Source organism: Falco biarmicus, chromosome 10, assembly GCF_023638135.1.
Source record: "Falco biarmicus isolate bFalBia1 chromosome 10, bFalBia1.pri, whole genome shotgun sequence".
Lineage (NCBI taxonomy): Eukaryota > Metazoa > Chordata > Aves > Falconiformes > Falconidae > Falco > Falco biarmicus.
The window spans coordinates 16,279,558-16,527,421 of NC_079297.1; the positions used below are offsets into that span (position 1 = coordinate 16,279,558).

General features: G+C 52.1%; 11 protein-coding genes and 2 long non-coding RNA genes across 17 annotated transcripts in view; 6 read left to right on the plus strand and 7 right to left on the minus strand.

The window, feature by feature from the left end:
• Window positions 1-163, plus strand: part of LOC130156110 (BPI fold-containing family B member 3-like) — a 6,905-nt gene extending 6,742 nt beyond the window's left edge. The window contains exon 15 of the mRNA XM_056354326.1: window positions 1-163. This exon is cut by the window's left edge and continues 159 nt beyond it. The gene's annotated coding sequence lies outside the window, so the exon portion shown is untranslated.
• A 2,218-nt stretch (window positions 164-2,381) lies between these two features.
• Window positions 2,382-10,058, plus strand: LOC130156194 (BPI fold-containing family B member 4-like). Its single transcript, XM_056354492.1, has 15 exons — window positions 2,382-2,487; window positions 3,184-3,739; window positions 4,319-4,423; window positions 4,559-4,702; window positions 5,355-5,415; window positions 5,988-6,048; window positions 6,603-6,694; window positions 7,018-7,230; window positions 7,458-7,511; window positions 8,026-8,196; window positions 8,372-8,439; window positions 8,583-8,625; window positions 9,272-9,335; window positions 9,761-9,837; window positions 9,962-10,058. The coding sequence occupies exons 1-15, from the start codon at window positions 2,382-2,384 to the stop codon at window positions 9,983-9,985; spliced, it is 1,839 nt and encodes a 612-aa protein (XP_056210467.1). The 3' UTR covers window positions 9,986-10,058.
• A 21,573-nt stretch (window positions 10,059-31,631) lies between these two features.
• CDK5RAP1 (CDK5 regulatory subunit associated protein 1) lies at window positions 31,632-39,182 on the minus strand. Its single transcript, XM_056354216.1, has 13 exons — window positions 38,807-39,182; window positions 38,082-38,185; window positions 37,579-37,613; window positions 36,722-36,822; window positions 36,325-36,535; window positions 35,368-35,488; window positions 34,850-35,080; window positions 34,502-34,599; window positions 34,333-34,388; window positions 34,094-34,224; window positions 33,054-33,203; window positions 32,481-32,621; window positions 31,632-32,345 (listed from the first exon to the last, which is right to left on the minus strand). Exons 1-13 carry the CDS (start codon window positions 39,165-39,167, stop codon window positions 32,265-32,267), a joined length of 1,821 nt encoding a protein of 606 aa, XP_056210191.1. The 5' UTR covers window positions 39,168-39,182; the 3' UTR covers window positions 31,632-32,264.
• A 272-nt stretch (window positions 39,183-39,454) lies between these two features.
• On the minus strand, window positions 39,455-48,746 carry LOC130156069 (bactericidal permeability-increasing protein-like). Its single transcript, XM_056354218.1, has 15 exons — window positions 48,590-48,746; window positions 47,542-47,656; window positions 47,021-47,149; window positions 46,143-46,298; window positions 45,604-45,667; window positions 43,582-43,645; window positions 43,024-43,115; window positions 42,692-42,868; window positions 42,405-42,464; window positions 42,112-42,279; window positions 41,629-41,696; window positions 41,333-41,375; window positions 40,922-40,985; window positions 40,312-40,388; window positions 39,455-39,724 (listed from the first exon to the last, which is right to left on the minus strand). Exons 1-15 carry the CDS (start codon window positions 48,702-48,704, stop codon window positions 39,674-39,676), a joined length of 1,443 nt encoding a protein of 480 aa, XP_056210193.1. The 5' UTR covers window positions 48,705-48,746; the 3' UTR covers window positions 39,455-39,673.
• Window positions 48,747-53,563: 4,817 nt separating this feature from the next.
• On the plus strand, window positions 53,564-69,164 carry KIAA1755 (KIAA1755 ortholog). The gene is made up of 14 exons (XM_056354565.1): window positions 53,564-54,738; window positions 58,390-58,587; window positions 59,111-60,410; window positions 60,520-60,684; window positions 61,355-61,478; window positions 61,887-61,980; window positions 63,093-63,179; window positions 63,839-63,955; window positions 64,354-64,452; window positions 64,713-64,861; window positions 66,197-66,329; window positions 66,616-66,738; window positions 67,456-67,647; window positions 67,727-69,164. Exons 1-14 carry the CDS (start codon window positions 53,884-53,886, stop codon window positions 68,669-68,671), a joined length of 4,581 nt encoding a protein of 1,526 aa, XP_056210540.1. The 5' UTR covers window positions 53,564-53,883; the 3' UTR covers window positions 68,672-69,164.
• Window positions 69,165-71,261: 2,097 nt separating this feature from the next.
• On the plus strand, window positions 71,262-94,684 carry TGM2 (transglutaminase 2). 3 transcript variants are annotated; one of them, XM_056354570.1, is made up of 14 exons: window positions 71,262-71,268; window positions 80,060-80,105; window positions 82,412-82,591; window positions 84,915-85,157; window positions 86,318-86,436; window positions 87,289-87,417; window positions 88,043-88,223; window positions 89,289-89,421; window positions 89,549-89,652; window positions 89,791-90,030; window positions 90,189-90,461; window positions 92,974-93,134; window positions 93,377-93,513; window positions 93,812-94,684. In XM_056354570.1, the coding sequence occupies exons 2-14, from the start codon at window positions 80,096-80,098 to the stop codon at window positions 93,966-93,968; spliced, it is 2,067 nt and encodes a 688-aa protein (XP_056210545.1). In that variant the 5' UTR covers window positions 71,262-71,268; window positions 80,060-80,095; the 3' UTR covers window positions 93,969-94,684. The 3 variants fall into 3 exon arrangements, with proteins under 3 accessions (XP_056210545.1, XP_056210544.1, XP_056210543.1); XM_056354569.1 differs by lacking the exon at window positions 71,262-71,268 and having other exon boundaries at window positions 79,832-80,105; XM_056354568.1 differs by lacking the exons at window positions 71,262-71,268; window positions 80,060-80,105 and adding an exon at window positions 80,292-80,822.
• Window positions 94,685-100,828: 6,144 nt separating this feature from the next.
• Window positions 100,829-129,926, minus strand: RPRD1B (regulation of nuclear pre-mRNA domain containing 1B). Of its 2 annotated transcripts, none has more exons than XM_056354571.1 (7): window positions 129,578-129,923; window positions 127,876-128,005; window positions 126,601-126,734; window positions 118,626-118,738; window positions 116,689-116,815; window positions 115,513-115,688; window positions 100,829-103,344 (listed from the first exon to the last, which is right to left on the minus strand). In XM_056354571.1, the coding sequence occupies exons 1-7, from the start codon at window positions 129,726-129,728 to the stop codon at window positions 103,195-103,197; spliced, it is 981 nt and encodes a 326-aa protein (XP_056210546.1). In that variant the 5' UTR covers window positions 129,729-129,923; the 3' UTR covers window positions 100,829-103,194. The 2 variants fall into 2 exon arrangements, 1 of the variants encoding a protein (XP_056210546.1); XR_008824353.1 differs by having other exon boundaries at window positions 103,213-103,344; window positions 115,387-115,688; window positions 129,578-129,926.
• A 193-nt stretch (window positions 129,927-130,119) lies between these two features.
• TTI1 (TELO2 interacting protein 1) lies at window positions 130,120-145,355 on the plus strand. Of its 2 annotated transcripts, none has more exons than XM_056354566.1 (7): window positions 130,120-132,600; window positions 133,089-133,277; window positions 134,069-134,217; window positions 135,056-135,196; window positions 136,617-136,821; window positions 137,561-137,648; window positions 143,816-145,355. In XM_056354566.1, the coding sequence occupies exons 1-7, from the start codon at window positions 130,302-130,304 to the stop codon at window positions 144,048-144,050; spliced, it is 3,306 nt and encodes a 1,101-aa protein (XP_056210541.1). In that variant the 5' UTR covers window positions 130,120-130,301; the 3' UTR covers window positions 144,051-145,355. The 2 variants fall into 2 exon arrangements, with proteins under 2 accessions (XP_056210541.1, XP_056210542.1); XM_056354567.1 differs by having other exon boundaries at window positions 130,120-132,195.
• On the plus strand, window positions 137,656-143,022 carry LOC130156250 (uncharacterized). Its single transcript, XR_008824354.1, has 2 exons — window positions 137,656-142,222; window positions 142,902-143,022. It is a non-coding gene; the product is annotated as an uncharacterized LOC130156250 (long non-coding RNA).
• A 4,231-nt stretch (window positions 145,356-149,586) lies between the features above and the next one.
• VSTM2L (V-set and transmembrane domain containing 2 like) lies at window positions 149,587-165,827 on the minus strand. The gene is made up of 4 exons (XM_056355066.1): window positions 165,547-165,827; window positions 155,420-155,589; window positions 154,180-154,230; window positions 149,587-151,017 (listed from the first exon to the last, which is right to left on the minus strand). The coding sequence occupies exons 1-4, from the start codon at window positions 165,653-165,655 to the stop codon at window positions 150,706-150,708; spliced, it is 642 nt and encodes a 213-aa protein (XP_056211041.1). The 5' UTR covers window positions 165,656-165,827; the 3' UTR covers window positions 149,587-150,705.
• A 9,738-nt stretch (window positions 165,828-175,565) lies between these two features.
• Window positions 175,566-231,218, minus strand: CTNNBL1 (catenin beta like 1). Its single transcript, XM_056353801.1, has 16 exons — window positions 231,061-231,218; window positions 222,761-222,949; window positions 220,209-220,315; window positions 218,096-218,237; window positions 213,927-214,022; window positions 211,586-211,679; window positions 210,607-210,698; window positions 207,293-207,365; window positions 206,952-207,010; window positions 206,076-206,224; window positions 199,771-199,952; window positions 189,337-189,434; window positions 188,157-188,237; window positions 181,981-182,118; window positions 181,292-181,364; window positions 175,566-175,823 (listed from the first exon to the last, which is right to left on the minus strand). Exons 1-16 carry the CDS (start codon window positions 231,088-231,090, stop codon window positions 175,735-175,737), a joined length of 1,692 nt encoding a protein of 563 aa, XP_056209776.1. The 5' UTR covers window positions 231,091-231,218; the 3' UTR covers window positions 175,566-175,734.
• On the minus strand, window positions 215,045-218,089 carry LOC130155898 (uncharacterized). The gene is made up of 2 exons (XR_008824248.1): window positions 215,521-218,089; window positions 215,045-215,441 (listed from the first exon to the last, which is right to left on the minus strand). It is a non-coding gene; the product is annotated as an uncharacterized LOC130155898 (long non-coding RNA).
• Window positions 231,219-244,368: 13,150 nt separating the features above from the next.
• Window positions 244,369-246,828, minus strand: LOC130156526 (WAP four-disulfide core domain protein 2-like). The gene is made up of 5 exons (XM_056355085.1): window positions 246,671-246,828; window positions 246,318-246,458; window positions 245,843-245,983; window positions 245,352-245,756; window positions 244,369-244,489 (listed from the first exon to the last, which is right to left on the minus strand). The coding sequence occupies exons 1-5, from the start codon at window positions 246,759-246,761 to the stop codon at window positions 244,473-244,475; spliced, it is 795 nt and encodes a 264-aa protein (XP_056211060.1). The 5' UTR covers window positions 246,762-246,828; the 3' UTR covers window positions 244,369-244,472.
• Between the last annotated feature and the right edge of the window lie 1,036 nt (window positions 246,829-247,864).

Genomic DNA, 247,864 nt, shown 5'->3' on the forward strand with positions numbered 1-247,864 from the left:
TTCGCTGAGGCCCAAGGGGGACAGGCAACCATCTCTGGTGGTGGCCTGGCGTGGGGTAGGGAAGGCTGCTGGGCTGGTGGGTGTTAGGGGCAGTTGCTGTGGCCACTTCTAACATCTGTAGTTGGGAAGCAGAGCTATTTCTTAGGCATAAAGGTTGCTCTCTTATTGCTCCTTCAATAAAATCTTTCACTGCCTCAGCATTTCTCTCTCTGAATATTTATTTGATATGCGTTTCTGGCTGCCAGCACCCATTTGTCTCCACTGTGTGCCTATGCCACATGCCCACGGACAGGCAGTGCAGCTGATGGGGAGGCTGTGCCTATAACGAACAAGCCGGTATGTCACAGAAAGCCTTTCTGAAGCTCAGTCTGTGGCACAAGGTGTGGAAGAGCAGCTCCCACTGCAGCTGGGGTTTCGTGGGCACCCTGCTGCAGCCCATCCCCTGCCTGCCTGGGTGCCACTTGTGGCAGCCTGGCAGCGGGCAGAGGAGGTGCTGGCAATGCAACCACGGCGTAGGGTTTGCAAAGTGCTTGCTGCCATTCCCCACTTATTTGGAGCCCCTGGCGCAGACACTGCAGGTAGAGCAGCTCCCTGCCCGGGGCTCCTTTGCAGCATGTCCCAAGTGCAGCCTGGTGGTGCTTGTCATGCAAGGCTCTGTAACAGAGCCAGGCACAGATAAACTGAGCTTACGCCTCCACACTGCTTTGTTTAGGAGCATATTATCCCCTTATTGCATAAGATGCACCAGATCATTACCAACACGTTTTATCTCACAAAGGTATTAAGTGTTGAGGACACCAGGACAAAAGCATTCATGTTGTCTGGAGCCAACAGGGAGTGGATGTCCCACTGCACAGGGGCTTTTCTGAGGCTGTGGCAATACTATCTGCAGGGAAGCAGCTGGCAACTGCTGGGATGGGTGGGATGGTCCTCAGGAACTGCTTCTTGGATTGAGCATTAAAAGAGATAAAAGTCTCCCAGAGCTTTTCTGGAGCCTCCCCATGTGCTCGCTGGAAACTTAGAAAATTACCCTGATACAGTAGTTTGTGTGTGACAGCCTGGGTGCATGTGTTAGCAGGAATTTGTCCAGTCTAAAGTGATTTTCCAGCATGGCTCTTTCAGGATCAGCAGCAGCCTCACATGCTGCAGCCTGCAGAGTCTTGGACTCCTTCTTTGCTTTTGGGCTCTTGGGTAACTACGCTGCCTGATAATGGAGTATCCAATAACCCCTTGCTTAATGCTTTTCCCTGTTTTACAAATCTTTATTTATATTGGAATATATTAAAACCACAAATGCTGCTTTATACACTTTATCCACTAGCCCAGCTTTTACAGTTTAGGCATCTTTCCACTTTTTCTACATCACCTTTGCTATATAAGGGCCCGCTGCTCCCACATGGTACGCAGCAGAGGTGCCTGAGGAGCTGTAAGGTCTCCCCTTGACCAAGAGCTGAAGACCAAATTCAGGCTTTGAAACTCAGCATAAGGCCAGGTAAAGAAAGATGATCAAAATGCTGGTACGGGTGGTTGCAAGGTAAAGACAGTCAAAATAGTGGTATTGGGTGTTGTAAGCCTCCAGGGACAGAGTCACCATTTTACCTACGAGCCTTACAAAGTACTCTGGTGAGCAAGAAAAAAACATGGGAATAATACCAATAGTGGTCGAAACACAGGTAAGAAATTCTATTTTATATATAGTGACCAGCCCAAAAATTCAGCAAAGGTGGTTGCTATAGCAAAATGAAAACCTTCTCTGAAGAAAAAACACATTCATTTGACAAGAAAAGTTAGGGATTTTTTGTTTCGCAATATCCTTTTAAGTTGGTTACTATTATTTTTATTGTTATAAGGTTAAAACATGCCATTTTAAAAGAAAGGCTTTATGCAAAATGTGAGTTGCTTGTATAATTGCAGCACTAATTTGCATACCTACTCATGGGGCGGTTATTAGCAAGGGGAGCTCAGTGTAGGCTATAGGTTATGAGTAACTATTTCATACTGTAAGTTTACAGTTATGTCACGGTGACCAGGGATGGAAAGGACCAGGCTGCCTGGGGTGCCCATAAACAGGAATAAGCAAACAGCTGCTTGGGTAGTGCAGAAGCTGGCTTGAAAGGTTCCCCGCAGATGTGATACAGGCACCCCCTTCTTTCCCCTGTTTTGTGTATGTTCAGCTCTGTTTGCCAAATGTGGCTTTAACTCCTGAACTATTTTGGTCCTCCTAAAGCTCATGCTTTCTATTCACTGAAAAAATGTCACCCAGATCGAATATCTGACTCTCCTTCATCTCCAGGGGTTCACCTAGCTTATTCCACTCTTTTCCCGTTTTCCTTCTCCAGGTACTGCCAGCACCCACAGCTCTCAGCTGAGCAGAAGACACCATGCCACCGGCTCTGGGCATCGCCCTCTTGTATGCCCTGATGACCCCATCACTAAGCCAGCCAAAAGATGCCATCCTCAGGCTCAGTAAAGGTGTTTTAAGTGATGGTGAGTCATTGCCACCTCATAGTGGGACCCTGGGAAACAGGAATCGATGGTGGTGGTCCCTGGGGGTCAGCACCCTTGTACCAGCACAGCATGATCAGCTGAGGAAGGGAGGGGAATTGCACATGGAAGGGGAAGAGCATGAGGCTTGCATGCAACTCCCTCCCCCCCGCCGCCCCCCAGCTCCAAACTGAACCTGGAGTCATTTTCTTATGTAATTAAAATTTCAAATGGCCAGGCTCCTGAAAAGGGAAAGACATCGCTTTCATGGGGGATCGCTCCTCCCGGGGGCCTGCACCGCTCAGGAGGTGTGAGCCACATGGCACCTCAGCTATCTCACATTCAGGATTGATCAGTGCCCAGCCCCTACGACCCTGCCACACCATTTGCTGTCCTACCTGGAGCGGCTGCAGATAAATCCGCCTGAGCTGCTTTACACCAGTCTTGCTATGGTGCCTCCTGCCCAGATCCCAAAGCCCTTCTGCTGTTGCATCGTATATGGGAAAAACTGACAGCGCTAGTGAGGGATGGGGACAGGCAGCCAGAGTGCAAACTCCTCGACAGCCTGTGCTGGAGGAGCATGATGAGCAGTGGTGCGGGCAGGGGGCTGGCAGCTGCCTGCCGGCCCCTGCTCAAGAGCTGCTGTGGTGGCCGGGGAGGCAGCTCTGCCTGCAGGCTGACAGCGGGTGATGTTTCCAGCTCTTACAGACTCGCTCAGGCAAGGCAATGCCCTCCAAGGTGCCTTCGGAGAGGTGCCACTTGGGAGAGGACGTCCCGGCACAGATGGAAGTGACGACCTGTTGGGTGGCCTCGGAGGAGGTCTCCTTGGTGGTGGTGGTGGTCTGCTTGGTGGTATTACTGGTGGTTTGCTGGGCAGCAGTGGTGGAGGATTGCTGGGGGGACTTACTGGTGGTCTGCTTGGTGGAGGGGGCAATGCTGGTGGTGGCTTGCTTGGTGGAGAGGGTGGTGAAGGTGCCTACATCAGGGGGACCAGAAACCCTCCCAGAGGCTGGTCCACAGCTGGTGGCAGTGTCCCCAAAGATGGCATCCCCACAGGGGTTGCTGGAGGAGCACTGGGACAAGGAGGTCTGCTAGGTGATGGAGGTGTCCTCGGCACAGCAGGGATTCTCGGTGGCACTGGTGGCCTTCTTGGCAGAGGAGGGCTTCTGGGCAATGAAGGGCTGCTGGGAGGCGGCGGCGTGCTCGGCATCCTTGGGGAAGGCGGCTTGCTCAGCACCATCCAGGGGCTCACCGGGTAAGGACAGCACCATCTGGTCTCCTTGCAGGGGCAGCAGCCTCAGTGCTGTGGGGGGGAAGCAATGGTGATGCTTCAGTAGATGCTCAGATAGTTTGGAGCTGATGCTTTGAGATAAATACTACCTGGAAGTCAGCACCAGATTTGCATCGCTTGGCTGCAAAAAAAGCCTCTTGAGCTAAATAAGGAAAGTTAAAAGAAACAGTAGTTGGAAGGCGCTTGCCCATAGAGGGTGCACCAAACCACGCGTTGGCCCTCAGAGCCCCTGTCACTGCTGCCAGGCCAGTGCTTGCTTGTTTGCAACAGCCCCATTTTAACTCTTATTTGAAGCTCAGCCCCAAGGAGACGCGCAAGCAATAATAAGGTGACTAGAACAGAGCTTCTGATAAAACTGGAAAATAACTAAAACAGGAAAACAACTGAGAAAACTCAGTGTCTTTTGCCATTTCTGGTCTAAATGGCCTCTGACTCGCCCACCCCTTCAGCAGTGGCTTTGCGCAAGCGGTAGAGCCTGGGTGGCAGGTGCTGGACCCAGAGCTGTCACTTATGGTGTCCCCATGTCCCTCGCTGTCCCTGCAGGCTGAGAATCGTGGAGCTGACACTCCCCAGGGTGTCCCTGCAGCTCCTGCCTGGCATCGGCATCCACCTCAACCTCTACACCCGCGTGGCCCTCAATGCCAAGAGGTAGGTCAGGCTGGTGCTGCTGCTGCTGCTGGCAGTGCCAGCCGTGCCCCCAGCCCTGGTGGAAGCACCACCACAAGGGGTGTCTCCAAGGGGGGACGCAGTTCCTGTTTGCCATTGTTGCTTCCCCTTGCACAGCCTCCTGGGTTTGCTCGACATCGCGGTGGAAGTGAACATCACATCAAGGGTCAGACTAACCATGGACAGCACAGGCTACCCCAAACTGGTGACAGAAAGATGCAATACCCTCCTCGGTGGCATTAAAGTCAGACTTCTGAGAGGGTGAGTGATGGAGGTGTCCTCCTGTGCTGGCGTGAGCCACCTCACCATTGGGCTTTGCCAGCCCCAGCCCACACCCACAGAATGACAGACACACAAGGGCATTTCCCCTCGGTCCCGTGGGTGACAGCAACACTGTCAGCTGCCATCCCTGCAGGTGACAGTCGCCCACTGCCCATGTCACCAGGCTGAGCAAAGGGCTGCTGGTGGTGGTGGTCCCTGTGCACCCCTCATGCAGCGGCAACAAATGAATGAGTTGTCCCAGAGGGCTGCACAACCTCACAGCCGCCCCAGGGGACATTTCTGTGCCACATGCCACATTCACGGGTCATTTTAACTGACATTGCAAGGGGTCTTCCCAGACTAAGCACTTGGTATGTAAATCATACAAAGCATTTGGGCTGAGGTTGTTTCTGCTCATTTAAGGAGACTATACACTAGTAGATAAAAGGCAGCAATAAATTTGCCACTGGCTATTTTGGGATGCAAATTACACTTATCTCACGCAAAATCCAAGCGTGCACAATTCACTTGGCTGCTGCAATTGCCTTACTCCAGGAGGTCTGCGCTCTGCGCTATTCACAGGGAATTGTTTAACAAGACCCATTTACTTTGCAGCAAGTTTTTTTGATGGTGCTCCTTTATTTCTCCACAGCCTGCTCCCAGTTGTGGATAATTTATTGGCAAGTGTCCTGAACAGACTTCTTCCTAACCTGGTAAGTCAGGAAAAACCTCCACCCCAGAAAGGAGTGAGTCTGAAAAGTTGTGGTGCAGCTCCCCGCAGCATTGCTCTTGTCCCAGTGTGGGAGCATGGCCGCTGTCCCAGGGCTGCTGCATCCACCCACCTGCCTAGTGGTCTGGGATTAGTGGGGAACACGTGCCATGTCTCTGTCTGGTTGGGAGAAGCTGCTCCCTCCTTCCAAATGCAAGGTTGGTGAGCCCAGCAAGTCTGCCCAAGTGCCTGGGAGTTTCTAGTGATGTCCTGGACTGTGCTACGGGCTAATTGAATCTCTCCTCCCTCCTGAAAGCCCCAGGGTCTCTCTGGCCATCTCACTGGCTCCTGGGACCCAGTCCTAACCCCACTTCTTTGATGAAGGGCAGGGGTGCCCAGGGCCAGATCCAGAGCTGATGCAGCCTCAGAAGCACTGCAGAGTCACTGGTGGGGACTGCCATCCTACACACCCGGTGCTCCTGCACCCAAGGAGAAGGTGGCAGAGCTGAGCTGGGCTGTGTGTTGTTGTCTGGCTCCAAACGCTGGTTACTCACCATCCCTGCCCAACTCTTGCAGCTTTGTCCGGTGGTCGACATCGCCCTGGGACTCGTCAATGACCAACTGGGTCTCGTGAACTGTAAGTACATGGTGGGTCCCACACTTTGCCCTGCCTTGCCCCTTGTGCCACCTCTGCTCTGGCTGCATGAGGACTGTGATGCTTTTCCCTCAGCTTCTGCACCCCCAGGTGAGAAAAGCAAACCCCTCGCAGACCCCAGATCTGCCCCGTGCCAGGAGCAGGGACCCCCAGCAGCTCCTTGCCCAGACCTCATCACCCCCAGGCAGTGGTCAGAGAGCAGTGCCCCAGCACGCTGTGGGATACACTCTCCTCCCCATATCTCCCCTTTCCCTGCCTCTGATCATGGACAGAAGGACCCCCAGGTCCATAAAGGTGGCATTGACGGGGGCTATGAGCTGTCCCCTCCATTTGCAGCAGCGGCACACACTGCTCATTAGGGAAGTGACATCTCCTGCAGCGTTACCACAGAGCACTCGGCGCTGGGGCCAAGTGGCCGCCCTGAGTCCACCTGCAAGCCAGGGCTCTTCTGGAGGAAAAAATGCTGCCAGGCAGGGGTGGGGGTATTTGCACCTGAGCCCAACAGGGAATCACTGACTCCCTTCTTCTCCCCCCAGCACTGGTGCCCCTGGGTTTGGTGGGCAGTATCCAGTACACTGTGTCTAGTCTTCCCCTGGTAACCGGCCAGTTCCTTGAGGTAGACTTGAACGTAAGTCCTGGACCTTCTCCTTCCATTTATGTACAAGGGTTGGGATATTTCACTTGGGTTTGGGAAGGTCTCCTTGGGCCACAGACACCTGAGCAGTGAGCTCTGAGAGATTCCAGCTTGGTGCCCTGTTCTTGCTGCTGCTGCCGTCATGGGAGAGTGCGGCAGGGTTTGCATTTTGTGAACTTTTGGAGAAGGAAGTGTCACGGGTCCTGACTTGGCATGGTCGTGCATACAATGATTTCACACCGAAGGAAAATGAAGTTAACCGTAAAGGCAAATACTGCATATGTTTTGGCCTGTGCTTCCTTTCCCTGTAACTGCAGACCGTCGTGGGGCAAGTGGCAGGAGGTCTGGTGGACTACCCACTAGGAAAGCCAGAAGCTGTCCCTGCAGCAGCACGGGTCCCCATGCCCGCCCTGCCACCGATGGCAGACTCCAGCTCCTCCCAGCTGGGCCTCTCTGTGAACGTCCTCAGCTCAGTGCTGTCCACCCTGCAGAAGGAGGGTGCCCTGGACCTGGACATCTCCACCGGCATGGTGAGCAGGGAGCACTGCCTTGCTTGGCTTGGAAAGGAGTTGGGGCCGTCAGCCGGGTGGCGTGCAGGCTGGTCCTACCGAGTGATGCTTTAGCACCTCCATACCAGTTATCTTAGACAAAAAATGCAAGTGAGAGAGACTATGGTAAAAGCCTCATTACCGGTGAAAGCAGACCCTGGTGAGCACCATCACACATATGTGCAGCGTTTATCTCTTCTCTGCCACAGTTTCCTGAGCTCCCGCCACTCACAACATCGATGCTTGGAGCCCTGGTTCCTGCGGTGAGTCCTGGTTCCCCCTTGCACTGCAAATAACCTGGTAAGAGGAGCAGCATCCAGAGGCGGGGCGGGGTTGTCGCCCTGTCCCTTCCTCCTCAGAGGCACCATTCCAGATGTCCCATAGAGGTGAACGAGATCTGACTTTGGTTCAAAACTGGAAACCACAGCAGGCCAGAGCCCAGGTTGTCGCTGTCTTCTGTAGCAATTTCAGGTCACAGATGAGCCTTGCAGCTGCCCTGTCTGCCTGCATGCGGGGCTCTCCGTGCTCCTCCAGCTGGGCGAGATGCTCTCCGTAGGGCTCAGGGCATCCGTGGCGCTGGGCTCACAGTTAGCTCAACTTTGCTTCAGCCGGCTGAGATGCAGACTTGTCAGACTGGAGCAATTCAGGATCAGATCTGCCCCCTGAGAACAGCACTGTGCAAATGCTGCCAGCGTAGGCAGTCTGCTCTGTGGTTCCTGGTCACAGCACTGTTTGTGCTCCTGCCAGCAGAGACTTTCCATTTCTGGATGTTGACAGGTTTTCAAGGCATACCCTGAGTCACATGAATTGCTGCTGAAAATTGCAGTCCCTGAAGCACCAGTAGTGACCTTAATGAAAAATAAAGGCATGATCCAGCTCATGGCTACAGCAGAAGTGATGGTGATCCACTCAGACAACATCCAGAAGTCTCTCTGCCTTCTGAATATTGTATGTATGAAGGAAGAACCCATACAGATATTCCTCCTGCAGTTTCCCCCTCCCCGTATGGCATGTGTGGGGGTGCCAGTTGATGGGACCTGCACCCAATGTGACATGGCCAGGCTGCAGACAGGGCATGGGCTGGAGGAGCCACCTCTGCCCTGCCCTCTCTGTTTGGCTGCAGGATGCCTCCTTGCTGGCCCAGTTTTCAGTTGAGGACAACAAACTGAAGATCGGCGTCAACCTGGAGAAGTAGGACATTGGTCTTTATCTGGGGGGTGGCTGGGGAGGTCATGGATGTGGGACCTCCTGGGCTGCACAACGACGAGGGCATTACAGCACTGGTTCATCAGAGGCCCTGCTTGGATTTTACTCACTTCTGCTTCCTCCTACAGGACTGATCTCTCCTTGGCATCTTCATCCATCGGTGGTTTTGATGTAAGAATACGAGCAGCCTCAGCAACATGTGAAATCCATTGCAGAAAGCAAAGCACTGACAGATATTGGCTCAGGAGAAATAAGGGCCAGTTACATTCTAAGGGTTGTGTCATACTTTGAATAACACCTTTCTTTCACCTCTGGGGAAGGATTTCTTTTCATGGATAATCCATGAGTGATTTTCAGAAAAAATCCTCCCTGAGAGGGAGAAGTTTTGGGTCTCTGGTGAACCACAGGGCATCCTGCGCATACCCACAACATCCCCTGGGGATGTGCCTGGGGAGGCTCCTTCCCGTGCCTCACAGGGGATGATGGCAAAAGTCAGGAGGAATCCTGGGCTCCCCTGTGGCAGGATACCTTCAGATAGAGCACATCTGGTCTCCAGAGGTGATTACTACAGGCAACTTCAATGCCAGCAGGAAGGGGCCTGGGGAATGGCTTTATTTTGGGACTAAAAATTGACCACAGAATGCTGTGAAACTGGGAGTTTGCATTAGATGGGTGAGGAGCTGGAACACCGAGGGTTTAGGTTGAGTTTAGCTGGTGTGAGCAGAGCAACCCCAGGTGCCCGAGGGCAGGGTGAGGCTGGGCCAACCACGGGACCAGGACCAGCGATGGCACTGAGTGACCCCTCTCCCTGTCACAGGTCTCGCTCCTGGAGGGGCTTGTTGGCCAGATTTTAGATGTTGCCTTCCTGCCTGCAATGAACAGTAAGGAAGCTCTTACGCCTCGTCCACATATTCGTTTGTGCTAGACTGTACTCTCAACACTGAGTTTATGCAGGTGTAGCTCACCTCGCCCTAAGAAATGGGAGCCAGCGGGACCCACCTGCACTGACAGTGGGGGGGCTTATTTCGGGTGGTGGGGCTTTGCCAGGAGGTGAACCCACACATCAGGAGCAGTGCCCCTCTGCAGGGCTGCTCGCTGCCTGCCGCTTTGCTGGCAGCAGCAAATGGCAATGTGTTTTGCTGACCCACTCAGTCCGATGACACAAAGCCTTTCTGGAGAGCCTTGCACTGGCGGAGGGAGGGGTTTGCACACAGAGAGGATGGAGCTGGGGCCCGAGCCCCAGCCAGAAGCTTGGCAGTGATTCCCCCTCCTGTGGCACTGAGCTGGGCTGGTTTGTGACCCGCAGGTGTGCTGGGAGCAGGGGTTCCCCTCCCCAGGCTGCTCAACATTGACTTCACCAATGCAGACATTGACATCATCCAAGTAAGTGCTTCAGTTGTGTCCTGAGGTTCCCCCAACGGCACCTCAGCTCCACTCTGGAGCAAAGACAGTGCCTGTCGCTTGCAGGGAGGATGGTTAGAGGGAAGTAACCCCTTTGCTTCCCCAGGATCTCATTGTGCTGTCGGCGTGAGCCAGGGACAGTGGGCTGGGAAGGGACCCCTGCCTTCCCCGTCCGCCCGCGGAGGGATGGGAACCCAGCCTGCCTGAAGGATCCCCGCTGCATCTCTCTGTACCTAACACAGCAAAACAGCAGCTTGGTCTTCTCCATGCAAATGTTGCATCCCGCCTACATTGCCTGGAACAGAAGCAACACAAGTGTTTTTTGCCTCTGAACATTGTGTTTTGAACTCTTTTGTGGATGCTTAGAAGGATGTGGGTGTATTTCACATTCTCATGCTCAGGTTTGATAAAGTCCAGCCCTCTCTGCAGGTACAGCAGGTGCTTGAGCCTGCGGGAGTGGCTGGCTCCGGTGAAGCCCAGGGGCTCAGGACAGACCCCACTGTGCAGGTGACCCCAGCCGTGGTGGGCAGGAGGGCTGCAGCCCCCTGCCTGGATGCCCAGCCCTGGCCATGTGCACGCAACACCCAGCTCAGGGTGTGCAGAGACCTGTCTGCCAGCAAATACTACCCGTCGGCCTCTTCTTGGGGCCTGGACACAAAGTCGTGGGTGTCTCTTGGTCATCTTGAGGACCCCTCACACCATCACCTGCCCTTGGCTTTACTGGGGCTTTGTCCTGGCAGTGTTCGGGGGCTCAGGGTGATTCGCCCATCGATGCCTGTGAACTCCGCATGCACCACATTGTGTGTTTGTGCATCGGCTCTTTCCTACAATTCAGCTGCCTGCTGAAGCGGTGAAGCCTTTGCTGATGTAAAGCTCTGAAGCTGCCTATTGCTCCTGGGGTGAAAGAGAAGGCTGGGATGGCTGTAATGTTGCCACCTTTGAGACTTGTCCTGCCCCTATCCAGTCCAGATCCACCCTGAAAACCACCTAAAACCTCAGACTTGGGTTTTTCTGTCATCTTTCATGTTCCTTTTCCCTTCCCCTCTGTATCTATTTCCCCGTTTTCTTTTATTTGTTGTCTCTCAAGCCTCCTTTATACTGTCAAGATCTCTCTTGGAGGCACAAGCCATCTCCTGCTTACCTCTGGGTGACAGGCAGTTTTTGCAGTGCAGCTGGTGTACCGTAAATCCACACACTCTTTAGTTTGCGATAACTTTCTTTTGTAATCAACCTTGTGCTGTTTCTGTACATAATTAGCTCATTGGGAGGTAACTGCTCACCTCTCACTGCCCTCAGATTCTCATGCTCTGCTGAATGTGATGGAGCATCCCCTGGAGCAGAGCTTCCCCAAACAATCCCTGGGACCCCCTGCTCAGCCAGAGACCTGGGAGCATCCCCAGCCCCTGCCACATCCCTCTGCACCCCACTGAGGTTGTCTCCCAGGAACCACGGTGCTCAGGGATGCTCTGTGGTCTGCATGTCCTATGGAAATTCGGAGGTGTGGGGAGAACAAGGGATCACGGATTTCCACCTCTCTGCCTTGGCAGTGAGGGCTGCCGGGGGCCGGCCACTACTGCTGCTGTAGCTGTGAGTGGTACCCGCTGCTGTCTGCAAAGCACAGCGCCATCCTGCACCACAGCTGCGGTTCTGGTGGCTGCCCTTGTGGTGGGGTCTGCACCTTGCAGAGGGCTCAGGGGAGCGGGGAGGATTTGCAGCTGGGGGCTTTTGGGTGCCAGCACCCTCCTGCTCTGCTCTGAGCTGCTTTGGGAGAGCAAAACGAGAGAGACACTGAGCAGCTATGAGCAACAACCTGTGCCACAGCCTGTGTCCCTGTCACGGCCATGGCCAGCCACGTTGGGCCACATGCAAGGGCCACATGCAAGGCGCTGGGCTGATCCAGAGCATCCCTTGCCCAGGGATGTGAGCTCCTGCCCCAGCACCCAGGGGCTGCCTTGCTGGACCCCCAGTCCCGGCACAGCTGCCCCAGGCATGCACTGTCTTGAAAGTCCAAGGGGGCAGGAGGGGAAAAGCCCTGGGTAGTGGGGGTGCAACATGTCCTGGCCCAGCAGGAGAGCTGGTGGGCACCTAGTCCCAGGGGAAGGGGCGAGCAGCCAGGCTTGCTGGGTGCTGCTGGCCATGGTCCAGCACTGCTACGTGAAGGATTTGGGGTCAGGCTGGTGCAAGGCTCACACTCCACAGCCAGTGACGAGGAACTAACTCTGCTTCATCTTTCCCTGGACTTTCCTTGTTCCTGCAATTCGGGTATATAAGAGCTGCTGCTGTCAGTCACCACTGAGAGGCCGTGGGCAGCTGCACCGCAACATCAAAGGGCTCCAGGTAAGTGGCATTAAGGTACCGTGGCCACCAAGCTCCTGCTCCCATTAGATGACCTACAGCAAAGTGTAACTCAGCTTTAAAAGCAAGAATTTTAATGATGTTTTCCTTTGATTTCTGTAGCAGCATTTAATCATTTATGAAAATTAATTTTTAAAGCTAGTGGAGCTCTTGCTTGTCAAATCCCATGTTTATTTTTGTTGTTGTTAGGTTTGTTATAATGACTAAGCTAGAGGAATTGACTAGGATTCTTTTCATGGTCTTGGTGACCAGAATTCAGAACAATTTTCAGCTTGTCAGATCTCATCCCAGCTGGTATAAAATAAACGTTTATCTGCAAAGCCACACATGCATTTTGCATGTGCAAGATGTTGAGCTCACTTAAATGCGTGTGACCAAGAAGGTAGCAACCCGATAGATATTGTTAATAACTGCATAGATAGTTGTCTGCTTTGTCACGCATTCTCTCTAAGAGCTCTTCTAAAAGACCTGCCAACCATTTTGGTATCCTTTTACAATGCTACACACGTCTTGCAGAGACCCTCCAACAAATCCTACTGATTTTATTTGACATGATTTTCAATAGGAGCTGCTCAAGCCTCTATCTTTCTCTCCTGTTCAATAATCACAGCTACAGGAGCTGTGCATCATTACATGCTGATCAAAGGGAAAATGTAAAAGACAGTCTAGTGAATTAAAGTCTAATTTAATTGTGCCAAGAACTGTCATAGAGGGATTTTTTTAAAGTATCTGGAACAGATAAAGAAGTTGTTCCACCTGACCTAAATAATATTATTTCTCAGTGCTGAACCCCTGTAATCTGCAGCCTGTACATTGTTTTTCTTGGGAGAAAAACAGAAAAAAAAAGGTGGAGTGTCCAGCCAGGGACATGGGCTGTGCAGGCAGGCACTCCCTTAAACCAAGACCTATGGTAGTGCTTCAGCCTCTTTTCACTCATTTGCAAACACCTTTCTGTGCATAGACAAACACTCCACAGCACTGGCTGCAACCTCAAGAAGTCCAGCTCATGCGGGAGCATAAGGTCCTTGAAAGTGTTTTCTATTGAGTAGGGGCAGTTCAAACACAGGGCAAATGGGCTCTTTTCATAGCCTGAATGGAGCAAGATGCGAAAAACAAACAACCTGCCCATGGAAAATTGAGTGTGATTTTGGCTGGGCTTTGAGCTTTAATAACACAAGGCATTCTTCATAATGGGAAGAAGGACTTGACTTTGACACATGCCAATTCTTATCCAGCTGTGCCTCTTAGAGCATTCTTCTTTCAGGGCCATTTTGGAGGAGTTGGAAGCCATCTGTGTCTCAGTACAAGGTCCTCCTGCCTCACCTCCATCCCTCTTGCTCTCTTTAAAATGGCATTTTCTCCCTCCAGCCTTCCCTGTGATGTCAGGCACCCAGCTCTGCAGCGCAGTAGCCCAGCTGGGCACGGAGCCATCAGTGACTCAAGCAGCACATCCCCATGCTTCAGTTGCTCCCTGATAACCAGAAGCAGTTTGACCTTTCTGAGTGGGAAAAAGGTGCTGCGGGTCTGGGGTGGTCCCCTGGCACTGGGGGACAGTGCCTGGGGGCTGTATGTCCAGGGGCGACCTGTCCCACCACCCCAAGGTGGCGCATGTGAAGGATGGAAAGCTGGACTGGTTCCCAGGCTACCAATTCCCATGTGGTGAGACTGGTGTTTGGGCTGATGTGGGTCTCTCCACAGGTGCCAGGTCAGAAGATGCTGCTCTTCTTGTATCTCATCCTTCTTGGGGGCCTCCTTTCCCCCTCCCAGGGCTTCCTCAACCTGGACAGTGTCCTCGGGCTGAGCCCAGCACAACCCAAAAAAGGTAAGCTTGGAGGTTTTCCGTGTTTCCCAGGGGAGTGTCATGGCACAGGCAGCCATGTGCCCATCTCAGTCCCAGTGTGTCCTGTGCCACGTTGGGCTCATGAGGCATCCTTCTGCTCATCAGGGACCTGCCTCCTGGCAGGCTCGGCTCCATGGAGAGCCCAGCTTTGCGCAAGGGTCCTCAAAGGTCCCCGTGAGACCTCATGAGCAGGTCAGCCGAACGTAGCTGAACCAACCTCTCTTGTCAATGAAATCTTTCCAACAGTGGAAGTCTGATTAGTAACTTGGTTCAGGTCTGCTTGGAACTGGTCTTCTCGGCAGTGAAGGTCTCACCGGCGGAAAGGGAGGACTGCTTGGGACAGGCCTTCTTGGTGAAGGTGGGCTACTTGGCACCGGCCTCCTTGGCAGAGAAAGTCCAAGTGGAAAAGAAAGTGGAGGCTCCCTTGGTGCAGAAAATGCATCCAGCAGCTCTGGGGTCCTTGGCACAGGCCTTCTAGGTGAGGAAGGCCTGCTTGGCATAGGTGTGCTTGGGAGAGGAGGGCTTCTGGGAAGTGAAAGCAGGAACAGTAATGGAGTTGTGACTGTTGCAGGAGGACAACCTGGCAGCAGCGGTCTGCTTGGCACAGGCATCCTTGGTGGGGAAGGTCTTGGCGCAGGCATCCTTGGAGGGGAAGGTCTTGGCACAGGCATCCTTGGTGGGGAAGGTCTTGGCGCAGGCATCCTTGGAGGGGAAGGTCTTGGCAATGGCCTCCTTGGCAATAAAAGCCTTCTTGGAGAGAAAGGTCTGCTTGGCACAGGGCTGCTTGGAAATGGAGGTGTCCTAGGCAATGGAAGTCTACTTGGTCTCGACGGTGTGCTGGGTGGTGGAGGACTGCTGGGTGAAGGAGGACTGCTGGGTGGTGGAGGACTTCTGAGTGAAGGAGGACTGCTGGGTGGTGGAGGACTGCTGGGCGACGGACTCCCTCACAAGTCAACAGGCCTCACCTGGTAAGTCCGAGCAGAAGCACAGTGGTGGTGCTCACTGCAGGGTAACAACGCCCAGAGGATGGGCTTCCCCAAAGTGGTGCTCCAGGGGATCAGAGCCTCCCTGTTATACAAACCACCAGTCCTGGGATCGCAGCTCATGTGAAGAGCTGCAACAGGGGAAATTCCAGCCAGAGACGGGAAAAGTTTTCCCCATGGGAGTGATGTGACACTGACATGGCACCCCAGGTGGTGGGGGAATCTCCACCCTTGGAGATGGTCAAGACTCAGTGGGACACAGCCCTGAGCAACCTCAGCCTGCTTTGAAGTTGGCTTTTCTTGGAGCAGGGGTTGACCCTTCCCCACCTTCACTTTTACCTGGGAGTACCCACACAGGTAACAGGTCAAATGATGAACAGGAAGAGATGGGACTGTAGGCTCTGCTCCTGCTGATCCTGTAGTTCAAGGTGGGTTTGCTTCGGTGTTGACCCCCAGGTGGAAGATGCTGAACCTTGAGAACATCCGGATGTCGTGGAAGGTCCTTCATGGACGCGAGCTGGTGCTGAACCTGTACTCGAAGCTGGTGCTTCGCTTGCCAGGGTGAGTAGGGCTGGTGAGCGAGACAGCAGCATCAGGCCATGGGGGCCTGAGGGTACTGGGGAAGACAGGACGTTCCCAGATCCTGGAGAAACATCCCCAAACGCTGAGCAAGCAGCTGGTGAGCAAGATCTGCACTGTGCTGCTGCCTCTCCCTGGGGACATTTCCAGCTGTTCTCATTCCAAAGGCATGATCTCAGTCTGTGGTAGCCAGCAGAGGCAGTGACCCTCCTGTGGACATGGTGTTGGAAGCAAAGTGCCGAGAAGGCTCCATGCTCCTTCATGTCAACTTGTCCTTCCTCCCCTGAAGTAAGAACTGGCCTGGAAAACCCTCTGTGCCTGTTTGCACCCTGGGACTTCAGTGGTCCGCTAACAATATCAGGAGCCTGACACAAGTCCTGAGACTAAAACTTTGTCCTGGTTGAGCCCAAGCTTGCGACTTGGCCACCGATACCACTCGTTTGTGCTGCTTTGGTTTCCTCCATAACCCTCCAAGCTACTTCCTTATTTTTCAGGATTTTTCACTTTCTGAGTGGATCCTCGGTAGAAACAAACATCACCACTCACATGGTGCTGATGCAAGACACCCCCGGTGACCTCAAGTTAGTGATGAAGGATTGCAGCAACCTGCTCGGGGGCTTCAGTGTCAACCTGCGGAAGGGGTGAGTGCAGGAGCGTCTACCACCACTGGGCTCACCTTGCCTTCCGAGCAGCTGCTCACGCAGAAGTCCCGAGGTGGTTTGCAACGACAGATCCATCACATGCAGGAGCTGAGCCTGGGCTCACCTGGGCTCAGCTGTGGCCCCCGCGTGGGGCTGCATTTTGCGCTGCAGACAGGTTTCTGCCCCCTGCGCTGCCCAGCCGGGCTCTGGGTTCCAGGCTTGAGACCACCCAGCACTTCACAGGCAAGGTTAATTCAGTGAAAATCTCTGAGGCAAACGGCAGCTCCATTATCCAGGCATGAGGGATTTTCTCATAGGAAAGCCAATTTTTTTTTGTTTGTTTGTTTTTGAGAAACCTGCAAGGGGATGGGGTATTTATATGTGCACGGGGAAATGGTTAATGTAACAGGTGGGACTAGCCGTGCGTCAGCTCTTTGTGTGTCTACGGTGGGGCAAAATTTCCATCTTGGATCTGGGCACAGATTTACACCTTAACAATCAGAGTTTGAGAACCAGGTAAGAGTCCTGAGCGTCTATAATTCCTGCTAAAGCCTGGGGGAGCTGTGAGCTTGCAGCATCTTTTAACCTCAGCTATAAGAGAAGACAATGGGCTCGTCTTGGGCACTCACGGTGTTGCAGACCAGCAGAGGCGTTCAGGTTTGTCTTGATGCTGAGCTCTGGGTTTTGACAACTTCCCTGGTAATTTTTGTTCCAGCTTCTTCACCAACCTGGTGAGCAGATTGCTGAACTCTTCTCTTAAGTCTCTCGTGCCTGCGCTGGTGAGTGCCTGAAAGTCCTTTGCTGTAAGAAGCTGCATTTCAGCTGACATTAGTGCTCTTGCCATGACTGCCTCAGCAGATTTACACACATGTACATATATATATATATATGTGCATGCACAGACACACGCCCACGTCCCATAAGAGAATTCGGCAAACTTCCTTGATCTTTCTTACAGTCAGGATTTATTTGTTAGAAGTAATTCAAATTCCATCATGCAATGTTATGGGATAATTTGTGACCAATTGCTTTCTCAAACACCTTCTGGTACCGCCACGGTGCAGTAAGCAGAAGTGACAGCCTCACTTAGAGAAAAGGTGCTTGTTAGAAAATCTTTTATTCTGTTAAATAGAACCTGTGCCATTTTGAGAAGAGGGCTGAACAATTTATATTGCTCTCTTTCCATGGAGGAAACTATGTTCTAGGACCTGATTGTTCCAGCTTGATTTAGAGTCAGTGAAACACAAACGATGTTAGGGAAACGTGTTGCTACACCCACAATATTCTCACCAAGATTGTGCCACTTGTTACCGTTGCAGCTTTGCCCATTAGTGAATATTTGGGTCAGCATCATCAATATTAAGCTACAATTCCTCAACCGTAAGTCATTACATTTTCTTTTCTATGTTAATTTTTGCAGTGATACTTGAATTTTGTGTGTCTAGCTATCTTAACAGGCTGTGGGTGTCCTCAGGAGAGCTGGAGTCATGGGAGAAGGGGAGCAAGAGCAGCTCCGCTTGGCCGGCAAAGCTGCTGTGGGGGGCACAGTCCTGGCTCACCCTCTTGCTGCCTGACATCATTAAAGCATTACGATCCTGCTGTTCCCACGGTTGTTTTTCTAACTGGGGCCAAATCCAGGCTGCTGCCAAGAGAGGCGGCTCTGCCGGGACCCACCAGCTTGCAGCCCCACAGAACTGGGGGCATTCCCCTCTCAGGGGGAAGTCCCTCCCCAGCTGTGTTTACTTCAAGTCCCACACAGATGTAATTGCTGCTTCTTTGCAAGGAGTGTTGTCCCCATTTACCCAAAACATTTCCCGTATGATGCGACGTGCACCAGCTGGCTCCAGGACAGCAGCTTCCATGGGAGCCCTCGAGCCCTGGGAGGGGTGGGACCTGCAGGAGGGACGAGGGGTTTCTCCTGCTCTGGTGCTGGGGACGTGGCTGGGCAGGGGCTATGCCCGCCCAGCTTCCGCCAGATGCTCCACTTGCCAGCGCGGCTCTGGGTAGGCAGAGTGCTCCAGTAGCCAGCTCTGCCCAGCCCTGACGGCCTCCCCCTCTCCCCAGGTGTCATCTCCTTTGGGCTCCTTGGGAAAATCCACTCTGCCCTCTCCAGTCTGCCACTGGTGACCGGGCAGTTCGTCGAGCTGGATTTACAGGTACGGCCACGTCCCATCCCTGGTCCCCCAGCACTGCCTGCCCTCCTACCTGCTGCTGTCTCCACAGTCACATGCCTTAAACACCTTATTTTTTGCAGAATTCCTTGTTCCCAAATGCCTTCATCAACTGGCTCCTCCAGAGTAAGTCCAGCCCTGATGCCACGATGGGGATCCCCACTGGTGTCTGTGAGCCAGAAAGGGGCAGCAGGCATGGCAGCGGGGCTGCTGGGGGGGATGCAGCCCTGGTGCAGGTAGTGACCAAGAGCAGGGAGGGGGTCCCCATTCGGGGTGCAGCCAGTGCCATGGGGTGCTGATGCAGCTCAGAGCAGCCCCACAAAGCATTTCACCCCACATGGCTCAGTGGTGCTGTGGGGCAGTCAGGGTCCCTGGTCCTTGGAGACATCCCCCAGCTCAGGTACGGGCAGGTTTACCCCTAAGCAGTGGCTGCACTTGGTGGCTCCAGGCATACGGTAGCAAGACAAAGTCTGTGCGCTCCTGCTTACGCCCTGCACAGCCCTGGAAAAGTCACTTCACCTCTCATAAAAGGATTTAATAATATTTACTTAATAGAAGTGAATAATGGTCCTCAGGATGCTGTGAGGATTAATTAGTATTTGCAGAGGTGATTGGGAGAGCTTTCAGCTTCATATGCAAGCAAAGTTAATATATAGCGGAGGGAAGGAAGAGCTGGAAGCCGTCCCAGCTTCCCCAGAGGTGTATTCCTCAGGGCACTAAATCACCTCTGCCCATAAAGCTGGGGCTCTCAGGCTGCCGGCACGTCGGGCACTGCGGAGCCTGGCCCCATGGGAGGGGGCTGCTGGGGCTCAGAGGGGCCGGGGCTGGGGTGCACTGACCTGGTCCCTCTTCCCCAGTCGCAGGCATCGACCCCAGGAGCACTGCATAGCCGCGGGGCCGGCAGCGCCGTGGGGTAAGGATGATTTGCTGGCTGGGAATCTGGCCTAGAGCTCTGCTGCCAGATGTGCCGGTGCCAGTGCCTGGGCTGGGCTGGGTAAGATGAGCCCACTAGGGCTGACCCTGCTGCCTGGTAGCGGGATGTGGTGGGGGGAGCACAGAGCTGCCACTCCAGGCTCCCGCGCTGCCCAAAACTTCAGCTCCGGCCTCCCCCCAGGTGCCCCCGCAGGTGATTTCCACCATTTTGCCCCGACAAAAAGGAGCGAGGGGAGGAAGATGACTCAATACACAGACAACAGACATGAAAATGGAGAAACCTATCCAAGAAAATACACTAAATACACTATTTCTTCTGCATTGTATTTCAGCCTTATCAGACTTTGGTGTCTCTGTCCAGCCCAGGGTTAGCTGTGCCAGTGGTTAACCACACCGATGGTTAGCAGCACCAATGGTTACCCATGCTGGTGGCTAGCTGTGCCAGTGGTTAGCCATGCTGATGGTTAGCCATGTCAATGGTTAGCCATGCTGCTGGTTAGCCATGCCGACGGTTAGCCATGTCAATGGTTAGCCATGCTGGTGGTTAGCCATGTCAATGGTTAGCCATGCTGGTGGTTAGCCATGCTGATGCTTAGCCATGCTGGTGGCTAGCCTGCTGATGGTTACCTGTGCCAACAGTTAGCCGTGCTGCTGGCCCTGCTGGCAGTGGAGCCAGAGGCAGGAGCCCCAGGTGATGCCCACATGCCCTCCCGGCTGCGTGGCTCGTGGTGGCCGTGCGTGGCTCGTGGTGGCAGTCAGTGACAAAGGCACTGCCCTGGCCCTCCCGTCCTTCCTCACACACCCGTGTGCTGCCCGGAGCGGGGCTGTGCTTTGGGCCAGGTAATTGCTTGGCACAGAGGACACTTTCCTGGTGCTGGACCAAGGCAGCCCAGCTGGTGGCAGCGATTTGGCCCCCCACGCAGCTGCCCCATGGGAATTCTGTAAGTTTGCACCAACGGCACCAAATTCCTCTCAAGGGAAGAGAGAAAAGGGACAAATGCTGATGAAATTAAATGCCGTGTCTTTGCTCTTCTTCTACTTCTTGATTAGTTTACCATTTCAAAAGCAAATTTTGCTGTTTCCAGTGATTTCATACTGTTAAAAAGAAAGCAAAAAAGGCCTACAGTCTAATCCAGACGCATACTTAGCTTATTTGTTCCCCAACAGTTGTGCTTTGAACTGATCAGAGTAAATGCTATCCTGTCTTGTAATCTCCAAGTGGATTTGGATGTGTTGCATTGTGGGTGAGGTGGATTCACATCCCTTCTGTTACTCCTTACAATAAAAAGGACTTTTCTTCATCTGCATTCAGCACATGATTTGGTTTCTTTCCAAACTGCCGAAGGATTTTTGCATTTGCAAGGATTTTGTTATTTATCTCCCCAATCAGCTACAGGAGTAACTCACATGCAAAGAATATTTAATAGATAGGTCTGCTGGAAAGGTGGGGAGCCATGATGAGCTGTGGCCCCGGAGCAGAGCCTAAGCCCTGCCAGACCTGTGCCTCTCTCACAATTTAAAGTACCTACAGAAATGTGGTCAACACGAGAAATAAATATTCCCTTCGTTTGTATTTATGCAGATTTATTCTGCCCTTGTCCCTGAGCTGCTGGTTCTTTTATTCTCTGTTCCTGCTTCCTGCTTGTTGCCAGCAAGCTGGGAGCTGTTTGACATGAACAAACACGTCCCTCGTGCCCACCCAGGGCAGCCCCCCCAGGCTGGGGCCAGGACCCCTGGGACCCTGGGGGTGAGCAAGCGGCGATGGAGGCTCAGGAGGAGCTCACTCCAGCCATGGCAGCTGGCTGGCTGTGCACCACCTCCAAATGTGTCCTGGGGTCGGCTGTGCTGCAGCCCCCGCGCCCTGCACAGGAGAGCTGCTGGGGCCAGTGCCAGAGCCCTGAGCCCTGCAGCCTCCAAAGCCACCAGCACGGTACCACGTGCCGCCAGCCACTTCCCAGCACTCACGTTGGCTTTGCTGGGCATCCCTGCTGGAGTGCACCAGCACCCTCCTCTGCCTCTGCCCATCATGGGCCCCTCCACTCCCAGGGCCCCAGGCAGGGGTCCCGCAGGTGCAGGGGAGACCCAGCAGGTTTGCAGCCAGGGCTCCCAGGGCCAGGGCTCCTGCTCATGTCCCAGTGCCTGGGCCAGAGGACAGTACCTGCTTCTCACCTGACATTTATGCACAGCTTTGCAGTTTGTCTTTCCAGCCGGTGTCTGTGGCTGGCAGCAGTTGGCAGCGTCCGTGCCACCACACGGCCAGATGCCCCAGCCCCGGCTGCAGGCACCGCCTGCTCCTAATGAGCTACCTTCAGAAGGAAAGGTGAAGAGAAGCAGAACGGCTCAAGATGTTGGGAAGTGAGGAACGGTGGTAGCCAGCTGGTAGCCAGAAAAAGCAGCACATGCAGCTGTGGTGCCAGCTCAGGGTATTTCCAGCACAGACCCCAGCCCACACCACCATTCCTTGGCTGTGGCTCATCCCCTACCTGTGCCCTGGGCTGGCTTCTTGTCCCCAAAGCACTGATCTGATCCCATCGGATGCAGGGCTGCTGAAGAGCCACCGGCTGGCACGTCTCTGGCCCCTGCAGCTGGCATTAGTGGTGTTCCAAAACTTCAAACCTGAACTGATTTTGACAGAAAATGTTTTTGGTTTTTTTATTAATTTGGCTCTGTGCAGAAACCACAGCTCTGCCAAGCAGCAGCAGCTCTGGGGAGGAAAGGCTCAACTGAGTGAAGAGCTCCTGGTGCAGTCGCTCCAAAAATCAAATTCCCCGTAGAACTATTTCAATTGTGAGCAAAAGCTGTCAGTTTTCTCTCTTTTTTTTTTTTTCATGAAAGAACAAAATTTCCATTGTGGAAAGACCATTTTCCTGTAGCCTAACCTACAGCTCCTGCACATGTGGCTGAACATTCAGGAGTCTAAATGTTCCTCTAAACACCGCGGAGTCTCCTGCTGCCCTTTTCTCAAGTTGATGGGGTAACCGAGGTGCCCGGGGACTCTAACCCAGCCTCTCCTGCTGCTCCTCACTCCTTTTACCTGGCTGCTGCAGCCTGCGAGTGAGCGGTGCCCCTAGCAGCCTGACCTTGGTGGAGGGCCCGATGCCACCCCTACCCTACCAATTAAACACAGAGATAACGATGCTATCGAGACGTGGTCATTAGGCACCGCTGGGCTGCAGCTGGTGCATCCCTCCTGCCTCTTGTGCTGGCTGCAATAAACACCGATGTGCTGAGTGCTCCAGGAAACTGAACTTTAAGCCAACGAGCTGTGTGTGCTCTGCGGCACAGAGACGATGAGCAGACGGCTGGGTGTCCTTTGATGGCCGCGGCAGAGCTGTGAGGGGAAGGACAAGGACTGATGGCATTGCCTTGGCCCAAGCTGTTTAATACGTAACACCTCGTTGGGCACGTTCGGTTTCCAATTCCTAAGGAAACAGAAGGAGCAGGATAAAAAAAGTGCCAAATCCCAACCCAGGCTCACTGGCTGTGAATAATTACAAAAAGACAGGTGTAAAGGTTTCCTTATTAATCCTAGAACCAAAATGCCAAGAAACCCAATCCTTCCAGCTGGCATGGTGCCATCAGGATGGTTCCCACCTCTGCTTTCGCAGAGCAAGGAGGTGGGCAGCCATTGGCCACCATGAGCCCTGCGGAGCCAGCAGCAGTACCTGCCTTGCCAGCCCGCACCAGTTTGCCATACCAGTATTGATGTGAAATGGTGCCAAGGGGAACAACCCTGCCACTGGCACTGCCTGGCCCTGGTGTGCGAGTGTGGGCAACTCCAGGACAGCTCAGACCCCTGCGAGCCCCCCCAGCAAGGCCCCCAAGGTGGTTTTGTGCAGGATTTCCCCAGCTGGTGCCCAGGGGTGTCACTGAGGGTGAGGGGGACCCAGATCCCCCCACAGCAGCTGGGATGTGTGTGGGGAGGGGACACTGCACGGACAGTGCGTGGTGCCTGGCCGAGCATGGCTCTGAGTGCTGCCAGCTCCCCCCGCACCGTGTTTGCCTTCATGGGGTTTGCTCTGCCAGCGTGCCATCCCGCTCTCATCTGGCCCTGTTTGCACAACAGAAAAGCAGGAGGCTGGGGTTGCCGGGTCAGGGTTTACTTTGGCCCATCTCAATGCAAAACCGAAGCCCTGACAGCAAACAGCACCCTCGGCTTTTCCTGAGGCGCTGCTTTCCTCTTTCGTAAGCTGTTGTACAAGAGTGCCCAGCCCTATCCCAGCCCAACACGGGTGGGACAGCAGGAGGGGCAGGTCTGAGCCTCTCCCAGGATTTTCCACCCAACAAGGGGAGCAAAGAGCCCGGGGAGGGTGGGGAGAAGCCCATCACCTGTGGCCAGGGCTGGGAAGGTGCTTGGTGAGGAGGAACACTGGGGAAGCCAGCTGCCCAGCTGCCGGGGTTTGGTTTGTCCCCCGAGCCCCGGGGCATCTTCCTGCTGCCCACAGGATCCCGGGTCTGTGCCAGCAGGTACCGCTCCTTGCTCCCAGCAGGACTGTGCATGGAGTGGGGAACATTTTCCCACCAACAGTAAAAGGGTTTTTCAAAATGGCGTTTTGATAAGAAATCATGGGAAGAATCTTTTTTTTTAAATGCCAGAACATTTCCCTTAGCAAAACTATTTTTTGAAATACCTACTGTTTCGTTCTGATAGCTTCAAAGAAAGCCTCCTACTATTCTTTTTTAAACTTCCTGTAATTAAATAACTGAAAGATGACATTAAAAAAGAAAGAGGAAGCAAGTTAAAAGATGAGGCTAAATAATCCAAAGAGAATGAAGTATCTTCTTTAGGCTCAAACCCCCTCTATCAACTTGACCAAAGTGAACCTTGTTTTTGCTTCTGTGCTTCAGCCATTACCCTTGGCATCTTCATGGATGCAGAAAGGGGAGGAGGACAATTCTGTCTGGCTTTTCATTTTCACAGCAGTGTGCTGAATATTAATCAGCCTAAACCCAGTGCTGTAGGCACTGCTGCAAATTACCCATTCTGCAGTTGGTTGTAGTTTGCTGTGTAATTTTTGCATGCAAGCCAACAGCAGGGGCTGGGCAAGCTAATTCTCCTCTGTGACCTGACTTTGCAGATAGCAGACACACCATGAACAGGAGCATCCCTGAAGCACCCTGATAGCTCTATTAGAAGTGCCACTGTACATCAGGCTGTTGTCATAGCAGGGTTTCCTTTCAAGGAATTGGAACCTTTTTCCTCCTTGTTAATGCAAGAAGTATAGTTAGGGAAATGAGGTTTGTTCGTACATTAATCGCTTCCCCACACGGCCAACCCAGCCCCACTTCCCACCCCTGCCCTGCCTTGCTCCATGTAAGCAGTGCCTGAAAATGAAGCCCAGCGAATGCATTTTCCTGGTCTTAAGGAGACTTTAGAGATTTGAGTGTTTTCAGCACCGATGGGCTTTGCTTTTGACACTGCTGAAGATACAAAAAGACAACCCCTGAAGCCAAGGGAAGCCAGCCAGACCAGCAGCCCTGCCTGTCCCCGCGCTTCTGCAGCAGCTCCCACCACTGGGGAAGGCAGGGGCCCCCTTGCAATAACATGAAATAATTTCCTTTTGCTTCCAGTTTCCTAGAGGAAGTTCTGCTAATAGGGATGAGAAGAGGCACACGAAGCCCTGCAGCCAGTACGCTGCAACATTCCACGCACACGGATCCCCACGCGTGGCACTGGGACCGAGGGTCCTGCTGCCAGGGCAGGAGAGCGCAGCTTTGGCCACGCTCTGATTTCCTCTCTGCGGGTCAGCAGCAGACGTCAGCTCAGCCAAATTACCGTGTGCAGTGCTGCACTCCCTGCCTTCTCCCCAGTGGAAAACAAGTTCCCGAATTTCCCTGTTGGCAGTGGTATTTGCAGGCAAAAGAGAAGCTGTGGTATCTCTTGCACAGCAAATGTAGCCAGGCCAGAAAGGGCCTGAGTGCTCCCCACAACACAGGGGGAGGCGTGGGGTGAGGGGGGGGCTCTGCACGGGGCAGCTGTGCTCCTGCTGCGTGCTGTGCACAGCGAAGGGCGGCCGCCCCCCGCCGAGGCCAGCTCAGCTCTCTGAACACTGGCATTCTAGGCAAAATGCTGGTTTGAATCCTACTTTGTTGTTTGATCTTGTGAGATCTCCAGGTAAAACATCAACATTCCTGTTAATGTCCACGCTGACCACTGAATTGTGGATCATGAGCTTGGCCCGCGTTCCCATGGTTTGCTGCTGCTCCAGCTCTCCCGGTGTCCCAGTGCCACCCTGCCCGGTCCCATCCCCGCTCGTGTGGCAGAGCAGCCCAGGGTACCGCTGCGAGGATGTCCCAAATGTGCAGCACGTCCCTGGGGCGTAACCCAGACGAGATTTCTGAGTGGGAAGGAGGATGTAAGGGGATTGTATGGGGAATGGGAGCTGAGGGGTGCCCCGAGCCCTGGGGCTATTGCCAACGGGCCGGAGACAGTGCCTGGGCACAGGAGCGGGCAGGCAGGGGTTGGAGGGGAGGGAGCCTGCAGGAGGGGCACAGAAAGTCGTCCTCTCTTTTTCCTGGAAAGTCCAATACAAATGAGTGGCAGCACCTTTGCCCCACAGAAGGCATTTTAATTACTCTGTTGACTTGTGCTCTTGAAAGCACCTGGTGCGGCACAGCCAGCCTGGGGTTAGAGGGATGCAGCGAGGGAGCGCGGGGCCAACCTTGCCAGCCCCATTGCAGCCCCATCCATCACCCTACCCTGCACATGCAGCCTGGGCCACTCCACGCATGCCTCTGACTGGCATCTGGCCATCCTCGCATCGCTGATCTGTGCCTGACTATGAAATAACTCATGCAGCAGGGGAAAAAAAAAAATACTTGAAAAAATATCTGGAAGATATAGAGCCATTAATGAAAAACATCAGAAAATAGATATCAAGTAATGACACCACAATGAGAGCTTATTAATAGGAAAGTCTAAAGATAAAACTAATTTAAACCTGATGAGACAGGACATCTCATCTTCAGGAGAACGAGAAGTCAATAGTTAGCTGTCAGTAAAGGAAATAAATTGCTCACAAGGGAGGAGGGAAAGCTGCAGGACTCACAAGCCCCAGAGCACAGCAGCTACTGTGACAGGCTTGTGAGATACACTCGGAATTCACAAACCCCTGAAAAATGGGAGATGCCAGTCACCATCAGCGCCGCTGCCATTGACATGCAGCGCACAGCCCAGCGGCGCTCCAGGGAGGCGCATTGCTATGGGGAGGGTCTGGGGGCAGATGGAAATGCCAACCCCAGTGCTGCCAGCAGGAGGGGGTTCTGGGTGGGCTGCAGAGCAGCGTGAGGCTGGCCCAGGGAGGGGATATCCATGGGGGGAGGCAAGCAGGGCCTGGCAGTTGCCTGGTGGAGAGCCCAGTGCATTTCCAGCACAGCAGAGAGCTCGGCATCAGCTGCGAAGGAGCCCTTAGGGGCTGTCGTAACCTTCCAGCTGGAACCTGACCACAGCCAGTTCCAGAAAGGAGTGAACTAAAGCTATAACTGAGTTTAGCAATGGAAAAAAAAAAAAAGTTCTTTATGTTGCATTAAATCCCTAAGCTTTATGCAAAGAGCTGGCTTCAGCAATGATGATGGCAATCTACAGAAGGAAACCTCCATGGACCCCAGCCCACAGCAGTAGTGGTGGAGGAAGAGGAGGCGGCCCTGGGGGAAAATGGCTGGCAAGTACATGAAGCCTGCCGGCTGAAGCGAAAACCCACGAGAAGAGGGCAGGAAAGCATCTCAGCCCCGGTGCATCGCTCCGAGGCAGCACCTCTCATCACCTGCCACCACTTCAGCAGAGCTGAGGTCTTCAGCTGACCTGAAGCAAACTGTGCTTACAAGCTGCCGTCAGGGAAACCGTCCATCTTTCCTTCCAGCTTCACTGATATGCAGAGGGAAAACAGATTGCAGACCACTGGGGGTTCTGGGGAAGGACGCGACACTGCAGCCAGCTCTGGCACTGGGAAAAGCCCAAGTGCCCTGCCTTAGCTGCTTAGAGAGTCTTGGAGAAGGAGGCAAGGCTGGTGAGGGGTAGCGTCTATAACAGTGGGCGCCTGCTTTGAGACTGTCCTCAGGCCAACAACCGGCAGCGATGACCTGGTGAGTGCTGGCCGAGAGCGCCCACTGCCACCTGTCCCTCCTCCTGTAGGCACAGCCCAGACCTGAGGACAAGCAGGTTTGTTCTTCAGGGCTGTGTGATGGGGACCTAGAGAACAAACAGGCTCTTGTTCCCTCTGACAGCAGCCTTTCTACCATGTGGAGCTACTTTTGTGTTCACAGAGATGTCCAGCCTCACCCAATGCACATGCAAGCAGACAAGGAAAGCGTGCAGGCTGCATGTTATGAAATCCCAGTCAGGAGATGCCTCGGAGCACAGCTAGCACTTGAAATTAAATGTCATCCCAGTACCTTAGGCCTGCGCTCAGACAACCCAGCTGCCAAATGCCTTGTTAGGTGTTTGCCCATGGGTGTAACTGGGCCACTACAGGCTGCCTAGAGGCAAAAAAAAAGTTTGTGTGTTGTCCGGAGTGACCCTGGGAGAACTGTCTGGGAAGGAGGGAGCTGCTGGAGTGGTGAGGCTGGGCAGGGCTCTGCTCTCCCCAGAAGGACTGGCCGAGCCTTCAAGATGTTGATGTAACCACAGTTCAGCCCACCCAGCACAGGAGACAGGACACCACATAAATCCCGATGCTCTGCAGCAGTGGGACAGGCTGCAGGGGCCAAGGCACCTCCTGGCTCACGCAAGAGGCTGCGTGATGCCAGAGCACGGGCGCTGCCATTACCAGTTTGGTAGAATTGGGCCCAGAGTTGCTGCGTAGCACCAAGATCTGACACCACCTACAAGCCTGGCCCCATCCTGCTGTAAATCAGGGGGGACTTAAGGGAGTCAGAGAGGTGCGAAGGAGAACAGGTCCCCAGCGCTGCTTAGCTCTGACAGCAGGGGCTGCGCTCGGAGACTCCGCTTTAATAAGTGACAAGATTAAAACAAACCGAGCAGCGATGTTGCAGGGCAGGGGCTGCAGAGCCCGGCAGTGCTGTCCAGCACCTGAGGCAGGAACACTTGCTGTCGCTGCAGCCCAGCCACCCTGGGCATGGAGGACAGCACACACCTGTTGTCAGCACCAAACCCCAGTTTTTACCACTATGCATTGGTAAGGCTGGACCAGGCCAGCGCCCCCGGGCACAGGTACCCACACCGCTGCAGCAGTGACCCCCTGGGGAGGGCTCCCAGGCAGTGCCACAGCCGAGGGCTGTTTTGTGTCTCATTTACGCACCTGACTGAAGTCCCCAGAGGCTGGCACAGGCTGGAGGCTGCCACCTTGCTTCTGAGCAAAGGGAGTTTAATCTGTTTTCCAGCAGGCTGGTTTGTTGGCCGATGGGCTGTCACCGTCCCCTGCAGTGCCCCCGCCACCCAGCCCTGCAGACAGCAAGCGAGGGTTGACTGCAGGCTCCTAATGAGCCTAGTCTCGTTTTGCAGGTAGCAAGAGTGGCTCTTGGGCTCCTCATTTTTATGCTTATGCTCCTCATATACGTGCATTTCACATACATCCCATTAATCTCTGGGCTCTCAGCTGAAGATCTGCCTCAGCAAAGGACTTGAACATAGATGGCTGCTGTGACTTTTTCTGTACCTTTTCCAGGGTGTCCCCTGAACACAGTATTTTGTGGGAATGGGTCAGGGCAGGATTGGTCTTCTTTATATATATCTGTATCTATATATATATAAGAAGACCAAAAGGTGGTTTGTCTCCTTATACTGGGAATATAAACATGGAACCACAGGAATATAACGAGCAGAAAGAGCAAGCAGATAACCCCAAACCCATGTGAGTTAATATTTCCATTGCTCTGACATGCTTTTTTTTTTTTTTTTTTCCTTGCTGAGGCTGGTGACTTCTAGTCTGGTGATGTTATTGCCAGCAGTTTCCATCCCAAGCAAGTGGATACAGGAAGGCTGAGTGCACAGGACACCAGTAGGGCTGTACATTGAGGAGAGATTTAGTTATGGGTCTGACTTGAGAAAGATGCTGGAGTCATCCCTAAAAGAAAATTGCACCCAGCATCCAACTAGTAGTGTTTTACCTCTGAGGAACACCTCCCAGAAGTAAGTGGAGCATGGCAGGTGCAGATTGCAGCTCTTTTGAAAGAGAGGATGAGTAGAATCCAGCTTTCAAATTGTAACAGGGCTGCTGTCTCCTGGGGCCCCTCAGGAACACACCAGAACTTGTTCCAAGAGTTTGGGATACTAGAGGTGAGGGCTGAGCTTCATTACAAAATGTGTCTCATGAGGACACTTACAAAATTGGTTGAAATTAAGGCTTGTAAACACTGCACTTTGGATAATAAAAATCTAGGAGGCCTCTTTAATGGTAACAAATCCCAGATAGTCATGTTCCTACCCAGCCTGAGTACAGATTCCTGGATCTGTGTTTCCCTACAGATCAGGGATACAGTGCATGCTTACATCAACCAGAATTTTGGTCTGGACCCACAGCTGCCTTACAGCAGCAATCCCAGCAAAACAAATCCCTTCCATCCCTGAGGTATGCCAAAATACCGCAACACTTGAGCTCAGTGTGGGAGATGCGAAGTCCTGTGGCATTGGCAACTCTTGTCCCTGCTCAGGCTAGGAAAAGAAACGTGCAAGAACGAGCACAAGGCAGAATGAACACAAGACACAAGTTCAGCTTTCCCAACTGCCGAATTCAGGGAGCAAATCTTCTGACAAGCGATACAGAAACGACATCCCACATCTAGCCCTTAAGACAAAACCATTCCACCTCTAGCCCCTGAGACAAAAACATTCCTGCTTTCAGGCAGTGCCAAATGACTAACTCAGCCTCCAAGGTCACTGCAAGCACTTCCTAATGGATGCTTCGCTGCCTTAAAACTTCAGCCTTCATTCCCAAGGCCTATAAAAACTAAGGAGGCGAGGCAAATGGTAAGCACTATGGCTCCTTGGGGAGTCTGTGCAGTGAGCATTATCACCTTCTCATCAAAATGTAAAACCCAGCTCTCCTCCTCATTAGTCTCTTGCTCTTAAAATAATGATTGTAAAACGACTGCAGCTGGCCTCAAAGCTGGACGGAGTGGGGAGGGTGCACTGCGCTCTGCAGTTCTCACTTGCGATAGGTGTTTGCAATGAAGTCAAAATAAGCACTGAAAGGTGGGTGTCAGCCCTCTTCAGGGGGTCCTGGCTTGGGCCACAGTCTCAAGATGCATGGGAAACATGAGCTGCAAGAGACATTGCAGGGCAGTTAAATCTGGGCCACTCACCCAGATGTTTTAATTAGCAAGCACATGTTAGCTTCAACGCTTGTCACTTTTGAGGGATGATGCTTATACATCCTGCTGCTTCCTTCAGCATTTCAACCAGCTTCTCACTGCCTCTCGCTTAAAAACCCACTGGTCAAAGGCTTACACTCACTAGGCAGCAGAGAATTTGTGAATTTGGTTTGTGAATTTGGGCTTAAGATGCTTCCTCACTTGGAGGCAGGAGAGCAGGATGGCACTCTGTATTCCTTAGCACCTCAGAATCCACACTGACTAGCACGGATTGTGCAGATTCACTGCTATGAGAAGAGAATCAGCTCAGAAATAATAAGCAAAATGCATTTGTTTCTTAAACTAAGGTCCAAGGAACATTCAGTGAACCATGATGGTTTTTTCGAAGAGATACAACTACATTGCAGAAAGAGCTGAGCAGGAGAGAAGGTTTTCTAGCAAAATCCTTTCGTGTTTATTTAAAAATTCTGCAAATTCATGTGGTGACTGCTCTATGACAAATTGATCAGCTATTCCTTCAAAATTTGTCACTGGATAGATACTTTTACAATGACTTCTTTTAACAACGTTATTAACTGTATTAAAACCAGTGAATATTTCTCACATCTCCTAAGAAAGAGTTTCCTTACAAGTGCAGGTTACAGATACCTGTTTGTATTTAGCAGACCAGGCTGGAATGTGACACAATGAAGCCAGGATTAGCTGCAGGCTGATAAAAACAAGGAACTGTAAGATGCGCTTAAATAACTTTTTGGCTGCTTAAATCAGCACAACCATTTCTCTCTGGTGAGCAAAGGGAAGGACACCCACAGACATATGGATTACAAAATTGCACCTAAAGTTTTAACAGGCTAGAGATCACCCTTGGCTGGCAGCCAGTCCTTACTATACATCCCCTTAGGCATGGACAGGGAAATCCTCTCTAACCTAGATCCAAATATCCTCAGTACAAGGGTGAGGCTGCATTCCCTGAGCCTTGGGTACAACAAATTAAGCATCACTCATGCACATTAAACATCATTTTATATTCCACAGTTCAGTGCCAAATTCCATCATACAGGCATGGCGCAGGTTCTTAGTTCCCCTTTCCAAGCATTTTGCAAATAGGGAAGTTACCGATATTTGGAAAGAATTCATCACAATCTTCTCCTGTTCTTTCAGTTCTTCGTCCCCTTTGGCAGTACTTCTGCCATTCTCCAGCAGTTACTGGAGCTGTATTTTGTAGGCACGACCAGTTTTTGCAGCTCCTAAACTCAGCTGAGCTAGTATGAATGACCTGCTCTGCAGACACACATTTCTCCAGCTGGGCTGCAGTACAGGACATGATCGCAGCCAGAGGACAGACCTGCAGCACTGCAAGGGTGGGCCAAGCCTGAGAGCAAGTGAAAATATAAGATCACACAGTCCCTGGGTTTGGCAAGTCCCTACACAGCTTCCATCCCTTTTGCCTACAAACTTGCACAGATCTATGAGGGATAGGTTGCTGCCAACACAGTATAGATCATTATTACTATTATTGCATATATATATTCTAATATACATACATCTCCCTGTTTCTACCCTGTCTCCACCTGACCAATTGTCCTTGTTTCTTCCTGGAGAAAATGTGCTGCTTCTGTCCACTGGCAGCAGGGACACCTCAACGACAAGCCGCAGAGCGGGAAAGGGTAGTACGACAGAGCAGAACTCCCTTCAAGGTCTGAGAGCTGGCAGAGGTTACCTGAAAGAAACAGTACAACAGTCCTCAGGAACAGAAAGTCTGAGGAGGATCCATTCTAATTTATCTAGTGCTCTCTAGAGAAGAGCACTATGCAAGAAAAAGAGCCCAAGGAAACAAGCATTGCAGACAGGTCACCTTCACCAGGACATAGTCGCCTGGTTGGGCTCTGACCAGAGCCTTGCAGCCCGCAGCATCCTCTATCTCAGCATCAGGGAAGATCACCTTGATATTGCCGTCATTTCTCCCACACAACTCGGAGGCAGAGCGCTTGCTGGGCTGAAAGGAGGACAGGGAAAATTACCTGCATGGCAATAGCTCTGATCCCCTGCTGGGCTTTATTGACTCGGGAATTAATTGAGCACTATTGTTTTAAAATCCACATTCCACACTGTTAAGCATGCCATGTAACAAAGGGCTATGGCCAGTGCTGCTGTGGTGACATTCACACCAATGCCAATGTTTCAGTCTGCACTAACTCAGTGCTTGGCCAGAGACGCATCTCTAACCTATTCCACCCCCCTGTGCTCAGCTCAGTGCTCTGGAAAAATCAGGCTGGCTGCTTAAGTGTGAAGACAGTGTCTTGGAGTCCTAGGATTGTGAGAAGAGAAAGTAAGAGAGGAAGGTAGAAGCGATGATTGCTGTGTATGACCTAAGAGCCTTTTGGCCAGCAAGAGGGGAGAAGGACAACTCTGTTCCAGGCACACTCACCCCCTCCACCAGCACCAGCTGAGACTGGCCCACCATCGCCTTGTTTGCCCTTGCAGCCTCCTCTCGAAAGACAGCAATGAGCTCCTCCAGCCGCCTCTTTTTTATGGCTGCTGGCACATCGTCTTGCAGCCGGTGATATGCCCGGGTTTTCTGTAAACAGACAAAGCAAATGTGGCCTCTCAATAACCAGAGCCTGAGATCAGAACCTTGTCTGACCCCAGCCAGCTTGGGTGCTCTCAAGCAACAGCCTTGCACACATTACAGTTTATATTTACAATCTCAAGGAACATTCTGAGGTGGTAAGGACCAGAAATGTCTTTGAGTTCCTCACATTCTTTCGGCATCACCTGTCTGGCAGAAGGTCTGATGTAGGGCACTGTATTGGTGGCTTTGTGAAGCAGTTCTGCAGCTCCTGCGTGAGATGGGTCTGTTGCCTGTCTGTCCGTAAGGACAAGCAATTGATTCTACTACTTCCAGTCCCATGTGCTGAAAAGTGATCATATTCCTTTCCTCCCTTATGTTTCCCAACCTCCTGTCCTTTCCCCCATCAGCATCGTACATTTTGGAGACCATTCTAATGGAGACTTGTCAACTATCCACTCTTCTCATGGAAACGCCTTCTGAAAATTCACCACTTCTCTCCAGACTCCATTGATAGAGTCTCTACAGCTGGGCTCCAGCCCAGCTACATCTGCACAATTTCTCATCAACAAGTACAAATATACCTGCAGCCAGGCCTCTGCAGACATGGCTGCTTCACTGCAATCACTCTGGAGCATCTGCACCAGGTCACCCGATCCATAACCAACCCCGACACACAAGGGAGCTGGAAGCCTTTCAGGCACAAAGATGGCCCCTGCAGAACCACATACCCTAGAAGTGCCGCATACAAGCAAAGAAATCTACCCATATGCCAAGTCTTTAGGTATTATTTTCAAGAGCTTTTTTTTAAAAAAAATATCTTATTGTGAGAAACACCACTCAGGAGCTAGACGGGATGCCCAGAGAAAACAGTCTTCTCCATCAGGTCCTGCACTCACCTGTCTCATGCTGTAGGCAAACAGGAAGCCTATGTTGTAGCGGACTTCCTGCAGCAAGGACACAGTCTGCTGGTGATCTTCTTCTGTCTCTCCACAGAAGCCAGCAATGAAATCGCTGCTTAAGCTCACTCCTGTAACAGCGACGCAGCTTTACACTTCCTCCAAGGAAGAGAGGAACACTTCACTCAATAAAGGACAGTGAGTCACAGCTGTGCTGAGCTGACACCAAGAACACCTACCTGGAATGGAGTCCCGCACGTGGTGTACAAGCTCTAAATATGCTTCTCTTGTGTATCTGCAATGAAAAACATATGGATTTGCTAATCAGAAAACCATAGCACCAGTGAGGAGAAACCAGCATCCTAAATCAGAGGGCAGGGCACAGGACACCCCGTGGCGGTTGCTCACCCTCGTCGCATGGCCTCCAGGACTCTTGTGCTTCCACTCTGAGCTGGGAGGTGAAGCTGTTTGCAGATGTTGGGTCGCTCCTGGATAAGTTGCAGGACCTGTGATGAGCAATTAGGAGAGCAACATCACAGACAGCTCAACCCTACCAGGATGCCAAATGGAAGAGTCTTCCTCAGGTAAAAGCCAGCTAATTACAAACCTGCCAGATTTAGGACAAACACTCCCCCTCCCAGGAGCTACTGTCCCTATTCTGGGATTCCATGTTCCCTTTGGGAAGGAAGCACAGCTCACACCTAGCAGTTCAGAGCTGCCTGCAAGGAGAGGTCCAGGTGTTGATTTTACACTTGCCTCATCAGGAAAATCCTTGGGGTGTGGAGAGGTGAAACGGATCCTCATTTCTGGATCAATTCTAGAAACCTGGTCTAGAAGATGTGCAAAGCGCAAGCCTCCTGGTTTAGCTTTGTAGATTGTGCTAAAGCCACGACTGAGGACTGGGGCAGCAGCTGACTGAAACTGCACCACAGACATGTCTCGGAAGCTGTTGACGTTCTGACCCAAAAGGGTCACTTCTTTCACTCCCTACAAAAATAAACAGAGAGGAAAAAAAAAAAATATAACCCAATCAGGATGGCTAAGCTGCAAGGGCAGCCACAGTTTTACTCTTACTTCAAGGAGTCTCCAAGGGAAGCTCTCCCTTCCCTGTCTGTCTCAGAGTATTACAAGGGGAATCAAAAAGCCACTGTGGTAACCTCATCTCCACAGACAAAGGTGGTGTCATTAGTTAAAGGTATGACTGAAAACACTGTCACTGAGAACAATCGGGCCTCTCATGGTTTGGGACTGGTGGGAAGGAGGCTCTGCCTCACCTGATCTGAGAGCATCCTCACTTCCTGCAGGATGGACGCGATGGGGCGGCTCCTTTCACGGCCACGGGTGAAGGGCACAATGCAATAGCTGCACATGTTGTCACAGCCCCGCATGATAGATCTGCCAACAGGTAAAGCGCAGGTCATGCTGCAATCGCTCCTGAAGAATCATCCATGTTGCACCCTGTCCTGATTTGACCTGGCCCAGCACTGCTGCCTTCAGCCAACCCCCTCGGCCTGCGGCACACACAGCATCAGCTCTGAATGCAGCTCTGCAGCCTCCCTGTATGCACCATGCCAGCCAGAGCTGGCTTCTGCTTGCCCCTAGCTAACTCCTCCTAATTCTTCATGCACGTTTCCAAGAAACTTGGAAAGCAACTAATGAAGCATGGACTTGCACTGCAGTCTGGCAGTGATGAAAGATCCTTCTGCATCCTGTTCCCACAGAAGGTGATACTGTCCTTCTGTACCCTACAGCCACACTGAGCAGACTTCCGATTTCATGTTTGGGAATCTTATTATCAAAGCTAAACAAATGGAAACAAAACCAACAGAAGTTACAACGCATGGGAGCATTAAAAGAATTAAATATGGTAACCTGGGGCAGGACACAGCAGAAGGCAGAGGATGAGAGAGGCAGACTTTAGAAAGGCACAGATGTCAGTGGGACAGAAATCACTTGGTGCAGCATCAGGCTCAGACAATCAAGATTCTCAAAGGAGCGTAAGAGAAGCCCGCAGACAGCCAGAGCATGGGGCAGTCTCTCCAGGGCTCAGTCAGGCAGCAAAGCAGCAGTAAACACACAGTCTGGTAGGCTCATGCCTCTGGGCTGCCAGAAACAAGTGCAACCAGGCATTGCATCTCTTGGGTAGCTACTGTCACTGGCATGTCTGCTCTGCACAGCAGTATTTCCAAACCAGAACCACAGAAACATGCACAGAAAAAAATGGTACTTACACAAATGCTGTTGTGCCACCTGCGCTAGTCTGGACAGGCAGAATATCTGCATAAGTCTCATCTAGCGATAGCAGAACATTAGCAGCTTGCTGGCCAGACTCTGCCACAGCCAGCAGCCGGGGAAGGTCACGATACGCATCAGGGCCTGCCACAATATCGACTAGCTTCTCCCTGTGCAGAATCTCCTCCTTAAGCCTCTCAGCCATGCATCCTGCCGCCAAAGGAGAAGGGTCCTTGTAAAGAAGTGCCCACCCTCATTACACCTCTGCACCCCTTCACTAGCTGCTTTTATCCTGCAGAAAAGGCTTGGTGCTGTCAGAGGGCAAGAGGAAACACAACAGGATGACATGTGGCACAACAGTGTGTGCTAACCCCTGCTGCGCATCCCACCAGGTACCTAGAATCCCGATGCGGAGAGGTAAGCGAGCCCGCTGCCGTTGGGCTTTCAGCGCCTTGAGATGCTGCAGGCGATTCCAGATAGCCTGCTCTGCCTTCTCCCTGGGAAGCCAGGAGAACAGAGATTATTCTGACTGCTGTGCTTTCACAGTCCCCCAACCTGAAGCGGCCCAAGTCCTTTGAGAGAAGAATTCAACTAAAGACAGGGAATCGTCCACCTGATGGCACACGGAAGTGATTCACGGGGTGTAGGTTATGTCTTGACTCTATCTTATCTACTATCCTTTTGCTCACTTGGGAGCATCTGCACTGGGGAAACAACTCGGGGACTAAGCTCTTGTGGAGAAAAAGTCTGCCTTAGCCAGCCAATGTGAGCTACTTTGCAAGTGATAATGAGCATTCAGAATCTTCTGCACACAGAAAAAAACAAGTGAAGTTCCCTATATATTTATATCCCAAATTGCCCCTAAACGTATTTCCCAAATCTCTGAAGTACAGACCCTGACCTAGATGGACAGTCACATCAAGAGAAGACAAAAGAATATTTAAAAAAAAACAAAACAAAAACAAAAACACAAAAAACCATAACAAAAATCATTCAAGCATAAATCTGTGATCTTTAACTGCCCATGGCTTATACACAGAGCTTACACTACCAAAGAACTTCTTCCTGCTATACAGAAAGGCAATTCACAGCACAATTTGTGTTACACATTGTAGCAGCCATTAGCTCTACTCTCCACTAAACAGGCAGTTTCACATCTGCATGCTCTTTTCCTCATACACTTACTGCCTTGGTTTTCGAAGGGCAATTCCTTAAAAACTGTTCAAGCCCAGCAATGACAAAAGTTTCCTTACCTCACAGAACAGGTGACAAGGAGAATCACATCTGCCTGAATTGAAAACAACAAAAAAGGAGGAATTTGTAAAAGCCAAACAGTAAGTCCTCATGCCCTGCACAGATAACCTGAAAAGGCAGACTATAAAACTCACTTAACTCAGTGAAAAAGATTTGCCCAAGTATGCAGTGGATTTCAACAAACAAAGATGCAAGAAAATAACACAGGACAAGCACAGTCTCCTGCTAAATGGCAGAACTAAACTCAAAGATGAGTCAGGAGCATCCTGCTGTGTCCAATCCCTCTCCCACTGAGAGCGATCCCAGCAGTTTAAAGAAAAAAAGGACAACCCACAGCTTTCTAGCACACTTGTTAAGTAGTTCCCCTTACTCCACAGAACTTAAGACTGCAAAAATCAAGTGTCCTGCAGGACTGTGCTCGAGACAAAAGCTGGGACTCACAGGCATGGCAGCAGTGTGATGCCCTCGCAGGCAGCACCAGAGCGCTGCCAAGGTGCCTCACCTCATCCAGCTCCTTTGTCCTCGTGTAGCCATTCTTCTGCAGGATGGCCCAGGCGATCTCCGTGTCATTGACATTCATCTGGCAGCCATACGTCTCCAGGTACACTGCAACAAAGGCGTTTTGACAGGCGGTGTGACGCAGAAGCCTGCTTCGGCTCTCATCTACAACCCGTTTCTATGACCTTTCCCACAGGAAGGAAAACTGTCCGACCACTGGAGAGCACAGGGCCAGCAGCACAGAGACTACCCTCACTCCGGCCCGCACAGAGAGGACACACCAAAAAGGGACCCTGGGAGGCCCGAGCGCCTCGCTGCAACCCTCATCGCTGCAACCCTCATCACTGCGACCCATGTCACTGCGACCGCCAGGTCTGGGCTGGGGCTCGCAGGGAAGCAGGGGCTGTGTTATTGCTGAGACGTGGCGGTTACCGCCGTGACCCCCCAGCACCGCAGCCCCAGGCCCTGGCGTAGCCCCAGGCCCTGGCACAGCCCCGGCCCCGGCCCTGCCGAGGGGTGCCCGGGCACCCGGCTCCGGCGCGGGGACAGGCCGCTGAGCCTGTGGCCTCCGGGCTGCCCTTCCCCCAGCCTCAGACCCCCCTCGGGGCCCCCACAGCACCGACCCACCCGCTACCCCCCTGCCCCGGCCCTCGCAGCGGGGCACGGCTGGCCCCCAGCCCCCGGCCGGCCCAGCCCCGCCGAGGGGGGAGGCACCACACACCCACAGACCTTTCCCGGTCCCGGGGAAAGAGCCCGGCTGCGACTCGGGCTGCGGCCCGGGCCCGGGCACCGCCGCGGCGGCCCCTCGCAGGAAGCGCGGCAGGTCCGGCCCGCAGGGCGCTCGGCGGGGGGCGGCCGAGCGGACCAGCCCGGCCGCCCGCAGCGCTGGCCCCCACGGCAGCATGGCGCGGCCGGGCCGGGGGCGGCTCCAACGGGGAGGGGGCGGCTCCGCCGTGCGCCGCCGAAGCGGTCCCGGCCGCCGGCCCGGCCCTGAGAGCAAGGTTCCGCGCTGCCGCCGTTCCGGTAGCGGGCGGAGCTCGGGGCCGGCGGGCGGGCGGCCGGGCCCGGCCCCGCCGCAGGGAGGTTGCATGGCGATAACGCAGCCGGTGCTCGGTGCTGCTACGCCGCCTCCGTAACGAGCCGCACACACGGGCGGTCCCGGACGCCTGCACCTCGCGGGGCGGGGGGGCCCGGCAGCCCCGGCGCAGGCCCCGGGCCGAGGGAAGGAGGCGCAGCCTCGACACAGACAACCCCGACACAGACAGCACCGCCATGGCCGCGACCCCAGCGCCTTTATTGCCGCCAGCTGCCCCGGCACACGGGGGAGGCGGGAGGGGAGGGGGGTAGGGTAGGGTAGGGTAGGGTAGGGTAGGGTAGGGTAGGGTAGGGTTGGGTTGGGTTGGGGGCCCAGGGTGGGGGCCCAGGGACCCCCATCTCTCAGCAGGCCCGGTGGGGGCCATGGGGCTTGGACGAGGCAGGCGGTAAGGGCCGCAGCGGCAGGGCTTCAGCTCCGGGTGTTTGGCTCCAGCGGTGGGGCCGGGGGCAGAAGGAGCAGGAAGGGGCATTTTTGATGCTCGTGGCCCCTCTCTTGCCTTATCACCGTCCCCGGGGCTGGTAGTGGACGTCTGCTCCGAGCAGCAGGAAGTTCTGGGAGAAGGAAAGCTGGCGTGAGGCTGCAGCCGGCCCTGGCGGCACCCGCCGTGCCTCCCCGTCACTGGCCGCGTGCGGTTCCACCGTCCGCCGCCCTAACGCCAGCCCCGGAAGGGCTCTGAGGGCACCTCTGAGGGCACCTCACAGCCGCCCCTCGCAGTAACCCTGCAGCATGGCACGGTGTGGTGGCACCCTCCGGGGCTTCCCAGGGCCTCCCACACTGTGTGGGGCAGCGGTGGCACCGGGCAGGCACTGCCACCCGGGGAGGGCTGGTGCTGGTGCTGCTGCGGAGCTGCATGCGCTTAAAAAAGCGTCGTGGGCAATTCAAGCCCCGGGTGTGAGAACTGGAGAAGGACACAGTGCTGCCCTAGAGGAGCGGAGCCCAGGCCCCAGCACCGCGCAGGCGGGCGAAGCGAGGCTCTGGTTTGCAGCTGTGCTGCGGAGATCCCGGACGAAGGCACCCTCCTGCCTGCTGCCCTCCAGCACGGGCTGGGGAAGGGGCTCTGCACGCCATGCTGGCAGGCAGGGGGCACAGGGGTGGCAGATCGGGCTCCGGCCAGGGCCAGGTGCTCCCCCTCACTCACCTGGTGAAACCTCACGAGGATATTGGAGAGCGTTATTCTGTCCGGCAGTGGCAGAGGGAAACCCTGTTCTAGCCTGGCTGGAAAAGACAACACATGTGGCCACATTGGGTTGGGAACGGGAGCAAAAGAGGGAGCACGGGCCATGCAAAGCAGGTGGCCACCTCCTCCTTCCAGCACTTTCTTTGCCCCTGCTGCTCCCGGGGTAGGTAGAGGGAATTCCTCCTTCAGCTCCACAGAAGGGCTGGGGGCTGCGTGTGCTTTGCCACCCCTCCCCCGGTCCCTGGCAGCCACCAGCCCTGCTCTGGCCCAAATTGGTGGGGAGTCACGAGAAGCCCTGAGCAGGGGAGAGACTGGAAAGCATTAGGATATGCGTCGTGCTCATTTTTTCCATTGTGTTCACTGCTGGATGCATGTCACAGCACCAAAAGGCTCCCGCACGCTGCTGCCTGCGGCCTGCCTCCGCCAGATGCTTTTACTGCCTTCTCCTGCAGGCTTTACCCACCGATCAAGCTTGGGAACAGGGATTTAATTAGCAAGCTGGGCCTGCTTGGACCGAGCAACCTGGCCAGCAATGGCTCCAGCACCCCCATTCCCCCCAGCAGCTTCTCACCATTAAGACGTGGGAGCAGGATACTGGAAGTGAAGATGTTCATTATGGACTGCAGCATTCGCACCTGGGGAGTGGAGAGAGGGGGAAGGAAAAGGGCTTTAGCCTGCAGGAGAGCAGGTGACTAGGCACTGGAGGACAATTAGAAGAAGCAAAAGAGACAAGGAGTTAGGATAGGCACATGCTTCACCAGAGACCAGCGGCTTTGTCTGGTCACAATGGCAGCCTAGGAAGTGTAGGGCTGAGAGGCAATGGCATCTGGCTCTGCATCCTCTCCTAGTCTTGCAGGCTGAGGCAGCAGGTGTCTATGGGGACCTGAGTACACCCCCAGGTCCCATGTTGGAATGAGCCTTCTCCCTGCCCCCCCAGCAGGCTCTTTCCTTCATGCTCTGATCATGGTCCAGGATCACTCACCTGGAAAGTGCCAACATCTGAATTCTTTACAGAGAGCTTCATCCTGCACAGACAGAAGCGGTGCTGTCAAGGCCGTCCCAATGGAAGGAGCAGTTCCCACCACAGTGCCACCCATCGATGGCCACACAGATCCTGCTCCCTCCAGCCCCAGCTCATCCCCTCCATGCCAGATCCACATCCCTGGGACCCCCCCCACCTCACCTCTGCCCCCAGGAGCCCACCCAGCCCCCTCACCCAGCAGCAGCTGCGCCTGGGGCACCAGGCGAGCCAAGCCCTGCGCGGCGCCCTCACCGTACCTGCCCACCTTCAAGCTCCCAACTATGTGGCCAGATTTCACGTCGACCACAGCAGACACGTTGCTTGTCTGGGGAAAGAGTGCAAGAGAGGTGAGTGCTCACCCCACCTCACCCCAAACCAGATGCCCAGGGGAATGGCTTTGATCCTCTGAAATGCAGCAGGACCACTGCCCATGTTTGCACGCAGCATTAAACCCAGCATTTGTCAGCTCAGGTGTTTTTCTGTTGGGGACACCCCCACCGCACCAGGACTGGGCTGGTTTCAGGCAGCATGCAGCAACCTCCCCTGCCAGGAGCTTGGCAGCAGTGGCTCAGCTTTGCTGAATGCAGGAGGAGGATGGTGCACAGCTCATACTCCCATCTTTGCCCAGCTGAGATGCAGGGGAGAGCTCACCGACACACCATGTCAGCTGGAGCTGTGGCTGCACCCAGAGCTGCCCAGCCAGGAGCGCAGACATCGCTGCAGGCTGAGCACAAACTCACCAGGCTGAGGAGGAAGAGAGGAACCAGGCTGGTGTTGGGAAGGATGGCGTAAGCCTGGATATCCACAACAGGCTTGAGCGAGAGCCCCTCTGGTCCAATGTTCAGGAATGGGGCAGAGGGGGTGGACAGCCTGAGCTTCATCGGCATGTCTGGGTACATCTTCTCGAGCTGCAGAGGAGCAGGGTGAGTGTAGGGGCAGTGGCACAGACCCCCATTCCTGGGGGAGACCACCTTGCCCTGAGCAAAGGCTGTGCATGGCAGGAGCCCTGGGGAGGCAGAGCTGGACCACTCACCTGGGGAATAAAGGCTGAGAAGGTGGTGGTGTTCAAGTGGAGGTCAACGCCCTTCGGGATCTGTGGGAGGAGAACAGTCATGCCGGGGCAACGCAGCATGGCTGAGCCCCCGGCGAGATCAGCCCCAGTGCAGTGCCCGGGCTGACAGTGCTTTCCCCATCCCACAGGCCCCGGGCAGCTCGCTGGGGGAGTCCTCTGAGCCCACAGACTGTCACCAGGGCTCCTCTGCAAACGGACCCGCTGCCCAGGGGCACAGGGACAGCCCCTGTCCCACCTGCGCTGCTCACCGTGGAGTCCGTGATTTCGAAGACCAGTGCCCCGGCGGCATGGTAGGTGAAGCTGGCTGTGTTGAAAAAGTAGCTGGAGGCCCCAAAGTAAACCATGCGGTCGTGATCCGGGGGGAAGGCCAGCGGCAGCGGAGGGAAGGGGACAGCAGAGCGGTGGGCCAGGGAGAAGAATTCACCCTGGGAGAAGGGAGAGAGGTGAAGCAGGAGAGCAGAGGGTGGTGGGACTCCGACGCGGGCTGGCAAACAGTTGCAGGAGGTACCTAAACCTGGTTCCCCACCCACCTGTGGCAATGGCATCAGTCAAATCAAGCCTTCCCAGGGCAGCCTCTCACCTTCAAGTCCGCATCCAGGGACTGCGCGGTAGCAGTTGGGGGTGCCACCAAGGAGTAATCGATCCCAGCCATGGCATCTATTCTGGCTGTGACTGTAAAACACGAGACAGACAGATGAGCGAGAGGGAGGTGGCACAGGAGAGCCGGGAGTGATTGCCTCTGCCAACAGCCAGGCAGTGCTGTGCCCGGGCTTCCTGGTGCAACAGCTCAGAACCAGCTTCATGTGTGCTTGCTTCTGTCACATTTCCCTCCTGACTGTGTCTCAGCTGTACAGACTAACTCCTGGACCCAAGGAACAGTCTGGATCCCCTGGCTAAGGCAGCCCGTGTCCCTGCCGGCACTGGGGCGCAGCTTGATGGAGGCCATGCAGATGAGTGGTCTCTGTGGCTGGACAGGGTGCACAGTGGCAAGTCTCTGCTGACGCTGTGTTCCCCAGCTCCCAACTTGAGTGCAGAAATACAAGGAAATGGGGAGCGGGTACAAAGTACCCCCCTGTCCTCATGGCTGGGAAATGCTGGGAAGAACTACTCCTAAAATCCCGGGCAATCCTTCTGGTACCTGGCAGGGTCTGGACGTAAGGGTGGAGATTGTTGCGCACAGACGTGGCCACCATCTCACAGACCTGCGGGAAAGAAAGGCAGTGAAGCTGAGCCAGGGCAGCTCTGCCAGGGGCAGCTGGTTCACATCCCCTGGGTCAAAGCCTCAGCCACGCTCTCTGCTTTGCTGCCTGGTGCCGTTTTTATTCCTTGCAAAAGCCTGCTTAAATAAAAGAGCACACGATGTTGGTCTCTATTCATCAGGCAGCACATTCATGAAGTGGCCAAGATACAAGTGCGGTTTATACCTGCAAACATCTGCTTGCAGTAAGCTCCCCATGCACAGTTCAGCTCCATGAGGCCCTTGGAAGAAATCTGTGTGTGCCCTCCATCTTTTCCTATGACCCATGCTGGAACGAATTGTGCTGAGCTGCCAAAACTTAGTCAAAGCAGAGCAATTAAAAGAGAACCCACAGGGGCAGGAGCACTAACTGGACCCACAAAGCAGAGCCATCCTGAATGCCTACAGCTCTGTGCTGCCAGGACAGAAGAGCAAATCCCTCTGCCACTGTCATCTACTGGTGAAGCCTCAGCATTAGTGCGGGATTTCATTGCAGGCTAAACACTAGCCCAGGAAATTTACTGCAGGATGCAGTCCTGCAGACAACTGAGATAATCTGCACAAGCTCTCTTCCAGTGCTTTCCCCATAATGGCAAGGAAACCATCAGGCAGGATCAGGCCATCACCTGTCTGACCGGGCATCCCGCCTGCAGCAGCTGATGGCAAGGTGCAGAGCTCTGGAGGAACAGCAACCAAGCTGACAGCAGTGCAGGCGTGCAGCACCAGGAGGGAAGAGCAGGGACAGAGCCTTGAGCATGGCCTTATCAACACAGGGCTGCTGCTCTTCCCTGTGCCCAGCCGATAGTCCTCTGTCTGTGCTGGAAACACCCCATCGCTGCCTGGGAGGGTGAAGCTGCAGATGTGCAAACATAGCCCCAGTCCCCATGGCTGGAATCTCGCCATGACTGGGATGAGAACTGCTCAAGCATGTGCAGCGAGAGCAGGAGGCAGACACGGGATGCCAGCGCTGGGTTGGGACCAGGCTGTGCCCCAGGTCCCTGGTGCAGTGCACCCCTAGCCCCTGCCCCCTCCTGCCCATCACCCCTCGCACCATTTCATACATGGAGAAAGTCACTAAGGAAACATGCGTGGGGCAAAGGGGGCTCGAAGGAGGCACAGAGGGCAGCAGAAGTCCCCTCAGAGTCCCAGAGCTGCTCTCCTTCCAGGAGGCAAACCAGCAGAAAAGGCCTTTCAGCCCCAGCTTCACTCCTGCTGCCAGACCATCTGCTGCCACAGCTCCCAGGAAAGCCATTACATGGCATCGGGAATAGCGCCTGGGCAGGATGGGATATGCCACGGGAGTGGGATTTGCCTGTTCTCCAACTGCCTCCTTCCTGAGCAAGGTTCACATCCAGGGAGGTTGTAACTCGTGCCAGTTAGCCTTGTAGTAATTATTGCTAACAGCTTGTTTCCATGTCTTGTTGCAGGTCTCCTGCATGTAGGCTTTTGTACCGGGTGGCCAGGACCAGGGCCTCCCTGATGTGCCCTGCTAGAACAAGGCAGCACGTGTCTGAAATCCAGAAATGTGAATTTCTCCCCCAGTGCTCCCCGAAGTGCACAGGATTGCAGCCATTTAAAGGACAGCTCTGATCAGGTTTCCTCTGTTAGAGTGAGTTTGGCCAAGGAATAAGATCTAATTAACTGGCCACATGGAAAGAAAAGTCTTTGTTAATTAGGAACCAATTACACTGGACTTTGGCAAAGGCTGCAGGTTTCAAATTCAGCCTGAGCCACACGACGCTATGGAGACTGCAAGTTAGCGATGCCCATTCCTCTGGTTTTCACCACATTGGCAACACACCTGTAAGATCTGGATCTAGTTAAATCCCTACATGTGCTCCAATCCTTCCAGCACAACAGCTACAAGTGACAGCTAAAGACCACTGGAAAAACCCGGAGCTCTGCCCTCCTTCACTCACATACCTTGCTCTCCAAGATCTTCCGGAATCTGGACTCAATAGCGCTGTGGAAGAGGTTGTAAAGCCATCTGCAGAGAAAATCGGAGAGGAGGCCTCTTTCTCTTGCTCAGAGGCTGCTGCAGAAGTGTTTGCCCAGGAAAGGGAGATACTAGAGATGCAGGACCCTGAGGAACATCATTCCTATACCAATTTGGCTTTGCCTCAGGATTTACATTTGCAAGCAGACCTGCTTGCAACCATGTGCACGCAAGTCTAGTGACTGCCTTAAATCTCCCTTAAATGTGCAGCCACAGCAGGATAAATTCAGGCCAGATTTAAGTTCATTCAGTTGCATTTCGGGATGAGAGGTACATCACAAGGGTCCAGAGCCAGCTGACCAGTGGTGTGCCAGTGCAGGCAGCCTGTGGGCAGAACGGGCAGCCTCCAAGGGACAGGAGATCTGCCACCAACAACTTGCTCCTTGCACCAGGGCCTGGAAGCCACGTTCCTGTGGCAAGTGGGCTAACACACAGCATTTCTAGGCCTCAGAGTGAAGTTACATACCCAAACTTGCCCGAGAAGTGTACCCGGACTTTGGAGATGCGGGTACTGCAGTCAGAGGTGTCAACGGTGGGTTTCCCAGCAGCGTCGCTACCCAGCTTCAGGCTGATCTTGATATAGACATTCTCCACCTTCAGGTCAAATGAGCCATGGTCCCGGCTGCAGGGAGAGGAGGGCGAGAAAGGGACATTTCTCAGTGCTGAGTCCTGGTGAAGGGATCCCAAATCAGCTTCAGGATGGATCTCTCTTGCTCAGACTCCCCCCTGTACTGAGCATCCAGAGGAGACTGGGAAAGTTTTCAAACTCAGGGAAACCAAATTTCTCTGGAACATAAACTAGGAGAGGTAACCTTTAAATAGAGGGGATCAAGAACAAGTAGGGGAGATGGAAGAGGGACGGGAGAGTTCACGCACAGCTCCTCCATCATCCACCTTTTCTTGCCTCCCACCTTGTTCTATCCACGTCAGTGGCTGTACGAGTGGCAGCGACACCTGCCCACCCCCTGTCCTGGCTCAGGTCTGTCCCTGTGGGTTCTCAGGAAGGTGCCCCCCATGCAAGCAGGTAGGAGTGGCTGTCCCTCGCCCCCACGTGCCACAAGAAGGGGTATGGCTTTCATGTTGTCTCCCCAACCACTGGCAAGCAGGATAAACGCTGCCTGGCCAGCTCTGAGGACTCCTGGCATGGAGGGGGCCTGGCTGGGCTCCCCCAGGGTGCGGGGCTCCCAGGCATGCATCAAAAGACAAATCAGCACATCTGGAGAGAGCAAAGCATCAGCTGCCCAAAACATGAGGGAGAGGGAGAGGAGAAAAAACCAGTTCAGACCCAGAGAGGGAGATGCAGAGCAAAGCGCCTGAGCAGGGAGAGGGGAGCGGGGCACACACATGAAGTATAACTTGATCCGCCAGTTTCCATCCAGCTCAGCGAAGGCGTTGGGGATGGAGACCTGCAGACCCACGTTGGGGACCAGGGAAATGCGTGAGTATGGCAAGTTGAAACTGCGAAGGTCCAGCCTAAAAACAAACAAACAAACAAACAAACAAATAAATAAATAAATAAAAAGAGAAAAGTCACATTCCAGGGGTGCCTTGCCCCTGAGCACATTGCTGGGGAGGAAGGGAGCAGGGCCACCACACCAGCAGCATCCCCAACTCCCATCCTGCCGCGGCAAAGTGATGCCTGGCAGGGATGCACAGAGCAAAGCGGTGCCTTCGGAAGCACAGTCCCTGCAGCCTGTGGGCAGGAGCATCTCTGCCTGCACCGAGGGCAAGGCCAACATCTCAGGGAGCTGTGGACAGGACAGGACAGCCCTTGCTGCTCCGGGGTATCCTCATCCTCCTCCACTCCTGCTCCTCGTGTGGGCTGGGGGTGCAGTGAGCTGTGCTGGGACACTGGCAGGGCTCACCTGGAGATCTCATAGTACACCTTTCCCACGTGCCGGATGCGAAAGTCACCCGAGATGTCCGGCAGCTTCAACTGGGCCAGCTCCTTCTCCAGGACCGTGATCCCATGCTGATGGGCTGCAGGGGCAGAGGGAGAGTATCACTTCCACGTGCTTCCCACAAGAGCTGGGAGCATGCACCAGGCACACAGCCAGAGGATTAAAGGAAACATGCAGGAGATACCCTGGCTGCTTTCCACCTCAAAGGCTATCTTTAAAGCTAATCTAGGTGCACAGAGCCCTGTGAGCACACAGGCAATGCTGCCTGATGCCTGCATGCTTGCAAGCTGCAGGGGAAGGTGGTGGCCAGCCATGGAAAGCAGGGAGAGGTCCCAGTCCTCACTCTCTGGGCTGGGCATTGTATGAGGTGTGCAGGAGGTCCCCAGCACCACCCCATTCCATGCCCAGCAGCGGTGAGCAAAGCTGGATGGAGCACACATCCCAGGGAACAGCACGGCGTGAGTGGGTGCCGCATCCCTGCATCCATCTGGGAAGGGGAGTCACGTCCTCCTCTCCCACACGGCTGGCAGAGCTGTCGGGTAAATGAGCTGTTTCTCACACAGTGTATTTCAATCCATAACAGCGCTCCGCTGGAGCCGGGGCTCTGCCTGCTTCAATGAAACCAGCGCGGGGCCCATCCATCTCTGTCACTGCCCCCCTGCAGCTCCCCACTTCCTCTCTCCTCCACAGCTCACCCCTCCAGGGCTTACGGCTCAGCTGCCTGGACACGTGCCATAAGAGCAGGACCCTCCTGCCCTGCCAGCCCTGCACAGCCCCCCGAGACCCCACAGACCTTGGCCCACCTGCAGGGGCTCCATGAAGGTGTGGGGGGGTGGGGGTGGGGGCAGACAGGTGCATCAGTGGGAAGCCCCAGGTGATGGTGCATTCGGTACCTGTGGCCAAGGTTACCCCTCATCCTGCCCCAGGACCCTGCGCTCTCTGAGTGGGCAGCTGGCTCCATGCCACAGCCACCAGCACGTCTGCAAGGAGAGAAATCAGAAGCCAAACCCACCATAGTCCAAGCCTGCCTGAGTGATCCTCACCACGAAGCCAGGGTTGGTGGCCCTGGCGAGTGCCAGGCACAAAGCCAGGACCCCGCAAGCCACCAACAGGCTCTGTGCTCCCATCCTGGCTGCTCTGCAGTGCCACGCTGCTGCTGGGTTCTCCCTGCCCACACTGCCTTTATATCCCTGACAAAACAGGAACCGCGGGCCAGGGAGGCGTGCAGAGCCACTGCCGCAGCCCACGCGGGGCGTCCCCGGGAGCCCCAAGGCTTCCTGCTTGGCCACCACCCCACTCCCCTGCAGCGGGGGCACCCGCACCTATGGCATGGCACGGCACACCTGCACCCAGCAGCACACCAGGCCTCTCCTCGCAGACAAGGAAGGGGGAGCAAAAACTGGAGGCAGTGTCCAGCTGTCCATCGGGTGGGAATGGTCCCTGCCTGCAGCAGCAGCAGGTGCTCGGTGAAGCACACCTGCTGTGGGCACGGGTTTGGCTCTGCCAGCTGTGTCCGATGGGGCTCTGCCTGCTCTGCCTTTGCTGAGCAAAGGCTGGGAACAGCCCGGGCTGCCCCTGAGCCATCTACCAGCCCCGATGCCCCCCCACCCCTGTCCCACAGGGCTCTGGGTTGCTCTGTGCTCCTGGGTGTTAGCTGCTGCTGTCACAACACAGACCAGCCAAAGGCACTGGTTGTAACCAGAGTAGCCTTGGGGCACAAGGGCTAAAGAAAGCAAGTTATGGTTTCTCACCCCATGCAAGCAGACCCCAGAGTCCCCCCCAAACCTGCCCCAGGGTGGCTGGCGACGGGGCACCTGCCTGAGCTGGGCAGCTGCAGCGGGGCACTGGGGGCAACTAAATCAGCAGGGTGCCCTGTGCCTCCAGCCCAGCTTGCTTGGCACCGGGCTCCATCACAGAGCAGCCGTGTATGGGAGCAGATGTCCAGCACACTGGGATCAAGCCCCAAAAGCAAAATTTCTGGGGCTCTGATGTGTCACAGTTCTTGGGCTCATGATGGCTGGAGCTGGGTGCAGCCAGGCAGGGGCAAGGAGGGAGCACCCCACGGCCCCCCAACAGGGACACGTGAGCCAGCTGGACCCTCTCCGCAAGCTGCAGGATGGAGGTAAGGGAAAAAGAAATTATTTAAGCTACTTTCATTTCCCATTGGGGAAGTGGCAGGACCAGGCACAGGAAACCCACTGGAGCTGATGCAGGCAGATCTCATGCTGCATCCAGGGAAGTCTTGGTTGCCAGAGGCAACATCCCTGAACCAAGCGCTTGTGAAATGCAGTTATTGCTCAAGCACAGCCACCAGGACGGCCATGCCCCGCAGCACTGCAGCCCCAGGAGGCCCTGAGGGACAGGGCGAGCAGAGAGCCTGGAGCCTGGTGCCTGTGCTGGAGGAACCTGGCACATGAAGGATTGGGGCCAGAGAGACCAGGGCTCTCAGTTCCACTTTTCCTTTCTTCCACCAAGTTTCAGACAGAGGCACTTGCAGGCTGCCTGGCAGGTGCACAGCAAACACCCATCAGACTTGCATGCATGGCTATGGCTTTGGAGAGCAGCACTGCAGTCATCATCAGCTCTCGGACCTAGAACAGGAAAACGAGGACACAGCAGCCCAGCAAAATCCCACTTGCAGCCTCTGCAGTGCCATGACCTTGCTGGCCTTTCATCAGTGCTTGCTGAGTCTTGCTTGGTACAGAGGAGAAGGTCCCAAAACCCTCCTATCCATGAAACCGCATCTCAGCAGAGCTGTTTCAAAACAATACTTAAGACACTCAGGACAAGCATTGAGGAACCAGAACCTCTTCCATGGGGAGAAACGAAATTTTATAGGGAGCAGCACAGAGAGGAAGCAAAACCAGAAAGTCATCCTTCTGGGTCTGAGTAAATTTTAAAGTTGAACTGTAAAACCCCTTCAAACAGCACAAACCTTGACCAAACACTCACGTGTTTGGCAAGCAACTGCTGAAACCACATCTAATGCTTGATACGTGGGCTGGTCCTGGTTGTGCTTGATGCAAGGGATGATAGCAGGGAACTGAGCGCGAAATCCTGCCCTGCCCAGCCCAACCCTTCAGATGGGAAAAGGCTTCACCTGATGGGACAGGCTGCTCTGCCAGTCCTGGGAGTGCAGGGGCTGCTGTGCTGGGGAGGAACTGGGCTCCCTGGGGATGTCAGAGCTGGGCTGGGGTTTGCTGGTCTGTATGTGCAGGAAAGGGTCATTGTCAGATGAGAGACAAGAGTCTAGGAGGGCAGGGAGTTGCAGGAGGTCCCTCTCCTGTGCTGCTGGCTGTCCCCTGCCCAGGGCTGCCGCTCCCTGCTGTCCCCAGGCCACCCCCTGCTCCCCAGCTCAGGGCTTCCTCTACCCTCACACACTCCTCAGCACGTGCAGGCAGTTCCCGATACTGCCCACAGCTCTTTCCGCATCTCTTGCGTGATACAATGGCCCAAGCCATGCTGCAATCGCATGCTCAGGCTCCCTGGGGGGACTGCAGGAGCTGGGCTGTGGCTCTGCTCCATCCCCAGCAGCCACCGGCTCGGGTCTACTGGGCTCACCATCACACCCAGACCCTTCCCAGCTGAGCACCTGCAGGGGGCCCAGGACAGCCTTTGGCAGATGCAGGGCAGGCAGGCATTATTGCTCTTTGGGCCATGAGCAAGGACAGCCATATGCATTCATCTTCTGCAAGGAAATCCGGCCACATCGATTTCCCGCAGTGCCACAACCGCCTCGGGAATTCCCCAGGGCCCAGGCAGCGCTTGCTGGTGCCAGAGGCATTGCTGCTGCCACGCGTTAGGCTTTCACTTGCATCTGTGGGGCAGAGCTGTGGGCTGGCAAACACCGCTGGGGAAAAGCAGGGGAAAACCCGGGCACTTGGCATGAAAAGCAAGAGCAGCCTGACTGGTTTGGGGCAGAACTTGGAAAAAGAGAAGTCCATGGCCAGAAATAAAACCTCCCACTATCCATTTCCAGCCAGGACAAGTTCACTGCCACCAATAGAAGCAGGCTCTGACCAGGACCTGTGGCCACCACAGTTGTCCCCAGACCAACAGGGACTTCACCAGAGCTCTGTGAAATGCTGTCAGCGTCAAAGATGTGAGGGAGCTGTGGCTCCTGCCCTCTCCCGTGTGTGTGGGATTGCTGCCCATCGTCACCTGCAAGTCCCTGACGTTTGATCCAGCAGCATCTAAAAATACAGTTGGGGGACACACAGGGGGCTCCTCCAGTGTTGTTTTCCCAGCTGCAGGATCAACGTGACCCGGCCCCGGCTGTTCCTTGAGCCAGGAGGGCTCTCTGCCAGCACAGGGTCGCTGCTGACGCCAGCCCTGACCGCTGCATCAAACCCAGGCAGCTGGGAACACCCGGGGACCCGAGAGGTAATAAAGCAGGAGCCCTGCGGGGCACGGTGAGCAGCTGCACCCAGTGACGAGGACCCTGAGTGCAGGGGCATGGCCACAAGCAATGAAGCACCCAGCAGGAGCCCAGCCCCAGAGACCATCCCCGATGCTGGGCTCACCACCCTCGCCCTGCCTCCACCCCAACATCCTGGTGACACCCCGGGGGTCCCCCTGGGACCAGTGCTGCAGTCAGTGTGTCTTCTCCGCCCGCCAAGGGCTGCCATCGCCCCCAGACAGGCGGGCTCCTCTCACAGCACGCCAGCTGTGACACAAGGTCTGGGAGCCTGTGGGAGAAAAAAGAGGATGCAGAGAGCCGAGGGGGATGATTTTGCAGAGAAGTAAAAATAAAAATGCAGGAATGGTGACCTCCGGGCAGAGCCTGGGGGGATCTGAATGGTGGCTCTGTGCCGGCTGAGGGGCAGGGCAGGAGGCCACATGCAGCCTGTCCCAGCAGCTGCTTGGGACAAAGAGAACATGGAGAAATGGAGCAGAAAAGGAGGGTGAGCTCATGAGGTCAGGGGCCGCTGGGCACCCAGCAGGCCCCCAGGAGCTCTGTTTTTTGCTGGGCACGCTTGGCCCCCAGCACCCTCACTCCCACCTCCATGCCTTGCTGTCTCAGGGTGTCAGGAGGGCACAGGCAGCTGCTTTGGGGTGCTGCAGGGATGCAGGGTTGGATCCAGCTATGCTGGGTGCATTTGCAGGGTGGCCCAGTTGAGCACAGCTGATAAGGCATGGCAGGGAGCTGGTGGTGGGGTCCCTCTGGGCTCAGCTTCACATCCGTCCCCTCCTGCTTACCGGTGCCACTGCCACGGAGGGATCCAACCGGCCGGTGCTGGGACCCAGACAGTCACACTGCCTTCCTCCCTGCCCGCAGTCTCCTCACCCGGCGCCAGTGCCTGCCAGAAGGCGCATGAGCCAAAGCAAGTTCTTGGGCTCATTTCAGAGGTAACCACACCATTAAAGAAGGTCAGAGCATGATCTCATACTCCCCTCACACTCAGGGAAACTATAAAAAGGCTGAAGCAGAGTAAGAGAACTGACACAATTAAAGGAGCAACCAACCGCTCGTGGGGAAGGGAGAAGCTGGCCCAGTGGGCCCCAATTTGTGTCAGGGATCCCGGGCAGGCCGCTTGGACTGGGTTTGAGCCGAGGGGAGTCCTGCAGGGAGCTGCGGCAGTGCCTGCGTGTCCAGAGCTGCACGGTGGGCTCCAGCTGGGGGCTCCAGCCCTGCTCCCCCCAGCCAAGCCTCTGCCCACCCGGCACGCCTGCCAGTGCCTGAGCCCTTGCAGCACTTGCGATCTATACAGGCAGCGACAGGGCTCTCACTAGCTCCCAAGGAAATGGGAAGCAAACGCAAAGCGCCTGGCGCCGTCCTCGCTCCAAACAAGCCAGCAACCCAGCTGTACCTCCTCCCATCTCAGCTTGTTTTCACAGTGTGTCCTTTGGCCGCTCGCTAATCCCTGGACAATGTTCGTTATCGAGACTGCCCCGGCAGCCAGCGGCCCACGCTGCGGCCATCCTACCCATCCTGGTCCCGGCCCCCACCCCAGCCCCGGTCCCATCCTTGAGCCTGCGCCAGGACCACGGCAGTGGACATGACTGCAGCCCGAGCATGGAGCAAAGGGTCCGAGAGCGCCGGGTGCGGGGGAGGAAGAGCTGTGCCAAGCAGCAGTTTGCATTAGGATAGACCCAATCTGTGGCTTTGGCTTTTATGCTAATTGTTTTTGTATGACTTCTGGTTGCTAAATCACACAATTCTGCCTTCAGTTAGGTACTTTACATCCCTGAAACAGCCCAAAGACCCATCAGAGACACTTTTCTTCTGCTGTGCTTTTAGGCCGATTCAGAAAGAAGAGCCCTGAGCTGCGCAAAGTGCTCTGTTTTCAGTACAGACCCGTGCGGATGGTTTGTATCAACGCTGGCCTGCGTTTATTTAAAAAGGGGGAAGCTGCCACAAATACTGCATGCCTGCATGCATGCACATACATGCAGACTGGATGCCTGCACATGTACATGCACACATACATGCACATGCAGCTCTGTACTTCTCCCGGTGCTGTGAAGGATCCCGCAGCACCGAGCAGTACTGGCCCGGAGCTGCCCGGGGGGGCGGCGGGGGCCGGGGCAGGACCCTCCGGGGGCAGCCACCCCCCGTGGGGCTTTTTTTCTTCCGGGGGTCTCGCACCTCCCCCAGCCCACCCGGAGGGCAGGAGCCGGCACCGCCTCCAGTGCTGCCCGCCCGCCCGCCGCCGCCTGGGGGCATCGGCCGGGGGGGCACAGGGGGGTCCCCGGGAGGAGCCACCACCGCGTGGGGGGCCGGGAGGGGGTCCCCGGGAGGAGCCATCGCCCCGGGGACACCCGGTGGCGCGGCCCTCCGGCCCGGCCGCGTTCCCAGCCCCGGGAGCGGAGCCGGGCGCTCCCCGAGCCGCCCCCGCCAGCCCCCTCCCCCGGCCCGCCCCGCGCGCTCGCTCCTTCTTCGCCTTTTCTTTCTTTTCCCTTCTTTCTTTTTTTTGGGGGGGGATTTTTTGTTTTTGTTTTTTCCCCCAGAAGAGGCGCTGCGGGCGGAGAGAGCCGGGCCGGGGCCGAGGGGGCCGGGGCTGCCCGCCCCCAGCCCGGGGAGGCGGCGGCCGGGAAGAGCCGCCCGCGGAGCCGGAGCCGGAGCGCCGGGCGGTGGGACAGCGCTCGGCCCCGGGGCGAGAGGGAAGGGCGAGCTGTGCCGCGGGCTCCCGGCCCCCCTGCCACTTCCCAGTAAACATGGTAATTCCTTCTGCTTTCCTATCCTTTCTGCTGGCCTGCCCCGCTTGCCACCGGCCCCCGCGACCACCTATGGGCCCCGCACCCCCAGCTCTGCTGAGCACAGGGTGGGCGCTGGGGCGACGGCGAAGGTCGGGGGCGAAGGCGAAGGTCGGGGACGAAGGAGAAGGTCAGGTGCGAAGGCGGCGGCTATGGTCGTTGGCCACTCGGGCAGGCGCGTGTGGGGCTGCAGCCCGCGATGTCTGAAACTTCCCCGTGAAGTTTGGCAAGATGATGGGGCGCAGCAGAACGGGTGCTGCTGTGTGAACCGTGCCTGGCATGCAGGTACGGGACGCTCGGTGGCTCATCCCTGGGCTGGCCGGCTCGTTTGTCGCCAGAGCTGGCATGTGCAATTGCCCCGGGCTCCCGGGCGATGCTGTGCTGAGCCCTGGCCTCCCGCACCGCCAGGCTGGGGCAGCTTGTCAGTTCGCATCCTGCCCTGCCAAAGTTGCTGACAGTGAGAGCTGCAGGAGAGGGAGAGGAATTGCTATTCAGGGCTGGTCCCGGCACTCAAACCTTGCTCCTTCCTGAGCAGGAGGGAGAAAGGAGATGGAGCTGAGTCATCCTGTGGCTTTGGATACGAGTTAAACAACTTTACAGCACCAAAACACCAAAGCCCAACTCATCTTGTTGGTGTAAACCACTTTAAAAAATATGAGTATTTGGGGAGAAATATCAATCTCTATTTAACAGCACTTTGGCTTATTAAAATGGAAATAGCTTTGCAAATGTAAATCTCCTTATGCTCTCTAATGCCTTTTGTTTCGGGTTCTGCGCTCCCTCGCAGCTGGTGGAGAGACATGGGCTAATTGGTTGCTTTTGGATTTCTAACGGCTCCCTGGCTGCCCTGGCCTCAGCTTCTCCCACGAATGCGGAGCCGTGGCACCTTGGTTACCCTGAAAACCTCCCCTAGTAATGAAGTGCTTTGTGACACTCAGTGAAAACAGTTTTAGTCATTCCAGGCCAAAATACTCCCCAGCACAACCCAGGCTGTGTCTGGTGCCTCCATCAGTCAGTAGTTCACTCCCGATGTTGGCTCACACGGTCCCCAATGCTGGATGAAATCCTGGGCGTTTTTATTCCATTGACAGGAATGCGGCTTTGTTTAATTCAGTTGATCCATCCTCTGGCGCATTCCTTTGCTGTGGGGTTTTGGTGGTGGTTCGGAAGATTTTCCTTTTTCCCCTGCAGTGGGGCTGTCCTCCATCCCAGACAGCCCAAATTTATCCCAGACAATTTACCCCAGCTCCGGGCATTCCAGTTCCTCCCCAGTCACTGAGGCATGGGACCGGGAAGGCTGGGGAGCCTGGCTGCATGTGCTACAGCTGCCCCAGGGTTTGGGGGGACGGTGTCATGAGAGACGGTAGGTGTGGGATGGGGCTGCTGGAAGTGTGTGCCTTCACCCCGTTGGAGCGTGGTCTGCACCCCCTGCCCTGCAGAGCCCTCCCCAGCGGCGCAGCCAAGCTGGGAATGGCTGGGTTTGGGGCTGCCCCTTGCCCCGCGATGCAGCCTGCCCGGAGTCTGCCGGCAGCCCCAGTCTCAGGGGACCCGGCTTCTCTTTCTGTTTTCCTTTGCTTTTTTGTCAGTGCCGCACGAGCTCAGCCAGTTGAGGGCAGTTTGGTTTCCAGCGAGCTGGGTATGGGATGTGCCAGGGCTGTGCAAGGGGGACTCTGGGCAGCGGGCTCTGGCGAAGGCAGGCGCAGGCAGGTCCGGCAGTGCTGGCTTACCTCTCGAGGCAGCATTAGGAGCTGGACGAATCCCCCTTTGCTGTTGCAGATGGCAGCTCCTCACCTCCGTGCTGGAACAGGGAAGGAGCTGAGCTCGGTGGTGCCAGGCAGGGAAGTGGCGGGCACAAGGTTCCCGCAAGGCAAAGCAGGGAGCTGGGCTTTACTCTGCAGTGGGGCTTTTCCAGAGCAAGGTCTCCAGTCCCTCCTAGGGACTGTGTGAAGACCAAGCATAAGAAGACAGGTGGTTCAACGGCAGAAAGCCTGGCAGGGGAACGCATTTGCAGACAGGGCACTAAGAAGGGACTGGCTCTCCTTGTGTTCTGCCCAGGCCCCACGGCTCTTCCTGCCAGGACAAAAGGCAGGAGATTCCTGTGTGGAGACACAGAGAAAAAGTCAAGAATTAACCAAAGCATGACTGCAAAATGCTTTAGCTAAAGCGCCTTAAAGCTAATTAAGCTGAATTAACCAAGGCCACTTTGTCTGTCTATAGGCTCCCAGACCATGGATTAGCTGTCTGAAACTAATGCTCACCTTCAGCTAATCACACCTTCACATAATCCCACCTTCAGATAAGCCCACTTGACTTCCCAGGTGCCCACACAGGAGCATGGGGACGATGGCGAGCCACAGCTGCCCAAGGCGCAGGACCCGGCTGCTGCCCCGGCTGCTGGGAGGATGCTTATCCCTGTGGCAGCTCCCACTGGCTGCCTGCAGCTCTGGGGTTCCCTTAAATCTGGAGCTCAGCCCCAGGTGACTGGCTTGGCTTTGCTGTGGGCTGCAGCCGGAGGCAGAGCTTGGGGTTCCCTGGTACGCGGCGGCTGGCAGAGGTAGCACACGCCATGCTCTGCGGGAGGAGGAGGAGAGCCACCCCGCTGCAGAGCGGCAGACCCCCAGCTGGCCAGGCTGGGCCTGGCCCTGCACCACACTGAAACCTGCATCTCTCCTGCAGCAGCACCATTTCCAGTAGAAAGGGTGCCGTTTGGCCACCTGCCCCCAGACACCAGCCGCAGCCTCATTTATTGCTCGGCAGAGCCTCTCCCACAGAATTACACACACACACACCCCCCGCCAAGGAGCTGGAGGTCTCTGTCTTTCCCGCTTGCCGATGGGCTCCTTTTGGCAGCCATGGCTGTAGTCAACCCCAACCTGTCTGTAACGCAGCTGGGACTCAGCAGGAGCCGCCTGAAGGCTTCCCTCCATGTACCTGGTGCACCAGTTGGGTCTGCACAGCTGATGTCTCCGGCAAAGCTGGGAGAACAAACTCAGAACCACCAGTTTACACATGACACAAAACTGGCGTCCTTGCACTGGTCTGGAAGTGATGCAGGGGAGGGGGCTGTAACCCGGCAAAGTGCTTCCCAGAAAATGCTTGGAGTACTAATTTTGAGTTTGGCATATTCAGTGATGGGTCTGAACCAAAACACCCTATCTATCTTAAGATGTTTGTCCTTCCTCCCATCTGCTGCATTCCTAAAGCGAGCTGCTGAGCCCAGCACATCCCCACGCTCCTCGCCTGGCTCAGCTTAACCCCTTGGCTGCTGCAGCCCCTCCGCCTCCGCATGGCCAGCGTTCCCAAGAAGGGCAGCAGGCTGCGCGCAGGGCTTGTCTCGGGCTCCTTAAACTGCAGCCCAATGCTGGGAACCAGACCCAGCTGTGCTCATGCTTCCCAGCTGCATGGAGCTTGGTGTGCTCTACACCCAGTTCCTCTTCAGTTTCCAGCCCAGGAAGGTTTGGAGCCTCCCGAGCTCATCAGCATTGCCAGTGTGGGCATACCAGGGACTCGGTAGAGGCACGGTGCAGCGTGGGATGTTGGGCACAGGCTCCGTGGGGGGTTATGGCATCCCATTGTGGGGCCACTCTCCCCACCAGTGACGCTTTCCTCCCGCAGGACGTTGGCTCACTGGACACGGCTGTGCAGAGTGCCCTCCAGGCCCTCTACCCGCCCTTCGAAGCCACGGCCCCCACGGTCCTGGGCCAGGTGTTTCGGCTGCTGGAGACCAGCTACCGGGGAGACGGGCTCTGCTGTCTGCTCCAGTTCCTCATCCCAGCCAAGCGCCTCTTCGAGCACGTGCGGCAGGCAGCCTGCGTAAGCCCGCATGGCCCCGGTGCCGTGGACCCTTGCACCCCACTCCTGGCCATGGGGCGGTTGCCCTGATGTGGGATGACAGCACAGCCATGCCCTGTGCCGGGCTGCAGGCTCTCTCTCTGCATGTCCCTGTCTCTGTCCCCATGCCCTCCCTGCAGAGGGGACCATGGTGCAGCCAGCTCCCTGGGATGGCTCTGGCACAGAGCCTGACACGTATGGTCCCCGTGAAAAGGACAAGGGGACTCCAGAGTCACCCTGTGTTGCCTCTGGGGAGTCTCCAGTGAGGCTTTCCCCTCTGTTAGCACATGGGGAGCACACAGCACCCCAGGAGCGGCCATGGGCTTGGGGTGGGCTTGCAGGGCCCTTGTGTGGCTTGGTTCAGGGATATCCCATCAGGTCACCGGGTCTTCAGTCCCTATGGTGGGAGGTGCAGAGCAGGGCAGTGAGAGCACATGGGCTGGCTGGGAGGGTACGGAGCTGGCAGGGGCTCTTGCTTACATGCTGTGTTCTTCCTCCCTCCCAGGCTCCCTACTTTAACTGCATCTTTCTCCATGAAGGCTGGCCCTTGTGTCTTCATGAGAAAGTGGTCGTCCACCTTGCACCACTCAACCCCCTTCTGCTGCGCCCTGGGGACTTCTACCTGCAAGCGGAGCCCTGCGAGGAGCACTCAGCACGCATCACCGTCAAGCACCTCTCCCAGGACCTGCACACAGTGGAGGAGACACCGGTGCCTGAGGCTGCCTATGCGCTGCTCTTCACCAACGAGTGGCTGGAGGAGATCAACAGCAACCAGGCCAGAGCCCCCCTGCACACCTGCCTGGTGGCCACTGAGAACGGCATCACCCCGCTGCCATGGAGTAAGATTGCCACGCCAGAATTCATCGACAAGCCAAAGGCTGGGGCTGATGGCACGCCTGCAAGCACCCAGCATGGCCCCACTCCTGAAACTGCAGCCGAGCCGGCAGCACCCAGCGTGCTTGTGCCCCATGGCACAACAGACATCCCGGAGCCCTATGGCAATGTCGTCGGCACCGTTCCGGGCTGCAAGGTCACCTCTTGGAAGTCAGGCCAGGGAAGATACCCGGGACTGATCAAGGTGGACCAGGCTGGGCTGCGGAAGAAGCCAGCCACGCTGGCTGTGCCCAGCCTCTGCGAGATTGTCAGCCAGAACTTGGAAGGGGAGTACGTGGACCTGCTGGAGCTCTCCCAGGAGCAGCTGGACCGCCTGGCCAGGTCCCTGCCACCCGCCTGCCCAGAGGGGCAGATGGGGACCAGGGCCAAGGTGACGCTCCCCTGGGCAAATGGGGGGCTGGGTGCAGATACTTGGCACTGCGGGGAGGTGCTGAGCTCGGAGGAGGGTCCCTGCACCCCGTGCATGGGGACGAAGCTGAACCGGGAGCCGGGGCCACATGGCCCACGGTGCCGTCAGCGCGATTCCTACCTTGCCGCGCTGCAGAACCCAGTGAGCTTCGGCCCCAGGCTGATGGCAGCCATCCTGGAGGAGCCGGATGGCCACAGCCCCCAGCCTCCCCGCCCCACGCCCCGTAAGACCCCTGCACAGCACGGGAGGGGGGCTGGCAGCCCCACACTCCTCACCCGCCGTCCCCGCCGAGAGAGTCCTGGGATGCAGGCGGAGGCACTGGTGCAGCAGGGCAGCTCCCGACTTCCCCCAGGATCCAGCCACAAGTTCTCCTTCTTGAAGGGCCCGTGGCTCGGGATGGCCCCCGGGGACGAAAGAGCCACCAACCAGCACGAAGGGGCCTGGAAGAAGATGTCTGCCATCTACTCGCCCAGGATGGGCAGAGCCAAACCAGCTGGGAAAGGTACCATCCGAGCAGGGCTGCGGCACCTGCCTGGGCTCTGCAGGGGCTTTTGCATTTCTCTGCCTCGTTGCGCCTTGCCAGCTCCTCTCTCCTCTGTCCCCATGGGCAGGTACAGATGTGGCAGCCGCTGCCCCCACAGAGGAACGGTCCCTGGAAGGTACCAGCTGCAAGAACAGTCCCTCTGTGTCTGGCGCTGGCACCCCTGGCCGGGAGCCGCCGGCCTGGCAGGACCTGCATGCCGGGCTGCTGTGCTCGGGCATCGTGTGCCTGCCAGGTACCGCTGGTGCTATGAGATCCTCAGGGGGATGTCAGGAGAGGCCTTGGAGGGAAAACGCCATGCTGCTGGAGAGGGTTTTCTGGAGGAAGGTTTCAGGGTTTTGCTGGAGGCCAGAAAGCCCTCAAGCAGAAAATTTCCTCTGAGCTGGGCAAAAATATTAAAAACATAAAAACAAGCAGTCTGCTGTGAGCAGCTGCCCTGTTCCCAGCTGCATCCGAGCCCTCCCACACCATTCCTCACCAATGAAGCCGTTCAGCTTTTAGCTGCCAAACACTAAACATTTGGCTTCTTCCTTTTCCCAAGAGCCGAAAAACAGTGACAAAAACCATCTTTTTTTCAGCAAAAACGTCCCCAGCAGCTCTGCCCTGGCATTTGCAGGGCTGGCGTTTGTGCTGAGAGCCCTCATGGTCTGGCACTGCCCCACCAGAGGGGCCAGGGGAGGCTGCACTGGGGTGGCCGCTGCATCACTACAGCTGCACGGTGTTAACCCAGGCTGAGCCCCCCAGCCAGGGCAGAGCCCACTCCCGCACCCCTCGGCAGTCGTTTGTGCTTGGCGAGCAGCAGAGCGAGGCCCATGGGAGCCCCAGGCCCACAGGTGGTTGCTCAGGGCTGGTGTTTGCGGCTGGTGGGTGGCTGCTGTAGGGGTCACTCACCCCTTTCCCCACAGGGAGCTCGGACAGGCTGGGCAGGGCCCTCCTCCAGGTGACCACCAGCGGCAGCGCCTGGGGGGCCACATGGTGCTCAGCTGCCGAGCTGGCAAGGCTCATCCTCTACCTCTGCTCCCTCCCCAGGTAAGGGCCAGGAGGACCTGCCAGGGACCCCCTGGCTGCTGCCCGGCTTGGAGGTCCCGGGCAGCCCCTGGGCAGTGCTGGGATGGATGCCCAGCATCCTGCACATGCTGGTTTGGGCACATCCCACATGTCCCCCCCACCCCGTGTCAGCAGTCTTGCCTGCAGCTACACCTGAGGACCCTGTGCCGTGCCTCTGCCAAAGGCACATGTTTCTGAAGGTCTGGCACTGTCTTTGGCTGGGGCATCCCCCAGGGACGGGGCTGCTGCCTGCAGCTGCCGGTTCCTGCCTGGGAGCACAGGACTGCGGGAGGGGGCTTTGAGTGGGTCCTGCCCATGGGGAGGGATCCCCCACTTCATGTGCCACTTTTAACCAGTGCAGTCTGCCTCCTACTTTATTCCCCTTGCTAGGCAAGAAGCAAAGGATGGCGGGCTCACTGTCGTCGTGGATGCCAGGAAGCAGCCACCTGCTCCCGTCCTCTTCTCAGCTCTCCGCTCTGTCCAGGTACACTGCAGTCCTTGTGCCTGTGCCATGGATGTGCCAGGAGGGGTCCCTGCCTGGGGGCAAGTGCTGCTGCCCTTTGGGGGTCCTTCAGAGCCTGCCGTGTGCCCACTGTGCCATGTGATCCCCCAGCTGGCAGCAGCTTCTCCGGCAGCCCCTGGTGCTGTTGTGCCTGGGGCCCCAGTTTTTATCTCGCTCATGGATTTTACCCATAAACTTCACGGTGTAGATTTACCAAGGCATCTCTCAGCTGCCTGTGGCTGCACCACAATGCACTGATCTACAAAGCCCACATCTCTCTTGCTGCTTCCTCCCCAGCAGCCAGTTCTGGCCCCCTGTAGGTCTGGCAGCACTTAAACAACTGCCACTCTGTTCCCAAAGTTGCTGATAAATCTAATTTCTGAGCACGTCTGCAGTGGTGCAGACCGTCCCCCATGGCACAAAGACCCTGTTTCCCCAGCCCCGAAATGAGCTCACACCTGGCACTTGCATCTCTCCAGCTCCTCGAGTGCCAGCTGTGAGGTGCTGGCTGTTTGGGACCAAAGGTCCCTTCCCAGCCCCGCAGGATCTGTCCTTGGCCTCAGCCCCACTGTCGCCTGGCACCGCAGTGTGACCCAAACCCCTTCAGCATCCCGCTAGCTGAGCTCACCTGGAAATCAGCTCTGCAGCGACAGTCAATTGTCCTGTCAGGGTTTCTGTGCCAGTGCTGAGGCAGTGCTGTGGGAGTGCTCTGTGCTGTCCTGGGGGCCATGGGGTCTTCCCTGCCACGGCACCCTTTGCCTCCGCATGCCCAGGGCTTCAGGACTTGGTTGCAGTCTGATAAGTCCTGTGCTGGCCCTGATGCTCTCCATGTGGAGAAGCATTACTGGTATGAGGAAAGGGATTTGCTTACAAGGCTCTTTCCGTGAGTTCGTTCTGCCAGGGAGCTGGTGCTTGGGACAGGGTTATGGCCTGAGCAACCCATTTCCATTGCCCATGCCAGCGAGCTTGGGAGCCTTTTTCTTCGTAATGAGCTCACCAGCCTCAGCTGACTTGGGAAACTGCCGCATCACCGTGGGGAACTTGGGGGCTGCACCATGGGGTTTGCCATGGTCACTCTTCCCTGTCTCCCACAGAGCGTCTCACCAGGCTGCATCCACACCATGCTGCTGCTAGCCGAGAAGGAGCTGGTCACCCACCGTGAGAAGCTGCCTGGGGTTCAGGTGAGCCTGTCCCTTCCTTGTGTCCCCGTGTTGTCTCCCGTGGGAAGAGCCCAGCTAGGGTGAAAGGAGCCTCCCGCCTTGGGGGACCCTCTGTCCTGTCACCTGGAGACCCCAGTTCCCCTGCTTGGGGACCCTGGGCAGAGCAGCACATTGCTGGGGCAGGTCACCCCTGCACCGGGTGCAGCGTGAAGCCACACTGGGACAGGCAGTTGCTGCCCTTGGGCTTGCGGGGCTGCACAGGTGGATGAAAGCTGCCCCAGGGCATCCAGCACTTTCCCAATTACTTGCAGTGGCCGGATACAGGCACTGGGATAATAAATCTAAACTTGAAAGAGTTTATTGCTCTTCTAGTGCTGCTCAGTTTAATTAATACAATGTGAAATATTAATGAACTTGATTAGCTGGCTTGGCTGTCATGGCAGATTATTGCAGTGCCAGCAATCTCCCGTGCATTTAAGCACTGCGGAGCCACTGGGTGATGCTCCAAGTTGGAGCTGCCACATGGTGTGCTCAGCCCTGCCGGCAGGCAGCACCATTAATGGGGCAGGGTGCTTAGGGCAGGAGGGGGTTATGGCCCCTGCTCCAGGTTGCCCCTGGGGATGTTTCTAGGGAGGGACCTGGCATGGTCTGGCAGCACTCATAAGCCCCATGCCCCACAGGTGGAGACCCTGACATCGTTGAAGGCTCTGGGCCGCTATGTTGACAGCTCCCAGCTGACACAGGAGCTGGACGGTGCCTTCCCCTACTGCCACGGCGAGTGGGTTCAATTCTTCCAGGTGTCTGTTATCACGCCATTAGCCATCACCTCACCTCCCCACAGTGCCCCTCCATCCCCACCACAGCTTCTATGTCTTGCAGACATCCCTGGAAAAGTGACAGGAAAGCCCAGGAGAGGGGAAGGAAAAGGAAAGCTCTGGGCACAGGAGGGCAACCCCCTGCTGCCTGCTGCTGACTGCTCCTACCTGCTTCTGACTGCTCCCGCCTGTAACTGCCCAGCCACCTCCACCTCCCCTTCCTCCTCATCTTTTACCTTGTGCCTCATGGTATTCCCTGCTCAGGCCTGGCACTGCTCCTCCTCCTTTTCCTCCTCCTCCTCACAGGCAGGCTGCCCTCGTGCCCCGCTGCTTGCCCAGCCACCCTGGCCCCACTGACCCTCTGTGTGTCCCACCTGCAGAAACTGCATCCCTTCACAGCCAGCCTCAGGCAGGCATCAGAGCTGCTGCAGAACTGCATCCAGGAGCTGCGAAGCGCCGATGCACTGGCAGGGATGCAGGTAACGGGGGCTGCGGCACCGTAAGTTGTAGACATTTCCAAAGAGCCTGTCCGCTCTTTGTTTAGCACACATTAACATTTCAGCCTGGTTGCCCAAAACTTGGTGCAGCCACTCCCAGACTGACCACTCCTGGCTGCAGGACTGTCCCCTGTCCCTTCACTTGTCCCTTGGGGCGCAGCCCCAGGTGCTTGGCCTGTGCTGGCCTGGGAACCACCCAGTGAGGCCCCAGGTGAGACACATGTCCGACCCTCCCTCCGCAGGATGCAGCTGTGTGCATCGGGAAGCACCAGGAGCTGATGCAGAGGGTGCTGAGCGACCCGCAGCTGGTGCATGTGCAGCGCGAGGGGGGGGCCGTGCTGGCCAGGCTGCGCAGGGAGGCGGCCCGGCTCGGCACCTCTGCTGATGTCAGGTAGGAGGGGGCAGCTTTGCTGGTAGAGGGGTCCCAGCACTGGGGACTCCTGGCCTGTGCTGGCCAACATGGCCTCCTCCCTGGGGACAGCCCCATCCCCCAGAGCATCAGCATGCCCGGAGCTGGTGCCTTGCTTCCTCCTGACCTGCCAACCCTCCGACCCTGGAGCTGGTGTCACAGACAGCCCTTTGCAGGGTTTCTTGTCACCCCAGCTGGGGAGAGTGCATGGGTCCCTGGGACAGTCGTCTGCCCGACACCAGGCTCCAGGGCTGCTCAGTGCAGCCCGCAGCGTGGCCCGCAGCGAGGCCCCCAGCAAGGCCTGCAGTGAGGCCCCCAGCGTGGCCCGCAGCGAGGCCCCCAGCAAGGCCTGCAGTGAGGCCCCCAGCGTCGCCCGCAGCGAGGCCCCCAGCAAGGCCTGCAGTGAGGCCCCCAGCGTGGCCTGCAGCGAGGCCCCCAGCGAGGCCTGCAGTGAGGCCCCCAGCGTGGCCCGCAGCGAGGCCCCCAGCGTGGCCCGCAGCGAGGCCCCCAGCGAGGCCTGCAGTGAGGCCCCCAGCGAGGCCTGCAGTGAGGCCCCCAGCGAGGCCCCCAGCGTGGCCCGCAGTGAGGCCTGCAGCGCGGCCTGTAGTGAGGCCTGCAGTGAGGCCTCCAGGCTGGTCTCAGGCAAAGCCACTAGATGGGGCCAAGCCCTGGCAATTCCGTGCTCGTCCAGCAATGCCACACTTGTCCGGCAGTGCCGCATGCATCCAGTGATGCCGTGCTTGTCCGGCAATGCTGCGCTTGTCCAGCAGTGCTGTGCTTGTCTGGTGATGCTGTGCTCGTCCAGCAGTCCGTGCATGCAGGTAGCATTAATCCCACTGCTCCCGTCTCTCAGCTGGGCTGCACCGACAGCCAATGCTTTCCCATCCCTTATTTGCCGGCATCCATCTTGCTCCATGGGACGGAGAGATGTAAGGGCACATGCGGGGCTCCCCTGCAGCATGCCTGGCATGCAGGGCCTGGAGCCCACTGCCCAGCACACCCCAGGGAGTGCCCTTGTGGCCCAAGGTGGGCTCTGAGGATGCACAGGGTGGGTGGGGAGGAGGTCTCTTGGTGGGCTCCTGACCTGGCCACCTACTGGGCTCTCGCCAGCCACCCATGCGGGGTCATTGCCCATCCTCTCCCTTGGCTTCTGGCTGCCTGCATGGCCACATGCCAGCACCTGCTTCCATGGAGCTGCCCCATCCAGAGGCTTCTTCCCACTGGAGAGCTGCCTTGGCCAGCATCTTCAGGAGGAGCTTGACCAGCAGCATCTGGCACTGATGGCCCCTCTCTCTCCTCCCCAACCACCACAACCAGCATGGAGTCAGCTGAGGGGCTGTACAGCCAGCTGGAGGAATTGCTTCACGACCTGGTGTCCCAGTCCAACAGCTGCCTAGAGCACCTGGAGTTCCTCCGAAAGGTCCAGGAGCTCAAGACTGAGTTCGGCAAAGTAAGTTGGGTGTCCCTGGGGTGCTGCTCCGGGTGCGGCAAGTTGAAGTTGTCCTCTGCGGTGTTCCCATGGCTGATCACCTTGGGTACATTTCCTTGGGTTTTGATAATGAAGGAAGCCCAGAGAATAACAGGATTGCCTGAGCTTTGAATTTCATTAAGGGGTGACTGTGCATAACCGCAGCTGGGACGGGATGCCCTGGTCAGGGAAGGAAGGGGAGGTGCTGCGGAAGAGCTGCTGCCAGCAGCCAGTCGCACCTGACCCTTGACCCTGCTCTCTTTTGCAGCTGGGGTGCTGGCTGGACGGGGAGGCGGCGGCACAGCTGTGGGAGATGGGCACCGAGGAGTGGAGCTCCGACAGCTTCCAGGGCTCTGACAAGCAGTTTAATGAGTTCCTCGTCCAGGCAACAGTATGTTTGGAGGAGGCTTTTCTGTAACATGCATCCTTAGGGTATGGCTGCCAGCAGTGCTATTAGGTGACTCCGTCCCCTGCCTGGCACTTAGCAGAAACTGAAAATGCCAAATTAGAAACATCTGAACATTGTTAACAAAGTTTGATACAATCAGCCCAAATCCCCCAGGTTTGGAATCAGGCTTCTGGGCAAAACTGTGTCCCCAGGCTGTCTGCATCAAGCTGCAGTTGCCAAGCCCAGGTTTGCAGGTGTCTTTGGGCAGCCTTGTGCCAGCAAGGGAGCAGTTGCACAGCTCCTTGGTGCACTTTGTGCTGGGGCTCCTGCTCCCAGCCTGCCTTGTGCTCTGTCCTTCGCAGCCCTCCTCCCACAGGGCTAGGCTGCAGAGCCTGGATGTCCATCAGACTGTTGTCTGTGGTGACAAGGATGGGTTCCTGCCATACCTCTGCATACAGAGGCCCTTTAGTTACATGCACTGCAGGGAGGATGAAGCAAGGTGACTCCACTTGGGAGAGGACAATACGTTTGCTGCATTTTTAGCCAAGCCAGGACAGAGCAGAGATATGGAGAATCCCCATTCTCTTTGTTTCTTCTCATTTGCCCAGAAGTAGTCCCTGTATAGCTCTGATAGAGCCTCACCCTGCACACACGTCCCAGTGCAGCAGGTCAGCACCATTCCCTGAGCGTGGAGCTTGTTCCTTCCTGCTGTCCCTGCAGGCTCAGTACCAGCATGGCCTGGCCCTGTGTCAGGAGGCGGCTGAGGTCCAAGATGCAGCTTTCCCCGAGGCAGACCCCTTCCAGGTGGCTGCAGCCCTTTTCCGGACAAAGCTGGTGAGCTTCTACAGGCAGGTGGAGCGGCGGCAGACTGAGCGGGAACTGCTGCAGGAGCTTGACCGGTTCTCCAGCAAGGTGGGTGCATGGGCTCTTCTCCTGCAGGACCTGGTGCCAGCTGGGCAGCCATGGAAACAGCTGCTCTTGCCTTCTCTAGATCACAGGGCTGAAGCTGGACTGCAGGCAGTGCTCAGCCCGGGGGAAGTGTGGGGAGGGCCAGGCGCTGCAGTGCCTGCAGACCTCCTTCCAGAAGCTGTCAGTGGAGTTCGCCCTGGAGAAGCTGCAGGACATGAAGGCTCAGGTGCGCATGATGCAGAGCAGCCGAGGGCTGGCAGCCTGGACGGAGGCTCGGCACAGGTACCAGGAGACCCGGCAGATCCTGGAGGAGATGCTGGCAGAGCTGCAGGAGGCCTGGGGAGCGCAAGCTGACAGGCAGGGAGACTCCTTCATCCCTCCCAGCTCAGGGTCTGCAGCTCCTTTCAAGGAAGCCCCAGTCTGCAAAGCAGCCACCAGCCCCAAGCCAGTGGTGTCAGGGGGCCAGGGGCCAGTGGAGCAGCCAGAGCCCAGTGCTGGGGCGCCAGGGCAGCCCTGGGCCAGCAGCGTTCCTGAGCCTGCACAGCCCCGCTGCCAGCAGGGGCCAGAGGGTGACCGTGCCTTTCACCACCACGAGTCTGCTAACTCCTCCCTCCCAAAACCTGAGAGCGGAGCCTGCTTGGGAGCTGCAGGACACCTTGCCCAGGAGCGCAGCCATCCACTTCAGAGGAATCCCTCAACCCTGCCTCCACGAGTGCGTTTTCCAGGTGCTGACCCATTGTATCCCACCACTGTGTCCCAGGGGACTGTCTCAGCCTCTAGCACACACCATCCACCTGCAGATAAGCAGGCAGAAGCCACCCAGTACTTCCAGGTTTCCAGCCAGAGCAGTTTCTCCTCAGAAGACTCAGACTCACAGAACTCCACTGAAGAAGTCCCAGCAGCACGCCTGGCTTTGCCCCGGGACCTCCAGAGTCCCAGACCACCTTACCCCTCTGAAAAGCCCCCCCCGATTGTTTACCTGGAGAACCACCACACCGAGAGTCCCGCTAAAGCAAATGCCAAGTAAAACCAGTCCTTTCCAGCTGGGGCTGTTTCTGTCCAGTTGTGGAAGTCTAGGTCACTGACTGGATGGAATGTCCCATGCTCGGAGGTGGGACACTGGGACCTGTTGCCTAACCCTCGGTCCCAGAATCCTTCAGTTCCCTGTACTTAGCACTTGCCCTGCTGTGGAATGGCAGTAACCCCATCACCAGCCTCATGAGGTTCATTAATAATCTACTAGGTGTGTAGCAATCCTTGTATAAAGTGCATTTATCCCTACAAGCGCCAGGTTTATCTCAGAACATCAGTGAGGGTTGCCTGCCGTCAGCAGCCATGCTTGGAGTGTCCCAGGGCAGCACAAACCTGTGATGAGGTGTTTCTGCCTGCTGGCCCCACCACGTTCCCTGCTCTGCTGCTTGATTCTACTGACCAAGCGACAGCGACAGGAATTTTGTTCATGTGCACTCATTAACATGGGACTAACATTATTAATGTTAATAAACGTGAAGAGAAGCTCCCAGTGTGGTCCTCATGGAGCAGAATGAAAAGCCATGTCCTACCAAGAGCCAGGCACTGGGCTGCTTGCCAGGGCTCCCTGCTGCTGCCCCAGCCCAGCACCAACAGGCAGCCAGCACCACCATGAAAGCCTCCTATGCCCCCTGCACGGGCTGTGGCTGCAGCCTGGCTTTCCTGCCCACTGCCAGCATCTTGTTGCTGGTAGGGTGGTCCTGCTCAAACTGCTGCTGGCTTGTCCCTGCTGTGCCCTGCCCTGCTGCCGGGCTGCAGCCATTTGCAGAATGAGTCCCTCCCCCTTTTGTAAGGGTTAAATGCCTCTGTCTCTGGTTCTCACTCCCATCCGACCTCCTCCCCAGTACATGGGCAATGATGGTGTCATCCTGCCCAGCCTCCCCACTCGCTGGGAACATGCTGTCCCAAAGTCTTGGGGATCTGGCTGAGCTGGGCACGACCTTGCTGATCGCCATCCGAAACAGCCTGGGGTCCCCAGAGACCCCATCCCTGCAGGTGCATCCTGCCAAGCTACACCGCCTGTTTGGGCACCTGGGAGCAAGCAAAGCCAGGTGGGGAATGGGCTGTCTGGGCCAGGGCGCTGTGCTGCCCACCACCCTAGGCAGCCACATCATGAGCTAATTAAGAGACATCATAGAAAAAGCAGCATCTCACGTAGAGGTTGTTCCAGAAAAGCACTTTCCTCCTCCCAGCCACAGTGCAGTCATGGCTCGCAGCCCTGTGTGATGCTGTGCCTAGGCAAAGGACACTTGCCCATCCGAGTGTTTGTGAGCATCACTCACACCCCCCTCAGCCTTGTTTTTGCCATATCCCCAAGCCAAGCCCCACTGAGCTCCTCTTTGGAGCCTGCGGTCCCAGCTACCCTGCTTGGCACTGTGCTCCTCCTGCCCAGGTCATTAATGGAGTGTTAATGAAGACCAATCCCAGCCTGCTCCCCAGACACTGCCCTGGGGCCTCCTGCCCGTTTCTTCTCCTGGTCCCACCCATTGTCTTTTAAACAGTTCTTTTAAATTCCATCTTCTCCAGCTCAGACGCTAACTTCCCTAGTAGCACTTCTAGCACTGCTTCACTGAAATCCCAGCAGCTGAGTCTACCCCACTCCTTTTGGCTTAAAAGTAATTATCACAGAGAGACAGCGGGGGAGGTCTGCACAATCCACCCTGAGCGAACCGAGCCAGCTTCTCCAATTAACGCCAGGTCCTGAATGTCACTGAGGTCACCCCAGTCAGGACACTCTACAATATTTGTGGCCAAGTGTCTGGCCCTGCACCAAGTTAAAGGGCTCCAGAAATCCGCTGGCTGTGGAGCTGATATAGCACATAAATCCAGAGAAAGAGCAGACGGACGTGCCTCCCCCTACCTCAATATCCCTGTGAGCTGCCCAGCACTGGCTCCCCTTGCGCCAGCCGGCTGAGCATGCCCACTCCCCATCCCCACAGCAGCCAGCTGAGCATGCCCACTCCCCATGCCCACACCGGCCAGCCGGGCATGCCTGCCCCCCATTCCCACAGCTGCACATGCCTGCTTCCCAGTCCCATGCCGGCCAGCTGAGTGTGCCTGCTGCCTATGCCTACACATGCAGCTGGTGAAAGCTGTGCCCGCCTGGATGGCACCCAGCTCATCATGAGAGCCAAAAATCTTTTCTACTTCCAAAAACATTTCAAGCCTGGCTTGACAGTTCCCTCAGTTGATTTTCTGCTCTACCAACAGCTGATTTGTTGTATCATCCCGTTACACACTCGCCTCTGCAGTGCACTGAAGAAGCATCACACCTTCCAAATTCCTCTTTGGATACCAATTTTTGCCTGCCATTTCACAGAAACCCGTGGCTTCAGAAGACCTTGTTATCAGCATGTGGCCACCTGCAGCTGAGCTAAGCCTCCTGTGACCGGCACAGCACACACAGTCCCACCCTGGGCTTGTGCTGGTGCCTTGGCAGGCTGGACACGCCGTCCACATTACTCATCTCCCTTGGGAAAGGCAGACCGCACGCGGGTGATGAGCCCTGCACACCCTGTCGCCATCACAGGCACGCCAGCTCCTGCGCAGGGAGGCCTCTGCAGGGACCTGTGCTACAGCACGGCAGCTCCCGGCGCGGCGAGGGCTGGCGGGGATGGCTGGGACCAGCTGGCATCTGCCGGGGCCGAGCTGCCCAAAACCTGGGCAGCTGCCTGCATCGGCCCCCCCAGCATTGGCGGGGCAGGGGGTCCCAGCATCAGCGGGGGCAGAGGGTCCCCTCCCCGCCACTTCTGCTCTCTTACCATGTCCAGGAAAGTAGTAAATAGACAGGAATTAAAAATGAACGGCTGTGTAAATGAACGAGAGCAAGGAAGAGGGATGAGATTATTATTACTGAAATCATATTGTGTGGAAGCGTTTGGGTGATGCCATTGTTGCATATAAACCGCTCGCTGCTCCGCTGTCATGCGGTGTCACTGGATAAGCATCTCCCATCCACAGCTGAGGCTGCTTTTTATTGCTCTGCAATGCTCCCAGAGTCACAGCACTTCCAGGCTGTGAAGAAACAAAAATGCTAATCAATACTTTTGTCATTTTTGGGATTGATTATTCTAATTAATTCTGGGAGCCGTTCAGCCAGGCTGTGAACAGATAGCTGCTGGCACACAGGGTGGCAGGCGGATTGGGATCTCGTTTATCCCATCATATAATTCAGGAGATGAAATCTCTCTAGTGGCAATGAGTAAAACTTCTTATTGATTCTGAAGTGCTTTGCTTGTTTATAGGAATAACACCTCCCATGCTCCACAAGATGTTTTATGCTTTGCTGTTCTCATGCACCATTTCCAGTGGTGACACAAGGTCAGAGGCTGAAATGGCCCAAATCTGCCAAGGATAGAAGTGGCCAGGACCAAACCTTGGCTTGATGGCCCTGTGTTGGGAAGTTGCCTCTTTGCTTAACTGGGGCAAGCAAAACCTATTTTAGCTTCCAGATTGAAATGAAAGAGGAGCTTACCATTTTTCTTTTATTTTACTTGTGTTTAACTAGCCAGTTTCCTAGGAGCCCTTTCAAAAGGTGCTCAGATCCATGCTGCTGTTCTCTATCACCATCACGCACAGAGCAATGTCAGTTTGAGTCTCAGCATCCCCAAACCTCACCTGGAAAGATTCTGGCACCTGGTCCCAGGCTGTGCAGGAGAGCACCCCCTTACCCCATCCCACAGGCTCTGGGGACTCGGACCCTGCCCTGCCCACGACAGCCAGGTCTCAGCTCCGGGACAGGCTGGGAGGGGATGGGCTGCCCAAAGGTTGTGAGGAGCCAGAGGTAAATCTCAGAAGAACTGGATGTGGCATTTAAGAAAGAAACCCAGGCAAAGCAAACACCCAGAGGCTGGGAAGAAAAGAGACTAGTCAAGACAAGACTGAAAGTCACCAATGCCACAGCAGAATGGACGCCCGGGGCCATACCGAGCCCCTCTTCTGCTGCACACCGAGACAGGGGTCTGATGGCATCGAACTGGAGCAAAACCAGTGAGCTGGGGGCATTTTCTAATTTGCCATTTTTGAGCAGCAGCAGTATGGCAGCAGTAACAGGGATGTCTGCGGTGTGGTTTTGAGATGCCTCGTATTAACATTCTATTCCTCAATAAAATGCTGGGGAGAATCAGGGAAGAAATAATTACTAACATGAATAATAAATGCTTCACATCTGCAACACCATTCCCTGCCCGCGCTGGGTGCTTGGCCAGAAGTGCTGGTGGATCTCTGGGGCTGGGGCCAGGGGAGTCCCTGGGCTGTCAGGGACCTCTGGACTGGGCCAGTGCTCGCCAGCGTTTGCGTTTACTCAAGCCCACGTGGTGTGGGAGCACCCAAGGTGGTGGGATGCCTGAACCAGCCAGAGTCCCTGGGGTGGAAAGTTGCTGCCATCAGTCTCTCCCCCCTGCCCTGCTGGGAAGAGCCTTTTTCTCCATCCTCCACTGCCTTCCTTGGCTAGGAAAACGTTGGGACTTCTTAAATTTTAGGTTTTAGTTTGGAGGGAATAGCATTTCTCATGGAGAAACAGAATCAGCTTCCAAAACAGACGGAATTGAGACTCTTCTGAATAAAGCAAACAATGGCTTTCCTGTTGTTTTTCTTCTTCCAAAAGAAAGAAAAAAAAAAAAAGTATTTTGCAAATCCTGAGATTAACTGATAACAGAAGAGAGAATTTCCGGCCCCTAGCTGGAGGGTGAATCGTTTCCTTGGAGGAGCTGCGCTCTCAGCTGCCCTCAGCCCCCACAGCTGGATGGGCACAGCTGGGTGCCTCCTACCAAAAAGTGTTTTGCAACATTCTGCAAAAATTTTCTTATCTCTACTGATCCTGCATTTCATGATTTATGACTCCAACTCTGACCAATTAAGCTATAACCTTTCCAGAAAGGCAAGCACAGGAGTTAATCAATGTCTTTTTTCTACCCATGAAATGGCAAAATCATTTGTCATGGGCTGGCGGGGGGTGTCCGGCAGGGCCGGGCTGGCAGGGGTCTGGCTGTGCTGGGGCGCAGGGCACAGCAGCAGCCCAGCTCGTGGAGGGGAGCTCTCGCAAGGCTCCAGGGAAATAAATTTTTTTTTGAAGGAAAAAAAGTAGTAAGTATTAGCCTGGAGATGGAGATGGCCCATGTGTCAGGCAAAGATGCCAGCCCCAGGGGCACTGCCTTCCCTTCCCCACGGCCGCTCTCAGGGGCGGCTGGCCCCCCCGTGGCTTCTTGCCTCCTGCTCCGGTGTGATAGCTGGTACCCAGGTGGGCACTGAGCAGGGAGCTCTGGCCGAGGTTGGCGCTGCACTCTTCCTCCTCCTCACTGCCACGCTCCCGTCAAGCCCTGTCCTGCAGACCATGGGGCAGGAGGGACACTGAGGGACCAACCATAGCAAGATGGAGAGAAGAGGAAGGAAGAAACAAACAGGGCAAGAGGCACCAGGGCTGCAATGCTCCTGGCCAGAGCTGCATCCATGCCCTTGCCCTGGGCCAGGAGGAAATTATGTGCAGCAAGGCAAAGGCACAGGGACAACTGCAAGCGGGGCAACACAGACCCCTGGAGGGACCCCCAGCAGTGCTGGTGTCAGCAGAGCTGCCACGGGCCCATTCCCCTCACAGCAGCCCCCATGCCAGGGCTCAGCCACCAGCAGCTGCGGATGTTTTGAAGCACAGGATGGGGACTTGGCCTGTGTGGCAGCCAAAATGCAGTCGTGCCTGGATTTGTCCTCCTGGGGGGCAACCAAGACACCCGGTCTGGCTTCAGCAGGTAAACACAGAGGGAGCCTTTAATCCAAAAGGAAGCTGATACACAAAAAACCCAATGCAGCACCATCCTTGGCTTCACAAGGGCTTTGAAAGGGGCTGCGAGCAGAGATGTCCCGAAGCAGCTTCATTATCTCCAAGCTCCTGCTCTAACAGAGCAAACTTGTGTCTCGCCTGTCATCAGGCTGAGGTGCCTGCTGCTCCTGGGGCAGAGTGGCCATGAAAAAAAAGACAAACCAAAGAAACAAGTAATACCAAAGGAAAGCAGGAAGGGTGAAAGGTAACGCCAAAGGGTCGAACTCTGACAGCTGAACGTAAACTCCTTTGGTCTGAGCTGGCTGGGGCAGGGCCAGCCCAGATGTTTTACAAAATCCCAGCTGTGCCCTGTCCTGCTGGAAAACACAAGTGTGCCAGTGCTCACCTGGGGGCCTGGTGGACGCCCACCCCTGGGAAGCTGCTGACGGGACTGACAGGCGCAGGTGACCCACTGCATGGGGAAGCACATCACTCGCGTTCGAGTCCTGGGGCAATCATGCACCCTCGGCATTTAAATGTGGACACGTGCACTCACAGAGGAACACAAGGATGCTACACACACCAAAGCTGTGGCCGGCGAGTGCAGACCTCTCTTGGTTTTCTTCCACAAACCCCGTCGGAGCCTGCCTGCAATGAGGGAGGAGGATTACTGGGGAGAGGTGCCTCGGAGGAACAGGCAACCTGGGGGCTGGAGGGCTTGGGGGATTTCCAGCAAACTGCTGGGAAATGACACTGGGAGACTGGAATTCAGCTTACACCAGGTTCAACAAGTTTAGTTTACAAAACACTGTATCTCTGCTGACAGCTCCCCTGGCAGCACACGAGTCCATCCTGTGCAGCACCACAGCCCACCCTCCTGCGCTGCAGAACTGCGCCAGCAGCGGGACCGGCCTCGTGCCCATCCTGGGGCCACCAGCACGGAACAGAGAGACAGCTGGAGAATCCACCTCCCCTGCACACATCGCTGCTGCCTGCCCGCAGCTGCCATTGCCCTGGGGTAGTGGGACTGGGGTGCCCCATCCCAGGGGAGCCCTTCCCGAGCGAGCGGCGGCACAGCAGGCAGCAGGGAAACCCTGCCCCAGCCCTCCTGCCCCACGATTGAGCTCCGAGACCAAATAAAACAAGAGACATGCCAGAGGTTTGTGTTTCTTCTTTCTTTTAAATAACAACATGGACTCGGCCTAAGAACAAAGATGGTGACATAACAAATTCCTCCTCAATCCCCCCTTTAGGAGCCAGTTGGAGTGACTTGCCCCAAGGCTTTCCAGAGAAAAGCCTTATCAGCTGGCCAGCTCAGCACTCCAGGAGATGCTGGTTTGGCGCTCTGCACTTCTTGGTAACAGCCTCTGGCTCGGTGTGTGCTGAGAGCCATGAGCCAAAGCCCAGGACTGCGTCTGATGACGACAGCACATCCCTCCTCCTGTCTTGTGAGCAGAGAACACTCTGACCCTGCGAGGCCATGTCTACTGCACACCCCCTCCGTGGCTGGGGCACCAGAGCATGCCATTTTCCCTGGGCCTGGCTGCAGGGCCAGGTGGAAAAACAATCTGCTTTTCCTTGGAAAAGCCAATTCTCCTCCCAAAGGAAAGGCCACCCGTTTGCTGCGCTGCGCTGCCTGGCCTGGCAGGTAGCTGCCCTCTCCTGCCCCACCGGCACTGCCCGCTGCACACGCCAGGAACAAGAGCCCCTTTGTGCCTGCTCCCGAGGCCACCACGGAGCCCCGGTGCAGTGCCCAGCTTGTCTTGCTCAACCACTCACCCAGCACCACAGCTGCCTGCAGCAACCAAAAGCCCTGAAGCAGGATTGGTGCCTGTACAGAGCCAGCTGCTGGCCCAGCCCTGAACAGTGGCATTTGCCCGTGCTGCAGTCACCGACCCCAGCTTCTCCCATCTGCTGCCCGGTCCTCCCTCTGCCCAGGCTACGGTGCCTTACAGACCCTGTCTGCCAGCACTGCCCAGCCCTCCGCTCGGTTCCTACCGGGCACAGAGCAGCTACAGGTTCCCCTCCCTTTTTGAAGTATTTTTCCATGCTCCTCTGCGGCCCCAGCATACAAGGAGTAACTGCTGTGTCCTACGTGCCAGGATCCCTACAGTCAGCCATGAACACTCCCCGCCGGCTCCGTCATCATAAGCAAAAACCACTTTCTCACCCTTTAACCTTTTCCCAAAGTCACATCCCAGCCCTGCTTCCTCCTTTCCAGACCCACCACCCCAGCACGGCCGGGGCAGGGACTGGATGATGCTGGGCTCCCCGCCGACAGGCTCTGGCTGCTGGGGTCCCTGCGCAAGGCAAGGAGCGGACCAGTCCCCGGCTGCGGCTGCGGGAGGCACCGGCTCATGGCTCTGCCAGGGCTCACGCTTTGGGGAACACCCAGGGCAGGAGGCAAATGGGCAGATCTGTTAAAAGTCAGTTCACAACTTCAGGGCGACTCAGAGGAAGACACTGTCCCTTTTTACGGCTTGTTTATCTGCCTGCACAAGAGACTGAGTCAGGATGTGTGGGTGCAGCTGGGGGCTGCCAGCCTCCCCGGCACACACCCAGCAGAGCAAACAGAGGCTTTGCCTGCGCAGGACCAGGGAAGGTGCTTTGAAGCAGCGCCAGGACTGGGGTGGGTGGGAGGGAAGTCACAGTCCTCTGCTGAACACCTTGAGCAAAGAGGAGTTATTTTGGGCATTCAGCAGCACAAACACCCTCTTAATGCAACCTTGTCTTGCTAAGGAGAGTAAAAATAATGCCATCAGTGTGGTTGGCCTTCCATGTGCAGCATTTTCCAGTGCCTGGGCAGACAGATGCCTCTGCAAGACGTGGTGGTGAGCAAAGTGGGCACTACAGGCAGAAACAAGGGAGGTTTCCTCTTGCTGAGATGATGGGACCAAGGCTGGGGTTTCCTGGGCAGTCCCATGGGTCTCAGCTCCTGCCACTTCTGACAGAGGTGCCAGCGCAGCAGGGATAGACGCTGTCAGTCATTCCTGCTCTGTGCTTGGCCAGAAAACCAGACAGAAATTAGTCCCTGCAGCCTGACCAGCACCAGGCACCCCAAACACACCAAGAGCCCTCACAGCAACAAACTGCTCCTGCCTCTTGAGCTGAGCAAGTGGAGTCTGTTCCGCTTGCTCTGCGGCTGACAGTGCCATTATGGGCTGTCTGTCACATGTTACCAGGAGCAAATTAAACACATCCCGAGCACGGGACCTCAGGCTGCTGGGTGCATCCAGAGTTTGCGTGGGGTACAGGCTTGTACAGGCAGAGTAGGACCCTGCACCCTGCAGCAAGAGCACAAACACTGCACTGTCACTGCCGATGGTGAAGGCTCCTGTGCCCAGGAAGCAGCGCTGGGAGCGGGGCCAGCTCGGGGCAGGTGAAAACAGCTGCCAGTGGGGTTTTGGGTTCCCCCTGCCGCCAGCCTTTCCTCAGCCCTGCCACTGCAGTGGCTTGGCAGAGGAGGGGGATTCCTGCACCCCTAATGCTTGGAGAGCTGGGCAGCCCCCTGGCCCCACACCCACAGTGAGCCTTTCATGCATCCATGAGAATGGCTTGACCCAGCTCTGCCCACGCTGCTGGCACTGAGGGGTCTGGGAGGAGGAAGAGGGTGAGAGCTCTGGGAGGAGGAAGAGGATGACATTTTCAGAGGCTACTCCTGACTCTGAGCAAGGAGAGCGGGACCCCATGGCAGTAATGGCACAGATACAGGCAGTACCTGCACAGTTCATCCCACGATGAGGTGAGCACAGCTCTGGGTTAGCAGCTGCAGGGGTGAGAAGGGCTGTGCCAGCACTGGTGGTCCCCCCCAGCACTGCCACTGCACACCCCCAGCCTGTGCACACACGTGGTGGAGCAGTGCATGGACAGCTTTCACTAAAACCACCTGCCCTGAGATGTCCCTCAGCAAGGATTTGCTGCACTCGCTCCAGCCTTCCTCCCAACCTTCCTGGCAGATGGTAACGAAGGATGGGGCTCCCCCAGCCATGGCTGCAGTGCTGGTACCAGCTCAGCTCCTTCACCGGGACGCTGCCTTTCCAGCCCCTCTGCCTACTACCTTGCTGGGTAACACTGCTGCAAAATCGGCCGTGTGCCCACCACAGCGGGGCCGGGGCCCAGCCACACCAGCAGTCCCCAGCTCGCGGGGCTTCTCCTGGGTCTCTGCTCTTGGCATGCTCAGATCTTACCGTGACACTGTCTGTACCAAAAAGGCCCTTGTGGAGCTGGAGGAATTGCACATCTCACTGCAAACCCTCCCGGCGCAGTGCTCCAGCATGCCCGAGCAGGAAGCATCGCTGGTGGCTGGGGGCCCCTCGCAGGGACCACCCTGAGCGCGGGGGGAGCAGATCCAGCTGCAGGACTGGGACAGGGCACACCAGGACACGGGACAGCCCAGGACAGCAGGCCTTTACCTGGGCACAGCCCCGTGCATGGGCCCTGTGGGACAACCCTGAGCACACCAAGCAATGGACCCCAGCCGCTTTCAGACGTTGCCATCCACAAGAAGGTTCTTGTTACCCGCAGCAGCCCTGGAGTGATGCACCATCCACCAGAGCTCCTGGGCGCTGGGAAGGGAGTGGGTCGAGGGGTCTGGGGGGACAGGGGGGGACCTGCTGCGCTGAGAAGGGTTCCCAGTATGCAGCTACCTCTGGCACAGGGGCTGCAGCGTCCTGCACCCGGCCAAGGGCCACACAAAGAGGGTTGGTATGGGGCTGCACCAGGGACAAACCCGTCCTTGGTCCCAGCCCTGGTCAGCTGAAATCCCATGAAGAAAAAGCAGTAACTGAACAAAGTCTGCTCCAGAGGTGAAACTTCTCAAGACCTTACTCATGACAAGCCAGGCCTTTGCTCAGGTACCGAGGGCACCCCAAGACCCCAAGGCCCCATGGAGGTGTGGGGTCTCTGCCCTCTGCCCCTGCAAGGTGGTCCCAGGTGTGTTGGGTCATGCTTGGGGTGCACAGGGAGGGACAGCCCAGGCCAGGCAGCCCCAGGGGGTACCGCTGGCGGTGCCGCGGGGCCAGAGATCCCGGGCCAGGAGCAGGACAGCCAGTGTGTGGGGTGAGGGCTGCCAGGGAAAGCGGTGGTCCCTGCTCCCCATGGCACCGTGTCCCGGAGAGGTTTCCAGCATGTTCCCTCTGGTCACAACGCCCCCCAGGGCCGCCTTTACGGGAAGGGAGACTGGCAGTGCCGAGCAGCCAGAGATGTCCGGGTATGGAGATAAGGCACGGGGGAAGAAAACTTTATAAGGAGAAAACATTCCCCAAGTTACTGGCACCTCGGTGTGAACTGCACAGCCCCTCTCCTCCCCCTATTTTTTTTTTTGTCCCCTCCCCTGAGCTGGCAGCGCTCCCAGCCCCAGCTGGAGGGGGGAGTGGGGGGGGCCGAGGGGCTGCGCAGGGCGGGCAGGGGGAGCCGAGCCCCCGGAGGCTTGGGTTTGTTTTTTTGTTGGGGAGGTGGTTTTTTAAATAGGTGGGACCGAAACCACGCCGTTTCTTGGAAACTTGTGTTTTCCCTTTTTTCCCTCGCCATCCCGGCCGCGGGGGTGTGCACGGCGGCAGCGGGCGCCTATAAACGGGGCGGGCGGCGGGGCAGAGTGGCGGGCGCTGAGGGGCAGCTCCCGGCACCGGGACCAGTACCGGGACCAGCACCGGGACCCCAGCGCAGGGCACCATGGCCGAAGGTAAGACCACAGGGTGACCCCCTCCCGCAGCGCCCGGGGTTTCCGGCCCACGGGAGCCCCCCACCCCCGGGCGCCCTCCCCCCGCCCCCCCCGCCGCCGCCCCGGCACCTGCCCGGCAGCGCAGCGCTCCCGCAGCCGGGGCTCGGCCGCACCGGCAGCCGCTGGCCGCTCGCCCACTGCCCGGCAAAAGAGCCGCTCGCCGCCCTGCCGGCTCTCGCCAAGGGCCATAGGGAACGGGACAGACCGAAACAGCGGACGGCGACGACCAGAAAGGCGCGGTGCTGTGCGGGGTCCACACCTTCCCTCCCGCTGCAGCTACAGGGCTCTGCGGCCGGAGCGGTGCCACTATTTGCAGCACGAAGTTCGGTGCTATTTAAAGCTTTCACTGCTCTTGGAGAAGAGCGTTGACAGCCGGACTAGGGGCATGCACCTACGTTCCACCCTAGTTTAAGGAGGATTTCTGGAGGCTCCGTTATGTAATGCTTCTGGCCTTCAGAAATCGCTCCACGGGGGTGGCTTTTCAGAGCTTGTGTGAGGGGGCAAGGACAACCCCCTGCCTCCCACAGAGCCATCTCCAACATCCCAGGGAACGGGACTGTGCCATACCGACGGGCACGCCAGGTGAGACGGCATCACTGCTCCAGTGCTGCAGGCTGTCCTGGCTCCGTGGGCTCCCGGCACCACAGCAGCGGTGCCAGCGTGGGTCCTTCTGGTCAGGTACTGACACAGGCACCACTGGTGCCTGGCACAGAGCTGAGCAGCTACACACCAGGCAGCTCTTGTTCCTGTGTGCTGGTGCCTGGGACCCCACTGCTACCTGCACACCCTGGCAGCACTGGAGCCCCCTCCCCGCCCACCTCTTGGCACCGATCAGTTCAGGAAGAGGCACCTGTGCTTTGAAAAATCTGCTTTTTGCTAAATCCACTGAGGATGATAAGCCTGGGTGACTGGGACAAGGAGGAGCCCCGGTGCTGCTCTGTTAATATGCTTATTTGCAACAAGTTTGGCTCCGTGGCAGTGAGGTTTGCACTCATGCAGTTCACGTGCTGTAGCATGGAACCATGTTTCTGCTTACAAAGGGGGATGTGGCAAAGAAAAGGACCTTTCTGTGCTCTGTCCCTGCTCCAGGGACTTTGCTCTTACTTATGGACAGTCCCAGCTCTCAGTAGTGTGGTGGGAACCAGTGATGAGCCAGAAGCACGCTGTGGGGTCCCCATGCACAGAGAGCTAGGAGCAGGGTTTCCATTTAGCTCGGGGAACAGTGAGCTCAGGGCCAGCTGTTTCCATTGGGCCTTGGTCTCTGGAGGGCTTGGTGACAACCACGTGCTGGCACCGGGAAGGGGACAGCCAGGGAGAGCTGTGGCACAGGGGCAACGAACAGAGCATCGCCCCTCCAAGCCGTCCTGGTCCCTGGCTGGTGCTGAGCTCGCTGTATGCTCTCCCGCACTCAACGCTTTTGCTTATTCTGGCAACTAACGCATCTGCTGGCGGAGCATTCGGGGGTCACTGGCCTTGAGCGATGATGAACAATATCGCATGCTCCAGCGCAGCGCCTGGGGCGGCGGGGATGCAGCCGTTGTCTGCTCGGGGCTGGGCTGGGAGGCAGAGCAGGGCAGAGCGCCTGAGGCTGGGTAATCAGACACCCTCTTTGTCATGGACTTTACAGTCAGTCACACCAATTTGTCAGCAGTCACAGAACAGTAAAGCTGGTGGAGAGCTGCCCTCAGCCTGGCTGAGGCACAGAGCCATCCCTAACATTCCCTGGGCTCAGCGGCTCTCATTTGGGGTGGGGGCACGCATACAGCAATCCCCAGCCGACGGGCCCCAAGCTTCCCAGAAAGCGGAGGTGGGCACTGGGCTTTGCTCCAGTGCTGGCTGCTGTGAGCCATGTACCTGGTGCAGCTCTGGCAGCACATGGTGCCCCTCCTCTGTGGTGATACTGCGGAGAGCAGCACCACAGCACAAGAAATATGGCACAGAGCTTGGTTGCCAGCTGGCTGCAGGACCTCTGCCCCTGCCCTGGCAAGGTCGCAGCATACGATGTGAGCCCAGCCTGCAGAGCCCTCCAGGAGGGATGCTTAGAGCCCAGCATGGCCGTGGTGCCCAGGGCTATGCCGGACGTACCAGGGGCAGACAGGGCAGCTTGGGCAGAGGAGGCTGCTAAACCCTGTCACCAAGGTCCACAAATGCAGGGCTGACAGCAACCCCTTCTGCCCAGGTGCAGGGGCTGCGTGTGCAGGGCACAGCTGAGCCCTGAGGCCAGCAGCACGGCAGAGGGGATGGCTGTACACACTCTGCCTTTGCAGATCTGGTGCTGGAGACATGGGACCTGCAGTGCGAGCGCAACGGCCGGGAGCACCGGACAGCAGAGATGGGCTGCCAGCAGCTGGTGGTGCGGCGGGGACAGCCCTTCATCATCACCCTGCACTTCTCAGGCAGGGGCTACGAGGAGGGGGTGGATAAACTCGCCTTCAACGTCGAGACAGGTGAGTGCCACCATGACCTACGTCGTGAGTGAGCATCTGCTGCAGGGCAAGCTGCCCTCTGCCCCAGGTTTGCCCCGTGCTCATGTGGGTGCTGTGCCGAGGCCCCCGACCCATCTCACACAGTCCCAGTCCCCTCCCGACAGAAGCTGGTGCCATGCACAGCTTTTATACTGAGAGAGAAAAGGTGGAAACTTGGCTCCTTAACAAGAGCCAAAGGGAAGCAATAAAGAAATAAAACAAAAAACCTGCCACTTCCTCCTCCTCCTCCCACGGCTGAGCCAGACTTGGGGCCATGCCAGAGCTGATGGCTCACTGGGAAGTGCCTTGGCTGAGGCCGGGGAACCCACCCAAGTCTCTTGCCCTTCTGAGAAACACCAGCAAAAGCCAAACTTTTCAGCCAGAGGGTTTCTCAGCACTTCTGCTGATGGTCCTTTTACCCAGCCACCCTGTCACTCAGGCATCCCCAGAGTGGGGTTTGCTCAGGAAACACAAACCCTGGAGGAAAGGAAACATTCCCACTGAGCCTCCCCGAGCAGTACCGGAGATGGTACGTGGGAACAGCATCCAGCAGGTCCCTGGGGTTCCACGCTGGGGGCTTCTTCTGTGGCTGCTGCTGCAGCCCTGGCCAGAGCCTGCTGAGGGTGGCAGGGACACGGTGCAGCCACCGGGCAGGGGCTTGGCCCCTGCCAGCTCGGAGCAAAGGGAGAGGAAACTTTCTTGGGCAAGAATTATTTTGGAGCAACAGTGTCCTGCTGCATCAACCAGGCCAGAATTCAAAGTGAAACTGCACCCGGGTTTCCTTGCAGTGCAAACACTCTACTTCTTTCCCCAAAAAAGCTCCAGTCCTGCCATGGGGTCACAAACATGAACCCAGCACCACCCAGCTTCAACCTAAACCAGCAGCTCCCCTGTTGCTTCCCAGTCCCAAGGCAGCTGTGGCAGGGGTCTGTCCACCCACCGGCTCTTTATGATGCCATGCCGCATCCCGGGCAATCCCCAGCTGGTTTTGCAAGCGAGGAGGAGCCCCCGCGGCGCAGCCTCCTAGGGTGAAGGCAGAGGCTGACGGCAGCTGCCATGGGGCTGGAGTGCAGCCCGGACGCTTGCAGAAAAAGGGCAAAGGTGCTCTGGGTCTTACAAAGGCATGTGGTGACGCTGCATCCCCAGAGGTGGCCCCGGCACGTCCATCACTGCATCGGGACCCGCAGCCCTGGTGGGGCAGGGGCTGCCACACGTGAACCCCACCTCACCCTGGGACAGCAGAGCTGAGGACATGTGCCATGGCAGGAAGGAGGGGAATGGCTCCGTGCACAGTTAGAGCCTGTATTTCTAAAGCAGCCGTGTTTGAAGAGCCCTGCTCAGGTGCCTGCGGGGATGCTGTGGGCTTTGCAGGCAGGGAGGAGGAAGAAGAAGAGGAGGAGGCAGGCTCCTGTGGCTGCTCATCCCCACAGCAGCGCCAGGCTGACCCTTGCCAAAAGGACACGGTTACCTCAATCCGGCCTCCCCGAAAGGACAGAGAGGAGAAACTGTGTCACTCTCATGAGTTCATGAGTATTTTTGGTGACTCGCCTAGTGTCCTGCCCATGCCGTGGGTGAAGGCTGGCAGGGCACCCAGGGCTGCACGCCTGGCACGGGGGAGTGGACAGTGGTGGCACCACCAACCTGGCTGCCGGCCAGCCCTGCACAGGCACTGGCATTGCCACCACACCGTGCTCGGCTGGGCTGGCTGTCACCGGTCCCCAGTGGAGCAGTGCTGGGAGCCGGCCCAATGCAGGTGGCGTGGGTGCAGCTGCTGCTCAGAGGGGCCAGCCGGGATCACGCTGTCCTCGGCTCCAGCGCTGCAGCCACTGATGTAATCGCTAATCATGGGATGTTTGCAGCAACGCCTGAGGCTGCGCACATGTAGTGGGGCTCCTGCCAGGAGCACCCCGGTGGTGATGGGGGCGCTGGGGTTTGCAGCCGGGACTCCCACACGTGGGGCTGCAGCAGGACCGGGCTGCAGTGGGACTTGGCGGCCCCGGTGCAGCCTCGGGAAGGAGGCATGGCTCTGTGAGAAGGGGGGGCACCCCCTCTGCTCTCTTGGCCCTGGGGCACATGTGGGGTGAGTCCCCCTCCCTGCTGCCCCTTCCCAGACAGCAAGGGATGTGCCTGAGCTTCCTGCGGCTGGGCTGCCCTGTGGCCCCAGCACCCAACAAACCAGTGACCATTCCTGTATTGCGAGAGCCAAGGTCTGGGCAGCCACCACAGGGCAGGGGGCACAGGAGCACCACGGGGCAGGTCCCCTTGGCACAAGCACTGGGAGAGCTGTTGTGCTGCTTCTTGGCAGGGCCCTGCCCCATCGAGACGTCGGGAACCAAATCCCACTTTGCCGTGACCGACTTCCCAGAAGAATCGGGCTGGAGCGCCGTGGTCCAGCAGCAGGATGGGGACTCGCTCTCCATCTCGCTCTGCTCCCCTGCCAGCGCCTGCATCGGCCGCTACAGCCTGACGCTGGAGACCTCCACCGGCTACCAGGGCACCAGCTGCCACATAGGCCACTTCGTTCTGCTCTTTAATGCCTGGCACCCAGGTGAGGCTCTCACCTTCCTGAGACCTGGGGCTCCCAGGTAAGGAGAGCACAAGCCACCCCCCAGCTCTGCTGGGGCAGCGCATCCCCATGGGTCTCACACCACTGCAGACCCCAAGTGCCCCAGGCCCTGCCCTGAGCTTATGTCTAAGCAGAAATCCCTACTTTGCTTCCACCTCCACATGGTCCCCACAGCAGGTCAGGGCCATGAGCACAGTCCCCTACCCCAGGACACACACAGCCCCTTTGCCAGCCCCCCAAACACCCTACCCGAGCTGCCCCATCGGAGCTCACCACTGCAGTGCTGGTGTGAAGCCCTGAACAGCTCCCAGCTGGGCACTGGGCAGAAGAAAAGCCCCTAATTGCCCCCGATTGCCCCCACCTGGCCCTGCCTGCCTGCCTCACCCCCAGCCCCAGGACCAGCACCCCGCTGTGGGCTCGGGGACCAGCCCTGGGTGTTCCTGTCCCGGTGAAACTCAGGCAGCCTGACACAGAAGGGAGGCTCCGTGCTGCAGGGTGGAATGACCCTGTGCAAACAACAGCCGGGATTTTCATCTATCCACGTCCTTCCTCTGCCCCGAGGAGCAGCCCCCTGCCCCGCTCTCGGCTCCCCCGGCAGACCTGGCTGACATGGCGTTTCCTGAATCCCCAATGCTCCGTGTCGGCTCTGCCGAGATAAGGAGCTTTAGGAAGCTTCGCTCACCCAGCACTGTGCCAAGCATTGGTGCTGGGGATGTTATGTGTTGGGTTTTTTTCTGAAAATATTTCCAGTAAATAGTGATTTTTCCAGCAGTAACTGCTGTGCAAGCAAAATGGCTTCAGCAGTGATCTCAGCCAGTGCTCCCAGTTCCCACTGCTTGCTTCTCCCACCAGGGAGGTCTCCCCTCCTGGGAAAAGACCCAACTCCATAAAATAAAAGGGAGGAAGGAGAAATGAGGAAGAATGGAGAAGGAATCACAAGCCTGCTGACAATTTCCCATCAGCTCAAATCAAGCTGCGTTGAAATCCTCCAGCAGCTTTTTCAGACGGGAGCAGTTCCAGCCCTGTTGCCTCATTTCCCACCAGACACATCCCCTGTTACTGCCGGGCATGTCCCCGGGGAGGGGGGAGCCCTGAGGCGGGGGGGGACAGAGCCTGCTCCCCATCTCTTGCTCTCCCCGCAGAGGACACGGTTTTCCTCCGAGACGAGGATGAGCGCTGTGAGTACGTGCTGTCCCAGCAGGGTCTCATCTACCAGGGCACCTGTGACTACATCACCTCTGTCCCCTGGAACTTTGGCCAGGTGAGTGGGGCATGGCCCCCGGGAGCCCCGGGACCCCCGGCCAAGCCCAGCTCCGTGCAGCCCTGGCACTGCAGGGCAGAGGGGCTGGTGCCACATGTGTGCCCCGAACATGGCCAGCACCTTGGGGATGATCTGGCCCCGCCATGCAGCCGTGGGACAAACAAGCCAAGCTCTCATTTCCAAGAAGGGAACGTGCTGACTTCAAAGCGTGGCAGGGTGAGGGGAGCGTTCCTGCATGGCTCCTGGGGGCCCTGGGGCCGCACGCTCCTAATCGGGGTGGCCACGCTGCACCGGGAGCCAGCACCCGATAACACGCTCCCTGGTGCCATGCTGGCCATGCCGATAAGGCAGCAGCCGTGCCCCAAGATGCAGCCCCCCCCCCCCACTGGGCCCCAGCACAGGGGACCCCCAGCCGCCCCCCCAAGCCCGGGGCTCTCCCAGAGGGTCTGCGGGGCTGGCAGGAGCAGGACAAGCACTCGGTTCAGGGCAGGGCTGTGAGTCACCCGGTGATGGGAAATCGGTGGTTTTCCCCAAGGTCAGCTCCGTGCCTGACGCTGGTGCAGGGGTGGCTGCAGGGAGCAGGATCTGGCCCCAGCGCGAGGGCAGGAGCTCGCCCTTGGGCTTCACAGCCTGAGCCCCACCAGCTGCAGCGCCAACCCCTTGTCACGGTGGCACAAATGGGGGATGTCACTTAGCAGGCACTGGCTCGGGGAGAGGACCCTGGAGATGCGTGACCCCTGTGTGCCAGGCAGCTCTGCTTGCAGGGGCATCGTGGTGAGCCAGGGCGTGAGGTGGGAGAGCCTCCGTGTGCCAGGGGGGCCTCACACACCTTGTCTCCCCTCTCTGCACCAGTTTGAGGATGACGTCTTGTCCATCTGCCTCAAGCTGCTAGACACAAACCCCAAATTCCTGAGGGACCAGAACCAGGACTGCTCCCACCGCAATGACCCCGTGTACATCGGCAGGGTGATGAGTGCCATGGTGAGTCCTGTAGAGCTCTGGCCACCAGCGCACCCAGAGGGGTGGCCCCATGTCCCCTGGGGCGCAAACCTCCCTCTTGCTGTCCCCCCAGCTACAGCCTGCAACTACAACTGTGACAGAGGTGGCATTTGCCATTCCCCACTCTGGTCACACCATTTTCCCTCCCTGGGGTGTTTCACATCCCCTTTCCAACCTTTCCTGCTATTGCTCTTATATCACATACACGTGTAAGAGCTTTCTAAGAGAAGAGAGATAGCAGAGGTGGGCACACACCACCCCAGGAGCAGCCTTTGCTCCTTGCTGGCTGCTGCAGGTGATAATCACACCCAAACTCCCAGGCAGGAGGACATGCTTCTCAAATCCATCCCCAGTTAGCACATCCCCACTCTCCCACCCTGTGCCTCCCCAGCAACTCGGGATGTAGGCGGAGGCGGGTGGCGGTGTAAGACCACACTGGGATGCACACAGATGCTCTTGCACCACATCGCCTGCATCCCGGTGAGCTCTTGCACAGCTCCAGGTTGGCGAGGTGGTGACGGCATGTGTGAGCTGGGGGAAGGCACTTTCCCTCCCTCACCAGCCTGCTCCTGCCCCATCCATCGCAGCCCCTCTTGTCGTGCCACAGATAAATTGTAATGATGAGGACCTGGGGGTGCTGGCGGGGCGGTGGGACAACCATTACGAAGATGGGACGAGCCCGATGGCCTGGATCGGGAGCGTGGATATTCTCAAGAGGTGGAAGAAGTTTGGGTGCCAGCCCGTCAAATATGGCCAGTGCTGGGTCTTCGCTGCTGTGGCGTGTACTGGTGAGATCAGCCATCTCCTGTCTCCCCTTCCCTGCAGGTTGGGGTCACCCATGTCCCCCCTGTCTCCCTGCCCTCCACCTGCTCCCTGTGCTGCAGCAGGAGGGAACCGCTAGGGCTGATTACAATTAGCCTGCAATGATTGCTTAGCAATTAAGCTCTCTGTTATTCTAAGTTCTCAGGAAACGGAGGGAAAAAAATTATAGAAAAGAGCTCTGGCTTTTCAATTAGCAGAGAGGGAGGAGCTGGATGTACTGCACAGAAGAAAAGCAGCTTTAAGGTCAAGTTTACAATAGTCATGAATCCACTGAAATAAAAATAATTTCACTGCCATCAGGGCAGTCGGGCTGGGGCAAAAGAGAAGAAAAATTCCAGGCTCGCTTCTGTTGTGAAGTGCATGCACACACTTGTGCAATTTTGCCCCGAGAAAAGCGCTGTACTTGCAGGGATGCATGAGCGCGTGTGTGCATTTATGTATCGCAGATATACGAGATCCTTTTTAGAGGAGAGAAATAGCAAAAAACTAAAGTGGATCTTCTGCAACTCACAGAAGTTTATAGCTTTCCTTTGAAGCATTGTAACTACCTCCTGTTCCCCAGGGAGCTCCGCTCGCAGTAAAAGGCAGCTGTGAGATTAAACAAGAGGTTGCCGTGCGCTGCTGCCCGTGCACTCCCTCAAAAGCGCTCACAGCCGCTTTTTTGCCTTTTTTCTACTGCAATATCAAAACCCAGCAGACTGTCGGTGCCGCGTGCCACCCATCTTGCCCACGGCACACTGAGCCCCATGATGACTGCAGGAACTGGCTCGTCCTGGGGATCAGTCCCCAGGCACCTCTCCAAGGGGGAAAGGGAAGGGCAGGAGCTGCGCAGACCCAGGGCTCCTTGGGGCAGGAGCTGTGCAAACCTGGGGCTCTATGGGATGGGAGCCGTGCAAACCCAGGGCTGCCCAGGACAGGAGCTGTGCAAGCCATGGGCTGTGCAAACGTGGAGCTCCATGGGGTGGGAGCTGTGCAAATCCAAGGCTGTGCAAACCCGGGACCCCACCTCACCCTGCCCTGCCTCCCTGCAGTCATGCGGTGCCTGGGGATCCCCAGCCGGGTGGTGACCAACTACAGCTCAGCCCACGACACCAATGGCAACCTGGTCATTGACCGCTACCTCAACGAGTCAGGGGACTTGCAGCAGTCCAAGGAGAAGATTTGGTGAGTAGCATGGTGGGACCCCAGCTTGCCCACCCCCAGGGCAGTGTTGACTCTTCCCCAGTACTTCCCCAGAGCCCGGCGGGTGCTGGGGGAGGCTGAGGCCCCTTTGTCCTGGCTTCCCTTGCAGGAACTTCCACTGCTGGATAGAGTCCTGGATGGCCCGTCCAGACCTGGCACCCGGCTACGATGGGTGGCAGGTGCTGGACCCAACACCCCAGGAGAAGAGCGAAGGTACGGCACACCCCACGCTGGCACTGCATCCCGCCCCACACCTCTGACATGGCGGGGTCTCCCCCCACCGCAGCCATGTCCCACCACGCTGGTGGCCAAACCCTGGGTGGTCGGTGATGGCGGCTCCGCTCCCTACAGGGGTTTTCTGCTGCGGGCCGGCCCCGGTCCGAGCCATCAAGGAGGGCGACCTGCAGCTGAAGTACGACATTCCCTTCGTCTTCGCGGAGGTGAACGCTGACCTGGTGTACTGGGTGGTGAAGCACGATGGGTCGCAGAAGAAAAGCACCCAGTCCTCGCTCGTGGGGAAGAACATCAGCACCAAGAGTGTAGGCAGGGACAGCAGAGAGGACATCACCCACAACTACAAGTACCCAGAGGGTACGGGGCAGCAGTGGGGGCAGAGACGGGTGGGGGTGGCTGCTGGGACACAGCGGGGAAACAATTAATTAATGCAACTGCACCAGGAGAGCAGAAGCAGCCTGGACCATGCTCCCCCGGACCCCCCTGGGAATGATGTGTTTTCTCATGCACGACAGGGTCTGAAAAGGAAAGAGAAGTGTTTGCGAAGGCAGAGCATGAGAGGAGCTCTCTCGGGGAGGACGACGAGGGGCTGCACGTCAGGATCAAGCTGTCGGAGGGTGCAAACAACGGCTGCGACTTCAATGTCTTCGCTGCCATCAGCAACAACACAGACACAGAGCGAGTCTGCAGGCTCATGCTGTGCGCCCGGACTGCCAGCTACAACGGCACTGTTGGGCCCCAGTGTGGCATGAAGGACCTGCTGAACGTCACCCTTGCGCCCCGGGCAGGTAAGAGATCTGCTGGCAGTGAGGACAGGAGGCTTCGGTGAGGGCTGGGTCAGGTCAGCAATTTTTCCATGTTCAGCTCCCAGGGTCTGCAGTGAAGCTGTGGTTCTGGGGTGGGGGCCGGGGCCGGGTCCCCCCAGCAAAGCAGCGCTGCCACTGGGTCTGGGCTCTGCGCCGACAGCTTTCCAGAGAGGAAACCTGGTCACAGCCGCCCACTCCGTGCACACGACAGCTGAGCGACAATAAGCGCTGGGTACGTCCCGTTGGTGTGGGGAGCCACGAGCAGCAGGACAGGCTTCAGGCTCGCACAGAGTCCCCCAGCCCCGCTCAGGACCTGAGGGCCAGCACCAGCTCCCCAAAAACATGGTGTGAGCCAAGGGCAGGTTTTGCTGGCAGCCTTCTCCATCCTTGTTTCTCCAGCCTGGCATGAGAACTGCCGGTGCCACAGGGGCGATGGTACCCCCTCCCTCTGCCTGTATCCCCTTGTTTGTACCACCACCACCGGTTCGCCAGGTCGGCATGCTCTAGGCTGGCACAGGGCAGCGACTGGAAGAGTTTGTTTAATCCCATGGAAAAACAGCAGCATTAAAGCATGGGCAGGGGCTGGGCAGCACGGACAGCCAGCACCCAGAGATGGTGCTGGGGCACTTCTCCATCTGACAGCCCCATGCCATGTCACCCCCATTTGCCAGCGACTGCCTCGGCAGGCAAAGCCCCAGGCTGGTGGGGGCTTGTGCAAGCTGCAGCTCCAGCACAAGGCTGCTCAGTGAACGATGCCTCCTTCGGGGTCTTCCTCCTTATTTATCTACTACTGTGGATTTTTAATCTTTGATGAAAGGATACGGAACATTGCTCAGGCAGGGCGCAGGAAAGGCATTTAGAGCAGGACTAAAGTCACTGCCATTACATCCATCATGCCCAGGGAGCAAGCTGCATGCATCCCAAGGCTGCTGTCCCAGAGAGCTCTGTTGCACTTGTCTGCATCCCTCTCTTGCTCTTCCATACACCTCTGCTTTGCAAGCTGGAGCCGGGCCAGGCTGGTCTCTGAACAGGATTTTCCCACAAGGCAGGGAGAGCGGGACTGACCTCAGGTCAGCTCCAAGAGCACGGTCCCAGGCTGGGGGGAAGCAGAGGGTGCTGGGTTTTGACAGTCACAGCAGCACTGGAGCTCTCAGCATCTCCTCCTTGTGTGGGCGCAACGTTTCAGTCCTGGTGCAGGCCAGCTGAACTTTCCTTTGACTTTGTTACAAATTACCATTACCGCCTGGTAATTAAACCAGAGTTTTGATTTATGTCAAGTTTTCCACAGACCCTTCAGGGTTTAGAAACGTAATACATCTGCTGTCCTGGAACAGCCTAATTTTTAATCTACGCCAAAATCTGCTCTCCTAACCAGGCCCGTAACAAATGTAGCGCTCGGCTCTCTGCTATTTATTGAGATCCATTAAGGGAATAACAAATGTGCCTGCTTTTGCTGCTGCGGAGCAGGATGCTGCCTTTGCTCCTGCTGGCAAAGCCCTCCCCGTGGCGTCGGCGCTGGCAGGTACCAGCACCTGTAGAGCTGCTCCAGAACCTTCTGCTGGGCTGGATGGGGACAGCAGGGGCCACATGGTGCCCAGCCCACCAGAGGGGCCCTGCTGGCCTTTAGAGTCTTTAATGTTCCCATCCACAAGTTAATCTAACATCATTTTCTCTGAAGCTTTAACTATGAGCTCCTGAAGCTTCTTCCCCCAGCATGTGCTTGGGAACGCAGACCCCAGGACTCCCAGACCACAGCCTTTCGGGAGCCCCTCCGCTCCATGCTGGCACGGGGAGCCCAGCTGGAGCGGTGCTGGGCCCGTCCCTCTCCCCGCAGCCTCAGCCCTTTATGTCCTGCCCCGGGAACGCCAAGCTTCACTTCCAGTGGTCACGGCCTCCCCAGGGTCCTTCCCCAAGACAGCTCCGCAGCTGGCTGCCATCTGCCTCTCCCGCTCAGCACAAGACCACCCAGTCCCCAAAGGGCTTTGGGATAAACAGGGCTCCGAGCTGAGCAAGGGCAGCTGCCAGGGAGCTGGGCTGTCTCCCGCCACCGGCTGTGAGGGCTGGCAAAGCCCCTCCAGGGCCCTGGCGCAGGCGCATCCCTGCGTGGGTGGCAGCAGCACCAGCACCCCAGGGACCCAGCTGCGCACTTGACTGGCTGCAAGTGTCAATGGCTCATTTGGGAAACGTCAGTGATCTGGGGCTTGATGACAGCTAGCTAAATATAACCTATTTTCTTTTGGAAATGATAAGGATTGACATCCCCCAGCACAGGCTTGTTTGTGGGCTCATGGTGCTGTGCTCACCTCATGATGCCCCTTCCCCACATAGGGACCCAAGTGCTGCGGGGACCCCAGTTCCCCCATCCTTGCAAGGCACCTGGAGAAGCTCCTGGGGAGCCCACAGCATCCCAGCAGCAGCTGGGTGCCAGTGCAGGGCCGTGGGTGCTGGGCTGGGAAGGGGGTGAGCCCTGACCCCACTCTGCTTCCCCTTCCAGAGAAGACCGTGCCCCTGTGCATCCTGTACGAGAAGTACAGGGAGAGCCTGACCCAGGACAATCTCATCAAGGTGGTGGCTCTCCTAACAGAGTACCAGACTGGCAACATTGCCGTGGCCATGAGGGATGTCTACATCCAGAATCCAGAGATCAAGATCAGGGTAAGGGCCCCAGACCCTGTCCCAGGTAGGTCTGGGGGGAACACTTCCCCTTGACGGGGGTTGCTGCGATCACCATGGGGGGTTGCTCTCAGTGACCCAAGCCCTAGGGCAACCCCACAGTGGTGGGGCTTCAGCAGCATCCCCGGGGACCTGCCTCAGCCCCACCAGGCTCGGGGTGGCAGGGGGAGCACCATGGCCCCCAGGCATGGCAGTGCTGGGGGTCCAACCCCTCCTGCTTGCAGGTTTTAGGGGAGCCGATGCAGAAGCGGAAGCTGGTGGCAGAGATCAGCCTGGTGAACCCCCTCACAGACCCCCTGAACAACTGCGTGTTCGTGGTGGAGGGTACCGGCCTCACCGATGGGCAGCGGATCAAGGAGCTGTAAGAGCTTTTCCCGTTGGGAATGGGGTGGAATTTTGTGCCTGGAGCCCTCCAGGGAGGGCAGCCCTGGGGCCTGGCTCCGCTATGGACACAGTGGGAGCTGGGGCTACGCTGGTTGCTGCAGGGCACAGGGGCTTTGAGCATCTGTGCGTCACTGGGGAGGGGGGCTTGGCCACACCACAGGGGGGTCCCTGCTTCCCAGGGTCCCAGCTCCCTTCGGCAGCATGGTGGGCACAGGGAGGGTGATGGATTGTGGGGAGGGAGAGGGGCCACCCTGCTGACCCCTGCCCTCCTGCAGTGAGGAGCCCGTGCAGCCGCAGGCTGAGGTCAAGTTCAGGCTGGATTTCGTGCCATACCAGGCGGGGCTGCGCAAGCTGATGGTGGACTTCGAGAGTGACAAGCTGATGGGGGTGAAGGGCTACCGCAATGTCATCATTGCGCCCCAGCCCAAGTGAGCGGCCACCTCCGCCCCTGCTGCCCCAGAGACCCTGCCTCTCCTCCTGCTCAGGGGCTCACCAGCTCCCCGCTCGCTTTAGCCCAAGATGGTCCCAGAGACGCATGGAAGGATGACTGCCAAAGCCTAGCGCGACCCCAGCGCAGTGGCTGCGGTGCCATGCTCTTCCCCAGGGCACTGGGTGCTGCAGGGAGAGAAGCAATGGGGCCTTCGGGGGCTCCCTGAGGCAGCTGCTCGATTCATCACCTTTCCCTCACCCTGTGGGGTGGAAATGTCCCTGTCCCACCTGTCCCCCAGCCTGGCTGCAGCAGGGACCCCTGGAGCCCAGCACGGCCAGGCCATGGCCAGCCCCCTCCTCCTCCTGCAGCACTGGCAGCCCCAGGCTGCAGAGCAGATTTCATAACCAAACCGCAGAACAACTTTCTCCAGCACTGACTGCACCTCAGCCATGCCCACGCGTGCCATTGCCATTCGGTAGAGAAAAGATTGTATACTGTGAGCACAAAGCTGTTTATATGCTACCGACATATACAACAAATCTGTTTATAGCTATATAAATATATACTGCATATAAGCCTACTGCACAGGTAGAGCAGGGTATTCGCTTTAACAACCGTTCCTGTTGCTGCAAACAGCATGCAGTGTGGGATGGGACATTACCTTGACATGAGTTAACTAAGCCAGCACTGAATAAAAACTCTATTTTTCACTTTTAAAGCCAGACCCGGCTCTTCCTGAGCATCCTCCCGGAACAGAGGCACCCAGCAGCTCCTCGCCCAATGCCCAAGCGGGTGCACCCCCAGCCCAGCACTGAGGCTTTGGGTTTATTGCTGTGGCCAGCACTTTGCTGCAGTAAAGCCACGCTGTCAGCCCTGGTTTAGCCACCTCCTCTGCCCTGAGCCACAGAGCCAGCACACCCTGGCATTCCTGGGGTGCTCTGCAGCTCGGGGGTTGTACCCGGAAAAAGCCGTGACCCCTGCGACTTGGCAGCACCCACAGCGTGGGGTAAACCCGTGCTCAGCCTCCACGGCAGCATGGCCCCAGAGGCCAAGGCAGATGCCACATGTTTCTGGCGCGTTTCTCCGGTAGCAGAAACAGCACAGTGCTGCAACTGCACAAGGAAGAAGAGAGAAAATTCATACAGGAAATCAGAACAGGTTTTGCACGCCCAGGTTCTCAGGGTTACCTACGGGCAGCTGCCAGCACAGCCGAAGAAAGCGCAGGCCAGCAGCCAAAGGATGAAAACCCATCCTGGGAGCGAGGGAAAAGGGGTGGCTGAGTGCAGGGTTGCAGGAGGAACGGGGGTCAAGCACTTCCCAGAGCACAACCCTCCCACTTTCTCCCCACAAACATCGTGAGAGCCTCCCTGCCTGTTACACAAACGCCATAAAAAAACATTACAGAACTGATGGCCTCCAGCTGCAGCCAGGGGCTCCCGCACCCGCAGCGGCCCCAGGCTGAGGGGACGCACCAGCCCAGGCACTGCCTGCCCGAACCGGGGGACAGTCTGTAGCAGCCGGGGTCCCCGCTCGGTGGGCATGCACCCGGCTGGGGCTGGGCCCCCTGTCCCGGCCACAATCCGGGGTGGATGGGGGCTGGGAGCATTCCCTACCCAGCACAACCTATCCTCCAGCTTCCCCTTCTGTTTAAGATGAGCTAACATCTCCACGTGCAGCTGCTGGCCTCTCCCAGGGCCGGCTGGGTGCCCATGGCCAGACACCCCAGCGCCCGGCTCTGCTCAGCCCGGGGCAGCCCCAGCCTCAGCTTCTGCCCCAGGCAAGTGGCTGGGGTGGGCACTGCCAGGTCAAGGATTTGTGCGTGGCAGCAGGTTATTTGGCTGACAAAATCTTTCAAGATGACCCTCTTCCAGGATGGCCCTGTGGTCCTTCTCCCCCTACCCTGGGGAGGTTTAACCACCACCGCTCTCCATCCTGCTTTCTCGAACGCAACCAGAGCGCGCAGCTGGGACCACCATGGGCTGCAGTGGGGATGCCTCCCAGGTCTGGCCCACGGGAGGGCTGAGGAGCTGCCACAAGCAGTTCTGAGGGACAGAAACCCAGAGTGCTCAGCCTGTGGCCTGGGAAGGGGACAGGAACTCCAGGAGAGATGAGGATGGGGGTTCTCTCCTGCAGCCGGGAGCAGGAGCGGTGGGGCCGCACCAGCCCCCAGCTCGGGCAGCATCAACCCCTGAGACACAAGTCCCAAGAGCACAGACAGCCCCGAAGGAGCAGCGGGGCCCGAAGGAGTTAATAGCATGAACCCAGCGCTGCCTTCCCTTGTCAGGAACATTCCTCAGAGCCAGCGATGATGCACAGCCTTACTTTAAAGAGCATTTGTTACACACAGCTCTGCTGAGCCAGGCTTCAAGCTGCTCAATGCCTGGTTTAAAAATAACCAGCAGCTCCTCTGGTTCGAAGCTGGGTCCTGATAAAATAAACATTAGCACAGCTATTTCTGAAGGTCACTCCCATCCATCTGAGGCTCAGCAGAGCAAGGCTGCCTTGAGAAATAAACTCGTAAGAGACTCCAAATGCTGCATTTATGGTTTGGCTCTGGGGTTTGGCTCTCTTTAGGGCTCGTTTCTCCCCCATCATCCACAAACCACCACCCCCTTCCAGACTGTTTGCAGAGCTTAATTAATTCCTTAAGGCACCTCTGTCAAGCCCGTAAGTGTTCGCCCCACACACTTTCTTAGTTGCCCTTTAAGGACTGTGGAGAACAGCATGACTGGTCCTGCAGCCTCTGCGGGGCCTTGCCTGGGCAGAACAGGCACCGTTGGCTGCCATGGCTTGGAGACAGCTGCCCTGCACCATCCCTGGATCACCAAACGCTGTACTGTGCTACATCCATAAGACTCTTTGGCACTCTAACCATGCAAGTGGTAAATTATCAATTAAACATTTACAACATCCATTCCATGGGAGATTTTGTAATTCAGCATTAGCCTGAGTGCCAAAGCAATGTAAGACTGTTTATGTGTAGAGGAGATGTTATTAATACATCTCAGCTCACCAGAGATGCTGACTTGTCAGGAAGTAACTGCAAACTCATTTTAGACTTGAGGACCTTTAACTTACCTTCATTGATGGATTGAGACTAGAACAAACTACCATAAATCAGAGTGCATGCAAGTGCAATTCTGTGGGACTTTCAGATCCCACCACCTCTCCAAAGTTCTCCCTCCTCTGCAAACACAGATGCGTTTTTACACTCGCTGAACCAAGTGGACACACGAGGCACCGGCAAGCCAAGAGAAAAAAAAACCCACAATAAAACCCAGACGGCAAGAGCTCCCACATGAAGCCATCCCCCTTTTTCCAAGGCCATGGGAGGTGCAAGAGACTCCATGGAGTGACACTTCTTTCAGTGTGGCTATCAAGTATAGATAGAACTCAACCTTTCTATCCCTGCCTGAATCCTTCACGCAGCCCCCAGGAGGGGAACAGCCCACCAGCCCAGCCCCGCAGTTTTGGTCCTGGCTCTCCTCTGCTCTGCAGAGGTCCCCGTTCTGCTCCTCACATCATTCCTGCCTGGGCTGGACTTGCATAGACAAACCAGTAAGGAGACTGGTGAAAGCCGGCCAGGCGCTTGCAGCAGACAGGCATACTTTCACTCAGCCGCTTGTCTCTTCCCAGAAAAAGACAAGACCCTAAATCTGCTGATTTATTATTAGTTCTCACACTGATTCATTTCAGCAGCAGCATGACACTGGACCATAGTGAGGCAGCCAGGCTGCAACACCACATCGAATCCCCGAGCAAAGGAAAGCTTTAAGGCATGCATTTGCAACCACTTTCAAGGGTGCAGGTCTGAAGGGGCTGCAAAATGCCTGCCCCTCACGCTGCCACACGCTTGGTGGGTATTTCTGTGCCCAGACTGCTTATTTGCCCTAAACATCTCCTCCTCCTGGGGCTGCACGGCTCGCACCCGTGCTGGCTGGTCCCATGGAACCTCCCTGCCCACTCCCCGATAGCTTCCTACCTGCTTGGGGATGGAAGGGAAGCAGCCCCAGGAGCTTGCTGCCACGGCAGGTGCCACATCTGGGCAGGGGCATCCTCAGCGCTTCACCACCACGTTCCTCTGCAAGCCCCAGAACAGCCGCAGCGACGCAGCCCGAGGGAAGCAGAGAGGAGATTTTGCGTTTTCCTTGCTGCTGCCAGCAGTTTGGCTGATCAAAACAAAATAGAAGAACTACTTGAAGCCATTCAATCTCCCAAGACAAGTATTAAGCTTCCCTCACCCAGAGTGTCAGAAAAACTGTGAAGACACTTAAACAGTTTTAGGTGAAGAAAAAATGTTTCATAGTTAACTCTGTGCCAGAAAACACATGAGGCAGATGCAAGGAGAATGCAACTGAGTGTCCTATATTAATACACATTTTCGCCTCCATTCCCTGGACAGCACACAAAACATCTCAAAACCCGAATTTGACGACTGCAGCAGAGTAAATGATTGTCATCTGCTGTGGCAATTAGAGTGGCAGATGTCCCGTCATCTCACTGGAATGGCTGCTTCATTGATTCGCGTGGCAGAAGCTGGGCAGTTTAGTAACAAGAACGAGGGGATGCCAACCATAGGATTCAGGGCATGCTCCCAGTGCTGCCACTCTCTTTCCAGGTGAAGCCCACCTCCACACGCCTCATCTCCCACCCTTCGCATCGCTGTGCTGCCTACTGGTGCTGGGCATTTTACAGCCAGGAGCACTGATCCCCTCCGTAAGGGCCTCGGGTGCTCCCGCATTAAAAGCCTCCCTGCATTCTGGACCAGCACAACCATGAAGTTTCATCTGCTGCAGCATATGTGGAGGCTTGGTAGGGTATTAGCCTTTATTAAACTTCTTGCTAAACGGTGCTGTGTGAAGCCCCTACTGAAAATACAGATAAAGAAACAACTTTCTACCTACTGTTGCCTTCCAGCAGACTTTTCACACCATTCCTGCAAGTGGAAAACGGGAAGGAAAGAGAAGGCAAAGGCTGCATCAGCTCTCTAGAAGACATGAAGGCATTTACGTTGTAATTCGCACCCATTTCTTTTCAATCCTCTTTCCACAAGACCTTACTTTTCACAATATAATCCCTTAAAGAAGCTTATTTGCTTCTTGGGCTTGCCAGAGCAGCCCCGATCTGGGCACACCAAGCCCCCCCCAGGCTCAGCGTGCCGCCTGGCACCAGCCCCCCCCCTCCCCCCCCCTCCTCCTGCCACAAGCCTAAAGCTGTGAAATCCAAGCCTGCAGGTATGTGAAACCTCGATCTTTGATTCTTCCTTTCCAAATCAGGTGCTGCTTCACCGAGCCCAGCTTCCTCCACCCCCAGCCCTCCCCACTGCCCACCCGCACCCCAGACCAGCCCCGGCATTCCCTGTACCTCCAGCCTTTCCATCTGACACTTTTTACTTGCTATATTGTAACAGGAACATTTTTATCCCTCCTTGACAAACCACTGATTCAAACTTCAGTTTCATTTTACTTGCCTACGGAGACAAGCATTTACTTTCTAAGATGGTACAAAAATAATGCTTTTAGCGCTACAGCAAAACCCTTTATCTTTGTACTACAGCAACGTTGAGCCTCCAAAGCTTCCCTGGTTCTTCTGGTTCATTTTCCTTGCTTATCCAAAAATGTCCCAAAATAACAGCTAACCCTAGGAAAGGTGGTGGGCCCCAACCTTACAAACCACGGCAACGTTCAAAGAGGAAAAAGGCCGCAGATGCCTGCAGCACTTCCCTAAAAGCAAGTGAACTCCCTGGCCAGCACCTGCCCCAGCCCCAGCACGCTCACAGACCTTCTCACCTGCTGCAGACGCACAAGCCGGTGTTCGCTCCTACGCAGCAACCGTGGTGAGCACGCAGAGCGAAGGGAACACCCGCCAGCGCGCTGAAGGAGTGAACCACACAGAAAGCTGCATGGCAGTCAAATATTTTTGGAGGTACTTGATTCACCTCTTAAAAAAACCAACCAAACAAAAAAACCCACAAACCCCCAAAGTCTCAAAGGCAAGGAAGGACGTCCGGTACAGAGTCATGTTTTATGCCTCTGAAAACCCCACTCTTGTTCCTACAAACATGCCACAAAGGTGGCTTTTCACTGGGAGGAATCACGTCAGACTCTCCCCCTCCCAGACAGCTGCATATCAAACTTCTGCAGGCCTTTTAGGAAAGCGGGTACTAAACATAGTCTTTTTAATGGAAGATTTGTAAATTGGTATAAAATCGTGAGCATCTTTACAGATACTCCCCAAGGCTTATGAAACAATTACTGCGTTCATCCAAAGAGACCATTGCAGAGCAGTTAATTTTGAGGAACTCCTACGTCCCCCCAAACCTCTAAGAGAATTAACACCCAACACGATGCGAAGACCCCCTCACCCTAAAGCAGTATTCGATTACGCGGTATTGCAGATCCTGCTGCGACAGCAGCTCTCGACGCCTGCACAGGAAAGCCAGTTTCCCAGCTTCCAGGTTTGGCTTTCGTTCATTCCTTTGTATTTTTTTCAAAAGTAATTATTTACATGTCCTCCATATAACCTAAATTAATTATGAATTAAGAAGCTAGTCTTCTGTATCTGATGCCTCTCGAATCAGAGGTCAGCGCAGGGGAGCATATTTCATTTTTGTTCATTGCAGTAATCGCCCGAGACACCTGCATATTGATTTGGCTCATAAGCTGTCAGAAAGCGTAACTGGGACTTGACGCACTCCAGCGATCCTCCACATCTACAAACTCTGGTGTAAGGACTGTTCAGCAGCGACAGCTTCTGACTTTAGAGGACAAAACCCCCGAAACAAAGCCCATGGTGTGCCAGGGCAACACCTGCACTGGGGGGGGGGGGGGGAAGGGGGGGGGGGGAAGTAAAACCACTACTATTCAACGACACCCTCTTTATTCAAAAATAGATATCTATATGACATTTCAGAATATACTGCTGTCACAAATGGCAGCCTATATGTCTAAATTAATTCCTAAATCAATTCATATACAGATTTAAGCTTCTGTTAAAAAAAGACACACCTTGGGGAAATCTGTTTAACCTTGAGAGAACATCACCCAGTTCACCACATGCCCTTTGCCCAAAAAGCAAAACAAAATTAAAAACCACAGGACTTCATTTAAATTAAGCAAAATAAAACACACATACATATATTTGGAAAAAAAAATATCAACATTTCAATTAAAAAAAAAAGACATACAACTCTCTCACAGAAAATCTGCCCAAAACAACAGCGTGAGATGTCAACACATTTGCCTAAATAATATTTTTTATGACAGCTTTTTTGTCCTATAATGGATATACATTCAGTCAATGGTCAAAATTAGTATTGGTTCAAACAGCCTCAGGGTAACTCCATAAGCTGAGGCAGGATAGCAATGAGTCTTTTGGTTTGGGTTTTCAAGGTTTTGGGGGTATGTGTGTGGGGGTTTGTTTTTCATTTTTGGCAAAAGCAGAGAGAATGTACAGTGCTTTATCTAAATAATGTTTGGACCATAAATGGCTGTACAATCAAACCAATTCATGGAAAGAATAGTTCTGCCACTGGAAAATTTCCTGTAAACTAAAACCATATTTCTTGCCTGGGCAGGAAGGGTACAAGGAGTTTTACAAAAAGGACAAAACGAAGTGTCAGTAAGAAAAGGAAGTGAGCTTCTTAACAGCTTAATGACCAAAAAATGCTGTATTATTTAACTGAAAAGGCTACCGGATACCCTGTAAAATAAATTAATGAGGACGCAGAACAAGCTTTGCACTTCTGTAGGTTTCCTCTCAGGTCTTTGACAACAGCAGCTTAAGACTATAGGGAGACACAAACACAGCACACCAACTAATTACAGCCTCTGTGTTAGAAAACCTGTATTACCAGATCAAGTGTTTCCAGAAACATAAAACGTTTTATAGTGAGAAGTGCTAAATTTAAACAGAATTGTTATCCAAATTGGAATGGTTTTCAGTGATCAGAGTCAAATTGGTTAGACTGAACACACAAACTGAAGTGTAACTACATCCATGGCAGCTAAAACATTAGCTAGCAACATAATGCAATTAAGAGTATTTTAAATTTGCCTTCCCCACCCCCACCCCTTTTCCCAATTATAAAAATCAACTCACAATAATCTGCGACACAAAATTAAGTACATCTTCCTAATATCTACACGCTTGAACATGGTAGATGTGTATACAGGATATGTGCATATATATATGGGTCTATTTTCTAAATAAATAAATATTTATACCACATTTAACTTCTGCGCATCAAATAACTTCACTAAAGCTATAGAGAGGATTTATAGAATAGTATTTTCAATGTAACCATCCTGAGAGTAAATCAGACTGACTGTCACAGGGATATCAACAGTTGCAATACACCATTCTAACCTCTCAGTTCATTAAACCAAAGCTTCTGTGACCATCTAATTTTGTATAATGAAGAGGAAAAATGTGGTATAAATCTAAGGCAGCTAGAACAAAATTTACTTCCACTCATTTAGGTAATATCCAGTTCTGCATTGCTCAGCAGAGTGTAAATTATGAAGCTATCTCTAATTCACAAAGAAAAGCTCTTATTTTTATTGCCTGTGGTGAGTTTCAATTTTATGTACATGCCAAATAGGAACTATGTTCATGTCAGTCCCACAGCAGCATGAGGAACTGTAGACTTAAGAAAAATATTTCTCTGGACCATTGCTCAGTAGATGCCTTCTACTTACAACGACATGGTACGGTACCTGCACATACACACACATCCCTACAAAGCCCACTAGCCACTACTGCTCTCAGAGATGAGGTTCAGAAACCCAGCTAAAACAGGCAAGACTTATTCAGAAATTATACAATTCTTTTACAGAGGAAAAGTATTATATGGTCAAACTTTCGTTGAAAACTTTCCAGGTAAGTATGTACATGATTCTCATGACTTTTTTTTTTTTTTTGGGGGGGGGGGGGGAGGGGATGGTAACAAGTGCTAAGAGCAAACAGCAACTAAAAAGTACAGAAAATGAGAAAAGTTTGCCTATATGGACTATCCCTGCTCCCTTTAGAGCTCACAAAAACTCACTCTTCTTCCTCCCCTCAATGTGAGCGAGTGTACACAGAGGGTGAGCATGAGCAGTCAAGAGGCTGAAAGCAGGGTCTGCAAGTTCCTTCCTACTGTAGGTCTTGGAAGACTGGATTTCCAGTCAACACCAGAGTCTTCTTACTTCTGCTGGTAATAATGGAAACTGGGGGACACCGTTTGTTCTAGTCTGTTGAAAACAGGTCACCAGCAGACGGCAGAGGTGCCAGACCTCCTGTGACATTGGGCAGCAGTGACAGATCTGGAAGGCTCTGGATGTGGGATTTCAGCTCCTTGCGGACCTGGGTTACCCGAGCAAGCTTCTGTTTATATTCCTGAGGGAAAGAGACAAGAGAATGAAGATTAAGCACAGGTTAATTAACAGTGCTTTTAGCTAAGCCAGGAGTATTTTCCAGGTGAGGATTCTGAAAGAAGGTGACAAGGTACTGTTTTTCTGAGCAACTGCTGGCATTACTGAAGACTCTGTCATCTGCACCCAAATTCACAGCCTGTCCCCAGGCTTCGGCATCCCTAAACCACTACTCCTGCCCTGTGTTACTTTTAACAGAAGCTATGTAAAATACCCCCAAACCTACACCCACTGGGGCCCGTTGGAGTATTTGAGAGAAGTGTCATTATGTAGTTGCTCCATTCCTGTGTTCTTCCCCAGGCTACTGACTTCCACCCGCTGCCAGGGCGTTCCTCACACCTCTACCCAGAGAGGCAGCACAGAGCTATTACTACTACTGTGCTGCCAAGTATTTTTTTTTCTCCACACTGGATTAATTTTGAATATTTAGATAATCCAATTTTCCCTTTCAAGTCATTAAATCAAACCTAAATTTTGGTTGTGAAACCAGAGAGGTTGGTCTCCTCTCTGAGCTGTTAGACAACTGGTGTCAGCAACCACAATAAATGTACCATGAGACTGGCATGTTAGCGAACAATACAGAAATACGTGTACGATCACTAAATGTCAACCAGAGAAAGACATATCCACACTGGGTTGAAACAAGCAAAATACATACACTAAAATTTTCAGAATTTTATTACAAAGGGAAAAAACCAGTACATTCTAAAATCCCTGACGAGGAAATTTTCAAGCAGTTTTTCCACAAATGAGGTCTGGACTGAGCATTAGAAGCCAAGTAAGAAATATCTATCCATCTTCAGAAACCTCCACAATCTAAGAGACACCAGATAACAGTGAATAGTATTTCATAAGGAGAAGACAAGAGGAAAAGTTTGCACCCTGAAAATGCAAGAAAGAACCGTACCTTGTCAAATTACATTTAAAGGCCATCTAAGAGTACACCAACACACATCTAAGTTATCCAACACAAAAGATCAATTAAAATTTGATGTTTATGTAATTTTCAAAGCTTTGTGATTCTAAAGATCTAAGCAACAGTCACAGAAGACAGCTATTGAATTAACCAAAAACCAGTATCACATAATTTCTTTTGAAATGCACCAGTCTTTACCCAACTATCCAGAGCATATTTTTCGTGGCATCTCTAGCATGCAGGAAAAGAAAACAATGAGCTTAAGAAAAATCATACACAGAATAGGCTTCCATACAGCCAGTTGTAACATTAACTTTTCATTTCTTAATTACCTGGCAAAGAGAACAGTTTACTAGAGAATCTAAGTTCATCTTTGAAGATCAAATAAAACCAGGCACACATTTAATCAAAACATCTTTCTGAAGTTTACAACTTTAATCCAGTCTTTCTAACCTCCTCAGTGATGGAAATTCTCTTTACCTTCTCTAAATATCAAAGTACAGCAGTTCCTGCAGGGTTACAAGCAATGAGTTTACACTCTCCGTGTTTCATTTGTTTGAATTAGAACAGTGAAAGCAGCAGTCAGTTGCAACAGCTCAGAACAGCCCTATGCCTGGAATGGCTACATAAACATATTCCATGAACTTCCTGCCAGCACCAAATAATGTCCTCTAACAGCCCATTTCAAACTTCAATCCTTTTATGAGGCTCAGTGAGTTAACACACCATCATAACCAAACACTTCTGTTAATGTACATAGGATATATACCGAAATAATCAAGTTCAAACAAAGCCCTAGCAGCTTCATAAACTGAAAGGTACTGCTCTGAAGCCTAGAGGAGAACAGCAACAAAAGAAACCCTCAGGGAAGATACACCTATTAATTTAGGATCTTGAGGATTTGTTTTGTTTTAATGGAAGACAAAGAATCAGGATCAAAATAACAATGCACCCTATATCCCTAGTCATACCATTTTGGGAATACAAGGAAATATATAGGGAAAGAAGTCAAAGTCACATTATGAAGACAGAGAACAAAACCAGGAAGACACCCCAGATTAAGCATGAATCCAGAATAAAAGCAGATAAAGAGGCAAGCCATAGAAGTACTGTATTCCGACATGTGGCGTACTTCTCCAAGAGAAGATGGAAGCCAACGCTGGGGAAAGAGAGTGATGGTAAATGGAGTGCTCTGCTCAAGGCTGGCACGTCACAAGTAACATGAGGCAGGGAGACCGCAGAACACCAGCTCCTGCATACATGGGATAGAGACGACTGCAAAACTATTTATTGTATTATTGCATTCCAAATGCTTACAGACAGAAGGTGAAAGAGACAGAAGGATTCAGAGGCTGCTTTTCGCCACTGCAGAAGACTGTCTTACAAATAAATAAATAATTAATAATTCAGGACATTGTCAGGGAGTGATGAGTATCGAGCCAGGAAAGAAAAATGAAGTGCTTTCTCAAGAATGCCAAACTCTGTCAAGAGTGAGTATCTGCAGGGTTGTTTGGGGTTTTTTTTTTTGCTGTAGAAATTCTTTGTAAACATAGGAAAGAAATCAAGAAGGGCAAGGCACCTGGCAAGTCCAAGTCTGATAAATGGGTAGAAGGTGCAAATTCCAAGCATAAGCCAAAAAAAACCACTCTTAAATACTGCTTGAATTGCCAAGATCCATGCACAAGAATCCTGTAAAGAACAGGTACAATGCCATGTTTACCTCTACAGGAACACTAACGTCCTGCCACTTGCAGAGCAAAACCGACAAGAGGACCAGGATGTGCTATTGCTAGTGAATCATCAGTGCTAGGACATTATGTTTTTTTAGCTGAAGACAATTTCTGTGACTATTACAATTGTATTAGATGTAAACAGTATTTCTTTCCTGATAGAACTATTTAGGGGAGTGAGAATCTTTCCAATGCCTTGCTTGATAGCCCACTGCTGAGAAATCACACCAACAAATGAGGAACCACTAAGATATATGCAAACCATACTTCTGTTTCGGTTTTTATGCTATGGCAAACATACAGACTTAGAACCAATTCCCCTGCATATTAACAGCAGCAACCTGTTCCCAGATTTACAAGAGCTCTGAATGTTTAGGAAAATACTGTTCTTAACATACGCTCAGTTTTTAGGGATACTCCACACTGAGAGCTACATGGAGTACTGATCTATCAGAAATACCCTCTCCATTTTAACAGCCTTTTGTACATATATGATGACAAAGTAAAAACCAATCAGGTCACTCTGAGAACCACATCTGTTCAATTCTAAGCAAGTTTACCTTACTAATAAGTTAATGCAGGCATTAACTAGTCCACAAAAAAGTTTTTATTAAAGCAGTGAGGCCTAAATCCTGTCTGTTAAATAAAAAAAAAAAAAAAAAAAAAAAAGACAGAGAGGAAAGAGAGATACAAGGAAAAGGCAGCAACAGCCACAAAACCATTAAAAACTCTGGCTCAGAAAAACATCACTAAATTCAGGAATGCAAACAACGTTTTAAGGGAGTAATCCAGGAACTGAGACTTCCTAGAAGAGATGAACACTTGCAGACAGATTTGATAGACAACGCAGACTATGTTAGAGAACTGTCTCCTGCATACTTAATGCTTTCCATCTGCTCTGGTACCAAACCGTACTGATTCATGGCACAGCAGTAAAGAATGCGAGGGACCGGATGCCAGAGCTAGGACAGGGAGTGCTGCCTGCACTAAGGCACCTGGCAGGAACACCCACCAAGAACAAGGCAACCATCCGAAGACAGGCGATTGAAGACAGAGCCCGGAGGCAGCTTGTCACTTCTGGGTGGCTGCTCCCAGAGGTGGAGAATTCTGAAGTCCTGCTGCAACATGGAAGAAGCGCCTACCAGGGAGACTTAATCTGTTGTATGAAGTGCAAGGCACATTTATTTGTACTTGCCATTTGCACTATTCGGGAATACACCTCAGCTCTGCTCAGGAATATGCACAAGCACAGAAACGTAATCCCCTCCCAGGCTCAGGGGCTTTTCTTTTTCCACAGAGTTGTGGCCATATCCTGCAACAGAAGACTCCGGATGCAGGTTTTATGGGAAACCATGTTTTTCATGTAGCCCTTCACATGCTTTGAAACTGCATCTTGTAGATTTTTGCATAAGGTCCCTCTGTTCTATAAAACCAAAAAAATACAAAGTGCACTTAAAATAAACCACTGCAGTCTGAGGTCTTAGTTTGTAGTCCATGTGTCTAGCTAATTGCCTGGCTGAATAGTAGGCTTTCATTAAGATTAATAGTATTTGGATGCTATCTGCTTTTTTTAGACAAAATAATGAGATCTTTACTGTAAGCAGGAGTTTTAGGATGACACAGAAAAACCTGGCGCTGTGCCACACAAACGCTTTTGCTAATCAACATTCCCTTTCAGTATGCAGCATTCTACATCCACAGTGGCCGAGTTAGACACGTAGTCCTTGAAACAAATGCAAAATCAGAATTAACACCACTGAACGAATCTGGCAGCAGTGTTTCATTCAAAAGAAGCCTTGCCTGAACATGATAAAACTGACTGTAATCAATATGACAGGAAATTCATTCTGAGAACTGCTGCATGGCTCAGTTCACCTTGTCAAGTTACACATCACAGACCTCATTTTATTTTAGCTTAGAATTTGTACTGGACACTTCCATTCCTGTGCTGGGTCAAGCATTAACATGCTGTAAGTCATCACAGCAATTGCATCTACTGAAAAACATCCAGTTAAGCATTAAACAGAATGTAGAAAGTGAACAGGAAGAGCAGACGGTCTCAGTTTGGATATGCTGTAGCTTGAGCCAGATGTATGGAAGCAAAAGACAGCAGAAACTGGGGGAAAACATGCACCAGAGGCTTGACTGAAATTTGAAAAGAACATGTACTGAAGTGGCAGGTTTGACAGTAATATGTTTATATGGTCATGTAAAATCTGTTTTAAAATATTAAATACACAACACTACTATAGCAGGTTGATTAGGCATTCCTTAGCTTTTGCTTCTTCCCACTTAACCTATGCAGTCCTCATACAAACATGTTAATAAGAATGCCACAATGACAACATATTTATAAGAAATTACCAATATGAAGGGTGTTGGGAGAAAATTATCAAAAATCAAAAGCTTCCTAAAGCAAGGAGAATCGAGTTCTTGCTCAGCGAATATGTGACCACCACACATAAGCCCTCATCTTATATCCTGACAGAACATTTAGACGTAGCACATCAAAATTAGAACATTAAGAGTTTTTTTGTTTCTTGGTTTTGGGGTATCCTCCCCGCAATGTTGCTCTTTATTATTTAAGCAAGCAAGGATTATTATTATTCAGCATTTCCAGTATATATACACCTAGAGGACCACCCAGCACATTTTTTTTTAAGCATAGATGATTTCTTAGATAACTTATAAAAAAGCCTACCGTTTGATTTCAGTTTTGTGAACAACTCCATAGAAAAGATGCCCAGCTTGCATGCTACATAGATGTTCAACTCTGCCTCCTACCAGGCTATTCTTTCTGGCCTTTTCAAAAGCAGTTCAAAATTCCCCTTCTCTAACATAAAGCATGCCAAGCGTATCAGCACTTTTCTCCTGCCTTCAAACCCACCTCCTTCCACATTCTCCAAAGTGTCACGTTTGAATAAACCCAGTTTTAAAACTATATTCTATCCTGTATTTCATATCATATAAGCATAAATCAATCTTCCCTGCATGACAGAAGGCGGCACTGGTCAGTGTGCCAGGCAGAATTACTAACAGTTCAATTGGTGAGGGGGGAACAGCTTTCTCCACATCAGTTACAACCACGCAAACCTGATAGAAAGCAAATTTTAAAGAGTCTGTTTGCAAAACAGATGTGAATTTGCTTTGTAAAGAAACCCTGGAGTTGTAGAAATAAAAGTAGTCTTGGTCAGAAGGCAGCTGACAAACATTCACACAAAACTCAAGAACCAGAAACAGAACACGGACTTACTATATAAATAAATATCCACAAACTTGCTTCTTTCCATGCAAATTCAACTGAACACAAGTGAGAAATCAGATACATTTAAGGCCTGATCCAGAACCCAAAGTCCTCTGAAATAGTTTGTCTGGAGACTGGCTGGACTAGGACATATGTGCTACTTTGAAGATGACCTGCACGTGCTCTGGGGCAGTTAGGCAGCTGCACCAGGCTGGCAGCCAGGCTGCCCTGCCCTCCTTTGCCAAGCAAACCAGTGCAAGCCCAGCACTGCACAGAAACGGCTTCTTGGCAAGGCAGCCAAAAACCTGCCAAGAAGAGGGTAGAAAAGTCCACAGCTGCACAGTGCATCATCTGTGTCCTGACCTCCTGACTGCAGGAGCGTGTGTTTTAGTGCCAAGGGGACAGAATATTCTCCAGCACCTGGCAGAACTCAAAAGCAGTGGTGCAGTCAGCACAGCAAATTCCTGGAGGGGTTCTTAACAACCACATAATCAATTTGCCCCTGCAAGATATCAGTCAACAGAGATGGAAACACCTTCCATTTTACAAGTTCAGTACAACACAACTCCCCTCAAAAGCAAAGTGAAAACAAATGCTAGCGATGAAGTCAGTTCTCTATTTTGCAGCAGCACTAAACCAACAAACCTGAGGTTTTTATTCAATGCATCTGAAAGATGCAGTCCATAAATCAATGCTTGAATAATACTATTTTCCTACAGAGCTTCAGTTCATTTTCATACCTTAAATTTGTTCACAGTCTTCCTCTTTTAAATTTGACAAGGCTTCTTTTGCAGCATTGCTCATCATGCTTCACCAGAAATGCTGTTTCTGCTTCTGGCACAACTACATGGTCTGAAACCGTAACTTGCCTCCTTGGTCTTCTCTGCTTAGGACAACTTGAAGTTATCCAATGGAAAAGTTGGCAAGAGGTCTCTACAGAGCATGCCTCCAGCTGCTGGAGATGCCTCCTCCTCATGTACCAGCCTTTGTGACATTGAAAAGCTCTCTCAGAACTGGCCCAGGCTGCCACTGTACAACAGGGATGAAACCTCACTTCGTTTGCAACATATCCTTCCCACACCGGGGGGTGGGGGATGGAACGCGACACAGTAGCATTTGCTTGATGTTCACAACAAAAATCAACATTTAGGGCACAAGCAAACAGCTCCATATTCACCTCTCCAAGCACCTTAGTGCTTTTGATTGCTATATACTGGTTCACTTCAGTAAAAGGCACAAAGACATATATTCAAATTGGATTATTTTTATTTGGTTTTTTTTAGTATGATTTCTCTTGCAATACTACTGTAATTATGAATGCCTGCAAGTACCTACAGAGTGAAAAAATTACACCCTTGCACTGTGCAAAGAAACAGAGCTGTGTCTTGAGCCAGACGCTGCACAACAGAACCAGATTCACTGTAACGTTAGTTTATTGTATTGCTATGGAACAGCCTCCGCTCCTGTCCCACACCAGAGGCCAGGACTGGCTCACAGCTGGAAACACTGATGTACAGTTAGTCACTTTTTGCCGTGTTAATCAGTGGTTCAGTTTCACAGACCTGAGCACACTTTGCCTGGGTGTTCCTGTTCAGGATCCTCTTGCCCTGCCCAGGGTGTGGAGCAGGAGATCTCTCTCTGCTGCCTCATCCCCACAGCTGTATCTCCTGGTGCTTCCATGCATGTAAAACATTGACATTTTTGTTTCCTGGCAGAAAACCTAAAACTTCATCTCTTGTTCCCTACTAAACCACTGAAAGGAACATACCATAACCCAAGAATTCTCTTCCGAGAGGAAAGCAGCAGCCAGAAAGGCATACCAACTGTGACATGCAACAAAAAACTAAGCAGTGGAAGCAACACAGCAATAAATTGCAAATTAACCCACTGAACTAAGTGTATTTCAAGAAAATGCGTAGCGCCGGGCAGTCCAGAAAACCTCAAGAGAGACTGTACTTCATCCTTCAGAGACGCATTATAAAAGAGGGTTTGCAAATTTATAAGGGCACAGCTTTAACACCTTATTAAAGGTGACTTGAAGCGATGAATATTAAAAGCCACCAACATCTAAAAACCCCCACAGCTCTCAGCAGGATTCTAAGTCACAATTTTTCAGGTGCAGTCAATAATCAGAAATTCTTCCCTAAACTGAATCTTAAATACAACATGTTCTTTATATATATATACACACACACACACATATTTGTATGTATATATACATATCCCCACATACAGACCCTATATACTTTAGCATGTTCCTCATGTCACCTTTTACAAACGCAGGTACAGAAAACATTTGGAGGTTATGGGGAAGAACTCAGCATCACTGACTGCAAGCCAAAACAGAAATTCTGAATGCACATTCTCCTCTTCCCGCCCTCCCCCACCTTCTCCCCATTTGATTAAACTAACCCTCCCTCCACTTACTCCAAATTTTCTATTGTCAGTAGTTATCTCAGATACCCACACAGCTTCCACACAAGTTGCCATTTTCTAGCTGTACTTTCACTTAGTTCTTCCAGTCCCACCTACTCAGTTGACTTCATTTTACAGTCAGCTGATATACCAAGATGGGAATGTTCTCCCAGTTACCTCCTCTCTAAGTTTTAGTTTTCACATGAACTGATTCCCTGGATTTTTCTACTTGCCTGCCATGTATGCTGGAAGAGTGCACTGACTTCAAAAGACAATCCTTCCCCTTGAAGTTCTGCAGACTCAGGTGCTGAAGGACAAAAACCCTCCCCAGCTGATTGTAATTGTAACAGGGGTAGCAATGGCCAAATGTTAACACAAATCAGAGGATTTTCACTGGAAGTTAAAAACTGTCATATCTCACATGAGCATATCTCATTTTTATAGAAACACCAGTTCTTGTTTCTATGCTGGTCTCAAAACAGATTTTATTTCCTGACACACACTATTATGAAAGTCTAGACCAACCTCTGATCCAGTCCAGGCCATGGAAGATCATACAACGGCAGCAGTATCAAGCCCACAACTTCTGACCGAGATGAAGCACCATTAAAAGTCCAGCATTCAGACACTGAACAGCAGAATCCACCATACCTTTCAGTAAGTTCACCTAAGGAACATTTACCCTTAGAAATGTATGCCTTGCTACACGCTGTTCAGCATCAGCTTTGGTCCAGCTGATTTAGCCCTGCAGCAAACTGCTAGAATTAAAGGAATTCTGCCTTCTCCTTCTAAGTGCTTTTAGACTACAATCAAATTATCACAATCTTCTTCTCACACACAGACACACACCCTGATAAAATAATCCTAATTATTACACTGATTTTTTTCAATTGCTACCCTATAAGCAGAGTTTGTCCATACGTTATGACATCCAGGCTCTGGGCTAGCTTTCTCCCTTCAAGTTACCAGTGCTCTTAGCTCTACGTTGTTCCAGTCCTTACGCCAGCCTGTATCAATGCTGAAGTGTAATTCATTGTCCAAAGCCACCTTCCTCAGCATATTGTCGCTTAATTTAACAGCTTTTCTGCAACTGATGACAAGAGCTCTGTGTCACAGGGTTTTGACATTGCAAAATACTTTGAGCATTAGCCCACTCGACATAAATACACTGAGTTTATTATGTTTTGACAATCTGCTGTGTTTCATGGCTGATAGTATTAACAGGATTAGTGAACAACCATAGCTCTTTAGACCGCAAAAGCTGCTTTTCAACAGATGCAGATTAGCTACTTTCACTGCCATCATACTGAAAGACTTTGAGTAAATAAAATACAAAAAATATCCAGAATTATTTCCAAATCAGACATTTCCATTAAAATAAAGCCCTGAGTCATATTACTATCAGAAACCCTCTTCCCCAACTAGTAGCCTCGGTTAGCTTAGGATAGTGAAGGAAACGATCCATCTTCTATCTAAAAATGACATCTCATCTGAGAGTCAGGCACCTTACTTCACAAGAGAAAAAGCTTACTTTCAATAGTACCAAAGAGTCTCAAAAGATACCTTGAGACAGCAAAGCATACAACAAGATGACATGTAAAATTAGATTGGTTTAAGTTATTTTCTTATTTTGGTCTTTGCCTGAGTAAATGTTTTGTTTTTTAATACTTTCTTAATTGCTACAAGGATTTCAGATCCTTTTATTAAAATACTTATTAGCACTACAAAGAAAAATCTAAGTTTATCAATAATGTTACTGTGAGAACATCAAAGGCTCAAACAAACCTGATAAGCAGATATGGCCTGCCATATCTGTAACCAATGTCTTCCACTATTTATTAACCCTCTACAACTCAAGAACAATGGAATGCTTTAATCAGGCAATACCCCTCAGCCAAGATTTCACATTAATACTTAACATGAAGGCATAATTCATATTAAAGAGTGGCATTTCCTGCAACTAATTTTAGACTTCTACAGTACTAACACGACCTTGTTTCAGCAGAATGACAAAGATGCTAACCTAAACAGATACTTAATAGGATCCATGTATTTAATAAGGTCATTCTCTAGTTTCCAATATATTAAAGAATGTATTTACACTTGAAAAGTGAGCAAGCAACCTGTCCTGTTGCTATCAGCCGGATTATTCCCATTAAAGTAGCTCAGCCAGTGAACCACTTAATTTTGATTACACTTCTGCCTCTGCCACAGCTACAATTTTCAAGTAACATTCCTTACCAAAAGGATATTTTCCAAAACAAAAACCACCACCATTTTCACATTTCAGCTAGTGCATCAGACATTTAACATTGTCGTTATAAATTTCCTAATTTCACAGTCTCAAACCAGGCTTTTTAAAACACTGCTCTGCAGCATTTTGCTACCTATTTATTGCCTTTTTTAAAAAAGTAAACAGCAATACATCTATCATTTTTATATATATATACATACAGAGAGAGCGAGAGAGAGACATATGTATTTCTGCTAGACAGGTGCCCTTTTTTCAGCAAGGAAAAAAACCCACCAAAAACCCTGACTCAAGATTTCCACTAGTGTTCAGAAAATAAATCGGGGGCCAAACAAGAATTGGGTTTATGGCATCTTTCATTATCAATGTCTGAAAGTGCCTTTTAATAACTCAGTCATAAGACAGACACTATGCTTGAGGAAGTTAAAACGTTAAAGCTAAACAACGTAACAGAATTATTAACTATCCACTCTAACTTGGAACGCAGAATGAGCATTTGTCTCACTGATTTGGAAAAAGGATTGCTCTGGAAAAGCAACATGTTCACAGTCACAAGACACTGAGAAACTCTAACATAAACACACATGACAAAGAAAACACTCAAAGTGAAATTTACCTCAGAACAATGTTGCCTAGCTGTCAAAGAATTAGGTTTGTCATGACAGTAAACAGACCCTGCAATTGCTACAGCACAGTCTCCTTCCAGAAGATTTTGTCCTCTACAGCAACTCATGTCCCACCCAGCAACAGCTGCTCATAATAACCAGCAGCCGACAGCAGAGGAAGCCCTTAATGTGCCGCCGAGGGGCCGTTTAACAGATGGCAGAGTGACATACAACCACAATCATTAATTAAACTTCCACACGAGTCCCAAGATGCAGTGCTGAAAGAACTTCCACTGAGAAAGAACGCTTCAGATAAACGGCTGGCTGCTGCAGCCTCTGCACACACTCTAGGACGTGCAGCTGGTGCTTGTGTCCAGGCAGTGCAGCCTCATTTTAGTGTCCTGCCCTTCTTGTTCGAGGGAGCTATGGCAGGAAACGCAAGTCATCGTCTTTCAGTATCAGCCCAGTCTACACCCCACCACAGAAGCCGTAGATAAGAGTGGCTGAAGGATGGATACCAGAAGATCTTGTTTACACTGCATCCCCTCATCAAGCAGGGGCTGGGAAGGCAGACGAGGGGCACCCAACCATAAGGAAAAGAACAACAAAAAAAAATCCAACCAATCAAAAAAAATCTCCATCTAATTATGGCAAAGGGAGGCTGATTTTTTGGAAACTGAGATTTCCTAAAAAAAAAAATAGGGTAAGTCTGAAGAAACTGTTAGGTGAGCCTATTTTTAAGGAGTACGGAGTTCTGGGCCTTCCATGTTCACATGTATTAAAACACACTAGACTGAACATCAGAACAGATTTGCTTTCTCCAAACTGTTTACACTGCTTTCTTACCTCTGTTTTACTCCAAATGTAAACACCTAGTATCATCTCTCTTGAGAGAAACACATAGATAAGGAGTCAAGTGGCAGCATTTGGCGAGACAACTGGCTTTCTGGCACTGGTGTAATCAGTACTCACTTCTAGCTTCTTCTCCTTCTCTGTTAATACATCCTTCTGATTCTGGGTGTACTCGATCAGCATGCGTGCCAGCTGGCGACGGTCCTCCAGCTCTGCTGCCAGCCGGCCATTGTACTCTGCTAGTAACAGGCATGCTTCGTCCACAGTCTTCGAAAGACGTTCGGCTGCCTCTTTGTCTACACACAAAAGCGTTGGGTAATTTACAGGACAAAGTTTATAACTTTCTGTCTTTGACAGAAGGGCTACAACTCACCAGCCACACACAGAGTAATATCTCATTCATAAATACACTTCTACCTTGACAGCAAAGTAAGAGTTCTTATCACAGGGATATAAAGGAAAGAGGCAGGACTAACAACCCAGCAACAGTGTTTCTTAGGCACTGACAGGACTTACTGCATTTTATCCTTGCAGAGATGTCAATGATTGGGGGGCAATACAAATCTGTGAAGTTAGCCTCTATGAACAAATGAAACTAACATTAGGCTGTATTTTCAGCTAAATAAATCAGGCAGTTTTCACATTTAAACATTGTGTGCACTTTTAAATTCCTATTTTTGCTGAGTAACTCCTGATGTATCAATACAAGCAAACACGAATTGCACACTAGTCTCCACAGCCAGGATACCGTAAGAGTATTTTATAAAGGACTGACAGGTCATAACGAGCTCCAAATTAAAACTACTTCCAGGAACATGAGGCAAATCAGTTAACCTTTAAATGCTTCTATTAAGATTACTCTTCAAGTACAATTCAAAAGTCCATTTAAGCAAAGACTGACAAACTAATGGGGGGTAGCCAAGTTTCCTTGTCCTGTAGCAATCAAGGGGCATGTACTTAGCACAGTCTGATAAAACCCAAAAACATCGAACAGTCAAGGTGCTCAAAACCAAACACACCCATCTGAGAACTCTGGCCCTCTTTCCTTCACATTCCTGCAAAATGTTGTTAATGCTCTCCAAGTACAAATGCCTTGCTCCAAGCCAAAAAAATGGAAGCTATGCGAGTTTCATCTTCAATTCTCCTTCATAGGATTGATATCTATTAATTACACAAGAGCTACAAAACAAGGACACAAAAGCAGGAATTCACTCCACCATACATTGTGATTAAAGAAAAAGAACACTTCGATTTCTAAGTTATTCTTTCACTCTAATTCATCTTACAGTTTCATACCTGTAATTTTCTCCAGTAATGAAACATCTTGAACTTCCTGAGGCAGGGAGGCAATTTTTTGCCGCACTGTTGCATCTCCTGATGCTGCATTTTCCAGGTCTTGTAGGGCTTTGATCAAATCCTCAGTCTACGAGACAAGTTAGCCAACATTAAAACCAGGGAGCTTTTATGCCATTTCCTGTGGATGTGGCCTCTTCATATGAGGTCACCCACCTTTGAAAGCAACTATTTTTAGAATATTTTCTTCAAGAGATTTTTAAACTGTTACTTCCTAACACAGGGATTATTCACTAAGATTACAATATCCCAGTGTTTAGGAACTTATGCATAATTACAGTAGGATCATCATTTTCAAGACTCTACAGTGGAAGAATTCTCATTCCAATCAAGAGAAGTGACCATTTAAGACAAAGCTGAAAAGTACACAACCACACAAGTCTGAGAAACAGCCATCAGCTCTTTGTGTTGCATCAAGTGGGACTGTATCTTTTAGCTGAGCATCGCTGACACTGTCTTAGACAAGCAGAAGTGTACGTGCACCTTTTTGTTCTTTTCCAGAAATGCATTCTGACACAGGAAAAACAAACCCCAAACTAAACTTGTATCAGTCCAAACAAAACTGTGTCAGATTTCCATCTTTGTAAGATTTAGAATTTTGTAACTGGTTACACCTACCATAAACTTTGATGACAGTGAAAGCTGTCCCTGTTAAAGCAAACTTTATATTGTTCTGATCTTGCAAAGCCATTGCTCTCCTCGCTTAGCTCAGCTGGCTCTTTGGAAGCACACTGCAACTAAAATGGACTCCACTGCATCCCCTCAACTTCATCTCTCAGCTGGTTTTAGTACATTGAGGAAAAACGTGTCAGTTTAATTGAATACATTCAAAATGTATCCTAGCTTAAAAAGGATGTGGGTGAGGACAGCCTTAAGAGGACCTCCCCTGACACATGGTATTTCCCCCTGCTAAAAAAAAAAAAAAAATTAAAAAAAAATAAATAAAAAGAGACTCCTTGGTCTCCAGGAAGAAAAAAATGTTGTTTCTTTGTTTTAAAAAACACTGAGGTTTTAATGGGAGGTTTTTGAAACTGGAATACTAGCCCTGGAAAAAACATCACTGATGTTTAAACTACATTCCAATAGTTTGAAAACTAATAAAAACACTGGAAAAGTTTTAAATATTTTTTTAATCTGAAAAATAAAAAAGTCCATTACATAATATTTACTACTATTTTGCAAACTGCTAATGATTTCCAACAGCAACAAAGACAACGCTTATCATCAAGAGAAACCATAAGCTGTAAGGCATCTGGAGGTAAAAACAACAAAAAAAACCCCTCACTAATTTCCCTAACAACTTATTTTTATTTTTCAATGTTTACAGTCTACCAGATGGATGGTGTATTTTTTTATCCATTTTCAATAGACAATGGTTTAACATATGCGCATTCTGTAGCCTCAAAATGGTCAGAATGATCCTCTATTTCATTCCTGCTATTTCCATGCAACTAATGCATCAGCCTCAAAATAAAGTCTTCAGAACTGATTTTCCTAACCAGCTCCAGACAAATCTATCAAAGGTTGAGCTCTTTAATAGCTCACGGAAAGAGATGTCCTACAAAAAATAATTAAGTTTTAACAGTGTTACAACTTTGGGTTTGAGAGATTACACACTGATCTTAAAAAATTTAAAATATGGTCTGTTCTTCTAACAGTCCTTTAAGATTCGTTACAGGTAGTACTACTCAGACCTTGGTTTAGACTACCTGAAATCACAGTGGCTCAACACAAAAAAAAAAGAATCTTCCATTTCCCATGGACTTCTCCACCCCCAACTGAATTGCTCCATTAAAGCATTTCACTTGTTGGCAGCTCCATCTTGTGGCTGTACCACACAGGAGGGGGCTTCCAGAACTCCCAAAACCTGCCCCACATACCAGCAGCGGCCCAGCACTAGGGTCTTGGGGTGAGTAGCTCCCAGGGTAATCATCATCTTCCTCCTCCTGTATTTGCTGAAAAGTCCTCTTTAAAGACTTCTTCTCCTCTGCAACTAAAGACACATATAAGGAACTCATTTGGATGCTAGATCTGCCCACCTTAACTACCTCTACTTCAAAAAAATTGTACCAGATACTCTGATGATTAAGAGAGGGATCTCTAAAGAGAGGGATGACCACAGCTGGATATCATATTCCAAACACTCAAATGCAAAACAGCAATAAAAGGTTGATTTTGCCCACACATGTATCTCTGTACACACAAGTACAAGGACAGAGTCCTCTTACCAGCAGTGTGCACTGTATACATACCACGTGTCCTGCACTAGAAGTGGGAAAGGCAAGTGAACATCCTATTTGTCAATAAATGGCAGGTCTTCAACCCTGCTCAGGCTCTCTGGTTAATACCATGTATGCAGGTGAGGGTTTCTACCAGTGGAAATGAACCACTGGTGCCAAGATACACATGGACAGAAGAATTTCAAGTATCTTTCTGCACCACGTATATGCTCACTGTGGTCCCACAATCAGCTGAACTGCTAGGTATTCAATCTTCCACTCTTCCATCAAAATAAAGTTTCACAGAGCTGTCCAGAAGTCTAAAACTCTAAGATGTAACAGCAACAACAGCTATGAGCACAGCATGATCCAATCCACAAGCAGGTAACCTAAAACACTTCAGAAATAAGGACTTCAGAAAGCAAGACAGTGTTGGTTAAATGAACCTTAGCATAGCATACTTTAGCTTGAAAGGAAAGAGACAAGTTTATTTAATGAGTCAGAAGTCTCAATGCAGCCTTTGACCCAGTTACAGAACCTTCAGAAGAAGACAGATCATTCTTCAGACTCTCCACCAAAATTAAGAGCAGCCAGGGAAATTTATAAGAAAGCTTTGGGCAGAGCCTTGAGAACATCTCTTCAAGGGAATCAAGTCTTGCCAAGATAATCATGGAGTTCAAGGGAAAAAGCCTGTATACACATTGATTCACAGGAAAATCCAAGATTACTCTTGATTTTAAATGAAATCAGTCTGCCCAACTCTAATGAGGAAGCAAACGGAAAGGCCTGTCCTTAAATGCTGAAATTTGCCTGCCTTGTCAGAGGGCACATATATCAGAAAAAAAAAAAAAATTTAATGGAGAGAAAGTGAGAGATGCTGGATATCCTGCTTGTGTGGGGAAAAAGCTGAACAACCTTGACAAGGTAGACACAAATGCATCTGTTAGAGAACAGATTTACTCGGGAGAAGACAAAGAAGCACAGAAAGTTACCCTAAACCAAATGAACTTTTGAGGTATGCTAGAGCAAAGCTATCTAGGCTAGAAAAAGGAACAGTCTAAGTATTGTATATATACGACTGATGCAACAAAAGTGCTTGATAATCTGACTGACAAGCCAGTAAGACACGAGATCAACAAAAGAAGTGGCTGCTGTCCACTGAGGTCTGCAAAAGACACAAGCTGAGTTGAACCAGAGATGTGCAGATGACAAAATGGCCAAAGAGAGCATTTAAAGTTACACAGCCCAATACAGTGTGCCATCAATATTTATCACTTGTGTGTACTTGTAATTAACCAAAGCTAAACACAAGATCATCAATAGAAGAATGCATGGCCACAGCGTGCACACAAGGGAAAACAAGAACTGGGATTCAAACTGCTGAAGAGCTATTCCTGCTGTGCTGCCAACTGGTCTACCACAAGACACAGTATTACGCTTGCTTACTGCTCTAATGTAGAGCATTCAGAATTCATTGAATTTTCCATCTGAACAAGACCAACTGAATTTGATTGAAAAAACTCTGAAGATAGGTCCATGAACATCTGCAGTCTTAAGCAAGAGTCACTAGCTGGCCTGCCTGGCAAGAGGCACTCCCTGAGCATAGGAATGGCCGCTGATGAGGCAAAGTGGCCAGCATAAAAAGGAGCACAGACAAAAGAGTCAGCTTTGAAGTAGGATTTTGGGCATGAACAGTGTGACAAATGTGGACTGTTACACTTTTCTCCTTGGCACTGGTCAACAGGGTCAGCAAAAAAACTTAGTTGAAGAATCCTAGAAACACCATCTCCATTTCATCAAAACAGAAGAAAAAAAACCATACACATTTTCAAACTCAAGAACATATGGTAGAAAAGGGCCCCTGAAAGGAAGCAAGGCATAACTAACACACCCTGACTGCGTAGCTTTCAAAATCTCCTAGCCAGAAGTAATTTAACCATCGCAACCATTCTGAAAAAGCCCATCAAACCCAACAAGAGATGAGGAACGCAAGTATAAAGAGCATCTAAAACTGATCAGAATTCAACAATGGCACGTAACACACACCTTCTGAAACAATCCAGGTATGCTTGAAGAACATGGACAGCTTCCAGGTAAACCAAGAACCCATTCCTGACATGGACATAAAAACGACAGAGAAGCCACTACCAGAGATGAAGTCAGCTTCATCTTCAGCCAGCTCTTCACAGTTCAGAAATTGAACTACGCCCTAAAAGCCTTCAAAGACCAAAGCACTTTGTTTCTCAAAAATGACAGACAATTGCTGTCCTAACAGCTTTGCAGCAAAACTCCAGGTTGCCGTTATCTTGTTGCAGTGTCCAGAGAGACTTGGAACAAGTATTTCATCACCACCTTTCCAGTCTTCAACACATTGGTTGTGGTCTGAGGTAGCTTACAGTGCCAAAGGCCTTAGTGATAAAGTATGAGTTTTTCCTGTAAGCTGACAACACAGGCGATCTTCCATCTAGGGTGTTCACCTTTTTGTTCTCATCTCCAGGCGACTGCTTTTGGAGGTGAACAGGCCTCTCTGATTCAACTCCAGGCTCATAGGCACAGTAAAGAAAAAACAACTGTGGAATCTGCATACATACATTCCAAAGGATAACTAGAAGTTTAAAACTTTGCTCTGTTAAAACCAGTGGGTTTGTGTGGGCTTTTTTCTTTAATCTCAAGGCAATATAAAATTATCTTCTCTCATGAGAATTTGGTTACATTAATCTCCTCATTCAAGAAGCTGCCATGACATGGTAAGGAACTTCCCATGTTTGGGATAAAAAAAAAGGCAGATAATGCCTTTCACTGGAGGGAACTGTTCCGACTTTTCTAAAAATAGTCCTTAATTCACATGAGGATTTATCAGTCTTGGTGCAGCTACGTCATGTGCCTTTCCTGACAATTAAGCATACAGTTGTACAAGTTGCATGAACAGAAACTTCTGTCTATAGGGAAACATGCAAACAAATACCATTTAACAGCTACTGTAATTCTAGAGTAACTGGCAAACCTGTAAAACAGGGGGTTCTATTTCTGAAATTATATAGGTACCTGTTCACTTGAATGGCAGACCAGCTAAATTTAAGTAGTTTTTTTATGTGTTGGCAGGGCTATCATCCTCAATCAGGATAACAAAAAATAAACCTCCCAAAACTGTAACTAAAACTCAACTTTTGTAGGCTGCAGGTTCCAACCACCAGGAATTTAGCAGCTTGTGCAAGATCCAAACAAATTTATATGAAAGACACTTTTGGAAAGTGATTTAGGACAAAATACTGAAAACAACAACAAAATAGACAGTTTTCCCACAGAAAACAGAAGACCATCAGAAAACAGCAGAAGACACAGAAGAACAAAATAAGACATACTTAATTGCCCAGTGTACTCCCCAACTGTTCTAACCCTTTGTGTCTTTAGGGGTAGATTACCGATGGTTAAGTTCTCATTACAACACACATTTCTTAGTAGCCCCTTCTAGGTCAAGCATAATTGGAGTTGGTCTGCTCCAAAATTATACCTAGTCCTGTCCCCAGGTGCCTTTATTTCACTTATCCTTGGAAGCATCCCTGTCTGCTCTTGTCTCTTGGTTATGTGTATGAGTCTGACAATGTGGCCAGGGCAGAGGAAAAGCCCTCCCAGATGTTTTTCTCCATATTTTAATATGGGTCTGACTTCCTGTGCCAGAATTTGCAATATGAACACACCAGAACAGATCAGTAGCAGTTCAGTTCTGTGTTCTAGTGTGATACTCCTACATCAGAGCACACTCAAGGACTTCCTTCAACTGCTTACTACAAAGATAATGAAAAGAAAACATGTCAGCTACATAGCTTATATTACCTAAAGGATTTTACATCAAACTTCTACAGACCTAAGCTTTCCCAGGTTTTAAGATAAATGGGTCGTTCTTCTCTTCCCTACTGCTTGCAAAAAGAAACATTCTAATAAAAATGAGATTAATGAGAAAGCAAATGCAAGTTTAATGAATACATTTAGAGTTAAACCAATACAAGATACCCATATTCAAAAGCTTATTTCAGGTATATGCATATTTCTTTAAGGAACCCAAGAGTCTGTAACATGGTAGCAAGCTGCACCACCGAGGAAGTCAAAACCAGGGAATATAATGCTTGGAAAGGGCTGGTATGCTTTCCCCTCTGCCTCTCTGAAGGGAAAGCTTCATTATCTGTGCAATCAACTCCGCTCCACAGCAGGAGCTTAGCATGTGCCACCAACTGAATTATTATACATTTACCCAAGGCCTTGCTACAAATGAAACAAGAAATAAGTTGCGCTGTTGAAACATGCACCAATAAGTTTTAAAGATGTCTGTCTTCACTGATACAGGACTACCGTGGTTACAGTGGGTTAGAATTAATTTTCTTCTTAGTAGCCGGTGCAGTGCTGTGTTTTGGATTTGATGTGAGAACAAAGTTGATAGCACACTGGTGTTCTTGGTTGTTGCTGGGTAGTGTTTATACTGCATCAAGGGCTTCCCAATTTCTCAGGCCCTGCCAGCAAGAGGGCTGGGGGCAAAAAATTGGGAGGGGACACAGCCAGGGCAGCTGACCCGAACTAGCTAAAGGGATAGTCCATACCAGGGGTCCTCAAACTTTTTAAACAGGGGGCCGGTGCATGGATTAAGTGGCAGGAACTCATCTGTGGCTGCTTGGTTTCCCCCCCAACCCCTGGGGGGGGTGGGGGGTGGGTCTGTAAATACCGGGGGCCGGATTGAGGACCCTGGGGGGTGTGTGCATCCAGCCCGTGGGCTGTAGTTTGAGGACCCCCTGGTCCATACCATATGACATCATACTGAATGTATATATAAGCTGCGGGAAGAAGAAGGGGGAGGGGGACATCAACACCACCACAGGACATTGGGCATTAATGGCATTTTGTCTTCCCAAGTAACCATTATGAGTGATGGAGCTCTGCTTTCCTGGAGATGGCTGAACACCTGCCTGCTGATGGGAAGCAGTGGATGGATTCTTTGTTTTGCTTTGCTTGCGTGTGTGGCTTTTCCTTTACTCATTAAATTGTTTTTATCTCAACCCACTAGTTTTCTCACTTCTACTCTTCAATCCTCTCTCCCATTCCACTGTGGGGGGAGTAAGCAAGTGGCTATGTGGGGCTTAGTCGCCAGCCAGGGTTAAAACATGACAAGGACTCTGCTTTATTTTGGAAAGTTTCACAACTCTACATGTAAAGCGGTACTCTGCCACACAAGCAAAGCCATCCTTTTCAGAAAGCAGCATCTACCAGCCCAGAAATTTAAGACACTGCAATATGAAAAAGCTATAGAGATCAACCTGCGTAGACTTGTTGCAATTCCTTAGGCTGAAGAAAAGAATACTCATCATCACAGCACCAGACACTCTTAAGGAACTTTAAAATTTTGTTTTAATGGCACATCCTTGCACCAATCTACAGACACTAGTACTACCTGTTTCTCAGCTGGATCTACCTTGGGTGTACACAAACCCAGGAAGTCAGAGTGGTTTTGGAGGAGTGGTGTACTACAGTTTTCCACATTTATGATACACATTATATCTGTAAAACACAATACATTGTCGATCTCGCTTATGTTCACCTGTTTGAAAACAGAATAGAGTAACTACAACAAAACCTTCTGCAATAGTTGCCCACCAGAAACTGGACAAAAAAATTTATTTTAGAAATCCATAAAAACCCGATGTGAAACTAGCATTTACCATTAAGAAGCTAACTGGAAAACAAGTCAGACAAAACAAGGAGAAAAACCTCAGGAGAACTCCGCAGAGTTTTTCAATTGTCTTTTTCTCTTAGTTTAAAAACAGCAAATTTCTTTCTCACAATGAACTGACAAGAAGGCAGCAACATTCACCCTCATAAAAAGGCCTGAACCATTCTCTCAAATAAGACACTACATTAATATCCCCAATTACCCAGACAAAAAGCGAGTTTCTCACCAAGTGAGGACAGACACACATGCCGCAGTTATTAAAACATTTGTATTTCTTCATTCTGTTTCCCACAAAGGCCTGTTACATGGAAGGCTCTGATTTTGTATAAAAGTTTTTAAGTGGAGAAGGTAACAGTAGCAGGACTGATTGACACCACCACCAACCAAAGCAAGGAGGACAGTGAGCAACAGTTGGTTGCCAATTCACCAGGAAATCACAGCTGTGTTTCCCGGACACAGAATCATTTTGTTTAGAATAAAAGTGATACACTTAAATAGGTACCTTAAATAACAGTTTCAAATCCTCAGTTAATCAGCTCAACAGCAATTCAGGCGTATGAATTCTGTCCTTTCATGTCAAATAAGTGTCTTATACATTGCACTCTGACAACAGCAAAACCGCAACATGAGCTATTTCATGTAGAGACTGTACACCTTCCACTCTCCCCTCTCCCAGCACTCAGACCAGAGACCCCCTCTGTCCAACACAGAAGAGACAACCCCTTTGGTCAGGGCAGTTGGTCGCCCAGCATTTGGGGAAAAAACCCAGCAATACTACCTCCATGTCATACTTAAATTACGGTAAGCTGGAAGGCCTCTGTTGTAAGCTGCTAAAACACCCATTCGGTAATTTTGCCTGAAGAAACATGAAAAATCACAAAGTTACAGCCATAGATGTATGTCTTCATATGCATTCTCATATTAATGTTCATGTCTTTCTATCAATTCTGCATTAATTAAAAAATGGCATAAGAGCACTTTACTAATGACTGAGCCAACTTTCTCACAAAGTATCACACCTCTGCTGGGAACAGAACAAAATTCAGTCAAAGCAGCAATGCTAATTTGAAGACACTGACACTTCCTTTAGCTGCAAAATGGACAAATATTCCCTTGACCAGAACACTCTTGATTTTTAATGACCTTCACCTTTGATAGGTCAGACATCCTACTGCTGACCTCTTTTCATTACAGTACTACCAGTTAAATACTTTCAGGTGTTATAGAAGAGGCAGTACCTGCCAAAGCAGTATAAAAGCACAGTAAACACAAGCAGCTTATACTCAGTTTCTCACATCTCACGCAGTAATAAGGTTATAAACGTGATTTCTAACAATGCTAAATGATGCAAAGTTATTGCTTTCCCCAAATCATGTCAGCTGGCATAGGAAATAAAAAAAAGAGACCAGACAAGCTTCTGGGCATATATTCCAGCCTTCAATTATTAAAAAGTCCTTGCTGAATTATAACAAAATAGAGTAACTACACAAAATAAAACTGTAGGAGAATGAAAGCACAAACAATTCTGAACAAACTATTGTAACAAGCCAGCTGACCACTCTCAGAGACATGGAGTGGGACAATTTTAACTCTCAGGGCAGAAGCAAGAGTACCCTGCACCCTACTTGTCTTCACATCAAAGGCAGCCCTGGAGTATTCTGTCTGCATGAGCAGAAAAGTAGGTTACCTTAACCTTACTGCTGGCCCCAAGTCACAAGGCAACACACCTGCAAACTGGAACTGTGGGTTTAACGAAAACCAGTTCTCTCAAGACAGTCCTGAACAATCTCCCAGACCAGCTCTGCAGCAACTCAACTACAGGAGCCCAGAGCTCAACTCCTCATAGTACTTTCAGTGAAACATGTATCAATTTGAAAAAAAAACAAAGCAAAGCACACAACAAAAGCAATATGCATTTACCTTTAGTTTGTGGGCTATTGGAGTCTTCCATAGAAAGTTTCAGTTGCTGTATGAACTCACTGCCATACACACTCCTTTCTTGCCAGATATTAAGCAGTCGTTCCAAGGGCTTTTTACAGCCCTCATCTGCTTCTCTGTTCAAAGATCAGAAAATAATTATAGTTCAGCTGAAAGAAATCCTTACATTTTAAGAAAGCATCTTCCAAACTAGCAGCTGCATTCATTGCAATATATGCATATTTGGAGAGAACTTTTCTCATCTTGTCTGAGACTAACTGTGCAAAACACATTTGTGGCCAATTTTCCTCTTTTACTGGAACCAAAGTTTGCCTGAAAGTGCCCCACATTCCCACCCAAAGTAAGAGCAGGAAAAGTTTTGGAGGGAGAAGCTTTCTATCATTCAGAATCTGCAAGAAGAGTTATAAAATACCCCCAAAGTTGACATGTTTACAATTCAGGGCATTAACTTTAAACAGTTGTTTCAGTCAATAACATACCAATTAAAAAGCAGGTTGTTTGGATCATTAGACACTTAAATGTACTCGTATAGCGCACTGAAAGTTAGACAGCCATCCAGAGCAGCATACCACTAAACACACAAACATTAAAGTTGCTTAGTAGAGATAAAAGGAATTCTTATGCTACTTAGAGAAAATCTTAACTAAATGATAGTCCATTTTTGATAGGATGGTAGCTGCATCACTTCTTCCCTTTTATGAATAAAATTCTTCTTTCCTCTAGCAAGGAGACTAATGAACAGATAAGCATTGAAACGAGCAATACAAAAAGAAGCCATGCTCAAACCAGAAGACCAACGAGAATCCAGTGACCCAAAATATCAGCTCTTTTTAAGTCTTCTGACAATGGGGAAGAGCCATTCATTATGTGGCTTTAAACACACGCATGCAACTACTCAGTTTCACTACCCACGAACAGATCTGCAAGATCTTTTGGTAACAATTAAAATAAAGTACATAGAAGGTGCATGCAGAGAACAAATGTGTAAAGCTGTGAGGGGCCGATTCACATACAAATAAGTTTGCCCAAAGAGAAATACTACTGCTGAAAAGTTTCTAGCTGCAAAGTATTTACAGTCCAATCTCTACTAAAAAGAGGGTACAAGCATCCCTGAGACTTAGGAAAAAAAAAACCAACACCAAAAAAACCCACAAAGCAAAAAAACCCCAACAAAATCCAGCTGAATTAAACTTTGTATAATAAGAATGCACATCTCTAGAGAGAAAAGTTGAAGAAACACGTAACACAGCAACATACCTGGCAACATGAGAAAAAGCATCCACAAGAACAGATTCAAATTCCCTAGTAAATTCAGGTCCTTTCCTCTTACTGTTCTGGATGACATCGTTTGCTAAATATAGGAAAGTAAGTTTCCTACTCGATTTTGCTGGGAGAGGGAAAAAAAAAAAGGGGGGGGGGGGGCAGAGGAAAAGAGAGAGAGAGAGTTTGCATTTATTTCTTATTTCTTTCACCTGGAATCATTAACATGGGTTTCAAAGTTACTTACAGCTTTTCAGTCTAAAAACAAAAAGTTCAAAATACTTCCCTATTCCCAAGGCAAACCTGAAGCCTTCAAGGCAAGTAGTTCTTGACCTCCTTACTTCTGCTCAGGTTTTTTTCTAATTTATAAATGAAACATGAGCTTAATACTTTTTGTGCGCAGTGACACCTCAACTGTGAAGAAAGCTGCGTAAGAAATAAATTTTCTTGATTAAAACTGTTCTAAACTACCAGCAAATTAATATAACAATAGACTCATTTTTCATTAACTTCAGAACAAAAAACTTGGTACAGAACCACTTAATTCAGAACAGAGTAAAACTGTAGAAAGCTGTTGTAGAGACTCAAATATTTTCCAGACAACAGTGTGACAAAGCAACATGAAATTTCTTCCATACGTCATAACTTTCCCCATCTTGACGCCATCAGTTTCTATTTTACTACAGCCAGAATCAGTGGGAAACACTGTTCTCCGGAGTGCAACAGCCATAGATATGCACGCACCAGGCAGCAAACAAAAGCACTTACTTCCACAGGAGGCTGAACCTAGATCTTTCAAAAATTCAGGCCTAATATACTACAAATGGCAACAACTAGCAATTACATAAAAAAAAATACTCCAGCTAGGGCTTCATACAGCATCATCTGCTCCAAGGGGCTAATGCTGCTGGCTGCCCAGGATGCGAAAGGTGACACTGGCTGTTTTCACAGCTGCCCCTGGGGACAAAGCATCACCACTGACACCGGCAGCCTCCCCGACTTCACTAGGAAGCAATCTGAGAAGTTCCAAAAGCTAACTTTTAAAAGTTAATCTGCAAGGAAAAAAAAAAAAGCACAAAATATTTCTGGACGATGCTACCCGTTTTTATAAATAGTGATAGCACAAGTTTTCACAGATTTTACAACCACTTTTGTTCTACTTGCCCCCTAATCCCTTAGTACAATTCCAGAATGGATAAGTAGCATAAATCCCAAACCAAACTTTAAAAGCAAAATCTAAAAGTTAAACAGCCAAAGCAGCACTTCGCAGTTAACTCGAGCACTCCCAGGGGAGACCACCGAGCACATCTCTGCCTACAGCCCGGCTGCCCGGCCCGGAGCGGCCGAGAACAGCCCCCCGCGCCCCGAGGCGGGTTGAACCAGCCCCGCCACCGGCCGCCCCGCCGACCGCCGCCGCCACCCGCACGCCCCGCACGGCGCACCCCGCGCGGGTATCTCCTACAAAGTTTAATAAAGCAAGAAAACGCCGGCCGGGCCCCGGCTCCGCTGCCGCCTCGCAGGGCTCCGCCGTGCCGACCCGCAGCGACCGCCGTGAGAAAGAACCGGCCCCTCGGGTGGTCACCCGGGGCGGCGAGTAACGGGGCCGCGTCCCGCCGGGATGCCCCAGACCCGCGGCGCCCTCGGGAGCGGAACGGCGGCGGCCGCCGGACCCGCGCCCCGCACCGGGCGCCCCACGTACCTTTGCGAAGCTCCCGGTGCCAGACGGAGACGATGGGCCCTGCGTGTTTGCGGTGGTGGATGAGCCACAGCGAGAGCGTCTGCACGCTCTGCTGGGAGTTGCTCAGCTCCGACAGCTTCTTCTCCAGCGCCGACTCCGAGAAGGAGGACATGGCGCCCGGCCGGCCCGCGCCGGGCCTGCTCCGCCCGCGGGGGAGGGCGCGACGCAGCCTCACCGACGACAAACCGCCGCCACCGCCACAAGATGGCCGCCCGACCTCTCACCCCGCCGCGGCGGGTCGAAGGGCAGCATCGTACGGATCGCCGGAGGGAGCAGGGCAGACCCGCTACCCTGGGCACGGGCGGCGGAGGGGGGCACAGCGCATGCGCGGCCGCCCCAGGGAGCCCGCCAAGGGAGGCGCATGCGCATTGCGGGTGCCCGGGACTTTTCTCACAGCGCTTTCCCCACGGCGCCCCGGCGGGGGCTCTTTGTCGCGCTGACGGTCCCGGTTACCGTACCGTCACTTCCGGCATGTGGCAGCTCCACTACGGGAGCAGGTAGGCGCGCCGGCCCCCCGGGGCCGCCCCGGGCCCGGCCCCGAGCACGGCGGGCCCAGTCCCGGCTACGAGCCTGCGACGCCGCCCCGGGACCCGGGCTGCAGGCCGCTGCCGCCCGGCCCAGCGCTGGAACGGCCCCCGGCGGCCTGCCTGCCCTGCCGCGGCCCTTCAGCCGCTGCTGACCGAGCATGGCCGTCTTCGACACCCCCCAGGAGGCCTTCGGGGCCCTGCGCCCCGTCTGCGTGCAGCTGACGAGGGCCCAGACCATGGAGAACGTGGCGAGCCTGCAGGCCCACCTGGCAACAGTCAGTGCCTCGGCCCTGCAGGAGCTGCAGGAGTACGTCCTCTTCCCCCTGCGCTTTGCCCTGAAGGTGCCGGGGCCCAAGCAGGAGCGCCTGGTGCAGAGTGTCGTGCAGTGCATGTCCTCCATCCTCGCAGCAACGTGTGTGAAGAAGCAGGAGCTCCTGCAGGAGCTTTTTTCTGAGCTCTGTACATGCCTCTCTCCCCCTTCTGGCTCAAGCAAGCCAGCCTCACTGTCAGAGGAGTTAAAGCTGGCTGTAATCCAGGCACTCCACACCCTGATGCATTCAGCTTATGGGGATGTTATCTGGTCTCTCTATCAGCCTTCCACACTTCCTCTCTTAGGATTTGCTGTATCTTTGCTTCTGGGCCTAGCAGAGCAAGAAAAAGCAAAGCAAATTAAGATCTCTGCTTTGAAGTGCTTACAGGTCCTAGTCCTGCAGTGTGACTGCCAGGAGCATCAACACCTAGAGGAGGACGAGGCACAGCAATGTGGGGATTTGTTTGCTTCTTTTCTGCCTGGGATTTCCATTACACTGTCTCGGGTTATTACCGGAGACATCAAACAAGGTCACAAAACCACTGTTTCTGCCATCAGACTCTTTTATCAGATCGTGGGCTTGGTAATGGCTGATGCACAGCTAGCCAGAATCCCAAAGAATAAAGAAAACCTGCCAGTGGAACAAAGCAGAATATCAGAACTAATGGTCCACAGAGGACCTGACTGGAGTAAAAGTACCGCTGAAAAACTTGCTCTCCTCCTGCATAAAATGGTTGAATTTTCTTCAGTTCACCCCCACTGGAAAGTGAGACTGGAGCTGGTGGAACTGGTCTACCACTTACTGAAGAGCTGCAGTCGATCACTGGTGGACTCATTCAGCCATCTTTTAAAGGCCCTGGTTGGGCTGGTTAATGATGAAAATAGTGAAGTCCAGAGCAGGTGTAACGAGGTTCTGCGAGGCATTGCAGAGCAGCAGATTGTAGCACAGAACAGGGCTCTTGCCGATGTCCTCTCTGAGAACCTCCATTCCCTTGCCACAGCTCTTCCTCGCCTGATGAACTCTCAGGATGACATGGGCAAGGTTTCCACTTTGAGCTTGTTGCTCGGCTATCTGAAGCTGCTGGGTCCCAAAATTAACATTGTTCTCAACTCTGTATCCCACCTCCACCGACTGTCCAAAGCACTGATGCAAGTTCTGGAGTTGGACGTGACAGATGTGAAGATAGTGGAAGACAGACGCTGGGGCTGTGAGGGTATGTGTGGACCTCCAGGCTCCTTGCAGCATGGTATGCAGAAAGGCAGATGTCAGAAGAAATACTTCCGCTTCTTCACGGAGGAGAAAGTTTTCCAGCTCCTTCAGCAAGTTTGTCGTGTTCTTGGCTACTACGGGAACCTCTATTTGCTCGTGGATCATTTCATGGGGCTGTACGGTGAATCTGGCATGTACCGAAAACAGGCAGCGATGGTCCTCAATGAGCTGATTGTGGGAGCTGCTGGAATGGGAGTGGATGTCCTTCAGGAACGGGAAGTTTCGCTGAACGTGGACGATCTCAAAAGGTCCATAATGGCCATTCTGGATGAGTACACAGACCAGGCAAACTGGTATTTGATCACTAGCATTGATACAGAAGAAATCGGCCATGATCACTCGGTGCAACATTTGGGACTTACTGCCCGTCCAGGAGGTGCATGCAGCAGCATCCTCCTTCCATCCCCAGAGCTGCTCATAACGACCTGCACCATGAACAGCAACATCTGGCAGATATGCATCCAGCTGGAAGGTATCGGCTGCTTTGCTGCTGTCCTCGGGAAGGAGTTCCGGTTGCTTCTGCTGTCAGCTCTCTACCCTGTGTTGGAAAAGGCTGGTGACAAGACTCTGCTCATCAGTGAGACGGCACTGGGGACACTGGTAGACATATGCGAGGCCTGCAGTTATGACTCAGTGCAGTGTTTGATTAATGAGAATTCTGATTATCTGGTGAATGGGATTTCCCTGAATTTGCGCCAGCTGGCACATCAGCCACATGCTTCCCAGGTCCTGGACACTATGCTGAGGCATTCAGATGCCAGCTTGCTGCCACTGGTAGAAGATGTTATCCAAGATGTCCTGTCCGCGCTAGATCAGTCTTACAATAACCAGGCTTCCACTTTCCTCGGGGTCCTCCACTCAGTAATGACAGCTTTAGGTATCTAAATGATGTTTAGTTTGCATAATTCAGTCTTACTGTAACTAAGGGTACTTGTCTTTGACTTTTAGAGTTGCCACGGGAGATTATGAGTAGCTGAGGTACTGCAGCATGATGGCATCTTTGCTTGGTGGGCCAGCACTCAAGCAAAGATTGCCAATAGCTTTGCCTCCCCACGACCAGTTTCTGGTTGTCTGGCCTACAGACTTGTGGCCTTTAGTGGCTGAAAAAGGGTGGATTTACTGCTTTCATAAATTTTCTGTAGAAGCACATGGAGCATGTTCCTGTCAGGGAACCTGTTTATGTCAGGGTTTTAACACTCTCATACTATCAGGGAGGTCATGGTGATGTGACAGCAGGTGCCTGAATCTGTAGTTCAGCACCACAGGACTTGAAAGTCACGTTTGTCTCTCAAGGAATCTGGTACCTTGCTGACTTGGAGGAGGGGATTGTGATTGCTCGGTGACGTATCAGTTCCTCTTTTGCAGTCCAGTGGTTTGGATCGTCCTGCAGCGAGGAACACCAACAAAGGCAGACCGCTGAATGGCGGAGTGGAACTTTGTCCCAGGGGCAGCAGGTGGTGACAAGGCAAGAAGTGGAACGATTCTTCCTTGACTATGTCAGACAGAAGCAGGTCGCAGAGGGCAATCTTCCTGACACAGGGAATGAGGAGGCAGGTAAGTACATGACTGGAGAAGAGTATGTTCAACTTGGAGAAATATAGTGACCTCTGAGGTTTCCTTTTGTCAGATGGGGGACTTGGAACCAGGCTGGAAGCCTAGCATACTCCTGACAGTCTCAGGAGTGTCTTACTCTTAGCTCTTGTAAGGTGCGGGTGCTGCTGGGTGTTCTTGCTTTGTTCTGTGCAGGGGAGTGAAATGTTTGCAGATCAAGGCTTGTCTAGCTTTAAGACACAAGACTATGTTTTTCCTTACCTCATAACAGGCCATTTGGGTTCAGGACCCAAAGTTTCCTCTCTGCAGGATCCTACTGCATTTTCCTCACCCTCCCTTGGGAATCCCTGTACCATTTTCTCCTGGCTAATGATGCCACCGCTCTCTTCTCACTCGGCCGTGGCAGGCCCTGCAGACATTCATACAGGGAACTTTTTAGTCTTTACTGGGCTATGCTGCAATCCTGACCTTTAAATACTTCATCTTTAAATACCCAGGCTTTTCACTTTTAATAAAAATCAATGAGAAATAAGTCCATGGTGAGGAGAGACTGCAAATGTCAGACCAACTGCATCGTCCAGTAAAGAAAGCAGACCTTCTCTAGTCCCACACTCTTAACTGAATCTCACGCTTGACTCGCAGACTGTGAGCATAGCCTTGACTAGATCTAAATATATTTAAAAATGCCAAAGGCCTCACTTGGGAATTTGCAGAGTAGTTGTGGAGTGGGTATTTATGATTTCCCAGAACTTTCAAGTCATTTTCATGGCTTCAGTAATGCTTTTGTCTTTCAGATGAAGTTCCCCCGCTTACTAAGCCGGAGCCAAACAATTCTGACACAGAAGGAGAAACTCCACTGCCAAGCCATGCTCAGCTGGGCAAAGATGTGATGGAGCGGTGCATCCACTTGCTGTCTGATGGGAACCTCCGAGTGCGGCTGAAGGTTAGTAAACGCCAGCTTTGAGGGGACAGGTGGTGCCCATGAAGGGGGCTGGTAGTTCGTCAGCATGTGCACAGTGTGTGTTAGGCTTCCTGCCACGATGAGGTTAGTGCTTCCGCATGCTTATTCGGGACAGATCCTCCCAAGTCTGGCAAGAGAAAGGGAGACAATTTTCTGGGAGAAGTCTGATTTAGAAATGGCAGCCAGGCTGATCAGAATCTTAAAGGTGGCTTTGTATCAGGCACCTTCCCTTGATGCTCCTGATAGGCAAGCCTTGTGCCTCAGCCTTTGGTGGAGGAAGCAGAAGCATCTTTCTCCCATCTAGGCCTCCCATCCCCCTTCCTTAGACTGTAGTGCGCAGACTGATGAACATTTTTGAAGTTGCTGAGGTGATGATAAGCAGGGCTAGAAGCCTGGGGTTTTTTTAATTATGAAAATCCTTTGAAGGTGGCCTCCTTTTAGACTGCAAAGTGAGACAGAAAATGCATCAGTGAGGCATAACCCAGATTCTTACCACAGAGGCCCCAGCCCTACCAGGTGATCCTGCGGCAGCAGTGGTAGGGTCCTAGTGCAGAATTCAGCTTGCAGGATCTGGCCAGGAATCATGCCCTGTTTCCAGCCCAGCTCTGTAGCCCAGCATGGGTTATGGCACTGTGCTGCTTGTCGCTTTTGGAACAAGCCTGTGCTCTGCACATTGTTCAGTTATCCTAATTCATGCTGGTAAAAACATACCCTTTTGTGTTAAAACCCTTCTTCTGGCTCCCCAGCATGACACTGGGGGTCCACCTGAATTCTTGCACTTCAGCGCTCTGAAAGTCTGTTACCTACCCCTCCTGCCCAGGTCCTGGATGTGCTGGAGCTCTGTATAACTGTGCTGCATCCTCACGGAAACCATCTGCTTCCCATGGCTCATCGTGTCTGGCCAGCTCTCGTCACCCGGCTGATTAGTGATGACCCTCTGGCGGTGCTCAGAGCCTTCAAGGTACAGCAGCGAATCTCTGCCAACAGCCTTCAAGCTGGTGCTTAGAAGGCAAGTGGCTCAGGCATCACTGTGGCGCATGAGAGAAGCACTAAGCTTGTGGAGCGATTTTTCTGTGTGGTTCTGAACACAGGGGTCACCACCCTGCAGTGGGTAGGCTTGTACCACTCCCACTGCAGCTTGTTCGCAGATAAAACCTTGACACTGTTCCTGGGGGAAACAGCAGTATTAGTGGTTATTGGAGAGAAGAGAAAAATAGTTCTTTTACAGCTTAAGCAGCTGTCAGAGGCACCATATAATGCTACTTGCCCTTGCTGGAGCCATAGTCTCAGCACCCCCCTTTGGAAGTTTTAGACTGAAGAGAAGGGATCATTTCGTGACTGAGGCTTTGGCAGGGGAGCAGAGAGGTTAAGCAAAGACTCAGCCTCATAACATTATTAAAGAGCTCCTGACCACGTCAGTCAACTGACTGCGTTCTCTTCCTGACTCACAAGTTGCGCAATAAAACATGTTCCCAGAGGTTGTCAGCCCCAGGGTTTCACAGAGCTTCCTCTGCTGTGCAGAATGAGATTAATTTTAAAATCCTTTGGTGTGAATAAAAGGAGAGTTTTGATTCCCCAAATCCAAGAAGCCATGCACTAGCATTTCAGAGTAGCCATACCTCACATGTGCCTGCCCTAAAAGAAGGTTAACTCTTGAAAAGTTCAAGGGATCATTACAATTAGCACTGAGCTTGGGGTTTGTTGTAGGAAGATGCTCCTGGGGGGTTTCTTAAATCTCAGGGCAGGAAGCGTAGTATCAGTGTAAGCCAAACACAACATAACCAGTGCTTCAGTCCTGCACACTAAGACCACAAGCTTAGTGAAGTTCCAAGAGAGAACAGTGTTCCTGCCATGTGAGTTGGCCTGTTGGATCCCCCCTTCATTTTTGCATGTATTTAAGGCCATTCTGTAGGCCAGTTTGTGGGTTTTTTTATCCTTGGCACACACCAGTAGTGCTGGGTGCCCTATGCTATAGCCAGTTGGCCTTTCTGTTCACTGATGTGCTTGTAAAGATGGGCTGTTTCCACCACAAAGGGGATTTATATTTTAATGGCATTTTCCATCAGAGGCTCCTCAAGCAATTCTGAATAAGACTTCACAAGCTGCTCTTAACCTTTACTATGCTAATGAGAAAAGGGCAGTCCCAGGAGGTTAGCCATGTGAAACTGAAGAGCAGGGTGCAGGTCACTCGGCCTCTCAGTCCAGCATGCGTCTTCTGCTCATTATGGGAAACCATGGCAAGTGCAGTCACATTGCTCTCAACTGCAAAAAAACTACCAAGGGAGAATGAATGCCTGATCCCCCAAGCTGGTGTGGATCCCTGAGCTCCTCCCCAACCCATATGCACACTTACCCTCCAGTAACTGATGTTTCTCCACTAGGTGCTGTGTACCCTGGCTCAAAAGTGTGGGGACTTTCTGAGGCAGAGATTCTCCAAAGATGTCCTGCCTAAGCTGACCAGTTCCCTTCTCAGCCAAGCCCCAGCAAGTGCCAGAGCTGGGCCTGTGTACAGCCACACGCTTGCCTTCAAGTTGCAGCTGGCTGTGTTGCAGGGACTGGGTTCTCTGTGCAAGAAGTTGGACATGGGTGAGTACCAGGGAAAGTGTAGCTTGTGTGAGATCTCTGCCGGAGTTACCTCTTCTCTTTTCATCTCAGCTGACCAGGCCTGCATTTGCTTCTTAGCCTTCTGCTGCCCCATGAGACTGATTCCTTGACCTTCTCCGGCCTCATCCCATTCAGGTCCTGCTGGGCCTAAATCTGTCCTCTCTGAGTGCTCTGTAAAGGAGGGCTGGTTGCTCTTTACTCCCAAGAGACAAACGGGATTGAAGATTCCCAGCACCTTGCAGAATCTTGACTGCTCATCTCACTTGTGCATGAGAAGTGGGTATGAAGTGGAGTGCCTGGGTTGCTACAGCTAGGCATGTTGGGCCATGCTTTGTTCTTAACTGACTGAAGAACTGGAGCCCAGATTCAACTTCTGGCTAACTTGCCTGGTTTCATTTTGGGGCATCTCTCTGGGTGACCCTTTAAATGCAGCACATCACATTCCTCTACTGTGAACTCTCTGAAATTCTCCTAGGTTAAATTTCTGGAGCTGACTTTGATGAAGGAGAAGGTTTGGTTAGTTGCTCTTTTCCTCTCTCAATGCCCTTGATTGCTTTCCTAGCTTTGCAGCAAGATGCTTAAGAGGTCAGGTCAGAAGAGCTCTGGGTCAGACAGTTCAAAGGCTCGGAAGCCTCTTGCTGCCAATTTAGAGCTGATTCTGTTAGGCAGCAGCCACTGAGTAGGTTACCTCCTACCCTTCTTTTCTGTTCCATTTCTGCAGGCGAGAGTGACCTGAATAAAGTGGCAGATGCCTGCCTGATTTACCTCAGTGTGAAGCAACCCATGAAATTGCAAGAAGCTGCCCAGAGGTAATGTCTCTTAAATGCAGGTGTATCAGGTGTACAAATAATGTGGGACCAAGGGAGCATGGTAACCCCTTTCCTTTTGCACCTTTCCCATTCCTCTGGCATGTTGGAGTTCTGTACAACAGGGTCTCTCAGGGAAGTTAACCCCTTTCCCTGGTGAAGCATATTTACTGCCCAAAATAAGCTGGGGAGGTTAGCTTGCCCACAGGTTACAGTTGACTTTCAGATTACCTTGCAGTGCATTTGGGGACAGAGGGGGATAGATGTGCTGCTTGCTTTTTTCTAACCGCCTCCTATACTAGAATACTTAGAGCTCTTGGCCCAGTGGTGGCATAAAACCGCAGAGGGGAAGACAGCTATGCAAAAGGATGTGCCAGGCATTCCTGTGTAGTTTATCACTTAATACCTTCTGCAGGCTCAGGGATTTACTTCTGTTTTCCTTCCGTTTTCCCTGGGCTCCTGTGATCACGTCAGCCCAGGCTCTGCCAGGTGGACCAGAGTTTGTTTGGGAAGCTGTCAGTCTTGGCAGCAGTCTTGCTCTTGAGAAGGGTGGGAGAGGTTGAAAGTGCACAGATAGGTCAGGTGAACACACATCAGCTCTGTGAAGTGTTGACAGACATACTTTGCTGTTCAGTGTACAAAATCCTACTCAGCATGTTTCCGCTGTCAGGATAAGAAATCACTGTTGTCATATGTTGTCACCTGGAAACAAGGCCAGAGATTTCAGCAGACAAAAGGAGTCCAGTTACGGAACATGGGAAGTAAATAGGAAAGCCATGTACCTGTGTCTCCGCTAAAGGACAGGGTAAAGCCTCCCCTCTTTCTGTGGCCAGCCTTGCCCTCGCCGAAGGGGAGAGGAAGCCAGCGGTGAGCAGGTTCGGCAGGCACTGCGGATTTCAGAGGGCAGGCTGTTGAAAAGGGAAGGGCTGCTGGTTCCCTTTCACCTGAGCACAGGCCTCCCAGGGGCCTTGCAGGGTGTGAAGGACTTTTGTGTGGCTGGGCAGCGGTTTAGAGGGAGAACACACTCAGAAGCCGTAGCTGTACCTTTGTTTGTATTCCTGTGCTGGTGAGAGTAGGTTTATTTTTACCTTAGTGGCTTTTATTGCATCGCAGCAGGCTTCAGCAGCATTTGTTCTGCAAAGGGGTTCTTTGCTGTAGGCTTGCATACCCTTAATACAATGAAGTGTTCATCTGTGTAAGCAGTGCTGGAATGGAAAGTAGAACACCAGGATTTATCTAGATACTTGGAATCTTAAGCTTTTAAATCATTAACAAAGCAGTCTGAAAAGCTGTGCAATTTCCCCCCACAGCAGGGGCAGGGGGAAGATACTGAATTAGCCCTATGATGTGATAGGGTCATTAGAAACTATATCGTGAAGCAAGCTCACTGTTGTTGGAGAAAAAAGGCAGCAAAGTTCAGAGCAAATAACGTTTTTCTCCTGTATATTATTTTTATTCTATTTTAAGGGAAAAATTCCACATGTTACAATGTTACAGTGCTCTCCCCCATGCCTTTGATGCACCATACATTACATATTTCATCAAACAAAGCAAGGCCGCCTGTGAACACCTATCTCATGTGTAGCTCTGTTGGCCAGATGCATGTATGCATGGAGGCATGCATCATGTCTGGCCTGCTACTAACCGTGCACATGGCAGTACTTGTTTTCTTTTTTTCTTCTTTTTTTCCTTCTTCAGTCTAGTCCTGCCTGATCCCTGCTCTTGGAGCTATCACAGTCACTTTTAACTATAGGATGCACAATATGAGGTTTCAGCTTGGAAGAGTCAAAATTAGTTTGCACTGTAACAATCAGCTCCAGTGCCAGGATAAGAATCACTTCTCAGCCATGCTTCAATTTCCTTTCTCCAGCTGCTTAACCACCAGATTCCTGTAAGCTCCGGTCCTTTGCCTTGCTCTCCAAGTGCCTGAAAGTAATCCTGCAAGCTGACACAGGTTGTCATATGTAAAAGGCCCTTTCCATCTAGGCAAGGGCAATGTTATCAGCCTGATACATGAAGAATTCTGCATTTTAAATGCTTCTAAAAACAGATAGACCAGAACTAATCTTAGCGGCAGCCTGAGTGCCAACATACGTCACATAATTCAGCTTTATCACGGTAGAAATCATACAAGGTAAAAAGATGTTTGGAATCAGCTTGCCGTATTGATTTATACTAACTGGCCTTTGTTCAGCTTTTTGGATTTTTACTCATCTCATGAGTTGTGACCTGCCAAGAACAAGGTCAGGTTTACAGTCAGTTGTAGCTCCAATAACTTCCTGCGCTAACTAAGTGAGGATTCTGTAGGTATGTGAAGGGCTAAGCAGGAACTTTTGGCCAAGATGCTGGAGTCACACACACAAAAAAAGTGTTTTGGCTGTCATCCAGGGATGTTATCATGCCCCAAGGAGGCTGTTTAATCCCATTTATGGGACCCTGCAGTTTTATTGGGTGAATCAGTGGGAGTAAGTGAATTTTGTAACTGCAGCTTCATGCAATGCTCAACAGGTAAAAATAGACACTGGGGAAAAAAAAAAACAGTTCCAGCATATCTGAGGAAGAGAAAATGGGACAATAGGCTTTATTACAAGATGACTGCTGAGAGTATTCCAGGAAAGGAATATTACCTAAAGCTTTAAAAAAAAAAAAAAACCACAAACCAAAAAAACAAAAAAAAGAAACTCGCCAATAAAACCCCTAAACTTACTGAAGAAGACTTTGGCAAAACCAGGGAACACTAGATGGGTCTCAGCTGCTCTGGCGTTTCTGGTCACTTTACCTGTGATTGCAATGGCTTATTTTCAGTGAAAGAAAAGCAGGGGGGTTGTGGGGCCCAAGCATAGGGAGCAAGGTGCGGGAAAGGTGTAAGCTGAAAGTCACAACACGTACATCTGAGCTTCTCATCAGTTTATTAAGTTGCATCATCCTTGACAAGCTTTTCACTCCAGGGGAAAAAAAAAAAACGACAAAAAAACTTCGAATGAAAAGATTAAGACATTGCCATTGGCCTATGTCAACACTTCACAAATAGATCTGATTATTCAGTTTGAACTACCTGTTTTGAAATTTGCACTTAATTCCTAATAAATGTTTACAGCCTGTGAAGTTTACCATTTGACCTTTCAGTCAACAGTCTGGATAGGAATTTTTTTTTTTTTCCAGGATGCAGAAATAATTTCCCCAGTTCCTGCTGAAGTCTGTGGTAAACTATCACTAGCTAAACAATCAGCAGAGATGCAAAAGTGAGAAAGACTTGTCCTCTTGCCAGCCTGTTTGCTGTGCCATGGCTTTGCTTAGAGCTTGGGAAAAGACAAGTCAACAGAATAGCCAAACTCTGGGCTAGCAGAATAAGTTGTTTAGCACAAATGGAACAAATATGAGCTATTTTTGGACCTTTTTAGATACTAAAGTGGATTATGCAGCATACCTGTTTTGGTTTGATTGTGTAGCTTATCAGATACTTATTGACAGCTGTCATTTGCAAGCTGGGCCTGAAGTACATTAAAACAGCCACCTGCACAAGGCAAAATTCAATACAATTATATTTAAGTGAAAAAAAAAAAGCAACAACTGAAAACAAACTTGGATTAACCCCAGGATTCTTTGCCATGGAAACAGGTTGCTTAGAAACTACCCCAGAGTTAGTTTGAAAATGTAAAAGTCAAGTTGTTCTCTAAGCTCCACAGCACTCCAGGTTATCAGGAGATAATCACACGCCTCAGGCCATTACGGGCACTAGAGGCAGTGGAGTTCTCCAGGGAGCAGTTGTTCTCTGGAGGGTTGCTCTCTCCAGAGCAGCTGGTTGGGAAGAAGTGGGAGAGCAGAGTATCTTTGCTGTGAATATAAGAGGTAAAGTTGTGCATCTGCTGGAGAAGCAGGAAACAGCTGAATAGTATTCCCTGTTCCCATGTTTACTTCACAGTGATTCATCTTGCTTGCCCGGTCCTATCCACCCCAGCCATGAGGACTGAGGGTTGTTTCTATGCAGCAGCCCACCATAAGCTTGGGGAAGCCACTGGGACCTGCTGTTTGCTGGCAGGCAGGCAGCCGCACGCTCACACTGTCATGGCCAAATGAGCACCAGGAGAGCCAGGAGAGCACTGGCAGCTGGCAGGGCTTAGAGGGCTGCTGCAGGGATGTTGGCAGGTGCAAGCGCTAGACCCTGCCCCAGCGAGCCTGCCTGCACTTTACTCTATCTGGCACTCGGGTCAGGACAGTCCCCCCTTTCCCAGTCAGGAGAGCTGCAATATCAAAGCCAGGGGAACAGAGAGCCTCACAAGCTCACCTGCACCTGGCCATCCCCCAGAAAGAAGGCACATTGCCGATGCAGTTATTGCCAAGCACAGCTATCACTTTGGAGCAAGTTCACGCTGGGTTCCTCTGGAGCAGACAGATAGCACTACAGGCACCTTCAGGAGGGGACACTGCCAACAGCTTGCAATGATAACACCTTCCCTCATTGCTGTTCAGAGACCTGCACTGAGAGACAGGCAAGTGGTTGATGGCAAACAAGCAAAAGCAACAACTTTGGCTGCTCATGGAGTAACAAGTCATACAGCCACGAGATTATTGTGAAGGTATGAGGGAGCTTTCTTGTGCCTTCATCTCATTTCTGTGCTTTTTCAGGTTACCCGTGGCACTGTACTCTTTCAGAGGAGAGCTTCTTTAAGGGGTTTCTGCCTGCTTTGCATAGGAAGCAAGTTCACTTTAGCGATAAAAGTCCTTAGGGAGAAGTTTTGACAGCAGTCAGGCCTGGATTTTGTGTGGCTTTTTTAGCAGGTGATTTTGGATTTTGGAGAGGGGTGTTCTGTCCTGGGGGAACAGAGACAAACCTACCCTCAGATTTCTTTTCCCATTATCTTACCCAGCTGATGTTCTTCTCATGACTCCATGATTTCAGTGGCAACTAGAGACCTGAAGATGTGTGTCTGGGTGTTTACTGAGGTCTTGGAAAGCTGACCCATAAGTTTTGGGAGCGCTGAGTACCCTTGGTGCTCACAGTCTCTGTGGGAGGAGGGAGTACTTGGCGCCATGCAGGAAGAGTCCTTGCAGTGCTGGCAGGGCAGCCCGCAAATTCTAGTTTAGATTTATATGTGGCACAGCCAGAGAACTTAATACCAGTTAAACCCGATACACCTTCCGTGCATTAAACCCTGACACAGACCTAGCTAAGCCCAAAGGTTACAGTGAGAACTGGCAGGAGGAAATGAGTAAGTGTATGTCACACAAATCAGCCATTTGCTCTTTTGCTCCTAGGAACTTCCTGCTTTCTGGCAGGACTGTCTGCAGTCTTTGTTACAGCAGCTCACAGCTGGAATCACAAGTGTGAAGTGCATACTCAAAAGTCAGATCCCTCATCTTACCTGGGGTGTTGAAATTCGAAGTGACAACCATCAACGCAGCAGTAAGGCATTAGAGGAAGTTGTCAGTCCTCTCTTCCTCCACTCTATTGTTAATGAAAGTTGTCGGTGGTGGTGGTTGCTTCTTTGAAGAAAATCCCACTTTGCAAAAGGTGCTGTGCAGAAGATAGAAAATTTTGGGGCAGCTAATAAGGGCTTGGGATGAGGAGAGACCTCACATAAGCAAGAAGCCCTCAATACAGCATTCAACTTCACTGACAACACAGAGCTGTCCAGAAATCCCCTTTTTGCCACCTCTGAAAAGGGAGAGGCGTCCAGATGGGTTGACCCTCCTCACACCCAAAAACCAGAGAGGGTGGTGAACAACATATACAACTTATTTTAAGAGCTGTGCAGGAGCGATTGTCCAAAACGTACTAGATGTAAACAGCACATGCAGTACTCTGCGGTCACCTCCCCAGCCCTGGGACAGGCTGCTTTAGAAAGGCTTTTGCCAGCAGCAGCCCATGATGCTGAGACCAAAGCCTGGGTCAGTTATTCACCAGCTGCTTGTTTGATGTCAATAACTTACAGTGTAGCATAATAACTTTTTCTCCTAGTTGCCAGTAGATGTGAAGCCACTGAACTGTCATCTTCTAGGCACAGGAGCCATTTTAAAGGCTCTGTCTCTAATGAGCCTCCAAGTCTGTTCAGCTGTCGGAGGTTGCAGACAACATTAAAGCTTTCCATAGCTCTCAATGACCCAGTTGGGTGCCAATCAAAAGGCCTTCTCCTTACTCTTCTTTCCTTTCTTCCCACTGTTTTCCAAAGTGTATTCCTCCACTTGATGCACGTGGACCCTGACAGCACCTGGCTCCTCCTGAATGAGGTCTGCTGCCCTAACCAGTACGAACCCCCCCACATCAGCCTGCAGCCTGTGAAGCTAAGCGGGATGGGGAAGCAGCGGAATGAGTTAACCAACAACGTGCTACTTCTACTGGAGAAGCTGCAGCAGCAGGAGAGTGTGACTCCATGGGCTAGCACACCAGAGGCATCTCCTCCCTGACAGCAGCTGGAAGGGGAAAGAGGTGCCTCCAGGATAAAGCTTACCTGGGAAAGTGCCATCATTTAGGCCCTGAATCCTTCTGGGAGCAAAGGAAGGATTGCCTGGTCCGGGGCACTGGCTGAGATACCCTCCCCATGGGCAGGAGTTGTTTGTTTGTTTTAAAGTGTTTGAGGATGAGGTGGGTACGTTGCCCTGATTCCTCCTGACTTGTACTTCTCTGCATGTGATGCAGGAGTGAAGTCAAGGGTCATAGCACCTCTATTTCAAATTCTTCAGCACAAAGAGAGAGTGATTTTCCAGAAATTAATTCCCAACATTGGATCCTTGGGTGGTGCCCTTTCAGCACCCCCCACACCCCTCTGACCTCCTCACAGTTGTGCTATTCCCTCCTGTTCCCAGCTGGACAATGATTGCCAACTCAAAACAAAAGCTTTTTCTGGCCACAGCCCTTCCCAGGGAGAGAATCTGGTTTGGGGTGCATTGAAAACCTTTTCTTTTTAGAGCCATTTGATACCAGAAAAAGTTAAAATGCATTTCCAATAGATTCCTCACCAGTATTACTGGCAAGAACAACATGCCCTCTTAGAAACATCAAGGCTGTTCCACTTGCAGTTTGCTAAGACTGGCTGCTGAGACCAGTGGAAAGCATCGTGCTTCCTGATTCTCAGCACCAAGTGCAAGAGATTCTTTAGGAATATGGCTAGCCCTGATTTACAGCTTGCAAGTGATTTAAGACTTGTCCTCGTTCCCAGATTGCCTGCCATTCTTGCAGGCCATTCCCTAGACCTCTCTGATTTCTAACACCCACCCCAAGGAGAATTAGATGAAGTAGCTGCCTGCGCCCTGGTACAGCCTCCCAGGTGGGCACATAGGTACTCAGACGGTGCAGGCGGTGACACTAGGCCCCAGCATGGCGATGCTGCAGTACTGCTACAGTTTGAGCAGCTACAGGGCAACGCAGGGAGGAGGACAATTTGTCTTTGGGGTCTGGTTGCTGCCCCGGCAAAGGGCCTCCCCTCCAGAGCACAGCCTGGGCTCACTGCTTGCCTGGAGGCAGCTGTAGCTTACTCCAGCTCCCAAGTTCCCCAGGGACTGTCAGCAGTCACTGCTTTCCTTGGCTGCTCACAGACCATGCCGGCTCCTGGATTCATCAGCTTCACCCAGAGCTATGTCTGGCAGCAGCCTGCCTCCCCACACTGGCAAAAGTTTTATGCTAGTGAAGCAAAAGGACAGATCTTGACTGTAAATTTGGAAGCAAGCTCAGAAATGCAAAAACCAAAGCAATAAACTGATTGTTACATGGAACAGGCTTTGTGCATCACTGTTGGGGATCCCAGGTGAGCATCTGAAGTGTGTCTCAGCTGCTGGGACCAAGGGGACTGCTGCTGATTCCCACCCCTGCCTCAGCTGAGATTACCTCCCCTTGTCTCCCCAGGTTTGTTCAGCCTTTACTCCTGGTTGCTTCTCCAGGAAAAACACAAGTCAGCAGCTTTTTACTAGGTAGGACAGGGCTGCAGTTCAGCTTTTATCTCTTTTTTAATATATATTCAGTGCTTAACACTGGGTTGGATTTTGTGAGTTGATCTGACAGGGAAAGACGGGAGAGGCAGAAAGGTGAAATATTACCTTTGGTCTCCAAAGTGCCCTTGGGGTTGGTGCAGAATTTTCTGGATTGTTGTAGCACTTGATAAAACTCATCCATCAGGTGCACATGCTGCATCCAACCTGTCTCTGCCTTGCCTTCAGCGCTGGCTGGAGCTCACATGTGACAGATCAGCAGCACCATGATGGCACACGGTGCTCCTGCCCAAACCATCAGTTCGGCTCCCCCCCACCCCACCCCCAGCCTCACCCTGCCCCCTGCAGCCGGCGGTGCTGGGCTGTCACAGGCTCACCACGGGCTGTGGCTCTTGCCAGGGGGGTACAAGCGAAACATTGCCATGGGAAACCTGTGCCATCTTCCTGCGGCTTGGTGTCAGTCCCCAAAGCAGCCTGAGGGGAAGCACCCCTGTTCTTGCTGGGCTTCACCAGCTGGTCACGGGCTGCAGGCAGCAAGGGATTTTTACCTGCGCGTGCTCTGCACTGCTGCATTGGTCACCCCTGGGAAGCTGTAGCAGCCCAGCCTTGCTGGACTCGCCTCTGCTGAGACAAGGCAAGCTCAAAAGAAAACCCAATAACCTTTATTCTAGCTTTTTTTAGAATAAAGTTGTATAAGTTTCAAAGGAAAAGCATAAACCCAAACGGCATCTGCAGTATCCACCACAGCAAAACAGCTGCCCAGCACCAGCCCTGTAGACCAGCGCAGGTGGCAGCAGCAGCCTGTCCCGCCCGGCCGCAGGGTCCCTGCCCACCGCAGCAGTGGGGTCTCTGCGGACACCAGCCTGCCCGCACCCACATCAGCACACACCACCACGCTGAAGGACAGGCACGGGGCTCAAGAACAGCACTGGCACATGGCAGTCCTTCCCCCCACCCCTGCCGATCACGCACATCCCTGCTGGTCACGTCTGCGCTGGCTCACGCTCCCAGGGCTCCAACAGCGCCGGTGAGGGCTGTGCAGCCACAGCTCCCGCAGGCAGCGTGGCGAGGCTGTCTCCCGTACAGCCCCCGGGGGCTGCAGCCCCTGCTGCCAGGGTGTGCCCCATGGGCAGGGGTCTCACGGTACCACCCCAGAGCCCAAACCAGCCACCTGCCTCCCATGGGCAGGGCGAGGGAGGCAGCTGCTGTTTCTGAGCAGGATGGTACAGACAGCAGGAGGGCTGTGACGACAGGAGAAGAATTAGCAAAGTTCTCTTAATTACCATCTTCCCCGTGTAACAGAGCTGGTGGAAGGGGAGCAAATGAAATCAGCTGCATCCATTGGGAAGGGGGCCTTGGGCTGCCGCTCCAGCATGGGCTTTCTGGTGATGCCATAACACAGCCGTCTGGTTTCAGGGCTGATAGAGCCCCAGCGCTGAGCCAGGCAGCACCGGCTGCGCACAAAGCTGGGCTCCTGGAGAGCTGCTGGTGGGGCTCAGGGGCTGCTGCCACGAGGCATATTGCCTCATGACAAAGCGCATCGCACCGAGACAGCGGGTCACTGCCCCAGCACGGCAAGGACCAGGGTGCTCAGGTGCTTACAACAGCGAGGGCACAGTGCTGCCATGCCCCTTGGGGACAGAGCAAGACCCACCACACTGTCCCTCCTGTGACGCCCCTTCCCAGCACAGATTGCTGCGTCCATGAAAGCAAATGGTTTGGCGATAGGCTTGGCAGTCGTGGGTTAATGGTTCATGATCTCAAAGGTCTTTTCCAACCTAAATAACTATGATTCTGTGAAATGCACCTTGCCACACAGGCCCTTCTCTCGCTGGGTGCCCCTTACTGGGCAGGGCAGAGGGTGCAGGCAGGGAGCTGGTGCCCGCTCCCCCAGGCCACCCTCCTGCCTTGCCCGATGAGCAGGTCAGTGCATCGGTCACGACACCGCTCCATACCCCAGTGCGCAGGAACCCACTGCACCCCCCCAGCCGGGCCTCCAGCACAACCAACTGCACCGAGATGCCCACAGAGCCCCAGCAGACCCCCCGCGCTGGTTTCTCCCAGCGCAGCCTCCAGGCCTCACCGCCCTCCCCAAGGCCACAGTCCCCAGCCAGCGGTTCGGTGCAGGCGGCGGGGAAAGGCTGGCCTGTCTCAGTCAGTCAGCCAGCCTCCTGTCACGGCTCTTCTCAGCTTCGTTATCACCCCTGCTTTATTACAGGCAGAGTAAATTGCTTTTGTCTGAAGCAGGATAATGGCCAGAAGAGTGACTGCGTGGAAATGGCATTTTCATGAGGCTGGTTCCTCCCCAGCAGTGACTTGCATATTAAGCTCAGCCCATTTGCAAGCGAGCCCAGGGGCTTCTCCACTGCCCTGCCTGCAACCTCCTCTCTGGGCAGGCACCTGAGCAGTCCCCCAACCCACCGGGGTCCAGAATGAGCACCCAGGGGTGCAGGAGTTGTGCCCAGCTCCAGCCCATTGACCACCCTCAGCATCACAGAGGAGACCTGGCCCCAGCAGGCAGATGCCCCATGGAGCCCGAGGGGCTGTGTGTGGGGCAGAGCCCTTCCCAGGCAAAGTGAGCGGGGCTGCCAGTGGCTCCCCCTGACCCCAGCCACCCTCCCCAGGGATGGGGAGCTGAGAAACCTGTGCCCAGCTACCTCCTCCATGCACAAACCCAGGCAGGGCTGTGGGGAGACCCCCACTCCCGGGGCTGGACATGGCCCCACACACAGCCCAGGGGCTGGGTGCTGCCCCAGGGTGCCGGGTCCCACACACAGACCCAGTCCTCGCCTCTGACTCCCGCACCCAAGATTTCACATAAGCTCAGCAAAATTAATCTCTTCTAATAAAACCTGTTATTTTTAAAGCTTGCCTCTAGGTTTTGCAAATTACTACACCACACAGCAATTTGTTTACTCTCCATTTGAGGTGATTTGCAGCCTTTTACCCTCCCCAAAGCAGCTCTGGCTCTTCCTTTCCCCCTTCTATAGATTGTTTTTTACTGCACCAGTGCCCAATGTCCCCCCACCCCCTGGCCCAGTGATACAGTTCCCTGAAAGAGAGCATCCGAGTGCCACCCAAACCCCTGCAGCTCTGGCACGGAGAGCTACAGCACGGCAGCTGTTATTGCTTGTGGCAAAACAGAATTTCCAACAACAGCCCCCTTGCCCTGCAGCTGCTTCATATTTTCCTCCTGACAAAGTACCCTGCATCTTCCCAGGCTCCTGTACCGGTTGCTCCCTCAAGACCGTGGCTCTGCAGGTGAAGCCCGCAGCAGCTGGCAAAGCAAAGTGTGGCTCTCGCCGCATCCCGCGGTCACCAGCCACGCTGTGCCCTTTCTTTGCTGCCAGTGCTGGCTGACACCAGGCCAGCGGCTTGCGCTTTGTTACTCTTAACACATGACAAATCGCTTCATATCAGCAAAGTGAGAGGTGAGTGCAATGGAGCTCCAGGGATTAATAAACTGCAAAGCAGCCAGGGGACTCCTGGCAGCTGAGCGCTGCCAATGCTGGGTGCACCTCTCCCACCGGTGGGGCAGCACCCAGCCCAGGGGGCAGCCAGCATCCCCACTTCGGGGGCCCCAACCTCCCACCCGGCTGGTGATGAGGCCTCTGCCCCAGATGCGCCGGCAGGGGTTGAGGCTGGCACCCAGCAGCACAGAGGGGCCTGATCCCTGCAGCCCATGCATCTCCCCACTGCACCCAGCACCCCGTGGCCACAGCACGGAGCAGCCCCCGCTTACCTGGGAGCCAGCCTTATCCTGCACCCACAGGGCATCATCATCACATTCCCAGGCAGAACAGGGAGCTCCCAGCTGCAGCTTTTAAATGCTCTGAGCCCTCATCTGCAGGTGATGATGCCCACCCTCATACCCATCCTCATCCCCATCCCATCCTCGTCGGCCAGCCTGGCAGCACCTGGGGGCAGCCCCAGCTGTGCCCCTTTTTAGCTAAGACAGTGCCAAAGCCACAACCCCTCACCGTGCCAGGGACAGACTGCAGACCCGCAGAGGCTTTGTTTAAAGAGCTTTATTAGCTGCAGCAGGTCTGGTGGCGGTAGGCTGGGCGGCACAGGTGAGTGGCAGCAGGGGAGCAGCACCCAGCACCCAGATGGGGAGACTCAGGACCCCCCTCTCGGTCCCCACGGCTCTATCCCCAGCAGCGGTGTTTACCCAGGGGGCAACAGGGACAGGCTCTGCCATTTGCACTGTGTTGTGGGAGCCCATGTGCTAGACCCTGCCCGGGACGATGCGGTGCCATGGTGCAGGAGGAAGGGATGCTCAGCCGTGAGCAGGGGGCCGAGAGCCACGCCAACATGGGCAGTGGGGGTGGAGCGAGGGCAGACGGGGCTGATGGCCAAGCCCCCTCCTTCCTCCATGAAATGCAAAGGGCCAGGAGGAGCAATGGGTGGAAGCAGGCCAGTTCTGACAGCATGGCTCCCTGGGCACATGTGGACCACGGGCAGCTGCCTGGCTGGGCGATGCCGTGGCACAGCCCACAGTGCGATGGCTGTGCTGGGGAGCGCGTTGGGAGCGTGCCATGCCACCCTTCCAATGCTGAGCTCAGGCCTTGATGTGCTGGGGTGGCACTGGGGCAGGCAGGGGCAGGGAGAGGTGATATACACGGTCTAGAAGATGGACGCTGGAACTTATATATGCACTGCGGGGCTGGAACAAAGCAACTAAAGTAGGCCTCCTACAGGAACAGACGGTCAGTTCTGCAAAGCACAAGGGAGGGAGGGAGGGTCCAGTGGGCAGGGGGGGCCTCCACTGGGCACACAAAGCTGGGGCGCAACATGGCCCGTGGTACCGCGGGTGGCAGCAAGCAGTGGGGCACCCACCCGCACGGGGCCAGTGGGGACGGGGACCACCATGTGTGGGCATATGCCTTGGCCCTGGTCCCAGCAATGCCCCCTGGCACGGACACGGTCCTGCTCCCACACCGAGCCCTGGCACCGCTGCGCCACATGGCTGGGGAAGAAACCCAGCCGGCAGTGGCCGGCAGGAGGAGGAGGTGGTGGGGGTTGGTGGGCAACACGGGGCGGTGGGGCCAGTCTCTGGCAGGGGGCACGGGACCCTCGACAGCTCTGCTGAGTCCGGGGCAGCGGGGGGCTCCGGTGTCCCCCCGACACCACCCGCCTACAGCACACAGGAGATGTCTGCCGAGCGCTTCTTCAGCTCCTTCCCGGCTTTGTGGTGGTGGTGGTGGTGGTGCGCGTGGGCTGAGCCTGGCACAGCAGGGTCTGGCATTGGGACTCCCCGCAGCTGGGTGTCCTGGGGGTGCCCCGTGCCCCCCGCTGCCTCCACCCGCAGGTACGCCTTCACCTTGTGGTGCCGTGCCTTGCCGTCGCTGGAGTCGATCACCCGGCACTCGTACGTCCCCTCATCCTCCAGCTTCACCCGCGACAGCCGCAGCTTGTGGGAGATGTTGCTGCCAACCACCTTCACCACCTGTGGCGAGGCAGACAGGGGGTCAGCTGGCCCCCGGGACCCCCCCCAGCTCAGTGCCACCCCTGACCGCGTGCCGCCACGCCGCGTGCTGGGGAGGACATGGCAAAGGTGGGCAGTCAGCATGAGGGGACCCCGGCCCCAGCCCCAGACCACGGGGTGATGGAGTCCCTGGCGTGCGCCTGGCCGCGTGGGGCTTGCAGATCGATGCAGAACCACGCTGGCTAATTAGCTTTTCTACCAAATTGATTCGCTCTCAGTATTTATCACCCAATGAAATTTAAGACTTACTCACTAGCCATAGCCGCGGCTGCTGTTGGGCTGGGTCAATAAATCAGATTTATAACCCACCCCGAGGCCCCTGGCTCTGTTCCCTATAATCACACTGGATGGCAAAGGCCATTTTTCTACTTGCCGCTGCATTTGTTAGCTGAAGATTTTATGGTGTTTAGAAACGGGGCTGGGAGCCGCAACCAAAGGAAGCAAACTCCCAGCCCAAAAGCAAAGGAGGCAGCGCCGAAATGCGAGCAGCAGCACCGGGACCACCACCCCTACCCAGCCCCCGCTCCGCGCAGGCAGCCAGCACCTGCACATGCACACACACATGCATGCCCATACCAGCACATCAAGCACACATGAGCACACGCAAGCAGGTGCGTTCGACTGCCCTGCACACCATGGGCTGCTGAGAGGCAGCCGGTGGCCACAGCCACCCCAAAGGGCGGCTCTGGGGCTGCTCAGAGCCCCCGCGCAGCCGTGAACATCGATCCTGCAGCACGAGGAGTGGGGGTCTGGGGGGACAGGATGAAGCAGGCTCCCAGCTGCACCCGTGATGGGGCAGACAGGGGCTGGGGGGCTGCACATAGGGCCTGTGGGGCAGGAGGGAGATGAGCTGCCAGGCCTGGTGCGAGCATGCCTGGGTGCTGAGGCTGTCACAGGAAAGGAGCTTCAGAAAAAAAACCTCCATTGTGTCAGAAGAGCAAGAAGTCACTTACTGAAATTAATGGCTGGGAAATTTAGAACTAATAAAAGAAAAACCCCAATTTGCTGGTGCCGCCAGTGGCCATGCAGCCGCTGCCCAGCAGGTCACTGAGCCTCAGCCTGCGGCTCGGTTATCAGCGGGAGGGATAATTTTATGACGGGTCATAACGCTCATGGCTTCGCAGGCTGGGGCAGGGCAGCGACGGCCTGCGCTGCCCATGGGAACGGGGCAGACACCCCGGGCCAGGCCGGGACGGCCAGGCAGCCGCGGCGGTGCCCAGCATCAGCTCAGCCCTGCAATACGCTGCAAGGAATTCAAGGGGGGAAAAAATAAACCCAGACCCATGGTGTTTGCTACCGTATGGCAAAGGGCAGCAGCGGTTTCCCTCTCCACATCCCTGCAACGTGCGGTGGCTCCAGGCAGAGCTGGTGCTGGCACTTCCAGCACCAACTGTGTTTTGGTGGATAAAAAAGTGGCCAAGGGGTGCCTGGCACGGTGGTTTCTGCGTATGATTTACATCATTGATGCTGCTGTTTGTTCCCAGTCAATTGCCACTGTGGCTGTAACGCACGTTTTATCAGAACCACTCGTGGTAGTGTCTCACCTGTGTTCATTTACCTTCTCCATCCTGTAAACAATTAATAATCAAGGACATTTAAAATAACAACACCACACCAAAAAAAGGGTTTGAAACTCAAGCCTCTCTCTGCTGGCTTGATCTGGAGGAGGCGGCAGAAGCATCGCACCCTGAGCGCTTCAAAATAAATCCTGGTTACACATGCGCATGCATCGATTTCATTCCAGCGTGCAATTAACTGCCTAATTATGCTGAAAAATGCAATGGCCAAGCTGAGCAGGAGCACTGGCCCCAGGATGGCTCCACAGCCCCGGCCCCTGCCTCAGCCCCTCCGCCACCCTGTGCGGCTGCGCTGGCTGTGCCGCAGAACCTGCCTTACCTTGGCTCTAACACGGCACCAGTCCCTGGCCGCGCGTCCCTGCCCAGCGCAGGATTTGGCCCCCAGCTGCTGGCTGGCATCAGGCACCGGGACCCCAGCATCCTCACAGCAGGGTGCAAAGCGCTGTGCCTGGGAGCAGGGCTGGGGTGGGACGGGGGTGACCAGCAGCCCTCTGAGCCGTGCAGTGTCCTGCAAAGCTTCCCACCGGCTCTGGCTGCCCGCAGTGGGCAGCACCATCCCCCGCACTGGCAGCACCCGGGCTCCAGCCACTGCAGCACCAGCCCCAGCTCTTTGCTGCTCATGGGGCAGCAAGCCACAGCACCCCGCTGAGGGACCGATCCTGAAGGCGCTGGGGGTTGGCCACAGGTTGTGGGCACATCACAGTGCCCATCACAGGACTGGTGACCAGCAGGGCTGAAACCTCAAGGAGCCGACATGAACAGATAAAAAGCGGTATGTCCCCATGGGGGACTCATAACTGGCAAGAGAATCTACCCACACCGATCCCCACAGATGGGCAGTGAGAGGCCATGTGCTTCATCGTGAAATTTTCTGGTGTTTTACCCCTTGTAGCTGCCTCTGCCATTTCCCAGGGATGAGAGTCAGGCAGAGGGACCGATCCTGGGCACCAGCAGCACCCAGCCCTGAGGAGTCATGGGCCATGGCAAGCCCGTTCCCCCTTGCTCACTCAGCAAAGGGTCAATGGAAGAAGCAGAAGAGGCTGCCAGGACAGTGGGGACAGCGGGAGCGCTTCCCGATATTGCTCCGGTTCTGTGGCACTCCCAAACGCAGAGCCCGCCGAGGTGGGGAGGGCCAGCAGCGGGGAAGGGGGCACACACCTGACAGCGGGGAGCCAAAAGCGTTGATTTTATTTAACTGATTAGTGTCTCCTCATTCTGTTCACGTGAGCCTAAATGGTTTTGGGATGCTAATCCAGTGAGTAAATTAGATTATTTTCTCCTTAGCATAAACACGTCCCTCAGATGCCGACAGGAGAGCCAGACGGGGCTGATGGGCCAGGCTGTGCCACTCAGCCTGGACAGGGGGGAGCTGCCCCCCTGCTCCAGTGTTGCCAGCGCAGCCCCCCACCTCCCAGGATGCCTCGTTGGGGGCACCCAGAGACACAGACCCCCGAGACCCTCCCACCACCCCAGCTCTGTGCAATGCTGAGTGCTGGCGTCGCAGGCATCGACCGGAGCCCCTGCAAGAGCCCTTATCCAAACTCACGCTTATTTTTGTCGCGTCCTTCCCAGGCTCCTCCTGCGGCGATGCTTTCAGCTGTTGGAAAGAGAGGGATGGAGGGGGAGACCAGAGAGGGAAGAGAAATTGTCAGCTGGGCTGGGACGAGGCAGGAGCCCACCGGACCCCTGCCCACCCCCGAGATGGCTGCCCCAAGCAAGGAGGTGGGAGGAGAGGGCTGCTCAGCCCCAGCAAACGGGAGCCAGCCGGGGCAGCAGGAAGGGGAGGGAATGGCAGCACGAGAGTGCCACAGGGGTGCTCCATCAGCGGGTGGTCCCCGTGACCCGGGGCTGGGGACAGAGCCCCGCTCCCTGCAGCAGCATCACTGCAGCAGTGACCCCTGTTCCTAGCCACCCTGGCCCCTTCACAGCCAGCACCTGCCCCGCTTGCCATAGACGTTCCCAAATCAGCTGGCAAACTGGGCAGCAGCCTGTGACCCCTTCAGCAGCCACAGGCAGTACTGGGGCACAGGCGCCCAGGCTCCCTGCTGTGCCATGCAGCCCGCTCCCATGCCCACTCCTCACGCCGGGCATCCCCACCACCCTGCAGCCCCGTAGCCCCCTCGGCCCCTCAACAGTGCTCCCAAGCTGCAGCACTTCTCTAATGCTTCTCTCAATTTATGGTAATGCCGGGAGCAGCTCTGCCAAAGACACAATAATAAAGGCTCATTAAAATACCTAAAGCTGCCTTCCCATTATTTGGCCCTTATCTCTGTGCGAACAGAAAGAGAAATAAAGAGACAGCTGTTTGCTGAGACCGATACACACGGAAATGGGGGAAAACAAGAGAGGGCTGGAGGTGCAGATGATGCAGGGGTGGGATGGATGCAAGGGGACGATGATGAGATGGGAGAAGGCACAAACACAAAGACAAAGCCTCTGCCTGGGATCAGTCCCAGGGGAAGGGCCACGTGGCCCCCGTGGCTAGCTGGTAAGGGTGGCCAGGACAGCCCAGCCTCGCCAGCCCCATGACCCAGAGCATCCTCAGTGCAGCTGGACACTGTGCACCCCATGTGTGGTCCTGCACTGCGGGACCCCCAGGTTCCACTCTGCCCATGAGCGTGGAACGGGGTGAGACCCTGCTGTTTGCATGTCGGGTCAGTGCTAGAATGCTGCTGCAGGACCCCCCACCCCTGAGCCCCAGCTGCAAGCGCAGCCCCCCAGGCAAGCGCAGGGGAATGCTCTGCCTCTGGCTGCTGCTGCCGGAGGGGGAGGATGAGGGGTGTTACCTGGTTGGAAGCCCATGTCTGTTTGTCTGTCCAGTCCTTGTGGTTGCGGACGTACCACCACTGTATCTCAAGGGAGTAGGAAGGGGAGCCACTGCCTCGGAAGGAGCACGCCATCTCCACGTCCTCACCTGCCTGGGCCGTCATGTCGTGGGGGGTCTCCGTGAAGAGGGCTGCAGGAGACAGAGCGAGGGCTGCAGGGACATGCCACCACCCCAGCACAGGACATGCCACCACCCCAGCACGGGACATGCCACCACCCCAGCATGGAACAATGCCACCAGCCACACCAGCAGGGTTCCTGGGAGTACCTGGACCCTTCCCTGGCCATAACCTATATCCAGATGTCCCTCACCCACCCCAGTGCCCCCTCCCCAGTCCGGGAAGAGCTGCCTGGCCCCTCCAGCCCCTGGCCCTTTGCAAAGAGCAGTGGGAGGAAAGGGAGACAGCAGGAGCCTCTGCCCCCCCAAGTGCCACGCCATCCCCCAGGACCTCTGCCTGAGTGAGCACGGGACCCCACGCTCCTCCAAGGTGTAATAAATAAATAAAGCATGATCGCATCTCCACTTAGATCAGAGCATAAATGAAAAGCAAATCCTTGTTTAATGCGGCCCCCAAACAGTCTCCCACATGCCATATGGTTTGCTTTCCTCGCTCAAAACAAATATTGTTCAGAGATGTAATTAGAATTCTTTTCATCTCCTCTGGAGAGATTATTGTTCCTCTGTAAAGACGGCCCCAGCATGCAGGTCACCAGCAAATATTATTGCCACAATCTACGGCGTCTTCTCCCTGGCATAGCATGGCACGGCACGGCATGGCACGGCATGGCACAGGGGCTGAGCCCCCAACACTGGCATGGCCAGGCCCAGGGCTGCCAGCTGCCCTGTGCTCCCCTGGCCACCATTTTGGCCACAGAGATGTCAGGACATGCAGGCAGGGGCTGCAGGGCACGGGGCCACCTGCCCTGTCCCCACTGCCCAAGGAGCATCGCTTCGGGGCCAGCAGCAGCACTGGGATGAACCAGGTCCAGCTGGAATCTGCTCCAGCATGGGGCCAGCCGGCAGCCTGTCCCTGCCCTGCCATGAGCTGTGGCACGTGGTGCCTGGCCCAGGCAGGTCACAGAGGTGGATCAGGGTCCCGCTGTATCTGTGCCGGGTGCCCTGTGCCCCCCCCCCCCCCCGCCCCACCATCTTCCCCGGCCACCCTGTGCTGCCGGCACTGCCAGCTCACAGCCACCATGCAGGTCCCTCCGGTGCCACCGGAGCCCCCCCAGGACACACACCCTGTCAGGAGCAGCTCACAGCTCCCCGGAGCCTCTCATCAAGCCCTCATCCCCTCTGAAAACGAATTATTATCAGCCCAGATGGAAAAGTTAATACCTTTAATATCTCCCCGTCCCTTTGGACACATGGAAATCCCATATACTTATCACTTTCCTTTAATCCATCTTAGCAGGGGAACTGAGGGAAATACCCAGCATAAGGGTTTAACAAGCCTGGGTCTCCCGGTGGGGTTCCCAGCACAGCTCCTGCACCCCTGTTTGCCCAGGAGCCAGGCACCAGCACTGCTCAGGCTCTGTGCCAGAGAGCAGAGGGAATCCCAGGCTGGGGTGCAGCTCCAGTGGTCCAAGGTTGTGGGAAGAGCAGGAGAGTGGTGCTGCCCGGCATCATCTGCTCTTTGGCACATGGCAAAGGGCTCATCGTGCTCCTGCCGCAGCAGTGCCAGGGCCGTAATGTCCAGCCATTCGCCAACACTTGCCCACCCATTCCAGAGCCGTGGCCCAGGATCAGGCTTTTGCTCCACAGGATTCCTGATGGCAAGAGCGATGGCCAGAGAGGGTCCCAGCAGAGCCGGCACCAGCCCCCCGGGACCCTGCAGTCCTGGCTGGGCACATGGAGCAGAGGCAGGGGTGACGGCCTGAGGGCTCCAGCCATGTCCAAATTACTGTGAACACAATTAAAATCTGCTCTCACAGACGGGAATTTGGCAGATGAGTGGAGAAAAGGCTTGATTGAAGCAAGCGTCGCCTTTCTTTCAGATTTAATTGGGAAGCGTATGTATTAATTAACCCCGGGGCTCGGCCACCTCAAAGTGCATCCAAAGGAGGGCAAGTCCCGCTGACAGGGGCCCAGCGGCAGCCCCCTCCCACAGCATCCCTGGGACCATAGAGCCCACTGCTGTCTCCGACCCCTCCCCACCTCCCTGCACAGCAGTTGTGAGTGACAAGCTGGGAACTCCCAAGAGAGCCTAGAAACCATCCCGGGAAAGGGATGGATGGGCAGAAGGGAAGGTGAGGCCGGTCCCTCCCTCCCTGCACATCCCGGCCCTCCGTCCCCTTCTTCTGCCCCACTGCCTGCCCCCGCCACCCAGCCTCCCACCCATGGCCCCGCTAAGGGGAGGGGGCTCCAGTACCCCCATGCCAAGGAACAGCTGCGCAGCTCACATCCACAGGGTGCTGGGCTGCTCTGCCCCCCCCCCCCCCCCCCGTCCCAGCCCCAGCAGTCACCCCCGGGACACCCCAGACAAGGGGCAAGCCAGGCCACCACCAGCACAGTCCCCAGCCCCAGAATCACAGCAGGACAGTCCCACGTGGCACCGCAAGAGCAGAATGCAGTTGATGGCGCAGGAGAGGTGCCAGGACAGCAGGCTGAGCCTCGCAGCAGCCAGAAACAGCGGCAGGAACAGGGACAGCACAGCAGAGGGGATGTGAGATGAGAGACAACGGATGGACGGACAGAGGCACTCCGGGTGATGGGTCAGTGACAGGAAAGATGCCACAGGGACAGTTCATCTCTCCTGTCTGTGCCAAAACATGAGGGAGGGGGTGTCTGACGGACGGGACAGCAGCGCCTGGGGGGCAGTGAAGCCCTTTCTTTACAAGAGCCGCCTGGAAGAGCCGAGGCTGGGCCGCTGGGGACAGGGTGCCTTGGTGGGGCGAGAAGGAGGCAGAAGCATCTCAGGGCTCAGAGTCTGCAGGAACAAGTGACCAGCATCATCAAGTCACCCCTTTGCTGGGGATCACATCCCTTGGTCTGTCTGGTCCGTACTCGCGTGTGCAGCCTTTGCATGGGGCGGGTGGTCAGCACTGGGTGGGCCATGGAGCCGGTGGGAATCCAAGAGCTCAGACGTTTGCAGAGCTGCTGAACCCCAGCACGAGCGCTCGATCGTGCTCTGGCAGGGCGTGCTAAAATCCACCCCGGCACTGAGCTGAGGTGCAGCTCCCTGGCCAGCCCAGCCATGGCTCAGCCCTGTGCAGGCTGCAGCCAGAGCCCCGGCACAGCACCCTCCCTCCCGCACACCGCACCGTGGCTGGGCGCCCGAGCCGTGGCCAGATCAAGCCCCCTGCCCCAAGCGGCAGCAGGCACCGAAGCGCAGGGCAGGAGCAGCAACTCCCTGTGGCTCCAGCAGCACCATGTGCCCTCCCCGATGGATGCCGTGAATCCCAGCCACCTGGGCAGAGGCGTGTTGGTGGGGACAGGTGTCACTGCACCCTCCAGCCCCAGCCCTGCAGCTCTGCAGGGAGCCAGGCAGAGGAGATCCAGGGCCTGCGGCAGCCCCCAGCCATGCGCAGCCCCCACAGGGTGCATGGGGGTGGCTGAGTTGCCTGTCCCCCGCTCCTACCCACACTGCTGGCAGGGACAGGGGAGAGCCGAGCTGCTGGAGTCGACCAGCACCCAGCCCCTGCCTGCCCTGGCCCCCTCCCTCACCCAGCACCGTCTCCTTCCCCACCGCTGACATTGGTGCCGCATCCTCGCAGCGGCAGGGAGGGGGCTGGCGCCAGGCTGCTGCTCTCTGTGCTTTATGGCCTGCTACCTGTCATAAACTGAGAAAATCAGGATCAATAAATCTTCTGGGAAACAAAAATCAGGGGAAATAAAATGAACTCAATGGGGAAACACAGATAAACGGAATTGAAAACGCCTGCTGGGACAGCTTGGTGCTCTCATAAACTGGAGATATACAGGCTGCCACGCTCCCTCCGCACAGCGAGCAGGATTCATTACCGCGGCCCCCGCTTGGCACGGGCAGGAGAGCTGCCGGCAGCGAGTGGGCAGCACGGAAGGGGTGCCCCCCCTGCCAGGGGCAAGGCCAGGTTCTGCATCACCCCCGGCACTGGGAAAGGACCTGGCAGCCCCCGTCCCCGCAGCTGCTGCCCTGTGGAGCACGCGAGGCCATGCAGCCCCGGAGTCTGGCCAGGACCCTGCCTGCTGCCGGAGGCTTTGGTGAAGCCCTGCGAAGAGCTGTGCTGGCTCCTGGCCCTCCCAAAGCACCAGCCGCCGGCTGCTGAGACGGCCGCGGCTTAAGCAGCGATGTGGGCATGCACTCAGGTTAACATTTGTGTAAACATGTATCAGAGGGTGATTAAATATGTATTGCACATTTGCAAATGCATGTTAATCACCTAGTTAGCACACTTGCTCTGCGAGTTATTTATCACTGAAACACTACAGCACTGGTCAATCAGATGCCTCTTTCCCTGCCCAGGCTAACAGGAGCCCCACGGCACCCGGGGCAGAGGGGCAGCACGTGCCGGACAGGCAGCAGTGGCCAGGGCTGGCTCCATCGCGGGGCAGGGGGAGGCTGGCAGGCTCTGCCTCCCCTTGTCCCTCCCTCCGGCTGCCGCTGTTATGCTGTGGGCTGTGATCAAGTGTGGTTTATTCTTCCCTTCACAAAGCTCCCAGTCATAATTCATGGTTTATTATGGTTCGGTGAGTCAAGACACTTGGAGGACTAATTGCCAGCTCAGCCTCGTGCTCCCGACACTCGCTCCCTCGGCAGCCCCCTGCCCGCACCTCCGCAGCAGGAGTGTGCCATGGGACATGGTGGAAGGGAACCAGCTCTGACACGGCCACTGCAGCCCTGAGTCCGCACTTGGGTGAGGGGCACCCTGACCCCGGCCAAGGGCATGCCCCCTGCAGCTCCCATGGAGCCTGGCCCCAAGCAATGTCAGCAGCCACATTCCCCCAGCTGCCTGGACCCCCTGGGCTGCATCCAGGAGAGCTGGTCCCTGCCAGCACCCAGAGCTTCCAGGGGTGCTGGTGGGGTGCCAGGGCTGCCATCACCACCCGCCTGCCCTGGGGGCTGCACCACTGTCACACTGGCTACCTACCGGCAGCAGCTCCTGGCACAGATGCCACCAGGCCCCTGCTGCTGCCATTATGGGGCAAAATAAGAGGCAAGAGAAAGCAGCCAGTGCTGCCAGGAGAGCCAAGCCGCTCCCTCCCCACCAGCTGCACAGCATGTGTGGAGATCCCCCGGGGAGGACCCTGCAGAGCTGCCGAGACAGCTGTCCCCTTCCCTGTCTCCCCCATCCCCATGCTCTCCAGCTCAGCCCTCCCTGGGGACAGCTGCGGAGGGCCTGCTCCTGCCCCAGCCGCTGGGGAGACCATGCAAACCCTGCCCTGTGTCCCTGGCGCGGGGCTGGCTCCTGTCCCGCTGAGTTTGCACTGCACCGCGCGCCTGCACCACCGCAGGAAAAGTAAATGCGTCTGACAGCAACCACAGCCAATGACACCTTCCCCTCCCCAGGTACCTGCGTCCCCTCCAGCTGATGGCAGGGGACAGCCTCAGCTGCAGAGCTGCCCATGTCCTACTGGCACCAAAGGTACCAGAGGCGCAGCCTGTCATGTGCACTGGGCAGTAACCTGGGGAGGGACAGACCCTCCTCAAGGCCATGGGGTCCCTCCACCCCTCAGCACGGGCTGCCTGTGCAGGAGTCGCCCCAGGAGATCAGAAGGCATGGGAGGCACCCCCCTGGACAGATCCAGTAGCAGAAGCATGTGTACCACTCCAGCATGCTGACTGTGCCGGGTCCATGCTGTCCCAGCAGCAGGGACACAAGGGTTGTCAGTGTCTGCTATGCAGGTTGGACTAAAACCTCCCTCCTCTTCCCATCTGCCCATTAACATCTGTGAATGCATCTCCTCCTGACAAGCCTGTGAGCAGGGATGCTGACTCCAGGTCACCAAAAACACATCACGGCTGCAAACCGGTGCATAAACACAGCGGTGCGATGGCCAGTCTCACCAGCGAGAGCAGAGCAGGCAGCTCCGACTCCAGCAGCTGCGCCAAGGGCAAAGGGCTTCGGTGGCGAGAAGCCGGCAGGGATGGGACTAGGGCTGGGGCTGAAGCCCAGGACAGATCCAGCCACAGACCTGCTTGTGGTAGCCCAGTGAGTGTCCGGCCGGTGCCGAGCAGCTCGCAGCCTGGCCCTGGTGCTGCGGGAGCACTGCTCTCCTCTGGCAATCCTGCAATTGCCCCTTCCAAGAGAAGCATCAGGCTGGACCACTGCGAACACCGGCCGGGGACAGGAGGGCTCCCGCCGGCACGCTGGCGATGGGAGCTCCATTTCTCTGCCCCTATTTACTGTCATATTAGCAGCAGAATTAGCTCGATTTTGCAGCATAAATTAAAAACAACAACAACAACAAAATCCAGATAATTCAGTGATTGTGATCAGGACAGAGCTCACTTTCCCAGGGAGCTGCAATTAACCTTGAAACCCTTGAGTATTTCTAACAGTGAACCGTTACGGCCAGGCTGCCCCCCAGCTCCTGCCCTTCCTGCTGCCCAGGTTCTACCCCCATGGCAAAAGAGACGCCGGCGGTGAGATTCCTCCCCCAGCCTGGCCCCAGCTATGAGGAGCTTTCCCCAGGCAAGGGTACTCATTGCTCCCAGCTGGCTCCCCAGGAGTCATGGTTCTCAGACAACTCCCTCCTGAGGGGAACGAGGAAGAGCAGTTATTTGATAGTATAAGTAGCAAAAACCTAAAATGGCCTGTTACAACAGCTCCCAGTGGGACCCCTGGCAGCACCGTGCAGCCATCCTTTAGCCGCCACTTGCTTTGGTGCTGGTCTCTGCCAGGGGATGATTCCCAGCAGGCAGGGGTTGGTTCCCAACAGGCAGGGCACCTGGCAGCAGGCAGGAATCGGGATGGGGCAGACAGGGGCTCTGCTCCACTGGAGATCGGCACCCCCTGCCCATGCACAGCGCCCTCCTGCCCAGCTCTGCCTGCCCCATGACTGCTGGGCTCATCCCAGTCTACACAATGCAAAGCATCAACGCATCCAGTGTGGCTGAGCCCAGCTGGCAGCCCTGGTGCCCAGCTGTGCACCCACCGCAGCCAGAGCCATGGGGAGGGGGCAGCAAAGGTGGGAGATAAACCCACAGCCAGGGGAAATGACCACGAAGAGGGGGAGCCCAGACAGAGCCGGAGCTGTCGGTGGCCAGGGCCGGGAAGAGCCATATGCCCCACCATGAACCAAAACGCCAGAGGAACTGCGAACGGGAGAGCACCCCCCTAGGTCCCCGCCTGGGCATTCGCCCAGCCCCGGCCCCCAATGTGGCACCTGCCGAAGTGGGGAGCGAAGCGAAGCCCCGGGGTCCCCATTCCAGCCCCGCCACGCTGCCCAGGGCTCCCGGCCCATGCGCAGCCGCACCAGCTGTTTGTTTGATTTGCTGCCTCGTTCACATGGAATGTTATGATTAAAATTAGCTGTCACTGTCCTAACGTAATAATTCCCAGTGTCTGGCCCATCGTCTGTCAGCTTCTTCAAGGGAAAAGAAAGCACAGACATTTGATGAGGAGAGGTGTCAGAAGTAATTGCGTTGAATGACTGCACGAACAGCAGCAGGAAAAACACATCGAGTGGAGAATTCCCATCAGGAAGTGTGAAAAAATCCGGCAGAATGCAAAGTGTTTATGAAAGTAATTGATAGAATAATCATCGGGGTGTGCAAGAAAGAAGGGCAGCACCCTGGGGAGCCAGGGCACTGCTCCCTCCAGCCCTCAGCCCTTCAACAGCAGCTTTATTGATGGTGAGACACTAAGGCTTGCAAACGATGCAAGGAAGGAGCCAGGCTTCTCCTCGGGAACGCAAGCTGCTTGCCAACCGGCTCTCCCTGCCCTGCTCCGGGAGCCGGCAGGCTGGAAGGCGGCTGGAGCTTCCCAGCTAGCACCGGTTTTGAACGCCGATGGCACCAGCCCAGCCTGCACAGGCTGTCTGCAATGGGGGGCATGAATAATTGAAGGCGCCAGCCTGAGGAGAGGAGAGAGGAGGGGAGAGGCAGTGCTGTGGCTAGGGGAGGGATGCAGGGAGGGATCCTGCGGCTCAGGCACTCTGCCGGGGTGGTGGGGCAGACGGAGTTGACCCCCGCTCCAACCCTGCTCCATCCCTGCTCCAGGCAGACCCTTTGCTGTGAGGACAGGGAAAGGACTTTCTTTGACTGAGAGTTTTTCCCTCCCCAGGCAGCACTGGCTGCCATGTGAGCAAAGGCAACGCTGCTCACGCCTGCAGGGCAGCGGGCTGGGGGATCTGCCCTCAGCCACCCGCTGATGCCTGCCGAGACCACGCTGCTCCTGCTCAATTCCCTCACTGCATCCTCTGTGGACAAGTCCCAGGTAGCACCGAACGCGCTCCCAGGCTGTGCCAGACCCTCATGGTGCAGCAGAGGCTCCTCCAGGCCGCCTGCACCGGGCAGAGATGGTGGTGAGCTCCGGGTGCTGCCTGCTGTAGGCAGAGTCTGGAAGGACTTGCCCGCCCCCACTGGCCCCAGCCAAATCCACCCCATCGGCCCCGGCCCCTCTCCCACTCCGTGCTCCTGGCCCACGGGGCTCTTGCGATGCGGAGGGAAAGCTGTACCAGCAAGTAATGAAATGATCAATCTCCGATCTGCTAAACAGCAATTTATACAGGTTTTCAGCACACACAGCTTTTATCAAATTGGTATTCACCTACTGAACACAAATGGCTTATTATACATGACCCACTTATTCACTGCTTTTCAGTATCGTTAATAAAGGTTTCTGTTGTGATTAAGTGAGTTGCTGCAGAACTGCTCGTAGTAGCAAGCTGTAATGTGGCTCCGAAGTGCACTCGCCCTCGCAGAATATTTCTTCTCCTTGGCTCCCTGCTCCCTTGCAGCGACCATTTCACTATTTATTTGCCTATTGCTGAATTTCTGAGGGGAGCAGCAGCGGCTAATGGAGGCTCTTCGCCCACGTCTCCTTCCGGCACGCCAGGCTGGCAGGTCCGGAAACCCTCCTGCCTTTGTCCCCCAGCACCACGGCGGATCCTCCCTTCCCCACGCAGGCAGGTGCCCACCGGCCCACATGCTGCAGGACTGCGGGACACGGCACAGCGCCCGGCCCGGGGCTCCCTACGCCTGGAGGCTCCTCGGGGCAGAGCACAGCTCCCCACCACATGCCAGGAGCTCCGGAGCCGTGCGAGGGGGACGGCTGCGATCCTGCCACCCCACGTGCCCCCTGTGCTCACTGCTCGGGCTCAGACTTACACCTGCCCGTGTCATCCCGCAGAGGGCAAAGAGGGCCTCGGCACCCTTCTCGGGGGGTCTGTCACCCATCCGGCACCCTGCGGCTGGAACTGCCCCCCATGCTTAGACTGACTTGTCCACGGTGGGGGGCTGCAGGGGTGCCCCTTTCCCAGTCCCCCTTGGGCAGCAGCACCGCCTGGCCCAAGCCCGGCGCAGCGGGGCCGGCGGAGGAGCCACGGCAGGCAGGGAACGGGAGCCGGGAGCGCTCCAGCCAGCGGTGCGTGGCGGCACACAGGGATGTGCGGCGGCGTGCACGGGGGTGCACGGGGATGCGCGCGGGGATACACACTTGCACGGGGATGAACACGGGGATTCACACTTGCGCGGGGATGCGCATGGGGATGCACGCGGGGATGCACACTTGCGCGGGGATGCACGCGGGGGTGCACGCGGGGATGCACACTCGCACGGGGACGCACCGTGCAAAGCCCCCCGCGCTCGAGGCTGCCGCCGGGCCCCAGGGACCGGGGCGGCGGATCTCAGCCCCGGCTCGGCCGGGCCGCTCCCCGGCTCCCCGGAGCTGCCGGCGCGACAGACCGCGACGCGCTGCTGCCCGCCGGCACCCCCCCCGCGTCCCCCGTCCCGCCGCCCGGCCAGGGGCCGCCCCGACCCGCCGCCAGTCCCGCGCGGCCGAGACGGCCGGGAACCGGCTCCGCGAGAGACCAAGCCCCGGGAGCGCCCCGGGCGCAGCCGCCCCCCCCCTCGCTCCCGCTCCCCGCGGCAGCCGGTGCCCCTGATTCCCCGCCGCCGCCGCCGCCGCCCCGGCCGCCGCCCGCCCCGCTGCCCGCGCTCACCGCTGCCCGCCGCCGGGGCGTCCCACGGGGGGTGCCGGGAGGCGGCGCCGAGCTGCAGGTAGAGCCCCAGGTAGTGGAAAATCCCCAGGGCCAGGGCCAGGGCGCCCATCTTGCCGCGGGCGCGTCTGTCCCGGGGGCGGCGGCGCCGCCGGGCCGAGCCCTGTCCCCGGGGCTGCGCCGCGGTCCCGGCGCCGCCGCGCTGCGGAGCTCTTCCCTCGCGCGGAGGGCGCCGCGCGCCGAGGCGGTGCCGCGGCTCGCCCGGAGCCTCCCCCGCCCGGCGGAGGGATCCCGGCCCCGCGCACACCCCCAAAGTTTTTCGCACGGTTCATTCTTAAACTGCGCGGGGCGGGGCCGGGCCCGCCGCGCCCACGCGAGACCCCCCGCCCGGACCCCCGGCACCGACACGCCCACGCACGACCCCCGCCCCCCGCCCGGACCCCCGGCACCGCCGCGCCCACGGCGCCCGCGCAGGGGAGGGTGTCTCGGCCGGGGTCCCGGCCCGCCTCGGCCCCGGCGGGGGCGGCTTCAGCACCCGGGACAGCGCCCGCCGCCGCGCCCGGCTCCGCCCGGCCCGGCCCGGCCCGGTCCGGCACAGCCTGCACTGTGCGGGCGTGCAGGGAGCGGTGCCGGGGGTGCGGGCCCCCCCGCCCCCCGTTTCAGCCCCCGGAGCGCGGGACGCTCGCCCCTCCCGCCCCGGGCAGTGACGGGTTTCGGGGCCATTCAGGGGACCGGAGGACCGGGGGCAGGGCCGGGGCCCGGCGTGTCGGTGCCTTTACCGCGAAGGGAAGAGCAAGGACACAACTCCCCGCGCGCGCCCCCGCCCGCACCCCAGCGCGTGCAGGATGCGCCTCCGCGCAGCCCCCGGAGCCGGGGCAGCGCCGCTGGGCCACGCCGCGCCACGGGCACCGCGCTCCGGCCTCTGCGCAAGGAGCCTCCGCTGCGTGGGGCGAGGTCCCGGGCTCCCCAAACCTGCGCCTCGCAGGTCGGAACCGCGCACCGTGAGCTGTGCGGTGGGCACGTTCTGAACAGTCCGAAAATGCCCAAAGGAGCCCGAAGGTGGCACAAATCCACCCTAAACACCAGCGTCGGCGCTGGGGGGAAGGCACGGGCACAGGCTTCACTCGCTGTTCTCTGTGCACGTGTAATGATCTGAAGGATATTTGCTCTCTACATACAGTAAAAATCAGATTCTTTCAGGTGTTTTCTGCCATAAGATGACAGACACTTGCTACAAAAAGATTCTTTAAATTGGACTTGAAAATACAAACTGTATTTCTTCACCCTTCCCTCAGCAGGAGGAGCGGGAGCGTTTTTCCCGTTACCCTGGCGAGGTGGGGTCCCTGGGCTCAGCCGGGAAGAGCCCCGCACGCCACTGCAGGAGCTGCGCTGCCTCGTACCTGCCTTACAAATCAATAGTTTAAAAAAAGTTCTACCTGCTGCAGTGTTCTCCACATGGCAGAATAAAGCCCAGATGGGAGCGGAGCAGAAAGCATTGATCTCTGCCCAAGTTCATTACTCCATCTAGAGTTAAAAGCTGGAGGAAGGAGGGAGCAGCGGCACAGGATGAGCTGGGCGCCCACAGCCACGGCTGGTTGGGCTCAGAGGGTCCAGTTCTAGGCCAGCGAGAGAGCAGAGGCAGCGAAGGCCTCTGGGTTTCCTGCGGGAAAGCTCCCAGGAGCCGGCAGCAGCCACGCTGCACTGGCCAGGAGAAGGAAGAAGATGCCGGAGGAGCTCAGGAGGCACCAGCCACCTGGGTGCGGGCAGCTTCTCACTGCACCCGGGGTGAACAGCCCAGGGCTGGTCTCTGTGCTCTGAGAGACCCTTTCCTTGGGTCCTCCAGGCTGCCCTGTCCAGGAGCCTGGAGCATGGCCCCCATGTCCAGGAGCCAGCAAGCAAATATGGCTGCCTCTGGGCTGGATCCTGAGCGAAGCAAGAGCATCAGCTCACCCAGAGTCACGTGTGGAGGCAAAACACCCACACACCAAAATACAGGGGTCACACATGGGGTCACGTGCAACAGGAAAAAGCAGCGAAGGCCAAGCAGGAGTGAGGGGACCTGGGCGAACCCGTGCTGCAACAGCACCTGCAGATGGGGGCGTCAGCTCTGAGGGGGCACCACTTTACTAAGCTCCCACTTGTGGGTGCAGCTGGAGTGGGAGCCGGGGACATCACCCCGCAGGGACTGTCCTGGGCAGGGGTCCCCATGCCAGGTGCAGGTCTGGCACCCCCCGCACCAGGGGCGGCACGGCCCCCCCTGGCAGCTAGGACAGCGGGTGCCGAGGCTGCGTGACTGCACCTCCAGGGCTGAGCCCTGCCAGGATCTTCCAGCGTATCACCAGAGCTATTTAAATCATGCCATCAGGAAGCAAAGAGAGCATAAATTCCTCTCGGTGCTGGGAACACCTCCAGATGCAGAGCCTGAATTAAGTCCCATTTCCAGCTGATTTTCTGCCACCGCAGCAGGATGACAAACGGACACTGGGTCTGTGCAGGGGCCCAGCAGCCAGGGAAGAGCCAAGTGTCCACGTGTCTCGGGCGCACTTGGAAGGTTTCATTTTCCTCCTCAATTTTAATTCATCAGTGAAAAGGCCCAGAGCAGATGCTGTCTGCTGTTGCAGCCACACAGCCCTGATGAACCCCTGTGTGTCTGACAGGGACAGGAAGGGAGGTTGCTTGCAGACAGAAGCGAGAGCAGAGCCAGCAGCTCCCAGACCAGACAGACGCTGGTGCTCACTGCGTAACGATGTCCCTTATCTGCACGCTTGCTATTGCTCTGAAATAGCTGGTGCCTCCCTTGCAAAGCTCCTCTTCCAGCTGAACATGCCCAGGGACTCGCTCTCAAGGATGAAACGTTCCTTACCTCCCTTAGCATCAGGTTTTCTGCCTACCATATGATTTTGCATGTGCCCTTGGTCCTGCTCAGGGTGGGCACCTGCAAGATGGGGGAATCTAGTGGCCATTTCCACATGGTGACACCAGAGACCCTGGTGGCACCACATCCACCACAGTCACAGATCCCGTGCCCATGAGGTTTGCAGGTGAGTCTTCCCTGAGCTGCCCATCTGATGGGTGGCACAGGCAAGCCTGTGGAGCTGGAGGCTGTGGTGAAGCTCTGAAGAGCTGGATGAGAGGTTGGAAGGGTGGGGGAGGTCCCAGCCACATCAGCAGCACCTCCTGGGGATTCACCCTGACCAGGGCCCCAGGAGGACTTGGGCCCTGCCGTGCAGGCTGAGGCACAGGGACTGGCCCCTGATGGCACAGCCCCAGCCTGGCACTCCCCAAGGACACCCAGAACCAAACCGAGATGGTTAGCCCTTCTGCGCAACCAAGTGCTGCTGGTGTTTGTTCTGATGCAATTCAAACCCCGTGTTTTCTTTCAATAGCAGAGCTACCCAGCAACTGCATCTCCAGCTTAAGGCATCCAGGGAAGAAAAAAAACCCAAACCACCCACCCCAAAAACCCCACGGCTACTGCAGTACCGAAGGTTGCCTCATGCATTATTTTGAGATTCACTTATTAAAAGGTTCATGCGGGAGCACCCCGAGGCTCAGCACCCCCTGCTCTGGGGCATGGTGGGATGTTGGCTCTGTGGCACCCAGCGCCTGCCTGCCCTGTCTGCAGCCACTCTCGCCCGCGACGCTTCCCTGCAGTGGCCGGTCCCACATCCCCATGAGCTGTGGGGCTGGGCACCAAGCTCTCCTGATGTCCATGAGCCAATGCTCAAATCCACAGCTGCCTGAGAGATCGGATTGGGTTGTTCATCTCTCTGACGGGCAGAATAAACACCCTCCACATTGATATCGAGCTCATTGCTGATACTTGTTTAGAGACTTGACAATCCCTGTATAAAAGGATTTCCTTCTACAGCTGAAGTTTGACATTCCTGCATTATTAGATTATTTGCAAAGGTCTGCGTGCACTGCAGGAAAACAACAACGCTACCAACATCCAACATTACAACCTTCTCCTCCACAAATCATCCCAGGCGCAATAAGCCACGGAGACAGCACCTATTTGAAAACCCCTGACGTAGAGAAGCAGCTGAGGGAGGCGGCAGGGTGGGCACTCAGGTGAGCAAACACAACCCAACCATGCCATTAACAACAAAACATAATAAAAATGAAATAAAATCAAGGAGGGAGGCAGGCCTGGGAGAGGGTTTGGGGTCGAGGGAACCCAGACTCACCAGCTGCTGGGTTCAGGCTCCAGCACCACCATGGGCTCCTCGTGCCGCAACCAGTGCAGCCCTTCCCAGTGGCATAACCTAACTGGGAGAGCACCAGAGCCCTGCGGACTGCCTGAGTATCCATCGGCTATGGAAGCATGGCAGCTCCATCCCCCTGCCTGGCTCAGCCACAGCTCTGTGCCCCTGGCACTGGGAGCCCTTGGGGGTCCCAGCATGGTGTGGGGGAAGGCAGCGAGAACCTCCAACCAGCACATGGAGGCTTTGGGAGCCACAGCGCTCTGCCCAGAGCAGCCCTCGCACAGCGAAGGTTATCCAAAACATAAAATTAAGAAGAAAATTATTTGAGAAGAATTATTTCTTCAGAGAACAATTCATGCCCATTTCCAGGCCATTAACTCCTTCCTTCTCTGCAGAACCCACCATCAGGTTCCCAATGGAGAGAAGCGCTGTCACAGGTGTCAACCATTTTGGCAACAGCTCCCTCTTTCCAAACTACTGTTTCAAGGACCAAAAAAAATCAAATGTAAAAAAATTAAAAAAGCCAATCCAAACCCCCAAACCAATGACCCCTTCCCCGTCCAGATTATTTACTGCCATATGAGAAAAGCCTTTCCTGAAACCCAGGTCTTAATAGAAAAGAAAAATAAATTAAAAAACCCAATCGTTTAAGTGACTTATTTGTGCTGCTGAAGGTTTATTTCCCAATTTTGACAGTGTCTCTTTGTATTTAGTGCAGCCTGGGTCTCTCTAGCGGGATGTCAAGAGATACTCCTCAGTCATGATTTGCACTCATTTCTCCCCTTTTAGAGAAGAAGCGGAGCTCAAGATGGATTCAGAGACACGGTGAGGACAGTGCTGGTCCCCGGTGCCCACGGGGAAGTGCCACCAGCTCCTGCCACTCCTGGTGGGAGGAAACCAGCACTTCTGCGGCTGCATCCAACGCCTTCCCTGGTGCCATCAGCCACCTGCACTGGGGCTCCCACCCCATTGCCCACCGCAGGGCTGGTGGAACCGTCCCTCCCTCCCACACCGGCTTCCCCAGGACTTGCACCAGCCAAGCCCTGATCGGCCCCAGCCTGGCGAAGACCCCACCGGGGCTAGCGCCTGCATGGAGCACAGGGGAAGCCAACGGCCCCGCAAACCAGGGACAGCATCTCCCCTGCCCCTTGCTGCTCTCCTGCTTTCCAAATCCTGTGCTGGTGCTCAGCAGCCTCGTGTGCCCAGTACCCGACCTGACGCAGAGCCCAGGTGCCCAGGTGATGGGGTCACATCCCCTCCCTGCAGCAGCTGCTGCCTGCAGCTGGCCTCAGCCTGGGGCAGCCCTGGGCTCCGCTGGGGAGCAGAGCCCCCGACACCATGTCCCAGGGTCCCTCTGCAGAGGGGAGGGGAAGCATGGGGTAATGCAGGGGAAAAGGGTGATGCTCTTGCTGCAGAACACTCTCCCCTCTCCTTTCTCTAGGAGTGAAAGTTTCCTACCTCCCCATCACCAGAGTGCCTCATCAATCACGTTCCCTCTAATTAACTTCTAATTTACCTCTTTAGTCAAATCTGTTTACAATCAGAGACAAGAAAACACGACCCAGAGAGATGCAATGAAGACTGGTGTCTCTCCCCACACGCTTGGCTGCCTCTGTGCTGCAGCCCAGCCCGGCACCCAGAGTATGGGCAGCAGCTCCGCCAGTCCCCACAGAGCAGGGAGCGGCAGGTGCATCAGCCCCATGTTCTGCCCGAAACACACAGCGGGGTTCCAGGTTCCCAGTGCTCCGGCCCCAGCTTCTGCTCCCCGGCGCAGTGCTGTGCCCACCATCCCCGCCCTGGGGAAGGTTTTACCGTCTCCCTGTAGGCAAGATGGGCACCCTGCCCCAGGCCCCCGGGGCCGGTGCTGCCTGGGGTCTGCGCTGCTCCCTCGCCCCACTCCCCAGACCCCACATTGAGCGCAAAAGCCAACAGCGATGCTGCTGCCCCTGAACCTTAACCCAGGGTCAAAATAATCAGAAGGGGTTAAACCAGGGAACAAACCCCACTGTCCGCCACCTACAAATGATTCGTTAAGAAAGTCTGTTATTAGCTCAACCCTTTAATCCTCCCCCAATTAGAATAACCACATTCTCCACAGCTGCTAAGACTCATGGCACCCGTCCTTGTACCTCCAAGGCTTTTCTGTTCTGCTCAACATTACAGCAAAAATGAGCTGGCCTGCAGCAGCACATTAAGCTGAATAATTATCTTAATTAATAACAGCGGGCCCAGGTGGGCCTCCAACCCATCCCAAGGACCAAGGCAGAGGAACCAGTGCCTCCCAGCAGCAGAGCTTGCGGCTGTGGCGCAGGTGCACGGTGGAGCTGGTGCCGAAGGCTCCCCTGACCGCAGGAGAGGCACAAAGCCACCTCCCTGCCTCAGGCACTGCACCGATCAAATCTGCTTCGGAGAGCGCAGCTCAGCTCCCACGGGCCCACACCAAGATCACCATTTATTGGTCACCGCCCTCTTTCAGTGCACCTCCTTCTCCTCCCCAAATTTCATTATTTATCTGCTGAAAATGTTTATGGAGCAGGGATTTCTCCAGGCACAAGCATTAGCAGTGGCAAACGCAAGCCCAGAGGCCAGCCCATGGACAGGGCTGGTCCTGGGTGCTGGGGGAGCACAGGTGGGAGCAGGGGGCTCTGCCCCCCCCCTTTGTGCCGGGGGGTGCCAGAGAGCCTGACCCCACCACAGCTCCCCAATGCACAACAGGCCCTGGGGACACTAAGTGTTTTTTTCATGCTTTACCAGGGGTTTGTGCAGGATAACGGGTTTCGCGCATCCCTGACAGGGCAGGGAGCTGCCTCCAGTCCCCCAGGCAGAGGATCCCAACTTCTGCACAGCAGGGTCCCTCCCTCTGAACGAGTTTGGAAATTAGGAGGAGAGAATAATTCATCATCCATCTTCTAAAAGCCTGACTTGCCATAACAAGCTCTGCACTAATTCCTCAGCAACATCTGGACCACCCTTATCTGTCAGAGAGAGACAGAGACGGCTGGGCTGTGCTCAGGTAGGCACGGGTATTGCAGCCTTTCATAATCCCCCACAAGTATCTCCTTTGGCTCAGGAAGAAAAAAATAAATAAGTGAAAACACTTGGCACAAGACGTTCCTTCTCCCAAGGCCAGGCCTGTGCTCTCCCTGGGGAGGGCTGCAGCTGCGGTGCAGCGTGGTGCGGCACCATGGCAGGGCCCTGCCGGCCTCAGGAACCGCGAGGGATAGCACAGGGGGTGGCACCACGTCCCCTGCCCTGCAGCCCCCAGGAGAAAGCTGCTGTGGCACAGGCACCAGGTGCTCCTGCAGCTGCCCGGGCTGGAAAGCCGGCAGCAGCTCCAGCAGCAGCTTCACCGTGCCCAGCTGCCCCTTTGCAGCCTGTTCTGGCAGGCACAGAGAACACCAGCTCACAGGACGATGCTAAACCCCAGTCCCCAGCACCAGTTGTCCCCAGTTCCAGGTGGGAAAGTCATGACACCCTTCTTGTGAGCCACTGGCACCTGGGGCAACACCAGGACCCTTCCCCGCTGCCCTAGGAGTCCAGTGAACCACCAAACATGGCAGCACCATGGCACCATCCATCTGGTTCCTCCGCTCCCCGTCCCTCCACATGAATGCTCCCAGGACACGTTCACTGCCACCACCCACTGTGGCAGCGACTGATGTCGAGCAAATGCAAAAACCCAGAAGAAAATGACCCTGAAACAAGCTGGTGAGAACCATTAAAGCTCAGGAGCGTTTCCAGTGCCAAATACCCACTCCAAGAGTGACTCTCCTCCCGGCAGAAGCAGCAGCACCCCGCGTAATCGCCGGGTACACACCACGTTAAATCACTGCTGCTTCAACACCAGTTCTTGCAGCGAACTATCCAGAGACTTAAAGGATTTGGTGAAGCGCTTCGAAGAGCTGACAAATTACAAAAGGGAAAAAAAAAAACAATCAAAGAAAAGCTGTCTTATACAAGAGGAACATTCATTATGAGCAGCCTGAGCTCCCTCCAGCAGCACCGCTCCCAAAAGCGAGCCGGCCAGCCATTAGAGCAGGGAATGATTTTCAGCTCAGAGTCTCCATATTTAGCAACCCAGCTAATGCGCCCAGAATGGCAATGGTAAGGGAGGAGAAATTTACTTTCTGAAAGCCAAACTCCAGCTGAAGCAGCGGCACAGGAGAGGTTTTGCTCCCGCCAGGTGTTGCTGGAGGTTCTCCGCAAGAGGGGCTGGCTCAGCGCAGCGACTGTGCTCCACACCACTCAATGGTTGCGCATACGCACACACGCTGACATCAGATTAAAGACAGTACATTCAGGTTTAAAACCACTTACCTCGCACTCAAGCGGTTTATGGTACTGTTTTCAAGATCTGCCCTTTTCCTCCCCAGATACATGGCCCCTGCTTTTCAGTCAAAACTGAAAAAAAGTGAAGTCCCCTTTCTGTCCTGCCTCACACCTCCCTTCTCACACCCCATCCCTTTCTCCCCAGCTTCCCAAACACAAGTATACTGTGAGACAGGGAACAACAGATCATCTTCCAGGAGGAAAAGCAGAGACCAGCCTTGACCACAAATCCACTGTCTGTGGTGTGGAAAGGGAACAATTCCCAGATGCAAGTAAAGTAAAATACCAACTAAACACATCGGAAAGATAAAGGAAAAAAACAGACCTTTAAGGAACCAGGTTGAAAAGAGAAGAAAGAAATGAGGAATTCAAACAAGTTCTGCACCAGAAATGTATTTTTGCAGCTTTTTGTGGCTGCTGAAACCATGGCTTCCATGTCCATCCCCCTGAATAAGTGTTTGATAGCACTCAGGCCAGCAGTGCCCAGGCAGTCACGATTGAAGGAAGCCTTTAAGCTTCCCTGACAATGCATTTTTCTTGGAGATAAAAAATGAATGCTGCCAGCATGCAAATCTCTCTAAATTAGGCAAGGCCCAGCTTGCTGGAGCTGCGATGTTTTGTGATGACAGTCATTAACTTCAGCAGAAGAAAAGAGGATGTGGGAAAATATTCTCAGCTACTTCTTGTCCCAGTTGGGAGTCACTGCTCGGGGAAGTGGTGGGGTTTGGCACGCTGACATCTGAAATTACATTGCAAGCGCAGGAGGATGAGCTGCAGTCTGTTCCACCGCAATCAGCCAGTCGGTCAGGGGCACATCACTTGGTCTTTCTGCAGCTCCCATGGCACACCTGCAAACGACTGCACGAGCCGGGTTTACCCTCTTCTGTTGGTGAACTTATTGCTGCTATAAAAAGCCAGACTCTGAGTTCAAGAATCAGAACACTGATTTTCTACAGGACAAGTACAGCCAAGACCTAAAGCCGACTGTGAAAGGAAGTCAATGGAATCCGGGCATTTCATTACTTACACTCCCTCTTAGTTTTGAGTATAACCTGGACAGACTCACTCCAACATCCCCTTCAGGCTGACGAGCCTGTGCCAAAACAGTACCGACTTAGCCCCGGGGAGATTTAACAGCAATGGCTAATGTGGTTGATTCCTGGTTTCCCTCTGCCACTGAGGAACAGCTGAACTGGGCACATACCAATGTCTCAGCCTCCCCATTTCACATCTGTACAGGGTGTTGCACATTTTCATTAACGTATCAGGCTGGAATCACCTGCAAACAATCTCCTGAGCTATCTGAGCTTCCTCTACCCTCCCTCTGATACATATACTGTTGTACTGTTTCACACTGATCACAGCAGTTTGACTTATGGGGGTGGGGCGGGAAATAAATAAAAGGAAGAATCTTGAGCTGCCCTAATGCAAGGCATGCGGGTGCAATCCCACTCACAGCAGACTACTTCAATAAGAAACAAGGAATTAAAAAAAAGCAAACTATCTTTAATATCTTGAAAATCCCATTAGGAAGCAGTTTCATAGAAACATTGCTTTAATCGTGCAATGAAGGCTGGAGGAGGGTAGCAGAACGAGAGAGAACCAGAAGCCGCATCCTCATGGGCAGACACGGAATTTGTCCCACCCTGAGTCCTCAGAAATTCTCCAGCAGATCCAGGATCCGCTTCTGCTCGCTCTCCCGAAACTCCTGGTTCTTCCCATCCCCGATGTTCTCCGCATACTCTGCGGGGGAGAAAGCAGACAGACAAGAGGCTTTGAGTGAGACACTAATGAACAATGGGTAACTTCTCTTGCAGATAGCACAGTAGAATCTAAATCTGCGTCCACTGCGAACAACTGAACGGGAATTTATGCAAGGAGCATTTATGTTTTTTCTCCCCATCCCCAGGGTTAAAGCTCTGCATAACAAACATCTACTGACCCCTCATTAAAAGCTTCTGTAGCAAACAGAGACGGTAGGAGGAACATCCTGCTCTCATCACTAAGCAGCACTACGAGCCCGAGCAGACACTAGCACCACGAGGCAGCAGCACCCGTTCCGCGTTCTGCAGCACCTCACCATTCAGAAAGGTGACAGTCTAGGTGCTCCTCCTAACTCCTCAGCTATCCCAGTGGAGCAGCCCACTGGCAGCTGTTCAAACTGGACAGTCCTATCAATGGCCTCTTTCAGCCCACAAAATGCAAACAGTCCTGGACACCGCTGGCTTTCCAGGCCCCTTCTAACCCCAAGTACCACACAGGAAGGTCAGGCAGGGGCTGTTACACAACCATTAAACATTCCTAACCCCGATGACATGAACCTGTCTGTTATCCAAGCATCCTGAATGAGGATTTTTGTCAAGTAGAGACCAATTCCCCAATCTACAAGTGCTTTTAACCCATACCGAAGATAACACCACTTCAGATTTAACTACAAAACAAACTCTTTGTCTTCAGGCAGAGGATACCAGACCCTGATCAAAGTCTTGCACATCCATACACAGGACCAATTCCACGGAAACAAAGCGTCCTCTGCAGCTCTCCTTCCTGACATTCATTTAAAGCTGGCAGCTCTCATGCCTGTACCAGCTCCCTCCTTCCTGCCACCAGCACCTGCATATTCAAAGATGGTTCAAAAAGAAAAAATAAAAAAAGCAGGTTTTGAGCTGCAAAAGCAAGGAGCTGAACAAATCTTAGTAAATCAGGAGCAGACTGCCTGGTTAGACAGTGTTTTCCAGCCTCCGCCTTCTCACATTCTTTCCTCTCTTCCTAAACAAACAGAACAGCTTGTATTCAGCATCTGAATGGTAAGTTGCTGTAGAAAGTTTGCTTTAATATTTATATGTTCAGCACTGCTACATGCTTCTGAGCTCCATCAAAGCCTTTATTATATGAGCACTGAAAAGAGTGAGGACAAGGAGAAGTTAGCTGATGTGGGAGTCTTCCCTCCTGTGTGTGCTCTCTCTCTCCATGTACAAGAAGCGGAGTTCTTTGCCAGGGCCTCTGGGAGAAATCCTTTTAATATTTATAAACTGCTACAGTACCTGTAACCAGAGCAGGTGGGTAATGCTGAGGTTTGCTGCAAGTGAACCTAACCTCCTCGCTGCCCTGGAGAAGGGGGACCAGCACAGGGCACTCTTCCTCCCATGGAGGGGAAACTCTCCATTGCACTTAAAGACAGCATAAAGCAAATAGGTGCATTGTGGCCACCTGCATATTAGCTAATTGCATAAGGACAAGGCCCCAGCAGCCCAGCTTCAGCTCTGCTGCGGTTTCCACACCCCAGCAAAGGGCTGCACCGCAGCATCTGGGGATCCAAACCTGCCACCCGCTTCTGGCAGGAGATAAACCCCACTGTGGCAGTCTCCCGGGGTTACCTTCCAGGGAGAAAGTGCCAGCTAAGGCCAGCGTTTAGCTCAGGTTCTCCTGTCCCCTTCAGGCAGCACCAGCGCTCTGTCAGCAGCTGTGTTCCCACGGGGAGCTGGCGGGGAGGCAGGCTCTGTCCCCAGCCGTGCTTTGTCAGAGTAAGTGCCTCTGAAACAGATGCAGCAACTGCAATTGCCTGTGTTTATTGCAGCCCAAGGGCAACGTTTCCCTGTCTGCTGCTACCTCTCAACAGCTCAGGATACCCGCGTGAGGGATGGATGTGGTCCCTGAGCCTGGCGCGGCGCTGGGGCAGCCCTGGCTGCAGGCAGAGCCCTGTGCCCCAGGCACCCACCGGCTCCTGGCCCAGCGCCCGTTTTAGCTTTAAGGACTGCCAGAGTACTTGAACACACAATACAACTCAAGCAGGGAAACTGCCAGTGCCGCTAATGACACTGCCCTATCATCCCCGTGGGATCACTCAGACAAAAGTAAGCCACAAATTCCTCTAAGATTGCCCAAAAGCTCAGCATTTTCCCCTCTAAATATTTAAGGTTTGTAAGACTAAAATCCCAGTGACTCCCAAGGCAAGACTGTTTGCTGGGTTACCAACAGTTGCTAATGCTGACTTGAAGAGACCAGATAAACCCCCCAAGAATGAGGCTTAAAAAAAAATAATCTTCCACTGAGGTTTTATGTATTTACTTTTTTTTATTTAAAATTCCACCACTTCAGTGAGACAGCAAAAAAAAAAATCAAATGTAAGCTCCCCCTGCCAACAGTTAAACAGAGCTTACACATTGCTGTAGCTACACAAAGGGAAAGGACCTAAGATTGGTTTCTGCTTCATTAGACAAAATACAATGGTTACAGAACAGTAAAAATCAATAGGGAAATATTGAAGCTTGTAATGGATATTGGAAGCTATAAAACCTGCACATACTGAGGGACCACAGGCCAAATTTAGCACAGTCCTCATAACATACCTACCTTTTCTTTTTGATTACCCATGCTAACAGGTTTAGTTTATAACATTCAGTAGGCATTCCACCCCCCCGGGCTCCCTGATGGGCCCACTACCTTCACTGAAACCAGATGTTTAACAAGGCATCACACTGCACCGCTTCTGGGGAGGGACCTCTGCATCTCCGATTCTGCAGGGCTCCTCTGACAGCAGCTCCCAAAGGCAGCAGGTGCCAAGGCTGGTCTCTGCCGATCCATAAGGAACAGTGCACCTTCCCATTCCTGGGCTGAGTATCGCTACTTAGAGAGGTCCATGCCTCGCTCCATTGCCAACAAGAGAGATGAAGACCATGCGCTGCCCCAAGATGCAGACACCACTTTGCTGTCATGAAGACCAGTCTCCATCCCCAAAGCATCCCCCCAGCCAAGGCACACACACTGGTCAGTCATTTTCTTCCAAAGGATAAAACTAACTGTCCCGTTAGAAGTGATGCTTCATCTTCAAGAAAAAGGAACTGTGGGAGGACTGGTCAGTCTGCAGAAATGCATTTAATGAGCCTTCACTTATTCCCTGCCCACTCCTCCCCCTTGAAAGCCCTACCAAAAGAAAACAGTCTTGCTTCCTTGCTTGCATCATAAGTAATTCTGAGCAACCCCAAGGGATCCATCAGCTGTCAGGTTGCCAGAGAAACATGGAGAATATGTAGGCCATAAAAATCAAACTAAAAACCAAGCACCTAATTAGTATGCAAAAATAGAAAATAAAAACTGAACAAGAGCAAAACACTTAACAAAAAGTAAAAATAAATCAGCCCTCATCTGTCCTACAGCAAGTTGGAAAGGGGCCTGGAAATGTTCCAGCCAAGGCTCAGGGCTCCTGATCTCTCAGTCATTTGGGATAGGGTCGTACAGTTCTGACACCAATTAAATTCTGGAAATCCCCCGCTGGCCCCCAGCCCCCCGGGAGGCACACTGCCAGGGTCCACCACCAAACCCACCACTCCAGCAGCCAGGCAGCATTCAACAAACTGACAACTCTGGAGAGGCAGGTAACTCGTCCGTGTTGTCACTTACATTGAAAGTTGGTGAATCTACACTGACAACATATTTGGACACAGGTGTGTAACTACTGGAAAAAATGTCACCAGCACAGACTGCAGGTGACTCAGTGCTGCTCCTACCTGGCAGGAATCTTCTGGGCCCCACTGCAGTATTTCACAAGGGCCTGCCAACGAATTTATTTCTAAGGTCATTGACAGTTGCAATGGCAAAAGTCTCTAAAATTGGCAAGCATAAGAGTTGGGGAGAGCTGGAGACAGAGCCCCAAATACTGTGTCTGTCAGCTGTATTATTAACAAGCCACGTGTGGCCTCTTCAGGCAGAGAAAACGTTACTGCTGAGAGTACTGAACCTACTGTACAATCCACAGCTTGCAAGACATGATAAAACCACTGAAGAAGTTTCACAATGCAAGTCACTGTCTGTGAAAGAAAGAATCAGATGAAATTTTAATGCAGCTGCCCACCAATTCATCTTGGTATGTAAATCAACAAACCAAAGACATGAACGTGAGGTGTGTAAATACAGCGAGGTGTGCAGACGAATCCCTTGGGCACCCTTGGCCTGGGTCAAGCATGAGAATCTGAACGTGGGTGAGAGCCAGGCTCTAAGCTGGAAATGGACAGTTGGGAGGCAGGCACTGTCAAGTATCATAATTAACATCAGCAAAGATATCCTATCCAGTCCCCCCTGTTCATCAGCAGGCATTAACTGGCACTTGCTGGCAAAGGACAAGGGCCAAAGAGATTGCCTATACCTGCAGGTAATCTCACACAGTCGCAAAATCACTCTTAATTTCATCATACCAGCCATCCTTCTGATCCCCCTTCTTTCCTGCATACAGGAAGGAAGAAAACCAACAGGATCTGCAAGAAAAAAGCTGCCTGTACTGGCCAGTGATGAGGGGGCTGAGGGGGCAGAAACAGTCAGGAGAACATCGTTGTTACTGCCAAAGAAAGCAGACACACGGAAACAACACAACCCATAGCCCAGCACCCCAGAGTTGCTGCCAGCCTTCCTTTCTCTCCAGAAAAGAGACTTCTTACCCCTCACCAAAAACAGCACAGCCCCTCAGGAGCAGAGACGTCCTGCACAACCCTCTGCTAAATAAGGAGGCATCTGTGGTGGGCAGCAGATTACCAGCTGCTCCAGCTAAGCTTTGCAGCTCAGAGGGGGCCGTGGGGAGAGTCTGAGCCCTGTCTTCCTCCCCAGTTCAATTGGCTGCTTCTGCTGAAGGACAGCAGGCTACAGCTGAGAGCCACAGCTCAAATAAGCATTGCTCTAATTCAACATAAGCATTAAAAATAACAAGCAGTACTTTAAAACTGGGATTGCAAATAACAACAGCTACGTTTTAAAGCTACAGAGGATACTTTAATGCTATAATCCATATTAATCTGACGCTAAGAACAAGACAAATACACCATGGATACTAATATGGTGCAGATGGTAAAGTGCAGGGCCATGTTAATGAAAGATGAGACTCCACTATTCTTCCCTCTAGCATGCATATACACTTCTCTTAAATATTTACTCTAGTGTTAATGTTAGCAGCGAGTTCCAGCCAGTCTGCAGCTGATGGCAGCATGAAAACGGATGTGCTGTTCCATGACAGCAGCCAACACCAAGTGTCCTAACTCCGAGGTAAAGCACACCTCTCATCAGGGTGATTCTAGCCTTGCCCAGATCTCAGAACACTACTCAACTGCTGCCTGAAGGTGCTCATGAAGTCAAGGAGAATTACATGTGAAGGCTCGTTCTGCAAAGCGATGACCAAGCCATCCCTGGTAGAGATGAGACACATGCACAGGAATATCTCAACTCACCCTTTAGGATGTGTCGAACGATTTTAATGGAGCTGCCTCTCATGTTCAGAATCTGATGGACTCTCTGACGAATCTGATGTAGGATAGGAAAGAGAAGAAAGTAGTCTTCAATACAACACAAAACCATGCATAACCCCACTTTTTCCCATTTTGAGGGAAGAGCAGAAACCCTGAACACCACAAAACCCACCTCAGGCTTGCTAGCCCACAGTCTCAGAGCACCTACTCAGAAACGTTCAGGAAGGCATGTGGCACGGGTACAAGTAACCACATACAATATTCACAAACCCCACTGTATTCACACCAGCAGAGATGCAGCATTTTTCACAAATCAAGAAAAGTCACTTGTTGTAGCCTGTGCCTTTGTGAGACCTTCTGAGAGAACCTCTCCTTCCACTACTCTCTCAGCATGGCATAAGCAGGGCCTTTCATTTCAAACTGTGACCTCGCTCATGGCAGACTGTATGAATTCAGTGACAACGATCAGCTTCTCTACCCACTAATGCCCTCCTAACTGCTATAACTTAATGAAGCTATATGGGCACAAGTGCAATAAGCAGGAGGTTTCCTCCCAACAAAGGGATTAAAGGTAAGATTACTCAGTAAGGCAGTATTTGCAAGGATTTAGTGTCCTGTTTGTATCATGGATGTAAACACAGATGATCTGCCAACCTTGTATATAGCTTTACCTGGGGAACATTGGCATTACAGATCTCTGCCATGATGTAACAAATGAGCTGTAGAACAAAGAGACCGGCATCCAGGCGACGGAGATAGAATTCGTCTTCCATGTCATCATCTATTATCTCTCCCCGACGCACCATGTCCTGTAAAGCAACACAAAGAAAAGGTGCGATGACTGCCTCTCAAAGTAATTCTCATTAGCGTTGGCAAAATATTGGTGATACTTGCAGTTTTTTAAGAAACACTTTGTTCCCCAAAACGTTCCATATACTTCTCACCAAATAAGTACTTTTAATAATTCATTTAAATTTACAAAACATTTCATTTCGTTTTGAACAAGGTTTTGCCTTTCCTGGTTGTGAAGTGTGGTCATCTGCAAATTAAAATTTTGATTTAAACATACAACTTACATTTCTAAATTGAGCGATTAAAGACTGTGAATATGAAACAAACCTGTGTATCTATTATTTATAAGTTCTTTGTCAAAATGTAACGAAAAACCTGCGCTTTTACTGGCCATTTGAGGGTGCTGTTAAGCAGTGCAGAACATTACTCCAGCAGCTGTAAAGACCTATCAGGTTTCCAACTTCATTAGTGACCGATGAATGAGAAACCAGGTCCAACAATCCTGCACAAGTACAGTGTTTCCATGTCCAGCCTTGTTCTTCCAGCTTCATTTGTCAGTGATACTGAGGGGGCAAAACCCCAGCCGGGGTCTGTTAGCAGAAGACCACTGGCTCCCATGGGAATGCCGACAGTTCATTTTTCCTCTGCACAGAACGGTGTTTCACTAGCGAGACCTGCCCAAAGGCAGAACACAAGAGGCCATTCCACTCGTCTTGTTCAGACAGAGCATCTTCTTCAAAGCACTTGCAAAGGCAGCCTGCAATAAGCTCAGAGAGCGTCCCCCTGAGAAAGGCTGGCCATGTCTGCCGCTGGACCTGCTGCCCATTTTCACGGAGACCGACAGGCCGAAATAACTGATCGCATGTGCGACCCTTTGCATTTTGGGGTTTGGTTTTTGGTTTTGTTCTTAAATAAAGGAAGCAGCTTGTCAGACCTCGCTGGCTCACTGCAGCTTGTGTGATTTATTATGCAGCCGTCTGGCAGGTGGGCACATACCAGCGCAGCAATATTTTCTCATTAGAGCCATCACCAGTGAGAGCACTGTACCTGGAACGCTCAACAAGAAGCGCTTCCTCAGGGTGCGCAGGCGCCAGGCAAACACAAGCAAGGTCACCAGCACCAAAGCTGATACAGGCTACCAAATTTCCCTGATTTATCAAGCCAAGTCCTTGCATCTAATTGTAAGTAGGGTCCTTTAGGCACATGAAGGAAAATTAACCCCATGCACTTCTCACTGGAGAGAGCATGACGGATGTTCGCCATATAGAAATCTGAACAAGTGACTTTGAAGTACAGCTGTTTACCACCACCTCCTGAAAGTGAGAGAGGAAAGCACAGGTAATGAAATACTTCTCCTTTCCTCTTAGAAATCTAGTTTGCCAGTGAAAGACCAAGTTCAGATTAAAAACCAATGCCGAGTTACCAATGCCATAAGGTCAATTGTTTTGGCTATGCTCCAGGATGCTTTAGCATCAGCTCCTGTAGACTCCAGCATTTGCACAACTGTAATTTACTTCAGGTTCTCAAAATGATGGGCACAGGCATGACTGGGCAAAGCTTGCATGCAAGCTCTTGCCAGTAAAAGAAAAATCCAACTGTGCACAAGGAGTGACTTTCCTCACCCTATACCCTTGCCAAATTGCAGGAATCTCATCAAATCTGGTCTCTAAAGCTAAGCAATGCTGAGTCTGGCTAGCAAGAGATTGGAATACTGACTGAAATCTCAAAAAAAAAACCGATTCAAAAAAGACGGCAAGCACTCATTCCTGAGCTACCGCTTACCCTCCTCACGGTACACAAGCTTATTGGCTACTCTTCTCAACAGTGCTAAATTCCTGAACAGAAAGATATCCACGGGCCAGGATTTTGAATCTCCAGAGCGGGAAACAAAGACCATGTCTGTTCTGTATTCTGATCCAAGCGTGGCACAGGAGCTGAATCCAGACAACTGCTGTCTTGATTACACAGAGAAGGCAACAGTTACAACAGGCCCTCTTGACAGAGAAGCAAGATTATTTTGTGCCAGTAAATTAAGCAGGTATTAATTAGAAGACAAGTACAGTTTTAAGGTACTTTTTCACAGTCTTTCTTTTGAAAATCACAACTACCCTTTAAATGCTAATCTGCCTCCCAGTACAGTACCGAATAGCCACCTTTCCACTTTGTCTCTCTTTCAAAGCTGTCAAGTGACTAACCTCCAAATGAGCACTCAGATGCCATTTCTAATCTGCCAGCAATACGTACTGAGATGCCCCTCGCTGATGGGAGAAGACAGCAATAAGATGGGCTTCTGTGAAGCTAAAATGAGCTTCTCTCACACTAATGAGCCAGGACTGACAGCCCTCAAGGTGTCAAGACTCAAAACCTAGACACAATGGATCTGCCAATGCGATACAGAAGATCACATCTGCTCCACGTAGTCACTGGAGTAGGGCCCAAAAGATTCTCCACATCCTTCTCCTCCCTTACCTATCGTTCACCTTCCCCAGCACATGCAACAAGGCTGGGCAGAGCCGAAGGGATCCTGGTTTTACTTCCTTACTGGGTGGGACAGTGAGGCCAGTCCAGGTGGTCAGAGGAGGTGGCTCTGAACGGCCATGCACGAAAACAACTCTCACAACTTGTCTCTTACAGCAAGTACAGACTCTTGCCCCTCCCTGGCAATGGGGTAAGTGATGCAAGCCACGCTCAGGAGGTGCTTTCAGACCACTGGCTAATAGCAAAGCTCAGAGTCATCACTGAGCCCTTGGTCTAAAAGGATATGCAGGAGACAAGAGACTGACGCTTGCAACAGGAGAGGGGCAAGCAGAAGTCATGGGTGAAATCACACCATTGTAACCAGGACTGTCCAGGACTATCTGCTTTCAGCTCACAGCTCTGATGATAATTTCCCCAGAAGCCTCTTTCATGTGCAGAGGCTGCAGAAGTCATGGTCTCTTTGGCAGACCGACCACCACATTCCTTGAAACACAGAATGGTTAGGAGTGAGCCCTAGCCAGGCACAGACTCTGCTGCCAGCACGCATCCAGGTCATACCAAGGTGACCAAGAAGCTCTCAGAACCACACAAGAAACCATCAGAGCCCTCTGCTGTGGGAAGGACTTTGTTCATTTCTGCCTTATAAGCAGAAACACGCTTGAATTTCTGTAAATTGAGCCACCAGTCTGCAAGGGCTGAAAAGCTCACTGCGATTGCTGCAAAGCAAACCACTGCTTCTGAGTCAGGAGAAACACAGCAGCAGCTCCTGCAAAAGCAGGAGCTCAACTTCAGCAGCATGAAGCAGAAGCCATGTTAGGACAGTCATCTAGAAAGACCCACTAGTCTCAGCAAGAAAGTTCAAATCTTACCTCAGCTTGCTGGCCGTTTGCTGGCAAAGCTCACCACACCGGCAGCGCGAATACAGCCACACTCGCAACGCGCACGCCCTCCCACGAACACGGCTGCACGCTTGCACTTGCCCTAACACCGCCCCTGCCAGGACACTACGTCCTGCCCTCAGTGCCACGCCAGGCAATTCAGTCCTTCTAAACCAAGCTGGAAGGATGGGGTAATACAAATTCCTATTTCAGTTAGCCCAATCTGTGGGCCTTGCTCTCATGCTAGGAGTTCCACCTCTTCCTTTCAAAGGATGGAATGACTTAACTGTAGCACAATTAGCATGTAATTTGTAAGTCATTATAGTGCAAAGTGTCTGGTGAGAATATTTTATCGAATAAACCTGCTGAGCATAATTTTCTGTGGAACTATAAAAATATTAAACCATCTCCTGTCTTTTCCTACCATCTTTAGAGATCACTAAGGCTATTGTTGCCACCTGTAATTGTACCTCATTTCAGAGGTAGTTAAAAGCCACAGGATTTTGCACAATTTCCTACAGAACGAATTAAAGAATTTGAGCAGGGGGCAAGATATTTCTAAGTTTCATTAACTAAAAAACTCTAAGAAAAGTGCTAAGACAGGCATCAGGTGTTGGAGACAAATGCTCCCATGGACTTTGCTGCTGGTTTTCAGATGGCAATTAGGGTAATCACTACCAAAACCAGGACAAGATAAAACGTCAGGTATGATACACTCAGTCATTCCTTGCCTAATCAGGTTTTCACTTCTTGTAATTCAAGACTTACACCAGCATACTCTGTCCATCAGACTTGGATCTCGCTCTCACCAGTATAGGCTCAGCCTGTAAAACATCATCAGGTATCACTTTTCTTTGCGGCAGGGAGAAAGGCAGGGACCTATATACCATATTTTTGGGGTACTATGTCCTCTACTGCAAGAGGAATGTCAAAAGCCCCCAAGCGACAGAGCACAGTTTCTGAAGTGTTCATGCCATCCACTTCAATGATTCATGTGCCACAACTACAAACATTAAAGTGCTCCATAAATCCTGTCACAGCCAGAGAATGCTGTGATTTGACAGACAGAATTTGCCTACTTCTGCGTGGGGAAAATGCTCCAGACGCTTCAGATCTCAGGAGACCGTGTCCCACTGACCATTTGAGGATACTACAAAACAAAGCAAACTATAATTCCAAGAACGTTCCAAGCTAGGAATTACCCTCAACATCATATTTCATACACGTTGTGCCCAACACATTGCACTTATGAGATGTTTCTGCCAAATCCTGTTATTAGTTCTAATAGAAGTGAAGAACTGAGATCCATTTAATTCCAGTCGCTTCAGCCTATAGACCCTGCACCAGGGCAAAAGCACAGTGGCCTTCTGGATATAGGAGGAAAACCTGAGGTTCTTTGGTTTCTCCTCTCTTGTGCATCAGTAGACACGAATGGGTTAATACTATTAATTAAAGAGCTTCTACACAAGCTTCTTCACACTCAAATTCCCTTCACCCCTGCACTGTGCTGGCTGTTTGCTACAGTTGTTAACATTTGCAGATTGCTTCAGGATCTTTTTGGATAAAGGGCACATACACTTGCTCTGTGTGTTGCGTTGAAGGTCTCTGGATAGCAGCTGCCAATACACCGCAAGACTTCAGCCAGAAAAATCCATTCTGTTTTTTGAGTCCTAAATCCCACACACCAACACTGAAATGTAAAGAATAAATTTCTTGCTCTGTTCTGAGAAGGATGAACGGAGTGTGGAGGGATAGCAGGAAAGGGTAAATGCTGTTTTTCTTCAGGCCACCGTTCATTTGTGAAGCTGCAGCTGCCCATATGGAGCCTGAACGCTGGCAGCAAAAGCCACTCCATTCATCACTCACCCCCGTGCCTTTTTGAGCAGCAGCAGCGCTCCAATGCCCTCGGAATGTTTGCCAGTGCCCAGAGAAGCGGCCTTGGCAGCGGGCAGACAGCTGTTTGTCGGAGCCTGGCGGGGGGCTGCAGCCCGTGGCACGCTGAGCTCACCCGTGTGCAGGGACAGCGGCTGCAGTGATTACTCTCCGTCAGTGCTAATCAATCTCACACCCTCTTCAGTGCTGATACAGATAATCTTGTGGGAAGCTGGCCAAGCTCGCTAACAGCTCTGCAAGCTGCTTCCTGACTCCAACAGCTCGTTCTCTTTCAGAAAGTCTGTTCCAGCTTCAGTTCCAAGAAAGTACTGTGCGGTACCAAGGCTCATGTCATTCAAACGATTCACTGCTGGTGTGCAGAGAGTACACACGCCTTTGGCTGCAGCCTCATCTAACTAATCAAAATAGACGCTTTCTTGCAGCTGATCAGAACTCTAAAGACCAGGGTAGGAGGCCTCGCACATTATCATGTAATTGTCTCTCTGCATTTCACTTACTCTCCATCTGCCAAACCAAGCAAGATTGCAGCCAAGCAAAAGTGAAGACAAATTGAAGCACAGACTTGGGGCCTCCTCATAAAATTCACGCTAAGAAAAGGCCAGAACACTTGCTGCACGGAAGTTCTCGGCCCATTTTATCTAAGGTTAACTGGAAGCTGGAGAACAGGGCAACAAGAATTAAGAGGTAACAGCACAAGTACGAGGGCACAACTCAGAAGAGTGACCTGGCTGAGCCAGAAGTTCTGTACAGATGACACGTGCAGAGGTATTATAGACATGAGCTGGCAAAACGTAAGCAATACATACATGTTTCTCTCCATCAATCTTCTTATCAGCTGCCTGCATTGCATCCAGGTACTTAAAATACAGTTCCATCAGCCTATCAACCTGCAAGTGAAGAAGAGAGAGACCTAAGCAAGAAAAAAGAACAATGAAATCATCTTTAATCCTTCATGCTATTTTGTTTTCCTCCCAGCTGCAGTCTTCCCAGAGAAACAGGCAATTCTGTCACTCACAGGAAGGAATACATTACAGAGGGATGGTACAAGTGTTGGTTGGATGAGCACGCTGAGTCTGCAGGCATTTGAATGTAATCCCGTATGACAATATGGTCTCGTCAGCTCCAGCTAAAAGGCAGCAAAGAGACACGTGTCCCTTGCTCGCTCACTTGCTCTCCTGCGTTGTGGTTCTCCAGTTCCCCTGGTTTCTTCAGCAGACCTTTCTGCCTACGCTGTATGCAGCCAAGCTTATGTTAAATGTAAAGCTTATCAGACATGTTACAGCTCTCCTGCCTTCCTCTGAACTGCGTTAGGCAACTGAGAGTCTATCTAGTAATGGGAAATTTTCCACAATTGGTAGAACAGTATGAAAAACACCTTTAAGACACACTAATGAGGAATACTAAGAAACTAGCATTTCCCCAATGGTAAAATTTACAAATTCCTTGGGATTCCTGGTTTGCAAAATCTGCTGTTTCTGTTTTACAGCTGTTTGATCTATCCACCACCATGTAAATATTTTGGAAATCATTTCCCAAAGTAAACACCACCAAAGTGGCACGTTTTAGGAGAGCAATGGGGAATGTTAGATGTGTACTATAGCAATTTCTAAATTCTCTGCAAAAAGAGTTTCACTAGAAAAAACAGCACCTTTCCACACTGGTCTCAGAAAGCCAGCACAACGTCATACCACACTATGGTCAGGCTTCAACAAAGACATACAACCCAGACTGAGAACCGCTACTACCATGTGCAGGAGCACCAGAAAGCAAGAGCACATGTGATGTGGCAGGCCAAGCACTACAGGCATTTCCAGTTTGTAGATAACACAAATGAGAGAACAATGGCCTGTGAGAGCACAAGCCTCTGTAGGCAGGTGCAGAGGCAGCTTTGCAGTAACCTAGCGAGCACACACAGGCATCTGGCTGTTATCAAGTACCGTCCCAGCCTGGCAGCCCAGAGGCTGCAGACACAGACTCAGCACTCACCTTCTCACTGTCATTTTCTGTGAATTTATTCAGTAACCGTGTCCTCTGCTGCCCTCTCAGGTTTCGCAGAAGGGAGGCCAGGATGGAACAGACATGTTCTACAGATACAAAATGAGAATTGCATGCTGAGATCAGGAACAGGAGCTTATTTTCTCTATAACATGGCATTAAATTTACTACTAGCACTCCAGCATGTAGCTGTTGATAAGCGGAACCCTGGTTCTTTCTCATCAGTGGTGGGAGAAGGCAGAGCGGCAGCAGGCGCAGCAAGCCATGTTTGCAGGGAGCACAGACAGCTTCTCGCCCATTGCAGCCCAGCTTGCTAGGTCTCCTCGGGCTCTGCAGCACTGCTCCTGCTACGCTGATCCTGCTTTTCCTTGGTGACCTGAAAAAAGCACCTTACATAAAGCACAAGTTCTGCTCCAGCGTACCTCCCCAGGCTGGCACGCCTGCCTAGCCGCACACACACTCCTTCTGACACCCTTCATCACAGCTCAAGGCACAGCACGCTGCCTCCTCCCTTGGGGTGACAAGGAAACCTGGCCAAAGCCAGCACTGTCGCTCAAATGACCTTCAAGGTTACCAAAGAGGGGTCAGCTATTGAAACAGGAGAGCTTGAGAAAGAAATAACTGTGCCAGCATGCAGCCCCTGCAGAGACTTAAAGGGTATTAGCTAGAGGAAAAAATCCTCAAACAAACTGCTTTTATTTACAGAAAATCCTGTGGAATGAATACGAATGTGCCACAACAAACAAGGAACGACCAAATAAACGTGTTCTACAGTCTTCTCAATTGCGCTTAGGGGTCATATTTTACAGCGCAAACCTTAGAGCCAAGTAAAAAGTCAACACTGCAAGCACACAAGACGACACCTGTGTTAACGTCCAGCCATGCTCTGAAAGGTGATCGAACCGAGTGCCTCGAACCCACAGCTGTGCCGGCCGTCTCCTGAGGAGCAGTGCTTTGAGGGCTTCTGCAGGAACACGGCTGTCCCTTGGCGGGAGACCACCAAAGGAGGTCCCAAAAGGTCGCGGGGCACTGCCGCTTGCACATCTTTCAGAAGCTCCTCCTGAGCCCAGGTCCCAGCACCCCCCCAGATGCCATCCCTCGCCAACGCCATGCACAAAGTGGGGCTCAGAACAGGACCTCGAGCTCTTTGCTCCTTGAGGGACAGCAAGCAACACGATCTTCTCCAAAAGCACACTTTTTCCACATAGGGTGCCATATGCTTCTTTAACCACTAACATTTGGCTGCGCCAGACTTCAGTGAAGTACAATAACAGTGCTTCTCTGTGTCTTTGTTTCCTCAGTAGGATTCATCAGTTTTATGTGCAATTTATATACTCTCTCTATAAAACCATATTGGTTTGAAACATTTCAAGTCAAGCTCTCAAGTAACAATTCTCATGCTCTGGCTCTTTCTCATTTTGCTCATGAGTAGTTTCCAGGGGGAGGGTCCACCTCACCCCCATGTGAGGAGAGGGAAGGAGCCAGGGAAGCTGTCTGCCTTCTTTTTCTTGCAGAAGGGAAGTAGAGCGGCCACACACTGCAATTCCGCACCCTGGTATCACAGCAGATGCAGAGATACAGATCATTTGCAAAATGTATGCCAAGACCAGAAATGATGGTGGTGGTGGTATCGAAGGGTATATGGTTTTAATACAGGGGAAAAACCCCCAAGCACAACAGCACGAAGCAAATGAGAGGTACGAGTCTCTCTCCCTTGCCAAATCATTTGGTATTACTTACTGCCTATGGGTCTGCATTAAGCACAGACCTTATGTTTTAGATATCTCAATATATTCAAAACTGTAACATCTCCAAGATGTCCTTGCTGTAATCTTGCTGATAAAGACTGATGAAAAGTAACAGCCATACGTATTTCCTCACCCATGGTGGTGGGGAGAGAAGGGGCGCCAAGATTTGTTATTTTCAGAGAGGAAAATGCAATGTGCAGAGGAAAAGGATCATCACTTTATTGCCATCAAACCACTTTAACATGCATTTCCACAGCGCTGCCTAGCCTGGAGCCACAAGAAGCCTTGATCGATTGCACCAGCGTATAAAGAACAAGCAAACCCGACATATTTGCAGGGAGCTTCTGCGCTACCTGCCAGCTTACGCGGCCGTGGAAAGGCGAGGTCACACAGGCTGCTTGTCCAAGTTGTGTCTGCCCTCTCTGCAGCGCAGATTATCTGCATGCTACATACGGGCAGCAAACTGAAGAAGCTGTACACATGCACGCACACCCCCCATTTCATTAGCTACTTATAAATGTAGCTTCCTTAGAAACAGATTTCTGCCCGAGGTGGTGTCAATTTTTCATGTACCAAAGAGATTGGGAGAGCTGCTGGCAGGAGGAGCAGGGGAGATAACAGGTTTATCAGGTGGCCAGCACCGTGTGGCTGCTCTGTCATTTTGACAGGATAACGTGGGGGTGAAGGATGGCTCTGGGTATGTCAGTGCACACTCTCGCTGCAGAGAAACAGTTATTCCACAAAAAGCAACACCAAATTAAGTGTCTACATCAAAAAAATATTGTAAACCTCTGAAGTCCCTGCAAGATCCTGTTTTCCTAAGGTGAAAAAAATACAACAAAATGAAGACTTTTTTTTATATAAATGTCTATCCCAACAGATGCTTTGCTGTTTTAGAAAGAAGACAGCATTCTGTATTTCACACTACTTATTCCCAAACCTTCTTTTTGTGGAAGCATTTAGAAGTGTTGACAGAGTATTTTAGTAGTAATATTCTCACCAATAATATATCTTCATTGCTTTATTTCAATATTCCTTTACTACGAAATGTTATTTTAACCATCTTTTTTGCTTTGGTGCTCATATGCAGATATTTATCCATTTTATTGATAAAATCTTTAAAATTACTGAGAAGTCTAAAGGAGCTGACGCAGGCTTTTTAAGAATGAGGTTATTCTTTCAACACATCACTGCAGAAAATCCAGGAAATACTTACCTGGTCAAAGTGTTCAAAAAAATATTTTACAGGAATATTTCTGAACTACCTAAACTTTTTTTGATCAGCTTCTGGGGGTGGGGGGAAGCACATGTTTCATGTTCCCCCCTAAAAATCACAATTACGTTATAATGCAACTCCTGGCCCAATAAACACCAACATCCATGTGCAAGGACACCAGCCAAAATCAGGGAAAATCTTGGGTAAGAGAAGTGCTACAGGGTAAGTGGCTGAATCCATTATTTAACAGGTTAAAGCATTTACACAAGCAATCAGAAGCCAGAGGTGTTAACCTGGGAGTGAAGGCTTCTGCAGATGTGGGGATCTCGCCACATTCCCACAGACTGCACCAACACATCTCTCACATAACAAAATTTTAAAAACCCGTAATCACAATATTTGCTCCAGATCGGATCTTCTTTGGAAAAATTATTAGTAGCTGGTGCTGTTCTGGGTCCTCAGAAAGCAAGACCTGCAGCTACCCAGCTTTGATCTCAGCTGACAAAGAGAGGCCACAAGCTGCACATCACCCTCAGGCGATGCCTCGGGCAGCCTGCCTGTCTCTGAATATTTTGGGAACTTCTCAATAATCATGTCAACACTCAGCCAAAGTCCACATCACATGCACAAAGAGCTTCATTGTCAGGGAAGGCAAGAGACAAGGCCAGAGGCAGAAGTTGCTACCTAGCCTCTGTTTCCAAGAACAACTAAATATGTTTCCTTTGAAAAGCAAACAGCAAAATGAGCCACGCTCAGCACCACCAAGGTCCCGTTAACGAAACAAGTCATCAGCTGGCAGGTAGGATGCATCAAGAACAACTTTCTTCATATAAACATCCCAGAATCTCACAATTTCATGGATATGGGAAGACAGAGGCCTCTTTCTTATAAGTAGATCATGCTGCTTTCTGCCCCATCAAGTGGCTTACCCACCGCTCCCCCCGATGCCGCCGCTGCAGTGCAGCGTGCCCTGCCAGCCACGTCCCTGGTTCCAGGCAGGTCACACTGCGTGTGCTCACCCAGCTGCATCAAAGTCCTGCTTAGACCAGGATCACCAGGGCTTTCAGGAGCCTTTCCCTCTCCAGACAGGCACGAAGACTTCAGAATGCAAGCAGTGTTTAAAACACCCTAATTAGATCGATCTTGACTTCAGCTGCGGCGTGTTGGAATACAGATTAATCTATTCCATGGCTGGCACTGGCAGCTGCAACAGCAGGAGGTCCTGTCAAATCAAGCCATAACATTACACTCCTCTGCCTTTATTATTCCCAGCCCCCCCCCCCCCCTTTTTTTTTTTTTTTTTTTTTTTTTTTGTACATTTCATTATAACAGACATCTGCCTAGCAGGGGAGGAAGCTCAAGCACGCACCCCTGCAACACTGATGCAGAGAAGGCAAGCATCCTCCCCGAGGAAGAGGAAGGCGTGCTTCAGGGTGCAGGGGGACAGCAGCCATGAGGTGGGCAAGAGGATATTCTGGTGAACCAGCAGAACACATACAAGACAGAAGGCTCTTAAATAAACTCTCTTAAGATTAAGTTGTTGTTTCTAATTAGGAGCAGGAAAATACCAGGGAGGGAAAATAAAAAAAAAGTCATCTCTTTCAGAAACTTCTACCCTTCCTACACAACGTTTGTTTGGAAACCTGGACAAAGCCCCTGGCACATCCCAAGGGCCAGTAAGTCCCTGGCTCCAGCAGTGAGAACTCTCACGCTGCCAAAACACCCCAGGACCAGGTGTACTATTCACCAAGCCTAAAACCACAGCAGAAAAGGAGTGCTGGGAGGTGTCCTGGAGTTTCTCCTCTGCACAGCTTTCGTATGCATATGAAATGCATTCAGCTGGGCGCTTTGCAGTGCAGTCACGGAAGACTGACCACTCTGCACCCCCATAGTGTTCTGGTTTGTTACAGGATTACAGGTGGTACCAGGGACGTGCTATTCCAGTGGTGTAGCATCTCATAAGCTTACCTGTTTTCACAAGCATTAATCATCTGCATTTTAAAAGAGTAACCCACTCAAGCATCACAGTATTATGCCAAGAAAAATCTTATCTTAAAATACTGCCAACAGTAAGAAATACCAATTTCACTGATGAGTAAAGTGAGGCCTGGAAAGGTTGAAAAAGCTCCTCACACAACGCCCCTGGTGAGCTGGAATCCAGCCATCACACTGAATGTAAAACAAAATTATTTCTATTGACTGAGAAAGTTTATTTTTGTCATGTTCTTGTAACAAAGAATGCTAACTTTAATTGAGATAAATCTAACACTGTACTCAGCATCATGGCTCATTCAAATAACAAATTCCTGTCACATTCTAGAGGGCTGATGGTAAAATAACAAATTGGCATAATAAAGTTCTGTTTAAACAGACTGATGTCTTCCCTAGGTATTCACTTAGAAGACCACCAGATGAAAAATATTTTCTGCTGGCTGACAGAGGGTGTTCAGTTAATAAAGATAACTTTTTATCAGGCTGTTTTTCTGTTGCTGCCTTCATGTTTCCATGCCCAGGGAACTTAGTTCCACAGCAGATACTCATTCCAAGGGTTTTGCTGCCTTTCAGTGTATGCTACAAAGGAGTAAGAGCTTATTTACTAAGAAATAAGAGGCTGCTATATTTGTTTGTTTCAAGGAAGTGTATAGCGAGTACTTCTAAAAGAGGATTCCTTATTTTTAGAGGGTGAACAGGTAACAAAAGCACAGTGATAGGAATTCTCATTTCAAAATTGGCTGAACTAATTCTCAGGTTATCAGATTAAGCATTCCTAAGTAAAACTGACATCTAAGTCAAGAGAAGGCATTTAAAATGAAGATGAATTGGACAAACTTAATTGTAACATTCATGAGACTCTACAAGTGAGCAAAAGTAGACTGCAAATAACTGTCCTGAGAAAGAGCTGAAGAATATACAGGCTATCAAGCAAGCTACAATTGCTTCACTACAGATTCCCTAATTCAGAAGGAATTTGTGTTTTCTCCATTTTTAGCTCACCGAGACTGTTAAACAATTTCCAGTTAGCTCCAACACCTCGACTCAACTGCTGCTGCAGGAAGCCCAGTACCAAGAGCCGCTGCACCCTTAGGGATAGTGAAGACAAGCTGAGGCTCAGCTCTGCAACAGAAGAGTTTTCAGAACACAGACATTCATACAGCAATCCCCACATTTCAAAATTCACAATACAAAGCATTATTTCAAATCTTACCCTACATTTATGCCAAGAACCACCCAAAGCCAAACTCCCCTTCTGTGCCTGCAATCACACACACTAGATCCTTGCCCCTCTGCCCTCCCAGCTCAGTTCCACTGAAGCCACGAGGCAGCCGGTCTCCCCTCAGGGTGCCCCATCAGAACACATGAACACAGCAGATTTCACCCTTTTATATATGTAATGTAGCCCCCGGTCTCAGACTGACCAAGAGCGTATTTCCTCCACAATTTGGCCTTTACTTTTCTACCAATGCTCATTATAGGTAGGCTATATTATACTACCTTGTGTTACTTACTGTATTGATAAGCCACAACAAAAGGCTACAGCCAAGCTACATCGTGTTGTACCTCGTACATGGTGCTCAGTCACTGAGTAGACGCCCCTCTGGGTGACACCACCAGAGGGATCACAATCCTTAATCAGGAAGATTGCAGGGAGCAATCACAAAACCACACACCGAGCATCTAGTGGAATTAAATGCATTTCTGCAGTAATGATTGTCACTAATTCTCCACCTCCCAGAAACTGCCTCATCCACCCTTCCATCCGCTCCACATAATTCCAAGCAGCCTGTCAGACAGACCCCAGAATGCCATTCAACAACTTCACAACAGAACCATACCCAGGACACACTACCTTCTACAATGACAGGCTCGTTCTCGGTAAGGCTGGCTAACCCAGCTGGATACTCACAAGCATTCTGACCTCACAGACATGGGAAAACCAAGCCGTTTCTGTCTTCAACTGCAAAACACTTCTGTTTTGAGTTGCTTCACTGCCTCAGAAAAAGGCAAATTGCTTCAAATGAGATTTTTATCCCAAACCTAATACCCTCAGAAGTACATCATGATCTGTACAAAGTCAGGCAAAATTCAAGTGTAGATAATGTACAGGCTCACATCATCCATAAAGATGGTTAAGAAATTTTCCCTTTTTTCTTCCTAATTACATGGTGTATATAAAGCATAAATATGTGCAGTTGGATTTAAGTTGTTCACAGGCTCCCTAGAGTAAAATAATTTTTAAACACTGACAGTGTTTAAAATGTAGCTAACCAGCACTGACACCTTTATGCTAGCTTTTAAAAACAGAGAGAAATACATTACAGAAAAGTTATTTTTATCAGATTTTATTTGGATTATAAATTTCTGTAATAAATAAAAGCTCACCAAGTCATGTTGAGATTTTTTTTCACCAGGGCATTTATTATTTTGTCACATTCAGAACACCGCCTTCAAGACAATAAAATAAGCATTATTTTACAGACTCTTTCTTACGTAAAAAGCAACGCTACTATAAAATAAAGACAAGGGGAGTATTTCCCTGCCACTATCAAGACGCATACAAAAGATTTTGTGCTTTAAAGATGGAGCATTGGTTGCCCAATGAGAAGAGTGTCTCTGCAGCTAACTGCAGCTAAAGCATCCTTGAGGCCCAGCCGGCACCAGTACATGCAGACTTCTGCAGCTGCAGACACAGGGATGCCCAGGGCAGGCAGCAGAGGTAGAGCCTCAGTGGGCAAATGCTTCTGGCAGAGCTGGTTGGTACCTTGCTCAGAGCTGGAGCATTTTAGCAGGGCTGTCCTTTAAGCAGTTGTAATTAAACCTGCAGCCTAATAGCCCATTAAGAATTTCATCTTTTGCAGCACAACCACAAGTGTCTGTCCCGACGCAGTCTCAATGGCATTACAGGGAATGCATGCACAGCGCAGCTCCTTAGAGCTGCTTTTTAATAAATACTGATGCCTCTGCTACAAAGCCATTCTAGTTAATCCTTTAAAGGAAAATGTTCCTCCATTTGACATACACATGAATGCTCTCCTAGCAGAAGAGGATCATTCTAATTAATTTTTAATATTTTTTTAAGAGTTTGAACACAAGAGAAAGTTTTTACAATTAAAGATGACAAGAGAGGACTGCATATTAGCATTCTTTTTGATAAATAAACAAAGAGATATGCAGAAACAAGCGTGTTCCTAGGATCAACACAGCACAGAGGGCATCAATTCTCAGTCACGTTAGACTTGCACTGTTTCCTTCGAAACCAGCAGGCACCAAGGAGTTTTTGCAGTATTGGCAGCCGACCATCAACCAGCAGTGCCCCTGAGCACAGAGTAATTACTGTATTGCTGGTGTAACATTTGGCAAAGTAAAAACATATACTATGCTGCTTATACACGTGTCAGGACAATGGCTGTGACAGGCTCCAAGGGAACCCCTGTTAAACATCTCAATTAACTCCCATCTTTAGAAATTCAGTAACTTACCTGCCCAGCGATGCAAAACAAAGAAAATTGGACTTACCACCACAGTGGTTTAGGGAGACTTTATTTTAATAAAACTGATTTCTGGACTCATCTTAACATCCTCCATTTCTTCTGAATATTAATGAGATGGAGGTATAATACAAGACTGTTTGCACAGATCACTCCATTTTCTTGAGGGCAGATTTGCTTTTTTCTCCTGTGACAGAAATAGTTAGGAACTGACCCCGTTTGGGCTTTCCAGACTGCTACCTAATCCTCACAGTAGCCAAGATTGCACACAGATGTCATCTTCAGTCTCAAGACGAAGCAGATGAGACTGAGATTAACTCACTTTCCCAAACTGAAAAATTAAGTCAATGACATGAGCCACAGATCCAGATCTCTACTCAGAACCTTGTATTCTAGCTTGAGGTTTCTCTTGGTAGGAATTAAAACCACCTTGTTTTCATACTGCAAATGAAGATTTCAAAACATCCCCTAAATCCATCATCTAAGAGCAACTGCAGTCTCCACAATTTTACTACATAAACCCAGGAACACATGACAGCATTTTTTGCTCACCATTATCTACCCACGACAAGCAACACAATACAAGACAGATAAGGCAGCTGAAATTGGCAGCCTGTGTGTAAATCATTCCAGTGGCTGGTGCTGGGCTGCAGGTAAGCCCCTTCTCTCCACCTGCGCTAGGAAAGGAGCCTTGGCAACGCCTGCATACACAGCCCACAGCGCTGCCAGCTCCTGCTTCGACCCACCCTCCAGCCTCAGACCCACCACCTCCGAGGCATAGAGCCCACTGCTGCAGCTATTGCAGCCTAAGCGTGCCTTGCCAAGCCACCACCTTTGTTAAGGGCATTGTCATCTTCTAATGTTGGTGCTCTAGGACAAATGTAGTTACCAGCCCACCAGCAGCACAGTTTTCAAGAAGAAAACAGCTGCTTGCTCATTTTGCCTCTCCTCTTCCTCACCACCCTGTCCTCTGGAAGGAGGAAGATAAGTAGACGCCCACTGAGCTGCCCCTAGCTCTGCAGCTCTTCCAGAAAAAGGGGCTGTTCAGCCCCAGCCAGCGTCTCAGCCCGGTGCCCGACAAGGTCTGCCCGAGGCAGCACCTCCCTGCCTTTGCTTTGGAGAACACTGGCATGCCTGGTTCCACTTGAGTTGCGAGGACAGGACGAAAGCAGGATATTTGGGTTTAGAGCTCCCATTTTGATGCTGTTCCCTCCCATCTCACCTTGTTTGCTGCAAGAGTTAAGGATGGGTACTAGGCAAGCCTGAGACCCATTCACACCTCTTCAGCTTTTGACTCTATTCACCCTTTAAAGAACAGAGATGAGTAGAACTGGCACAAAACTTCAAGCACCACTGGCAGCATTTAAAGTTTGTTGCAAGACATAGACAATTATCAACAAAATGGAAAAGGTAATGCTACCAGAAGCAGGTGGGACCGATCCGAGATGCAGTTCAGCATAAGGTCCTGCAGTAATACTCCACAGTAGATTCCTATTAAAGCAGACTTTTCCAGGGAAGGGAAGGCGGGGGGTGGTGGGGAGAAGAAAAAAAAAAGCAACTTCAAAAGCATGCACTTTCTTTCTGCAATGCTTTATGTTCATCGAGTCATACTTCAGTGCTCAGAGCCATGAAAACACTGCTTTTGAGGTGACTTTTGTAGTTGCTTCATCACTCTCTTCAAAAGAGTTTTGCATCAGAGTCAGAGCTTCAAACAACAGACCCAAAAAAGGTAAGATAACTTATTAACAGCACGTGAAATGGAATCATCAGGAACTGCTAACACCAAGACAAGCAGGGCAGGTGTGTCATCAACAGTTAACCTGCGAGAGGGAGCAGGCAGGCTGCCTGCACCCAAAGCTGCAGGAGCCCTGGAAAGCCCTGGTGATGTGCCACTCCCTCTCACTGCAGTACTTTTCAGCCACTTGCATCCATTCACCCGCTCTAGGACATTAAGAAAGATCTGGGAGCACGCTACCTTCATGTTCTTTTTCAGTTGTTCCAACTTTCTTTATCTTTTTGGGTGATTTCATGAAGAGAGGAAAGATGGTCCTCAGACCAAGGATATCAACAAACTTGTGACAGTTGTCTGTGCCCTCTGGTCCAATCATGGCATGGTCCAGTACCTTCAGGGCACTGCTGCGGGAAATCTTCTTCTCTCTGTGGAAAGAAACACACCAGTTAAATTTTTCAGGGACACAAGGAGCTTTGGACCACACTGCTTTAAAGAGACGGCACAAAAAGGGAAATTAATATGACAAGGAAAGTATGAAGAGTCTGAGCACAAGGTCTACGCAAGTTTTTCTTCACAAAGCCAAAACAATGTATTAAGAAATACTCTTTTCAAAACTGTGGTTGAGAGTATTCTCTTGGTTATTTCTTTTTTTAACGTCTTTTATTTCTTTTTATTTTCTATTTTCTTTTTATTTCATTTTATAATTTTATTGTTATGGGTTTATTTTCTTACTTTTTATTTCTCAGCTATTGAAGAAGTTATTTCTTCAGCATCTTACAAATGCTAGAAAAAATAGCAGGGGAGACTGGGTTGGGTACACAAGGCAAACACTGTCACACCAAAAAGATTAGGATTTAGATCTAGCAATAATTCAACTTAATAAAGGACTACGTTTAGTACACATAGCTTGGTGGTCAGCTATAATGAAGAAAACCCTGTCTCCAGAAATCACATTTGGAAGGATGCAGATAGTTTCTGGGCTATTCTGTTTTAAGGTGAGTTCAGAATGCTGATGCTGGTAACTCAAACTGATAACACACAGATGGTCTGAAAATTATCTCCAGAAGTCCTGTGTCTCTCAAACCAGAAACAGAGGGATTTGTAATTCATCCAGGGAAAGATGTAAAATATCCTGTGAGACATGAACTACAAAAGTGGTCACTAATACAGCCCATAAAACCAACAGACCAGGTAAACATCAGCAGGAGCTAACGTGAGGTGAAGAACAAGAAAGCGTCCCCAAAAGCCAGGCCAGTCAGCCCAGGAGGACATTTCCCCCACGGCAGGATGGTCACAAGCCCCACCACCTTCCACTCCAAGTGCATGGCAACCTCCTCTGACTTCTCTAAGAGAATTTATCCTCTAACAAATACATAGCTACATGCACATATAAAAATAAATCCCCCCCAGAAACAAGCTGTGCTTTTCCCCTGGAGAGATGATGAGACAACAGTTCTCCTCGGACACACAAGTTGCTCCACATTACCATACGGCACTCAGATATTATTGCAGACCTGGAATAAGGATCTATAAAGTTTAGGAAAGCACTGACACAGTTCAGCTCCCTCCTCCTTCCCCCTGTGCAGGCAGCAGCACTCACGCTGCCCTCACACACCCCTGCCAAGCCCAGCAGTGCAGCAGCAGCCTGCCCACCTGCAAACAGCGCCTGCTGAGCCACCTGGACCTCACGTCCATCAGCAGGGTCTTCTCCTCCAGGGCTTCTTGAAGCCCAAGCTCCAGAGAGCTGTGGGAAACGCCTTCTCTTCAGAGATGAAACTTCATGAATCCATACCAACATGCAAACTCAAAACCTATGTATTAACACCGTAGCCTAGAAGAAAGTTACTTTGCCCAGTGCAGCCACGGATGCTTCCAACGGGCACGAAGCAGTTGTTGAAAGCACCACGTGCAGCTGGGATCTGGTGCAGCAGCAAGTTCTACCCACAAGTGAAGAGCAGTGCAGGAAGGTGGCTCAACTCCCCCACCTCGCCTCTACAGGGAGCTAAAAATAAAAGACTTCTTAGGACAGACAATATAAGAAATGTTTTCAGGGGAAGTAATTGCATATTGATCAGCATTTAGGAAGGCTGCACAGAGCTGATCTCTGGAATATTCATTGGGTTTAAGTTCAGGCTTTTAGAGATCAATAGCTGCTTGACTGGACTGTCTAGAGTTGATTTTATTTGAAATATTTATTCTGCCAGAGGGCAAGCAGTTTATCTTAGTCTCATCTGTGCTTACTGAGGTAACTTTTAGCTGTACACTAATTCAAAGACTAGCATACATGAGTATCGCCAAATAGGGAGTGACCTCAGTCTTCACAGGGAACTCTGAATTACAACTTTATTTGCTAATCATTGTTTTCCTCCTTTTAATACTTTTACATCTGAGAGAATTCTTTCAGTGCATTTATTATTTCAAAAAGAAGAGCTGCTAACATTACGTGGACTTTCCACACTCACATAACACAATTTCCTTCTAAAATACTAGCAAAAGCAGAATTCTAGATTTCCGGGAAATATGCTGCATAAAATGGTTCTGTTTAATTAACCAGAAGATTTAGTAAAGAGACAGTCTAAGCTTCCATAGGGTCATTAGGAACAGCAGGACAAGAAAACATAAAAGGATTTTAATAACTGTAAAAAATATACCCTGAAATAGCTATAGTCAACCTTTAGGGAGCCGTACAGAAGTGTCCATTTTCACCTTGTTTTTGCTGTACAGGAGCAAATGCTTTTTTGAGGGTCACGAAATGCCACTGAATAGCTGCAGAATAGAAAACTGTGCTGCCCAAGTGATGCATGTTTCCCTAAGCTCCCTTTGCGGCATTTGTCTATGTGCATACACGTGCACCTTCAGTTAATAACTGGGAAAGCCACATGTCATTTTTCCTATGCAACAGAGAATCTTCTTGACAGATCCCCTGGGAACTGAGTGGCTGCATCTCCTCCAAACCTTAACACAATTTTACAGCAAAAGCAATAAGCTTCCTGTCAGTGCGCGCAAGGGAACTGACATTACAAGCCTGTTTTTCTCTCTTTTGGCTTTGTAAGGTAAACTGCATTTAGGTTACCAAGGCAAGGTTGAGGGACTGCGTACTAAAAAGTGCTTCCTGACCTAAAAAAAAAAATGGAATTTAACTCTATGTGACATTTACAGACTTTCCACTGGTGGCTACTGCCTTGGTAAACCATCTTTTTTTGATAAAGACAGTCCACAAAATAAACAAGCCTTCATTGCTGCAGAGATGCAAATCAAACAATTATATATACACGTGCTCTCATCCTACTTCAAAACTTCTGACTTTGTTTCTGCTGTCCTTCCCAATCCGGTCTTCTCCCAGGCCCCTCTGCACACCTCCCACATACCTGCTCGGTGAAGCTCCGCTCCCATGGCCAACTGCAAGCCCGAGACCACAACACCAGGTCCAGGGCACAGCCTGCTATGGACACGCACGTAATACACGTAAGCCACGCTGTACTCATTTTCAGGTGTTACCACTGTCTCCCCATAAACTGGTAGAAGCTCACACAATACACCATCTTTCGCTGTCGGCCACACATTTTAAGGCTCAGCATAACAGAAAATAGTCCTGTTTTCATTACTGTCTACAGGAATCTCTTCAGCACGTTAAATGCTCAGCTGAAAGACACTACACCTTCCTGCAGGTCTGTGTGCATGACCATTACTAACAGAACAACTTGGCTAGATGTATCGGGCAGCACTACATACAGAATGCTACGTTCCCTAAGACAGTAATGGAGATTCAAGCCTGATATCTTTATTCTCACACAGCTTATCTATCTCACATCATGTCAATAAACTTTCACCTTTGCTTATTTGTCCTTTCATCTGCACAGACTACAGTACAATGATTAACCGCCTTCAGAGTAAAACCAAAAAATAACAGATCTCTCCTCCCAGTCTTCAGAGGACACTGACAGGAGAGAAAAATATTCTGTCTTGTTTCTGGGCGAGGTGGTCAATCACAACTGAATGGCATTTCTATTTTTTGTTGTTTGTCACGAAGGTATCAATAGGATACAGAAGTACAATACTCCCATGCAGCACTCTAGATCACAATTCTCAGGGTTCACTCCCTATTTACAGTGCTAGCCTGCAGTTACCAAAGCAGTACTGTCCAAGAAAAACTGAGCACCTGTAAGAACTTTTAAGCGTACAACAAGAGAAGTCCCAATGATAACAGGTTAACGGAATTAATAGCCGTTTAATATCTTCTGGATAATAATACATATATAAAAAACGTACAAGCAAGCGAACACTAAAACCTTGCAGTGTCAGTTCTCAGATGTTTTGCTTTGTTTGGTAGTTTGAAAGCTACAGAAACGTGCTCTATTTTCCTCACCAAAGCACTAAGTCCAGTGGACCCCCTTCTACCTTCAATCACACCATGACCTGCAAAAGCAAGTACCCTGCCATGGCAGCAGCTGAGCATGTCCAAAGCTCTTCCTTATAATAAGCCACCCTCTTCCCACATCCATTCCCTAATTCTCATCAGACAAACCAATGCTTTTACCTTAATCATCTCTTATGATCTCTACAAAGCTTGTGACTCTAATGTCATTCATTCTTTTACTACTTACTACTGACAAAGCACCAAAACACAGAACCCAGTAAGTTGGTTTTCAAGAGGTGCCAAGAGACAGCAGTTTAGCACCACGTTCCTGCACTTCTGAAGATCTGAGTTAGCTACTTAACACATACACAGTCGCCTCTGTGTTATGCATACCAGAAGCAAGCTTGTAATACCAATAAGGAAACACCACACCTACCAAAAATAAACACTTCAGGACAGCGTTGCAGCTCTGACCCAGCCAGCCAGTCTGAAGTATGGAAGTACCTTTAGGCATGTGCCGAGCATCACCGATTTCACATGGTTTAGGTTACATGCATGATTACCTGTGTCAGAATCCTGAGGTTTCATTCATTAGGAGTATTTAGACAAAAAAAGAAAATTGTGTATAGGAATGAACTGACATGTCAACACGGATAGCGTGAAGTACTAAGAAAAGTGGTTGGCAGCTCATCAAATGAGGAGAAAATAGAATCAGCAATAAAAGTACCAGCTTAACACTTTCAGCTCCAGTCTGAAGACATAATTGGAAACAAGAAGTTTACTCTCTGTCCAGCTAGGTGCTGCTCTCTCTAAATGAGATTTGCAGTGTAGGACAAGTCAGGGCCCGAAGGGAGCTGGTCTGGGGATAACAGTCAGCTATCAACTCACCTGGCTGTTTGAGGAAATCGTAAAAACAACTTCCAACTCTTCTCTACTTATCTGAGCTACATAAGAAAAATTAAAAAAAACTCGTAAAATAATCAGCTGTCAGTATAGTCCATGCTCATGGACAGTAGTTACACTAGTTTCTAGAAAATACTCTGTGAATTGTTACTTTTTTTCCATTGCCACTTTACCAGTTCCCATTCAGCCTGTAGTTAGGTTCCTAAGCATCAAAAGACTGAGGTCTTGGAAACTTCTTCCATTAGACATAGCTACTGCTATTAGTTAAGTCATGCTCTGTCCCTTCTAACCCCTTCACAACTACTGGGAGGGGCAGGGGGAAATGCATCCAGGGAGAAATTTTCCTCATCATAATTTTCCAGCTGGGATCCTGGTGCAGAGAGTGGCAAACAGTAGAGTCCAAAAATGGGAAAAAAGCTATTAAAAATCCAAACACCAAGTCCCACCCACACGGCACAAGAACTCCAAGTAATCAGTTCTGCAAGGCTAGCTTAGCAGCTTAGTATTCGAGGCAGAGGGAGGCTTCCCTCTCATTCTTAGTTTTGGAGCTTTTCTTTAATTAGCCTCAGGAAAACCCAGTGCTCCTATCTGAATAATCCACATTTGGTTGAATCCATCATTTCTTGTTGGCATTTGCTAACCAGCCCCTGCACGCAGCCTAGCATACCAGGGAAAGCCAGACAGAGCCCCACTGCACCCAGTTCTGGGGTCTGGGGGAAGGCACTCAGCGCCAAGGTCATATTTCAATACCAGGCTAGGAAGTAAAAGTGAAAAGAGAGTAGAGAAACCCTAGAGATTAATGGTGTGACAAAACACATCACAAGAAGAAATGCATACTTACACCCATTTCACAAAAGCAATTTTTCGTTATCAAAATCCACAAAAATTCACCAGCTCAGAGGATATGCAACACAATGAAGCCTGAACTGGGGAACAGAAGGAAAAGTGTTTTCCCTAGAGACATCCAAAGGTTCTCTCTTACCCTCAGAGGGGTCTATTAAATCTTTAGAGGATTAGTAGTCTGACCTACAGCATTCTTTCATCCGGGCATCTGCACTGCTACCTTCCAGCAGCTATTGTAGTAACCCCAGTTCTTAGGAAACAAAGCTAAAGACAACAAGTGGAGCTTATATGATGTCTGAGAAGGTCTAACTTACATGCTGGAAAAAGAGAAGAAGACAAATATGCTAAAACAGAAATTTTATAAACAGCAAAACACAAATATCTAGCCAGAAAGTGTGTTGGTACATCAAAAGCAGGCAGGAAAATCACAGAGTTATTTGGGTACCTAAGCATCAGATTCATCAGCTGTAGACCCTCGCCTTTCAGGAAGCGATCGCGATTGGAACTGAGCATTAGGCAGGAGCAGAGAGAGTCAAACAGGTTCTCCATCATTTCCTGTTCTTCTGCTGTACTAGGGTTGTGTCGTTTAAACACCTGCACAACAAAGAAAGCAAAGTTACCCCAAAATGGACAGCCTAATTTGGTCCATGCTGTTGTATACACTAACACTCTGCATCACAAGTCTTCAGCATCTGATACGCATAAGCCAGCAATTGTACACATCACTCTTGTAATTCTTGTGCCCTTTTTACTGCCCTGACTATACCAACAAACATGCTGCAGTCTAATGCCTGACTTAAAAGACAATATGGGGTCTCCAAAGGGAAAGGCAAGTTCACCGACTGTGCAATTCACAAAAGTATGTGGATAAGTTTGTTACCAGAGAAGTCCCAGGCACAACGCATACCTGAGCGTGCTGCAGACAGTGCTACCTCAAGAAATGAAAGTGAACTATGAACACATTACCTTCAGCTAGCTCAAATGTAGGCACAACACAGCCCAGTGCTTGGAGTGGAGAATGCTGAAGATGGCCAAATTGCAGCCCCGCCTATCTCCAACTTGCCATGCAATTGTAACAAAATAACTTAACTTCTGTGTACCTCAACATTAACATCTTTAAAACAGGGATTAACCTCACTTACCATGGATGATAATTGTGTGGAAGTTATTCAGGGACTATGCCAGCACTAAATATAAAGTACTGCTGTGCCGTAGTATCTACAGATTGCTAGGACAATGCTACACGCAGAATCTGTTCCACCTCCTCGTACCCAGCCTGCAAGTCTTCTGACGGTAAAGAGGGTGTATGTGAATTACTCACAGATAACTGCTGAAGCAGCACATCGATCCCATCCAGCTCCCCAAGCAATTCTCTGTTGTCTAGACGGAGGTGGGGGGAAGGAGGAAAAGAGAGAGAAAAATGAAGCTAACTGTCAGATTTTACAGCCATCTAACACTGATACATCAGCGAACAAAATCAATACAGCCTGACAGAGTACAAAAGCTGCAGAGAAAGAGAGGGTGCATGTATATGCGAGAGAGCACGCGTGCAGGGGAGAGAGCACCAGTAAAGGGAAGCCAAAGGCAGAAGAGTGCTGTTGTGATCTGAAAGAAGCCTGGATCCTACCCTAACAGAATATCGATACCAGAGGCATGTCTCACCATCGTTATTCTGAAGCAAAATAGCCAGCACCTCACTGCAGTACAGCTTGTTGGCATCAAAAGGCATCTTAGCCTGTTGGTGAAGAAGGAACACGAGACCCATCAGGGCATGGCACTCTGTTTCACTGATTTCAAGAACACATTAATCAAATCACTGAACATATGAGCAACACTTAAACCAAAATACAAGAGTAGTAATTTTGCAGAATGCCTCAGTATCAAAACAGTAATCATTCTCTCTGATTCAGGGGTGACAGTGGGGGCTGTGCTTGTGCACGCATGTGCAGAAACTCGGCTCTGATCCTTCATGCTGTCTTACATAAGTAGGTTTGACCAAGTTGGGTCAAAACCTCTGAAAAGAGTCTCCAGTTGTTTGCAACACAGAATCTCTTTCCTCTGACAAATTTTCCATGAAGCTGTATGAATGCATGTGGCTTATCCCTATTCTGAAAGTCTGCACCTGTCACCAAAAACAGAATTTCAGAAAATACATCACAGTAACATTAAATAGTAACTGCCAGAATTTTGTATGAGGATCACAATGACACAGTCAGAAGAACATGAGATGGGTTTAACCTGCAGTCACATAACTTTCATTTCGTACATTCCCACCGTACTCAAATATGTTAAAAAAAGTACTCATAATGAAACCAAAATGCTGAATTTAAATTAAAAAAAATAATAATAATCCCTGAAGTGGGATTCTGAACCTGATTCAATGTTTTTGCATGCTGCCAAAGCTGCTTCATCTACAGAAAAAGACTAAACATTAACTGATCAGATAATAATGCAATCTGGTTCACCAAAGGAATTCATAAAATAAGCAAAACAATTTTAAAAATCATTGGTTACCAGCTACTTGTATTCCACTGTTCCAGAGGGTGAAAAAAAGCTAGCAATAAATGCTAGGCTTAAAACATACCATTTTTCACCCACAATTTTTTCCCACAAATGCATGACTACCTGCGGCTTGACTGAGCGAACCTGCCTGCGCAAGGCTACAAGTGGGCCAATTATCCCGACCTGCTACTAAAGAAAAGGTCACAATACACAAGCACCATGCAACACAAAAACATAAAAAGCAGGAAGATCCCAAATGCCACAAAGCATTGACTTTAAATAAAGCTTTTCATTTCAAACAATCCCCAGCTACTCTGTAGATGATGGTATTTATAGCAGCCACGTAACAGTTCCAAGCAATCAGTGGCACGAGGAGAGGAAGGTGGCAGGTGCTCAGTGCTGTACAGCTCTGCTGGCTTCCGTCACCCTGCATACCAACTGCTGTCCTACGGCAAGCATTGGGAAACAATACTCAACGCTCTGTTCTCTCAAGGCTGCACAAACCACCATCAAACCCTGCTTATGTTTGGAAAAGTGAGCTATTAAGCTCTCCATCTGAGCTTTCCAAGGCAGTTCTGACAGTCAGAATACAATTACACAACCTGAAATGTAGTCAGAAAACAGATATTCACACTCTGTGCTGCATGCCAGATGTCCTCATAGATTCCTAGACAGAACCCTCATTTTAAAACTCATCCCACAGACATTCTTCAGCAGCACAACGCTCTATCCAGATGCTGAGATCCTGGTTTAATCCCAACCACATCTGTCAGGGCAAGAGATTCAAGACCAAGCACTGTCAACAGAAAAGGCACCTGTGATGGGCTTTCATCAGTGTGCAGCTCCCCATGACAGCGCGTGAGCAAGAAAAAAAAGCCCTGTCTGGTCAGACACCCCCAAACCGAGACACTTAATACATGCCAGGGCAAAGGAAAGACACATTCAGCACCAAGTTTTGAACACCATGAACACTCATTTTCTGTGGCACCAAACAGGGGAACCCAAGTTGTTATTATTTTGCTTTTCCAAGTTTCTAAGTCTTTCAGCTGCCAAAGTAATTACAAGGCAGGCAGCAGTACATACCTGCTTGGCAGAAAATTAACTTCACTTTCTGTTTTTAAGCAAAAGGTATACAATTATATTACTACCTGTAGTGAGAAATTATAGGTTACTGCTGCTAACAAGTATACAAGGTACACAGAGGGGTATCTGCATGCTTACAAAGCTGACAAGTATTTCTGTGATTCAGAAGCCTTTTAACCACAATGACATTTAAGTATAGAAGTGCTAATGCCTTACTAACAGGGTTAGGAAAAAGCCAGAATCTATTTGCTAAATTTCCTTCACTAGCTCTGTAAGAGAGTGGAACTATACATTCCTTTCCTACAGTATTTTCTAGGGAACGTTTAGGCATCTTTTTACACAAGACAGAGTTAAACTGTGTGACTCACTGCCACAGGATGCTGTATCAAAAAGTAATTTGGTATTCAAAAGGCGACTAGATGAGTTCAAAGAATAAGCTACACTAGCAGCAGTTAAACAAGGGACCCCACTTGAAAAAGTGTTAGAAATGTAGGAAGCAAAGGCATAACATGGTCTTTTATCAGGTTTCCCACTCACTGGTCAGCTTTTATATTCCTACAGGTCTCAGCCATGGACCAGAAATCCACCACACAGGAATCAAACAGAAAAAGGACACTTTCTACTATAAGACATTTATAATATAAACACAGAAGTATGTCTGTTTAAGCCAAAACCACGGAGGATACAAACCCTGAATTCTAATCTTTTATTGTTAACTTGGCTTCTCCAACACACACACATGCAACACTGGCTTATTTTAAGCAACGTTTTAAGTTCATACTAACTGGTCTATAGGAGGAAGGCTGGTGCTGGCAAGAGTTCTAGCACTACTGATGCTTGAGCTAGGAATGCAGCAGTATCACAGCTGCTGGGGATGACCACATCAGCGGTTGGAGCCCGAGTGCTGTTTTGTAGTGCTGGGAAGGGGCCAACTCTGCAGGAAAGACCATAGTTCCCACAGAAGAATCAGGGACACATTACCAAAAAGAATTCCCACAGAAACAAGTAAAACCCAAAAGACATTCAAGACTACTCAACATTACAGACAGTCTTCCAGGCAAATGCTATGAAAATGAGAGTACTTCTGCTCACAGACTTGCATCATGTTGTGTAGAACTTCTCACACATAAAGCCACTCCTTCAATTTTGCTAGTTTACAGTAAGTTAAAAGGGACATACTTCCCAGTTTGAGGTGTTTTGAATTCACTGTATTCACAAATGTCAGAACTTATCATAAAGATAACCTACACAAACAGAAAGAAGCAATAATAAATAGCCTTGGGCCTTTAGTATTGTGCCAAACACTGTCTCGAGCACACCAGCTTTCAGACCAGTGACCCGTCAGTTTTTATTGTGATAACTCCCAAATGACACCAGGAAAACAAGCTCACCTTCAGCCTCTTGAGCAACCACTGCATGAGGCCCTGCTGCGCAGCTTCTGTGCACATCTCTGGTCGGAACTCTGCCATGTTCTCAACAATTGCTGAGAAGAAAGACACATAAAACAGCCATTTTTGCCCACCTACAGTTCAGTTCAGGCCTGCATCATCGCTGCTTTGCCAGGTCCTTCCCAGGCCTGCACTGCTCTTCTCAAAGTTGCCTCTTATTTGCAAATTACCTTTTTTTTTTTAAAAAAAAAAAAAAGTGAGACTTAAGCTCAGGTATATGCTACCCTCTCAGTTTTAACACTGCCCACACAGTCCATCTTTAGTGTGACACCAGCTCCCACTGGAAGAAGCCTAAGATACTTCCCTTTACTCTAGCAGCAATTCTCACTGCACAAAACAACAACAACGGCAGTAAAAATTCCAAATCTCATGTTTCTGGCCTCTCTCATTCTTCCAGCCCTTGGGAGATTACAATCCCAAATGACTGAAGTGAGCGGATGATGGTCTAAATGCTAATAACGGCAACATGCTGCAAAGCAGTTACTGTGCTGTGCAAGGACTGGGGAACAGAGAGGTAGTGATGTACTTATAAGAAATACGAATGTTTTACAACCTGAAAGTTATATTATATTGCCAAGACATGAACAGCTCTCATAACAGAGTAAGCAGAGTTCACAGATAAGCACACAGTAAATACACAGGCAGCGGAGCTGGTGCTATTTCATCCATGTAGCAACAACTCCCTATGTAACCATTCTGGGAAGAGGCACCTTACCAGCAGCCCTACGACAAACACTGGCTCAAGGGACTAGGCTCTACAGTGAGCTAAAGCTGTACCTGAACAAAAGCTGCACTAGATCCTCCACCACAGTGTTGGCAGTGTGAGGAGAAAGGAGGTAGGGAGGAAAGGAAGGGGAGGGATAACACTCACCCTGTGTACAAAACACAGAAAGAAGCGAGAGGCTGGGCAACAGCCACTTACCCAGCGTGTTGTGGACACCATCAGCTTCCTCTTTCACACTTTCATCCAGGCGCTCTAAATTCTGGACCAACAAGGCCACAACCTGGCCCTCCACCTAAATCACCAGGGTCATGGGAAAGATAAAAAGACAAGAAAGACGACTGAAAAAAGGAAGATGAAGGAGAATGAACAGGGGGCTTAATAAATTATAAAAATCAATAAGCCCTACTGAAACATCCTGCCAGACACAACCAGAACACATTAACAATCTTGCTCTAAAATCTCAGAGGAAGTGAAGGAATCACCAAGTAAATCTGCCACTATGTTTATCCTAATTAATTAAACGACTTTTGTGTTTCAGATTAAACAGAAAAACATCTGGAGGAAAACATGCACCTTGTCACAGTCTTATCTCCTGAACCAGCCTGATTGATTTATAATCTCTCAGAATTCTGAAGTGCAAGGCACCGCAAACCACCACAGATGGGTTAGCTGTCAGCTCTGCAAGCAGCTCCACTTTCAACTGTTTACTGCCTACATTTCTGTTGTATCTTCCGTACAAAAAGCTGAAGGAACAATGCTCACACACAGATTTAAATGCAAAAGCTGAATGACCACCATCTGAAGACTCACATTTAAATCCTAGTAAGATGAATGTACCAAGCTGACTTCAGCAAGCTAACAAAACCCAGACAAACCAACAGCAGAAGCAGGAACGCAAATCTGCAGGTGGAGCCTCCTAATCAAAACACTAACACAAAAAGTTTACTTTTAAAGCTGCAGTTGGACAGAGCCCAGCTTGACTTTGGCTAACTTTCCATTGTGGACATGAGCTTGGGAAAGTTAAAAATAACATTTCCAATTCAAACTCTGTTAACTAGCTTTGGGCCCAATGAACACATGGGAAAAATACCATTATCAGCTGCTGTGGAAGGTAGTGCAACAATCTTCACAGATACTATACAACATTATACCTACTACTTTGTGAGGAGAAGGAAAAAAAAGTAATCTAAAAGCAGGTATCTAAGCATTTCTCCTGAGATATGCCTGACCTGTTTCTTTCAAAGAGAACAATAAAACCTCTAAAACTTGGCTATTATCAGTGGGCTGGTGACAAGGAAAACAGAGAAAGAACTTCACTTGATTTACTACCTCTCTACACATTTTATAGAAAACATCTTCTCTAGCAGTTCCTCTCTACCATTTCATTCATCCAGCAATCTTACCATGGAGGCAGAGTAATTAAGAACAGCTCAGAGGCCAGCTGGAGGAACTCGGCTGTGGGCCACTGTCATTAACCTTTGGAAGGTAACATTATAGTGACTGGACAAGAAGGATTGCAGGAGAAAACAGAGCAGCCAAACAAAGCAAACTTGTAATTCCCTATCTTTCCATTTCAACATAATAGTTACAGATCAAGACACAGCCACAGCAATTCACAAATGCAGCAGTTCACTAGCAGAAGACGCACAACAGTAGCACAGACATGTAAATCAAGTTTTGCTGGGCATCGCTTCTCTGGAGAGCTGCTCAGTTCGACATCCTCCTCCTGCAGCCAAGGAGCAGGAGGCATCCAGTGCAAATGCCAGAAAAAGGGGGAAATCCACCATCACTGAGGCCAGCTCAGAAGAGTTAACCAGGCACTTAAGAGCGAGCAATGCATCTTCTACTGCACGTAGATAATGTTCTGGTGGTGTTTGATCTCTGCACCAAAAAGGATCATTATCTCTCAACCCTCCTCCACCCAAAAAATGTGTTATCTCTGTTAAATGAAAACTTTCATGCTTTTACTTCTTGTTAAGAAAAATGCATATTCTCACTGAAACAAGATGTCCCAGTTCGAGCACAGATTTTTGGGTCTGAAACAAGAGTGAGTTACTGGGTAGAAGACTACCTGTCTCTTGCACAAGAGGTTAGACTGAAATACCACAATGGCCCTGCTGTCTGTCAGATAACAATCTGAGCCCTTTTTGTAAGCAGAAAAAGAAAAAAACAAATGAAGCTCCTGTTTTCAGTAGGACACTGTCCAAGTCACAAACATTACTTCATACAAAGAAATCCTCCCAGCCTACACAAATTTTGCAATACAAGCGCGTTCCTTTTCAAAAAAGAAGCAGCCTAACAATGTGCAAGAGGAACCTACTCCCCAAACTCTGGCATTCCAACCAAAAACATCCACTGCAGTCCTCAACGCAGCATTCCAGGTACGAGACAGCAGGCTCCTCAACCGGCTAACTTCATCGTGGTGCTGGCAGTAGGGGTAACCACAGCTGTAGAGCACGTGGCACTTCAGGGTATTCACTGCTGTGCTATATATGGCAGATGTTCAGGCACTGAAAAAAATCTGGAGTTCACTACTTACTAGAGCATCTATGAGGACTTCAGCTCCTTCTTCACTCTCATGGAGAGTATCTATATCGGTCAGTTCTTGAAGCAAGTCTACCACAGCTATGGAAACATGTGCTAGGTGTTAAGGACAACCAACACAGAGGCAGACACATTTAATATCAAAAGTAGATTGCTCTTAGGCCAGCATGCTTGTGACACAATCCAAAACGGCTGGTAGTATGTTACAGCAGCAAGGCACAGGAACACCAGAGCCAAGAGCACACTTCAGCAGACAGTCCTCATAAGCACCAAAATCAGAGAATCCCAACAATTACAACTACAATAAAAACAAATGGGATTGTGTGCTTATTGTATCAAGCAATTTTACTGTTTCTTGATGATACTTATTCTTTTCAAATCAAAATTGCTAGAGTCGGTATAACTAAGCCATCTTGCCTTGTCAAGACTGAATAGAAGCAAAGAGAAATGAATTATAATAATCTGATTTGGGTATTCTGCTCTCAGCGATACCCCTGCTAACCAGATACGGCATGCACCTACCAAGGCCACCGCAGGAAGCAGGAGCGATCACCCCCTTTGGCCTGGCCCAATTAGGACAGCATGCTCCTCTAACCGCACACCTCGCAGGAACAGCATAGCTTCTGCCAGCCCAATTTTCACTCATTAACTCTGGGCTGCATAATACATGGTTCCCCTGACTGCTACACAGCTCTCTTGTATGACAAGACATATTCTACCTCATTAGACCCACTTCTCCATTCTCTCAGACACACTGATCAATCTTGCCGGAGTCCCACTGGGGTAGAAGAGGATACGCAATTTTCTGCATGTCCTATATAACAACTTTGTGATGAATCTCTTTAAAATGCACAGGCTAACAATCCAGCCTCCCAGTTCTCCTATTTGTGCATTCATTCAGACACACAGCAGTAGGAAAAGCATTTTAAAATATCTTTTCTTAGCAAGGTTTCAGTCATGACTTATCTAGTCTCAGGGAAGACTGTAACAGAGCTGCCTGTCCTGGTCCCAAGCTAACCTATGTCTAGGTGCTGCAGAAGATGCGTATCAGTAAGACTACTACTTTCTTTATACTCTACAGCACTCCTGAATGAAGCCAATGCCATCTGTACATTTTCTTGATAGGTAGATGTCACTTCCAGTTGCAGCTGCCATTAGGAACCAAACGAAGGGTGGTTACTCCTCACTGGGCAGTCACTCGTACTGATATAAAAATATAGACAAAGATGCCAGGGTACAATTTTTTAAAGCAAGCTGGAGCACAACCCAATAAGCGAGTTAAGAGAAAATAACCTGCCTTACGTTTATTCTGCAAAGAATCAACTATTAATTAACAAAAGCTGGAGGAACAGGCCAACAGGAGCCTCGCAAAGTTCAACGAATCCAAAGTCCCGTACCTGGGAGGGAACAAGCCCATGTGCTGGGGATGACTGGAGAGAGCAGCACAACAGCAAAGAATCTGCAAGTTCTGGTGGACAAGTTGAAGGTCGCGCCACTTGAAGGTATGCCACTGCAGCGATGAAGGCTCATCACCAACTGCAATGCATTACAGAGAGCAAAACCAGCAGGCCAAGAAAAAGCATTCTTACCTGCTGCTTGGTGCTTGTGAGGCTTTGTTCAGTTGTGAGCTCTCCCAAGGAAAGAAAGACCTTGACATACTGGACTCAAAAGAGAGTGGAAGACCACCAAGATGCTCAGAGGCTAGCACATGACATATGAGGAAAGACTGAGGGGATGGGGCTTGATCAACCCATGGAAGAGAAGGCTAAGAAAGGAGCTAACTGCCAACTACTGCTACATACTGGGTGATATAAAGACAACTGAGTCAGATCTTTCTGAGAGGGCACAGCAAAGAACTCTAGCAGTCAAAGGGGTTATCTTGCAGGGCATTCCCGTCTAGGGAGCTTCTGTTGAGGCTTCCAGTGGAAGTATCAGCTGTCCTATAGAATTTAGGAGATAGAAAAGCAAAACCTCACTTGAAGCTTTTCTGTCTTTCATTAATAAAATCTTGTCAGTGATCATCTTCCATTCACATGTTTTGTGTAAAACTGCATGAATCATTCCGCAGATTATTTGCTCCCCCTGGACATGCTTTTGTCTCCTTGCGTTAGTCCCTCAAGACACTACACTTAAATCACATCTGAAGAGCCATTTGTTTTGTTCTCTCCTTGAAAAGCTCATTTTTAAAATCTTTTTGTTTGTTTTGACAAAAAGTCATTAGAAAACTCAAGCTCTACCAATTTAGTTTTACGTCTAGATGTATCACTTTAATAGTGTTTCTACTCTGTACATAAGCAGCAGCAGCACAACGAAGAGGCATTACAACAGCCTGTGTCTGCTTCCAATGGATCTGAAAACACTTGAGTAGTTTTGTAACAAGAAATATACTTTTCCCAAAATTGCAATTCACAGACCAAATTTCTACCCGGTAAACTAACTGACAGGCAAGTTGCAAACCAATTAAAAAGAGTTCACAGTAGAAATACTGACAAGTCTTTGACAGCAGCAGTGGCCCTAGGACACAGCTTTTCACGGCTAAAGGACAAAGCAAGCCGTATTCCTGTGCACACCAGCCATGAACCAGCTCTGCTGTCCCAGCCAAAATACCCGTAGCTGATATTTTCCCTGTGAATTAGATATTCAGTATAAGCTTTTAATGCCATGCACACAGCAAACAAAAAGCCTGCAGTGTCTAGCAAAAAAATAAGTAATGAAATTCTGGTAGCTATGAAACTGGTTATGTATGGTAGGTGTTTCCCACTGTACAACAGTAAATTGTTAACAAAAATTTACTCGAGAGTAATTCCCATTACAGGTCACAGATAAGGAAAGCTGTGGTGGTTGCCATTTTGCATGGACCAGCACTCACCACATCAAGGTTCAGCTAAATACAAGTTGCAATACCCACACACATACGCAGTGCTTACTAATATAAACTGGTATGTAATAAAATATTTAGGTTTCATTTTTATCTTCTGATCACTATACCCACTTAGAAAGAATTAATTATGAATTCTTAATACATAGTACTATAAAGAAATGTGCTAAAAAAGAAAACCAAGATCTGTTCATCGGGCCACAACATTTCACACTAATAGTCCTTTTAACACTGCATATTTCAGAGCACCTCAAAAAAGCTGGTATTACCTCCTTCTTTACACATAAAGAAGTAAAGAATAAATTACTTTCCTAAGGCCATGAGTCAATAAAGACAAAAAACGAAAAGCCTGCTGTAGTCCAAGTCTAAGTCCAGTGCCCTTTCCATTGGGCTTCACCACTCCCTCCATTCACTAATGTTTGTCAGGACACAGACACGTGATCTCTCAAATCACGTCGTGCATTTTCCAGCTTAATCTACTGTAGAATGTTTTACAAGCAGTGCAGGCTGAGCTCTGCCTTTAAAGACTGCACAATGGTAAGCCAGGCATAGTTCTGCATCAGCTGATGGCTATGCATCAAGGCACCAAGATATTAAAAAAATGACACTGTTTTTGTTTAAAACTACCAAAGTCTTTAACAGTATAGACAGAAAATTCTCTGAGATGTTCTCAGATCTGCAGAGGAACAAGACACAGATGTACACAGGGATCCAGTTCAGTGACCCAAGAACCAACTGAGCATGGAAATGTCTCTGGGTATTTACATAACCAGACAGGCTACTCACAACCTCAAGCTCTCAGCACACCAAATTAAAGGTATTGACACATGAAGAATATGTTACATTTACAAATTAAGGTGTAGCACTGTGGTGAGCTAGTCCATGGCAAATAGCTGAAAGCATGACCGCTCAGTTCTCAATCAGATTCATTTTTACCGGGGGCTATTCAGACAAAGTCTGCACACAGTTCAAGGCTGTACGCTGCTAAGCCCATACCTTAGCTTTTCCTGTATTGTTCACACTCTCACGCAGCCACTCAAACCTAGATGAAAGGATCATAAAACAAGAAAGGAGAGTAACAGCACTGAAAAAAAAAGAATCAATATTACTTGAACAAAGAAGGCTTTCACTTGGAAAAAAAGAAAAAAAAAAAGATGACATAAATTCAGTGCTGTGCAAAAGAAGAGAAAAACATACATCCTGTTTTTACAGGTTCCTGTGTAAGAGATTACAGAAAACTCTGTAGAAAGCCTCTCGCATGAGAGCTGCTTTAACAACTGAAGGATATCTGTGTTGTCGTGTCCCAGCAACCCAAGGAGGGACTGAACAGCGTTCAGCTCCACCAGCAGGTGATACAGGTCTGGCATCGTTGCAATCACATGCATTTCCTGAATGATGTCATTTAAATCCAGTTCAGACTCCATGAACCTGAGGAAAGACCAAAAAAAATGGTGGGTAAAAAGGCACAAAGTACATCAATTATGTTCAAGGCACAGCACTTTTCAAGGCAGAGACCATCACCTTCAGGAGATACCCTGTAAGACTCATCAACCTACTGCACATGGCCCCAGCATTTCTGATCCTCTGTGGTCACATCATCACTGAGTCCAGAACTACTAGAGACAAGACAGCCTGTGCCTTGTCCTGTCCTATGCCTGCCCCTTGAAGTTTAACGATGCAGTAGGATAAGCCGCCTGCCATTGTTTAATCCCTGCTAGCAACCAAGTACCTGCAGCCGCTCACTCACTCCCCATCCCTCAGCAGGATAGGGAAGAGAATCAGGAAAAACTCCTGGGCTGAGATAAAAACAATTTAATAATTGAAATAAAATATAAAATAATAGTGATACTAACAACTATTGTAATGAAAAGCAGAGAGAGGAAGAGAGGAATAAAATTCAAAAGAATACCCAGTGATGCACAATGCCGTAGCTCACCACCTCCTAATCGATGCCCAGCCAGTCCCTGAGCCGGGATCAACAGTCCCTGGGCACCCCCTCACCCAGTTTATATACTGAGCATGATCTGTGGTATGGACTATCCCTTTGGCAAGTTTGGGTCAGTTGTTCTGGCTGTGTCCCCTCCCAATTTCCCGTGCCCCTGCAGCCCTCCTGCTGACATGGCCCAAGAAACTGAAAAGCCCTTGACTTAGTATAAACACTACCCAGCAACAACCAAGAACACCAGTGTGCTATCAACTTTGCTCTCACATCAAATCCAAAACACAGCACTGCACCGGCTACTAAGAAGAAAATTAACTCTATCTTACCCGAAACCAGGACACCGTCCTACTATATAATTTACATACAGTAAAATAAGCAATTCCAATTCTGTAAATCAGTTCTAAAACTTAAAAAGTTTAAAAAAAATAATCAAGAGGCTGTGGCTACACATGAAACCCTCCTGCATATAAAATAAATTCTCCAGAGCGATGCACCTTCCCTAGCTACCACATATTAGTATGTGGGTTGTATTAGTCTGAATTAAAGCCCATAAAAAGAATTTGGATAAGGGAAAGAACCGCAAATTGGAAAAAAAATAACAGCACTCAAGTGTAGAAAGAAACTCATTTAACATGAATAACAAAACTCCATGAAAGGAGGCAGAGGCTCACTAGACCCACAGGTGTGGAAAGAAACACACACAAAGCCTGGCTTTCAGACCCCCTCCAGCCGTTTCGCTCACCACAGCACCTGACAGCTCCATAATATGAAATTATTTCCTTCCCACACACACCGCTGACTGCATATGCAAGCCCAACACCTTCATACAAAAAGACAGCATGAAATCTTTAATTACCTGTAAAGTGAAACTCAGCAATCCAGGATCTCAATCTTTCAGCCCACCCCCAAAATACCTACCACGGGCCCATCAGTGAGGAAGAGACCACTGCTTGAAAACAGTCCTGAAAAACGAGAGACCCGTGGCATGGCTGGTGACCCTCTGATGCCGGCTGCCAAGGGGACTGATGGGGAGAGCTCAGCAATGCTCACTTTTGAGACCCAAGCCACTTACCTAACTGAAAGCTAGCAAAACTGATGGAATTTCTGCACTTACAAAATAAAAACAACAGCAACTTGAGTTTTAGTACTGAATCTGTACTTCACAATCTATAATATTAACAACAGCAAAAATTTAATAATAGAACCTTTCCCTTCATTGCTAATTATTCTCTTTGTGCTGCTAGCTACATACTGGCCACAACCAGGGTCCTGATAATGCTATTTTTAATTAACAAAGTTAGTTTCAAATACAATTTAGAAGAACTACATGCCAATGACTGCTGTTACATAAGCCTTATGTAACTGAAATGTCTGTATATTCAAGTAATTGATTTAGGGCTGAAACCCAAAATCAGAGGAAAAAAAGGGTAACAGAGAGGGACTAAGCATAACCTTACTTCTCTGGATTGTCAGGAAACTTGATCCGCAGCTCCTGGTTTTTGTAAGATCTCTTCTCAAAGGTGAGAATCATCTTCTTCACTGAACTTTCATCCAAAGGTTCCTCCTAACCAAATCCAAAAGGGCAGAAAACAAAGCTTTGGATGGCTGGAACAATTACACGGCAAAACACAAAAGCATGAGTACAGTGACGTGGGGAGACAGCAGTCGGGGCCAGACCCCTCAGGGACAGAGGGCAGCCCCCAGCAGCCTCACTGCAGAAAGCTGCCAAGACACGCATACACCACTGCTATTCACTGGCTTACTCCAACTCTGACCTGAGCAAGCTCCCCAAGAGCAAAATCTTCTAATTCAGGTTTTTATAAACCAGGGGTTTACCAATGTAAGGTTCTTTGGAAGAGAACCAGAAGAGCTTCCCTATGCTTTCTGAAACCAAGTATCAAGGAAAAGAACCCCAGTTTTGCAATGGCTCATCTTCCTTGAGCTGTTCTTTTTCACCTATTCTTACCTGGCACCATCAGCATGTACTGGGGCTTTTTGCTGCTGACATATTAGAGTAAACCTGCATTAGCAGTTTATGCCCAGGGATAGTTCCCTTTCAGAAGTCCACTGTGCTATTTCTTTTTGTAGGTTACATTTAACTGCCCTGAGTTTATGTTCTTTTGTATTTTCCTCACTTGGGTAAGCTTTCACTTCTATTTTAAAGCCTTTTTCTGAAGAAAAATAAAAAAATCAATATTTTACTCTAGCACTTTCTTTTTATTTTTAAGTTCTTCTAAGGTGTTGCTCAGCTGGCATTATACACTTACTGTTCAGCAGTAACGTAACTTTAGCTACCTCCCTGACACCTACAAACATGATTCTGTTGTTTTCCTTGTTTCAGGATTTTAATGCACATCTTTAAATAAAACATTGATGGTCTAGATTTTCTTGTGTAATCTCTTGCCTCTCCTCTATTCAGCTTTGTTACAATCACTATTAAAAAGAAGTTCTCAAACAAAAAGCAAAAAAAACCCTGAACCCTTCCCACCGTAAACAAAGTATTGTGTTCCATCCCCCTGTTCGGGATTAAATCAAGAGTTGTTTCTGGTGTTGAAGATTCTTTGGTTAGCAACTCTAAGCAACAATCTTATATGAGAGAGAAAATTTATATTTCTTCAGCAAACTCATTTACAATAATTACCAGTCCAAGCTCTCCGTTATTATTGGATTTCCTATGTTCTCAGGCCCAACCTGTCTTAGCACCATCCCACTTATGTCACCATCCCATTCAGGAATCAATACTACAGTGCCCAAAACACATCATTCCTGCAATGGGATTTCAGTCCACAGAGATACTGTCACACATGCTGATGTGGCTTCCCTCTGTTTCACTTGATTCTTTACTTTCTCTAACACAGATCACTGCAATATCTCCAATTAGGATCAGCTTTGTATCTTGTATTTAATTTGCATTCCCTATTACCATGTCTTACAGATTAGCTTCTTTCCATCAGATTTACTGGTACAAATTTTTTGATGGTACTTATATTAACTGCATTTCAAGAAAATAAACAAAGAGATTTTGGTTCTAAACAAACTTGGACTTCCAGCCCTTAAGATGTCTGGACAGGAGAACTCCACTTGACAAAGACAAGGGACTTGTACACTGCAGGAATCCACAAGACTGGCCAGTCAAGAGGACTTTCGGCTGCATCCATTCATCCTATTGAAGCTCAAATGCTACAGAAATCCCGAGTTATCCTTCTCCACTATCAGCAACCACTGTCATGGCAATAGCTCAACATCAAAAAAACGAGGGAGATTTTCAGAGACAAATGCTAGCAATGCTGTATACAAAGGACAATGATACTTTACAAACCTACATGATTTTGCAGTGGTGAATATCACTTGTTTTTTTATCAAACAGGACACAGGCAGCAGGAAGCAAATATCTTCTAGATTTATACCAATCCATGTGTCACATTTATAAAGTGATCTTTTCCCTGGCCCTTGGCAGAAAGGCCAACGCTGCATTGGATTTCTGTCTCCAAGGCTTGAAATCACTTACTCTTGACAGCTGCTACCCCCCTCCTCTGACCCAAGACCTTTCCTGTATAGAAGAATGTTTGTTTATTTGCTGCTGCTGCAGCAGCACAGCTACAAAGACAGAGAGAGTGGGAGAAGCTGCATGGCTGGGAGTACTGATGAGAACAATAGAGTTAGGAAACCGGTTACAATAACAGAAACTATTTCCTAAAGATATATTTTAGCTGGTTTGGGTATTCCCAGCCTAAAGCAGAGGCTAGGCTTGAACGCTTTCTCCTTCCCCCTCCCTTTTGCCCTCCCCCTTTAAAGCTTCAGAGGATATCTTTGAAAAGCCCTGTTTGAAATTAATGAACAAGCTGCAGGGTAGGACAGTAAAACCATAACCTTAAGCTGTATGAGGCATATGAAAATCACCAGTTGGTTTCATCATCTCCATGGTAAGAAATGAAAATCACAGAGAAGTGATTTAGTGTTTGCTTATTTCCCACTGCCTCCCCTTTCCCACAGGACACCAGTGATTTACCTCCTCTTCTTCCTCTTCTCCATCCCTCTCAATTATCTGAAGGAGTTTCTTCTTCTCATCATCAGTTTCTTCCAGTGCAACAGACTCCTCTTCCCTGTGACGACTGTGCTCTCGTGCACTAGCTTGTTTCCGACGTGCTTTGATTTCTTCTTCCTCTTCATCACGGGGTCTTTTTGTCCCTCTGTTAGGCTAAAGTCAGAAAAATAAGGTGAATGAATACAAGTCTTTTGTGACCCTTGCAAACCAGAATACCAATATTACAAGACATACTGAGGAAATTCTTACAAGTTGTTTAAAATACGTGCTTACACAACGCTTAACAGCTCCAAAAACACTTAACAATTCCGAAAACTGGAAAGGAAATTAATTTAGTGAAGTGGAACATCACATGAGTAGATGAATGTTTCTGCCAAGAGCTATGTCAACATCCTACCTTGTTTGATCTATGAACACTGTTCATGGGAAAATATCTTCATAGGCAGCAAAGACCACTATTTCAAAGACAAGAAGTGGCCAGACTGAACCGCTCAGTGACTGTGCAGCTGACCACCTTAAGGATCTGGACTCAGCTAAGTCAGCTGAGACAAACTCATCTCTTAGACAGAAGACCAATGAGCTCAAGCAGGTAACAGTGAAAAACAATTTTTTACCCACCTCATATATGAGAATATATTGAATTCTTGACTGCACCCTAATTCACCTTGACTTTCCCCATCCTTCTGTCTAAAGTTTGCTGACACTTGCGTGCTGAATCAGAGCCTAATTCAGAGTATGCAGGACAGGAGTATTGTTGCTTGCTGCAATTCTGCAGGGTCTTGGCACCAGATTAAGTGGTGCCCACACCTTTATGGTTTGCTGGGAACAACATATTATTTTATTCCACAATTTCTATTTAATTGTCCCTGTCAAATTACCTTTAATTTTGACAAGAATAAGTCCATTAATTCTAATCCCACGTTTTAATTTAGGCAAAAAGGGATGAAAGCATTTGCAACAGAAGGAAAAACTCTTTCCCTTCATAAACCACAAGGATATTAAATCTGGTCTCTCCATTTTTTGAAGGACAACCAAGCTGGAACAGGAGTACTCCATTCTCTAACTACAGGAAAACAAAGGTTAATTCTTTACTATTTAAAAGGAGCTTGTGTGTTAAGAACAATGAAAACAGTAAGAAAAAATATTTTTATTTCCTACCACTGCTCAGAAGTTGCCTGGTAGATGATTTCATAACCCCATTAGGTCTAACATTTGTCCAGTCTATTTCAGAAAACATTACCTGGCAGGAAGACACTGCTCTTCTGCTTTGTGGGATCCTTTGTCTAAAATCATAAAAGTCACACTGTGCTTTCACAAACATAAAGCATGCTTTTTAACTGACATTTAGATTCTTCTTGGGTTCAATTCTAAGAAAGATGCAGAGGGAACAGGTAACAGTGCCATTCTCCTGCCAGGCCCAGCACGAGTGTGGGCATCAAGATGGGAATTTCCAGCTCCCCAGCATGCTGGGAACTCTTGGACCTCAAAGGACAATAAATCTGTCAGGCTCATAAGGCAATCCTGCTGTGATTCCGATTACGATGCACATGCTGCAGACCAACTATGACTGCTTCTCTGCACCACCCAGAGAGCATATATGTATTTTTTTATTTCAGTATAAATGAAAAGCCAGCAAATGAAAGCTCTGCTCTCAAGAAAACTCTGCTTTCAGGATAGAGGTAAAAAAACAAACAAACAAAAAAAAACACTAACCAAAAAAGCCCCCCCCTCAAAGACACTTGAAATGTAAATTATCATGAGAAGCGAACTGGCCAGCAGACTGACCAAGATCACACTGTTTTCAGGGTTATGGTGTTGTCACCACTTTGAGGAAGATGCAGAATCAAGTTTCCCGGACAACATATTAGCACAAATCAAAGCTCTAGATGTTTGCTCCCAGCCAGACCTACTCAAACTCTGTTATCTATCTCCCCTCTGCCTACATCTTCTCTGCCACTTCCATTATGGACGGTACATTCCTGACTTAAACCTCTTCTGAAGTGCTCCCATGCACTTTTAAAGCAATTACTCAGCTCATAATTCAATAGCCGTGAAGCAGAAGCATAGCCAGAGATTCTTTGAAATGAAAAATTTATTTGCTTGGAGGGTTTTGTGGGTTGGGGGATTTTTTGGTGGTGGTGTTTTTTTTTAAAGCAGATTCCAAATACTTATCTTCTGGGTACATTAAAGTATAATCTCACATAGATCCATTTGGAAACAAATGTGTCATTGTCAACAACTAATAATTCAAACCTGCCCCAAGCAACCAGCAACCCCATGAAGAAAAAAGGTGCTCTTCTAAATGTCATTATCTGAGGAAAAAACTTCAGTAAATATGTTATTCCTTACTCAGTGCCCTTAATGGCACATAGGTCTCTGTCCTTTGCACGTCCTTCCATTCACTCCTTGAGAATATCCAATTCATTCTAAACCACCTTTGACAGATTAACGTTACACAGATATAGAAATCAGTGACGTAAGAAATCCTGAAATGTACAGCAAAAAGCCCTACAAGATTTGCCTTCTTGGATGTTCCTAATTTAGGGAGTCAGTCTCATTCCTCATTCTCATTTCTAAACATTAAAAAAGGAACAAAACCCTCAATGAGGCTGCAGCTGTAATGAGGGACCAAGGGAGCTGCTGGTTTGTCAGATGCAAAGTAATGTACCATGGAAAGGGACTACATCACCAGAACAAAATCTAAATTAAAACTCCATCATGAAACCAACCCCATTTCCTCCGAGTACACAATCCTTAGCACCAGAATTTACATTCTGTTTCAATCTCAATTATTTTATCCTTTTTTGTATTTATGCATTGTTGGGGGGGAGGAATCTTCTATAATACATAACAGAAATCATTATGATAAATTATGGAAGTGCCCTGCATGCAATTATTAACGCTGCCAACATATTGGCAATAGACAGTAATTGAATTCCCAGGCAAACGCTATTAAGCAGGCATTAAGGTTTTTCCTTTTGTTATTGATGTTATTCAAAACCTTACTAAGGATATTGCAGTTTTCCAACCAGCACTATTAAAACTAAGAAATAAAGGCGTAAGTGAAACACCTGGGTTTCTGCCCATTTCACATGAGATGCACAGTCATGAACAACTGATTTAAGGCAAGCATTAGCTTCTGTTCATTGATTTTCATCTTTGGTTTGCATCTGTATATTCTAAAGGACTGTTACCAACCAACAAGGATTAAGCACGTACATTGTTGCGCTGAGACTGGGGCATATTGCTAAGGAAACACATATATTGTGTCTAAACACATTTAATTAATTTCATAGCTACACACACATCTCCACAAGTTTTGCCTTTCAGGTAGAAAAGAGAAAGTTAATCATTTCATAAATAAAATGTGGGGTTTCTTACTCAGTTGTGCTAAGGTGCATTTGGCAAGAAGATGGAATTCATTAGAAAATGCACAAGAAAAGCATTTTTAAATTGTTTTGTTAGTTAAGCTTAATTTTGTTCCTGTTGAATGCAGTGCATTCACAGTAATTTATTCAGAAGACATTTTCATTTAAATCTACTGCTGATATCACCGCACAAAAAACAACGAATACAAAAGCATTTTTAAAAAGCTGACATTTATAAAATACAGTAAACAAAGGCTGGTGATTGGTAAAGGGAGAATTATCTTTCCATTTCTCTTCTAGTCTTCAGCTATACTTGCTTTGTATGTTAACTGACATATCCTAAGCTGTTACAGCCTGGTGAGAGGCGTCGGGGGGCAGACCTCCTCTACAAACTCACACCGGACACGAGTCCTCATTTGTGCACAGACACGTAATGCGGAGCCTGCCCCTCACTCCTCCAGGCAGCAGGAACATCAGCACCAGCTTTGTGTGTGGGGAAAGCGAGAGAAATGACATCCTGAATCAAGGAACAATGATACCCATGGCCCCTGCCTGGTCTCCCTCAAAGCAGTGACTGCACATTACTATCAGGATTAAGTATCCCGTAGAATCTGATAACGTACTGATTGCTTCCAGCCTTCTCCAAACATCAGGAAGGTTTAGACAAGTCTCAGCAGTAGAGTTTCATATTACTAAGACATCTGCTTTGTAAGTAACCTTGTTACTGTGAAGCTCAGAAATTATTTGTTAATGAAATCTGAAATAAATCTCTGTAAGTGATGCAGCTCCTTTTGCGACCACATCTCAGTCGGCTGCAGTCTGCTCGGATGAGCCACTGCAGAAAGCTACACATTAGCTATCAGTTTAGGACTCCTGAAAGCAAGCCCCAAATCTCCAGAAGTATCTTCACTAACTTCTTAATTTTATTTCCAACATTTGTGATAAACCAGGCTACTATCAATCCTACTTTTCACTGTTTTTTCTTCCTGTAGCACGACACTTCTAGAAGGTGCAGATCAGAGCATTAAAAACTAGAAGAACTGGTATCAGGAAAATCCAGAAATTTCAGCAAGTTCCAAGAGCTCCAAAATCACACGGACTGAGGCAAATGAAAGATGTGCGCTGCACCTACATGGACGCAGATTATTACTTTCAGAGAACAAACCCTGTCCTCTCCAGACTTGCTCATGAGGCTCCAGACCACCCCGAGAAGTACGGCCATCGGGACCCCAGCGGTAAGGCGCAGAGGGCAGGGATCTTCCTTCGCAGACTTTGATGCATGCTCCAGTTTGGTAGCCAAAGATAACACACAGAAAAAGTAAACTAAAGATTAATTTGCAACCCCATCAGCGTGCCAACCCAAGTTCTGCAGCGAGGGGCCCACACTCCCTGGGAGCTGAGCTGAACTCAGCCAGGTGCTGCAGACCAGTGATGCCGGTGGATCAGCTGGTGACAGCTCCTCCTTTTAACCCACAGGCAGGACAAGAGCTACCATGGTAATAAGGCTGTAAGCAGTCAACAACCTGCTCAGCTGAGCTGCTTCCGCCATCAGATTCATCAATTACCTTGCAAATGTACAGTAAATTATCTATACCAGCAGCAGAAGTTATTATGTGCCTCTGGAGAAACACAGAGAACCATCCCACTACAAACTGCACTCAACCCATTCAAACAGTGAGCTCGCCCAGCTCGGTGAAGTCAGACCTTATCCCCTGTTTACTGCTTCTTTTGTTATTTGATTTTACTAATATTTCATTAAAAAATTAGCAGTTTGTAATGATCACTCACAGTGGTGAAATCTGCATTTAATGAGAATTAAAATAATCTCCCTTATTCCCTCCCAAGACAATTGAAAGAGATCTCTGAAAAGAACCAGAGTTGGCTTTGTCCCCTTAATTACCCTCCATAATCAGAGACCAGACACAGAGGATCTGGGCACAGTCTTTCTGGGTAGAACAGCAGCAGTATTTAATCAACAGTTTAGACCATCTGCAACTGTTTTGCAGCAACACATAAAGTTTATGGATTCCTGAGCTCTGTATAAACTGGCAGGTGCTGCTTAATTTCATTTTTTGTTGCAAGAGGTTCCTTTTCCCACTCTGACAGACACTTGATACTGAACTGGTGGCACACAGCCCAAAATCTTCCATGACAAGCCTGGCACTAAGGGAGAACCATCATCTTGATTAAGCAAGGGCAAGATTAGGTATTTAGAGGAGACAAATTCAAAACAATGTAAGAGAAAAGTAATTATTTTGGCCTGTGCTGAGGGAAACTGAGAAGACCAACTCATATGCAGCAAGAGATTAAAAATCAAACAGTTGAGGCGCACACCACCCATCATCCAGCCCACACACCTGACAGCCAGTGCCAGCTTGCAGCAAGGGTGAAGGAGGAGATCCTCAACCAGCCCGCGCCTCAGCCCAGTGCAGGAAAGCTCCCAGACCTGCACTCAAGTTTTCTGCAAGCAGAAAACCAGAGCAGGTGAAGAGCTGCTGTACAAGCCACCCTCCTCTTGGAAGCAGCAGCCAGCTGGGTACAGCAGGCAGCCTGGAGCAACACTCCCTTCGTTCACCTGCCACGCACAAGCCAGCATCCTCCCTGTGGCACAGGCACAACAGAGGTCTGATTATTCTGAATTCTGCTCATTTGGTGGACAAGAACGTACGTTTCTAAAAATGATACAGGAGGGCACCCGCTTCGCCCATCTCTACGAGCCGTAGCGGACGCCTGACCTGCGCTGGATGGAAGGCAGCAAAACCTGTTGTTTCCAACTTTTTTTTCTATCTTTCAGCCAAAAGCATCCTCACAGAAGGGAATCTCATTTTCTCAGAATCAGAGCTATTTACGTGCCTTCTGCTCCTCCATTCCTTTCACATGTCTTCACCATTTTACCTAATTCTGGAGGTCTGAATTCAGTGCCACTGAAATCCAACACACTTACTCTGAAGTGTTATCACTGAACAAGAGCCATCTGTATTCAGGTGAGAAACCAGAAGAGCACAGCATCAGGACAAACCCTTCAGGCACAATTTCAGTAGTTGGTTGAAAGCTGCAGAATGCTTTTTCCCACAGCTAAGAATAATTTCAGCAGCAAGGAATGAAATTAAAATTTATCATACCCAGCAGCTAAGCAGCATTTCTTTACCTCTAGCCCCCGCCAGAATACAGCCCCACGCTGTCACAGGCAACTACTCACATCACCGTACAGAAGGCTCAGCCAACAGAAAGCTGTACAAAATCAAAGTGACCAAAGCAACATGGATGCACACTTTCCTCCAGAGCAGAAGGGAATCCTATGAAGGGAAATGAACTTCACAGTTTCAGAGCAAGAAAAAAAACAACAAACAAAACCCCAAACTAGAACCTGGTTAAAAATTTACAACACACAGCAGCTCAATACAGGTATACCTTTCTGCGCCTTAGGTGTAAATTATATCACAGAACAAGAACAGCATCATTAGCCATAACTGAGGCAGAGAATACCAAAGAATTAAGGAACATGAGAAATTATCATTCTAATTCAATACTGAAAAATAACAGAAACAAAAATGGTAGGCAGAAAAATACAAAAGCAGAGCAGATCTCAAAAGAGCAGGACTACACTATCAGCACTGCACAAACGGATGGAGTAGGAAGGATGTTAGAGACAGTGAGCCACAGAAGAAAACGTCCTAGAGCATCCTAGAGAATCTAGCACAGTTCTCAAAGAAAGACTGTTCTTACAGGCATACTCCAGAGAATTTTGATACCACTGTGAAAGGCTGATGAGAAATTTCTTAGATCCAAAGGTAACTTTCCCTCTTTCCCCGTGCATCTCAAAAGAACACATTCTGAAAGTACAAACATGGACCAAACTCTTTTCAGCTCTGAACATGTGGTGCCCCCACAGAATAACACGTACCAGGATGGCACGTAAGAAGGAGTTCAATAATGAATCCTGTATTCTGAATTAAGAAGTTGATCCACTCACGCTACTCCCACACTCAATTACTTACAAAGTAGATAACGTGTTAGAGTGCTTTTCTTACCCACCTACTCACAGGGAAGCACCAATGCTGTTTGCCCAAGAACTAAAGTAAAAGCCAACACCACCACATGTACAAATCGCAGCAAAAGTACCAAAACATTCTTGCAAATCCATGCTCTTGTTCCCTGACCCACAAGAGAACACACTACATCCCCTCTCATGACAATAAATATATAATTTACCACATCTGCTTACAAATCAACCTCCAAACAACAAATAAGCAACAATCACATGTGGAGAGGAGAAAAATACTCGGAAGATAAAAGAAATTTTTTATAAAATGGAAAACTTTTTCAAAATACTTTGGTAAGAATCAAATTAAATGGGTTTTGTCATAAAACTGGTACAAAAGAAGAACACAAGCCATGACACCAGCACAGTGTCATGTGTCACTTTTCATCAGGAACAGGCGCACAGGCGCCAGGACATGGAACCCTGCCCATCTGCGGGAGGAACGGCATCACCAAAGTCACGTTCCTGGAGATCCCCCGGTAACCGGGTCCCACCGGGGCACCGCTCCTCCGAAGCAGGGGAGAGGCCCCGAAAAGTTGGCTGCACCCTAACCGGCTGCGGTGGGAGCGCACCGAGAGCGGCCAGGCACGCCCTGCGCTGCAGCCGGCCCAGGCCCCGCCGCCCCCGGAGCTGCCGTGCCTCGGGGCTACGGGCCGGGACCGCGGCCTCGGCCACCCTCAGCACGGGCCGGCCCGAGCTGCGCCCGACCCTCCCCAGCGGGGCGGCAGAAAGGGCCGGGGCGGGCCCGGGGCCGTTCCCCGCGCACCGAACACTCCCACCGGCGCGGGCGGCCGGGCCAGGCCCCGCGGGAGCAGCCGGGCCCCGTCACCCTGACGGGCCCCGCCGCCGCTCACCTGGTAGCTTAGCAGCTCCCCCACATCCATGGCACCGACCGGGCCCCGCCACCGGGAAACTGTCGCCAAGCTCCGGGGCCGCGCGACGCCGTGCCGTAAGGCAGGGAGCGCAGGCGAGCCGGGGGGCCGCCACTCTGCCGGAAAGCAAGGCGGGAGGGCCGCTGCCGCAAAGCGAGCGACGGGAGGCGCCGCACTGCCGCAAAGTAGCGCCGGGAGGCTGGCGGGTGACTGAGGGCAGGCGGCCCTGCTGCGGCCTGGGTGCTGGGTGGGCGTCAGCCGCGTCCCACGGGCCGGGCCGGGCCGGGCCCGGCGGCCACCCCAGAGCCCACGGCTGCGGCAGCGGCTCCGGGGGCCGCACACTGCGCTGCCGCTGGCCCGGCCACCGCGGCCCGGGGCCGCCCCCGAGACCCCCCGCCCGCCGGCTGGGCTCGGCCTGGTGCTGCGGCCTGCTCGGGGGAGCGGCAGGGCCGCGGGGCCGAGCGATACCGAGGGAGGCGGGGGGCTGGCGGGGGGGTGGCGCCGGCTGCGGAACGGGGAGAGGTTAGGGCCCCTCCCGGCTGACGCGGGGCGGCCGTGCCCCTGGGGGTGCGGGGGGAGCCTGGGGCCCGGCTGCCGCGGTGCCGCCGGCTGGATGCTGCGTAGCACCCGAGGCCGGGGAGCACAGCACCGCAGCACGGCCCCCGGGAACCGACCCTCCCTGCTGCAAAGCGGTGGCACCGAAAATCGGTGGTTTCTTTTGACACTTTTTCCATAACCACCTGCGAACCTTTCCCGGGGCTGAGGCAGGCTTTGAAAAGCAGAAGGCTGTTGCCAGTGTTTATTGACAACATGCTTCTATTTATATACAGCGTCATTAACCGCTGTCACCTTGAAAACAGGCCAGTAACTGAGCACTGAATGCAGCAGGAGGGGACGTGACGATCCCTCTGTTTGATGAGGTTGTGACAAATAGTTCTGTAATTCAACAAGATGCAGAACCACAGACAGATTGAGGCATTTTTCAATTTAACAAATATGAATAATTAGAAGAGAGTCAACTTGGCCAAAATCTTACAGATTTTATTTCAACTATGCTTTAAAAACCAGTTTTGAGCTAAAATAATTTTTTATAACATAATGATTGTAGCTATTACGCAGTTATCTCGGTGGGAGTCTGCTTTGAGAACACTCACAAAATTAAAAATATATATAATGTTTTCAAAGAAGTGTCTCGCATCCCCTGTTGTTTTAGTGAAATATAGGAGATACCAGTCATGACAAAATTAACTCTACAAATCTGCATTTTAAAGATGAAATAAATAGAAGATAATTATTGGATCATCTGCCTTTCCTTTATTGAGTGTTCAGCTTGTTCACCAGCTGTGAAACCAGAACATTCACAATCACTCACAGACCCGTGAAGATGATGCAGCCATTGGGAAGCCTGACCTGTGATGGTAATAAACACAACAAACCGCTGTAAAACACGTGAAGTGCAGCCGGAGATAAGAACTGACCCTCCGTCTACGGACAGAAACACCAGGCATGGTGATCTGCTTCTGCTCCAAGGTTCTTCCTCCCTGTTCCCTTCCCTTCTGAATTACGTTCTTTCCCAAAAAATCCTCATTCCCCTCCATAATAGCACCTTGAACATGTATTTTACCCACGTGTCAAGGCAGTTGGTGCACAGAATGAAGCGAGCCCTATGGGGGCAGGGCACAGGCTGCACAGCTGCATGCCCCAGCAGCGCAGGACTTGGTGTGCAGCGTTGGCACTGGGGGTGAGGCGCGGCGGGACCACCAGCAGGTGAGCTGCAAGCACCCCACTCTCAGCCCTCTGACGTGTGTCGGGCGGCTGGCCTTGGAACGTGTCAGGCAGCGACAGCAGCCCAGGGTCACCAGGCGTTTGCTGACAAATGCAGACAGGGAAATGCAGCCAGTGCTGCATGGGAGCTGGGGGAAGGCAAAATCGAATAATCTTCAGTTAGGAGAAAAGACCAAACATGAACACAGCTAGTGAGGCTGGCACCTCCTGCCTGGAGCTTCTCATTAGACAAAGGGATAGAAAATGGTTGATTCGCTTCCCTGGGAGGACTGTGAGGCCAGGGGGATGTTCAGGAAAACAAAGTCAGGAATTTGAGAAGTGGCTGCTGCATTAACTGACTTAAATAAAACTTGATAGCCAGGACTCTCTAACCTCATGGGAAAGGTGCGACAGCTCAGGTGCCATTTCTCACCCTGATGGCTAGAAATCCCTTGGAGGCACAGGCCACCACCCCTTGCCCGTGGAGGCGAATTAATTGTGAAAACACTGGCACAGAAAAAGGAACGAATGCGAAGCAGAGGCTGGGTGCCAGCACCTCCCGTCCCTTCTGCTGCGCAGGGAGGACAGTCGAAGCCCCTGGGACACAGCCGGGGACGTAGCTGGAGTGCCGGCTGTGGCAGTGCTTGGCAGGCAGCAGTACTGGGGGGCTGATGGCAGTGGAGGGCAGGTGGGAGCCCCATGGATCCAACAGTTGCTGCGGGGAGGGTCCCAGCCTGCACACATCTGATTCCCAGGCTGTCTTGAAAGCCCCTCTCTATTTGCGACAGGCACCTAGAAGCAACCCGTGAAGGCTTTCCTGTTGCTGTGACCATTTTGCCCAGCACTGTGAGCCCTCGGGGCGCTGGGCAAGAGGAAGGCAGCTCGGGCATGAGCACAGCATGGCGCAGTTGTCACCGAAACAGCCCCCAGCTCTGCCGGCTCCTCCCGTCCCCAATCCTGTCCCCATGCTCTGCCGGCCCCATCACGCTCCAAAACAGCCATGTTGCTGCCTGGGAAACCTAATTCTCACTGAGCTGCTGCAGGGCAGGATTCAATAACAGAGAAGTTTTATCCAATAAGGGGAGTTGGAGCACAGGGACAAAATATTGAATTAAAAAGCAAAACCAGGAGCAAAATCAAAGTATACAAAAAGCCCTCAAGGAAATGAAAAGATGAGGATGAGCTGGCTGCCCTGGGTGGTGGGCTCTTCATGGGGCCAGCGCCAGCCTGTCCTGTGGAACAGTAGAGCAAGTGGCACAGCTGTGGGAAGAGGCTGGAGGCTCTCGACAAGCTGGAGCAAACCCTGTGACTTAGCTCGGACAGGAGGGCCCTCTGACCCCAGGGAAGCCTGGCTCCACACCCCCAGGCACACTCCCTCCGCGAGGGCCAGGGTATGGCCAATGCCCTCGTGGCTTGACTGTCCCTGCAGCCCAAGGACTGCTCAGCCAGAGGCAATGGGACCTACAGCACCATCCCCCTCTCCGGGGGCTCCAGGGTGTCTCAGGACAACCCAAAACAGACCTTATCTGACTTCTTTCCCTTAACCACACCAGCACAAATGGGCACAGAGGGCTGCTGATGGCATGGTGGCATTGTGGCCTCCCCAGCTGTGGAGGCACAGAGGAGCTGGGACCCAGCAGCCGCTGGCAGTGGGGAGAAGCCCCAGCTGCCACAATGGTCCCAGCAGCACTGCACGAGTGCCCATATGGAAACATTTCCTCAGCTCAGCCCGGCGGGGCTGCTGGGGGATGCTCGGCACCACAGCTGGGAGCAGTAGTGGGAGGAGGAGGAGAGGAGGAGAATCCCAGTTTAATTTTATTCTGAGTTCAGGTTTCAATCCAGACGCCTCGAGATCTAATTCCGAATAAATAATTGTACTGAGTAACCCTGGTCCCCCGGTGATTAACTAAACACACTGAGGCTCGCTGAAATTGAATTAGTGGTGTGCACTCAGCCGTTATTACCCTCCCCATTTCATGAATATTAATGAGGGGTTATTAAGAAATGTAAATGATGCCTCAGGGGGTTGGGAGCACGGGGAGGGGGTGCAGGGCAGTGGGGGTTGATATGACAAACCATTAGGAAAACAGCCTGATTGAAGCCACTTTTTAATTATGTCAGATCTCGCTTTCTTGGGTGCAGCAGTGTTTCCGGATGCTTTCGTTTTTATTAAAATGAGAAAAAGGGAACAAGTTATAGCTGGAATGTAAAATGAGCATTTGCAAAGTGGCAAAGCTGCACCCTGGCAGCGGAGGGTGGTGGCAGGGCCCTGCTTGCAGCTGCCTGCACCCACAGGCTCCCCACCGCCACCAGCCCGGGCTGGCTCCCAGCCGGGCTCCTCCATGCCGCTGGCACAAGGAGGGGGACATGGCACCCCATGGCACCCTCAGCTCAGCCACGAGGGTCCCCGCAGCCCCTGGCTCCCCTGCCACAGCCCCACTCCCTGCAGCCCCTTTCCTCCCAGTTCAGCATCGCTGGTCAGGAAAGAGTGGCTGTGATAAAACTCATGCATTTTAACAGGTTCTTGCAGGCGCTCCCCGCACCGCTGAATAAAAGCTGACAGGTGCAGCTGAGTTAATCAGAGTGGATAATGGAGGGAAAGAAAGAAATCTCAGACCAAATTGCTGCAGAAATCATGAGCCGGGGCTCAAAACTACGCAATTAAACTGGGATGAAACTTAAAGGGGAAAATGGCCATTCTCTGAGCCCGGAGCCGCCAAGTGTGGAGGAGCCTCCGTCCTGCGGGAGGGATGTGCCACCGGTGCCATACTGGGCGCCTCGGTCCCACCAGTGCTGCCTCATCGGCGTTTGCTGGTAAAAGAAAGCAGGCCTGGAGCTCTTCTTCCAGAGGGCAACGTTAGATCCAACACTTCGTTGGCGTGATGAGCGTGGCACCCGCCAGGCCCTGGTTCTGCTGTGGCTGCCATCCTGCCACGCCAACCGCAGTCGTCTGTGCCCTGCACGCAGCAAACACCAAACCCATCACCCAAATGGCTTGGGGCGGGCTGGGCTATCAGACAAGTTAAAAAATGTGCATTTAAAGTAGTCGAGGCGCATTACTGCAGCCAGTGGAAATCTGCCGGCATTACTGCGGTGTTATCACGGATAGATCGGACAGCCTGGGATGGGAATCCGCATGGGAGTTTGTTAGGATTCAGGTCTCTCCACGCTGATAGCTTCGTAATGCCAGGCTTGCCTCTTAATTGCACCCCTAAGTGTTGAAATTACTGAAGAGTAAAATGCAAATGGACTGTAACCTTTCTGGAGCTCGCCCCGGTGTTACCACACCAGCTCTGTGCCGAGACGCCTGCATTTCATTCCACTTTCTTAATTGCTAATAGAGCTGCTGGGAGATTCTCTCCTAAGGCCCTGTAGGGAGAGGAGAGGACCCTCTCTGGGGTCGCACCCCAGTTCCACCAAGCTCAGGGCACTGGGGCAGCTCTGGGAGCTGGCCCCCACCACGTGACGCCAGCTGCAGCCCCACGGCCCCACAGCCCCACGGCCCCACACAGCCAAGCCGGGGCTGCCGGGTGACAGACCAGAGCACAGAGCAAAACATGCAGCCTTTGCCCTCCCTCTCTGGTGCCGCCTTCCCAGCCCAAGAGCTTCGGTGTAACACCTGCCGCGGGTCCTGGCCAGGGTCCTGGCATACTGGGCACCGGGTGCTGGGGTCCCAGGGTGCTGGGTGCTGGGGCAAGTGCTCGCCAAGCCAGACAGCGCTGTGGGGCCGGGAGGTGCAGGTGCTGGCAGGAGAAGCCAGCTGTGGCATTAAGGTTAATGAGATTTTCATGAACCTGCCGATTCATTTGGCAGGCAGGTAGGGGGGCCAGGACCCTGGTAATTAAATGGAGCTGACCTGTGAAATCGGGCTGTGAGGGGCTGGAGCGAGCAGAGTGGAGGGTGGGAAGGGGAAGAGGTGCAAGGAGGTGGCCAGTGGCCACAAGCCGTGGTGGGGTGGCTGTGGCCGTGGCTGGGCTGCTCCCTCCTTGGCACCCATGCTGGCACTGCTCACCGTCCTGGCACAGCTGGAGTGCCGGTGCCAGAGCAGCACCTTATTTGTGGCTCTGCTTCCCTGAGTTAAACTCCACAAAGTGTGACAATCAAAATTAAAGATTTCTCCAGAAAGACAGCCTGGGGGGAAATCACTGCTGAGGCCGACAGAGATTTCCCAACGGTGACTTTTAAATTAAAGGGGAAAAAAATTTCTTTAATTTGGCAGCATGCTTGGGATGCAGCTCACTGGGCACGTTATTATCCAGCTCAGCAAATGCTCCCAGAATTCACTCACACTCCAAATTACTGATCTCTCCATGAGGCAGTGTATCCCTGCCTGTGCTGGCATCCACTGGCACCAGGGGCCTGTGGCGCAGCCCCATGGGCAGCAAGCGGGACAGGGACCAGGCTGTGCCCTGCCACCCCAGAGCCGAGCCCTGGTGGGTGCCCCCTCCCCATGCCATCCCAGCTCCTTGATGGTGGAAAATGGCCGGATTCTGCTCCTGCACAGGATGAGCCCAGCCCCAGCCAGCACAGTGATGCCCCGGGACACCCACACCGGCACAGGTGATTCCTATTCCCACTCCCAGCCCCTCTCCCAGCCCCTCTTGGTATTTAATGGTGCAAATCCAGACTGATCAGGGCTGGGCATATCAGCACTGCCAGGCGTGTGTGTGTCTGCCCATGGGTCACCCACTAAACACCCACCAGTGCCGGTGGCCCCTAACAAGAAGACGGGGGGATGAGGGGCACTCAATGTTTTAACAACTTTCTTTCCAAGCAGAGTGTGAGCTCTTTGATGCTGCCTAAAGCACGACCCTGCCCGCAGCCCAGGTGCTGGCTCTGCACTGTGCGGTGAGGACGGTGGCTGCCTCTGCGTCCCTGTGACGCTGCTACCCACCACGTGCCCAACCGCCAGGGCGGCCCCTTCCCGAACATGGGCTGACTCAGGTGCTTGCCACGGAGCCCCAGGAGCCTCTGCAGACCCACTGTGTCAGCACGGGGGCTATGGGTGTGCAGCTTTGCTGGCTAGATTACATGCTGGACCCAAAGCACCAGTGGACACCGTCACTGTCAAAGCCTGCTCATTGAGATCAGAGGCACCTGCACACCTGAGACGCACCTCACCGTGCTCTGCCATGCCATATGGTAGCACGGAGAGCACTGCAGCACAGCAAAGCACTGGGGCATGGTGAGCACTGCAGCACAGCAAAGCACCGCAGCACACCGAAGGGCTGGGGCATGGCGAGCTCTGTGGCGCAGCAAAGCACCATGGCTCCACACCACCTCTGTGCTACTCCAGGATGCTGCAGGGATGTGACACTGTCCTTGTGTCCCCACAGGGATGCCCCGAGGCCTTTCCTGTGCCCCGTGGGTGAGGACAGAGCTCCTGCCATCCACCTCATCCTGACACATGCCAGCGGCTCCCACCAGGCTGAGCATGGAGCACAGCAAAGGGGTTTACTGCCATATCCAGAGAAGCTGCCACTAGTCCCCAGCATAGGAGCTGCCCAGGGCCATAGGGAATGGTGCACAGGGCCAGCCCTGCTTGGCCAGGGTACAGAACCACAGGCAGCATGGCCAGCCCCAGACCTGCCTGCCCTGGCACAGCTCTTCCCCTTCTCCCCCCGCCCCTTCAAGATGAAGCAATGAAATTATTTTTCTACTTGAGTAGTTTTCAATTTAGATTAAGAAAAATCTGTGCTCCGTTAGCAACATTGCAGTAAATCACAAGCAAGCGGCACTCCACAGCTGACAGCCCGATCGCTTATCGGCTGCAAACCTTTTTTCACTTTGACAGGCTCCAAGTGTGACATTGAGCGAGGGCAGTGGCAGCCCAGTGGGGACGCTGCGCGGGGAGGCAGACCCCACCTGGCACACACCCGGGGGCACCACAGCTCAGCTGTGGCTGCAGGCAGCGCCCAGAGCAGGCAGGCAGTCCCAGGCAGGATCAGGCCCTTGGGCATCACAGACTGGAGACGCAAAGGGCGGCACCAGCCCCCGCCTGCCTGCAGCGCCAGCTCAGCCAGCCCATGGCACTGCTCCTGGGGCCACCCACAGGAGCCATACCAGGGGGACGTGCTCCCTCGCTGTTGTCCCACCCGATCCCTCCAGCCCAGCACACCACAGCAGCATGCCAGGGCTACACCAAGCACCTGCCGCCAAGGCTGCTTGGTGCGCCAGTGTCTTGCCGAGCCTTGGCTTTCACCCATCCGTCACCACTGGCAACCTGGTGGCACCCGACATGGTTGTGACAGTGGCCATCGCCAGCTGCGCTGGGAGTGGATCCCTGTCCTCATGTCTGTCTCCATGTTGCCACCATCCTCACGTCAGCACCATCAAAAGGAGCATTTGACAGAAAACAAACCTTTTTTATCCCTCTGGTTCTTCCAGCTCGTTTATTGCTTGCACGGGGCAGGCAGAGCTGTCAGTGCCTGAACCTCACTCATCCGTTTAACCTTGGGGGAAGAAACACATTTGTGCCGGATAACGTGCATCAGATGGTGGCACGGGGAGCGCCTGTAGCTGCTGCACCTGATGGATGGGCTACACGGGCCTCGCCTGACCTGTGCTTGTATGTTATCTGCATTGCTGCGGGAGGCTTTTCATCACGCCGACAGCTCCAGCATCACCTGCCTGGCAGGAGCTCCTCACCAGGGATGGCTGCCGGCAGCAGCGGCCAGGAGGGGCTTGGCTACGAGGCTGTGGATGGCACCATGGCAGGCAGCGAGCCACCATGCCACGGGAGGGGAGAGGCAGCTATGCCTAGGGGAGGGTTGGCAGGCTGTACCCATGCTACGTGCCTGGCTGCGGTGGGGCTGGAAGGATGGGGACAGCCCCACTGGGAGCAAGGCTGGTGCCTGCAATGCCCAAGGGGACAGAGGACACCCTCGCCGCTGGCAGTGCCACCAGCCTGGGTGAAAGGAAGAGGCCAAGCTGTTGCACTTGTCCTTTGGGTGACATTTTGCCAACAAGGGGTCCTGTGACAGTGACAAAGAGGGTACGGAGCTGGGCAGCCCAGAGCCCCAGTGACGGATGAGCGCTGCCAAGTGCCGACACAAAAGCCATTTGGTGTGGGGAAATGATAGATGCTAACGCTAATTTTAAGCACAGGCAGCCGAATTCCTCCAGACAGTTGCGGCGCTCAGGATTTAGGGCACAGCTGCTGGGTTCAGATAAGGTGTGAAATCAGCCCGGCGTGCAGGGTGTTACTTAATAATGAACGTCTCATGATGGATGGGGGTGGCTCAGCAATATAACCTCCACATTTGGAGCCTTTCAAATCTCTTGCCATCAATCCTGGTCCCTGCCAGGCAGCGGGAGGGGGAGCTGGGAGCTGGCAGCGGGCGCATGTCCCACCAGGTGGGCACCACAACTTGGGCTGCACAATTTCTCCCTGGCACCACCGGCACCTTCACGGCTGGCAGCAGTGCTGGAGGGGCCTGGGGCCGGATCCTGCCCAGTCCAGGGTGGCCACAGCTGGTCCCTCCAGTGCTGCCACAGCATGGCCCCACGCAGCTCCTCTCCTCCCTCGCCGCCCACAGTGCATTGCTGGCTGCTCCCGGTCGGCCTGCGGTGATCTGGGCTGCCTGCATGAGGAAGGGGACAGTGAGATGTCACACCCTCCCCGGGGTCACCCCTGCTCACCCAGCACCACGCCTGGAGCCGATGTCGCCCCGCCACGACAAGCAGGCTCTGACCCACGTGGGTAGTGCCAGGACATGGTGCCAGCCCAAAATATTTATGGTAAAAGCAATGCTGGAAATGGCAAGTTCCGGGCTTGTCTGTAGCATTTAATCTTTCTTCTGACCTTATAAAAAAATCTATTTGTGTTGAGATTTTAAATTCACTTCTTAAATCACCCACTACAGGCTTCACACCGTATTAATTTCTCCTCAAGCAAATGAGTTTGGTATTTGCGCTTTTCCAGTACCACCAATGCCAGCGCACAGGGACGATGCATGCCGTATCCGCCCCCCCCGACCTGCACCCTGCTCCCTCGCCCTGTGCTTGCTCACCCTGTGCACGCCCCTCATGCACGCTCACCCCCTTGCACGCTCACTGCCATGCATGCCCCTGCATGCACTCTCACTCCTGTACACACTCACCCCTCCCTTGCACGCTCACTCTGCTGCACGCTCACTCCGCTGCACGCCCTCATTCTCCAACACGCTCACCCTCCTGCTCGGCACACACAAGCCCCCCGAAGGGATCCCACGGTAGAGGCCCGAGCAGGACGGCCACAGCTGCCGCCTCCCAGGAGGAGGAGGATGGTGACTCGGATCCGGGGACGAAGGCCAGAGCAGGCTGGCGCGGCAGGAGCACCCAGCCCGGCTGCGAGGCGGCGGCAGCGGGTCCCCCGGGCGCCGGGGCCCTGCCCCGGCCCCGGTTGCCCCCGCCCCCCGGCAGGTCCCTGCAGCCCGCGGGGCTACGGGGGGGGCTGGGGCTGAGGGGGGAGGCCCGGGGCTGCGGGACGGGGCTGCTGGGGGGCCCGGGGCTGAACGGGGGACCGGGGCGGCTGGAGGCCGCTTGGGGGTCCGGGGCTGAACGGGGGCGGGGCTGCCGGGGGCGCAGGCCGGGGGCAGCACGGCGCCGTCAGGGGGGTGCCCGGGCCGCGGGGCCCGTTCCTGTGCAGGCGCCCGGGAATGCGAACGGGGACGCACCCGGGGGAGTGCGCGAACAGCGCCACCCCCGATCCCGGTCGCGGGGCACTTTGCTTGTGCCGTGAGGCCGGGCCTCGCCTCCCCTCCCTCTCCTGGATCTGGCGGCCGATTCATTGCTGGTTCTGCGCCTGGGGGGCTCCGCCGGGCGCCCCCAGCCCGCGGCCCGGCGCGGAGCTCTGCGGGTCCTGCCGCCGCGCAGCCCCGAGGGCGGGGGGAGGGGCGGCCGGGTCCGGGCAGCGCCGCCGCACAGCAGCCCCCCGCCCCGGCGGCCCCGGCTGCTCCAGCCCGGAACCCGCCCGCCCCTTCCCAGCCCGAAGGTTGGACCCCCGAGGCGGGAGCAGCAGCAGCCGGGGCACGGCACGGCGCCGGGCGGGCAGGGAGATGTCGTGATCTGCTTAATGGGCATGAGCAGAGTGCCAAACCGCTGATTTACTGCCGAGGAAACGCTTAATTTAGGCAATGTATTTAAAGGAACTAATTAGAATTGTATTAATATTTATGGGCCTTATGGAGAAGCTGATAGTCCCTATTTGAGGGTATTAACTGTTATCTTATACTGGGCAGGACCGTGGTGTTTGGAGGCAACTTTAATCGTGGTGAAAGCAGCCAAGATCTCGCCAGAAGCCGGTGACGGCAGCCTGCCCACCACCGCACATCCAAACCATGTTTGCAGCGCTAATGAATATCTGCCGGAATTAATAAGCCTGCCCATGGGGTCCTCCTCCCCAAGCATCCCTCTGAGCATCCCTCTGACAAGGGATGGGTGTAGCCGCCTGCTCAGGGCTCTGCCGTGGATGATGGGGGGCCAAGGGAGCTTGAGCCCCCCCCCTCCTCCAGCCCCTCAGAGCAGCAGCACAGTCCCCACACCAGCCACAATGAATGTTCCCACTCCTGCTGCTGCCAGGGTTCCCTTCTATCCAGCCCAGAGAAGGGTGCCAGGAGGGGTCCAGGGGCAGGCAGCCCCAGCGGCCCCCAGCTCATCCATAACCAGCTCCCTGCCCGCACCCAACCTCTCGCTATAGCAAAGTTCGCATCAATTTTCCTTCCCCTCATTTGTCTGTAAACCATGAAGAAAAATCACCACCGTCTGCCCGCATCAGGCCGCCGTGGTGATGTATGGCTGTAATAAAAAACCCATTTTGGGAGGCCGCTTCCCCGTGCCGCCAGCCGGCACGCCACGCGTGGCTGTGCCACCGTCCACACTGTGCCACGAGGCCGGGGCTACCGCCTGCCAGGCCCCCCTGCACCTCCATCCCCGTCTCGCCGCAGCTGGCTGTTACAGACAGGAGCTATTAAAGCTGTTACAGAGCAGCAGCCTCTGTGGCAGCGTTCAGGCAGCCAGTGCTGTTAAACCCCAAGAGACAGATTGTGGAGGACGGCCCGATGGGGGCTGAGTGGGGGGCAGCCTGCCTGCGCTGGGCACCCTCCTCACACCAAGCAGGGAGCAGCCCTGGGGTCCCGCCTGAGCTCCCACACTGTGGTCACACCACACACTGGCTCCAGGGACAGGGCCCTGGGGATGAGATGATGCCCCCCCTGCCCGCCCCACATGGGGACTTTCATCTATGCAGCCACAGAACCAGCTCAAGGCTGAGCAGAGCAGGGGGGAAGGGAGCTAAATAATAAATGGGCACTTTCAGGAGGTTTTCATCTTTTCTGTTTCAAGTTCCTCACCGTCTCTGCCTGCAGAGCTCACCAGTGGCACAAGGGGAAGCAGCATGCATGGCACCATCTGGTTGCTGCAGATTTGGCACAAAACCCTGCTCTGCTTGAGTAAATGCCACTCTTGAGGCACTCCTACCCCCTAAGCCTGGCCCCGGGAGGTCAGGGGCACCAAGGCACTGCCAGAGCAGGTGGGCATCACCCACCAGTCTGGCACCAGCTCCCCGGTAGATGCCCAGAGCAAGGGTTCTCCTGCAGCTGCCCTGCAATTCATCACCCCCGTGCCTGGAGGCAGTGCCAAGCTCAGGCCCAGTGCACCCCCCTGCTTTGCCCACCCCTGAGCCCAGCCCAAGGCTCCCCAGTGCAGCAGGCAGAGGCCTGGGTGTCACCACTGTGGGATGGCCGTGGAGGTGCTACTGTCCTGAGGCACACCAGGTGCTCTGTGCTCTTACCAGCCTTCCCAGGAACATCCCCAGCATCTGCAGGCAGCCCACTCAGGCACAGACCCCTCCCCTCTCTGGGCTCTCGTTAATTAGCAAATTAATACAATGTGAGTGCTGACAGGAGGTGTTTCTGGGGAAGACCTGCAGGTTCCTGGCTTGCAGGTGGTGGTGCCCAGCAGGGATGGTGCCACCCCCATGGGAGCTGCTTCTGCGTCTCCCCCAGCCCTGGCTGCACCCTGCACCCATGCCAAGCTCCAGGCAGCAGCAGGAACATGGCAGCTCCCAGGACAGGCACTGGGACCAGCCAGCACTGCAGGATGAGCAGGGAAGGACATGAGGCCTCGTCCCCAGCCCAGAGCCCAGCTGGCAGCAGGCTGGCATGGGGACAGGTACCCATGGCCTGTCCCACACCCGGCACCGCAGCGTGACCTGCCTCCCCTGGCCGTGCTCTCCTCAGGCATTGAGTAGCTGGAGGTGCTTGGCCAGGGCAGTGGTGGGGGGGGGCTGTCCCTGCGGGGCCACTGAGGGCCCGGGAAGGGGCCATGTCCAGGAGGGATGTTTCACACCAGAGCCAGCACTGCCCAGCTCCATCCAGCCACACGAGGTACTAGGGTCACTGCCCCAGCTGCCTGCTGTGGGGGCCAGGCTGAGGCCAGGGTTTGGGCTTACAGCACCAGCACAGGTAGACATGGCTGGGAAGGGAAGCAGGAAGGCACTGGGGAGCATGTGGAGCTGTGGGTCAGGTGAGACAGTGGAGACTGGGCTGCTGCAAGCCAGGCATCCTGGCAGCTTTATTGTATGGAGCAGAGTGGCACTCCAGACCCTGGCCCCCAGGGCTGCCAGCCCCACTGCTTTCTCCTCCGTGGTGTCACTCTTTGGCTCTCCCTGGGTGACAAAAGGGGACAGTGAGGCGGGAGTTGCAGGCAGGGTAGGGGGGACACTAGGGTGCTGGTACTGGGGAGCACAGCTGGCCCTAGACCTGCTGCTGCACTCACTCCTGGTGCATTCACCCCTCAGCATCTGCCCCCCAGCCCCAGGCACAGGCTGGCCCCTGGCCCACACCCCCAGGGACATGGCACTGCCAGGAGCAGCTCTTGTGGTTCCAGTGTTGCGCAGACACAACCACCGTGCCAGGGAAACCAAGCAGCCACAGTGGCTGTTAAACCACCAACAGCCTCAACCACCAGTGGTAACACTCAGGAACAATGTCACAATCAGACAAGTGCCCTCACAGCACCACCCCCCTGCCCAGGCCACCGTGGCTCTGCCAGCTCTCCCAAATGCCCACCCTGTGCCAAATGCATTCAGCAGTGGTGTGGGAAGGCAAACTGCAAGAGCAGGCTTTTCTCCCAACCCGTGCAGGCTGAGCACCTTGGTGGTCAGGTTTCCTACTTTGATAATCAGGCTGCAAAATTATGATTACTAACATTATTGCCTGGCTGACCAAAGATGACGCCAGCTCCCAGGACAGAGCTGTGAGCTGCTTGAAACCACCAAGCATAAACACCTGGAGACCCCAGGCTGCGCACTGGGGCCCAGGGATACGGTGTGCTGGGGTGATGGGGGATGCTGCTGCTTTCCCTGCTGTGGCAAGGCTGCCCTCGCTCCGTGGCGAGGCCAGCAGACCCTCTAGGTCCGGCTGCCTGGCTGCAAGCAGTGCAGCTCTGTGCTCCCACCCCATGCCCAGCCCCCACCTCTGCCCAGGCAGGGGCAGCCCAGTATGGCCCAGTCCAGCCCCTACTCTCACCCAGTTGCTGGCAGACTTGCTGGCAGACTTGCTGGCACTCCTCCACTGTCCTGAAGTTGTTGGCATTCCCCCCACAGCCACTGTAGATGAATGGCTGGCAGGTCCCTGTGGCAGGGTTGTAGGCATAGTGATGGAAGAGTCCCCTGCATGGGCCACGCACAGGCGGGAGATGACAGATGTCACCTGAGGACACAGGGCCTTTGGAGGCAGCAGGACCCAGGAGGTGGTCCCAGCCAGCGGGCAGGTGCCGGGCTGTGATACGTTTGTCCGGAGGAAGGCAGCCGCGGCCGCAGCCAGTGAAGCAGCACTTCTCACGGTGGGGACAATCGGTGTCGTCACTGCAGGAGCTGTTGCAGGGGGCGAAGGTGTGCAGCACCCTCCTCTTGGGGCAGACGCCCGGTTTGGCTGTGGGTGGAAAGGACACCGGCTCACGCATGGGGTCTGTCCTGGCTGTGGCCCCCCCTCCCGCCAAGCCCCCCAGCTGCCCTTACCTGGCACCGGCTGCGTGCAGCGGACATGGCAGCCCATGCTGCAGCACTTCCCGCTGCCTCTGCACTCGCTGTCGCTGGCACACTCCACCAGGCAGATGGTCACCAGGCCGGGCTTGGGCCGCGGGCAGGAGCCCCTCTTGGCTGGGGGTTGCCAGTAGGGTCAGGACCCCACCAGCCCCTGCCTACTCCCACCGCCCAGCCAGCCGCGGGGTGCCCGCCTCCGGGTCTTGCCGGCAGGGAGCGACGGGCACCCCTGCCGCCCTTCGCCAGGGGGGTGGGAGCCGGGGGAGCAGCCACCCCCGCCGGCCCCTGCGCGGGACGCAGCGCCCAGGCAGTGGCTCTCGCATGAGCCCGGCCAGGCCACCAGGCCAGGCCAGGCGGGGCGCGGGTCTGGCAGGGCTGCAGCCCGCCCCCCCCCCCCCGAAGGCAGAGCACGGGCTGGTCGGGGGCTGCTGGGGAATGGATACCCCCTCACCTCCAGCGGGCAGCCGGCACTCCCGCCCGCAGCCGGTGCTGCAGCAGCGCTCGCTGCCCGGGCAGTCGCCATCCGAGGAGCAGAAGCTGTCGCAGGACTTCAGGGGGGTCCCGCTGGGTGGGGGGCACTCGCCGTACTTCCCTGGGAGGGCGGGCAGGGGGTTACGGGACGCAGGCAGAGCCCCCCAGCCTGGGCAGCGCCCCCCCACTCCCCTCCCCTTGCACGGCTCGGTGCCGGCGGGAGAGGCGGGACGCGGGGGGACACCTCCCCGACCCCCCCGGAGGCCCGCTCGGCCGTGGGCTCTGCGGCAGGTGGCCCACCCAGCGCACCCCGGCCGGGGGGCCGGGGCTCACCTGGCAGGCTGTGCCCCGAGGCCAGCCGGCAGTGGCCGGGCGGGCCCGGGGGCGGCAGCAGCAGCAGTAGCAGGAGCAGCCCCGACTTCATGGCGCTGCCCCCGCGCCGCTCGCCGCCGCTTAAGTACGGCCCGGGAGCCCCGGCCCCGGCCCCGGCCCGGCAGAGCGCCCCGCGACGGTCCCCGCCCCCGGACACGGGCCCGGGGCTCCCGGAGCCCGGCCCCGCTCCCCGGCCCGGCCCGCTCCGGCGGAGCAACAGCCTCCTCTGCCGGCCGCCCCCCGGAATGCCGCGCCGGGATCGGGCCCGCTGCCCTCGGAGGCCACGGGGCGGCGAGACACGGCGGGTGGGAGCACAGGGGGGCCGCGCAGCCCCAGCCCCAGCCTCAGCCCCAGCGCAGCACGGCTCGGAGCGGGCAGCGGGCAGCTGGCAGGGAGCGGGCAGGGAGTGGGCAGTGGGCAAGGAAGGAAAGGGGCTACGGGCAGGGAGCAGGCAGCAGGCAGGGAGGGGGCTGTGGGCAGGGAGCGGGCAGCAGGCAGGGAGGGGGCTGTGGGCAAGGGAGGGAAAGGGGCTGTGGGCAGGGAGTGGGTTGCAGGCAGGAAGCAGGCAGCGGGCAGGGAGGGGGCTGCAGGCAGGGAGGGAGCTGGGGGTTTGGAGGTACAAAACACGGGCCAGGGGACAGTAGCAGGAGGACACGCCAGGCTTCATGCTGCTCTGTGCTGGCAGGACTTGAACACACTGTCATTAATGGCACACAGGTATGCACCGTAACACAGGGCAGGCACGCAGCAGCTGGGTAAGAAAAGGTGCGAGGCCAAAGCCTTACAGACCGAGGAGCCGCCAGCACCAACCAAAGCAACCAGGCGCGGCTCGGCAGAGGCTGATGACTTCCTGCATCACCACCACGGTACTGTGGCATGTGCGGTGTCGGGGCAAAGGTGCCACTCTGAGGGACCCCTGGGTACATAAACTGTGACGGACTGCTTTCACAGCCCCCGGTTATCTTCCTAATGGTTCCCTTTGTTTCAGACTAAGAGTTTCTGTAGCAACAAGTGCATTTGGCCACTTGGAGCAGGGATGACGCAAACAAGAATTTCCAAGTGGGGAAATAACGATTGTTGAGCTGTAAAACCCCGTATGAGACCGCAGAGGTCACGTCTGCCTCAGCACAAACACACCTGCTCCCAGCTGGGCTG

Excerpts from the sequence above, each read along its gene's own strand:
- LOC130156194 (XM_056354492.1), top strand. The coding sequence starts at position 2,382 with ATGCCACCGGCTCTGGGCATCGCCCTCTTGTATGCCCTGATGACCCCA. Across the intron at positions 5,416-5,987 it reads ACAGACTTCTTCCTAACCTG|CTTTGTCCGGTGGTCGACAT; the intron begins GTAAGTCAGGAA and ends CAACTCTTGCAG. Across the intron at positions 8,626-9,271 it reads CATCCATCGGTGGTTTTGAT|GTCTCGCTCCTGGAGGGGCT; the intron begins GTAAGAATACGA and ends TCCCTGTCACAG.
- CDK5RAP1 (XM_056354216.1), bottom strand. The coding sequence starts at position 39,167 with ATGCAACCTCCCTGCGGCGGGGCCGGGCCCGGCCGCCCGCCCGCCGGC. Across the intron at positions 32,622-33,053 it reads AGCTGGTGCTGGTGGAGGGG|CCCAGCAAGCGCTCTGCCTC; the intron begins GTGAGTGTGCCT and ends TCCTCCTTTCAG. Across the intron at positions 32,346-32,480 it reads GCGACTATGTCCTGGTGAAG|GTAACCTCTGCCAGCTCTCA; the intron begins GTGACCTGTCTG and ends TGTTTCTTTCAG.
- LOC130156069 (XM_056354218.1), bottom strand. The coding sequence starts at position 48,704 with ATGGGAGCACAGAGCCTGTTGGTGGCTTGCGGGGTCCTGGCTTTGTGC. Across the intron at positions 46,299-47,020 it reads CGGATCAAGTTATACTTCAT|CCGGGACCATGGCTCATTTG; the intron begins GTGTGTGCCCCG and ends CTCTCCCTGCAG. Across the intron at positions 41,376-41,628 it reads GGGAGCTTGAAGGTGGGCAG|GATGAAGCTCTCTGTAAAGA; the intron begins GTACGGTGAGGG and ends CTGTCTGTGCAG.
- KIAA1755 (XM_056354565.1), top strand. The coding sequence starts at position 53,884 with ATGGTTTGTATCAACGCTGGCCTGCGTTTATTTAAAAAGGGGGAAGCT. Across the intron at positions 54,739-58,389 it reads GCCACTTCCCAGTAAACATG|GACGTTGGCTCACTGGACAC; the intron begins GTAATTCCTTCT and ends TTCCTCCCGCAG. Across the intron at positions 66,739-67,455 it reads AGTTCCTCGTCCAGGCAACA|GCTCAGTACCAGCATGGCCT; the intron begins GTATGTTTGGAG and ends CTGTCCCTGCAG.
- TGM2 (XM_056354568.1), top strand. The coding sequence starts at position 80,585 with ATGCTTCTGGCCTTCAGAAATCGCTCCACGGGGGTGGCTTTTCAGAGC. Across the intron at positions 86,437-87,288 it reads TCCCCTGGAACTTTGGCCAG|TTTGAGGATGACGTCTTGTC; the intron begins GTGAGTGGGGCA and ends TCTCTGCACCAG. Across the intron at positions 93,514-93,811 it reads GGGCAGCGGATCAAGGAGCT|TGAGGAGCCCGTGCAGCCGC; the intron begins GTAAGAGCTTTT and ends GCCCTCCTGCAG.
- RPRD1B (XM_056354571.1), bottom strand. The coding sequence starts at position 129,728 with ATGTCCTCCTTCTCGGAGTCGGCGCTGGAGAAGAAGCTGTCGGAGCTG. Across the intron at positions 116,816-118,625 it reads CTAGTGCTGGGCCGCTGCTG|ACTGAGGATTTGATCAAAGC; the intron begins GTATGTGGGGCA and ends CTTGTCTCGTAG. Across the intron at positions 115,689-116,688 it reads ATTACTGGAGAAAATTACAG|ACAAAGAGGCAGCCGAACGT; the intron begins GTATGAAACTGT and ends TTTTGTGTGTAG.
- TTI1 (XM_056354566.1), top strand. The coding sequence starts at position 130,302 with ATGGCCGTCTTCGACACCCCCCAGGAGGCCTTCGGGGCCCTGCGCCCC. Across the intron at positions 133,278-134,068 it reads CACAGGGAATGAGGAGGCAG|ATGAAGTTCCCCCGCTTACT; the intron begins GTAAGTACATGA and ends TTTGTCTTTCAG. Across the intron at positions 134,218-135,055 it reads ACCTCCGAGTGCGGCTGAAG|GTCCTGGATGTGCTGGAGCT; the intron begins GTTAGTAAACGC and ends CCTCCTGCCCAG.
- VSTM2L (XM_056355066.1), bottom strand. The coding sequence starts at position 165,655 with ATGGGCGCCCTGGCCCTGGCCCTGGGGATTTTCCACTACCTGGGGCTC. Across the intron at positions 155,590-165,546 it reads CGCCCCGGCGGCGGGCAGCG|CCCTCTTCACGGAGACCCCC; the intron begins GTGAGCGCGGGC and ends TGTCTCCTGCAG. Across the intron at positions 154,231-155,419 it reads AGACATGGGCTTCCAACCAG|CTGAAAGCATCGCCGCAGGA; the intron begins GTAACACCCCTC and ends TCTTTCCAACAG.
- CTNNBL1 (XM_056353801.1), bottom strand. The coding sequence starts at position 231,090 with ATGGATGTGGGGGAGCTGCTAAGCTACCAG. Across the intron at positions 207,011-207,292 it reads TTTGCTTCAGAATAACGATG|ACAACAGAGAATTGCTTGGG; the intron begins GTGAGACATGCC and ends ACCTCCGTCTAG. Across the intron at positions 181,365-181,980 it reads GTAATGCCAATGTTCCCCAG|ATTCGTCAGAGAGTCCATCA; the intron begins GTAAAGCTATAT and ends ATCCTACATCAG.
- LOC130156526 (XM_056355085.1), bottom strand. The coding sequence starts at position 246,761 with ATGAAGTCGGGGCTGCTCCTGCTACTGCTGCTGCTGCCGCCCCCGGGC. Across the intron at positions 245,984-246,317 it reads GTGCCGGCTGCCCGCTGGAG|CCAAGAGGGGCTCCTGCCCG; the intron begins GTGAGGGGGTAT and ends GGCAACCCCCAG. Across the intron at positions 245,757-245,842 it reads CTGCACGCAGCCGGTGCCAG|CCAAACCGGGCGTCTGCCCC; the intron begins GTAAGGGCAGCT and ends TTCCACCCACAG.